This window comes from Tiliqua scincoides, chromosome 4 (assembly GCF_035046505.1).
Source record: "Tiliqua scincoides isolate rTilSci1 chromosome 4, rTilSci1.hap2, whole genome shotgun sequence".
NCBI lineage: Eukaryota > Metazoa > Chordata > Lepidosauria > Squamata > Scincidae > Tiliqua > Tiliqua scincoides.
The window spans coordinates 217,581,927-217,870,284 of NC_089824.1; the positions used below are offsets into that span (position 1 = coordinate 217,581,927).

General features: G+C 45.8%; 5 protein-coding genes and 2 pseudogenes across 8 annotated transcripts in view; 5 read left to right on the forward strand and 2 right to left on the reverse strand.

The window, feature by feature from the left end:
• Positions 1-7,298, forward strand: part of BIRC7 (baculoviral IAP repeat containing 7) — a 15,212-nt gene extending 7,914 nt beyond the window's left edge. Inside the window, exons 4-6 of the mRNA XM_066624729.1 lie at positions 2,160-2,232; positions 2,327-2,372; positions 7,099-7,298. Of these exons, the coding sequence (XP_066480826.1) occupies positions 2,160-2,232; positions 2,327-2,372; positions 7,099-7,298 (319 nt within the window). The remainder of the gene's footprint in view (positions 1-2,159; positions 2,233-2,326; positions 2,373-7,098) is intronic.
• A 16,563-nt stretch (positions 7,299-23,861) lies between these two features.
• On the reverse strand, positions 23,862-103,350 carry NKAIN4 (sodium/potassium transporting ATPase interacting 4). Its single transcript, XM_066625588.1, has 6 exons — positions 103,276-103,350; positions 69,672-69,809; positions 65,086-65,166; positions 44,897-45,094; positions 27,408-27,468; positions 23,862-23,950 (listed from the first exon to the last, which is right to left on the reverse strand). The coding sequence occupies exons 1-6, from the start codon at positions 103,327-103,329 to the stop codon at positions 23,862-23,864; spliced, it is 621 nt and encodes a 206-aa protein (XP_066481685.1). The 5' UTR covers positions 103,330-103,350.
• Positions 26,964-27,082, forward strand: LOC136650073 (5S ribosomal RNA; annotated as a pseudogene).
• A 6,847-nt stretch (positions 103,351-110,197) lies between the features above and the next one.
• LOC136649939 (5S ribosomal RNA) lies at positions 110,198-110,319 on the reverse strand (annotated as a pseudogene).
• A 28,668-nt stretch (positions 110,320-138,987) lies between these two features.
• Positions 138,988-172,949, forward strand: ARFGAP1 (ADP ribosylation factor GTPase activating protein 1). Of its 4 annotated transcripts, none has more exons than XM_066625601.1 (14): positions 138,988-139,073; positions 143,622-143,680; positions 147,869-147,932; positions 148,977-149,086; positions 149,689-149,860; positions 150,984-151,084; positions 151,926-152,015; positions 153,589-153,685; positions 155,562-155,618; positions 157,369-157,401; positions 162,038-162,094; positions 165,015-165,074; positions 166,672-166,748; positions 167,629-172,949. In XM_066625601.1, the coding sequence occupies exons 3-14, from the start codon at positions 147,873-147,875 to the stop codon at positions 167,987-167,989; spliced, it is 1,275 nt and encodes a 424-aa protein (XP_066481698.1). In that variant the 5' UTR covers positions 138,988-139,073; positions 143,622-143,680; positions 147,869-147,872; the 3' UTR covers positions 167,990-172,949. The 4 variants fall into 4 exon arrangements, with proteins under 4 accessions (XP_066481698.1, XP_066481700.1, XP_066481701.1 ...); XM_066625603.1 differs by having other exon boundaries at positions 151,929-152,015; XM_066625604.1 differs by lacking the exon at positions 162,038-162,094.
• Positions 172,950-180,900: 7,951 nt separating this feature from the next.
• On the forward strand, positions 180,901-204,108 carry LOC136649031 (DEP domain-containing mTOR-interacting protein-like). Its single transcript, XM_066625422.1, has 9 exons — positions 180,901-181,038; positions 190,753-190,931; positions 193,830-193,953; positions 197,410-197,588; positions 198,404-198,589; positions 199,478-199,618; positions 200,469-200,539; positions 201,896-202,000; positions 203,939-204,108. Exons 1-9 carry the CDS (start codon positions 180,953-180,955, stop codon positions 204,062-204,064), a joined length of 1,197 nt encoding a protein of 398 aa, XP_066481519.1. The 5' UTR covers positions 180,901-180,952; the 3' UTR covers positions 204,065-204,108.
• Positions 204,109-221,618: 17,510 nt separating this feature from the next.
• Positions 221,619-288,358, forward strand: part of COL20A1 (collagen type XX alpha 1 chain) — a 139,561-nt gene continuing 72,821 nt past the window's right edge. Inside the window, exons 1-17 of the mRNA XM_066624730.1 lie at positions 221,619-221,694; positions 229,426-229,536; positions 231,770-231,913; positions 233,390-233,548; positions 243,709-243,900; positions 247,956-248,111; positions 249,226-249,345; positions 250,252-250,416; positions 250,604-250,768; positions 252,693-252,865; positions 254,240-254,369; positions 256,466-256,611; positions 266,628-266,751; positions 267,107-267,246; positions 268,890-269,019; positions 270,493-270,635; positions 272,516-272,648. Coding sequence (XP_066480827.1) covers positions 221,619-221,694; positions 229,426-229,536; positions 231,770-231,913; positions 233,390-233,548; positions 243,709-243,900; positions 247,956-248,111; positions 249,226-249,345; positions 250,252-250,416; positions 250,604-250,768; positions 252,693-252,865; positions 254,240-254,369; positions 256,466-256,611; positions 266,628-266,751; positions 267,107-267,246; positions 268,890-269,019; positions 270,493-270,635; positions 272,516-272,648 — 2,407 coding nt within the window. The remainder of the gene's footprint in view (positions 221,695-229,425; positions 229,537-231,769; positions 231,914-233,389; positions 233,549-243,708; positions 243,901-247,955; positions 248,112-249,225; positions 249,346-250,251; positions 250,417-250,603; positions 250,769-252,692; positions 252,866-254,239; positions 254,370-256,465; positions 256,612-266,627; positions 266,752-267,106; positions 267,247-268,889; positions 269,020-270,492; positions 270,636-272,515; positions 272,649-288,358) is intronic.

The following is a 288,358-nucleotide window of genomic DNA, read 5'->3' on the forward strand; positions in this document are numbered from 1 at the left end:
ACCTTAAAAGTCTGAATGCTCATCGGAAAGCCAGTGACAACTCTTGCAGTGGTCTCCCCACCTAAATGGAATCGAGGAATTTTCTTGGGCACTCTAAAGAGAACAAGAAACTGTAATCTAAGTGTGCAGTATAGCTAAATAAGTAGATTGGGTTGCAAGTCTGGGAAAACAACCTTTTGCTAAGCAGCTGTTGTACACCTTCATACAGACTGGCAGAATATCTGAACAGTTTCTCTCTGTAGAAAGGAAACCACTTTGTGAATAATTAAGCTTCTCCTTACCTGCACATTAGACAAATGGCTAAACAAATGGTGACTAAATGAACTTCACCCCACAGGAAATGCAGGGCAATGTCCTCTGTTTTCTGTAACGCTTTGATCTGCTCAATAGTAGTCTTGATTTTAGAGAGATGTCTTGGATTCAGATGACCTCACACCTGAAAGGGAGCCCAAGGCAGTTGGGCTTACATGTTGATGCTTTGGCCATCGTCTTCCAAAGGCTACATGTAAGTCCCAGAGATTTCTGGTTTAGAATTTGCAGGAAGCTTCCCGAGGAGGAGGTCAGCATAAAGGTGTATTGCAGAATGACTTATTTTTTCACAAGTTTATATCATTCTTCTCTCCCCCCAAGCAATCAGGGTGGTACAGATGCTTCCTTCCTTTTTGTCCTCACAACAACCCTTTGAGGTAGGTTAGGCTTCGTGGCTGGGCAGGGTTTGAACCTGAATCTTCCGGGTCTAAATCCAACACCAGAACCACTACACCAACCTGACATTTTTGATGGGCTCTTGTTTCTGTTCCCCTCCTTTTGCGTGGGAAGCTCTTTCTTGTCCCTACAGTGGAAGTACTATTGTAGTCCTGCAAGAATAGAGATGGACATCCATCCATCCCTCAGATGACTTAGAAAAGAACTTTTTGTGGCCAAGGTGAACTTGGGCCTACTTCAGGAAGCCTCTGAAGAAGTATGAGATGAGGGGCATTTGTGTGTGAATGCATGTTCTATCTCGCCTTTCTGTCATTAAAAGTGGAGCTCAAGGCAATTTTCGGCAATACAACTACGTTCTGAACACTGTAAAGATAATTGTATCAATAAAACAAGAATAAAAGCAGCTCTAAAACCCGTAGTAGTAACTGAGCAGAGATCTTATTCTGCTGGTTTCTGTTCTAAGATATGGTAGTCAAACAGCCACACCTTTGCAACTTGGTGAAAAAAAACCCAGTGGGGTGAGCTGTATCTACCAAGTAAGGACAGATTTGTTTGAGACTGAAACGGTGTTTCTTACAGGTGGGACTTGTACCATTGGTGGTATTGAGACAGTGTCCAGTGGCAAACATGGTACCTCCAGACCCCCACTGTCTGTGAGACAAGCAGTGCAATGTGGCAAGCAGCAGCAGTAGGAGGCTCAGCTCAGTGAAGAGAGCTCCAGTATGTACTTTCTCATGTTTGAAAAAGCCCTCCTGTCCACTCTGAGACTCTTACCAGTATTGCATTGCATCTGTCCTTCCAATCCAGAAGTAACTAGAGTTTACATAATTGCCAGTTACTTCCAGTGGTACTTCCAATAGGTGAATCATGCAACATGGTACAGCAAGGGCAAACTTTGAGAAATGCTGGACTAAAATATCTTGCCTATCTTATATAGAAACTTATTCTTGAACTTTTATCATCTTTTTGAATATGCAGTTCTTTAACTGGGTAACTGGTCTCTGCTAAACCAGTCACACCTCTGTGCCAAACTACTGTATGGTTAATAAAAGGGAAGAGAAAAAGAAGGAAAAGGTTAAAGAGAAGGAAAAGCAAAGCAAAACCCTCTTTGAAATTGCTTTGACCAGAGGAACTCGTGAGCCACATGACAGGGAGGAATTCTAAAGGGGCAAGCGTGGCTGTCTGCTCTCACTGGAGATAACTAAATGTGCAGAACATCTAGTTGGCAGAACCTCCATTGCCTCTGCTGGTGGCAGCAACTCTGATCTTGGTTTGGCAGAGTAAATGAACTAGGTCAAGAAAAAAGTCCTGCTCATTGTGGTCTAGGAAATTGAGATTATCTCTGTAAATTTGAAATTATGTGCAGTGGAGGTGTTTGGTTTCTGAAATCAGTTGACCATTGCATTGTTTGACTAACTTGGTTTCTCTTGTTTCAAATCCCTACCTCCTTACAGGTGCCAATTCCTGCTACAGTCTAGAGGGAGAGACTTTGTAAATAGCATTCAAGACACTTATTTGGATTCTCCAGTGAGTATTGGTGTATGACTGATTAAATAAATTAATTTCCTGACAATAAAAAGGATGTTTCTAACCAATGATGTATCGTTCTTGTCTGTCTCAGGAAAGCAACATATGTCAGCCTGAAAATCCTCCTGTCATCCCCCAAGGTAAGTATGTGTGAGTAACTTGCTTATTCAGAAACAGACCTTTATTGCTTTGGATGTTCTTTGGGGCAAGTGAAAAGCCCCAGACACCCATACTGCACCATCCCAGAGGACGTCTGAGGATTGTTTGCACTGTTCTATAGGATGCTACTATGCAACTTTCAGTTTAAGTGCAGCTTCACTTGCACTCTTAGGAATATGGGCTAAATTGCTTGAGCTGGACCTCTGTAATTCAGTGGCTTGGTAGCAACAGTGTCTGGTGGTTAATAGAAAGGATGCGTCCCTGCCTGGAGAGCTTGCAACTTGGTCTGCTAACAAGGTGGGGATGTGGGTAGTGGTTAGGCTCTGGGCCTTGGGAATGGGATAAGAGTACACTTGGATGGTGGGGGACATAGCTCAGTGGTAGAAGCATGTGGTTAAAAGGATCTTGTGTAGCAGGTGCTGGGAAAGGCTCAGAGTTACTGCTAGTCAGAGCAGATGATGCTGACCTGTCTTGGTACAAGGCAGACATCATATGCAGGTGTGTCCCAGTATCCATGGGAATTCTGTTCCAGATGCCCCCTGCAGATACTGGGGATCCACAGATACCAGTGCCACCCTTTAAAAAAAATTAGGGAAAGTGGAGGAGAATGCTAAAAATAGCTGTTATTATCAGGAAAACCACTGTGCTTTCAGGGCTGCAGGCATCATAAGAAGAGCCCCACTGGATCCGGCCAAAGGGCCCATCTAGTCCAGCTTCCTGTATTTCACAGTGTCCCACCGGCTACCTCTGGGAACACACAAGACAGCAAGAGACCTGGTGCCACTTGCTTGCATCTGGCATTCTGAGGTAGCCTACTTCTTCAAAGCAGCCTGCAGCATCTTCCTGATCAGGCCAAGGCTCCTGCTTTCACTCAGTGTTGCCCAAGAATGCATCACGACCAGGAAGAGAATGTATTCTGGGGCAACACTGAGTTCCAGAATGGAACTCCCATGGATACTAGGACTCATGCTCATGTTGCTGGCAGCCTTCAGTCTCAAAAGACTATGGTATCGCGCTCTGAATGGTGGTTCTGGAACAGCGTCTAGTGTGGCTGAAAAGGCCGATTCGGGAGTGACAATCCCTTCCACACTGGGAGCAAGTGCAGTCTGTCCCTGGTCTGTCTCCCTGGCTATGGGCCTTCCTTCTTTGCCTCTTAGCCTCAGACTGTTGGCCAAGTGTCTCTTCAAACTGGGAGAGGCCATGCTGCACAGCCTGCCTCCAAGCGGGCCGCTCAGAGGCCAGGGTTTCCCACCTGTTGAGGTCCACTCCTAAGGAGGTCCACTCCTAAGGCCTTCAGATCCCTCTTGCAGATGTCCTTGTATCGCAGCTGTGGTCTACCTGTAGGGCGCTTTCCTTGCACGAGTTCTCCATAGAGGAGATCCTTTGGTATCCGGCCATCATCCATTCTCACAACATGACCGAGCCAATGCAGGTGTCTCTGTTTCAGCAGTGCATATGTGCTAGGGATTCCAGCTTGTTCCAGGACTGTGTTGTTGGATACTAGGGCACACCTGTACTATCTTTACTATCTTTAAAGAGCAGACAGATCTGCACTCTGAAGCTGACAATCTGAGAACTTGGTATTGCTGCCCCAGCAGAGAGAAAATGTGTAAGATTCTTATCCTACTGAGTAGAAGCACCCTGAATGTGAGGTTCTCTTAACTGCAATGGTGACTGAAACACCCTATCCCTTCCCCACCATGTCTCTGCAGCTAGTGTGGGAACCTTGAATTTAGATTCCCCACATCTGACTTCTATGATGGAAAGTGCCCTCCAGATGAGCTTTTCCCTGAATTCTGTGACATGTTTGGTGCAGACCAAATTACAGTAGATGGGGGGGGGGGATCTACCCCTTCCCTGAATGATTTTCACAATTGTTCAGGAGACTTTCTCCATTGTATTAACGATTATAACATGCAGGCAAATTAGGTGAGTATTGCTATACTGCTCATGGTTAGTGAGCTTTTCTGTGGCAGAGCTTTTCTATGGTTGCCTAGTGAACACCTAGCAAATGCAAGATGCAGACAGGGAATGGGATCAAACTGCTGTATTTAAAAACTTTTACATGTATTTGCACTTTCTGCTCCTATGAGTGAGGCACTCAAGGAGGTTTCCAGTAAAGGCTATACATGCATTACAGTTGCATTAAAAGCAAATGACTATTGCAAAAGTCATAAAAATGTCAGTAAAAATGCAAGAAAGGGGCAAATTCAGCTCAACCTAAGCTGAATACTGAACAAAATAGAAAAGTCTTAAGTTTGCATGAAAGGGCAACTGTAATGGTGCTGACCTTGCTTGCTAGGGAAGGGGTTGCATAGCTTGGGCATTACCACAGGAAAGGCCCTTCTCTGCAGCACTGCCAGGCATGTCTGTTCGATAATCAAAGAAACCTCTTCTGCATGTTTCACTGCTGGCAATTTCACTGTGGAGGTGGCCCTTAAAGGTTCAAACCACCACCTTGAACTGCACTTGGAACAATGCTAGGAACCAATGCAGGTGAAGCAATGCGCATGTGATGATGTCACCATACCTTGGGCCACAGGAGTGGAAGTTTCTGAATGGCCTTCAAGGGCATCCTCATGCATGTTGCAGTAATCCAAGTGCGATTAATCGGTGCATGGACAACCATGCCTGGGTCTGAGTGACCCAGAAAACGTTATGAACAGCCCCAAATCTGTGTGGGGAAAGGATGCTTGTCAGTAGGATATCCTCAAATAGGATCTCTTCAGACTTTGATATTGCTCTGATCAGGGCCTCTTCTCTCTTTCTCTCTTTTGGACAGAGCCTAGTCAACAAAGACCAGCTCCTTGTAGGACGAGAAGAGAACTAGAACATCAAAATGAACCAGGTAAGAATAGTGGAAGAAAGATTTTAGGCAGGAAGTGAACCCTTGGCTGGGAAAACAGCAGTAGCTCATTGGCTACTCAAGTAAAACTTGGAACTGGGGGTGGCAGAATGCCAGCCTCCCATCCTAGCAATTTGCAATCCTCCTCTGTACACAGCTGTCAAGAGTGGCAAAAGCACCTGGAGACCACTCAATTTTGATTTGATGTTGTGTTTGATGGCTTTAGCAAATCGTGTCCATCTGGTTCTAGCTGAAAGGGTGGGTAGAAGTGGAGGGTCTTGCAGTCCAGTCCTATGCATGTCTACTCAGCAGTAAATTCCATTGAGCTTAATGGGATTTACTTCAAGGCAAGTGTGTATAAGGTTGCAGCCCTTCAGGATGCAAGCCCTTCAAGTTACCTTGAATCTTACCATACAAGTATCTAGTCTGTGTTATTTGGAAACACTCATACTCTTGAAGCAACTCTTACTGATTGCCACTCCTGTTAACTCTTGCTCTGAAATCAACACAGTAATAACTATAATAAAGGAAAGAGGATTCAATTTGACTTGAGTGTTACTGGTTTTAGACATCCTTGATGTAATATCCATGTTGGTTAGTATTGGAATAATTCAGTGCTTTTTGAGCAGTGGTACCATTGGCGGTAAGTCACAGTATGGCAAGTGGTGTTCAGCCATGTAGATTAATCTACATGTATGTGAAGTGCCACCAGGACCATGTAGTCCTGCTTTTCTGGCCTGACACCCCCCAAATAAAAGTAGAGAGAAATGTACTGGCAGTCAGATGAGGCTCTGTGGTGGCCTCTGCCATGTCCTTTGAAAGAGGGGAGGCTTGGCAAGAGTGGAGTAGAGGTCAGGACACAGAAGCTTCTCTGGTTGCTCCTCCCTTCTCTCCCTCCCTCAGTCTCTCCCTCCAGGAATGACACTGGTGAGATATACAGGTGGAGCCTGTTTATCCGAGTTAGTTCTGTTCTGTGACTCTGTGTGATTAACAAAAAAAATGTGCTAAATTCCAGAGTTACGCAAGTGCACTGCAGCCTGACACTTCCAGTTGGAAGGGAACTATGGTAGCTGTGATCGATCCCCTCCCCTCTGTACTCAGCTCTCCCGCTGTGCTTTTAAGAGTCCAGCCCTATGTGTTTCTACTCAGAAGTTCCATTGTAGTCAATGGGGCTTACTCCCAGGAAAGTGTGGAGAGGATTGGTGTGAGTGTGAGTGCTCCACCTTGCTGCACGTGTTCTGGCTACAGAGATTTTCAGCCCCTCTTCAGCCTCTTTGCTGGCTCAGGGGCTCCAGGAGTGTTACTGTTCCTTTGTAAGGGGAACCTCTTCCAGGGCTATTTCCCTGCCTGGGTGAGGCAGAGCCTTTTTGCAGTGTTTTGGGCTGCCTGGAAATGGAGCAAAGGGCAAAGGAGGCAAAGGTGTGTGTGTGACTTTTGGTTCCCCCCACCCCATTTGCGTTGAGACAAATCTGTGGATAAATAGGCTGCACCTGTATACTTCTTATACAAAGTGGTATTTGCAAAAGGTGGTACTTATGGAGAAGGAAGGTTGAAAAACACAGCTATAGCTTGATTAACCTAGCAGGTTTTAACCATATGCTGGAGTGTTGATTCATCAGTTGGATTAAATACCTTCACAAGATCCATTTCACTGGAAGAGAATGATTGGAGAGGGGAAGTCAGGTGGCATTGTCTTCATTAATAATATAGAAGCAAATTTTCCATAAATCTGTGGTTGAGCTGTGACTTGGAAAAGGTTCCAGGCAAATACCATGAAACTCTAGAGTTCCAAGTGGTCATAGTGCAGAGCAATTCAAATTCTGGTTGTAAGTCTGCCTCATCACTCTCTTCCTTTTTACTAGCACCTGCCCTAAACACGGAGGAGCAGCTGCGCCGCCTTAAGGAGGAACGCGTGTGCAAAGTATGCATGGACAAAGATGTGTCCATTTTGCTGGTGCCTTGTGGTCACTTGGTGGTGTGTGCAGAATGTGCACCTAATCTGAGACGCTGTCCCATCTGCAGAGGGGTCATCCGGGACAGTATGAAGGCATTCCTGTCTTAAGCTGGAAGGTGGGTAAGGAGGAAATGAATTGGAGAATGGGGAGAGTGTGTGTATACATGCATACAGGTGTGTATAGCTTAGCAATGCTCCAACTAATGACCGACCAAATATACAACTGTGGTGCCCTAAGATAAGAACACAGGATTCTTGCATGCTAGACAACAACATTCAACTACATGCTATACCACATTCAGCCACTAGATGGCACTAAATATCCACATAATGACAGAATTGCTTAATGGGGATTGGAGAATATATCCCCATCAAGCGACTTACACCTGTAATGCAGATTTTAGTGACTCAGTTTGTGGGTTAACTCTGAATTTGAACCTACTCTCAAGAGGTCCTCTCAAGTCAAGAGTTGTTGACTAGGAGTGCAATGTTTACAGTTTTTTAATTAAAAAGGGGTCCCAACAAGCTGGGTTGGCAGACACCCACAGATTTTACAAGTATTAGCTTTGCACTATCAGAGACATTCACCCTTTCTGTATGTAGGAGGGTTCTATGATGATCACTTGTTTCAGTGAGCACTGCTTCTGAGATTCCTTCGGTTGGGGAACTGACATGACAAATTATTCTGTACTCGGATTACTAGGCAGAAGGAAAAGTTGGACTCTTTCTAGCCACTGAATGAATACTCTGGAAATTCCACATCATATGGAAACTCTATGTAATTGATAAAGCTTCATTGCTGAATAGATTGGAGGGGAGAGTTGGCAGTAGTCTTCAGGAAAGACCAATCCAGCTTTTGGTTTAGATTTAGTCATCTTAGCTGCTTGTAACATATGTCCAGCTGCAACCCTTGGCCTCAAGCTGGTTCGTACATGTCTTCTAATAACTGATGTCATGCTTGTATGTTTGCATGCACCCTGGCTTGGGAGCTTTGTCATACACAGATGTGCTTTTGCTGCAGTGGATTGCTGCAGATGCTTTTGCCATAGTGGGTTACCCACTAAAGCAGTGTGTAGTGAAGGCATGAACTATAGCTCTTCAGGGGCATGTACAGAATGAAGGTATTGTGTTTAAGTAGACAATCTGCTATGCTGTAAAAGTCAGTACCAGTTCACACAATATTCTCTGGCACCCCAGGCACACACTGTGATGACTTGAGGCTCCCCTAATGTGTTTGCATTCACATTAAGCTAGGTTTTGGGCATACACCTGCACTGAAGCGCTCTTATGCTTCCATTAGACTATTGTGGACTAATTGTCTTGCATTGAGGATTTTGCAGCTGTGCATGGAAAGGAATACTTCATGGCTGGAAAGCTGCCATTCCTGTTGTGAGCCAGATGGGAGCTGGTAAGTAAATATTTGTAAAGAAGAAAGGTGGTGTTAAAATTAGAAACATCTGTGGCTCTTTTTCAGAACCTGATTCTTCCTCTTGATTTGAGCTCTGTTCACAAAGAACATACCTGATAACACATCAGCTGAAAGAGGCTTTGGGGAGCTCCAGAAATCCTTGTGCAGAACTTCATGCATGCTCATTACACGTCCCTTTCAAGAGTGTAAAATGCAAGGGACAAAGTAGCCCCTGAAGGTTTTCCTGGTTTGTAGGATTGTTGAGGATTTCAGGAGGATTATGCAAGAACATGTGTACAGTTTCTTAATGTTCTGAAATGGAGCCTTATTGAATGTATTTAGCAAGTTTACTTTTAAAGTCAATTAAAAAAATTCTTGGAATAAAAGCCTTTTCTACCTTTCAGATGGTCCTGCATTATTTTTTACCAAGATTCTCTTAATACTGTTCTGATCTCCAGTTCTTTGCTACCACACCAGACAGTAAACATAGTACTTCTGGTAATTTGGTGTTTCTTCTATTCAGTAAAAGATGTAATGACAAACATGTATACTGTAAAGTGTACATGATTGGCTCACATGATGTACAAACAGATTTTGTCCCTTTTCTCTGCACATGAGTATTTGCTGTATAGCATAGTGGAATATTATGCAAACTCTGTGTGCAGAGTACAGCACTCTTTGTATCTTAGGGGCATGTGCTTTGATACAGTATGTCAATGTTGACCTACGAAATGGATAGAAAAGGAAGCAGGGGCTGGAAGTGAATGATTAAAAACGGGTATTTTATGGAGGGTAGGGTGGCAGCAATTTGGGTCCAATAGCTGCTGAGGAAGGACAGGTTTTGGATAATAGGCTGACACCTCTATATTCTTGAGGGCTAGAGCTATGCTAAGTGCAAAGTGAGGCTTAGTGTGGTATCCTGAGATGTGCAGCGCAATTGTATCTTGCACTGGAACAGGCAAGCCAGGAGGCTTGTGCTGTATCCGGAGCAAGATAGGGCTGCAAAATGGCACAGCCAAAGATAAGGGGAAACTCAGATAAGCCACTGCAGCCTCATGAGTTTCCTTGGACATGCACCTCCTCCGTGGTGCGCTCTCCGTGACACAAGTTAGAGGACAGCAGAGTGGCTTGAAGCAGCCCCACGTTGCTCAGGAATGGGGGTTGGGAGCCAGCATAACAGTCACATCCCAGCCCTGCCTCCTGCTCCCTGCCTGTCTGCCCCAGGACTGCTCTCCATCCACCCTCTCCCTGCCCTGGAATGCCTCCCTCCTGCCTCCTCCAGGTCCACCTCAGAGACTGGATGCAGCCTCTGTGGGCCAGCACACCTCCACACCTTTACAGCATGTTTGAGACCCTCCTAGCTGGAACTTGCACCAGCCTAACTCATGGTTAAGATTCCACCCTTGGTGTTCTACCATATCACTGATCTAGCGCTGCTATTGGTATTGATTCCCCAAAATGTCACACTTCTAGGGTGACCAGAACCCAAGGTGGGCTATCCTAAGAGGGGCTGTCTTGCTGATCAGTGTCTGGGATTAATGGCAACAGGCTAAGCTTTTACTCCAATTGACTTTTTACTCAGTTTTACTTTTAAGGCAATGTTCTTCAAATGAAGTTGGGACCCCAATGGGGTCTCAAAGCCTCACTTGTAGGGTCAAGGCAACTTATGGGAATGAAAAAGGTTGAAAATCACTGAACTGGAGCACCACCAGGTAAAGGGGGTGGCATCTGGTGTACCCCTTCAGGTACCAGGGAATTGTGCCACTGCCCTGCTCAGATTGTTGGCAATTGTGTTAAAGTAGCTGTCACTAGTGCCAGGTTTCATGGCAACTTTTTCTGCTGTCCAATAACAATATTTGGTTACAATGGACAGTGCTGGGGGGGGCATTACAGGGTCGGACAGATAGCATCCTGGGAGGGGGGGTAGAATTGATGGTGGGTTCCCAGTCTCATAAGTTATGTATTGGGGTTGTGGTATGAAAAAGATAGTTGCCGATGGTCATCTATGGAGAAGGGAAGCTTGGTCTTGACAACTTCAACCTTCACTTGAGAGACATGTTACAAGCGGGTGGAAGGTGTCTGCTGAGATCAGGTATACTGCTTGTTGGGTACAAAGCCAGCAAAACCCCACCACCACCACCACCCTCGCTTGTTAGGACGAACATCTTATTGGGCGAGGAAGAAAAACAGGGCTTCATGACAAGGTGCAATTTTCCATATGTGCAGCAGAGGGCAGCATTCACCCAGTAGTGTGGTTGAAATACCTCAAGACAGAACTTTTCTCAAAATTATGGTTAAAAAGTGGCATTTCCCGTTTCCCCAAAACATGCAAACATCATCAAATTTCATCTTGTCTGGTCAAAGCTGTATATATTGCTGCCATCCCAAGACTAGGACAAGGTTTCTTCCTCCACTTACACTGACAATAGTTCTCCAGGCTTTCAGGTAAAGAGGAGTCTTTCTCTGTCACACAGAGGCCTTTGTTGTAAAAAGCAGGTCACTTCTCCTCAAAGCTGACAGAGCCTGGCTATTCAGGTTCATGTCCTGGTAGCATTCAGCGTAGATGCCTGAGGAGCACTGCAGGACGGAGGCATCGCTAGGGTTTGTGTCTCCTGGTGCAAGAGTTCATTGCATCACCCTGATAATGGACCACCTCCTGTACTAGACCATGCAGAATTACAATATCATGCCCACAATCTAAATGCTAAGGTTGGTGTTTCCCCCCACTAACATTATTTAAATAGCGGCACAGGTCACCCAACAAATCAGTCACCAACAAAAAAACCAGTGGCCAACTTGAGGCCCCTCACACAACTGAATAAAAGTCATAGTATTAGCTCTGATAAATGGAAATCAGAGTTGACTCATACTAACACCTCATTGGTTCCCTACTGTTTTGTAACAACACCTCACTGGTCAATTTTGAGTTAAAGAAATCTATTTTTGTTACATAAGGCAGTTGTGTTTTCCTTTTCCAGTTATTTGGCCATAATGTTTGATAGAATACAGATTTTCAGTGTGGTTTGTCTTATTGCATTCTGTATTAAATTATGCATCAAATGATGTAGCATGATGATATTTGAAAATACTGAGATGTTCACAATTTTGGCCAGGAATGGTGTCACCAGCTGGAGTGTGTCACCCGGTGAGATCTGCAACCCCCTCCGCAGCCATGCCACTGTTGCAGCTTGTCCTCTTCCTTTTTCTACTAAAAAAAATTAGGCCCCCTGCAGGCTTCTGAGACTTGAGCAGGCACTTCATATGCTCTTTCAAGCCCGTCTTTGCAGCAATGAGGGTGAGAAACATGGTTTTGGAAGCTAAGCAGCTTGGGAAGCTGGGTTCGGAACACAAAGCAGTACAGTAGCACTTCATATTCTCATAGTTGTGTGGTATACCTGGACTCTTGGCTTTAGATCTGGGTTTTATTATGTCTTTTGGGACTGCAGGTAAAAACAGTGGAGGCTTCTGAGCAAAGTAGCAGCTGCAGGGGATGGTAACTGTATTTACAGTGGGACTATGATGGGTACAGGGAAATCCTGACCCCCAAGTATTTTGTAGCCCTGATCCAGGTCACCTTCCCAATAATACTAATTCTGTTGGCAAAAACAAGCATGCAAGTGCTAAATGTTCATGCCAATGAAGGTTAAATAAATAACATGGAAGGGCTAAATCATGTGTTAAACAGGCCACTTTAGTCCCTTGTTTGGTAGATCAAACAGATGGCAGAGGCTTGTATCAAACGCCCCTCTTTTGCAGGGTGGTAGAATGAGCATGCTTTTTGCTCTAGCATTTATTTTGCTTTCTTATCAGTGCTCATTGAAATTTATAGATTCCTTTAACTGTGCATTGGTTAGAGTGAACAATCAACTTTTTATTACAAATATTTATATACCACTTTTTAACGGGAAATAGTTCACAAGGTGTTTTACCCAGCAAAATAAATCAACAAATAGTAGTATCCGGTTCCCAAAGAGTTCGGTCTTAAAGAAAAAAGATGCAGGAATCTGTCTGGAAATGTTTGTGTGTGAATTGTGAAGTGAAATGTTAAAGGCCACTTTTAAGTTAACAAATCTTGTTGATCAGTGTGTTTGACTGAGAAACAATGTGTAAAGTGACCCTAACAACCTTAGGATCAGGGTCCAAATTCTTTCTTCCTGAGGCTTTACTACTGTTGTGAAGAGGCCCTGTTTCCTCTACACTGTGAATGTGTGGCCTTGTTTTGTGTGGCGCACAACTTTTAAGTACAAAAAGGAAAGAAAACAAAACATTCACAAAATGGTTTGTGTGTGGGATTGCGCATTATCACTGCTTGTGACATCATCAATGATGACAGTGGATGGTTGGGGCCCTTGTGCAACCACATTTCATGTGGTGATAACAAAAAGTGCAGATCAAACCGCAAAATAATATATAATATAATATACAGTATTTATATACCGCCTTTCTTGGTCTTTATTCAAGACTTTATTCAAGGCGGTTTACATAGGCAGGCTTATTAAATCCACGCAGGGATTTTTACAAATTGAAAGAAGGTTCTCTCTTTCAAGAACCACCACATTCGAGCTGTTACACTCCGATCTGGTTTAACGTTCTGGCCTCCATCCTCCCACGCTCCGAGCAGATGGAACAGCTCAGCTGCAGCTTGCCAGCTGCTTCAAGGTCGCACGGTGCCGGTGGCCTCGAACTGGCGACCTTGTGGATGTTAATCTTCAGGCAAATGGAGGCTCTACCCTCTAGACCAGACCTCCTGCCCTAGAGATAATGTATATACAGCAAGTTCTCAAAGTCATTTCATTAAAAATTTATTGAGAGGCAAAAAAATTGATTCCTGGCCAAGGCCACTGTCCAAGTGGTGTATGGACACTTGCCCCACATCTGTGTGGAAAGTTCTGGCCTGGAAAGTTCGCATTTATTTCATTGCTTAATATAGGAGGGCCCCTTATCCATGGATCCTGTATCGGTGGATTGTTATCCACGGATTTGGTCCAGGGCCCCCTGGTGCGTGCCCCCTTCAGAGGTGAGGGGAGTGGAGAGGCTTCTGAGCTCATGTGCTTTGAACTCTAAAGTTCAGTCCGAGACTGGCAGAGGCTGAGGACAGATGTCTTCGGCCCCTGCTGAGCTCAGAAGCCCCTCCGGAGATGAGGATGGCCCCCAATGGACATGCAGAGGGGCGTTTGAATGTCATCACTGTTTCAGCAATCCATGGGGGGTTCTGGAATGGAACCCCCACAGATAAGGGTGCACACCTGTATTAGAAGTGTGTTTGGTCTTTTTGAAGTTTGGTGATGTTTTTGTGACCAAAAATATGCTATAGGAACTATAGTTTAGGTATATCAGTTAGGCAACAGTAAAATTGGTTTTGTTTTAAGTCATTTTGCTTTAAGTTGCAGTTTCCAAAAACCCACTGACAACTTAAGTGAAGACATGCTGAAGTTCCTAATTGCTAAGCGTGTGCATTACCTTTCAGAACAAACAGATATGGCCTCATTTGCACCTGTTCTGCAATGAATGACACCCCTGGCATCTGCCATCTCACAGCAGTGGCCAATTTTTTTTAATTACTCTGCGGTTTAGCACACAACACAGTGGTTGATGGTTTACACTCCTGCCAGGATTGATGTGCCACAAGTAAGAAATGGTTAACATTTTTAAAAACTAAAATAAAAATGAAACCAAGTTTAAATGAGCCAAAAATGAAACAAATGGTTTCCTTTTCCATCCCTTCACAGTTGGCACTTGGACTGACCAGACTGGTGTGTAAAAGCATATGTACAAATATCTTTCAAATTGCTCTGGATAGAATTTGGATATGATACTAGCTATGAAACTGGGATTGATGTTTCTGAAATGACATGAGCAAATTACCTGATCATACAGCCTTTATTTAGTATCTTTGCTTGAGTCAATTTCATTGGATAGTTCCCTAACCAGATCTGAAACCTCTTTTTCATTGTGGGTTTTTTTGGGAAAGTGGTATTGGGGAGGTACCATAAGGATGCTCCCTTGGTATCATTGGCACCAACTCAAGACCTCTGGCATCCTGAGACATTGTACCAAATGCTATCTCCTCCTTACCTGTCAATTTCCCAGCCTCTCTGCTACCTGGATTAGAATAGATAGGAGGGTGATGAAGCAGAAGTGTGAAGGAGTGTGATGGTCAGACATGCTCTAGCCCTCCACACCATTCCCTTCTTTTCCAAGCTAGGGAGCAAGGGGGAAAGGAACAGCCATGGAGAAGGTACCCCACTGCTGTATGGGGCAACCACCTCAATTGACCTGATGGACTGACCCTGGTTGTAGGTGTGTTATGCAGAGCTTGCTCTCTAGAGCACTCACCCAGATCTCTGGGAAGATGGGATGGTCGCTCAATGGTATAGTATACTGGAAGTCCCAGGTTTAATCCCTTGTAGGATCTCTAATTATGGCTGGGGTGGGCCTGATCCCTCTCAGAAACTCTAGAGAGTTACAAGTCAGAGAAAATATAGAGCCAAATATTCCAGTGAATGAACTTGGGTACAAATAAAATAAACCACTTCTCTTATGTTCATTTTCAGGCAAACAGAGATTACAACAGCATAATGTCTACTATCCCTATAGCAGTGGTTCTCACACATTTAACACCGGGAGCCACTTACTTCTCTAGGTCCACTTCTCAGGACCCACTCTAGTTCTCACTAGAGTGAGAATCTTTCGGGACCCACTGGAAGTGATGTCATGACCGGAAATGAGAACTATTAGAGCATGCACCACAGTTTTTATCCCACAGCCATAATTACGTTGAATAAGGCGATATAGTTGTTACCATGCTCCTGGGCATTATGGTCTGTTATACTGTTTTTATATTATGATGCATGTTGTATAGAATGTGTGGGTGAGTGTGTAGAGTGTGATTGTTGGAATTGTTGTATATATTTATGCTTGTATCTCAAAGGTGCATAAATTTCATTGTGCTGTAGCACAATGACAAAGTTACTACTACTACTACTACTACATCATCATCATCATCAAGCAGGAAAATTTTTAACCATCCTAGGCTGCAGTCCTACCCACACTTACCCAGGAGTAAGTCCCATTCACTATCATTGTTAAAAGAATATACATAGCAGCTTATTAAAAGAACAGGCCTGTAACATTTCCCCAAATGCAGTCACATCTCATGGTAGCATCAAGTTTAATAGATTAAAAATAAAATATTGAAGTGAATGGGGACCCACCTGAAATTGGCTCCCGACCCACAGTTTGAGAAACACTACCGTATAGTGTTGATACCCTCTCCTCTCATGTGGAGAACAGGCTATGGCTCTATGTTCTTATTGCAGTGGTTTTCAAACTGGGGCATTACAATGCTCCAGCCTGAAGGCCCTGGCCTCTTCCCCCTTAAGGGAGGAGGCAGTGAGGCAATCCCCAGGATTGCATCGTTAAGGGAGGCTGCAGGGACTGGGATGTACTTCTGGTTTTGTGGAGGTGAAGTGCGGTTGCTCCACTTTCACTTTTAGAAGGCTGGGGGACCCTGCAGGTGCTTGCACAGGGCTCCCCATACCCCGGGCAGGCTGCTACAGGGACTGGTGAGTACATCTCAGTCTCTGCAGCCCTGTTAGCGACACAATCCTGAGGATCACATGGCTACCTCCCCCCACCAAGACTTACTGTGGTTGAAACTCTCCTTGAGAGTTTGAAAACCACTGCTCTCTTGGATATGGCAGTGGTATTCAAACTGGGGCGAGGGCCTTGGCCTCTGCCCCCTTAAGGTGTAGGTGGGAAGGCAATGACAAGAGCCTCAGGATTGCATCACTAAGGGGGCTGCAGGGACTGGGCTGCACTCACCAGTCCCTGCAGCAGCGTCCTGGGTATGTGGGGAGCTCTGCGCAAGCATCAGTAGGGCTCCCCAGGCTTCTAACAGTGGAAAACCGGAAGTGGAGCAGGATTGCCTCCCTCCCCTCCCCTGCAAACTACCCCTTTCAAACTACCAGAGTGTTTGAAAACCACAGGGATATGGTGTTGAGCCAGCACAAGAGGAGAATGAGGGCTATGTGGTCAGAAGACATTTGAGCAAGTGACAGTTCAAATGGAGTTGTATTTAAAGCATTTAATTTATTAGAACAGTAACAAAGAACAGAGAATCATGCTAATTACAAAAAACCTACTATCTTCTAGAAAACTGCAGAGCAGAGTCCTTTGTAGATCCCATGGCAACCTCTCCTCCCTACAGACAATGAAACTGGGCTTAGTGGTAGTCCTATGGCCGTTTATGACTTTGGCCACATGGTGGCTTGTGCCTGCATTTCCTTCATGCCTCTTTCTTCAGCCCTGTGTTCCTCCTTAGTGATGCATGCAATCACAACTGGTGTTCTGTAGGAGAACCCAGGCCTTGGGGCTCAGTGCAGGAGGAAGAGGGCAGAAGCTTTCTGGGCAAAGTTGTGGGGTACCTGTCTGTGGGCATGTCTGCTCATGAATGAGGAGTATGCGTGTGTGCATGGCCTTTAGTAATACAAGGTGTGGGATAAGATACCTCCCTCCTACCTACCATGGCTACTGGATGACACCATGATGCAAAAGTGGAATTGGAAACCTCCATGGTCTCATGGTAAACCTCCATGGTTTACCTCAATGGAAAATTGTATCCCAGAATAAAAATCCTTTTGTAAAGAAGGTGGGGCAGTCCATGTGATATGAACGTTGCAGCTGTGCTGTAAGAAAAGGCACATATGGATTGCCTCTGACAATCTTAGCACAATGGCTAGAAAAAAAATTGATGGGGGAGAATAAAGTGGTGCTTAAATAGTGGGTCATGTTTCATTTAGAACAGAATGATGGATTTCAATATTCGTAGCAGTGATTCAGTATTCTCCAGGCAGTAGACAATGGGGGCCGGAAGCATTTATCACTACTTATTCTGAACCTGTCATATGTGGTCAAGCTGTAGAATAGAGTGGGCCACCTTCTAGCCCTAAGGGTGTGGCAGATGTGAAATTGTATACACAATCCCAAAGAAATCTAGTGGTCAGGTTAGGATAGTGTTCCTCCCCACCATTGAAACAAGTGCTCAGTTTTGTTTACTATGATGTGAATCAAATGTATAATATAATCAAAATGGGAGCCTTAGGGTTCCCTGGGAACATTACTAGGCGCACCAGTAATGATGATGTGAAGCAGAGTAGGTGTAAACTGGAGTGTTAGAGATGCAATGATGGGGGAAATATGTAATGGATGAGGAAGTCTGCAATTGTTGGTGTAGGTTGTTGCAAAGAAGCTGGGGAATGAAACAAGGCTGTTGCTCTATGCTATTTTTTTTTTTCAGTTGTGGTGTTCTGGAGGTGAATTTCTGGCAATCGCACTGACAATCAGGCCTCCGTTTTGCTCCCCCTGCCCAAAATGGCTCTGAAGGGGAGAGGCTGCTTGCATGTCATGCTGAGGCTCCCTAAGAACCTTAGTGCTTTGCACCTCCTTCACTGCAATCAGGCAAGGAACAATTCTGGGCACCATCTAGCAATAATGGCTTTGCTGGTATGGCATGGCCCACAAAAGCCTGAAAGAAGTCTCCTTTAAGCATGGAGTCTCTCCGGTCTTGCAACAGGATATTTCTTTCTTCTTTGCCCTTACATGAAACTAGCCGAATTTTTCCCTGCACTACAATGAGAATTTCCCGCTGAGGGAAATAGGCCCACTGAGTGCTAGACAGAATTGCTTTGGACCTGGCCTGAAGGATGCTAGATTGCCATCGCTGTTATAGACCACATCAGAAGGGGATGTGAAGAGTGAGCTTAATGACAGCCCCAAACCTAGGAATAGCCCAGTCTGTGCTCTTCAACAGCACAAACTGAAGTTGCTGTCATATGGCTCATGTGAACAGTGGTGGTGGAGAGGACCTTAACAAGGTACAAGTATCACCAGCTAGCTAATGCACGTTACTGGTAGAGACTCTGCCATCAAATGCTGTGGACATTTTCTCAGGCATCTCCCCTGGGCGTGTGTTGCAATGCAGGCTACGTGAGGCATGTGCGGTTGGAGAAACCCATAGCTCAGTGGGCGAACATGCAAGTCCCAGGTTCAAGCTCTGGCATCTCCAAGCCTAAGGTTCTCAGGTGCCGGACCTGTTGCCATTCAGCATGGACACAGTTGTGGTAGCTGGGCTACTGGTTGGAATAAAACAGCTGTCCGTAATGGGCATGATGAATCAGAGACACTACTACTGATCTCTCCCCCATGCTACCAGACTGAACCAACTTGGTTTTGTTGGGTTAAACTACTAAAATATATTTTCTTAGTTTTGACTTAAAATATAGCAAAGGATGAACAAGGCAGGGCTATTTCTTGATGAATCAAGATGAATCTGTCATCTTGGCAGTGGCTGCTGGACCATTATTATCAGTGCCTGAAATCTCAGGCAGGGTTGAACCAGGTTTAATTCCTGGGGATAGGGTTTGGTGGTGGCACTGAAGGTAGAAGGGGGTGGATGAAGCATGAGGACAGAGTTTCAACCTTCCTATGACATCTAGAGAAAAGCAACTACCAGGTAACTTGGAAGAAGACAAAGCTGAGTGCATTAGGTAGAGTGCATGCTTTGCGTGAGGGATGGTACCAGGTTCAGCCCCTGGCATCTCCAGGAAGGGATGCAAATAACCCTGAAGATCCACCATCAGCCAGCGTAGATGATGCTGAGCTAGGCAGACCCATGTCTGGAGGTGGCAGCCTCCTCTGTTCATAAAACTTGTCAGCATAATGAGCACCTTTACATGACTCGCAATGGCAAGATATGTTTGTTCGGGTAGCTTATCTGTCCAGTTATAACAATTGAGTGTACACCACAGAAACAGCCAGAGCCTTCATCAGTACTTTGGAGGATGATTTCCAGCAAAGGGGGTGTGATGGGATCAAGAAGTGCTTTCCCAAATGTTCTCTTCTGGTTCTTATTGCTGGGGGGGGGGCAGGAGCTGGGAGGGGGAAAAATGATCTTTCCATTCCATAAACTCGTAGCAAAACCGTGGGTCCATGAATGAGCTGGTGCATTGACATGTATGACTCCCCAGCAGACAGATAGTTTGGCCTGAACGATACAGTCACCTTGTACGGAATGTGTTTTTCTGCTTGTTCTGCCGCACAGCTGGGACATCCAACATTTCAGTTCTGGATGGAAGATTTGGTCCATCGAGACTCTGGTTCCTTCTCACTTACGCAGGCCTGCAAACCGGAAAAGGCGGGGGGGGGGAGAGGTGAAAGATAAGAGGTTAGAAGTGGTGCTTTTTGAAATGCAATGGTTTGGGTGCCTTCTGTCTAAGGCTGTCCTCTGTCAGAGTTTATGAACAGAAGTGTTCCCCCTATGTACATAGTGCTTCAGAACATGCAAAGAGTTTTGCACATCCTGTAAGAGAGGCTAGTATTCATGTTCCCAGATGTGGCAATTAAGAGTTCAGGAGTTCAAATCTCACTCCTCTCAGGAACTTGCTGGGCAGCTCTGGGGCCAGAGAAAGTGTGAGGTGGACATTCCCTGATGGCAGTGGCAGCTGTGAAGGGTAGTGGTGGTTTGGATTAGAGAGTTAGGAAGGGGAGCAAGCATTATCCACTCCCAGGGTGTAGCTAGAGGGGGTGCAAAGCACTAAGTTTTGCAGGGAGCCTCAGTGCAGCCTGCAGGCTGCACCTCACCTCCCATTCACCTCAGTTTTTCTCCCATCTCCTGGAATGTCTCAGCAGGGGAGGGGCCACTTACATGCTACACTGAGGCTCCCTGCAAAACTTAGTGCTTTGCACCCCCTCTAGCTATGCCACTGATCTACTGCCAATCCATTTCAATGGGGAAGTGAAGGCCTCTGATCATTCTCATATATAAGAAAAAGCGCACTTCGGGACACCACTGAAATGGTGACTTGTCACTAAGAATTAAACTTGCTCCTCTCATCCTGTCTTTTGGTCATCCTGGGCACAATGCTGGCCTGGACCTGAACTTCAGGAAAGGACTCTGATAGGTCCAGGTTGTTGTTCCACCTGCAGTGCTGAAATCTGTGCCACACACCTGGTTTTTCCCTCTCCTTTTTTAAAAAGCAAAATTGCAGTTTCCTTGCCTTCAGCCACCTTCCCCTGGAGTCATAAGTCAAAAAGCCTCCAGAGGCTTTGCATATTCCCTCCTTGCAGACCCTGGCTGCACAGGAAATCAATATTTAATCTCCTGCCCCATCCATCCAACTGAGGTGTCAGTCTGGAAAGAATTAAATTCTGGATCCTGAAGCCCACTTTTCTCCAGGTGCAAACATGGGCTTCATACTCCTTTGACAGTGGTTCAGCAACATCCGCTTGTGGTGCCAAAGTGCCCTGGGATCACAACAGCACAAAGGCAGGAAGAGGGAGACATCTGTGGGGTTGCAAGTTTCTCTGGGGGTGGTGAAGGAGGACCTGCTATGTCACGGTGGGGGTGACAACCTCCAAAGCACCATACCAGTGCGATGCTTCTACAACACGTGATCTAAAGAAGGTGGCCTCTTTTTCATGGGGTGGTGAAACCTGTCTGGACTGCACCACTTCAGACTGCAGGTAGGGGTACCCTGCCCACCTGGATTCTGACATCCAGAAAACTAGAAGGTCAGGGACTTTGACTAGTGTCTTGACTAGGACACATTCCCTGACATGCTTGCCCTTGTGTGGGGGATCTTTTTCGTATGGAGGTACCTGAGCCCCCACATGCAATTTGAAGGAGTGCAGTCCAAACACAGGGAGTGCAAGGAGGTGGATCAAGGATATCTCCTTCCATGATTGCTCCACTGGCAGGTCACAAAATCATAGCTCTGTTCCTCTCTGTTGCATCTGTGTTGATAATCTGGGCACCAGGAAATGCCCTTCAATGGGTCCAGGTTTGGTCCTGGGATCGGTAGTGCTGAATTCTAAGGCCCAGTGTAAATGCCAGATCAGTGAACCTCTTCAGATGACAAAGGCACCTGTATGGGCTTCTTCTGTCCACCACCAGAATGTAATATGTAGGGTAGATGCTCCATGCAAACACCTGCCATGATGTTTCCCCACCCCTTTTTCCAAAGAAGGAGAAACTACATAGAGGGTTCTCTGTCTGGAGCATCTCCCACATGCGTGACATTATGGGCAAATGTTCAGCTGATACCTTGAAGCAAATCCAACCTTACTTTCCCCTCTGCTTCCCAATAAACAAAATTCACCTATCGAGGCCAGAGGCAGTGGCAGCAAAAGCTCCTGAATCTGCAAGAAGGAATGAAGGAGTTCTGATGCCTCCCTCTTTCTTCTCCAGCATGCCATAGAATGAAGACCCTGTTGCCTCTTGGGTAATGCAATGTTTCTAAGGGCTGCTATCTTGGAAGGGTGGGAGAGATTAGATCGCCATCTTTTGTATTGCTACCTCTTCCCTGGACAGGTGAGGTCTGCTTAAAGAGAAGGGGGAAGGGCAGTGACATAGCTAGTTTTGCACAGTTTGCACTGAGTTTTGCACAGAGCCTCACCGCGCTGTGCAAGCGGCCCCTTCCCCTCACCTCCAGAGCCATGCTCCCACCCTGTGGAATGGACCCTGTGGATGGGTTGGCTAGCCTGTAATAAATGAGAACTCCAGCCTTTTCTCCTAGCAGTGTTCCTTTCTTCCCTAGGTTCAGCCTTGCATCCAAATCGGTTACAAGCTCTTGCTCTCTCCCCTCTCTTTGCCTTTGAAGGCTGCCAACAGCAGTCGGCTGGAAATCCAGGCCTTCAGCAGTGTCCTTTCTTGGCAGGTTCTACAGTGAATGTTAAACTCCCTCAGCCTTTTGTCGCTTAACATGGATAATGCCAGGCTCGCATTGCAGGAGACACTTAATTGGCAGCTCCCTCACTGCTGCCAAAGGGGCCCTTCTTGCTGAATGAGGAAATGCAGCTTAAGCTTAAACAAAAGGCAGAAACTTGAAAATTCAATGGCAGAAGGAAGCACTAAGGAGGGGGTGTGGCCTTGGTGGCATAAATTCCCTTCCCCCCCCCCCCCGCCTCTCTGTATCTGTTAAATCCTGGACCTTTTCCAATTAACCCTCCTGCATGAGACAAGGGACTCCAGAATGCAATGAAAATGCTCTGTGATTGCAAGTGGGAATTCTGTTTAGTGAGTCCAGACTCTTGCCTATTGCAGTAGGTACATACAACCCATAAGGTACCAGTGGGCTTGGATCAGGGATACTGGCATCAAACCCAGGAGCTTTATGCCCTGTGCCACTAAAGAAGCTGCCAGGCAGAGGGACCAATGGCTTTGGTCTTTGCCATGCTGCAGTGGCAGGTAAATAAAGGGCCAAGATGGGGTTGCAGCTCATTAGCTCTACCAGACCAGGGATTAGGGGAGCCAATGTAGGCTTGGCTGGCCTACATAAGCATTGTCCCAAGCCTGGTTCCTTAATCTGAATAACTTGTTGCCAGAGTAGCCATTCAGAATGCTTTGCCTCATATCTGATGTAGGTGAGCGTGTCCATACATAATCATCCAATGGAAATATTCATTTCCTGCTGTCAGTAGCATAGCTACGGGGGACATGGTGGCTATTGCTGGTGAGGCAATGTGCCTTGTAAGCAGACCCTCCCACTCACTGTTGGAGCCATTCTGGGCAGTTGCTGCCCAGAATGGCTCCAATGGCAAGTGAGAGGGGCTGCTCACATGGTGCCTTGCCTCACCTGCAATACTTACATGCCCCCCTATAGCTATGCCACTGTCTGCTGTTAGAAACCCCCATTTCTTTCATCAGTATATTTATGATTTGTCCAGACCAGGAATTCAGGGCTTGTTGTTCTGAGCAGATCATCTCCTCCAAAACATAAAGAGCAGTTTCACTCTGAGCATGGCGTTGGTTGTGATGCAGATGTAACCTGGCAGAAAGTCCATGGTTCCTATTCCCAGACACCTGAATGCTGTCCAAAGTAGAATTGGCACATCTCCCTTTGCCCCCAAACAAAGATCTTCAGCTTCTCTTTGCTGGAAAAAAATGCAAAACAAGTTCCATTTTGGATAATCTGGAGCTGTGGGGGGACAGGAAGCATGGAGCACCTAAGCCCTTCTCTGCCCACATCCACACCATGTCTAATGCTGCTTTCAGTCAGCCCAGTGGACTATTCCATATGCTACTGAAATTTCATCTAAAGCAAAATCTCACGTGAATTCAGGCCCCCCTTCAGGCAGAACAATCAATGAACATCAAAGTAAACCAAAGTGTTTCAATAAGAAAAGTAGAATCTCTCAGACCAGGAGATTCCTAGTTCAGGGCCTGGAATCCCAGATGGAGAGCCCCTGAACAGGCTAAGCCATACTTACAGGTATGTCTGCTTGAACATAAGGTTGGAGGGCTTTTCATTGACATGGTATAGAGGGAATGGGTCAAATCCACCAATGAAATCAACTGAAAAGAAAGAAAATCCAAAACTCAAGCAATAACAATGGAGGAATTAAAAGGAAACAAAGACATGGTGGGGATGGCCAGCAATAAACCAAGGCATGGGATAATGCAAAGGGGAATGGAAGAGAGAAAAAGGGCACTCACCAATACGGAGGACACAATCCTGCCAAATTGAAGCATGATGTGTAAAGTTGACCAGGATCCGCCCCAGCCAAGGCAGAAGACTTTTGGCTTCTGAGCTCAGCGGAGGCCTGGAGCAGCACGGCAGAAGACTTGGCTTCTGCCACACTGCTCCAGGCCTCCACTGAGCTCAGAAGCCTGGAGTGCCTTGACAGAAGCTGACAGTTGGCTGGGAAGCAGTGCTTCAAAGGAGAAAGAAAAGGGGAAGCAGCAGGGAAACTGCACCCGTCACCACCTCTAGATGTTTGAGGAACACTTAGATGGCCTCTACTGCCGCCATCTTGGGAGGCCTCTGGCAGCACCCTTCTGTGACCTGGCATCAGAGGTGGCCTGCCCCCTGCTTGCTACGCCACTGCATCTATGAGAAAATTAGTTTACAGATACAGTAATAAACTTGAAAAATAAGATGATAAAAAGTGCTTCTTTCTGGCCATCGTCTGCACAGTGATGTCACTTACCGCTCAATGAGGTCACCTCCAGCCCTCAGCAGGTGCCATGAATGCTATTCAGCCTGCTTTATGAAATGAGTTTGACACCCCTGTTCTATCTAGAGGAATACAACAACTCGGTTTGGGGAGGGGTGAGGCAAGAGAAAGCGTGTGTATAACTACTTGGGTCTGTGGTTATTCAAAGAGAAGCTCAAGGATCAGAGCTCTAGCCCAGTTCTTGGAAGTCGCATACCAGTTGTTCCCCAAAACAGATGAGTCCGAAGTCCTTAATCCTCCATCACAGGCGCAGCCCACCTGCCCAACCACCATTTCAATCAGTCGACAATGAACATAAGAACAGTCCCACATAGATCAGGCCATCTAGTCCAGCTTCCTGTATCTCACAGAGGCCCACCAAATGCCCCAGGGATTTGGGAATGACATTGGAAGCTCTTTGGGGACAGATATTCATCCATCAGTTGAAGTACAAGTTTCATTAGCTGCCCTGAGCCCTTTGGATATAGGAGGCTACACATCAAAATCATGAGTGATGGCCCCCATTATCCCCATCTATTCCTTGGAACATCAGCTGTGGCTTCTTTGTCATTTTCTTTTGAACACCGTCAACAGTATCAGTGAAAGTATATTTCTCGCTCACCACCCCCCATTTCAGCAAAAGCTGAGTTGTGTGGGCAGCGTCATTGTCAAGCTCCCCCTTCTCCCCCCATGTGGAAAGCATGTTAGCGCCTGATAAATGCACCTCTTGTGCTTATAATTACTTCCTGCTTCATATCAAAGGACCATTTTTTTAAAGAAATGCACAAACGAGCAAATGGGAGAGAAAATGAAAAGGCAGCTCAAATGGGTTCGGGTCACTGGAATGCTTGCTGCTGAAATGGTGAAATATTGATGGTTTGTCAGTGTTAATTATTGAGGCTGGTATTTCAATTTCCAAATCCAGGAAGGAGAAGGATTTGCCGAGGGTGGAAAAAAAGGCCTGGAATTAGCTGCTATGATGTTCTAGATGAATCACCCTCTTCCCAATGACATCTCTTTTTAACCATGTTATTGAGTTTTCCCTTGAGATACACAAATTTGGCTCTGCCTCAATGGGCAGATCTCCATTACCAAAGTCCTTGCTTCTTCCTCACTTCAAAGTCTTAAACAAAAAAACAAAAGTCCTAATAAAACCAAAAAACCAACTGGGGGGGGGGAGAGAAAATAAAAGGCTAAATTACTGCTCAATCAATTCCATGATTGGTATCAATGCATCCCAGGTGGTGGAGAATGTTCTGCATTCAATGGGGGGGGGGTGTGAATCAGGAGACCTGCAAGAGGTAATTTTTTATTTACCTCCGAGTAGGCTTTTGATGGCCTATGGGTCTCCTTGGACCCATGTCAGCTATATAGCTAGTAAGTCTGAGGAAAGGGGTGAAAAAAGGGGGATAAAAGCCAGTGTGCATTTTTTGCTGCGGAGATCCTCTCCCGCCAGCCTGCTCCCTACCTTCCTCCTCCCCACCCCAGCTGCCAACTCACTGGCATCTCAGGAGTGCCCAAAGCTGCTGCCAAGTGCACTCCTCAGCAGCCCAGCTTTTGTGCCACTATAAAAGAATAGTGTGCCGTCAGAAAGCTAGTTCCAGTAGCACAAGTTCCCACCAGGATTGAGCTTTCACTCATGGATGGTGAGACCCACTACCGTAAACCCTGGATAGGGATGGGCTGCCAAGGGGGAAAAGGCAATAGAGCAAGCTGTTCACTCACAAGCATTTTAGGGTGTTGTACATTTCAAGGCCAGCTCCAATGCAACATTGATCAATAAAACTACAGTGAAGAACAGTCTTTAGACAGTTCGGATTGTTGGAGTAAGCATTTCTCCACCCCATAACGGAGCTCCTCTAGTCCAGTGGAAATAAATTCAGCCACTTGTAGCAACTGAACAAGCTATTGACAGGAGATTAGTAGCCTGATCTCAAGATTTGTTGAGCTAACCAATAAATACCCAGGGAATGACCCACCCAAAGCAAAGCAAGTTTCTCTGGGCAGTCCTAAGAATGTTTTTGCAGAAGGATTTCAATGAGACTGGCATGATAAGGCAGTATTGGGAGAGTCTGGAGTTCCATGGTAGAGCACATGCTTCTCATGTGAAAGGTTCCCAGTTCAGTGCTGAGAATCTCCAGTTAAAATGCTCAGGTAACAGCTCACGTGCTGATGACTGCCGTCCTATCGATTTCAGGGGCAGCATGAAGCATGACCCTTCCTCACCAGTGTGTGAGATTTTCAGAGGAGGCTCTGGTCTAGTGACAATCAGTGACAAGGGTTCCTCTGGTGGCCACCCTCACTGTGGAACTCCCTATGCTCTACTACTGAACTACAGTTTCTCTTCCTTCCCACATGAAGCTCTGAAATGGGAATATGAGGCAGCAGCCCTGCACATGCCCGATCTCGTCTGATCTCGGAAGCTAAGCAGGCTCAGGCCTGGTTAGTACTTGGATGGGAGACCGCCTGGGAATACCGGGTGCTGTAGGCTTATACCATAGTCTTTCGAGACTGAAGGTTGCCAACCAACCATAGCCAGACAGGAGGGCATTTGCAGGTGCCACAACATGTGTGTAAGTGGTCTCTCCCACTTGCTGGTGCTGCCCCAATGGCTCCAACAGCAAATAGGAGGGGCTGCTTACACCATGTGTTGAGGCAGCAGCAGTACTTAACACACTGCCTGATCCTCTGGTTAAACTACCAGTGTGAGGCAATACTCAAAAAAGAATACAAGAATTCAGGGTTGTACTTCTGGACTTGGTTTTCATTGTTGGATGAAGAGTGTATGATTAATTCCCTCTCAAGCAAATACTTACAGCTGTCCTCTTCTTCTGTAAAAACACTGACCACGTAACAGGCATAGACAAAACCCACCAGCTAGAAAAAAAACAACAACAAAAAAGCAAAGATCAGTATCATCATCTTCAATATTACTCCAAGCAATCTGTGGTTTTGACAATGGCATGTCACACTTCATTTTGGTATTTTAAGCCAAGTCTGTCCTTTTCTGGTTTTTGGACACCACACCAGAGCCTGCAGAAGATCTGCAACAGATGATCTCATCCAGTCCTCTGTTCCAAAACACAGCATCCTCTGCTTAAACAAGAGATGCCTTCTCTTTTTTCCCGGCTTTCCAAGTACATGCTTATTTCCAGAGATTAGCCTGGGAGTTGGAACATTCCAGTGTTCTCACTGATAGTCTACAACAGATTTGACACCACCTAACAGGGAGGGTTCACAGGTGGGATGGTCAAGGGGAGAGGCCTTGAAGTGTCTCTCTCCCAGTTGTGTGATGGGAGCCCCAGAACTCCCGGGGGTCCCAAAAACAGTAGCATAAGGCAAGCAATCATGGTGCTGTCAAGTCACGGCAGATGAATCACCGTGCTGTCAAATGTGTCAACCAGACCGCACAAATTGAAGATTAAAACAAGAGGGAAGTTGATTGAAACAGACATTTTAATCTTGAATACCCTTTGTTGGGATGATGCACCCATTCGGTCTCACGTTGGGGTCACCTGAGCATCCTTACCTGAGGACAAACCATTTTTAGGTGAGTGCAATCTTGGCTCAAGCCAGCACCAGCGGGAGGGGGCATGCTAAATCGATTAACCCCTAAAATGTAGGAATTTATTTAAGGTCTAAATAATAGATCTGGCTCTGACCCTTAACAGCAGCAATCCTAAAGGATCCACTCCACTAGACTTAAACCTGGGCAGCCCAATCCTAACTTGTGCTGGAAGAGGCAAGCTGGTGGGCCTGTGCTGTACCCAGCACAAGTTTCAGGTTGCTCGTGGGTCAGCCCAAGGCAAGGGGAGACTTTTCCCGTTACCCCAGGGACAGCCACAGAAGCCCCAATGGGGCTATTCAAATCTGTGCTACCTGATGAGGTGGCGAAAATCCAAGCAATCTGGGACTGCCCTGGGCCACCCAGGAATGGGACTAAGATCCGGCATAAGTGCCAGATCCTGGCCCTGCCTCCTGCTCCCCGCCTGCCAGCCCCAGGAACATCCACTGCCTGCCATCGCCCCATCCGAAAATGCCTCCCTCCCACCTCCTCCTTGCCCTCCCCACGCCCCTGGGCCCTGCGCCAACTGAGCTTGGCTGATGCTAACTCACTGTCCCTGGTTAGGATTGTGACCTTAATTGCTTTTTTGCAAAACAATGTTAAACACGACTCAACTTCATCTGAGTAGGACTGTAAGTGGAGACTTGCCAAACCCAAATGCATTCTATAAACTCTTTGCCGAGATCTTATTATCTCGCCTTTTGGTGTGATGCGCATTTCTCTTGTATTAAAAATGAATGACTCCACTTTCCAGAACTCTCTCATGTTTCAGTCTGTCTTCCTGCAGTGTGAGTAATTGTTAGGTTCTAATTCCTTGTTCAAGTGGATTGAGTTCACGGTGGAAAACAAATACAGGGTAAATAATAACCTAAGACAAAGACTTATAGTCTCATATCTAGGAGCCTGAATTACTAAGCAAACGATCTTCCGTAGACCAGCATTGCACATGCTTGGGAAAGTTGATAATTTGATTTGAAAATTCTGAGAGCCAGGATGAGTTAGTAGTTTGGGAGTTGGACTTTGATCAGGAAGATCCAGGTTGAAATTCCTACCTCTCTCTTAGCCTCGCCTACTGCATCTCAAAAAAGACATAGTGGAAATGGAAAAGGTGCAAAAGAGAGTAACTAAGATGATTACTGGGCTGGGGCACCTTCCTTATGAGGAAAGGCTACGGCATTTAGGCCTCTTCAGCCTAGAAAAAAGACTCCTGAGGGGGGACATGATTGAGACATATAAAATTATGCAGGGGATGGACCGAGTGGATAGGGAGATGCTCTTTACACTCTCATATAACACCAGAACCAGGGGACATCCACTAAAATTGACTGTTGGGAGAGTTAGAACGGACAAGAGAAAATATTCCTTTACTCAGCGTGTGGTTGGTCTGTGGAACTCCTTGCCACAGGATGTGGTGACAGCATCTGGCCTGGATGCCTTTAAAAGGGGATTGGACAAGTTTCTGGAGGAAAAATCCATTATGGGGTACAAGCCATGATGTGTATGCGCAACCTCCTGATTTTAGAAATGGGCTATGTCAGAATGCCAGATATAAGGGAGGGCACCAGGATGAGGTCTCTTGTTATCTGGTGTGCTCCCTGGGGCATTTGGTGGGCCGCTGTGAGATACAGGAAGCTGGACTAGATGGGCCTATGGCCTGATCCAGTGGGGCTGTTCTTATGTTCTTATGAACCTCAGGTTCACCTACCTCACAGGGTTGTTGTGAGGACCAAAGGAAGGAAGGAACCATGTACATCAGCCTGAGCTCCTTGGAGGAAGGCCGGTACAAAAATATGAATAATAAATAAATTGGGGGCTCATCTCCCCTGCCAATGCTAGTAGGAATTTCAATGAGAGGTTTTCACTTGTTGCCTAAAGACCAGAAGGAAAACCTAGCTGGGAGATCTAGCAGATGAGTTCTCCTCCATGAACCCATAACACAGTTCGAAAACCAACACAGTCCATTAAACAGAATAGGCTGAAAGAGAAGTTGAAGAAGAAGAAACAAAGAAACACCCCAGCTATACTGATAATTAAAAACTTGAGTAAATAAAGGGGTTGGCTTGGTATTTAATTGACTTCACAGACATTTGTTGTTGCAAGACAATGGGGATGTTGGCAGCAGGAGCTGGTCTTCTTACTCCACTTACTCTAACAGCAGCAGATTGAGGAGCTAGCTCTGAGGCCAGCCTTGGCTCCTGGGGTCAGTTGACTAATATTGCAACTCAGAGTCCTATAAGCCTATAAGCCCAGAGTCTAGCAGGCTGGCAGTGGAAAAGAGTGATGGTGGAAAAGAAGGCAAAGTGCCGAAGCTCGACTACTAAGAACCTGAGTTCAAGGCCACTCCAGTGCCCTTTATTCCCCAGTGCCTTGTGTCACCTGATCAAGAGCCAACAGGTTCCATCTGGGCTGATAGAGTCCCCAAACCCGGCTTGCTTCTTAGTGTGAGTCAGTTAGGTGCTGATTGTAAATTGCCTTTTCCTACTTAGCCATCAGCCGTAAAACTGGTGGGGTCACATATGTGGCAGTCCAAGCAAGAATTGTCTCTGATAGCTGGAACAAGAATGGGATTCAGCACTATTCAGACGGCTAACGTAACGTTTTGAAAAGCCCCTTGAGTTGGTGGAGGCAAAAAAGCCTTGCAGGGGAAGGGCCTAGAAATGGCCTTGGTGCTGAAAGTACAAGCATACACTGAACAGCTGCCAGCATCTTCTTGTCAAATTTGCAATTGATTATTTACTGCTTTGATTGATGTCCCATCATATCCTGTCATTACCCAATAGGTAAAATCATAAAACCCCATTAGTACTGATTAAATCACCTTCATTTCACCATAAATCTCAATGTTGCTGGGCACTAAAAGTCAACCGGAATTATAACATCCCATATTGCTTTTGTGTCAGGACTTGCCAGTTTCCCAGAGTTGAAATCAGATGGAATCTCCTTATCAGAGGAGGACACTTCCATGGTTCCCAGCATGGAACTGGACTGGGGGAGACCAGGTACTCTAAAAAAAATCCCTGAGACCATACCCTGGGAACTTGCAGAATTGGGGGGACTCCGCAGACCTCAGCAGAACTCATCTCTTAATGCTGCTTGAAGAACACAGAACAATAGTGAACTTGAACCAATGCTTGGTACTGATGAAGCAGTACCCACTTGGGCAGATAAGACTTCCCAGTTCAGAGCTCTACTGAAGAGGAATCATGTCAATAAGTATGGTCATGATGACAGCCCCTCAAGTATAGCAGCATACCACGAAGAGCGAGGCAGCCTGGCTCTCTGTATAACTCTTCAGGTGCTGCCTGGAAGATGCTGGCACAACACCCTCAAAAGACTTCCTCCTAGTTTTCCTTTCTGGACAGCAGCGCTCCTTTTTAGCACTGAGTCTTCTGACTGCCAGCTTGCCAGATATTTCCCTTGCCTGGCTTATAAGGTCAGAATGGGACCTTTTGGAACCCTACACTTGAGCTTTGTGAATCTCCAGGGATCATTCTTGTCTGCTCCTCTGTCTATAGGATGCTGTCATCCTCACTTCCTCTGATAGTGACCTGAGCTCTAAAGTGGAGCTAGATATTAAAATCCAATACAGAAACCACCAGGAACTTTCATAGCTTCAAAGATGAAACTGATGTATCTGACTTTTATTGACAAGATCAACAAAATGTCCTACAGGGTAATTGTTTGCTCATTTCATGACTGAAATTGAGTACCATTAAGCAATGGACATATGATTAAAAATTCATCAGTACCCCCGAAATATGAACCCTGGTTGCTGACAGTTATAACTGCCTATGTCCTTGAAAAGGTAACAAGCAACTGAATCCATCCATCTATTAACTCAATCAGATTATTTATAGCCTACATTTTATCCAAACTCTGCTCAAACCTCTGCCCATGAAGGACTAGCAATCTAATTGTCCAATCCATAGGTTATGGGTCTTAGCAGTGGCTCAAGGGCACAGCTGGGGTCTTTGGGCCATCACTGGGTCTCGTCTGTCTAAATGACACCATAGGAGCTTGAGACTCAGCAGATCCCAAATGTTTTGACACCAGCCAACCAGCTATCTCTGAAAACTCACAAGTAGGCCATTAACATGATGACCATCCTCTCTTGTTTATCTGCAGCAATTGGTATTCTGAGGTTTACTGTCTCTTTACACTAAAGTTCCATCTAACATGACTAATAACCATTGATGGACATAACTTCTATTAATTTGTATAAGGCAGCTAAGTATGGCAACATAATTATGGCTGTCAGAACAATGCTTCCTCAGCACCTGTCTCCAAATGTCTATTCCTGAGATAAATTGATGTCTTCACCATCCATCCAGAGGGTCTGGTGGTCTTTGAGAAATTCCACCAGGGCTTCGACAAAGGAAGTTGTCCATGCAACTACATGATGGACATATAAGCACCACTTATACTGGAAACCCACTGACTGCTCTACGCTTCTGTCTTTTACCCAGAACATATGTACCACACCACAGGATTCACTGTTGACAGCCAAGCCCTATGATACAACCACATTTATTCCATTTCATCAGACATTAAGGATGTACACATGGCATTCCTAAAACTACAATTCCTACCCAAGGAAGTGAAAAGCAAACAGATGGACAAGTCCTTGAATAATCTACTTCAGGAGGGACCCAGAACTGAAAGTGACAGAATACCCTTTAGTTTCACCTACAGCTTCCAGCTAAAAGTACTCCAAGATACAGATGGCCTTCAGCCCATCCTGGACAACAATACTTCCTTCTCACAGGCCTTGGGTAGTAGGCCTATCCTTGCTTACACACAAGTCCCTAAGCTGAAACAGCTCCTCACCTGGACCTGAGGGCCAGAGGACCAGAGAAGAATGAGGCATAACAGCAGACGTAAAAACAGGGGCCAAACTTTTCAAACAACCCAGATGCCAACGGTTTTCCCGTAGCTACCTGGGCAACATTTTTACAGGATGTGCAGCACAATCATATGAGTGTTTACTCAGAAGCTACAGCCCAATCCTATGGTTCATTAGTTATTTGATTTTTCTCTGTAAACCGCTTTGTGAACTTTTAGTTGAAAAGCGGTATATAAATACTGTTAATAATAATAATAATAATAATAATAATCATCATCATCATCATCATCTGCTGTTGAAATGGTTGGAGCACCCGGTATTCCCAGGCGGTCTCCCATCCAAGTACTAACCAGGCCTGACCCTGCTTAGCTTCCGAGATCAGACGAGAGCAGGCATCTGCAGGGTAACAGTTGCTGCTAAGTGACCCAGTGATGGCACAAATGTCATGGCTCCCTTGTGTGCCATGGAGCTGCCAGCACAGACCGCCAGAGGCTCCATGCATGCACAGAACTGTCTAGATCAGGGGTGGCTCAATAGGTGGATCGTGATCTACCGGTAGATCGCGAGGCAAAATGAGTAGATCGCAGAGCCCTGTCTCTCCAAACTGTTAATATGTCAGTTTCGTCTAGTGACTAGACGAAACTGACATATTTAGCTAAACTGACACTGAAACCGACACTTTAGCTGCTCTTCAGGCATGCAGCAACAAAACTGACGAAACTGACTAGACTCCAGCAGGGGCTCCATACATTAAAGGGGGTGTCTGTCAGACGCTTCCTTCCCCCCCCCCTGGTAGATCTCCGGCCCTTGCTGGGTTTCAAAGTAGCTCTCGAGCCAAAAAAGTGTGAGCACCCCTGGTCTAGATCATCCACCAGTGCAGGTAAGGTGAGGGTAGTTTGTGGGCGGATTGGGGAAGAATCAGAGCAAGGAGTGGGAGGGAGGTGGTTTGGGGGTAGGAGGGGGTGGATTTCAGTGGCAGTTGTGCATGCCAGATTCTATCTCCCTTTCCTGCCCGGGATGTACCCTCTTCTTCCCCTCAGACTTATTTCAGCAAAATAGCTGGTATATGTCTAATATATTTTTACTTATCTCTACCTGGATCATCTGACCACATCCCCCCCATAGCATACAGTACACGCGCCACTGGTGTAGCTGCATGCATTGGACAGGGGGGGATAGGATTGGGCTGTATGTCTCACTGTATTAAATGGGGCTTACATCAGTATGTATAGGACTGCAGCCTTAGGGCCCAATCCTATCCAAGTGCAGCTGCGATGCAGTACCAAGGTAAGGGAATAAATGTTCCCTTACCTTGAGGAGGCCTCTGTGACTACTTCCTACCATAGGATGCAGTGCATGCCCCATTGGCACAGCTGCACTGGCACTGGAAAACTGGATAGGATTGGGCCCTTAACAGTGTCAGCCAAACCACCAAGAGCTCATTTACCTGTCCAGCTCCCTACGTGATGTATAATCTCACTTTACAGCAACACACTTATGTTTTTGACCTAGGTCAAAGAAGTCCATTTCTGTACAAAAGAATAAGCAAATCCAAATCTGAAACAAAAATGGTTTTCTCTTCTAGTGAGATGCTCATGTTTGCCCTGTGTTTCTATCCCTCTTCTCCCATCCACCCCAACCTCCAGCTGTTGACATGATTCCACATATCCTGCTTAGCATTTAAAACCTTTGTTCTGCTTTGACCTTATCCCTATGACTTTCAAACATGGGTTTTCATCAATAATGGATTACTGTTTGTTCATTTGCTCCATTCTCCCACTTTACCCAAAGAGGTTACATCAGCCTCCCAGCTCATCTGGAATGGAAAGATGTTCAGAGCAGAGGGATTTGGGGAACATCACATCCTACGAGCATGGACTGCATTTCCATGTGGTCTGAGCTGAGCTATAATTAAACCCAACACATTAGGGAGACTCTGAACTCCTGGAAGCTGCACTGAGTTGTGCCTTCTGCATGAAATATGAATGATACAAAGCCAACAGTGATGAAATCAAATGCTGGTCAGAAAGTTCTCATTAGTAAAAGGGCAGGCAAAGGGGGCAGTATAACGTGTGCCTATGTTTTAAAGTGAACTCCTTGCTCATTCTTCCTTTCCAGGGCTTGACAATGTCCTTAATTCTTTTCCCAGCTGTGCACCAGTCCGAACAGGAGACCAGAGTGTGGTAGGATCAGCACAGGTTACAAAATCATGATGGTGTGGCTATATCATCCTGTTGAATAGGGGGCAAACAAATAACAAGTAGACCATCACCTTCCCACCTTGCCTGTGAACATTCAGAGCCATCTCACTGTTTCCTGGTTGGAAACAGAATTGTGCACTTAGATAATCCTACTGTGTTGAATAGGACTGTCAGTGACGATTGGCCATGATGGTTAAATGGTACTTCTGTGTCTGGAAGCAGAATACCTCTGAATATCAGTTGCTGGGAACAAACACAGAGTCAAGCAATGGCCACTGCTGGGACAGGATTCTGGACTAGACGGACATTGGTCTGGGCTTCGCAATCGCTACTGGGCTAATATCCACCTGGGCTCTGCAATGGCTACTGGTGGAACAGGATTCTGGATGAAGTGGACATTGGTCTGATCCACCTCAGCTATGGAATGGTGGAACAGGATTCTGGACCAGGTGGATATTGGTCTGATCCACCTGGGCTCTTCGTTGGCCATTGGTAGAACAGGATTCTGTACCAGATGGACATTGGTCTGATCCACCTGGGCTCTTCTCAGACAAATTCATAGACGACAAGTCAATCAAAGGCTATGCTTCAAGATGGTTATATGTTACCCTGAGGTTCAGTGGCAGTATGCCAGTGGCCAGGGAACCAGGGCAGGAGAAATGTATGCCTTCACCTTGCCTGTGGGCTTCCCATAGGCAGTATCCTGAGAAACAGGGTACTGGACTAGATAGGCCTTGGGTATCTTCATTATACCACTTGTCTCTCCACTCTTCCCCTCTTTGCTTGTTCCCCTTTGGGATCCTTGCTTCAAAATTGCATCTGTAAGTTCTTTGAGCTTTAGTTTGATGCAGCAAGGATGCTTCTTAAACAGGAACTGTCTAAATATTAACACAAGAGAAAATGGTCAGTCATAACCTCAAAAGCATCTGCGTTACTACTCAAGGTAAGGTAGATTCTGGATGAAGATCCAGCTTAGATTGGGGATTAGAAAAAACCTGGATCTGTCCATGAACAAAAAACAGGACAAAAGCGTGTGACTTCATGCAGAAAATGACATGAAAACCAAGTGGTAAAAGTCTGTGCTCCATAAATGTACGAACATCTAAAGTGCTATGAGCTTTTATGTTATTTTCACTGCAACAACCTACTGAAATTACATTTGAAAACTTGAAGCTATCTTATACGGAGTCAGTTCCACCACCTTAGTGCTGTTTGCTTTGATTGACAGCAGCTCTCTGGGTAAGGTAAGGGTTAGGATAATTTTGAGACTTGCTACCTGAGATTTTCCTTTTTGCTGGAGATGGAAGAGGCTGAAGCTTGAACCCTGTGTTTGCAAAACATATCCAATACTACTATGGGCCTTCTCCACATTTTATACAAAAAGGTGAAAATATTATATTGTGTAAATGTGTTTGTTTGTGCATGTCTCTGGGTGTGTGCATCAGAAAATAAAATCACTCAATTTGCTAAAAAACAATGACACGTCCCAGGGAGAGTTCTAAAGAAGAATGTCCTCCAGCAATAAAAAATGGATCTGATTGGAAGTATCTTTTTTTTTTTTTTTTTTGCCTCAGCATGGAATGTGAAGAGTTTTTGAGCTGTTGGCTGCTTATATTATAGCACCATCCATCAAGGCCTTTGCCCACAGGAGAAATTGCTTCAAGGTCAGTAGAGACAGGAAATTATCAAGAGGAGAATTAGAACAATGAAAAGGAAGGAACAAGCAAAAAATGAGAGATGGAACCCACAGCAATCCAAAAGGTGCTGAACCAGCCGGGTTGCTAATAGATGGGGATTTCACTTTCCGTGATAGATGCATTCCATTAAAATTCTATTAAAACCCAATACATGGTGATAAACAAAATAGGCACTCACAACTTCTCACCCACCAAGCTCCGTGCAGCCCACCATTCATTTTGATACACCTCCTGCTTTGTACTTTCTTTCTGGGAACTGAAAAACGTGTGTGTGATATCACACACACACACACACACACACACACACACTCCTGCATCATGCAGCCCATGGCTGGTTGGCTGTGATGGGTCACATAAATTGGGTAATCCTGGAATATATAACTATTTAAATGGCCTATGGTTTCCCCCTATTTTGCTAACTTTACTTTAGGGAACCTGTGATGCTTTTGTTCTGCTCTGGGCACGACTGGAGCCCACAGAAGGGGGCTGACTCTTGCTTACTTTCCTAACCTTTATTTTGTCCCACAGCATCACAGGAGCCAGGTCTGATAGTGCTTCGTTTTACCTATGGAATTCAGGGATCCTTCTAGAATAAGGGACTCTCGTCAAATTCAAAAGAACCAGTCCACAGTCTGCTTCAGTATGAGACAACAGTTTCCTGGCAGGCTTTAACAGAACCATGCCAACCTATGCTGCCTGAGGATGTGCCCTAAACTTCTTCTGTACAAATGTCTGGAAATGTAAATGTATGAAAGACAGAGATTCCAACTTGTAATATCACATACTGTATTATACTAAACTGAGTAGTACAGTAGTGATCTACTAACTCTGTATTGAGCCTCTTGCAATTCCCCTTCTTTTTATTAAAAAAAAAATAAGAGACTTTTTCAAATTAAAATTTCTTGGAAAGAAAAATTGTTCAATGAGTAATAAAATGCCATGTATCTCCTGTCCTTTGGCTATCAAATATACCCCTAAGATTTTGGTAGTACGAGGTAGATGGGTCAAGTTCATATCTATGGTAGAGATTCTTGTCTTGTGTCCATTTTAAAATATTTTAATCAGAGACTGAAGAGGTTTGAAAGAAAACTGGAATACCAAGAGGTGGAGGAGGCAGGTATAGATTAGGAAAGATTAATGGCTCAGTCCTAACAAGGGCCTGTGTCGGCAGAATGTATGTTCCGCTAGTGCAGGCTGTCACAAAAACCCTGTAAAATACTTAGTGACAATGCAAGGTCCAGGTGTGACAGTAGGAAGGCCAGAGCCTTCCCATTGGTGACGGTGGTCATCAGGAACATTCTTGTTGTTGAGAAGCCTGCCAGAGCAGGTAAGTTCAGCCTAGAGGCAGGGGTGGGCAGGAAGGGGTTGAACAGGCAGCGACAGGGGCAGAAGATGGGCAGATCAGGCCTTAGAGGGGGTGGGTTCAGTAGCACCAGTGCTGCTGTATCCAAATCAGTGCTGTTTTATCCGCCTGCACAGATCAACGGAGAATTGCACCAGTGATATTGCTGGGGCAGGTCTGTTTTTGTGGCCACTGGGGCTTGCCCCCAAATCCCCTGCAGGATGCATCATAGCACACACCAGCACTGCTGCATTGCCATATGGGAATTTATGTCGCTTTGGGCTGCAAGTGAGTTGCACAGGGGAAGCCTACTGAGATTTAATGATTGTTATTTAACTTTCAGATGGGTGTTAAAAGCAGGTATTCATGGTGATAAAGATCAGTCATTCTCTGATGACGTTTGCAGGGTTCTGAAAGAGAGGCACATCTAGCAGGTTAATGGAGAACTTCTTTTTCATCTTCTCTTCTCCCTACATCTTTGTCCACAGGTTTATGGGCCTCAATAGGTCAGCCCCATTTTCAGTGGTTCTGCTCTCTTGTGCTCTAGCAGTGACCTGACACATAGATGTTTAACAAGAAATTGCTACTGACACGGAGGTAAATGGGCACAATCCTAACCAGGTCTACTCAGAAGTAAGTCCTATTTTGTTCAATGGGACTTACTCTCAGGAAAGTGTAGTTGGGATTTCAGCCAATGGCTGTTAGCGATGGCGATGTGGAGGCTCAAGAGCTGGAGGCTGCATGCCAGTGATCGCTGGTTGCAGTGGAAGTGGGCTGTGCATTTCAAGCCTTCCTTGTGGGTTTCCTGAAGGTGTCCAGCTGAGAGTCAGGATGGTGTTCTGGTTCAGGAGTTGGACTTAGACCTGGAAGATTCAGATTCAAATCTCCGCTCACCATGAAGCTTCCTGGGTGACCTTGGGCCAGCCATTATCTCTCAGCCTTGCCTACCTCACAGGGTTGTTGTGAGGTCAAAAGGAGGGAAGGAACTATATACACCACCCTGAGCTCCTTGGAAGCATGGTGGTATAAAAAAGTGAAAAATAAATAAATTGTGGGAGCCAAGATGCAGTCCTTTATGGAAATATGGTATGTGTTCTTAACCCTAGACTTTGGGGAAAATAGTGATGAGACATTCCCAGACAGATCACAGCCCACTGGGCTTTTCATCGAGGCCTCGCTCACATCTTGACCTCTAGATACCACAGTTTTCAGTCCCCACTGTATTTCAACATACCCCCATCTTGCTGCCACTGTGTTCTATTTTTTTTTTAATCTCCTGATTAGATCCATTCCTTTTCTTACAAAAAGATGACTGATTTTATGCGCGATTTGCAATTCAAGGGAGCATGTTTGTTCTTCAGCAGTATTGCATGGGGTAACGCGCACACACACATCCCCAAGATCAATCTTGCATTATAGAATGGCTGGAAATTCCCACCAGCAGCCAGGGAAAAAGAGACTGCTGTAGCCGGTGATGTCCAGATGGGCAATCTGTAACTTCGGCTTGCTGGGGGCAGCTATAATTGGCAAAAATGTAACATATGCTGACAGCTCTCATTCTTGCCTCTGCCAGAACATCTGTGGCCAAAGTGGACATTACCGTCTTTCTGCAAACGTCCCAAGCTGTCACTTGGAATAGAAACCGCCAAAAGGCAGGATGAGCCCTAATAGTGACAGTTCCAGCCCCCCCCGCCTCACAGCGTGAACTGCCAAACAGAGGGTCTGTCTTTCCTCACTCCTACATCCACAGACAAAACTGGAACTCAGTATTGAAAACAGCAAATGGACTTGCAAATACTGTTCAGGGAATGCCCCCCGGGTCGTCTGGAGGTTAATGACACAGATCGCTCCTAAGTCAGAATACAAATAACTGATTTATTGATCAGAGGGGCACAGCTCCAGGATCAATTGTCAGTGCTAGACTCAGCCCTGGAGCCTGTCCCCACTGATGCTTGCCCACTGTAGTGAATCCTTCACACCTGAAGGCCAAGGGGGAAGGCTGGTTCTCTGATCCTGGCTGGGCAGTCATTCTGTCTTTCTCCTTGTTGTACCCCATTCAGGTGTAGGGAGAGGGGAGAGAGTCTACCACACCTGTTTCCTCCTCCTCAAACATGGTTTCCTGGGCCTCCTTCTCCCGATCCTCTTTGCATGTGCTTATTCATTTTTCATATTTTTATACCACCCTTTCTCCAAGGACCTCAGGGAGGTATACACAGTTCCTTCCCTCTTGGAGTCCTCACAACAACCCTGTGAAGTAGGTGAGATTGAGTGACAGGCCGAAGGTCACCCGGGAAGTTTCGTGGCTGAGGGGGGATTTGAACCTGGATCTTCCAGATCGAAGTCCAACGCCCAAATACTGCCACCATCACAGGTTGCCTGCTATATCTGTGATTCCCTTATTCCAGGGGTTCCCAAAGTGTGCATTGATGCACACTGAGAGGGCACTGCAGGATGTTCTCCTGGGTGCCACCACTTTGGATCTTGCGAGATTTCACAAAATACAGGGTGGCAGTACCTGGTTCAGCCGGGAAGAAGAGACTATGGGTTCAATCCTATCCAACTTTCTAGCACCGGGGCAGCTGCAGTGCAGCCCTGAGGTCAGAGAACAAATGTTCCCATACCTTGAGGAGGTCTCCAAGGCTGCCTCCCCAACACAGGAAGCAGCGTATACCCTACAGGTATAGCAGCACCAGCACTGGAAAATTGGATAGGATTGGGCCCTGTGGGGGCATCGTGATCCATGTAAGTTTGGGAACCACTGCCTTATTCCATTATTTTTACCATGTATGTTTCAGGGGCAGTCTGCTCACATTATTTAATTTTTTTTTTTTTTAAACTAAAATAAAATGAACCTACCCCACAAAACAAAGCAAAGTCAATTTAGTAGGTTCTGGGTTCCAGCACTGAGTCTCTATAATACGCATGCACACCAGTGGTGATTATGAAGACAATGCACTTTTTGTTACAGCTAATTCCACCACAAATGAGAACCAATTAATTACCAAGCAGCTGCAATTGCTATGGCATGTTAATGAAAAAAAATAAATAATTGAGGGTATGGATAAACACCAATGCGATGACATTTGATGGCGACTTTTGTGCAAACTGCTGGTGACGGCAAGGACGGAAGCAGAGTTCATCAGAACTGCATTGTCTTCTGATGGGTGAAATTATGTCCTTGGGGAACAACATACAGATTTGGCCTAATTGGATTCTTTCCCCTCCTCCAGCCTTGTCTCCCCAACACTCATCTATAAATATTTAAATCGCAGTCACGTTCACAGTTAAAGTTTGGTGCACCTAATATTGGAAAATGCTTCAGATATATCAACCTGAGTCCTGCATTTCCAGTTTACATTACATTGACTCTAGTACAGCTTCACAGGCACAATGTAGCAGTTCAGCTGAATGTGCTATTTTGTAAGAGTGGGAATGAACAGGGGTGAAGGGGAATCTGAATATTGCTTGCAAAAATTCAAATGCATATGATTTTTCCTAATTATCTAATGTTGTTTAACCCTGCCAATTGTGAATGCTGTTAGGGATTATTTTAGGAATTATTTATGTAGGGATCATTTATCTGGTTGGGAATTATGGTTGGGAGTTAGGAATTATTCATTTTTTTTATATTTACCTCCCCTTTTTCCCTTCACAACAATCCTAGGAGTTAGATTAGACCAGGATTGCAAATTCTGAATGAAGCTATTTCTCAGGGTATTTTTTCCCCAATATAATGTAGGGTTATTTAACCAAGGAAGTCAGGTTAAAATCTCCAGAATTGCATTTAGGAGTCACCTGGAAACTGGTGCTGATTCAGGGAGGCTCCAGGCTAGTCCTGGGGGGGGGGGGGTCACCCTAGATTAGGCTGAGAAATTGTGAATGGCTCAGAGTCACCCAGTGAGCATCACAGAGAGGAGAGGAAGAGGAAGACAAATCTGTGGGAGAGGAAGACATATCTTCCTATTCCCAGACTAACAGCCCAATCCTATCTAAATCACACCTCCCTCCACTGATGCACCCTCCAGTGTGCACTCCACACTGCGTCTTGCGGGGGGGGGGGCAATCTCAGAGGTCTCCTCTGGGTAAGGGAACATTTTTTCCCTTGTCTTCACTGACCCACGGGGTCTACTTGGACCTGCGCAGGAAATTTTGCTCGTGCAAGTTCGAGTGAACCCTGGGAAGGCCGATGAAGCCTGGGAAGGGGGACAGGATATCAACAGTGGGGTAGGATACCAGCCTCAATCAGTCCCCCTTGTGGCACTGGTCTCCACCCCATTCTTCTTCCTCACCTGCACTGGGGTTTGTTGGTGGACTGCTGGCGCATGGCCAAGGCTACTTACTGTTTCTGGTGGCAGCCCAGCTGCACATATCGACCTTTGCAATAGCCATAAAAGAACTTGCTCTGCAGGAATGCTAGTTCCAGCACTGTAAGGCCCCAGTAAGATTGGGCACCCAACAAAAGCACCCAATAAATTTATTTCTGAGCAGCCCGCTTGGAGGCAGGCTGTGCAGCATGGCCTTTCCTAGTTTGAAGAGACACTTGGCCAACAGGCTGAGGCAAAGAGGCAAAGAAGGAAAGCCCACAGCCAGGGAGACAGACCAGGGACAGACTGCACTTGCTCCCAGTGTGGAAGGGATTGTCACTCCCGAACTGGCCTTTTCAGCCACACAAGACGCTGTTCCAGAACCACCATTCAGAGCACGATACCAGAGTCTTTCGAGACTGAAGGTTGCCAACTACTACTCTGGGAGGAAATGAATTAGCATCCATGCCACTATCTTGTGTGTTCAAAGGGGGTAGGCTTGTGTCTTTTGAACAGCTGCCCCTATAGCCAGCCACAGAACTCTCAGGCAGTATACCAAATGCTACCCCCTTTGCCAGGTGATCTGCAGTCTATGGTCTTCCCACTGTCTAGACTGGAAAATGAAGATGGGGACAGGGCTAAAGAGGAGGTGTCGAGGGGAGGGGAATGGTGCCAGTAGCCCAGCGAACTCCTCCCCTTCACACCCACTTCTGCTCTGCCTCCGCTTCCTTTTTCAATGCAGTGAGCAGGAAGAGAAGGGAGCAGTGCAAGAGAGTGGGTGGACAGAGGAGTGGGTGCCCTCTCTCAATCTGCCACCCAAGGTTACTATCTTAGACAACCTCACGAATGGGCTGGCTTTGACAGCCCCCTCCCTTTACTGCTTTGCAAGCTCCAAGTTTTAAGAGAGGGGAAAAAGCTCCACCATGTTCCAAGAGCAGTCATCTGAGTGCACTGCCTATTAGACAGAGATATCACTAGGGTTTGCATCACATGGTGGGAAAGCTCATTGCATGACCCCCAAGATGAACCTCCTCCCGTAGCAGATCGTACAGAATAAATTACAATATCATATGCACAGCCTAAAGACCCTGGCATCACTAGGGTTGGTGTCACCCTCATTCGCTTTATTTTAATCGGTAACAGTCCAGGTCAACCAACAAATCAATAACCAACCAAAAACCGTTGGCCAACTTGATGACACTCAAACCACTGAGTAAGAGTTCTAGTATGAGCTATGGAAATGAGAGCTGACTCATATTAACACGTTATGTTGTGTTAATATGAGCCAGCTGTGTCCTAATAACACCTTATTGGCTTTTGGAACAATCACAGCCCAATCCTAACTAGCCCTTTAGGAGGCAGGCCAGTGGGCCTGCCCGCATTCAAGGCAGGGTTGAAGCCAGTTGCGGCTCAACCCAGGGCACAGGGAAATATTTTCCCTTACCCTGCATAACACCTAAGCGGCCCCAGTGGGGCTACTCAGATCTGCACTACCTAAGGAGGTGGCGCAGATCTGAGCAGCCTGGAACTGCCCTGGGCTGCCTAGGAACAGGGATAGGATCCAACATAAGTGCTGCCCCCTGCTTACCCACTGCCTGCTCAAGGGCCCACCCACTGCTTGCCCACCCTCTGCCCCCAAATGCCTCCTTCCCACCCTCCCACCCTCCCCATGTCCCGCCAGACCCCTGCACCAGCCTTGCTCAGCCAGCACAGACTTACCTTTAGGCCAGCCAAGTGGGCTTGCGCCGGCCGGCCTCCCTCCTCTCCTGGTGGCGCGAAAGTGCTTTACAGCACTTTTGTAACGTTAGTGGGTCAGCGCAAGACCCTTGCGCTGGCCCATTGCCTTTTTGGGATTGCATCCTCAGTCTCATTGGTTAGTTCTGAGCTAAGAAAATTCACTTTTTGTTACACAAGGTATTTGTGTTTTCTTTTTTTTGGTTAATTGGCCGTAACATTTGATAGAGTACGGATAATTCAACATGGTTTGTTTTATTACCTTCCACACGAAATTACCTTTTCAAATGATACTGTAACTTGATGGATTTATTCATAAATACAATTTTTTTAAAAAAAGGTTTCCAAAATTTTGGCCACTAGCAGTGTTACACACACCCTGAAGTTGTCACCAGTGTGGTCCGCACCCCCTGCACCCCCATAGTGACACAACTGCCATTAGGTCAACCACTGTGGGTTGCATCAGCAGCAGATTGAGGGGACAGCAGATTCAAGGCACCTTTCACTGGAACTAATGAAACTGGCCACATTTCAGATTTGGGCCCCATTTCGTCCTGTCTCACACTGAGCATCACACAAGGTAGGCCTCCGCTTGAACTCTTTAGCAGCACATACTCACTGCAACCAGAATCTGTAATGCGCTGTGCAGGACTTCGATGTATCGATACTCCAAGGCGCAGCCAATCACGGAGACGTAGGAATGGCTGTCCAAGCCCTTTATGCCAACCATGGGGGTCTCCTTCCTTACACAGCCGGGACCATTCTCGCTCCACCATGATTGGTGTCGGGAGATGTTGAAGGTCAGGAGTTCACTGTCCTGGAGTGGGGACACACACACACACAAAATGCAGCACAGTAAATAAAGCAATTTCTTAAAAAGAGTTTTTATATAACAAAAGAATCGAACATCAGCCGTTTTCTAATCTCTAAGCTGGTAGTTCTTGCTAAGAACTCCTGTGGCAAAATGACAGACTTTGAGGGACCTTCATGCCTTGACTGTAGGCTTTCCAGAAGCATCTGGTTTGGTCACTGTTGCAGACTTGGATGTTAGACTGAATGGCTCCTTCATCTGATCCAACAGACTTCCTCTTATGTTCTGTGTTCATTAACTTGAAATCTTTGGGATCCCGTGGAAGCCATTGGCTCTTGTGCTAGATGAAGTTATAGTCTGTCAATGTGCTTTTTGGTAATTTGTGACACAGGCAGTCCAATCCACTGCAACTCCCCATGTGGCGATACCAACATGGCACCTGCTGAATCCCACAGGGGAGTTTCGGACTCAGGAGGCTTCCTTGGGGTAAGAGAACATTTGTTCCCTGCAGGCCAGGCGGGTTAACTTGGACCTGAGCCAGTGATATCATTGGCACAAGTCCATGTTGACCCATGAAGCTGGATCAGACCTGGGAAGGGGGAGAGGATTCGGCAAGCACCACTGCCATCAAACTGCCTGCCCCCTTCCAGAGCCTGCTTAGTTCCCTTCTCCATCCTATCATCACCCCGTTCTGCCCCTCCCCTCCCAGATCTGCCCCCACTCCCTCCTGACCCTGCACAGCCTTATCTCAGGAGGCAAGCATCTAGAGTCCGTCAATGCGTGGACCGAGCTGCTTGCTGCTTCCAGCAATGGACAGGCTGTCCTCTCTGGTGGTGTCTCATTTGCAACAGTCTCAAAGCGTGTTATGCCGGCAGAACACATGTTCCACCAGCATAATGTGCCTTTACGATAGAACCCTAAGATTTGTTAAACAAACAATATACATGTGGAATGAGAGACAGTGGGGAGGGGAGGGAGGGAGGGAAGGAGGGAGGGAGAGCTGCAATCTTTAAACCAGGGGTGCTCACACTTTTTTTGGCTCGAGAGCTACTTTGAAACCCAGCAAGGCCCGGAGATCTACCAGAGTTTTTTTTACAATGTTCGCGCCATCATAACATATAACATTTATGTGTACAATGTATGTTGGTGTACCTTGAGCCCCACTGAGTATAACAGGACTTACTCCTGAGTAGACATGCCTAGGATTAGGCTGTGAGGCTGCAATCCTAGCCACACTTACCTGGGAGTAAGCCCCATTGAGTACAATGGGCCTTAGTCCCGGCGTTTCCTCCCAGAGGCACCTGAAGGGGGGGGGTCGGCACTCCACGATCTACTCATTTTGCCTCGCGATCTACTGGTAGATCGCGATCCACCTATTGAGCACCCCTGATTTAAACTTATGAGGTCCAAGAAACTAGAATTGCAATCATAAAAAATATTTTCATAATGGTTAAGTTAATTTCCTTTATGTCACCAAAGCTAAATATCTCCCATAAATCCACCTCTCTGTCCCATCTCCTTGTCTCCCTTGGGTATTCTGATGCATTGCATGTTTCAGTCTGCTATTGACCTCTATCACAATTAACCTCTTGGGTCAAATTACTCTGAGAAACTGACCTCCAACATGATCAATAGTGCCTTAATGTACAGTCCCCCACCCCCACCCCAAGAATTCTAAATCATTGGATTATGGTTTTCCTTCCTCACTCAGTGGTGTAGCTAGAGGGGGTGCAAAGTACTCAGTTTTTCAGGGAGCCTCCATTTTGCTCCCCTGCCCAGAATGGCTCTGAAGGGGTGGGTTAGGGGCCACTTGCATGATGCGGTGAGGCTCTGTTAAGGTAGCAGCCCCGGGCCTGCTGGTAATTTGCAGGCTGGATAGAACCAGGCCCTGATGTCTTGGCCTGACTGAGCATAGCATCATGGGAGTGGCTGATGCAACACCAAGGCAGTAGGGACTGTCACCTGGTACGTCACCCCACAGTGACTCAGCACATCAGCAGATAATGGCTCGCTCTGATTGGCTGAAGCGAGTATATACTCTGGCCAGGGCAAGCTCCTGTGTGGGAGATGCAGAGTGGATTTTGTGCCGAAGGCTACGTCAGTGTGTTTCGTGACTCGTGTGCTACTGGACGGTTTGCTTATCAAGTCTGCCTTGATCTGTATATACTGTACATAGTAAAGGACATTTGGTGGAGGACATCTGCCGTGTGTTGTCTTCATTCCTGGGAGTACTGCGGTCTGGCCTTGGGAGATAGTCACGCTGAGCGTTGGGCTGCTAGCTCACTGCAACAGGCTCCCTGCAAAACTGAGTGCTTTGCACCCCATCTAGCTATGTCATTGTCCTCACTCCTATTTCCTACTCACCTCCAATCCTATTTTTTGCTTCCCTGGGTCTTGTAGCTTTGATATGATAAACCATGCTGCTTGGGGCAGCATCATGTGCTGAAGGCACAGCACAGGCAATTCAGGAATTTGCACGGTTGGAAAGGACACATCATTTCTACTAATAATGCATTTATCTCTGTTAAGGAAAGATCTGGGAATCTGACTCCAAGTCTTGGGTCGCCTGTACACTCCCTTCTAGTTTAAAAGAAGATGCTCATGCGGGTCTTTTGGTTTTCTGGCCAGCATTGCAGGCAGTGGAAAGCAAAGGCACAGCTTGGGGGGGGGGGTACATTTTGGTTCACCAAAAACCAGAAGTGCCTTCGGAGGCCTCTAAGATAAATCACACCCTCAAGGTGTTGTTGTTAAAAATTTGGGGGCTGTTATGCAGGTATGAGGGTGTTAAAAAATTTTTGTGCCCCCAGGTGCCAGATGCTTTAGCTACCCCAATTGTGGGAGGAAGGAAATGATGGTGGATTGGATTATTCTTAAGGATCTATGAAGATTTACATGTTTTCCACAAGCCAGTGGAATGACATGGATGCCTGTCGCAGCAAAGTGAGGCAGTCAAATCCTGAACTGGTGGACTGGACTATGTCTCTAAAGGCTGCTGGTGGGAGCTATTTCTGAACATTTTCCTTCATAAAAAAAGTATCTTTCTTACACAAAGTATTGGCAACCTTCAGTCTCGAAAGACTATGGTATCGCGCTCTGAAAGGTGGTTCTGGCATAGCGTCTAGTGTGGCTGAAAAGGCTGATTTGGGAGTGACAATCCCTTCCACACTGGGAGCAAGTGCAGTCTGTCCCTGGTCTGTCTCCCTGGCTATGGGCCTTCCTTCTTTGCCTCTTAGCCTCAGACTGTTGGCAAAGTGTCTCTTCAAACTGGGAAAGGCCATGCTGCACAGCCTGCCTCCAAGTGGGCCGCTCAGAGGCCAGGGTTTCCCACCACCTGTTGAGGTCCACTCCTAAGGCCTTCAGATCCCTCTTACAGATGTCCTTGTATCGCAGCTGTGGTCTACCTGTAGGGCGCTTTCCTTGCACAAGTTCACCATAGAGGAGATCCTTTGGGATCCGGCCATCATCCATTCTCACAACATGACCGAGCCAACGCAGGGGTCTCTGTTTCAGCAGTGGATACATGCTAGGGATTCCAGCATGTTCCAGGACTGTGTTGTTTGGAACTTTGTCCTGCCAGGTGATGCCGAGGATGCGTCGGAGGCAGTGCATGTGGAAAGTGTTCAGTTTCCTCTCCTGTTGTGAGCAAAGAGTCCATGACTCGCTGCAGTACAGAAGTGTACTCAGGACGCAAGCTCTGTAGACCTGGATCTTGGTATGTTCTGTCAGCTTCTTGTTGGACCAGACTCTCTTTGTGAGTCTGGAAAACGTGGTAGCTGCTTTACCGATGCGTTTGTTTAGCTCGGTATCGAGAGAAAGAGTGTCGGAGATCGTTGAGCCAAGGTACACAAAGTCATGGACAACCTCCAGTTCGTGCGAAGAGATTGTAATGCAGGGAGGTGAGTCCACATCCTGAACTATGACCTGTGTTTTCTTCAGGCTGATCATCAGTCCAAAATCTTGGCAGGCCTTGCTAAAATGATCCATGAGCTGCTGGAGATCTTTGGCAGAGTGGGTAGTGACAGCTGCATCGTCGGCAAAGAGGAAGTCACGCAGACATTTCAGCTGAACTTTGGACTTTGCTCTCAGTCTGGAGAGGTTGAAGAGCTTTTCGTCTGATCTGGTCCGGAGATAGATGCCTTCTGTTGCAGTTCCAAAGGCCTGCTTCAGCAGGACAGTGAAGAAAATCCCAAACAAGGTTGGCGCAAGAACACAGCCCTGCTTCACTCCGCTTCGGATGTCAAAGGGGTCTGATGTGGAGCCATCAAAGACAACAGTGCCTTTCATGTCCTTGTGGAAAGATCTGATGATGCTGAGGAGCCTGGGTGGACATCCAATCTTGGGGAGAATCTTGAAGAGGCCGTCCCTGCTGATCAGGTCGAAAGCCTTCGTGAGATCTATGAAGGCTATAAAGAGTGGCTGTCGTTGTTCCCTGCATTTCTCCTGCAGTTGTCTAAGGGAGAATACCATATCAGTGGTGGACCTGTTGGCTCGGAATCCACACTGCTATTCTGGATAGACGCTCTCTGCAAGTACCTGGAGCCTCTTTAGTGCAACTCGGGCAAACAGCTTTCTTACTACGCTAAGGAGAGAGATGCCACAGTAGTTGTTGCGACGGTAGTTGTTGCTGTTGTAAGAGTTGTTCTTACACATAAAAATCTAGCATATTAGGGAGAAGGGTTATAGTTCAGCTTGCTTCCATTGTATTTGCCTCTACCTGGAAGGAGTTTTTTGGGCAGGAGGTCTGGTCTAGAGGGTAGAGTCTCTGTTTGCCTGAAGTTAACAGCTGAAGGTCGCCAGTTCGAGGCCACCAACACCATGAATAGTGAGGCCTTGAAGCAGCTGACAAGCTGAGCCAAGTTTTTCCATCTGCTCTTTGGCCGCCCTTCAAGTAAGATATGAAGGATTGTCAGCTTGCATGGGAGGAACCTGGAGGCCAGAACGTGATACCAGATCATAAAAGGAGCCATCTGAAATGCAGTTCTTGAAAGACAGAACCTTCGTCAATTGTAAAAATCCCTATAGGGATTTAGTATAGCCTGCCTGTGTAAACCGCCTTGAAATAAAGTCTGAGGAGAAATCCGAAGACCATGAAAGGCGGTATATAAATACCTGTATTATTATTGTTGTTGTTGTTGTTGTTTAAATTTAAAGAGTCATTTTAAAAAGGCATTGCCACCCTGCGGTCTGAAGCGTCACAGTCCATTCTACCATCTCGGCAGGGCCAGCCTTAAGGCAATGTGACCATTTTGGCCAAATGGGGCCCCATTGGGTCCCACACTGGGGCTGCGAGAGGAGTGCCTGCGGACACAGCCAGAACCTCACTCTGTAACTGACGCTGCGGCATGGAATCTTTCATGCCAAGGCACTGCAAAGAGAACACAGCAAGTGGAGCGTTGCTGCTGGACAACCCTCCTCCCCACCCCTAGGTCTGATTGGCTTGAAATCCCCCTCCCCCAGCAGTTGGTGGTGACGGCGCTGCTGGGTGCTTTGCCACTGCTACGCATCTGGTGAGCAGGGGGGCCCTTCCACAAAAAATGTTTTCCATTGGGCCCTGCAGCTCCTAAGGCTGACCCTGCATCTCAGAACGCAACTCATTCCAAAAGGTCTGGTCTAGGGCAGGAGGTCTGGTATAGAGGGTAGAGCCTCCGTCTGCCTGAAGATAACATCCACAAGGTTGCCAGTTCGAGGCCACCGGCACCGTGCGACCTTGAAGCAGCTGACAAGCTGAGCCGAGCTATTTCCATCTGCTCTGAGCGTGGGAGGATGGAGGCCAGGATGGAGGCCAGATCAGAACAAAACATCTGAATTGTTGTGGCTCTTGAAAGACAGAGCCTTCTTTCAACTGTAAAAATCCCTACAGGGATTTAAATTAGCCTGCCTATGTAAAACGTCTTGAATAAAGACCAAGAAAGGCGTTATATAAATACCTGTATTATTATTATTATTATTATTAGTAGTAGTAGTAGTAGTAGTAGTAGTCCAAAACCATCAAGTAGCCTGAATTACTACTCAAGCCAGGAGGTCCACTGAAATGTGCTGGGCCACTGTGAGATACAGGAAGTTGTTCTAGATGGGCCTATGGCCTGATCCAGCAGGGCTGTTCTTATGTTCTAACAGTCAGATCTGTTGTTTCAGCTCTCAGTATTTAAAGGAGCTCAACATCTCAGCTACTACTGGTATTGGGGAGTATAATTGGCTACCTGTTTGCTTGCAGGTGCAAACTGAACTTACTTCATGCAAGCAGGAAACTGGCAGGCTCTCCTACTTGAAGCAAGTTTGATTGAAACATTCGCATGCAAATTTGCCTGTCATTCGCATTTTTTTCCCCCCAGATTCATTTTTAACATGGCAAATCATCTCTTAACATTTAAAATTTATCTCCAACCTGCTCCTAGCCACGTTTATTCAAAAGTAAATCCTAATAAATGCAAAGGACTTACCCCCAAGCACAGGTACATAAAGAAAGAAATGTTGGAGATCAACACCCTTTCGAAAGTACCTTAACTATTAGTGCCAGGCTTAGTCCTTAGGCTTAGTACTGTAGCACGGAGCTGTAGTAGCTCCTAACGTATTCTTTAACCCATAATATTCTCCAGAAGTAAAAAAAAAAATGATTGGAATTCCTCCTTTCCTTGATTGCTTCTGGGCAGTGGTGTCACTAGGGTGTCACCCCCATGATGGACTTCCTCCCATGCAGTGGGCCCTGCATAGTGGGCATTATGCGTGTGGTTGGTCTGTGGAACTCCTTGCCACAGGATGTGGTGATGGCGACTGGCCTGGACTCCTTTAAAAGGGGATTGGACAAGTTTCTGGAGGAAAAATCCATTATGGGATACAAGCCATGATCTGTATGTGCAACCTCCTGATTTTAGAAATGGGTTATGTCAGAATGTCAGAGGCAAGGGAGGACACCAGGATGCAGGTCTCTTGATGTCTTGTGTGCTCCCTGGGGCATTTGGTGGGCCGCTGTGAGATACAGGAAGCTGGACTAGATGGGCCTTTGGCCTGATCCAGTGGGGCTGTTCTTAGGTTCTTAACTACAATTCCCAGGAAGACTTGCAGGTCTGTTGTTATCTGGTGTGCTCCCTGGGGCATTTGGTGGGCCGCTGTGAGATACAGGAAGCTGGACTAGATGGGCCTGTGGCCTGATCCAGTGGGGCTGTTCTTAGGTTCTTAACTACAATTCCCAGGAAGCCTTGCAGGTCTGTTGTTATCTGGTGTGCTCCCTGGGGCATTTGGTGGGCCGCTGTGAGATACAGGAAGCTGGACTAGATGGGCCTATGGCCTGATCCAGTGGGGCTGTTCTTATGTACCATTGCCCCGCCCCCTGCTTGGTTTTTTGGCTATAACTTTTGGGGGAAAAAATAGAGCTATTTCAACGCTGTTTGTTTCTCTGCATTCTGCATGAAAATACACATTGAATGGTATATAACATGATGGTATTATTCAAAAATACCACAATTTAAAAAATTTTGGCCAGTAGTGGTGTCACCCCCCTGTGCACGTCACCCGGTGCAGCCGGCATCCCCTAGCAACGCCACCGCATCTGGGGAGGTTCACACATGTATACCTCAAATTTCTTATGTGTGGGCGTGAAAATGTAATGAGTGAGCAATAAGTGGAAAGAAACTTGTGCTTGCACACCTGCACATCACATGCATAAACTCAAGAGAAAGCTAAGGATTGTCTGAGGCTGCTGGTCCCTGTCCTTGTCGCACAGATTTGCCACTGCAAAAAGCGAAAAAGCCCTTTGTCTTGAATGCCACATGGAGATCCACATACAACTCAAAGACAATGGCTATTTTTAGACACCTGCAATAGTTTCTAAGTGGGGGCCAAGGAGAGGAGAGATGAAGCCTATGTAGCATTATTCACAGCTTGCAAAAGGATATGATGCTTAACCAGCCTAATGAGTTAAGAGATAGCAACTCAGAACTCACAAGTGTTAAAAGAAATAAAGCTTTCTCACTCCGGGCTGTGGATAAATCTTGCATCCCACAGGCACCTTGGCCAGATTATTTTTATGTAGCAGATAAAGCTGTGATCATTTAATTGTCTCTTTTCTTCTCCTGGCCACTCACGGACGTCCCTCTGTGATTGGCAATGGCAGCTGTATCCATCACGAGCCTCCAGATTCATCATAATCCAGGAAGTTTAATCAGTTTAGAGGTTGACATCTCCAGTGGTGTTGCCAAGCAAAAGCATAAATTTCACTTAAGCCTTGTGGTGGAGGCCAAACTGGGACACTGCTGTCCTAAGAGGCACTCAGTACCAGAAGCAGGCTGTGTAAATTGCACAATCACACTGTGCACATGCACTGGGTAAGTTTAATAACACAATAATTCAGCATTCTGGGGCTGAAACTGGTGATCGAATCCTAACCTAGTTCCACTGTCATAAATGGTCATACAGTGGTCATTTTGGATCCCCAGCTGTAAACAGGGGCAGTGTCAGCAGTCCATTGATGCTACTGGCGACCTACAGGAGCACAGGTAAGCTGGCATGGGGGGCAGGCTGTGGGAGGAATGAGGTGGGGCATTATGGAGGCGTGTCTGAGAGGGGAGAGGATGGACAAGAGGCAGAATTGGGGAAGGAGGGGTAGATCTTTGTGTGTACAAGGATCCTATCCCCATTACCTCTTCCTTTCTCTTCTCTATTCTTTGCCAGTGGAACTCCTTTGCCAGTGGAATTCCTCAGTGGAATTTTCCAGGTCTGTGGAACTCCTTGCCACAGGATGTGGTGATGGCGTCTAGCCTAGACGCCTTTAAAAGGGGATTGGACAAGTTTCTGGAGGAAAAATCCATTATGGGGTACAAGCCATGATGTGTATGCGCAACCTCCTGATTTTAGAAATGGGTTATGTCAGAATGCCAGATGCAAGGGAGGGCACCAGGATGAGGTCTCTTGTTATCTGGTGTGCTCCCTGGGGCATTTGGTGGGCCTCTGTGAGATACAGGAAGCTGGACTAGATGGGCCTATGGCCTGATCCAGTGGGGCTGTTCTTATGTTCTTATGCCAGTAAAATGGCTGGTGCAGATCTGAGGAGAACCATTTGGGCAGTGGAGGCTTGTCCTGGAGTAAGGAAACAAAAGTTCCCTTACCATGAAGTGATCTCTGTGACTACCACCCACCTTAGAATGCAGAGGATTGGCCTTGACGTGGTAACCTGTATTGATGGATTGAGATGGTCACCTGGATTCAGGTTGTATCTGTTCAGGTGCAGATTCACATAACTGTTCACATCTCCTTACATATAAAATAAACTCTATGCACATAGAAAACAAACATGTCAAGGAGAACAGTCCTAGTCTAGTTATTCCCAAGACATGCTAGTTTTCTATCTGCAAGGAATTTTTCAGTATGGAGGAGCAATGAATTATGTGATACCCACCTGGAGTTCAAAGCACTATAGCCCAGAGACAGGTTCACCACCGTTAGAACTTGGGTTGAGCTCCATTTTTCTAGAAATATCTTTAGAGTTGATGCGGTTCTAGATCAAAAATGATTACTGATGAATCTTAAGGCTGTCATGTTTTTTTAACATCCTTAGTGTTTTAGGCATTGCTTTTGAATTTTTGTTGCGGATGGATAGATAAGCTCTTTATAATTCAATATGCAATTATTGATTTCAGGAAGTGTGAGGAAGGATGACAAGGATATATGTGCAGACAAAAAGATATTCCATGTAGACTAAGCTGCTCTAAATCTCTTTATTGCAATTTATGATTTATTGTAATGCACCAATTGATATTTTAGTCTATATATTTGTACAACATATTAAACATATATTTCGTTATCTGGAGTTATTGTATACAAGGGGGCAAATAAAAATTGACATATTTGATACTGGGAAAGTCATCTCTAGGGCACGTTTCTCAAGGGTATGAGAGGCAGGACAGAAATGTTTTAAATAAATAGATTTTCCCCCATACATTCTATGAGAACATAAGAACAGCCCCACTGGATCAGGCCAGAGGCCCATCTAGTCCAGCTTTCTGTATCTCACAGCGGCCCACCAAATGCCCCAGGGAGCACACCAGATAACAAGAGACCTGCATCCTGGTGCCCTCCCTTGCACTGGCATTCTGACATAGCCCATTTCTAAAATCAGGAGGTTGCACATACACATCATGTCTTGTAACCCGCAATAGATTTTTCCTCCAGAAACTTGTCCAATCCCCTTTTAAAGGTATCCAGGCCAGATGTCATCACCACATCCTGCAGCAAGGAGTTCCACAGACCAACCACACGCTGGGTAAAGAAATATTTTCTTTTGTCTGTCCTAACCCTCCCAACACTCAATTTTAGTGGACGTCCCCTGGTTCTGGTGTTATGTGAACAGTGTAAAGAGTATCTCTCTATCCACTTTATCCTTCCCGTGCATAATTTTGTATGTCTCAATCATGTCCCCCCTCAGGCGTTTCTAGGCTGAAGAGGCTCAAACGCCTTTCCTCATAAGGAAGGTACCCCAGTCCAGTAATCATCTTAGTCGCTTTCTTTTGCACCTTTTCCATTTCCACTATATCCTTTTTGAGATGTGGCAACCAGAACTGGACACAATACTCCAGGTGTGGCCGTTTGTACAACGGCATTATAATAGTAGCTGTTTTGTTCTCAATACCTTTTCTAATGATCCCAAGCATAGAATTGTCCTTCTTTACTGCCGCTGCACATTGAGTCAACACTTTCATCGACCTGTCCAACAGCACCCCAAGATCTCTCTCCTGATCTGTCACAGACAGCTCAGAACCCATCAGCCTATATGTGAAGTTTTGATTTTTTGCCCTAATGTGCATGACTTTACACTTTCTTGCATTGAAGCGCATCTGCCATTTTGCTGCCCATTCTGCCAGTTTGGAGAGATCCTTCTGGAGCTCCTCACAATCACTTCTGGTCCTCACCACTCGGAAAAGTTTGGTGTTGTCTGCAAACTTAGCCACCTCACTGCTCAATCCTGTCTCCAGGTTATTTATGAAGAGGTTGAAAAGCACCGGTCCCAGGACAGATCCTTGGGGCACACCGCTTTTCACCTCTCTCCATTGTGAAAATTGTCCATTGACACCCACTCTCTGTTTCCTGGTCCTCCAACCAGTTCTCAATCCATGAGAGGACCTGCCCTCTAATTTCCTGACTGTGGAGTTTTTTCAGTAGCCATTGGTGAAGGACCATGTCGAACACCTTCTGAAAGTCCAGATATATAATGTCCACGGGTTCTCCCGCATCCACATGCCTGTTGACCTTTTCAAAGAATTCTGTAAGGTTTGTGAGGCAAGACTTACCCTTACAGAAGTCATGCTGACTCTCCCTCAGCAAGGCCTGTTCGTCTATGTGTTTTGAGATCCTATCTTTGATGAGGCATTCCACCATCTTACCCGGTATAGATGTTAGGCTGACCAGCCTATAGTTCCCCAAGTCCCCCTTCCTTCCCTTTTTAAAGATCGGTGTAACATTTGCTATCCTCCAATCCTCTGGCACCATGGCTGTTTTGAGGGACAAGTTGCATATTTTAGATTCTACAAGGATTCTACAACCTTCAGGTGAATCCTTCGTAGTCCTAGATTTCCATCGCTTTACAAAATATATCAAGACTGTTATGAGCTTGTTGTGTGTTTTTCAAAATGCTAAGGCTAGTATGCTTTTTTGACCAGCATCTATGATTGGAAGCCTCCAGAGGAGACCTACATTGATAGAGGGTAATAGGAAAAAGCACTCAAAGTAAATAGTATATTGACCTCTGTCAGCAACACTGAGCATTAGCTGGGAGACTGAAGGGACCATCACTCAACTCCCACTCCTGCTTGAGCCTTCGTTTTTCATACTTGGACACAAAATCCTTAGTCCAGCGATCCCTGAGAGTCTTGAGCACAAGGATTGCTTGGGCAAACAGAATCTCCCTATTCATTTTAAGGATGGGAGGAGATACAAGATCTCTGCATACATTGCCTCCCTTCTTCCACCATCTGGAGCCATTCCAGATGTTGGGTGCTCCAGTTCCACACCAGAGCTGTTGCACCTTAGATCAGTTGGTGAACCAAGGTGTAAGGCAGCAACCTGAAGGACATTGTCTTACGAATACAAGAACAGCACTGCTGGAATGGGTCAAAGGACTGGGTTCAGAATTCATGTCCAGCCCCCAGTGGTAAGCTGCTTGCCTCCAGGAAGACATCTTGCCAACTGAAGGAGCCCAGATCTTTGCAGGGCAGTTAGCAGGTATCTAATTTTTGAACCCTGTCACAGCTAGAGGGGGTGCAAAGCACTAAGTGTTGCAGGGAGCCTCACCACAGCTTGTCAGCAGCCCCTCCCCGGAGCCATTCTGGCCAGTGGGAGAAAAACAGAGGGGAATGCTTCCATTTCACTCTCCCCCCCCCCGCTCAGAACGGCTCTGAAGGGGAGAGGCCACTTGCGCACTGCAGTGAGGCTCCCTGCAACAGTTAGTGCTTTGCACCCCCTCTAGCTATGCCACTGTTTTTGAATCACCCCAGGGCTTGAGGCAATTAGGTACCTATCTTTCCATCACCCATGTTTTCATTGGAGGTTCTGCAGGACCCACCTAAAATTGCGTCCTGACCCACTGGGTCCCAACCCACAGTTTGAGAAACGCTGTGGGTGAACCATATAGCGCATTGGAGGTGCAGAGGGCCAGAAGCGACAGCTGCCCATCCAACTTGCTCCATGGTTAAAAAAAAAATGACAAGCAGCAGACTGAGGAAGCACATCTTTTAAGACTGCGAAATGATCAATCTCTGACATGCACAATGCTTAGTATACATGACATTCCTTCCCCCCCCCCCATCACAAATTCCCCAAAACTGCTATGCAAATGTTTTTGTTTCGGGTGCATCCCAGAGCACCTGAGCCAGCTGGGCTCCGGCTCTGGCTAGCCACTTTCTTCCCTTTCATTAATTATCAGAGAAGGCAAAGGTAATAGTGCGCCAAGTGAATCTGAGCCTGGGCAGGCAAGCCCCAGGAGAGCATCACTGCAGAATAATTTTGCATGTTTTAAAGCCAGAAATTTATTATCAACCCAAAAGTGGAGACCATCCATTTTTTTATCTCCTGACAGCATGTGCTGAGTGGCCTGTATCTAGCTGAGCTGGCAGGGGAATTGCTTAAAATTCTCTGTGTTGTGTAATGACAAACCCCTGAACACTCAGGGGTTGCACGGCAGAAATGCATAGCAGACACATGCATTTATCTCCCCTAATTCTAGGAGAAAAGGAGTCAGGGGCATGTGCCGTTACTATGGGGCAACAGCAAGGAGGATGGATGATGAGAGGGTGTTAGACGAGTGCTCTGTCCAGCTCTTCCCTGAAAGAACCTGGTGGCAGTACAGGATGTACCTGCTGAAGATATCAAGCAGCCTTATACGAGGTCAAACCACAAACATAGGAAGATTATACCAAATCAGCATACTGGTCAGTTTGGCTCAGTAAATCCCAATCAGACTGGCTGTAGCTCTCCAAGATCTCAGAAAGATGACTTTCCCCTCATCTCCTTCCTAATTCTTTTAGCCAAAGATGCAGAGTATTGAACCTGAGACCTTCTGCACACAAAATCATGGGCTCTACAACTGTGCAATGGCCCTTCCCATTGGTCTGTCTGCCCCATTCCTGGCTTCTTTGACCAGGAACCATTCTGCAAGGTCCCTGGTCCAGTAGGTTGAGATTGGAATTGTGTTGGGGAGAACTTTTGACATGAACTTAGGGCTTGAGGACAAAATGGAGCTGACCCTTCACCCCTTTCTTCTCCTCTATTGCTGGTTTTGCAGTGGTGGTGGTGATCACACTCCTTACCTAGAACCCCAGCAGGAGTACTGCTACATCATGATGAATGCCATGATGCTAAGAGGGATTTCTGGGTTTTAAAAATCCCCAAAAATGGTGAGCAGCAGCTGCTGGGATGGGACTTGTGCTTTAGGTAAGATTCATAGCTTCCCTCCCCCAATTCAAATCTCCTGAGCCCCCAAAGCGTCTTCTCCCAACCACTTTCACAGTCCGAGAAGCACTTCTGGCAAGGTGGGGGGGGGGGGAAACGTGCGAGCATGGACTACGGGAGTAAGAGCTGTAAGCGGATGGAGCAGTTCAGCACCTCTTACTCACCTAAATCCTTCCTCCTCTCCAACTTCAACAATGCAAATGTCACCCTGTCCCTTTGTCAAAAATGGGAGCAGAGCAGAGAGACAGCCAGAGGACAGACCAAAATAACTCAGCCAGACAAGTGTCAGGTGGGCGTAGGAGTTAAAGCCCACAGATTAACCTGGGTTGGTTTTCAGACGGCTGTGGCCTCGTTTGAACAGGGATGTTCCCAGGTACATTTCAGCCCTGGCTTTCAGCACAACAGCACAGTTTGTCTGAGGACCCTTTTCCTATATTGTGGCAGCTGAAGAGCTGAACGTCAGAGAACATGCCCTGCAGGACATACCCACTGAACCTATCATCCTACCTCAGGCTGCCTCTACCCCCAACTGCCTGTGGCACTCTGGGACACCACAAGCGGCCACTGTGGAATGGGACTTCCAAGTAGCCCACCCAGCAATGACATCATAGCTGCACAATGAAGTACAGTGGGAACAGAACGGCAGCACAGCCAGCCTGAGTCCCATTGATTGGGGTGGTAGCTGCAGGGCGGGCTCTTCAAACAAGAGGAAAAACTAGATTGAGATGAAGGAGGGGAGGGGAAGATGGAGATGGCAGAAAGAGGTGGGGAGTGGGAGACTGAAGGAAAGGTGAGTCAGGGAGGACAGATGGAAGTAAAGACTGGGGGCCACGAGGTGGAGAGACACCATGATGGGATGAGGGGTAACGAGACCTGGAGAACGGCCACAGAAAGGCAAGAAAAGCAGCGAGAGGTGAAAGATGGAGGCAAGGGAGAGATAAGGGGGTGGAGAAGGTTGAAGGATGAAGACATTAGAAGAGGGACTGCCTGGGAGAAGAGCTGGGAGCAGGCACAACCAGTCTCTGGCTTCTTGACCCCTGGAGGGGATTGATGCAAGTCTTGACAAGGAGGGAAAGATCTCAGAGTCCCAGCTGTCAGATAGTGACTGCATGTCCCTGCCTCTTCCTGCTCCTCCTATGTAGGTTGGCAACCTTCAGTCTCAAAAGACTATGGTATAAGCCTACAGCACCCAGTATTCCCAGGAGATCTCCCATCCAAGTACTAACCAGGCCTGACCCTGCTTAGCTTCCAAGATCAGACAAGATTCCTATGTAAAAGAATCCGGAAATAAGCCCTGACTAGCAGCATTCACTTTCCTGTACCTCCACCATACAAATTGCACTATTCTCACCCCCCTCTGATGTGGGCTTTCTCCTGGGAGAGGGGATGGAGGGGCAAGGACTGTGTCAGGTTGTGTCAGCCCATTGGCCCGTCTACCTCAGGCTCTTCTATAGTGACTGACAGCAGCTCTGTGGGATCTTGACCAGAGGCCTTTTCAGACTGGCAGTCAGAGATCCATACTGGAGATTCTGGGGACTGAACCTCAGATCACTGCATGCAAAACATGTGATCTGCCACTGGCTCATATAAGCACATCTTCTCCTCAGTCAGGCCATTGTCCCACTTAGCCCAGTATGGGCAGTTTTGCGTCTATGGTGCAATGCCCAAGTGGACATTGTGCTCAGATTTCCGGGCAGACGCTACTACCCAGAGTGTCGCGCCACCCCGATTGGGGGGACATGGAGAGACATGGCACTCCGGAACAAGAAACGGCAGTTATGCCAGGGAACGCATTCCCAGTGCACAGCAGTTGGCACTTTGTGCGCCGCTGGGCTCATCCACCAGGGCTCTTCTTACACTGTTAGAACTGAGCATCTCATGGGGTTCGTCGCCCTGCTTTTTAAAAACTGCACCTACTGATTCCACCCCAAAAGTGTTCAGTCCAACCACAGAATGGAGATTGGGAGCATACACTGGCCCTACCCACCAGCTGCTGCATTTTCAGATGAACCTCTGAGCAGGCCTGTGCAGGTGTGTGTCTAGCTTCTATTTGGTGGTTCCACTGAATGCGTGAAGGCCAGGGGCACAACTACCCATGCCTGCTCCCTCCATATTCTCAGTGCATGCAGAACCATTGCCTCAATATATCTTAAGGGTTTAGGATTTAATCCACTTTTTAGACATGAATTGGTGGTTGTAATCTGTTGGGGGGGGGTCTCTTTTGCACCCAATATAAAGGTAAGGTTGGGAATGACACTCTCACAGTGCAATCCTAACCTGCACTGGAACAGCCAGGCCACAATGTTCTGTACTATATCTTACTCAGGTTAGGAGGCAGCTGGAAGTCTCCTGGATAAGGGGATATTTTCCCCTTACCCGAGGTAAAGCCCCAGTCACCCCAATGGAACTTCTCAGATCCGCGCCAGGTATCCGCTCCCTTCCCCTTGACTTGAGAATGGCTCCCTCTCTTGAGTCCTTTCGGCGAGGCCTGAAGACCTTGTTGTTTAACCAAGCCTTCTGACGTTCTGGCCTTTTTAACATCTTTTATATATCTTTTAGTTGCTTTTTTACAGGCCCGATTCCTCTAAGAACTGCTGTTTTATGCTCTTTTATTCTGACTCTTCTGACTACTGTTTTTATGGGTTCTGCTAATGTGTTTTTTAATATGTTTTTATCTGTGAAATTATGTTTTAATTTGTTTTATATGTTGTTAGCCGCCCTGGGTCCCTTTTTGGGAGAAGGGCGGGATAAAAATAAAGTTTTATTATTATTATTATTATTATTATTTAATTGGCGCAAATCTGGGAAGCCCATATAGGTCTGCCCAGCTCAGAAGTGGAGGTTAGGATGCAGCATGTGCTGCTGCCTCCCGGGCCCAATCTGCCTCCTATCTGCACCCCCACCCCCAAACACCCCCTCCCTGCCTCCAAAACCCCCTCCCACTACCTTCTCCAAACCCCGCCCTCTGTACTGCCCAGTGCCGGCCAGTGCAGGGAATGGATCCAGTGCCAGCAAGCTGGCACATATCTTTGTACTGGTGCTGCCAGTAGGCACAAATGTGCCTTATAGTACATTTGTGACACTCAGAACCAGCTCAGGAAGGCCTGCACCAGCACAAAGTTAAGTTGGGAACTGGTTGCCCATTAAGTAATTATGGAGGTTTTGTTCCTCCCCGACAGGCAGGTGTGAAATGGGTTAAAACAGATTGAAATCCACTCTCCCCACTCTGCCTTTTCTCCCCACCTGAATTATCACCTGCCTGAACTGAAAAAAAGTGGCCATCATCACCAGCTGCCAAGTTAACTAACCCTGTTCTTTCTACCTCGCTGCACTCCCTTGCATTTTGTCACTATAAATTAACCAGCTGCTGACATGGATAAATCAGCCAAGCTACCTTGTCAGGAATTAAATGTGGGTGGGGGTGGGAGAGAAGGGGACTATGTGTACTACCCTTCATGCACTTAGCTCCCAAGGGATCAGAGGAAAAGAGGGGGGGGGAATAGGACAATTTCTCTTTTGCAGCAGATTTGCAGCAGAGGAAGGTGGGTACTTGTCCCTCTGATTTGGGGATGGAGAGTTCTGCAGCAGCCACTTCAGACTGACTCCAGCAAAGAGGACGGCTTGCTATGCTCTTTCTGGAGTCCTTCCTTAGTCCTTCCCCAGAATTCTGGCCTCAAACAATCTCCCACTGAAACCATTTCTGAATTTTAGCAGCTTTGTATTTAAAGTGTTTAAAACGCAGTATGTAATTAGTCTGTGAAACTCCTTGCCACAGGACGTGGTGACGGCATCTGGCCTGGATGCCTTTAAAAGGGGATTGGACAAATTTCTGGAGGAAAAGTCCATCACAGGTTGCATGCCATGATGGGTATCTGCAATCTCCTGCTAAAAAAGTTGGCAGTACTCCTACTTAAGCAGTACTCCTGCTTAAAAGTAGGCAACCTCAGAATGCCAGATGAAAGGGAGGGCACCAGAATGCGGGTCTCTTTTTGTCTTGTGTGCTCCTTGAGGTATCTGGTGGGCCACTGTGTGATACAGGAAGCTGGACTAGATGGGCCAGCGTGGCTCTTATGTTATTCTCTCCATCAAGCACATGCAAATTATAAAGGTCAAGGTCCCCGTCCCGTCCCCCCCGGTATTAAGCCTAGTAATTTCCGACTGTAAGGGCAGTGTTCATCTCTGTTTCTAAGCCGAAGAGCTGGCATGGTCCATAGACAGTGGTCATATGGCCAGCATGACTAATGCCTAAGCGCAAGGAACGCCATTACCTTCCCACCAAGGTGGTACCTATTTATCTACTCGCAGTTTTACATGCTTTTGAACTGCTAGGTTGGCAGCAGCTGGGACAAGTAATGGGAGCTCGCCCTGCCACTTGGATTTGAACTGCCAACCTTGCAGTCAACAGGCTCATCAGTTTAACCCACTGAGCCACCGCATCCCAAAGTGAATTGTAGCTGCCAGAAAATGGCCTGGGCACTGTGACAGTGGTGGGGCAATCATTCAAGCTGCCCACCCAGGTATGCTCTTTCCTGGATTTTATCTTTCATTTTTATAAAGGTGAGCACCCTACACTGTACCTCTCAAATACAGAGTGCTTATGCAGTCCTTTTGAATAAGGCAAACAGAACAAGAACCCTGTCAGGCATGCATTTGTCCCTGGGCATGTTTACTCTGCAGACTTAAACTTGTTTAGGCTGACCTTCTCTGCTTCTCAGGAAACTCTACGAATGACACATCTGTGAGCAGGAGGGGAGCAGCCTATATTGGAACATCCTCAGCACAGTCGGCGAACTACAATTCCCAAGGTTCTTTGGGAGATGCCACATCAGTGACACCAGTACAGAGCAGGTGTTTGTGTATACACACACACACACACACACACACACACACACACACACACATCTACCCCTCAATGTTAGGTGTGGGCATTCAACAGAAGTAGACTACTTTTATTCCAGGCTTGTATCAGCACTGAAAAAAGATGTCATCTAACTGCTCCCACACTGGGGCCTCTTCAAGCAGAGGCTTGACAAGCACCTGCTAGAGAAGTTCTAGGACAGTGGTTTTTACACATTTAGCCCCAGGACCCACTTTTTAGAGTGAGAATCTTTCAGGACCCACCAGAAATGATGTCATAACCGGAAATGACATCATCAAGCAGGAACATTTCTAACCATCCTACCCACACTTCCCCAGGAGTAAGTTCCATGCTAGCATTGTTAAAACAATATACATAGTAGGTCTGTAACATTTGCCCAAATGCAGTCACATACCATGATAGCACCAAGTTTAATAGATTAAAAATAAAATGAATGGGGACCCACCTGAAATTGGCACAGGACCCACCTAGTGGGTCCCAACCCACAGTTTGAGAAATACTGCTCTAGAAGGATTTCCTGCTACATGCTGGGGTTGGACTAGATGACCTTTTAGGCCCCTCCCAACTCTAGGATTCTATGATTTTATGCTCTGAGGTCTCCAATTGACACACAGCAAGCAGTAGTGTGGAAAGAAAACCAGAATCACACAGGCAAAAATTTTCATGGAAAGAACTGCAGCCTGAACTCTTTGCCTATAGTGGAGGCCATTTGGGGGCACTCTGCCATTCTGAATGCAGCTAGAATTCCTCCAAAATACATATTTTCATGAAGTGTTGGAATGCTTAAAGGAAAGGACAGACAAGAACGTATTGGGGGTAATGGGAGCAAAAATAACAATGATATATCTGTGAGAATAAAGGTCCGAGAAATTAATTTTCCACCTAAATCACGATAGAAGCCTGCAATGATTGATAGCCTTTTTTGGAGAGGCATTAAAGCACCAAATTGGATTTAGTTTTGGAAGAGTAATTTAATCCTCTTTTGACGCCCCTCCTTTCCTTTCAACCCTTAATCTCAAAGTGTGCAGACACTATTTTGTCCGCCAAAATCCTTCCAGGCCACACTCTGATACACAGTCACAACCCCCTTGTCTTCTTTCCCCCCAACCCGCAACTCCAGCCACCATTCATCATCCCTCCCCTTTCATGATTTCCAGCGGTTCAGGCACCCACCCTGACTCACCTTTGAAAGGCCACCAACCTCCAAATAAAAGCAGATGATGAAGATGTTCCAGGTGACCCAGAGAGCTGTCCAGATGGCATACTGGGAGAGGGGGATGACAGAAAGGAAGAAAGGGACATTAAGTCGTGGAAGAATATAATAAAAGTGCACAAGCTCTCTTAGACTGGCACTGCCCATGCAGGAGATCTAATAATATTGTTCCCTGATATGAGTGACTTCAAAGAGGCTTTCTGTGCTTCTGGTATCACTCTGGATTTTGACTAAGGCCTGAATTATATGCTGGCAGGGCCGGCCTTTAGGCAATTGGGGCAATTTCACCAAATTGGGTCCTTCACATGGTGGGTTCCCCGTGCTGCCCTTCTGCCCACTGCTACTTCCAATTGACCTGAAATTGGGTCACTTCGGAAGCAGCTCCCACCCACCATTGCTTCCAATGGGCCCAAAATTGGTGCCATACAGTTGGCAGCACTTGCGCTTCACTCTTTCCCCGCCTTTGCAGCTTCTAGCACCATCCTCTCACTCCACAGAGGGCTGCTGCAGACGGGGCAGTGATGGGTGAGATGGGCAGTGATGGGTGAGATTAAGGGCATGCTGCTGGCTGGGCGTGCGCCGTACCACTAAAGGTACAGGAGTCCTGTCCACCTGTACAGAAGTAACATATATATATATTTTTTTCTTGGTCTGGCTCCATTCAAGCTAAAAAATTAGTAGAGGGGGCCCTTCAAAATTAGAGGGGCCCTTGCAAAAGTGTTTCCAATTGGGTCTGGCACTTCCTAAGGCTGGCCCAGCATGCTGGGCAGCAAACACTGTATTGGAGATCACTGGGTTATGCAACTCAAAGAAGTGGGGGGTAATTTGTAGGGATAAAGGAGAGAACAGGAATGGGATGCCTAAAGGTTGCCCTCCCTGTCAGTGACCAGTCATATTGGGCACTGGACGAGGGCTCATGCCCATCAGAAGACCCTCCCTGGTTAGGCTGATCCCTGAACTATGAGTAACAGTTATGGCTGAAAGAAGAGGAAAGTCAAGGAAGTGGTGAAGACAGTTGGGGGAGGTCAAGATGAGTGGGCAAAAGGTGTCAGGGGAAAGACTTAACCTCCTCCTTCCTTTGCACAATCAGGATAAGGCCCTGTGCTAGGTTTTTTTATTTAATGGGAAAAAAGAGGTGTGTTGGTTGGAAGCTTGCTTCTTTGGAGCACATTCCCACAAATGTTTATTTTGCCGCTAGTGAATACTGAAGATATTCCAAAATCCCAGAGCCTTTTGTCTCTGACTGATGTTTGCTATTAAACCCCTTCTCTCATCCACCCTCCCAGGTTTTGTGGCTGTCCAATACTGAAGAGACAGAATCCTCATTGACAGATGTGAAGTAATGCATGCCAGCAAACTGTCAGTGATCTTGGCATGGGAGGGCAATCCTCCTAACACATGGTGTGGCCCTGAGTTTAGGACCATCTGTGGCCTCAAGGATGATCAATACCACCAGCACAATCTGGCAGGAAGCTCTCTGAAGCAAACCCAAATGAAGGAGAGCTGCACAAGAGATCTTGGGCTATTCGCATTCATTTCAGCAGGGATGGTACCGAAGAACTTCCTGGTGGGGATTGTACCCCTCTGATCAGCCACGTCAAGAGCACTTAGCTTTGCAGCTCTTTGGAATGCACCAAAGGTAAGCGTGTTCCATTACAGGAAGCAAAGGTCAACCGTGGTGAAGCATGATTGGTTTACTTAATGCAAGGCATCTGCATAGGGCATAGCACTTTTGGCTGGCAATTAGAGTAGAGGCTGCTTGTTCTATTAGCAAGCTGGTAATTGAATTTATATCCAAATGGCTGTATAATAAAGTGAAACAGTCTGATTAAAATAAATTGAGTACAATCTGTCAGAAACAGTGGGTGAAAGGGCACATTTGTCCATAATTTGTATTGTTCTGCTCTCAGTGAGGGGTTCACTACACACACAGCCCAAGCCTAACTTTCCAACACTGATGCAGCCATGCCAACAGGGCGTGCGCTACATCCTAAGGTGGGAGGCAAGAGAGACTGATCCCCCCTACTGTATTCGCATTGCAGCTCCATTGCTACTGGAGAGTTGGTTAGAATTGGGCTGACAATCACTGATACAGTGGTAAATTTTAAAGCACAGGAGCTCATCATGACTTGCACAGACATGGCCCGACACCCACTCTCCATGAAGACTATAACCACATGCACAAAAACAATTTCACTCATGTTTCCATGCTTTGAAATTTACTGTACTTAAACATCTAGGTAATTTCATCCTAAGCTCTTGGAGTGAGTAGCAAAAGTTTTAAAATAAATGCATAAAAATTGAAGAGGGTATTAAACCCAAATTCCAAATAAATGTAAAAGGTGTAATTGCGTGCTAAGTTATGCATGCTTACTCAGAAGTAAGTCCCAGTAGAATTTACTACCAGGTAAATTCAGATAGAATTGTATGTGTAACATGAGCCAATAGTGCGCACTGTTACCACTACTGGTCAAAATTTTAAAAATAATATTGTATTTGTATATTTGTATTGGCAACCTTCAGTCTCGAAAGACTATGGTATCGCGCTCTGAAAGGTGGTTCTGGCACAGCGTCTAGTGTGGCTGAAAAGGCCAATCCGGGATAGACAATCCCTTCCACACTGGGAGCAAGTGCAGTCTGTCCCTGGTCTGTCTCCCTGGCTATGGGCCTTCCTTCTTTGCCTCTTAGCCTCAGACTGTTGGCAAAGTGTCTCTTCAAACTGGGAAAGGCCATGCTGCACAGCCTGCCTCCAAGCGGGCCGCTCAGAGGCCAGGGTTTCCCACTTGTTGAGGTCCATCCCTAAGGCCTTCAGATCCCTCTTGCAGATGTCCTTGTATCGCAGCTGTGGTCTACCTGTAGGGCGCTTTCCTTGCACGAGTTCTCCATAGAGGAGATCCTTTGGGATCGCCTAAAAATAATATCATCATGTTATATATCTTTGATGCATAATTTCATATGGAATGCAATGAAATATCTTGAAATATCTCCATTCTTCCAAAAGTTATAGCCAAAAACCAGCGGAGGCAGGACAAGGATGCATCACCACACGCATTGCCCCCCCTCCCACTGCATGGGAAGAGGTCCATCATGGTGGTGACATGCTGGCCTCTTACGCTGGGTGACACAAACCATAAGAACATTAAGAACAGCCCCGCTGGATCAGGCCATAGGCCCATCTAGTCCAGGTTCCTGTATCTCACAGTGGCCCACCAAATACCCAACTGACATGAGCGACATACTGTCTCCCGGGTAGGCCTTGGGAAAGATGATGATGACCCCAGACATGAACATGTGCCCCTAGGGAAACTTCTCAGTTTGCCTGATATTAGCACTGCTGTGTGTAGCTGCAGTGGTTGGTATTCCAAGGAGTGGCATGCCATGTGAAGAAGCATGCATGCCGCTGAAGAATTGTATTTGTTTTCAAGGAAAAAGTGATTGTTTTGGTTAAAAGTGGGTTGCTTCTTTGGCAAGAGGAAATATTCCAGGAGTAAGGGCATGTGAAGCTTTTTGTTATTTACGTGAATGCCGTCCTATCGCTTGGTCGCAACGTGTGCTTTATATTTTGACTGCTGGGAGAGAAAAAGGGCACAGAGTTCCCATTTTCCACCTAAGATACAAAAGTATTTTGGGCGACCTGGCTTTGTGTGGCTCTGCCGCATTACATATCTATGGTCAGTGGCATAGCTAGAGGGGGTGCAAAGCACTTAGTTTTGCAGGGAGCTTCACCACAGCATGCAAGGGACCTTCCCCTTTGGAGCCAGGCATACACCTCCGTTTTGTTCCCACCACCTGAAATGGCTCTGAAGGGGAGGGGCCCCTCGCAGTGGCGGACCTCCCATTATGTACAATGGGGCAAATGCCCCAGGCGCGAACCTTTAGGACCCCGTGGAAGCCTCTCTGAGGCTCCCGATGGGGTCGGAAACTGTGCTTCCAGAAAAATGGAAGCCTTGCGGAAGCCTCAGGAAGCTTCCTCGATGCAGCCTGCGCTCGTGTGAGGCTCGATGCAGACTGTGGTCGTGTGAGGGTCCGTGAGCCTCAGGTGAGCGAGGGGGAGGATTTGCACATGGGGGCACCATTATTCTGTGGGGGGCGCCTTTGCCCCAGGGCACAAGGCTAAGGAGGTCCACCACTAGTCCCTCACACACTGCAGTGAGACTCCTTGCAAAACTAAGTGCTTTGCACCCCATCTATTTATGCCACTGTATACGACTTTCTCAGATCCTAGCCATATGCGCACAATTGCAGAAAAGTAATAAAATTTACTCCTTTTATTCATTCCCAAAAACCAACTCCAGCTTTGCTCAGGAAGTCACAATTATTCTGCATTTCAATGTATAACCCTAACTAATTCACTTGTTCTTATTATACAGAGCAGATAACAAGATGAACTCTTTAGCCAGTCAGCCAAGCAAGTTGTTGTTTAATGAGAACCATCCACCAAGTCCTTCCCTAACCTGGGATTGTATCTAGTTTTTAAAGACCAGTCCTAAGTACATCTAAATATTGTCCCATATGTACTGTGTTCGGGAATGTGGACAAAGTGCATTGATACTCACCACCACAATATAGCGTGGCCTGTACTGGATGGTACCAAACAGGCCAAGGATAACAATGATGATGTGGAGGAAATTGGCCAAAATTGGAGCCCATTGGTAGCCCAGGAAATCAAAAACTTGTCTTTCCAAGGCAGCAAGCTGGAAAAGAAGGAAAAGGAGGGGATGAATAGCAGGTTCAAGGCTTGTTATGCAAAGCATCATTTCAAAGACTCTTTGTTGTCACCAATCTCTGTCCAGCTAATTCCACATCTTCTGGCCTTCAAAAGGAGAATTCATTATTTTTTGTGCCAACATTTCTACCATGGAAAATCAAATTCCAATGTCCACAGAAACTTAAGCAAGTCAATATAACAAAAGTCCGTTCCCTTACTTGCATATTGCTATTAACTCATTCATTCTCCACTGTTTTGAACTTCTGAGATTTTGCAAAATTGGGATTATATTTCTAAAAGATTAATGTGGTGGCCAGACCAGATGTATGCTTACGTATAGTATAGCAGTGCCATTTTCAGTAAAGGATTGTGACAAGAACCTGTCAGTCTTCAGTTTCAAGGTCCGACATTAGCGCCTGGGAGAAACTTGCAGCAATCCTGAAGGCAGACCTCTAAGTAGAAGGCTGGGCTGGGTGGGTTAATAAGGAACAAGAATGTGTAAGGGACTTGGCTGATAAAGACAGAGGCAGCAATTCTATATACACTTTCCTGAGAGTAAGTCCCTTGAACCAGAACTTACTTCAGAGTAGATATGCATAGGTTTGCACTGGAAGTGACAGGCTAAGGGTGAGCTGAATCCTTGATTAGAACTGGTGGAATGTGGTGGATGGCAAATGGAAGGCAATCAATACAGTAGACCCACTGTTAGGGCAAAGCAGCCAAATAGGAGCCAGGGAAGACCACTATTCCCCAGGCAGCCTCAGTTCAAGCAAGAAGTCTTTAGATCCTTTTGTATTGAGCCTGAAGAGGATGAGCCACTCCAGTGTATGGGAACCCTTCCCTACCCAAGGAGAAGGCAGGAGGATCAAAGGCACATGCCAGAATTGTATTTGGAGATCTTGGATTCTTGTGGGCTGGCTAGAGGATACCTGGCAGCAATTGGTTTACCCAATCAAGCACTGATTTGGCTCCAGCTTGGCTCTCCATACAGTGCAGCTGTTCCTGGAGCTGTGGGTTCATGGACTTGTCCTAGGAGTTATTGATATCTTACCCCCCCTCCCCCGTGAGTGAGGATGGATGCATGGATGGAGGAGGTCTTGTAGTTGCCCCAGACCACACAGCAGGGCACTGACTGGAATGTGTTATTGCGCACAGAGGGGAGCAGCATCTCATGAGGTTAGCTTCCTAGTGGATTGAGCTCATTGCCTCTTCTTTGGCCATCATTAGATCTGGGTGACTACCATACTCTTTCTTCTTTTTGACACATTTTAAAGCAGAATGTATTCTTCAAATAATCCATTTAATTAAATCAGCCTGGCAGGTGCCATCAGCAATCTTGCATGAGGCACACCAGCAACTGTACGAACAAGTCCCATACCTGGGAAAAGAGAACCGGAAGGCTATTATTCATTTCAAAATCAATTTTCTCTGCACCATCAGAGCCAGCAGCAATGTGTTAAGCCCTTAATCTTTCATTAGGAGGATCAAAGCACACGCCATAATAACACTTAGAAATCTGGATGTTGGTTGGCTGGCTAGGGGACCCAACTGCAATCAGGTTATCCAATCAGGCATTTAATTGGCTTTGTTCGTTATGTTAAAACCTAGAAATGTAGATAAGGCACCAGCACCACAATATATTAGTTTACCTATTAAGCTAGGAAGCCATTCAGAGGGATGTGTTCCAGAGAGATAACCCCATGCCTTCAGGGTGTTGGGTGAAGGAACCTGCCTTTGTTTCCTGTCTACAGTCCCTGAAAGAAAGAGGCAGCCAAGTTGGCCATGATCCAAAACACTGGTGGTGTCTTATGGTCAGAACATTGCAGTTAGATACCAATAGAGTAGGGATCAAATCCATGCATCTCCCTTGGTGACCTTGCGTCAGTCCCGCATAGCTTGACCTACCTCACAGGGACATTGTGTGAGAATTCAATGTACAATATCTATGTATCCAGCCCTGAGTTCCTCAAAGGAAAGAGATAAAAAGGTAAATATAATCCCACAGTTGAACATCTGCTGCTGCTATTTTACTAAGGAAATACTTTGTGATGATTAATGGCTGTAAGTAAATAAAGAATGAAAGACAATATTCCATGCACATGGGCAGGGGTCTCTCCCTAGCGTGGACAGTGCAGATAGTTCTCTAGCTGACAGAAGGCAGCAGAGAACATATACCCTGAAAGAACAATGACTTTTAGAGCACTTGCATTCATGAGGCAGTGGGGTTATTATCATATATTGTTAAGAGAAGTTGCTTAATAGAGCCTCCATGTTCTGGTGCATGTCCCTGTATAATAGTTTCTGGAGGACATCAGTGCAATCATAAGAACAGCCCCACTGGATCAGGCCATAGGCCCATCTAGTCCAGCTTCCTGTATCTCACAGTGGCCCACCAAATGCCCCAGGGAGCACACCAGACAACAAGAAGACCTACAAGGCCTCCTGGGAATTGTAGTTTAAGAACATAAGAACAGCCCCACTGGATCAGGCCATAGGCCCATCTAGTCCAGCTTCCTGTATCTCACAGTGGCCCACCAAATGCCCCAGGGAGCACACCAGACAACAAGAAGACCTGCAAGGCCTCCTGGGAATTGTAGTTTAAGAACATAAATAGGCCCATCTAGTCCAGCTTCCTGTATCTCACAGTGGCCCAGCAAATGCCCCAGGGGAGCACACCAGAGCCCCTCCCACTTGGGGACCTCCCACTGGAGATACCTGATTGGCCACTGTGGGAAACTGTTCTAAACTAAATGGACCTCTGTTCTGATGCAAGAGGGCTCTTCTGCTACCACCCTTTGACTGCTACTCAGCTCTGTTTGTCTTGGTTCTCCAGAAGTTCAATCTGGGGAGGGGGCTGCATTCTGACACTTGTGCACAGACCAGGGTGACCAGATGCCATAACCACAAAAGAGGACCAGGCACCCCAAAATGTAGGACATTCAAGAAAAATGTAGGGCATGTCAAAATAAAAGCTAAAAACATTCATATATTGATTTCATGTGATTAATTTAAACACTAGATTACTTATGATTAAATTTAAAGCTATATTTCATATAGTTTATTACATATAATTTATTAATTGCAAGAAGGTTATGTGCTACCTGTAGGGGCTCATTCACAGGGAAAAGGAAGACATTTAAGTTCTTAAGAAAAGGAGGACATTTAAGTTCTTAAGTTTAAGAACGCAAGGCTAAGAAAGAGGGCATGTCCTGGAAAAAGAGGACATCTGGTCACCCTGGCACAGGCCTGTGAATGTAATGTGTGGCCTGCCTTTGCATAAGCTGCATGAGCTAAAATGGACTCAGAATTATTGATAACTTATTGGAACACCATTATCTTTTTCTGGTAGATCTTTAGCCAGCAGAACATGCTGTTGTTCAGCTCTCTGTCCAACAGCTATGCTGCAGTTTGATAAGGTTGGGAAGCCTGCAGCTTTCAGACAACCACACCAGGGTGAGGAGAGAGAGAGATGATTGGTCTACCAGGTGCTGCTGTCAGAAGAGCCTTTAAATTCAGAAGTGTCCCATCTGTGAAGGCAATCACTGCAAAGGTAGTCACTTGCCTCAGGCAGCAGACCTCATCCTCCATTCACCTGCACCTTTTCCTGCTCGCTGGATTTCAGAGGAAAGAAACCAAAAAGTAAGTGTGGAGGACAACAGAGTGGTGATCTGGTATGCTGGAGATGGTCCAGTCCACCACTCTCAGCCTTTCTTCCACAGTTCCTTTTTTACTCCATACTTTTCAAATTCAGGGAGCAGGAAGAGGAGGCATGGCAGAAATGGAAAAGGTACCATTGGGTGGGGTGTGGTAGCCCATGGCAAACCACCTTAGGTCCTGGAAATTCTTGGATTGGCCCTGCATTTCTCTGATCATTGAGTCTCTTCTTTACTGCTGCCCTTAAAGGTGTGGGCCATTTGGGATAAGGAGGGGTACTTTCCCTGGCAGAAGGTCACCAAGCCCCTAAACACCATCCATGACTTTTTCCTTCCTCTCAAGTTTCTGACAAGGCTTCTCCTGCCTGCACCAGAAGAACTCAGGAGTGTGGACAGATGTGCACACTCTCAGACATCTGGAACATTACTGCAGAAATATCTATAGGAGGATCTGGCACAAGATCTAAAACTCTCTGCCAAATTCCATGTTTGTATAGCAATCGCACAGATGCAGTGGAACACACCCAGGCTGGATTTTGCTCTGCAGCTATTGTTGAGGCTGTCTATGGATAATGGTCGAAACTGATGTAGTTGTCATTGGAGCTTTGTGTGCTCCATACTGAGGCTTCATTAATCAACAACAGGAAGGAAGAGCAATCCCTTGGTTTAAATGCATACACACACCTGTCCAAGGTCCATATGATAAGGAACAGACTATTTGCAAAGGTGGCAAATAGAGATTAACAGCGACATTGTACATTTGGAGACAATCCCACCCGCCAGACTGCATTCAAACCAATTAAATAAGATGCTATGCAAACTTTCCTGCAAAAATGGCCCAAACTAGTTGGTTTCCCAGAAAATGAGAAGCTATAAAGAACTGATCCATTTCCTTCCTGATCCTAGTCTTGAACTTGTCAGCGCTGGATCTGGGGCATTCAAGAACATGGGAGCTGACACACAAGTTTCAGCGGAAGAGAGAATAGATGGTGGGTTCTGCATTCCAGTTGTCAGATGCTGCTGGTGGAAGCAAGGCGAGAGCTTGAGCCAGGCAGGGCTGGTTCAACTTCCAGTGTCTAAGGCAGAGGGACAAATGTTTCCCTCCCTTACCTAGAGATGTGCCAGTCTCTGCTCCTTCGATCACCTGGACTGGAAAAGGAGGAGAGGAATAAAGCAGAAAAGGGCATGTGGAGAAGAGAAATGAGAAGACGCTCTAGCCCACCACTTTTCTTCTCCACACTTCCTTTTCTGCTGCACCCTCACTTCCTTTTCAAATCCAAGGAGTGGGAGAAAGAGCAGTGGAGACAAGTTGGGGCAAACAGAGGGCAACTATTACCAACCAGCTGCCTGATGTGACTGCTACAGTTGGCCTCATGAATGGGCTGGCCCAGAAGCCAGGCTCTTAGTACTTTTTCCAGGCCTGCCCAATCCAGGGATTTCCTTCTGCTTGCTAATGCCAGGGGCCAATGTTACATACCTCAATGCATTACACTCAGGAGGAGTGTAAGACTTTATTTTTGTTTCAGATGGCCAGTGACATAACGAGGGGGGGTTCAAAGCATTAAGTTTTGCAGGGAGCCTGACCGCAATGTGCAAGGGGCCCCTCCACTTTGCAGCCATTCTGGGCAGGGGGGAACAAAACTGAGGGGAGGGGTCACTTGCACATTGCAGCCAGGCTCCCTGCAAAACTTGGTGCCTTGCACCCCCTCTAGTTACGCCACTGCAGATGGCTTTTATAGTTGATAGTTTTATAGCTTTTTTTATAGTTGATTGCTGCTTTGACTGTTATGCTCTGTATTTTAAATTGCATTGGATTTATTGGATTTCATTTTTCTTTGGTTTTTAGCTTCCTTGGGTCTCCTTTGAAAGACAGAAAAGCAGGATATCATTATTTTAAATTTAAAAAAAAATTAATAGCATGAAGAAGGCTCTGCAGCCTGGCACACACAGTCCACAGGACTTCAACAACAGTAATAAAGATTCCTAACTGAGATTTGGGAGGTGATGGACTGCCCTAGCCTGCCACACTGCAAAGCAAGCTCTGCAGAAGTGAAGCTCCTGCCAGACTGCAACAGAGATGCCTACGTAGCAATGACATTATCAGGCAACACTGGCTTGGCAGGGATTGACGGTTCCCCAGCTGTCAATCAGTGGGAGTTGAGCTTTGAAAAGAGCTGAGAGAGGGAAGGAAGGATGGGAAGAGGTGGAAGAAGAGGCAGGCAGAGGAGGAGAGTGTAAGGATGAGGAGGAAGGGGGAGGAGAGGAGAAGGAAGGAGGGAAGAAGCAGGAAAGAGAAGAAGAGGAAATGGAGGGAGCAAGGAGCCAGAGGAGGAGAGAGGGGAGGTCCCAGGAAAGGGGAGGCACAAGGCAGGAAGGCGCACTCATTGGAGTGAGCCTAGCAGGGAGCAAGGTGGGGCAGGGCCGCATCCTGGGGAGGAAAACCCAAGGCCTGCCCTTTGTAAGAGAGCCCTGAAAGAAGAGGTAGATCCTATGGAGGAGGACCTAGGACCACATCTGTGCTGTCAAATCGGCTAAGCCCTGCTATATCCCCAGGCTCCCCAATGTATTGGGCCATGCCAAGCATCCACCTGACCTGTCACCCAAAATGATGGAACTGCTGGGTAGTGAGGCTGTTTTAGTGGGCAGGGTGAAGATACCCCCCTTTTGTGTTTTGTCCATCCTGGCAGGGAGCTTATGTACTTTGAATAAGTTGGGGAGCTGCATCTGCTCTATCTAGCCAGGTCCTTTAAAAATGGCCTATCCTCACCCCCAGATTGTGGAACTCCCCCTGTGGGATGAGGGAAGCAGGGGGCACCTCCACCTAGGCCATCATCTTTCGTTCCCCACATTCTACGGATGCAGGAAGCAGAGGGAAGACTACGAGAATGAGTCGGAAGTTGCTGTGAATTTTCACCTCATTCCACTTCTGCACTGCTATCAAGTAAGAACATAAGAACAGCCCCACTGGATCAGGCCATAGGCCCATCTAGTCCAGCTTCCCGTATCTCACAGCGGCCCACCAAATGCCCCAGGGAGCACACCAGATAACAAGAGACCTCATCCTGGTGCCCTCCCTTGCATTGGCATTCTGACATAGCCCATTTCTAAAATCAGGAGGTTGCACGTACACATCATGGCTTGTACCCCGTAATGGATTTTTCCTCCAGAAACTTGTCCAATCCCCTTTTAAAGGCGTCCAGGCCAGATGCCATCACCACATCCTGTGGCAAGGAGTTCCACAGACCAACCACACGCTGAGTAAAGGATTATTTTCTTTAGTCTACGTAGATCAGCTAGATTTTCCCCACACTAATGTAGTGTGCCTTGAAATGCCCTTAATCTCATATGCCTGAGAATCTGCATCTCATTTGCAGTCCAAAAGCCCAGTGTCTTTTGGGAAAACAGTCAAGCAATTATGGAGCACTGAGATGAGCTAATCTGGAATGGCACAGTGCAAATGGGCATTCCCCATTCCTCCCCTCTGCTTGCCGTTTCTTATTTGGCTCCTTTAAATACCAAAATGGGCACTATAGCCCTGTTCCCTCAGCCCACAAAGATCCATCTCCACAAGACTCCAGGGCTTTTATCCCTCACTTCAGAAATGAGAAGATTTCTCAACCATCCTGAGCAAATTGTTCCCGGGGTGCCACTTCCAGGGTCCTAATGGCTTTCAGACTTCAGGTGTCAAGAGTTAACTGCAGTTTCACAAATTACTTGAAAAAACCAAGTAGTATTAAGAGGAAAAAACAGACTTAATTTCACGAGACTTTCTTCACTGCACTCTAGTTCAAAATGGCTTCATCATGGAGATAAATGCAGTTCTTTACTCCAACATAAGGCATCACTCTGGATCACTTAGCCCAGATTTAGCAGGGGAGGAATTAGTAGAATGGCCTATGGGTTAGAACAGGGGTGTCCAATCTTTTTGGCAGGAGGGCCACATTATCTTTCTGACACTGTGTCGGAGGCGGGGGGGGGTTAATTTACATTTTAAATTTGAATAAATTTACATAAATGAATACATTAGAGATGGAACTTATATGAATGAATGAAAGGTCTTGCAGTCGCTCAAGGGCTATAAGAGGCCTTGCACAAAGTAAGGCCAGCTTCTCCTTCTCTGCCACTGCTGCATCACAGACGTGAAACACCAAGTAGTGGAGGGAGCCCTCGTCCCACAGCTCAGGTGAGAGGTCAAACAGTCGTCCTCTTGCTGAGAGGCCAGCACAGGCTCCAGCAAGTCTCTGGAGGGCCAGAGGCTCATTGGAGACTGGGGGCCCCCCATGGGCTGGATTGGGAGTCCCCTAGGGCCGCAAGTGCCCCCCAGGCCAGGGTTTTAGCACCCCTGGATTAGAATCAGGGCCAAAGCTAATCCATCTGTGGTTGACTGAGATGGTCAACTCAGATAGTAGGTTGGCAGAGGGCGTGTGGCCACCTCTGTCCACCTACTTGCCATCACTGTGTCTTCTCCTCCACCACTCATTGCAACAGAGCAGAATTTAGGAGACCGATGACAAGAAGACTATCTGTCTAGAACAGTTAATTTCAGCTCTTTGAAACTGAATGTCCTATTTGGGTATCCTACTTGGTGGTTGGCAACCTTCAGTCTTGAAAGACTATGGTATAAGCCTACAGCACCTGGCATTCCCAGGCGGTCTCCCATCCAAGTACTAACCAGGCCTGACTCTGCTTAGCTTCTGAGATCAGACAAGACCAGGCATCTGCAGGGTAACAGTTGCTACTTGGGTAAATGCAAAATGGGCTTGAGAACGTTCATGTTTGTGTGAAAGGGAGGAGGGGATTGCACGCTTTATGCAGAAGAAAGCATGTTTGTATCACTGGCTAGTTGGCAAACTCCATCTCTTTCCCCCATCCCTCCACCTCCATAAGCAGCCCAGCCTTATATGCTGCCCAGGGGCTCAGTCACTGCATTATTGCCCAATACATGACTGTGTTTATGAAATCTATGTCTCTGCCGCCCCCCCCCCCACTTTTACTCAGCAAGGGTTGTCAAGGAAACATTCCTTGGGGTGCCACAATCTGTACTTCCACCCCCCTCTCCTCTCTCCAGACCTGAGAGGTCATGAGAGCAATCGAGCAGGAGCAAGTTCTTTGGCACTCTGTTGCCACGATATGTTTGGTCAGCACTGCCATTTAATAAAACAAACACCGTTCTCTGTTAAGCTTGGCCTGTTGTACTCTCAAGGAATTGATGCACGAACACCTCACGGCTGCTGACATTCAAAATCACCAACAGAAATCAAACTGGAGGTCAGTGGCATAGCTAAAGGGGGTGAAGCACTCAACCTGGCAGGGAGCCTCAGCAGGGCAAGCAAGCGGCCCCTGCCTTCGGAGCTATTCCCAGCAGGGGGGGGGCAAAACGAAGCCATACGGCTCCGTTCCCCCCCCCCGCCGGGAATGGTTCCGAAGGGAGGGGCCGCTTGCCCGCCTTGCTGAGGCACTGGGTGCTCCATCTCCCCTCCAGCTACACCACCGCTGGAGGCTACTGACAGTGTCCACTTCCTGTAAAAGTACCTTCAAACCAAGATTTTCTCATTTTCAATGATGGACAGAACCCAATGCCACCATAACTGTTAAAGGGCTGTGACCAGTGGCATAGCTAGAGGTGGTGCAAAGCACTAAGTCTTGTGGGCGTATGAATGCACCTTGCCGGCGGCCCCCCTTTGAAACCATTCTAGGTGGTGGGAGCAAAACGGGTGCAAATGCAAGACTTAGTGCTTTGCACCCCTCTAGCTACACCACTGGCTGTGACAATGGGCCACCCTGCAAAGAAAGAGGCTTTTTGCTTGCACAAGATTGCAAGCAAACTCTTACTTTTGTATAATAAGTTGCCTGGGCTCAGTTCACTTGGGAGGAAGCAGGTTGCACCGTCTACCCGACGTTGCCTGTTCCGCTGCTATTTGATCTTAAGGAGACTCCTCAGATTCTGGGGCTCTCTGTTACTCTGGGAGGCTGTCCCGAGGCTGGCTTCAAAGAAAATATTTCTTTACTCAGTGTGTGATTGGTCTGTGGAACTCCTTGCCACATGATGCGGTGACGGCATCTGGCTTGGATGCCTTTAAAAGGGGATTGAACAAGTTTCTGGAGGAGAAATCCATTACGGGGTTACATGCCATGATGGGCATGTGCAACCTCCTGATTTTAGAAATGGGTATGTTAGGTGCAAGGAGGGTACCAGGATGCAAGTCTCTTGTTATCTGTTGTGCTCCCTGAGCATTTGGTGGGCCGCTGTGAGATACAGGAAGCTGAACTAGATGGGCCTATGGCCTGATCCAGTGGGGCTGTTCTTATGTTCTTATGTTCTTAGTGTGTGAGGGGCCAGTGGTGGACCTCCTTAGCCTTGTGCCCTGGGGCAAAGGTGCCCCCCATGGGATACTGTGAGATATAAGAAGCTGGACTAGATGTGCCTTGGGCTTGATCCAGCAGGGCTCTTCTTATGTTCTTATGTCTAAGTTTTCTTGTTTTGAGTAGTGGCAGTGAAGACACTCCTTCCCCTGTTCACTCCTTATTTACAATGAAGCAAGGAGGTGGATGCTGCCACTAACCACTAGGTAATGCATTTGTTTTTCCCTTTGTCTTCCCTTACAGCTTGCCATATGGTAAGAACAGTCCGGTGGATCCGCTGAAATTGGCCTTCACATGGCCTGAGCAAATCAGTCCGAAGGAAAGGCCTGTTCGTTTCCAGTCATTTGCCACAGCTTCTGTTTTGAAAAGGAGGGTCTTGATTCTGTCATCACCCTACATGCTTGCTGGCAACCCCTGCCAATTTCAGTACTAGCAATGCTGCTAACCTTGCTGCTTTTCCGGAGAGCTGGAATGGCTAATCCCCCTAATTAGGTCAAGAATGGATCACTAGGTTTAAAAATAAAAAAAGTGCAATTTTTCAACAAATCATTGCACCATTAAGCAAGGGGAGAGGAAGGAGGGGTCACCTGATGCAATCCCATTTTTCTCCTACACTTTGCATGCAAAGCAAGAAGGTGTTGGAGCTGGATGCCGATTTGCTTCCTCTTAAGCAGCTGGGAAGGGTCGACCCTTCCCATCCTTGCAGCTAAGCGTCGAGGCCATTTTAATTTCCTCTCGATCCCACAGCAGCCCCAGAACTGCTTGGATGTTCAGAAACAGAAGGAGTTTAATGAAAATTGTAATTAGAACCCTGCAGTGCTCTCGTCTCTACGCTGGAACGGTAAATTTACATTACAAATCAAGCGGATTGCAGACCAACCACGAAAATTCATTAGAGACTAGCTGAGCAAGATGGAGGGGGGGAATCCAATCAGAGATGGCAGACCCTTTGATATCATAATAAACAGTTCTGCCCTTTTCACTTTCAGTTGGGGGGGGGGGTTTCCACACAGGATGCTGCAAAGGCCTTTTGCATTTAAGAATATAAGAACATAAGAAGAGCCCCTCTGGATCAGGCCATAGGCCCATCTATTCCAGCTTCCTGTATCTCACAGCGGCCCACCAAATGCCCCAGGGAGCACACCAGAAAATAGGAGACCTGCATCCTGGTACCCTCCCTTGCATCTGGCATTCTGACATAGCCCATTTCTAAAAACAGGAGGTTGTACATACACATCATGGCTTGTAACACATAATGGATTTTTCCTCCAGAAATTTGTCCAATCCCCTTTTAAAGGCATCCAGGGCAGATGTCATCACCACATCCTGTGGCAAGGGGAGGCCTAAACCGTTGTATGTGTATTGATATTCTGGGCTTGCACTGACACAAAAGGTGGAATACAAATTGATAAAATAAGTAAATCCCAAGTGAGCCACGAAGCTACCAGATGCTGACCCCAAGTGAGGGTTTAGCACTGGATTGGCATGTTGCACAGAAGGTGATAGTGCTACAGTCTGCAGAGAAAGGATGGGATGAAAGAAAGAAAAGCAAGAACACCCTATATGTGTCTGGGGAATTAAAGATGTCCCTGAAAAGCAGATATCCCTGAATATTTGGGGAAGCGATTAAAAGAGGTGACTTGTAAAATATTGTCACTGTGAGATCCAAATGGTGTCTTATTTGAATGTTTAGAGCCTGGATTCATAAAGGATAGTAATTTCAGATAAGGCTTTGCCGTTATCTCTAATTAAAGCATTACTAAGGCTTGTCCCCATCATGTGAGAAATTTCAGGCAAGAGGTTTTCCCCCTCCCCGACCACTGACTTTTTCCATGCTTGCCTGTTAAGTTGATTTCCTTGACCATTCAGAAAATTACCATTTCAATGTGTCTTTACAATTTGTCACAGCATTTCTCTGGGAGTTTTGGTACCTTTTGGTACCAGGCTGCAGTTTTGGTACCAGGCTGCAGTTATGTTTAAAAGGGGGGGGGAACCCATGATGCCTGTGAGAGAGGAGAGACCCACATCTGAGGCCCCAAATTTGCAAATGCTCAAGTAGATTTCAAGCCCATAGGATCGGCACATCCAGAGGCAACATACTTTTTCCACCTTGCACTGAAGTCTGTAGTAATGTGCCCTCAAACCATGCCTCAACATTGGTTACCTATTCATGGTCTAGAACAGGGGTGCTCAATAGGTGGATCGCGATCTACCGGTAGATCGCGAAGCAAAATGAGTAGATCACGGAGTAGATCTGGGAGGAAACGCCGGGAGTAAGGCCCATTGTACTCAATGGGGCTTACTCCCAGGTAAGTGTGGTTAGGATTGCAGCCTCACAGCCTAATCCTAGGCATGTCTACTCAGGAGTAACTCAGTGGGGCTCAAGGTACACCAACATACATTGTACACATAAATGTTATATGTTATGATGGTGCGGACATTGTAAAAAATAACTCTGGTAGATCTCCGGGCCTTGCTGGGTTTCAAAATAGCTCTCGAGCCAAAAAAGTGTGAGCACCCCTGGTCTAGAATGATCCCTAAAATTTGCAGGGTTGGACTTTGATGAACAAGCTCAAGTGTTATAACCAAGACCTAGAGCAATTAATAAATGTTCCACAACTCTTAGATTGCTACTGCTACTAGTGTACGGCTCTCCAGGCCACAAAACCAGCATTGGCTACAACATAAACTAGAGAAGAGGCTGTACCAGTTTTTCCTCCATCCAGCCTTGAAGGAAACACCCAGAACACTTGGCCCGAGAGGGTCAATCCCAAAAAGGAGACCCCACTTCCCTCCTGTATCTCTGATGTTTCCCTGTGTCTCTTTTTGATGGTGAGTCCTTTGGGACTGGGAGTCATCTCATTCCATTCTTTTGTGAACTGCTTGAGAACTTTTTGTTTGAATTATATATTTAACATACAAGGCCTAATTATAAAAAACTGGTTTCCCGTTTCCATTTATCAGGGACCAGTGGCATAGCTAGAGGGGGTGCAAACCACTAAGTTTTACAGGGAACCTCACCGCAGGGTGCAAGCAGCCCCTCCCCCTCCCCTAGCATCAGGTAGCATCAGGGGGTTATTGCTGAGTACTATCCCCAAATGAAAGATAGCGGCAGATTTTATATTCCCAGGCTGGGGTTGTTGATATGATATAAAAGGACTAGGAAGGGGCCTTTGCAGAACATTATAATTCTAACGCAGAATAAGGGCAAACCTTGGTGGTCAGAGACAGCTCCTTCAGAACCCTGGACAGGCCCCAGGGAGCAGACAACATGTTCTAGCTCAGCAGTTGTCAATCAACTGTCTCACACCATCCCCCCCCCCACTGGCTCACCTACCTCCTCAGGCTCTACCCCCTTGCTGTGAAGTGGACAGCCTTAAAGATTTCTGTAATTAATCTGTGGAATTCCCTGCCACAGAATGTGGTGATGGCATCTAGCCTAGATGCCTTTCAAAGGGAACCGTAGGTCACAAGCCACGATGGCATGTGCAACCTTCTGGTTTTAGAAGTTTGGTACCTTGGAAGGCCAGATGCAAGGGAGTGGCACCAGGATGCAGGTCTCTTGTGTGCTTCCTGGGACATCTGGTGGGCCACTGAGAGATATGGGGACTGGACTAGATGGGCCTTCGGTCTAATCCAGCAGGGCTGTTCTTATGCTCCCTGTTCCAAAGGTGAAAGTGAGCTAGGAGTGGAGAAAATGGACTGAGGACAGATGGGAGCGCCCAGTTTTTCTTTTCTATGCCACATATTCAGTATATGTCCATATATGGCATGGCAGTAGCTATGCTGCTGTCCCCCAGGATCCTACTACCTCATTAGTCTGCACCCGGCTTAAATCCTTCCTTTCTGAAGTGATTTTGCTACCCCATGACAGACATTATTAGTGTACAACATGTCGTCAGCCTTTCAGGCAAGTCGAAAGAAACTGTTCAGCAGCGTAACAACTAATATTTATGCGGCTTCGCTTAAGTACTGAGCATTCAATGAAGAGCGTCGTTTATCTCCCTTGTCATCCTGTGCAATTTGTTTTGCTTTCCCATGGCCTCTCCACAGCACACTCAACTCCGGAGTCCATTATTATGTATGCTTTTCTGGCCCCCAACCAATAAACCCTCCAATTAAGTTTCTGCACACAACACTCCCTGCTGCGCATCCCTGGTATGTATGTCCCCTCCTATGCATCTCTGCTGTCCCCTCTAACTAATCCCCCCCATCAGCTGCCCATGTTTTATTCAAAAGAGGATCGACTTCTTTACAAGAGGGCAGGGGGCCAACACTTTATTGTAGGCGCCTTGCAAAACCAGATAATAAGAGTTTCATTTTAAGCCAGGTTTTATCACTCAGAAATTGGTTTTGGTTCCAGGTCTTGGCCCTGGAACATCTGAAGTTCTAACAAGGAAATGAATGTCTCTGGGCACATGGCAAGTGACTTTGCCTTCTTTTAGTTCAGAGCTACCATCAGCCTCCACCAATCAGCCTGATGGTCACTATTTTTTTTTTTTAAAGGAAGGAAAGCCTTCTGTTGCAGAGAGCAAGATTTCCAAGCAGGCTCAATGCCACATCCACATTCAGCACATCTAGAGAAGCACTGAAGGGGCCACATAAAAGCTGCATAGCAATAATTGCGAGATATGGTGTTCAGAATCTTGAGAAGTGAGGATTGGTTCAGGTGATAGACTAGTGACCAGTGGTATTCCTGGCCACTACATCTCTCAGGGCACATCCCTGCAGTGTCACCCCCACCTGGACGTATCACCCCCATGCCTGCTGTCTCTCCCCCCACCCCCACATTCTGAGTACTGGGAAACCATGCACAGAATTGACTATTTTTGACCTCCAGAAGGGCTTACAAGGCCTTCTGAGGCCTGAGGAGGCTGTGCATGGCTTCCCTAGCCCTCAGAACACTTGGGGGGGGGGCAGAGGGCCATAGGAGGCGGCTCTCAGATCATTGCGCCGGTGTCAGCAGCCAACTAAGTGCTGCGGGGGAAGGTCGCTGCAGGAGGAGTGGGTGTCAGTGTGATACCACCCCCCTCAAGCATGGCACATGGGGAATTTGCATCCCTTGCCTCCCCTCAGGTATGCCACTGCTAGTGATCAGTACAAACAAAACAGAGCAAAACAAAACTCTACTCATGCAATGAATTCACCTGGATGCATGTGGCTTTTCCAGGCAAGGAGGCCACTTGTGTGATCTGCTATTAATGCGGATGTAACGGGTACAGCAGCCAGCAGCCTATCGTGGAAGTGACTTGGGGAATAGATTCAAAGATTTTCAGCTCAAGGCCTATTCCCACGGCCAATGAGCGAGACAACAAGCCTTGAGTGAGTGTGGAACATGGCTGCAGAGAAAGCTGCCTTTGACTAAGTCAGACTATTGGCCCATCTAGCTCAACTGGCAGGACTTTTTCCTCTGGAGATGCTGGGTATTCAACCTGAACTTTCTGTTCAGGTCACCTTAAGCGGTAGATTGGCAGGGGACATCCACTCTCGCCTGCATTGCACAGCCTCTTTCCACTCCCTGGACTGGAAAAGAAAGAGGGGGCTGAGGTGAAAGTGCAGAAGAAAGTAGAGTGGAGCCCCCCAGTTTCCACAAAGCCACAGCAGCCTCGAAGTGACTGCCTTGTGTAACTGCCGCTCCCCGGAGGGCAGGGCGCTGCTGGCTTTGCGCACCCAGTTCTGTTTTCTATGGAGGCTCCCAGACTCCACAGGGAAACGGACACAGTGCACAGTAGCAAGTGCCCCGCCCTCAGAGAAGAACCTGGAAGGACATCACAATATCACCTTATGTGCCATCAGTGTGCACCGGGGCAGTCCGTTATTCCCCTGCCTGCAAGAGTATTTTCCCTGCAATAGTGAACAGCCCACACATCTCCAAAGACATTTGGGTCATCATATAAACAAAATGAACTTGCAGGATGGTCACCGTGACCAGAAAGTCATCATGCGGAAAAAACTCTTAACTCACAAATTGATTGGTTCATTTTTTTTTTAAACAAAAAAGCACAACAAACCAAATCAGACCAGACAATTCATTCGTCTGTTTTCTCCTTCATGATTAACAGTTTGCGAATGTATATTTAGCAGTGCTCCAGACCTGTGGCATTGACTGTCATCTAGGAAGTGAAACAAAGGGACCATTATTCATCTGCTGGGAGGCACACAATCACTTTCTTGTCCCAGACACTTGCTGAAGGCCTGATTCTCTTACCCTGCCTTTTTTCTCTCTGGCTGCCAGCCATGCAATTCACAGCCAAGTGCTATTGAAGTGGAGGTCTGAACTTCTTCCATGTTCCCCTATTGGCCCAGCTCCAGCTATGTGTGCACACAGCAGTGGGTACCCTGTGCATCACTGCAGATCTCCAATGTATGGTTGGCTGTCTTATGGAGAGGCGTCAGAGTTCAGCAGTCGATCACATGCTTTGGAAGGAAGCTTGGCCATTCTGACCCACAGCAACCTGTGGGCTGGGGACACAGAGTTGTGCATGCAGAGACGCTTCTCAGGTGAGCCAAAGCAGGGCAAGATGTCAAATTGCCCCCCCATCCTTCCCCACTCATCCCCACTGCTGTCAAATTGCCCCCCCATCCTTCCCCACACTCATCCCCACTGCTGTCTGACATCCTTACTCTAAGTAGTGCTATTGTGTTTCTTTTCTTCTACTTCAGCAAAGTCCTCCTCATTTGCTTTTTCTTCTTCCAATAGTGCACAGCAGTTGCATAGCTAGAGGGAGTGCAAAGCACTAAGTTTTGCAGGGAGCCTCACCGTGGCATACGAGCAGCTCCTCCCCTTCAGAGCCATTCTGGGTGGGGGACAAAATAGAGGCAAATGCAGGAAGGCGAATGCCTCCATTTTGCTCCCCCTGCTCTGAAGGGGAGGGTCACTTGCACACCATGGTGAGGCTCCCTGCAAAACCTAGCCCTTTGCACCCCCTGTAGCTATGCCACTGATGCACAGGCATCCAAAGACTGGCTTTCAGTATCTCCCTCATTACTATGTGATGACTCTGAAACAAAACCTAGGTGAAATAAACTTCCCTGTGCACCAGAGTGACATTTCATAGAACCATAGAGTTGAAAAGGGTCTAATAGGTGATCTAGTCCAACCCCCTGCCTTTGTACTCCATACTGCTAATTTCACCTTCAAACAATACCGAAGCACATGTAGACTTGATCCAACGCCATGTGTTCAATCTTCTAAACTAGAAAAAGGGGTGGAGATTACTATTGGGGCATAGGAATGCTGTGAGCTGAACTGGGGATGACCAATACTGGGGCCTCTTAGTTCTGGTCTGAAGGTGTACATTTCACTTTCCCATGTTTGAATTGCACTGATGCACGTTGATGCTTATGGAAAAGACCTGGGCTGCATTTCCACTTTCAATGCACTTCCATTCTCCAGAGCAATCTCTGGGGACTGTAGTTTGTTATGAAATCTGAAAGCTGTTGGAGCTGTCCTTAACAAACTACAGTCTCCACAATGCATGAGGGAATTAGAAGTGTACTGAAAGTGGATTAAAGCTGCAGTGGAAACACAACCCCAGAAAGGCTGAGACTGAGGTCCCCGAATTTCTTTTGTAATAAATTTGATTTCTACTGTATAGTTTGTTTTGTCATGTTCTGGGCTCCTTGGAAGTCTCACTCCCCCCCCCCCCCAGCTCTGGTCTGTGCCAAAGAACCTGCCCCAGAAATTCCCAGCAGTTTCCTCTTAAGAACATAAGAACAGCCCCACTGGATCAGGCCATAGGCACATCTAGTCCAGCTTCCTGTATCTCACAGCGGCCCACCAAATGCCCCAGGGATCACACCAGATAACAAGAGACCTGCATCCTGGTGCCCTCCCCTGCATCTGGCATTCTCACATAGCCCATTTCAAAAATCAGGAGGTTGCACATACACATCATGGCTTGTACCCCGTAATGGATTTTTCCTCCAGAAACTTGTCCGATCCCCTTTTAAAGGCGTCCAGGCCAGTCGCCATCACCACATCCTGTGGCAAGGAGTTCCACAGACCAACCACACTCTGAGTAAAGAAATATTTTCTTTGGCTGTTCTAACTCTCCCAACACTCAATTTTAGTGGATGTCCCCTGGTTCTGGTGTTATGTGAGAGGGTAAAGAGCATCCCTCTATCCACTCTGTCCATTCCCTGCATAATTTTGTATGTCTCAATCATGTCCCCCTGAGGCGCCTCTTTTCTAGGCTGAAGAGGCCCAAACGCCGTAGCCTTCCCTCATAAGGAAGGTGCCCCAGCCCCGTAGTCATCTTAGTCGCTCTCTTTTGCACCTTTTCCATTTCCACTATGTCTTTTTTGAGATGCGCGACTCTTATGAACCAGTGACACGTTTGAGACATCATATGCTTGTGAATATTCCACAAACCACCCAAGGGAGACAGAGTCAGGCAACAACAGGAGGAATGTGAAGGAAGGCAGCCAGCCCTACAGCTGGCTTCAACAGAGATGCCAAAGCCCCCAGAAGTAACTGGGAGCAGAGCGAGCCTCCCTCCTCTGCACGGTTATGGGAACCCCCACTCTCTCTTGGTTGGATCACTGCTGGGTTGCACTCCAGGCCACTGCACTCCAGGCTACCCAACTGAAAGGAGAGTATTTGTTCCCTTAGCAAGTATTTCTAGGTATGTAGGAGCTTTTGGGGAGGCCCAATTAGGAGTGTAGCTGCCCTGCTCTGAAATTGGAGCAGAAAGTTGAAAAGATTATCTTTTGATCAAACCACTATAGGTGCCCATTGGGGAGGCAGGTTCTATATCACAGATGGTCGAACTGTGGCTCACAAGCCACATGTAGCTCACGGAAATATATATATATATATATATATATATATATATATATATATATATATATATATATATATATATATATATATATATATATATATATATAATGTGCAGCTCACGGAAATATGTTGGCTGAGCTCCTTTTTGCATCGCAACGAACAGACATTTTCAAGCTTCAAAATGATTTATTGAGATCAACTGAGAGTCCATTGGATTAAAACAGGGCTCTCCAAACCCCACCTGCGGGCCGGATCCAGTGTGTGGAGATACCCTCCCTGTGTGAGCAGCGCTTACAATTTCACCACGCTGCCTGGCACCTGATCTCATCAGAAGGACACTCGGGGCAGTCGTGTCATAAAACCTGCTGGGGCTATTGGCAATAGGCGTGACTGCCTAGATCCAGCCCGCCGCGAGCATCAGTAGCTTGGCAGAACTGTACATGCTGGCTGGAAAGGGGAGTTTTCGCAGCTGCACAAAAGTCTCCAGTTTGGAGACTGCTGGATTAAAATATAATGTTCACAGTGGGTAAATATTTTTGAGCATTTAAATGCTCCTTGTGGATCTCAAACATCTGAAGCTTATCGTATGTGGCTCTTGCGTTAAGCAAGTTTGGCCACTTCTGTTCTATACGGTGTCTGTACCCGAAGAACTATAGGGAGAACTCAAGTATCCTTTCCTTGACAGCATCTAGAGCATGACAGAGGTGCATCAGTGCTGGTCTCGTGGGACTTGCTGCCTCAGGGAACCCCTAAAGCCCTGGATTTCCAGCTCATTGATATATTGAGAGAGTGGCGCTCAGTCTCAGGGGAAGCCAGTATTAAAAAGGAGAGTAAACCAGAGCAGAGTTGCTGCTTAAGAGGAGGCTATTTGAATCTGCTGAAGCTCCAGCCATTACTGGGACTGGCCATATGTTGCATTGCACCAGCTGAGGCCTTCAGGGCTGCTCATCATAATCATTACTTATTTAGATTCATAAAAGTGATGTTACGGCACCTGGGAGATTAGCTGGTTTATTGCACCAAAGTCACATCCAACAACCGGCTTCATCTTCCACTGGAACCTGTTTAGCTAATTTTCTGTTTTCGGTTCCTTTTTCATGACTGTCCCTATTTTTTTTACCACCTTTGAGGATTTTTAAAACAGATGTTGTCGGTGTGAATTACTAGGGCAGCTGCTGTCCTTCCAGTTTCAGCCCACTCTGTCTTGGGTCTCTCCTGGATTCGGTAAGTTCACTCTGAGTGTGTGTGTGTGTGTGGGGGGGGCAATCTTGATTCTAATGCGCATGCATATGAATGAGTGCACATGGACACTAAGGCAGCATGCAGTCCACTGGTGACACTCACTTTGCACTGCTTAATGTCTGACGTTATATAGGATAGTTCTATTTGTACTGCATGTCTTTAATCAAAAGAACAAATGCCCTCTTGGCAGTTATATCTGTGAAGGCAGGAGATTGTAGGCACTGGCGTAGCTTGGGGGGGCGGGGCACTAGGTATTGCAGGGAGCCTCCCTGCAGCGTGCAAGTGGCTCTTCCCCCTCCCCTTGGAAGCCATGTGGGCGGGGGGGGGGAACGGAGGCGAATGGCTCCCAAGGGGAGGGGGAAGAGCCACTTGCATGCTGCAGGGAGGCTCCCTGCAAAACTTAGATCCAAAATCCGTAGGTAAGTAGGCTCAAATTGTACTTGCTGAAAAGCAGTATATGAATATACGGTATTAACAATAATAACTACCATCACCATCACTACTGTAGGGCAAAAACTAAACAATGGGGTGGGAAGACATGCAAATTTCTAGCATAGGAAGTCCCACAATCTTGGAAACACTTTGAAAAGACCTGGGCCCTTGTCACCACCAACCAAGCCTCCAAGAGAAGTGAGACAGGCGGCAGGAACTCTGCTTAAGATCTTATCGCAAGGACAGGTTTGTAGGGAAATAATTCTGTGTGTGAGGAATGTGACCAGGGTAGCAGGTGGTCACCTGTGAAATGCTGGAGGGTACTTTGAGCTTCGGAGGCTCTGTGCAACATCACACAGCTCATGTATGCTGCACAACGGATGGGGATTGTTCTAAGCTGCACTTCTAGCCCATGTAAGACTCTGCCTGCTTCTTGACCTATGCCCTCAGCATGCTTCATCCGGATCTGGCCAGGCAAGAACAAGAGGGTGGTGGAGAAAATAAAGATAAGGAGGAGAAGGCAAAATGAGGTGGGGAGGTGCTCCCGATCACTCTGCTCCATCCTCCTTGCCTGCCTGAATGCTTCCTTAGACAGATGGGTGGGCAAGGAGTAAGTGGCAGCTGTGGAAGGGCAAAAATCAGTGGGATGAGAACCCAAAAATAGAGGAGCACCACAAGTGCCATGTAAATAAGATGGTCAGGTGCATGCTGGTGGGGGTGGCAAATCTGCACCACTTGGTTGGCAAATCCACATGGGGGGACCCTGCTGCCAAACTGTGTCAGATATCAAATACTAGCAAGTGACAACGATCAATTACTTTAGGAAGATGGAATGTCATTGCCTATCAGTCAGTAAATACCGAAACAACCCGTGCTTGCGGTCAAATACTATTGGCAGAAAAAGGAAGAAGATTGTTGGCATGCTGACCCCTGCCTCATTCATTTTATTGACTGATTTTAAGATTTATAAATGCACTTTTTCTTCCCAAAAGAAATGACGCATGGCAAAACCACATCACTGAAACAATGGAAACATGTATCAAAACAATGGAAGAGGGAAACCACAGAAAAGAAGGTAAAACCAAAATCTGACCACATCCCAGTGAAAGACGAAACCACAAATCTTTGTCTTGTAAAATGAAAAAGAAAGAAAAGAAAAGAAAAGAAAAGAAAGGCGCTTTTCCCCACAATGTTGTTTTCAGCATAATTGCAAACATTGACCCATAGCAGTAATTTCGGAACCTGCTTTTGCGGCCATTAAGGCTAGTTTCTGTGAACAACTTTTTGTTTTTAAAAAAATGGTATATAAATATTCTTATTAATAATACCAGTTTATAAAAGCATATAAAAGCAGGAAGCCTCATCACAGCGTGCAAGTGGCCCCTGCCCTTTGGAGCTGTTCCGGGCGGTGGGAGCCAAATGGAGGCGTATGCGCTGAAGGAAGGGGAAGGCGCAGCTTGCATAGTGCATTCAGGCACCTGCAAAACTTAGTGCTTTGCACCCCCCCTAGCTACGCCACTGCACTCTGCATCACCACGAACATAAAGCATCTCAATGGGATTCATTCTCACATTCAGCACAGGAACATTTAGTTCATCAAGTGGTGAGAGGTGGGTGCTCTAGTCCTATGCTTCCTGGTGCTGCTAAAATGGCAACTGCCAGCATTCCCCTCAGGGAAAAGGGACTTTCAAGTCCCCACAATGGGGTTTCTCAAGTTTGCACAGACTTGAGAACCTCTGTGTTGGACTTTTCAACCTGACATGGAGGATAGTATCTGGTGGAAGAGACTTCCACTTGTCCTACCCCTGTCCTCTCCCAGAACGTCCCCCCCCCCACCCTGAACACCTGCACAGCCAGCCGGCCGGCAGTGCCACTGACCACTGATCAGCACTGGGCCATGCACCAAATGACTCTGTGCCAGCGCTCCCAGGGTGCCATAAATGTGCTTTATGGCACATTTATGACACCTAGCACTGGGCCTGGAGTTCAGCGCCGGCATTAAAACCCATGCCAATAGGATCTGGCTCCAAATTACACAGATGCATGTGTGAATCAACCCATATTAAGGGGAGTTATGACCATATGACCATGGACCATAAGCCCCTGTTCACCAAGAACTTCACCAAAGCAAACTCCAGTAAATTGAATAGGCATTGCGCAGGAGGAGAACTTCCCTTCTACTGAACAGTGGTCTAGGATTTTCTGAATCTTCACATTAGGTGCAAGTCCTCACCCTCCCATTTCTCTCCAGTCTTCCAGTGGGAGTTTCCAGTTCCTGTTCAACCCTTTATTGCTGGCCAAGGTCACAATGAAGCAGTTGGTTTTGCCAGATGACCCTGAGTGCATCTTCACCTACTAGAGAACATTGTTTGCTGTCTATTTGGGATTGTTCTTTTGTCACCAGCCAATCTCTGGTTCAAAGGAAGAATTGATTACTTTTCTCTGGAGAATTAAAGACTCAAGTCCGGTTTGCGCCCTAATGCATTTTACATCCACAAGAGTTTCTGGAAGTGTGTGTGTGGAGGGAGCAGCTTGATACATCAAAACTTGTTTGGGGATTAGATTTAGGGATTGCATACCCATAAACTCTTACAGCACATTTGTGCACATATGCAGATACGGTTCCTTGAAGCATGAGATTCCATGAACCATAACTTTGGAAAGACTGTGTTATAGTGTGTTATAGTGTGTTATAGTGGTTAGACTGGTGGAATAGGAGTAGGAAGATCCAGGTTCAAATCCCCACTCAGCCATGAACCTTGGAGCTGACATTCACTCTCAGCCTCACCTACTTCACAGGGTGGTTGAGAGGATCGAGTATAGGAGGAATCAGGTACGCTGCCCTGAAATTTCTTGGAGGAACAGTGAGATACTCGTACAAAAGCAGCCATCATTTCTTCCTGACAATTGCGAAAAGGCCAGTTACAGGACATCTGTCCATCTTCCTGTTCCACTAATATTTATGGGTTAGAAAACCTACTTCTATTTTTTTTCACCTTCAGAAGAGAGAGAGAGAGAGAGAGAGAGAGAGAGAGAGAGAGAGAGAGAGAGAGAGAGAGAGAGAGAGAGTATTCACTGCAAGGGACTTTTCACAACCTTTTATTGTCCAAAATCCCACCTGGTGCTGTTGTGTTCTTGGGGCACGTGGTCACCCATCAGATGGATTGTAGAGAGCCTGGGGTGAAGGTAGCAGATGGGACACTCTATGGGAAAGGGGTCATGTAGTCAGAAGGCTCAGTCCATTTAAATCTGGATTAGACCCCATCCGGGGGACTGTCTTTTTTCCTTCTTTTTTTAGCACAATGAAGCCCATTAATGGCATCAATTAAGAAGCAAATGCATCGAGGCCTTGGCGGGTCAGATGGAAAGATGCACATGTGTGACGAGGGAGTCAAGTAGCAAAATGCACCCCAGAAGAAAGATGGCAGTTTTGAATTAACAGCTAGTTCAAATGCATGCTTTTGGACATGGTACAGCCCTTTCATGGGACTGTACCATGCTTCCATGTGCTTCCATGGCAACATTTCTCTGCATGTGACTAGTGTCAACGTGTGGGAGAAGAGTGGCTTAGGAAGCTGCTGTGGTGGTCTAGTTACAGGAAAAATGTGAAAGGCATAAGCACTAGTGTCAGTTGGTAAAAATTCAAACCCCCCCCCCCTTGAGAGTTTCTGGTTCCAACCACTGAGAATGCAAAGCTCCAGAGCATCCTCAGAGATTCTCATTCAGACTAGTCAGAACTAGAAGGCGTGATACCAAAACGCCCATCACTTCTGGGTTCTGACTTGTCAGAATGCACATCTCTGAAGGCACCCGGGAGTTTCTAGTTCTTACTAGTTGGGATGCACAGAGACGGATTCTGGGTTTTGACAGTGACAGTACCACAGAGGACTCAGCATGCCTGGATCCATTTTTTGAGTCCTGGGGCAGGAAGATGGAGGAAAGACACAAGAAGGACTAGCACGGAGAGGGGTGTTTCAAACTAGATGTTACAGGGGAAGCAGGTGACTTGTTTCTGTTTAAGCAAGAAAGCAACTGAAAAGCATCCCGGTGAAGTTGCCAGTTTCAACAGAGGAACCATGGGTTGCTGAACCCTATCCCCCGCCCCCCTCGCTGCTGCTATAGCTTCTCTAAACATTTCCCTCTCCTGTGCTGCTTTTCTCCTCACAGGGGGAAAGATATGGCAACCCTGCATCTTTTCACCTGAGAAACCGGCCTGACAGTTGGGGTTTAGACCAGGAAAACGTCAGAAAGAGAGAGTGTTTAAGCAGTATCTCCCCTCCTCCCCACAATCATAGCCTTCGACTTTTTACATGTCTTCCACATAATGTCCTGTTTGGCCCATCAGTGAAATTTTTCTGCTCCTCTCCCTCAAAAGCTCAGGATATTCCAGGCTCCGAGGTCCTTGTTCACAAATGGAGAGGCCTTGGGGCATTCGACATCTCCTTCTGTGATGGAGGCATCTCCATCACATCTCTGGCAGGCAGGATGAGGCCTCTCCATCCATATGCAGTAAATACTGGCTGCTTGGTCTAGGGAGGTGCACTTCCAGCTTGCTACACTGCAGGCAATGTCCGTCCCACTTCTGACCCACTTCTCATTCTGGTGGTAAACCTGTGCCTGGCCGCTTCAGACCAGGTAGGCACTCACCTGAATGGATGCCCCGCACACAGAAATGGAGCACAGCACAGTGAGGAGCAGGCTAGGAAAAAACTTTGATCCCCAACATCTAGTTATCTGTGTGGGCAGAACCTGAATGCTCATCATGGGTACTCTGAAGTGGTACAGCCCAGGCTAACATGAGGGTTAGCAATGAGGGTCAAGATCAAACAAACTAGCCATGAGGCAAGAGATCATCTTCTGCACTTCTGTTTTACTTCAAAGGAACCACTAGGAGTTGCTAATTTGACCAGGGAAGCTCCACTGGAGAGAGGGGTTAGCTCTTTCCTCCTCTCACCACTCTAAATAACACACACACACACACACACACACACACTCACTCACTCTCTACTGGAAAGAGGGTGAAGGGGTAGAAGCAACCAATTATAAAACCCAATGTGATGTAGTGGTTAGGCATGTTGGACTTGGTGGTTGGGGACCCAGATTCAAATGTCCACTTTGCTATATTCACTGAGTGTCCTTGAGCCAGCTCCTCTCTCTCTCTCTCTCTCTCTCTCTCTCTCTCTCTCTCTCTCTCTCTCTTAGCCTTCCTACCGCACAGTCATGCTCTGAAAATGGAATTTGAGGAGAGGTGCTGTGCGCAGCACTCAGAAACTCCTTGGAGTGGAGGAAATCACAGCGAATAAAACGAAACAATTGCGGGCTTAGTGGGAAGACTTGGCAGCCACAGTGTCTGTAGTCCCAAGGCTGCCAGCGGCTTTGATTGTTGTGAAAGCAGCCTAGAAATTGAATGGACAAACAGTACGGTTTCACTTGTGGTTTGAAAGAAGCTCTCCCTGCCATCTCAGGTCCAGCTCACAGCAGTCCTGAATCTCAATGTTCTTGAGTCCTGCGGTGCTTTTAGAATGCCTGGTGTAACTCGCACCAGTGGTGTAGCTAGAGGGGGTACAAAGCACTAAGTTCTGACGGGAGCCTCACTGTGGCATGCAAGCAGCCCCTCTCCCTCCCCTTTGGAGCCATTCCAGGCAGCAGGGGCAGAACGGAGGCATACAGATCAGGCAAGGTTAGCTAAGCCCAACCCTAGAATGTTTTAAGCTGAAAAAGATGAAGGGAGAACATGGAGCTCCACAAATTTTGTTTGGCTTTACAGTAGACTAACTAGACAAAATTTATGCTTATCCCTTGCCCAAATTTTTTTTTTTGGGGGGGGGGGGCAGGGATTTCTTCTCTCTGGACTCCCTGTCTTCCTAATCATGGGGACTTGGAAGAATCTCTCCCTAATTGCCATGTTTGTGGATGCAGTGCAGACAAATCTACTCAGGATGGGTAGGCAGTTTTGATAATATGTTGGTGTGCAAGTGGGGCTTATCATTGTGTTTTTGTTGCCATTCACAAACACTTTAAGGCTGCAATCCTAACCACACTTTCCTGAGAGTAAGCCCCATTGAACAAAATAGGACTTACTTCTGAGTAGACCTGGTTAGGATTGTGGCCTGATTCTCCTTCATATCCTAATGGTGTCAGAGTGGGGAATACCTGCCTATATTTCAAAACAAAACTCTCTTCACATAGAAAACTAGCACAAGAGAAATGTTCTATCCCAGCCCTTTGCTGTGCTGGTTTTCTGCTTGCAGGAACTTTTTAGCATACTGTTTTGGCAACCTTTAGTCTCGAAAGACTATGGTATCGCGCTCTGAATGGTGGTTCTGGAACAGCGTCTAGTGTGGCTGAAAAGGCCAGTTCAGGAGTGACAATCCCTTCCACAACGGGAGCAAGTGCAGTCTGTCCCTGGTCTGTCTCCCTGGCTATGGGCCTTCCTTCTTTGCCTCTTAGCCTCAGACTGTTGGCCAAGTGTCTCTTCAAACTGGGAAAGGCCATGCTGCACAGCCTGCCTCCAAGCAGGAGCATTCAAAAACATGGTCGCCCACCTTCAGTACAGTCCATTGCACTGCTTAATTGTGCTGCATGGGTTGAGTCAGTCTATAAGGATATCATGAGCCTCTCACTCTTGTCAGTGGGTAATTTGGCCTTCTTTGACAGTGACCTCATAAACAGATGTAACATATATCTCTTAGAAGACCACACCCCAGGGTTTTTACAATAAAAAAGCCCTTGTAATGAGTGACAGGCTGAATCACAAAAATGCTATGTTGGAAACCCAAATCCATGCAGATTCCTCTGAAAAGACCCCCAAGGAAAATTCATGGGGATTTGTATTCCAGGTTAATGAATCTTTAATCAGTCAATCTCTGATTAACTGACTGACTGATTAGAATCTCATATTTAGCCATGCAAAAGTCTATCAGTCTGGGCACTCAACCAAAGGGTCTGAGGCTTTGCCATATTCTCAGTCATTTCAGCTGAATAAAACCTTCCCACCCTTTCGCACCTGTGCTATTCTCCCCAGGCAGACTTCGTCAGTTTATAAATCACGGCTTTCGCTCAGGAGCAATGTTGTATAGTCTTCAGGACCTCCACCTCCCTGATCTCCATGTCATAATTTCCTTTATAACATATGATTGGATCAGAGCTGATCATTGCCAGGAATGGATCTTATAGTTTCCAGAACTCACACATGTGAGAGAGAGAGAGAGAGAGAGAGAGAGAGAGAGAGAGAGAGAGAGAGAGGAATCAATGCAACATAGGAATACTGTCATTATGTATCTTTCTGGCTTTTGTCAAGGGGACAGCTCCAACCCAAGGTTTTACTCTTTAGGCTTATGAAAGCAAGAGGGATTGGACCGCAGCCTGCCTGGGCCCCTAAGAGCATCTGCAAAATCATGTCCAGACTTTTATTTGGCATCCAACATGTCTACGCCATGAACAAAGTTTATGGAAGCAAACTGCTTGGTGTCAGAAAGGGAGGGCTGAATTAATGGACAAGAAGACAGAATGGAAATATATTCTGGGAGCAGCCATAGAAAGAGAATGAAGTAGGGTGTGTGGACTGCACTCGGTGACACCCTCGGGGGGTGTGTGACACAGTACGGCGGGTGCCTGCACATTGCCCCTGCAGCCCCAATGCCTCTGACGGTGAGTGGGAGGGGCCACTTACACAGCATGTTGCAGCACCTGCAATACGTACTGCATCCCCCTCCTGGCTACGCTACTGTTCTCTGAATACCTTGGAAAGGAGGAAGGCAGCCCAATCTTATGGTGGGCTGACAATGGAGGATCTCGTAATCTGCTGCTATAAGTCCCTGTACAGCGTTGTAAAAGGTGTGTTGCTGTTGTGTGTTGTGGGACCACCAGCGCAAACAGCCAGTCAGTAGTGTGCCAAAACCACTAGAGCAGGTAAGGTGGCAGAATAGGGAGAATTTCTATGGCTGCAGTGCATGCCAAGACCCTATCCCCCCCCCCCGATTCCAGCCTGACAACCCCCCAAGCTATTTGGACTTATGCCACTGAAATAGCTGGTATAGGTTCATGGAGACCCACTGGTGGCCAGGCAGCCTACAGAGAGGTAAGTAAAAAAATATTTTTATTTACTTGTCCCAAGACATCTGGTCACACTCCCCATAGGATGCAGCATGTACTCCTGCAGTGCAGATGCATCCTGGAAACTGGTAAGAACATAAGAACAGCCCCACTGGATCAAACCATAGGCCCATCTAGTCTAGCTTCCTGTATCTCACAGCGGCCCACCAAATGCCCCAGGGAGCACACCAGATAACAAGAGACCTGCATCCTGGTGCCCTGTATGCAAATACATAAGAACATAAGAACAGCTCCACTGGATCAGGCCATAGGCCCATCTAGTCCAGCTTCCTGTTTCTCACAGCGGCCCACCAAATGCCCCAAGGAGCACACCAGATAACAAGAGACCTCATCCTGGTCTGCAAGAGACCTTGCACCTGGCATTCTGACATAGCCCATTTCTAAAATCAGGAGGTTGCGCATACACATCATGGCTTGTACCCCGTAATTGATTTTTTCTCCAGAAACTTGTCCAATCCCCTTTTAAAGGCGTCCAGGCCAGATGCCATCACCGCATCCTGTGGCAGAGAGTTCCACAGACCAACCACACGCTGAGTAAAGAAATATTTTCTTTTCTCTGTTCTAACTCTCCCAACACTCAATTTGAGTGGATGTCCCTGGTTATGTCCCTGGTTCTGGTGTTATGTGAGAGTGTAAAGAACATCTCCCTATCCATTCTGTCCATCCCCTGCATAATTGGGGTATAAAAACCTTAAATGTCTGCTGAACTCTTGAGACCCACCATCTGATATGTTCCTGCACTGCCATAATATAGAGCTAGAACATTGGAGAGTGGGAGGAGCAAAGGCTGGCATACCTTCAGGTAAGGGGGGGCAGCTTTTATAACATGTGTCAGGAGGTCTTGGGCCAACTTGGTCCTGAAAGCACTCCCATGCATACAATCTTGTTTTTCCAGGGCTCCTGATCATGTGGAGAGAGCTCCGTATGTTTATACAGCTAAGGGTTATTTTTAGGTTAACATGTATGGGTTGAGGGCACAGCTGACTGCCACAATTCGGTTCCACCCCACTGTTTTTTGTTTTGTTCTAACTTATGATAGAACAGAACCATTTTAACATGGTTTGGTTCATTGCACTCTGCATGAAATTATGCATTGATTGGTATATAACATGATGGCAATATTTGAAAATACCAAATTTTAAAAATTTTTGGCCAGTAGTGGTGTCACCCCTCCCCCCATGCGCATCACCCAGTGCAGCCCACATCTCCCACACACCCCTAGCAATGCCACTGCCCACATCAGTCTGAAAACCAGACATTGTGCATTTGGCACATGTGTCAGTACCAATGACATGTGCCACCAAAATTTTAATGGGGGGAGGGGCAACCAATAGGCAAATAGGAGTAAACTGGAAGTAAGGAGAACTGAAAGAGTCCCTTTCCCATTTTGAGACTAGGGAGGAGACGTCCCACTGAATTTAGCAAGAGTGACATCCCACTTAATATATTTGGGATTGTGCTGTAAAAAGAATGATTGGGAACAGACCAGACAAAACCTCACCACTTCACCCAGTAACTTACTGGGAGTTTTGCCAAAAAATTTTGAGCTCACTCTTCAGTGAGAAGGGCAGGGAGGGGAGTGAGATAGAGAGAGTGCTTGAGAAATCCCCCAGCACCACATTTGGTTACTTCCCTGATTTCATCAAAGCAAATGCCGTGGGAAGTCTCTAAGGTGACGGCATCCAAAAAAACTGCCTTGAGAAAATGAGCACACTGATTCTTCAAGGGGGAGGGTCTCTCTCTCTCTCTCTCTCTCTCTCTCAAAAACATGCCCAGGGTTCTTTGTCTGAATCTCTGAGATACCAGCGAACTCCCACGCTTGTCAAAAGTGAAGCCTAGCTCCAACAGTTACAGGGGGGTGGGGAAGGAATTAGAGAAGAGCACAGTGATTCCATTATGCACATTTTAGGACAATAGGCAATTATAATGTTTAAATGGCAAGGTGGGCCAAGGTAAACATACACTCTTCTTCTCCTTTTAATTACCTAAGGCCTCATGTACTACAGAGTGAATATAGATGAGACATTAGCTCTTGGTCTTAATCCACAAAACATGACACAGCCTGTTTCTTTCTGGTGACACAGTGATTCGATGTAACTAAACACACACACACACACACACACACACACACACACAAACACACACAGTATCTGTGCCTTCAGTTTTTAAAAAAACTTTTTGATGACCAACAGACATCTGCCCCACTGGATTCAGTCGCAGTTAAAACTTATTTGCACTTTCAACCCCAAGGACCTGCTTTTAGCTAAAATAGCTCCTCATGCTTAACTTCACCAACGCTTTCTTTCCAGTAGCTCCTTTCCTAAGCAAGCCTGTTTTAAAATGAAGCCGACTTTCAGAGATGCACCCACTCCCACATGAAACTGTGAAAGCCTGGGGCATTGCCCTTTTAAGGTGAGAAAGACCCTGGCACCCATTTGAAATTGACATGTAGGGAAACCTCCAGCTACAAGCTGGCTGTCCAGACAATCATAAAACAGCCAAAGCTTTGTTTATCACTGACCACCACCAGCATGGATGAGGAATGCCTAAGGGGGAAAGCATTCTTTCTGTAGAAAGCTGCCATCCATGCTGCAGTTCAAACAAGGGTTCAGTTTTTTTTTTCTCTCTCTCCAGATCATCAACTGTACTTTCCAAATCCATAATGCTGAGAATGTTTTAAGCTGTTTTAAACTGGCAAAGATCCCAGCCTGCTGGCCAAGCACATGCTGTGCAGTCCAATGGGGGGGGGGGAGTGAATTAACACACTCAATAGAGCTTTATATACACTCAGTATAAATTATGACCCTTGGCAGTTTTTCATATCATGAGTGTTCCATTGAATATGCTGGGAACTTCAACTGCACCCCTTGGATAACAAAGCGAAAAGAACAGATCATTTGCAGTTTCAAATAAAGCTGGCTAGCCAAGCCCATCCTTGTATTCCCCAAACAGAGTAATTCCATTTTTTCAAATCTGGATTTGCAAAACTTAGAAGAAAGGAAGACAAAAGATCCATATGTAACCATAAAAGTTCTTAACAAGGTGAAAGAGATGGTGGTCCATTCTGAGGTTATGTTTCCCCACACCCAAATTTTGGAAAGAATTTGGCAGCCTATAAGTCTTTTGTTTGGGCCCTTTTGAACACTGACTCCTCCTTAGGGCTGCATGTTAATTTTCTTATGCTAAATAGCTCTTCACATCCTACATTGTGCCCACCTTTTCATACAAGTGACTGTACATGTGCTGTTTTGAAAAGTCCAACAAGACCCCTTGAAATGTAAAAACACAAATTCCATGTATGCACGCTGTATGTCATATGTGAATGTGAACATGTGTGCAGAGATTGTATGTGCATTTAATATAAAGTGTGATGAAACACACATTTAAAACATTTACTTGTTTGTCTAGCAAGCATCAAAAATTCCTCTCTGATGAGAAAAAGGATTGGTTACTGATTGGAGTAAGTATTCAGCTATCAAATCTGGAACACCACAAAAGCAGGTTCTAGAGTTAGTAAGATCTCTTTGGTAGATCAAAAACTACTGTGAGCACATCCAGCCAATGTAGTATTATGGACTTCACCCAGATATAAACCTAGTTCATTGTAACCCAAGATGGGTTGTTGTTTTTTTTAAAAATGTTCCATGCATGCTGGCTCACTTCACCTTCAAAAAAGAAATAGCAGATAAAAGAAAAATGCACTGCAAGAGATTATAGGGAAGACTTTTTGTGTGCAACACTCAAATGATTTACCAGGGGTTGGGTAGCCTTTAGAACACTTTAACCACTATACACACAATCCACATAATCAGGTGTAATTAGAAGGGGGACCTATTTTTACCTGTGCCAGAAGATCTTGGGCATGATTCCCCTGGAACAAATGTGACACCTGGATCCATAGATTCACAAGGATCAGACTCTCCACTCCAGCTGTATACACATAACTTACTGATGGGGAAAAAACATTCTCTGTTTCTAGTTTATGGCTCTTTAATAGCCATGATGGGGAATATAAAAAAGTGGTTTAAAAGCACATTAAGGGGGAACTAATCCACTTGGAGCAGTCCTGACCATGCACCCTTCTCGTGAGAAATGAGCTCCTAATCCATGTCACAACATGGGAGCCCTCCAGTCTTGTCAAGGCAGTCACTCCAGGTGAATTGGGACTGCTTTTCAAAGTGAACAGTGTCAACCTGTTACACCCATGCAAAGGACAGGGATACAATTTTAATCCAACCAAATTAGAACATTTGACCAAGTTAGAACCAAGCCTAACACTTGAGGACCAGTAACATGCATGGTGCTGCGCTAAACCTGTGGCATTGAAAGCCTATGTTTGATGCCCAAGGCTGGCATGGAGTAGGGGTTCTGAGAGAGTAGGACAGTGGTTCCCAAACTTTTTGGCGGCTCTTTTGACCAACTTGGTCATTGGTCATTGGCTACCCAATAAGGCTACAATTCAATGCATTGTATAGAGCAGTGGGTTTTTTGCAAGGATTCTATGGCTCCCCTGGCTGGTTTCTGTGACTCCCCCAGGGAGCCAGGGCTCACAGGTTGGGAACCACTGGAGTAGAAATTATTCTCTTGATTTGCAGTGTTTTCATTTGGGGGGGGGAGCGAAAGCATCCCATCCTCAACCTCACAGACTGGGGCAGGCTAGAAATTCAAATAGGAGATCTGGAACTGGAATGAATGCAGGAATGGGTGCCAGCCAGCCAAGTAAGAACCAAACTCCCCTGAGGATGCCCTCTTAGGTACCACACAACTGCTCTCCTCAGACTCTTGGGGATTCCCCGGGGACGTGGGGAGTCACTTTAATCATTTAGGCAAGCATTAAGAGCCCATAAAGAGCTGCCACTTACCAATTGTAAGGTGCAGAGGAATATCAAAGTGCAGCGGCCGGTACAACATCCCATCCTCTCCAAGCCTTGTGGGGACCCCCCAGGCAGCCAGCACCTCATCCAACAGACTGGCTCTCCGCTTCACCCTGATCTCCCTTCCACCATCTCCAGGTTGCTTGCTCACAACTCAAGGACTGGGGTAAAGACTCCAGAAGACCCCAGCCAGGCGCCCAGCAGCTCCTCTTCTACTTGCCTTCCTTGGGAAGCAGCAGGGATTGAGCTCAGTGAACAGCTGCTTCTAGCAGCCGGGGAGGTGCTCCTGAGGCTTTGTGAAAGAGCCCCCTCTAGGAAACCTCTACCTTGGATGGATGGATGGATGAGTGGGGTGGGGTAGGGTGGGGGGGAAGCTATTCTTAAAAGGGCAATGCCACCCAGAAAGACTCTTTCCCGATTATTGCCATTCATGTCAAGAATTCGCATTAGCAGAGCAGAGCAGTGGCGTAGCTAGAGGGGGTGCAAAGCACTAAGTTTGGCACTCGCCTGAATGCGCCATGCCAGCGGCCCCCGCTTCCCTTCAGAGCCATTCTGGACAGTGGGAGCAAAACGGAGTAAGTCCAAATGAATTAGTTGAGGCTTGCTTTTGAGTGAACGTGCATGAGACAAGCTGCCTGGGCACCCTTAATGAAGACCATGATGCAAGACATGGGCAGGAAAGTGTTCATATCCGGACAGGGTACAGGGGTAGAAGTGAGTGAGCAACAGAGCATGATATGTGATAAGCACAGGCACCCTATACACATGCTTACACACAGGCACACACACATGAAATACAATTGAGCCAGGGTGGTGTAGTGGTTTGGGAGGTGGACTTAGACCTGGATGATCCAGGTTCAAATCTCCCCTCAGCCACAAAGCTTCCTGGGTGACCTTGGGCCAGTCACTTTCTCTCAGCCTCACCTACCTCACAGGGTTGTTGTGAGGACAAGAAGGAGGGGAGGAGCAGCTGTGTAAACCGGCCTGAGCTCTTTGGAGGAAGAGCAGTATAAAAATGTGAATAAATAATAATAATAAATAAAATAAATAATAAATTGGCCATGTGTAATGAACGTGCACTGAATGTATAGTGTGTTTTTGACTGCCGCTTGTGAGACACACTGGTTTTCTGGCTTTCCAGTGCAGACATTCTTTCTAGGTAGGAAAAAAACCATGAAGTGCCCCATAGCCCCCAAAGGGAAAGGTTTGACAATGCTTCTAAACAGTGATCATGAGCTTCAGCTGAGTCTTTCGGTAAAGAGAATCTTACAGCTGGGTGGTCATGAGAACATAGGAAGAGCCCTGCTAGACCAGCCCAAGAGCTCATCGAATCCATCCTCCTGTCTTCAGCGGTGGTCAGCTAGATGTTTCCAGGAAGCCCACAAGCAGAACAGGAGACTTTCTTTGTTGTCTCCACCCACTGGATTTCAGGTGCACACTCCTATGAAAGCTGTCAACCATGGCTTGGATCCAAAGAGCTGCTTAGATCAGTGGTGGCACTAGAGTTTGCATCACCTGGTGCAAGAGAACATAAGAACATAACATAAGAACAGCCCCACTGGATCAGGCCATAGGCCCAACTAGTCCAGCTTCCTGCATCTCACAGCAGCCTACCAAATGCCCCAGGGAGCACACCAGATAACAAGAGACCTCATCCTGGGTGCCATCCCTTGCATCTGGCATTCTGACATAGCCCATTTCTAAAATCAGGAGGTTGCACATACACATCATGGCTTGTACCCCGTAATGGATTTTTCCTCCAGAAACTTGTCCAATCCCCTTTTAAAAGCGTCCAGGCCAGATGCCGTCACCACATCCTGTGGCAAGGAGTTCCACAGACCAACCACACGCTGAATAAAGAAATATTTACTCAACATGCTTTACTCAACACGCTAATTAAAGAGGCCAGTGCATCACCCCCATGGTGGACCTCCTCCCATGCAATGGGTGGAGCAACACCCCAGGCAGTTATATAACTTGATGGTATTATTTGAAAATACTGACTTAAAACATTTTGGCCAGTAGTGGTGCCACCCCACCCTACCCCCATGCACCCTGGAGAGCCAGGGTGGTGTAGTGGTTTGGGAGGTGGACATAGACCTGGAAGATCCAGGTTCAAATCTCCCCTCAGCCACAAAGCTTCCAGGGTGACCTTGGGACAGTCACTTTCTCTCAGCCTCACCTACCTCACAGGGTCGTTGTGAGTACAAAAGGAGGGGAGCAGCTGTGTACACCGCCCTGAGCTCTTTGGAGGAAGGGCGGTATAAAAATGTGAAATAAATAAATTTAAAAATGCACTTCACTTAGTGCGGCCCATATCCTTATCCCCCTAGTGATGCCACTGGCTTAGATATGCCCAATGGAGTCCTTGACATCTTCTTTTCGAGGGACAGATCCCCATAGCATGTATTGCAAATGAAGTTGGAAAAGAAGTTTGTGACACTGCAGGGTGATCTGCCACTGAAAGGAAGAATTCAAAGGTCTCTCTGGGAATGCCCAAACTGCTCTTTGGACCCAAGCCAACGTCTCTCTATATACACTATTCAGTGGTTCTCAAACTTAGAGGCCCTAGAGGCTGCTGCCTGATTTATAAATGCCAAGCGGTGTGGCTATAATGGTGATTGGACAACAGTGCTCCTCCACACCCCCAAGTAGCAGCTTGTTGCACCCATGATACACACAGCCTAGTCTGCCCTGCCAGTTTCATAAACCACCAAAAACTGGGTTACAACCCACTGGTGGGACCCAGATCCACTGTTTGAGAACTGCTGCACTGTCTAAATACAAGATGGAAACATAGCCTCATTATTTCTGTTTATTGCTCATTCAAGATAGAGAGCAGGAAGCAGAAGCCAAGACTCTGTAAATATCAAATATCAAAAACCAGAATTCAGACTGCTAAATGGTCACAATATGTATGAACAGTGAACTGCATTGATTATCTGATCTCTTCACTGGATGCAGTTTGAGAACTTAAAATAAATTGCGCTGAACACGAATCATGTTCGATCCAAGACAAAAGGTCGCAAGCCAATTTCAGGTGGGTCCACATTCATTTTAATATTTTATTTTTAATATGTTAGACTTGATGCTACCCTGGTATGTGACTGCATTTGGAGAAATGTTACAGACCTATACTTTTAACAAGCTACTATCTATATTCTTTTAACAATGATAGTCAATGGTACTGACTCTTGGGTAAGTGTGGGTAGGATTGCAGCCTAGGATTGTTAAAAATTTTCCTGCTTGATGATGTCACTTCTGGTCATGACATCACTTCTGATGGGTCCTGACAGATTCTCATTCTAAAAAGTGGGTCTTGGTGCTAAGTGTATAAGAACCACTGCTATAGGTTTTTTATGCCAGTGAGACAAAAGTCCTGTTGGAGACCCACTGAGGGCCAGGCAGCCTATGGTCACCCCCTATCATGGCATACAGCATGCACCCCAGCATAGTTGCACTGGTAGCTGCATAGTGTAGACTGGTGGGGGATGGGACTGAGTCATAAGATAGGTAGCCTCTGAGTCCTCGGGCAGTACACTGCCCCCTGGTGTCCGGTAGGTGGCATACCTATTTTCCAACAAAGATTTGGTTAAAACCGTTGGAAGCCAGGAGGGGATGGGGTTTGTGGATTTCAGTAAGGGCTTCCCCACCTTTTCTCCCACAGTTCACACACTGTTTTCCTGGCAGCCTGGCCTCAAGTTCTGAATGACTGAAGACTGGCTGTGGTTGCTTAGAAGAAGGGTAGTAAATACATTTTGCATATGCTCAGAGTTATAATAATAATAATAATAATAATAATAATAATAATAATAATAATAATAATAATAATATACTTTATTTTTACCCAGCCTTTCTCCCCAAGGGACTCAAGGCGGTTTACAAAACAAGGTTAAAACAAATTAAAAACATAGTTTAAAACAGATAAAAAATAACATATTGTAAAAACAGTAATCAGATAAAAACTAGTCAGATGAGGGCATAGCGCAGCAAATTAAAAAAGGATCAGGCCTGTAAACAGATGTTAAAAAATATTAAGAGATGTTAAAGATGTTAAAAAGGCCAGGAACTCAGAAGGCTTGTCTAAACAGAAGGGTCTTCAGGCCTCACCGAAAAGTTTCAAGAGAGGGAGCAGTTCTTAAGTCAAGGGGAAGGGAATTCCATAGTGTTGGTGCCACTACTGAGAAGGCCCTATTTCTTGCTGCCGCTCCACGTACCTCCTTAGGCTGCGGCACTTATAAAAAGGCCTTCTCTGATGATAATAATAACCTTCTCTGATAATAATAACTAGGTATTTATATACTGCCTTTCTGGTCATCGATTACTCCTCTGACTTTATTCAAGGCGGTTTACATAGGCAGGCGTTTCTAAATCCCTCAAGGGGATTTTTACAATCATAGAGGTTCTCTCTTTCAAGAACCAACATTTCAGAATGGATCTTCCTGGTTTGGTCTCACTTCTGCCCTCCAGTTCTCCCACACAGGCTGACAAGCAGCTCCATCTCTCACATGGAGGGCAGCCAAGATGCTTCTTGCTCACACCAAGAGCAGGTGGAATCACTCAGCTGGGCTTGTCAGCTGCTTCAAGGTCTCGCCATTCTCAGACGTTCAGGGAGCTGCCGGTGCCCTCGAACTGGCGACCTTAACGGAGGCTCTAACCTCTAGACCAGACCTCCTGCCCTTATCTTACCTTCTTTATACTCCAGGTCCTAGTGCAGATTTGTGTTGAAATTTGTTTTAAAAGAGATACAATGAGGACTGGCTCAAAAAAATCTGAATTATATGCATGAAGAGGGCCTCATAGAATTGGTGCAGTGGAGGTACTAGGGAGATGAGGGCGGCACCAGGTGACGCACTCAGGGGGTGTGACACCACTACTGGCAGAAATGGTAAAATCTTGGTATTTTCAAATAATACCATCGTGATATATATCATTTGTATAATTTAATGAAACAAACCACATTGAAATATCTGTATTCTATCAAATGTTATACCCAAATAACCAGAACAGGAAATCACAACTGCATTATATAGCAAAAAGTGGACTTTTTAAAACTTAAAACTGACCAATGGGACTGATTGTTTCAAGAGCCAATGAGGTGTTATTATGATGCCTGATCTTGTCTGATCTCAGAAGCTAAGCAGGGTCAGGCCTGGTTAATACTTGGATGGGAGACCACCTGGGAATACCGGGTGCTGTAGGCTTCTACCATAGTCTTTCTAGACTGAAGGTTGCAAACCATGGCACAGGAAAGAACCAATAAGGTGTTAGTGTGAGTCAGCTCTCATTTCCATGTATCAGAGCTAATAACTCTTATTCAGTTGTGTATATGTCACCTAGTTGGCCACAGGTTTTTGGCTGGTTACTGATTTGCTGGGTGACCTGTACAGTTCTATATTAAAACAAATAAATAAACTTAATGGGGTTACAAAACCCCTAGTGATGCCACTGCATTTAGGCTGTGCGTATGATATTGTAATTTATTCTGTATGGTCCAGTACAGGAGGAGGTCCATTATGGGGATGACACAATGAACTTTCATACCAGGTGATGCAAACATAAGAACATAAGAACAGCCCCACTGGATCAGGCCATAGGCCCATCTAGTCCAGCTTCCTGTATCTCACAGCGGCCCACCAAATGCCCCAGGGAGCACACCTGATAACAAGAGACCTGCATCCTGGTGCCCTCCCTTGCATCTGGCATTCTGACTTAGCCCATTTCTAGAATCAGGAGGTTGCACATACACATCATGGCTTGTAACCTGTAATGGATTTTTCCTCCAGAAACTTGTCCAATCCCCTTTTAAAGGCGTCCAGGCTAGACGCCATCACCACATCCTGTGGCAAGGAGTTCCACAGACCAACCACATGCTGAGTAAAGAAATATTTTCTCTTGTCTGTTCTAACTCTCCCAACACTCAATTTGAGTGGATGTCCCCTGGTTCTGGTGTTATGTGAGAGTATAAAGAGCATCTCCCTATCCACTCTGTCCATCCCCTGAACAACCCTAGTGATGCTTCTGAACTGTTGTCTTGAAGTTAATGGATCCATCCCAAGTCAGACACGTGTCCAATGCATTCTCACAATATGTTATTGAATGTCAGATGCAGAGTGGACATTCCACATTGCCTAAGGCAGAATAACAGAATGTGACTATGAGCAATTACCTATGACTTATTTAAGGAATGAAACTGTCCGTCAACTTCCTCCACAAATGGCTGAGTCCTAGCAGTCCACAATAAATCTGCTGTGGGCTGGGAAATCAGAAAAGAGCTTCCCCTGTGTTAATGGAGCCCTCCAAATGAGTTACTAGAAGCGGTTTGTTAGGCAGCCGAGACTGTAATGAATTGCCTGGAAATTGTTTTCTGGCAGTTTCTGCTGTGATCAGGAGTGTATAAATGCATCACTGGAGAGAAAGGAAGCCTCACACACAGACACTCTTTCAGACAATTCTTCCTTTAGAACAGAGGTCAGCAGCCTTTCTGGGCAAACTTTGGCGATGTTCAGTGATGATGTCATCACGTCATCGCTGAACTTTGGGTTGCTGAGCTCCCAGAAGCAACTGCGCAGGGCCCATCCAATTTTCCATGCTCTGGAAAGGGCATGGCAGAGCACTAGGACAGGAACTCCGCAAGCCTGGGCGGGTGGCACTGCCACGCCTTGTCTGGAGCATAGCAAATTGGGTGAGAGGCTCTGCTTCCCAAGCCAAGATTGGCATAGACTGGATGACTTTGGGTATAGGGTATAGCGGGCAAAATTTTGGAAACCTTCTGGAAAACTTGTATTTACAAATAATAGCATCATGTTATATACCATTGGAAAGTTAATTTCATGAAGACTGGAATTGAATGTGTAGCTTTATATGTACAATAGGTTGGCAACCTTCAGTCTCGAAAGACTATGGTATAAGCCTACAGCACCCGGTATTCCCAGGTGGTCTCCCATCCAAGTACTAACCAGGCCTGACCCTGCTTAGCTTCCGAGATCAGATGAGATCAGGCATGTGCAGGGTAACAGTGGGGCCCTTAAATTTGTGAATCCCGTATTTGCTGATTCACTCATCCGTGGATTGGGTTTGCGGGGGGCCCCCATGTGTACACACACACACACACACACACACACACACACACACACTTCCCTTTGCTTCTGGAAGGTCCTTTATGTCCAGCATCTGCAGCTTCTGCTAGGAAAAAAAAAATTAAAAAAAGACAGCTACTTCTGATTTCTCCGTGAAACTGGAAGTTACATTTTTTAATGTCCCTCCTGGGCTTTCCCAGGCCTCCCAATGCCCTATAAGGCATAAAAAGCTCACTTCCAATTTCACAGAGAAATCAGTGGCATTTTTTTTACTGTCGGGCTCAGTCTTAGCCCGGTAGAGGCCATGAACGGATGTCTGCAGCCTCTGCTGGACTTAGAGGACCCTCTGGAGGCGAGGGGCTCCCCTTGCCTACGGAGGGGATGCATGGGGGGTGCACAGGGGGCTCACGGACCCAATCTGTGGAAAAGTGAGTCCGTAGATGCAGGATATGCAGCTTCTCCTGTATGCAGGGCCCTCTTGTATATGCAGGGCCCTCCTGTATACATAAACATTGTCTGAGATCCAAGGATATTTCCAGGGTTGCCATCGGCTCTTGAATCAAAGAGCATGGGCTCTTGAATCAAAGTAGGAAATGCAAAGCACTCTAAGATCACCCAGCTCATCCTGTGTTTATTCAACACAAGAGCCCATGTGGGGGAAGGAAGAGACCAGGATCGCGACATTCCAGTCCTTGGAGTGCAGCGATATGACTCTCTCATCACCAGGCTGAGCCCAGTGAGGGTGCCAGATCCCTGTGCCCTGAAGTTGTAGCCTCTTTCCTCTGTGCAGGAGTTGCAGAACACACTGGGAGTGATCCTGGCAAGCTCCTCATTTCCAGTTTTGATTCAAGAGTCCATACAGAGAAATAGGCAGTGGAGAAGGCTTGCTCGGTCCATGACAGTGGAATGAGAGAGACTGAGTGTCTGTTCACCACCACCTCTGCTCCCCCAGTCCACTGTGATGCGAATAGCATTGTTCATGGATGGGCAGTGATTGCCCATTTTCTGCCAGCAACCAGCAGTGTCTGCTTGGCAACCGATCTTGTGGTAAAGCAGTCAGTCAGAGGCCCCTTCCCTGCTACAAAAAAACTCCAAAGGGGAACAGGTTCTTGCTTTGTTCCTAACCAGAGACAGAAGCCCAGCTCCTCCTCCCAGTCATTTGTTGCCCTATTCCTGACCCCATTGCTGCATGGCTCAGATCTCCACTTGTCCTGTGAGGCCCAGCCCGTCAGGGAGCAGGGGAGCTGTCTGGCTAAGGTGACACCTGGAACAAAGAGCCCATCCGGATGAGGTGTGAAGCAGCAACTGCCAAACGCTCAATGCACAAGTTCTATAGCCTGCCAGGGTCTCTCAGCCCTTACTGAAGCATCAGTAGGGCTAGGAGCGTATCTTGGGTGTAGCAAGACAGGGCAGGTGCCCTGGGTGCCATGGGGGGGGGAGCGGTGTCAGGCATGGACTTACTGGGCAGTGAATGGTAGCAATGGCACCCCTATTCACAATGCTCCGGGTGGCTCCCAGCCTCTGTGGGGGGAACGGTGGCAGCTTTGCACTCTCTGCTCCTTCTCTAATGGAAGGAGAGCCTCTGCAGGAGGAAAAAAGGTGTGTGCAAAGCACTCCCTTCTCCAGGAAGAACCAGGAAGTGATGTCACACCATTTTGTGACATCATTGCCTGGGCACCGGGGCAGTGAAATACACCATTGGGTAGGTCCCTGATACAGTGCATGTCTGAGTTCTGGCTACAGTGCATGTCTAAGTTCTGGAGCAGTGGGAGACAAGGGTTCTGGGCATGCCAAGAGTCTGATCGAGAGGCAGAGTAAGCAGTGGCCACACTTATTATGAAGGGGAGACTCAATGGAAAAGTGGGCAGTGGATGCCCAGAGCTGAAGACCACAGTGGCCTTCTGAAGGAGCTGTGGCGTAGCTAGAGGGGGTGCAAGGCACCAAGAAGCTCTGACCTTCTCTGCTTCAAGTTCTTCTAGGTGAGGTTTTTCCCCAGTCCCTCTTTCTCCTTGGCAATGGTGTAGCTAGAGGGGGTGCAAAGCGCTAAGTTTTGCAGGGAGCCTCACCGCAGCATGCCAGTGGCCCCTTTCCCTCACCTTTGGAGTCCTTCTGGGTGTTGGGCACAAAACAGAGGCTTTGAAGAGGAGGGTGTGGGGCCACCTGCAGCTGCAGTGAGGCTCCCTGCAAAACATGGTTCTGTGCACCCCCTCTAGCTACACCACTTCCAAGGAAAAAAAGAAAACTGGGGAAAAACCTCACCTAGAAGGCCTTGAAGTTGAGGAGGATGGACGGATCCTCTCGGATTCCTCATCTTGGGAGCTAAACATAAAATTGTGTTGGCAGACAACACTTCCCTCCACTCATCCTCTCTCCCCTTCTGCAATCTTTCCCCAGGAGTGTGGGCAGAAGGGACAGATTTCATGCCACAGTTACGCTAAATTACCCGGCTTGTCTCAGACTGCATGGAGAGGCTGTCAAAACACGAGGCAATTTGTATTACTTAAGTCATTCTAGTCACAAGATCATAAGTAAAAATGCAGTTAAGAGTCACACTCTTCTCTGTCACGGTGGATGTTTTGCCTCAGTTTTGTTTAGTGAAGGGCTTCCTTTGTTGCAGGAATTGACCTCTAGATCAGGGGTCTCCAAACCTTTTGGCCAGAGGGCCACATGAAATATCTGGCGAAGTGCTGAGGGCTGGGGAAAAATTTAAATATAAAATTTAAATAAATAAATAAGAGATGGAACTTAGACGAATGAATAAATGAATGAGTGGGCTCATTCACTCAGCCTCTCCAGCCCTCAGAACACCCTCCAGATTCAATCAGAGCACAGCTCTGGTCATATTCAGTCGAGTGGGCCAGAGGCTTACAGGGGACAAGAGGCTGGCTGCGGGCCAGATAGAGGTTCCCTGTGGGCTGCATCTGGCCCCCGGGCCGGGGTTTAGAGACCCCTGCTCTAGATCCACCAGTCAGAGTGGGGGTTGGGGAGCACATCTTTGCACATGAAGTTCATGCACGGTTGTATTTCTTCATAACATGCATAAATGCTAAAATGGATACATGTCTGATCTCCAGACACACTGGAATTTTTTTTTTAAACATTTGTGTGGAACCCTATAATGAAGAAAAAAAAATCCACTTTTTTTTCCTTTGAAGAACTTTATTATTTACACTACAATACTGAACTAACACAAAATTTTAAAAGACTTCCACTTTTCTCTACTACAGGTTTACAAACATACATAATAATAATATCTTTCTTTATAATATATAATACAATAAAAATAATAAACTTAATATTAGATCTCTTTTATATCGGTCTCTTCTATTCAGTCTCCAAACCCACTGGTATATAATCCATTACAATCTGAGCTCTGCAGGAAAATTACAAATGGCTTCCACTCAGTCAAAAATGAGTCTATTTTCTTTTCTCTAATTAAAGCTGTCAACTTTGCCATCTCTGCAAGCTCCAGCATCTTTGCCAGCCAATCTTCTATTGTTGGTATAATGGAGCACTTCCATTTCTGCGCATAAAGTATCCTTGCTGCCGTTATCATGTATAGCAATAATACCCCATGTTCTCTTTCCAATTGATTGTCCATCAAACCCAACATGAAAAACTCCGGCTTCCACTGTATATTAATCTTTAAAATTTTCTGCATCTGCGAATGAATTTGTGTCCAAATTTTTTGTGCAAATTTGCAGGACCACCACATAGGAAAAAATGATCCCCCCTGGTGTTCACATTTCCAACAACGTCCCATTGTGTTATGCATTTTAGCCAATTTCATGGGAGACAAATATCAAGGGTACATCATCCTATAGAAATTTTCCTTAAGATTAATATTTAAAGTAAACTTCAAACCTCTTGTCCACAAACCCATCCATTGATCCATTGAGATATTGTAACCAAAATTCTGAGCCCATTGCATGCAATCTTTTACTTGTTCTTCTTCCATTTCAAGTTTTAATAAGAGTTTATAAATTTTAGCGATAATTTGTTTATTGTTTAGTCATAATTCCCTTTCAAATTCTGATTTGTGTTGTTCAATGCCAAAGGTTCTTTAATCTATTCTAAACCTTTCCTGAATTTGCAAATAATGAAACCACTGACACGCATATCCTTCATGTAATATTTCTTCTCTTGATTTTAACATACTTTCTCCCTGAGAAAATTTTAACATGTCCCGATAAGTCAACCAATTATGTGTAGTTATTTCTTTTCTATGCAGAGCTTCTTGTGGTGATAACCACAATGGAGTTTTTGGGCAAAATCTAACTTTATATGAACAAATCTACAAAATACAAAATCTATACAAAATCTAACTTTAACTCGTATTTATTCCAAATTCTCAAAATGGCACACCTAACAGAGTGGTTATTAAACTCTGCATTAATCTTAGCTTTAAATAGTTGGCATCCTTCAGTCTCGGAAGACTATAGTGTCACGCTCTGAATGGTGGTTCTGGAACAGAGTGTCCTCTCCAGTGCGCGAAGCCTGGGTAAAGTAGGTATGGAGGATAGGCTGTTTACCCATGCAGCAAATCCCCCCTCTCCACGTCGCTGAAATTGTCCAATGGAAAGGCAGAGGCCAATACGGTTGGTTCCAGCGGCGTTGCAGGAGTTGCCAGAACATGACTGTGTTCAGCCATGAACTGCCTCAAGGACTCCGGCTCCGGATTTTGCCTCGAGGTTGACTCCTGAAGCCTTTTCCATAACTGGATGTAGCCACAAGGCAGTGGAGGTTTGGGATCAGAGTTGTCCTTCTCTCAGATGAGCTGCCTTCCCAGGCTGACAAGTCCCATCTACCCGGTTAGCTTTATTCTACTATATATACCCATGCCAGCCAAACCTCAAACCATGTCCTTCTAATTCCAGTAATCTTCTGTTTCTCAGTGTTACCCATTTCTTCATCCAAGTTAGACAACAAGCAGCGAAATATAATTTTAAATCAGGTAGTCCCAACCCTCCTCTCTCTTTAGCATCCTGTAGAATTTTATATTTAACTCGTGGCTTTTTCCTTTGCCAGATAAATTTGGATAAATCTTTTTACCATTGTCTAAATGGTATATCTGATGTTAAAACAGGAATTGTCTGGAACAAGAATAGCATTCTTGGTAAAACATTCATCTTAATTGTTGCTATCCTTCCCATAACCGAGAGTTGAACTTTATCCCATCTTTCTAAATCTTTTTTTATTTCACTCCATAGCTTAACATAATTATTTTGAAACAGCCGGCAATTCTTGTTTGTCAAAATGATACCCAAATACTTTACCTTCTTTTTCAATCTTAAAACCTGTTTTATTTGACAATTTTAATTGATCTTGTATTGGCATATTTTTAGTTAAGATTTTAGTTTTCTCATTACTAATCCTAAATCCAGCAACTTCTCCAAATTCCTTAAATTTAGCCATTAAAATGTCAATGGCTTTTATTGGGTCTTCCAATATCAACACCAAATCATCTGCAAATGCTCTCAACTTACACTCTTCTTTCTTAATCTTTATACCCTGAATTCTATTATCTTGTCTTATATCCCTATTCAATATTTCCAGGGCAAGAATAAATAATAAAGGCGATAATGGGCAACCTTGTCTTGTGCCTCTGTATTTTACATGGTTTTGTCAATTCCCCATTAACTATTATCTGAGCTGTTTGTGCACTATAAATTGATTTCACCCATTTTAAAACATGTTCTCCAAAACTCATAGCTTCCAAAACTTTAAAAATAAAAAACCAGTTCAGATTGTCAAAGGCTTTCTGTACATCTAAGAATATCAATGCTGCTTGCTTCTCATTACATTTCTTCATATAGTCCAGTGTATCCAATACCACTTTAACATTGTCTCTAAATTGTCTTTTTGGTTAGAATCCACTTTGATCTTCATGAATAATGTCTTGCAAAACTATCTTAAATTTCAGCTTATTTATTTATTTATTTATTTATTTATTTATTTATTCGATTTATATTCCGCCTTTCTCCTCGAAGGGCACTCAAGGCGGCTAACAATCAGGTTAAAATACAAGACAACAGATAAACATTAAAAATACAAAATACTTAAAAACAATTAAAACAAGATAAAATCCATAGATAAAATACATAGCAGCACGCAGTAAAAGAGAAATTTATAAAACAGCCCTTATAGTGTCTGAAGGCTTTCCTGAATAAAGAAGTCTTCAGGCCCTGCCGGAATGTTAATAATGAGGAAGCTGCTCTCAATTCAAAGGGGAGGGAATTCCATAGTGTAGGTGCCACCACCGAAAAGGCCCTGTTTCTGGCCGCCATTCCCTTCACCACTCTCAATGATGGCACAACCAACAGGGCCCCTTCTGATGACCTAAGAGAACGGACCGGATTATACGGAAGAAGGCGGTCTCTCAAATACGCTGGTCCCAAGCCGTTTAGGGCTTTAAAGGTCATAACCAGCACCTTGAATTCAGCCTGGAAACGAATGGGCAGCCAGTGCAGCTGCCGGAGTAGCGGCGTGACAGAGTCAAACCACCGACCCCCAGCAAGTACCCGAGCAGCTGCATTCTGCACTAGCTGTAGCTTCCGGACCGTCTTCAGGGGCAGCCACCATGGCCAGATCCGCCTGAGACAGGTACGGCCACAGCTGGCGCATCAGCCAAAGCTGGGCAAAGGCACCCCTGGCCACAGCTGACACCTGGACATCCAGGGGGAGCTGCGAGTCCAGGAGAACCCCCAAGCTGCAAACCTGCTCTTTCAGGGGGAGTACAACCCCATTCAGAGAAGGACGATAGTCCAGCATCCGCATCGTGAATTTCTGCACCAGGAGGACCTCTGTCTTGTCCGGATTTAATCTCAGCTTGTTCGCCCTCATCCAGATCCCAACTGCCTCCAGGCAACAACGTTCCAGGACAGAGACAGCCACCCTGGAGTTAGGTGGAAAGGAGAGATAGAGCTGAGTGTCATCAGCATACTGATGGCACCCAACTCCAAATCTCCGGATGACCTCTCCCAGCGGTTTCATGTAGATGTTAAACAACATGGGGGGCAATATAGAACCCTGTGGCACCCCACACCTCAAGGGCCAGGGTGCTGAACAGGAGTCCCCCAATACCACCATCTGGGACCTGTCGGCCAAGAAGGACCAGAACCACTGCAAAACAGTGCCCCCGATCCCCACCTCGGCCAACCGTCCCAGAAGGACAGCTAACGTTGTGGTAAACAGCTTATAATCATTATTTAATAATGATATCGGTCTATAATTTTGTGGTAGAGTTGGATCTTGACCTTCCTTAGGTATTAATGTTATATTTGCATTTCTTCAAGCTTCGGGCATCTGTCCTCCACTTAAAATGGAATTCTTTGTTTCCTACAAAGGATATAAGAGCTCCTTCTCGAAAGTCTTGTAGTATATGCTCGGGAGTCCATCTGGGCCTGGTACCTTACCTAATTTAATCTTATTTATAGCTTCTTCCAATTCCTTTATTGTTATGGGACCGTTCATGATTTGCCTATGCTCTTATGATATCCTAGGTAACTTTTGCTTCCCAATGTATTCATCTTAAAAAAAAAAAAAAAATCCACCTCTGAAGGAGTCCTCAAGGTGGAAATTCTCCAGGTTAGATTCTATTGGCCCTTTGCATTGCCTGGCCCCAGGTGCATTAGTATCTGCAGCGGTGGCATAGCTAGAGGGGGTGCAAAGCATTAAGTTTTGCAGGCGCCTGAGTGTGCTGTGCAAGTGATGTATTCAGGCAGCCCCTCCCCTTGGAGCCATTCCAGGCAGTGGGAGCAAAATGGAGGCATTTTACTCCCCCCCCCCCAATGACTTCAAAGGGGAGGGAGTTCAGACACCTGCAAAGCTTAGTGCTTTGCACTCCCTAGCTACACCACTGATCTGCAGTACCTTCCTCTGGCTATCTACAAGAGTAGTACTGAAGAGCAGCAGAGAGCAGGCCACTAGCTCCACCTCTGGGAAGCTACTGAGGTTGGTGCAAAGAGTCCTGAGCCTGGGTCCTGCTGCTACAGTCTCTGGCTAGAGAACTCTCTGGTGCCTTATAGTGGACCTCCAAACATTTTCTGAGCCCACAGATCAGTAGGTAAGACCTTGCTGAGTGTTCCACCCACTCAAGTATCTTGAGTGAAAGACTTGATTTCTGGAAACAAGCCTTACCCAGGGAGCTCCACTTTATCCCAAGCATGCTGATTTTTAGAGTGGTGCAAAGTGGTTTTCTTTCTTTGATACACTTTGAGTGGGTGGATTCCTTTCAACAGTATATTGTAACTTCAGAGTAAGACGCAGCCTTAATTTGTATGCATCACCCCAGGAATGTGCTATTTCTACAGCTACTTCTGCAATAGCAGTGAGCTGAGTGTTTTGTCTTGGTGCTAGCATGAGTCTGTAGCTGGAGCCTCCTTAGCAATGTTGAAAGCAGGCCCAGACCAAACACAAGAGCCCACTTTACAGTGCCTGATCCAAGCAGGGGTGACTCCAATGTTTGAGTTGGGGAGGGGGGCTTGAGTAGTACCTTAACTCCAGAGACCAGGTCAACCAGGCAGGTAGACCTTGGCTCCTGGTTGAACTTTGGACTCTGGCTGAGATTTGCTGGGCAGGTGGACCTGTGCTCCCACCTGGACTTGGAGCCCAGATCTACCTGGATAGACTTGAGCTCCCATTCCGGCTCTGGAGTCAACTTTTCCTGACTGGTAGACCTGGGCTCCCAGTTGAACTTTGGCCTCTGTGGCCAAGGTTTTCTGGGTGGGTAGACCTGGCTGGGCTCCAACCAGACTTGGGGCACAGATCTACCTGCCAGGCTCTGTTATGTGATTTGGTTGTTAAATGAACATTCCACCCAATCTAGTGCCTTTGTTGTGTAAACTGATGCTCCCTGCCAGACACTTGCTGACCGCACAGGCTACTGGAGACAAAATGCCTCTTCTTTGTATTAAGAGTCATTTGTTCTGTAAAAACACACTCAGCTGAAGGCTATGGGAGACCTGATTGCCTCATTAAGAACCTTTTTGTTGTGCTTTGACCACCGTCATATATGTGGTCTGTTGTTCTATGGTTTGTTGTTAAGTGGCACATGCCTGTAGCTGATTTAGGCCTGAGGAGTCCCACTGGAGGCCAGGCAGCCTACAGGGAGGTAAGTAACAAAGATCTTTACTATTTAACTCTTTTGGGCCATTTTGTCACATCCCTCCATAGCATGTAGCATACACTCCATCGGCAGCACAGCATACTGACTGGGGGGTAGGAGGTATGGCTTTAGTTATGGTCATGACAGATGAAATGATCTTTGCCTTTGTAAAATTTATGGTGGTGCAGGTAAGCTGCCCAAGGCATCTCTGCAGTAAATCCTGTTGCATTTCCTGAATAAATAACTTTTTTTTTTTTTTTTTTGAGATAAGCAATAAAAAAAATAGGAGGGAGGTGATTATTTTTTTATTTTATTTGACTGTTAAAGCATCCAACTAAAATGAGCACTCATGCTGGAACCATAAGGCCAGGAGGTCATGAAAGATGAGGATACAGGAAAGAGCTAGATACAGTATCAGGGAATTAGCATCTATCGTGGAAAAGAGCAGAGAACAGGACCAAAAAACCAAAACCCAGATGCCCTTGCCCATCAGAATCACAAAGGGCCCTGTTGATCAAGGGACAAAATCAAAGGGATAAATATAAAACAGAAACGGATATCTTCTCCTTTCTGTACAGTAGCATTTACTGTGAGTATGACGGATTTCTCTCTAAGCTGGCCCAGAATACGTCCAGGGATTTTAAGAACCCGTTCACACATGCAGATGTGTGAACAGACATGGTTAGAAACATGGATAGAGTGACTCTAGGGATGTTCTTTTCTCTCTCACACAACACCAGAACAAGGGAACATCTACTAAATCTGAGTGTCGGGAGAGTTAGAACAGACAAAAAGAAATATTTCCTTAACCAGTGTGTAATTAATCTGTGGAACTCCTTGCCACAGCATGTGGTGATGGCATCTGGCCTGGATGCCTTTCAAAGGGGATTGGATGAATTTCCAGGGGAAAAGTCCATCGCAGGTTACAAGCCATGATGGGTCTGTGCAACATTCTAGTTTTAGAAGTAGACTATCTCAGGTGCAAGGGAGTGGCACCAGGATGCAGGTCTCCTGTTGTCTTATGTACTCCCTGAGGCTCCTGATGGCACCTTATCTCAGAACCTCCAGCAGTCTCATTGCCCATGCCAGATACAGCAGCAGGCAGCACTGGCAGTTCAGATAGGATTGGACCGTTGTTCGTGACACTACTACAGTGCCTGAATTACTAACCTCTCTTCCTGTTCTTCTGTATTTAAATTCTAGCCCTGATCAGAACCTTGAAAATCAGGTACACTGAATGCATGGAAGGGGCAGGGTTCTGCCCACTCAGGGTGACCAGATCCAATGGGGAACAGGGGGCCAATACCTTTAACCATTGTATAGAAGAGGGAATTTGGGCAGGAGCAGCTCAACATGGAAGGCTTTAAAGAGCTGGGTAAAGAAAATATTTCTTTACCCAGCATTTAATTAGTCTGTGGAACTTCATGTGGCAAGGAGTTCCACAGACTAATTACACGCTGGGTAAAGAAATATTTTCGTCTGTCCTAACTCTCCCAACATTCAACTTTAGCGGATGTCCCCTGGTCCTGGTGTTATGTGAGAGGGAAAAGAGCGTCTCTATATCTGCTCTATCCAGCCCCTGCATAATTTTGTATGTCTCAATCATGTCCCCCCTCAGGCGCCTCTTTTCTAGGCTGAAGAGGCCCAAACGCCGTAGCCTTTCCTCATAGGGAAAGCCCAGTAATCATTTTGGTTGCTCTCTTCTGCACCTTTTCCATTTCCACTATATCCTTTTTGAGATGCAGTGACCAGAACTGGACACAATCTCTGTGATCTCTACACATTCAGGAAAACAAAGCTCTTCGTGTAAACAGCTGTATGCTGTGGTCTCTGAAGAAGCCAGGTGGCACCGGGGAATGGATTGTGTGCCACTCCAAACCCCTGGGAACTTTTGCTACTTGTCTAGGACTTTAAAGACCTGCCTGGCTCTTGTTTTGATACTAGGTTGTTGTTTCATTTTGCCTTTTGGTTTGACACGTTTTAACATTTATATTGCTGAAATGTGTTCAGGATGCCACACTTCAAGAGTCCACTCTGACTAACTAGCTAACCAGCATATTGTTGGACAGATTTGGAACTCGCAGTAACTTCAAGAAATAAGAGTTGGCTTGCATGCACATCCATAGACAGACAGACACACACACACACACACACATGAACAAGGGGGGAGGGGGAGAGGGATAAAGAGAATACAATTATACCACTGCTGGGTTCTCAACCCAGATGCTGCACAGCTGCAGTCCAGTTTGCTTAATATGTTTCAAGCTGCTAACAGAAAATGTATTGCACACACAAGCCTGTCAGCAGTTTCACTCAGATGAACTAGGTGACACTGGTGCAAAGCACGAGGGGTGAAAATGTGTGCCATGCGTGCCACTCTTGTTCTCAAGAGTACTCACAGGTGGCAGAACATATGGAGCACTCAGGGGTGCTTGTGCAGGTCTTATTTACTGCAAAGGGGCTCAGGGAGGAGAACTGACTTGTAGATTGCAGCAAGCTGGATAATTATGAAGGTAATTAAAGATCATTATTATCAGTCCCGTGAATGCTGATACAACATTGACTGGTATTGTTTTTAATGATTTTATGGTAAAAAAAAAAAAAATCCAAGTCCAAAATAGCTACATATTGCTGGAATCGCATAACATGGCCCTCTGTGCATGTAGGCATCTGTGGTGGTGGTGAGCTCTAAAAACAGGCTGACCAGAAACAATGGCGGACAGAGTGCCAATTCCTTTAACCAGTGTATAGAAGAGGGGATTTTGACAGGTATCGCTTTTTAAACCCTTCCGTGTTGAGCTGCACCTGCCAAAATACCCTCTTCTATACACTGGTCAATGGTATAGGCACTCGGTCCTCCATTGTATGTGGTCACGCGGTCTAAAAAGAACTTTCTAACAAGCACTGGAAGTAGGAAAATGGACCATTCTTCAGGACAGCTTCTTTGCTTCCCGTGCTACAGTGTTTTAGACACTGCAGCTCTCAACCTTGTATGCAGGAACTAACCTCAGGAACAGCATCCCCAGCTGTGTGAATGGCACAGCCTTCTGGGATTGTTTTAATTAAAAACAAAAAAACCCCCAAAAAACTTTGTCCATCCTGGTTGCATCTCTTCCCTGAAATGCTGAGCTGGCATCTTGATTTCATGGAAAGATTAAATGCACTGAGTCATTATTTAGTAGAGATGAGCCATTCCTTGGGACCGCACAAAAGCTTTTTGAAGTCAGTGCTTGTGATAACAGTCCATTGCACAACCACCTTGATCCAGTTGCAAAAGCAATAAATGCCTTTGTGATGAGTCTTCAGCCAGAAACCTTGTAGGATCAAAGATTAGAAAGAGTGTTTGTGGGGCCACTCTTAATTATTCTTAGCTCCTATCCTATGCGATTGATAAAATCATAATATCAGTAAGAACAATATTTTGATTGAGTCTTAAGTATTGGTATATTATTAGATAGATTCATTCCAGAGCTATTTATATTCCTGCTGCTTTAAAAACCAAGTTTAGAATATGTTATGCTTGCAGAGGAACTAAACAGATTAGTTGCAGAGGAACTAAACAGATATTCACCACTCCTCAGGTAACAGTACAAAAAAACAGCATTCAAGTGTAATGGGGAAGGGTGTATATTTGCATTGTATTTCAGGAGGGGCAGAAGTGCAAAGTGATGGCTCACAATTGACCTAGTAATTGTCCCAGGTGATCCCAAGTAGCGTTCTCGGAAGTGCTACCTGTTCCATGCACAGGGCCAGCTAGGCAGGCGGAGACCAGGGGTCTCAATGCGTGGATGAGACGGTGGTGTAGGGAGGAGGGGTTTAGATTCGTTAGGCACTAGGGGATGTTTTGGGACAAGCGGGGCCTGTACAAGAGGGATGGGCTTCACTTGAACCAGAATGGAACCAGACTGCTGGCGCATAACATTAAAAAGGTGGAAGGCCGACAGGAGCCGAGGAGCATTCGGTTAGGGACTCCTCATCCCTATGGGACGAGGATGGGGAGGTTAGAGACCAACAAGGTAAAGGCAGAGTAGGAGAAGAAATTGGGAATGGTAGCATGATGGGATGTGATAGACGGTTTGGCACAATGAGAGGATGCGGAGACAAAGGAGCGAATAAGCAGCCCATCCTGGGGCATTCCATGTACAAATGCTTTTATGCAAATGCTTGAAGTCTCTGAGCAAAGATGGGAGAACTGGAATGTCTGGTGACTAGGGAAAACATTGACATAGTGGGCATAATGGAAACCTGGTGGAATGTGGAAAATCAGTGGGAATCCTGGGCTATAAACTCTACAGGAGGGACAGGGAGGGGTGTGTTGGAGGTGGGGTGGTCGTTTATGTTAAGGAAGGAATAGAATCCAGCAAAGTAGAGATTGAAGGTGGGTCCAACTCCACCATAGAATCTCTGTGGGTTAAATTACCAGGCCTGAGGAGCAATGTAATACTGGGGGCATACTATCATCTTCCAGATCAGAAACTGGGACCTTGAAATGAGGAAACAGATCAGGGAGGTGACAAGGAGGGACAGGGTTGTAATCATGGGGGACTTCAATTATCCTCATGTCGACTGGGTCAATTTGTGTTCTGGTCACAAAAAGGAGACCAGATTTCTTGACATGTTAAATGCTGACTGTGCCTTAGAGCAGCTAGTCATGGAGCCCACCAGAGGACAGGTGACTCTGGATTTAATATTGTGCAGTACTCAGGACTTGGTTAGAGATGTCAATGTTACTCAGCCATTGGGGAATAGTGATCATGCTGCAATCCATTTTGACATGCACGTCAGGGGAAGATTACCAGGCAAATCTGTCACAAAAACCCTTGACTTCCAACGAGCGGACTTCAACTGAGGAGCCTGGTTAGAAGGAGGTTGAAAGGGAAGGTAAAAAGGGTCCAATCTCTACAGAGTGCCTGGAGGCTGCTTAAAACCACAGTAATAGAGGCCCAGCAGAAGTGTATACCGCGAAGGAAGAAGGGATCTACTAAGTCCAGGAGGTGCCCGCATGGCTAACGAACCAAGTTAGAGAGACCATAAAGGGCAAGGAAGCTTCCTTCCATAAATGGAAGTCTTGCCCTAATGAGGAGAATAAAAAGGAACATAAACTGTGGCAAAAGAAATGTAAGAAGGTGATACGGGAGGCCAAGAGAGACTATGAGGGACACATGGCCAGCAGCATTAAGGGGAATAATAAAAGTTTCTTCAAATATGTTAGAAGCAGGAAACCTGCCAGAGAAGCAGTTGGCCCTCTGGATGGTGAGGGAGGGAAAGGGGAGATAAATAGAGATGACAGAGAAATTAAGTGAGTTCTTTGCTTCTGTCTTCATGGCAGAAGACCTTGGACAGATACCGCTGCCTGAACGGCCCCTCCTGACCAAGGAATTAAGTCAGATAGAGGTCAAAAGAGAAGATGTTTCAGACCTATTGATAAAGATCAATAAGTCACCGGGCCCTGATGGCATCCACCCAAGAGTTATTAAGGAATTGAAGAATGAAGTTGCTGATCTCTTGACTAAAATTTGCAACTTGTCCCTCAAAACAGCCACGGTGCCAGAAGATTGGAGGATAGCAAATGTCACTCCGATTTTTAAAAAGGGAAAGAGGGGGGACCCGGGAAACTATAGGCCGGTCAACCTAACATCTATATGGGGTAAAATGATGGAATGCCTCATCAAAGATAGAATCTCAAAACACATAGACAAACAAGCCTTGCTGAGAGAGAATGCTCATGGCTTCTGTAAGGGTAAGTCTTGCCTCACGAACCTTTTAGAATTCTTTGTAAAGGTCAACAGGCATGTGGATGCGGGAGAATCTGTGGACATTATATATCTGGACTTCGATATATAGGCGTTCGACACAGTCCCTCACCAAAGGCTACTGAGAAAACTCCACAGTCAGGGAATTAGAGGGCAGGTCCTCTCGTGGACTGAGAGCTGGTTAAAGACAAGGAAACAGAGAGTGGGTGTCAATGGGAAATTTTCACAATGGAGAGAGGTGAAAAGCGGTGTGCCCCAAGGATCTGTCCTGGGACCAGTGCTTTTCAACCTCTTCATAAATGACCTGGAGACAGGATTGAGCAGTGAAGTGGCTACGTTTTCAGACGACACCAAACTTTTCCAAGTGGTGAAGACCAGAAGTGTTTGTGAGGAGCTCCAGAAGGATCTCTCCAAACTGGCAGAATGGGCAGCAAAATGGCAGATGCGTTTCAATGTAAGTAAGTGTAAAGTCATGCACATTGGGGCAAAAATTCAAAACTTCACATAAAGGCTAACAGGTTCTGAGCTGTCTGTGACAGATCAGGAGACAGATCTTGGGATGGTGGTGGACAAGTCGATGAAAGTGTCGACCCAATGTGCGGCGGCAGTAAAAAAGGCCTATTCTATGCTTGGGATCATTAGAAAAGGTATTGAGAACAAAACGGCTAATATTATAATACTGTTGTACAAATCTATGGTAAGGCCACACCTGGAGTATTGCGTCCAGTTTCTGGTCGCCACATCTCAAAAAGGATATAGTGAAGATGGAAAAGGTGCAAAAGAGAGCAACTAAGATGATTACTGGGCTGGGGCACCTTCCTTTTGAGGAAAGGCTATGGCATTTGGGCCTCTTCAGCCTAGAAAAGAGACACCTGAGGGGGACATGATTGAGTCATACAGTTTTTGCATGGGAAGGATGAAATGGATAGAGAGATGCTCTTTACACTCTCACATAACACCAGAACCAGGGGACATCCACTACAATTGAGTGTTGGGAGAGTTAGGACAGACAAAAGAAAATATTTCTTTACTCAGCGTGTGGTTGGTCTGTGGAACTCCTTGCCACAGGATGTGGTGACGGCATCTGGCCTAGACACCTTTAAAAGCGGATTGGGCAAGTTCCTGGAGGAAAAATCCATTATGGGTTACAAGCTATGATGTGTATGTGCAACCTCCTGATTTTAGAAATGGGCTTTGTCAGATGCAAGGAAAGGCACCAGGATGCAGGTCTCCTGTTTTCTGGTGTGCTCCCTGGGGCATTTGGTGGCCCGCTGTGGGATACAGGAAGTTGGACTAGATGGGCCTATGGCTTGATCCAGTCAGTCTGCTCTTATGTTCTTATAAGTCAGTGGCTTAGCTAGAGGGGGTGCAAAGCACTAAGTTTTGCAGGCACCTGAATGTGCCGTGCAAGCTGCCCGTCCCCTTTGGAGCTGTTCCAGGCGGTGGGAACAAAATGGAGGTGTACACCCTACATATCTCCATGAGGGACGTGGATGAAGGAAGGAGGTTAGGAAGGCGTATGACTCTGTTTTGCTCCCACCCCCCAGAATGGCTCTGAAGGGGAGGGTAGAGACCACTTGCACGCAGTGGTGAGGCTCCCTGCAAAATTTAGTGCTTTTCACCCCCTCTAGCTACGCCACTGCCCCCTACAACAGGTCTTTCTTTTCTTTGTCCTTTCCACAACCCTCTTCTTAAGAGTTTTCCCCCTCCCCACCACGTCATTTTGTTCCTCTGTTGCTTTCCTTTCTTTGTTCCTGCAGCATCCATGAGCTTTGACACAAGCTCCAGCAAGTGCTGCTGGAAGAGACCCCAACATACAGTTCTGTGCTTACAATAATTTTTAAAACTGCCAGTAGAGAACAGTGGCCTCACTGGGGTTTGAGTCACTCAGTGCAGGAGGCTAGCGCATTACTCCCACGATGGACCTCTTACCATGCAGTGGGTGGGCAATGCCCTGGGCAGTGGGGGTGGTGATGCCCAATTGCCCCACCCCTGCTGGGTTTTTTGGTTATAACTTTTGATAGAATACAGTATGGTATTCTCCCGCTATGGGTAAAAAATTTAAATTCTGGTCGCCACATCTCAAAAAAGACATAGTAGAAATGGAAAAGGTGCAAAAGAGAGTGACTAAGATGATTACGGGGCTGGGGCACCTTCCTTATGAGGAAAGGCTATGGCGTTTGGGCCTCTTCAGCCTAGAAAAGAGGCGCCTGAGGGGGGACATGATTGAGACATACAAAATTATGCAGGGGATGGACAGAGTGGATAGGGAGATGCTCTTTACACTCTCACATAATACCAGAACCAGGGGACATCCGCTAAAGTTGAGTATTGGGAGAGTTAGGACAGACAAAAGAAAATATTTCTTTACTCAGCGTGTGGTTGGTCTGTGGAACTCCTTGCCACAGGATGTGGTGCTGGCGTCTAGCCTAGACGCCTTTAAAAGGGGATTGGACGAGTTTCTGGAGGAAAAATCCATTATGGGGTACAAGCCATGATGTGTATGCGCAACCTCCTGATTTTAGAAATGGGTTAAGTCAGAATGCCAGATGTAGGGGAGGGCACCAGGATGAGGTCTCTTGTTATCTGGTGTGCTCCCTGGGGCATTTGGTGGGCCGCTGTGAGATACAGGAAGCTGGACTAGATGGGCCTATGGCCTGATCCAGTGGGGCTGTGCTTATGTTCTTAACTACAATTCCCAGGAAGCCTTGCAGGTCTCTTGTTATCTGGTGTGCTCCCTGGGGCATTTGGTGGGCCGCTGTGAGATACAGGAAGCTGGACTAGATGGGCCTATGGCCTGATCCAGTGGGGCTGTTCTTATGTTCTTAGAGATATTTCAATGCAGCTTGTTTCCTTCCACTCTGAATGAAATCACACATTGATTGATGTATAACTTGATGGTATTATTTGAAAATACCAAAGTTTTAAAAATTTGTGCATGTCACCCGGTGCAGCCCACACTCTTCACACTCCACACTCCACACTCTCCATCTCCCTAGCTGATAGGAAGTGTAAGAATGTCATTATGCCACTCTCTAGTTCCAACCAAGCAAAGCTCACTACCCACTGATTAGTATCATTTTGAACGAAAGCAGCATGGCAGCTATCGGTCTCATTTCCCAGTTTACATCTATGGCAAGCCTAATGTCTGCATTAGCTCTTCCTCCCAACTGAACGTGCAAACCGATTCCACTGGAAGGCACCGTGCTTGCAGTGATGTGAGGTGACACGAACATTCGATTTGTGGTGGGTCATACATACGTACATACTTACAACCTGATGCTGCCATCATGAATGTATACATGTGACCCAGCTGGTTATCTCTGCTGCCTGTTCCCTCCCCAGCTGTCTACTTCCTGCTTTCAAAGTCAAGAGCCAATTCCTTATTTATTTGGAAGATTTACTGTCACTCAGTGCTACTTTTTATCCATCTAGGTATTCTGTCAAACCTTGGAGGACTTTGCTTCATTCCCTGCAAGCTCCAAACAGCCCGGAGCACACAGGAAGAGTTCAGACATAACAAGAACTGATTTCAAAATTTGGGAACCAGTGTTCCTCTTCATACAAACCCAAATGACAATAGCCTTGTGAACCATACCATCATGTTATTCAGTTTTCCTTCTGCACCTACCCTAGAAATTCTTTGGCTTGCCAATTCCCCCCTCCCCCATCTTGTGTGTAAAGTCACATGAAAATCTCTGTTTCTATTAAGTGTAAACTCTGCACAACCTTCTCCTCTTTGTTCTCTTCCTTTAAAAATCCCCATATTGTTTTTTTTTTTTATTCCCAAATATAATTTGTAGTTTCTTCACATATTTAAGAGTATTTCCTTTCTAAACTGATGGTACAATAATCTGGTGCAGTGGCATAGTTAGAGAGGGTGCAAAGCACTAAGTTTTGCAGGGAGCCTGCCCATGGCGTGCAAGAGGCCCCTTCAGAACCATTCTAGGTGGGGGGGGGGCAAAATGGAGGTGAATGCTTTGCACCCCCTCTAGCTACATTGCTGATCTGGTGAAAAGTATACCATTAGATATGTGTTTTCATGCAAACATTTGGAATGTACTGTATAGAATCAGTAGACCTCTATTTTCTAAAATCCAGTCCACTGGGGAGAAGGAGGGGGTCCAGACTGGAACCGTGTAATTTGTTGTGACGTCTGGCAAGAAAGAAATTTGGTGACATCCTTTGGCACATGAGGGGTTAAAGCAGGCCAAAAAAAGCTCCCAGTAACAACCAGCACCTAAAGACTTCACGCAACAGAGGAAGCCAGCAGCATTAATACAATCACATCTCTAGCTGCAAACCCACGACAGAGTGTGACCAACTAGTAATTCAACCCAGATGACAAGTTTCATAGAGTACTAACACAAAATGATTGTTCAATAGCTCAGTGGAACTGTGGCAGCTTTCCAAACATTTTATAGCATCTCCAGGTAGACATGTTGGGGAGAAATAACTCCCCTCCCCCCCCCCCAACATGTTATTAGTTTTGGGAGATGGGAATGGCCAATTTCTAAAACCATGGTCATATCATTCTGACACTGTGAGAAGCAAGACCGAGGAGTGAAACACACATAAGGTACGTCTCCATGAAATGTGTGATTTTGCGAGTCGGGCCAACTGAAGAAGGCTAATAAAAAGGCTCAGTGTTCTGATGTCTCCTGTAATGAAATTCTCAGACTTCTGCAGCTAAAAAACACTCTAAAAAGTGAAGCTGTGAGGCATGACAGACATGGCATGTCGAAGGAAATTAAGAAGAGCTAGTGGTGTTCTGAGGCACCAGGTGGAAAGAGAAACTAGCTTCCCCCCCTTAAATATTTACTTCTGAATGATTTTATTGCTCATGAAACATGTCACATTAATAAGCATTAGGAATTCAACTTTAAGTATGCAGAGAAACAGAGACAACCCAAGACTCTCTAAGGTCTGTTCTCCTTGATGGTCATACATGCATTGTAGCTAAAGGGATGTGGGTAAAGCGCAGGGCCTATAAGAGGAATTTTATAAGGGGGTACAAAGTTTCTTCTGGGCCTAAAGGAGGAGGGGGACAATGGGGCAGGCAGAATGGGGGGGGGGCACAAAATAGGGCAGGGGGAGTGTGCTGACAGCCATGGTAGTCTATGGAGCCCAGGTCTACCTGACCATGTGGCATTGGCAGCTAGATATAGTAATATGGAAAACCAAACACACTCCTAAGTCTCTCTAAAATCTTTGAAATATAGAAAATCAATTGCAGAAAATTAGCATCATCGAATTTAGGCTCATATTAGAATGGACTGAAATGAACTTCTGCAGCAGCTGTAGCCCCGAAGCTGTGCCCCTGAGTTCCCATACACTCCTTCATGGTTATGGAATCCACAAGCCAAAGAGCTACTGTAGCAGGCCAGTTTCCTCCCAGACTTGAAACTATGTTAAGGAGGGTCATGGATGCATGCTGACTATTCCAGCTGTTGCCACTTTTCCCCTGCCTGTTTTGCCCCCATTCTGTCCATCCCAATTGTCACCCCCCACTCTGTTTCACCCCTCCCTCTTTGGGAAGAGGCCCAAAAGAAACTTTGTACCTCGTAATAAAATTCCTCTCAGAGGCTCTGGGGAGAGGGTGGCATTTTGCAGGTGAGGAGGGGGCATTTCTGGGTGGGGGGGACTGAACAGGGGAGAATTGAGCCCAAGAGGGTGGTGGAATTGGCAGTGGCAGGGCATGGCACATCCTAACTCCCGTCCCCGGGCCTGGCAGCCCTACATAGGTTCCCCAGATTTGGACCAGCTATATAGCTGGTGTGGATCCGAGAAGCCCCATGGGGTAGTTGGGACTTTACCTTGGTTAAGGGGACAATATCCCCTTTACAGTTTAGAATTGGGCTGCAATTATCACATCTATTCTAATCCTCATTCACATCTCTTATCCTTAGAGTCGCTCCACAGTTGATGCGGCAAATGGGTTTCCTGCATGTGAAACAGGAATGACAGGCATGTGTCCTTAAACACCTACACAGAAGTGTCAGGGATTCACCAATCAGGCCTTAATCAAGATTTTAAGAATGCAGGCCATTTATGCATATTTTAACAGGTTCGTTGGGGAAAATACCAGTGTAAAACTTGTGAACTCACATGCAGACACAACTGCTGTACCAAATGGGAGTTGCAACTTTACCTTTCTGTGAAATTCCATTTTTTTTAAACTGGTTGTTTGAATTTGCCCTATATAGTCCCAGCCTATCTCATCCATATATTCAGTGAGACATATTTTACTGCAGGGTAGCTAAGTGCAACATCACCCAGTCCACCCTCTCCTTTGCATCTGACTCACCCAAGCACCTAATGCCAATCTGGAGCTAGCCAAACAACAATGCTCTATTGCCATCATGGTGCATAAAGAATTCTTGATGCATTCTCATGTTCCTGAAGAACTGTGGCTACAGTGAAAATGTATACCATAAGGCACTATCTATGTCTTATGTGTATGTGTGCTTCCAGACAAACTGTATATCATGACTTCCGTGAACCAGCAGCACAGAGCTTGCCAATTGACTAGGGGCAATTTTGATCACGTCTGCTGATTTAGTTATCCAGACTGTACGTGAATATTCATGACTGGGAAATTAGCGAGAAAGAGGCCCAATTCTCTCAGCACAAGGGGTGAGGGAAGGAGAACGACAGTTCAACAGTGCCCCCTGGAGGACATGAGCATGAAGTGTTCGGTCTGAGAGACAGCCACCACTCAGCATTGCATAGAATCAGCATTGCTAATTGGGGCCTGTGTGGGTAACAGAGATAAGTCCAAACTAGAAATGCTGGAAGAGTTCAGTGACTGGAACACCCCACATATATTTTCTGCTTTGTGAAGTAGCTTTGGTGCATTCCCTGATTAGGTCTTGACATGGGGTGGGGGGGCTATTATTCCCCCCCTCCCATGCTGCAGTTCTGGCCCTGGTCCAAATTCCTCCTCCACAAATCCTCCATTAAAACGCAAGGGAATATAAAGGTCTTGACTGTGGCTTCAATAATGCATGTTCTGGAGCCAGGACCTGCCCAAGACCTCCGGGTACCCAGGAAACTATAGGCCGGTCAGCCTAACATCTATACCGAGTAAGATGGTGGAATGCCTCATCAAAGATAGAATCTCAAAACACATAGACGAATAGACCTTGCTGAGGGAGAATTGGCATGGCTTTGGTAAGGGTAAGTCTTGCTTCACAAACCTTTTAGAATTCTTTGTAAAGGTCAACAGGCATGTGGATGTGGGAGAACCCATAGACATTATATATCTGGACTTTCAGAAGGCGTTCTACACGGTCCCTCACCAAAGGCTACTAAAAAAACTCCGCAGTCAGGGAATTAGAGGACAGGTCCTCTCATGGACTGAGACCTGGTTGAAGACCAGGAAAGAGAGAGTGGGTGTCAGTGGGCAATTTTCACAATGGAGAGAGGTGAAAAGCGGTGTGCCCCAAGGATCTGTCCTGGGACCAGTGCTTTTCAACCTCTTCATAAATGACCTGGAGACAGGGTTGAGCAGTGGGCCTGGTTTGCAGACGACACCAAACTTTTCTGAGTGGTGAAGACCAGAAGTGATTATGAGGAGCTCCAGAAGGATCTCTCTGAACTGGCAGAATGGGTAGCAAAATGACAGATGCGTGTAAGTAAGTAAGTAAGTAAGTAAGTAAGTAAGTAAGTAAGTAAGTGTAAAGTCATGCACATTGGGGCAAAAAAAATCAAAACTTCACATATAGGTTAATGGGTTCTGAGCTATCTGTGACAGATCAGGAGAGAGATCTTGGGGTGGTGGTGGACAGGTCGATGAAAGCGTCGACCCAATGTGCGGCAGCAGTGAAGAAGGCCAATTCTATGCTGGAGATTATCAGAAAAGGTATTGAGAACAAGACAGCTAATATTATAATGCCGTTGTACAAATCTATGGTAAGGCCACACCTGGAGTATTGCGTCCAGTTCTGGTCACCACATCTCAAAAAGGATATAGTGGAAATGGAAAAGGTGCAAAAGAGAGCAACTAAGATGATTACTGGGCTGGGGCATCTTCCTTATGAGGAAAGGCTACAGCGTTTGGGCCTCTTCAGCCTAGAAAAGAGACGCCTGAGGGGGGACATGATTGAGACATACAAAATTATGCAGGGGATGGACAGAGTGGATAGGGAGATGCTCTTTACACTCTCACATAACACCAGAACCAGGGGACATCCACTAAAGTTGAGTATTGGGAGAGTTAGGACAGACAAAAGAAAATATTTCTTTACTCAGTGTGTGGTTGGTCTGTGGAACTCCTTGCCACAGGATGTGGTAATGGCGTCTAGCCTGGACGCCTTTAAAAGGGGATTGGACAAGTTTCTGGAGGAAAAATCCATTACGGTTTACAAGCCATGATGCGTATGTGCAACTTCCTGATTTTAGAAATGGGCTATGTCAGATGCAAGGGAGGGCACCAGGATGCATGTCTCTTGTTATCTGGTGTGCTCCGAGGCATTTGGTGGGCCACTGTGAGATACAGGAAGCTGGACTAGATGGGCCTATGGCCTGATCCAGTGGGGCTGTTCTTATGTTCTTATGAGGCAGCATACCAGATGTGGCTCCCTCTCATCCAGTGATGTGCCGGTCTCTGCTTCTTTCACTCACTGGATTGGAAAAGGAAGCGGGGGATGTAGCGGTAGATGAGAACAGTGGTGGGCTAGAGTGTTGGAGGTATTCTGGCTCATCACTTTTCTCTCCTCCACACTCCACCTTCTGCTTTCAATCCAGAGACTGAGGGGAGAAGGAAGAGGAGGAACAGTGAAGGTCTGTGAGCAAATGGAGATGGGAACACTTCTGCCAATCTGCTACCCAAGGCAACCATATCAGTTAACCTCACAGCTGGGCTGGCAATACCAGGGAGGGCAATCCAGAGCCAAAAAGGCCCCATCTCTAGAGGCAACTCCAGGAACGAGAGGAGTTTCCAGTATGTAACTTAAATTCTGGGCAGATTGATTTGGGAGAGACAATCTTTTGATGTCTCAAAGCGAGAGGAAGGCCCTTTTTTTCTTAAGGGAGAGCAATGAAGGGAGCTGCTCTGGGCTTCACACATGGAGGGGGCCATATTAATATTGACAATATATGTAAGAAACCCACCCTCAGAGCAGTCCATCCCTTATGTTTGGGAGATCTGTCTCAAGACACTCATGCTTGAAAAATTTTTCATAATGGGAAAAATATTGACACATTGGTGTTATCAGAGAGAATGAAAGAGGGCTTTCAATCAGTACAAAGTTCCCAGATCAGCAATTTTCAATCAGTGTGCTGCAGAAGGTCCACAAGTGTGCCAAGGAAGTTTGGAACACAGCAGTTGAAAATCCCTTCCGGGTTCCACTGGCTGAGAAAGAGGGACAGACAATTTGTTACTTCAGACAGTTGCCCTAGAAACAGAGCTGCAGAACCCCTAAGAGGTTCCCAAAAGCTAGAAGTGACATCACAAGAAGCAAAGACCATAGAGGTCAGTGTACCATGAGAAGAAAAACGTTGAAAATCCCTGCCCCAGACCTTGGAGAACTGTGGAAAGTTCTGGGTAAGTATGTACAAATGATTCTTGATATGAAAAGGAGAATGCAGGCAAGGGGAGCAAAACCCTCCTTCCCCCAGCTGACTTTGCTCTGCTCTGTTGCTTAAACCAACTTTCTCTCCTGCCTGGTTCCGACATTGTGAGTAGAAGTGAAGGAAAATAGCTCAGAGCAATGGAGATCAGCGAGATCAGGCAGGAGAGACAGTGGTTTTGCTCCACTCCATTACATTCTCCTTCCCCCCTCCCATATGTGAACATGGGAATGAAGTCCACGAGGCTGCTCCAGGAGTGGCACAAGAGGTTGGCCAGCACTTGTCAACAGCCCAGACCCATCAGGTATGGCGGGGCCAACACCTGGACCTTTAGTATTAGTGATAGTGGTAGCACATGGCTGGGGAGGTCCACCACTGCTAAAGCACTAAGTGGGAGTGCAAAGCACTAAGTTTTGCAGGGGGCCTCACCACATGTGCAAGGGCCCCCCCCACCCTCCCCTTCAGAACCAGGCATACTCCTTCATTTTTCTCCCACTGCCTGGAATGGCTCTGAAGAGGTGGGAGAGGGGCCACTTGCGCACTGCAGTGAAGCCCCCTGTAAAACTTAGTGCTTTGCACCCCCTCTAGCTATGCTGCTGAGTATGTGGGCAAATCTTACTCTTACACACACAGGGAAGAAATATCAGGTGTCAAAAAGAGGCAAGCCCTCCTATTTTAACTCCATAACACAATATAGGTGTAACACCCTCTGTGCATTTGTTAGGGCTAAGCAGGAAAGAGTGGTGCTTCTCCAAAAAGGCCACTATTTCACTCTTGAAAAGCAAGTTTTCACATGTCCCTTGGGTTTCACTGCTCACCTCCGTGGACACCTATTTGGGGGTTCATTGTCTTCTGGATGAAAGGGGGCAGCCACATACAAACATATCATTAGCATTAATGAGAACACCTCTAAAAAACCCCATGTATTGAAAGAAGAATAAGAGGCTGCAGCGCTAAGTATATAGCAGGAGAGAAGTAGGAAAGGCACTGAAAATGAACTGGTTAGTATTGTCTCTGTGGGTTACTGCTCTAAATTGTTGGACAAAACCTTTGCCATGGCAAAGATGCGCATTAAAAAGAAATTAGGATATGTAAATGTGCTCTTGGTGTTTATCTCCAGGGATTCCTGGAGTATTCGCACATCCTGTTTTCTAATATTGTCAGGTCCATTCAGGGCTGTGCAGCACTTGGAGGAGAATATCACTTGCTAAGGATCCCACAGAAATTCAAAGAAAAGGCAGCAGTTTCATACTGGAGTCTCCCTTTGCTGCTGTCTTGAAAGTCACTATTTATTCAGCAAAGGAATTCCAGAGTGTCTTAGGAGACTCCAGCATAAAACCTCTGAACTGGGAGGTTTGATTCTCTCTGTGTGAGGCTGAATTGAGAGCATGGGCTCTGCTCCCTTAATGGTGTTAAGACCATTAGCAAGAGGAAGGCATGTTATCTAGAGGTCTTTGAAAATAGTGTTATTTACATTACTCAGAAGTAAACTCATTGTGTTCAGTAAGACTTACAGCCCAATCCTATCCAACTTTCCAGCTCCAGTGTAGCCACAATGCAGCCCCAAGATAAGGGAACATAAGTTCCCATACCTAGAGAAAGCCCAAGTGACTGCCCCTCCAACACAGGATGCAGCGCACACCCCAGTGGCACAACTGCACTAGCACTGGAAAATTGGATAGGATTGGGCCCTTAGGCTGTACTCCTATCTTATTGGAAACAAACACCTCTCATTACCAAACACTCCCTCCCGACCTCACACACCACTGTATTTCTGCCCATGACCTTCATTCTCCCAACAGTGATGTGGCTAAGGCATCTGGCCCCTGGGGACGTAATTTTTTTTAAACCCCCTTATAATAAAATCAAATGTAACACCTCTCCCACCCCCGCCTGCATCAGGGGGGTGGTCTGAAAAACCAGATTGCTGGCCTTGAGGGAGTGTCAATCCAGGCCCAACCTGCCAGAGAAAGAAGGCCTCCGGCAACTGGAAGGTAGTCTGAGATTTGGGGAGGCCACGCACAGCGTCTCCATACATCAAACCACCTCCCAGACACTGGCTTGACACCCCATCAAGGTCTGGCACCCAGGGCAATTTCTCCCTCCTACCCTCCTTCGCTACACCACTGTCTTCTACCATCCTTCCAGCTCTACCACCCAGTGCTTACTCTCAGGAAAGTGTCCTGAAACGTGCTGGAATCCCTAGCATGTATACACTGCTGAAACAGAGACGCCTGCGTTGGCTCGGTCATGTTGTGAGAACGGATGATGGCCGGATCCCAAAGGATCTCCTCTATGGAGAACTCGTGCAAGGAAAGCGCCCTATAGGTAGACCACAGCTGCGATACAAGGACATCTGCAAGAGGGATCTGAAGGCCTTAGGAGTGGACCTCAACAGGTGGGAAACCCTGGCCTCTGAGGGGCCCACTTGGAGGCAGGCTGTGCAGCATGGCCTTTCCCAGTTTGAAGAGACACTTGGCCAACAGGCTGAGGCAAAGAGGCAAAGAAGGAAGGCCCACAGCCAGGGAGACAGATCAGGGACAGGCTGTACTTGCTCCCAGTGTGGAAGGGATTGTCACTCCCGAATTGGCCTTTTCAGCCACACTAGACGCTGTTCCAGAACCACCATTCAGAGCGCGATACCATAGTCTTTTGAGACTGAAGGTTGCCAGCAACACACACACTGTGTATATTTCATACACACTATGGTGGAAATATTCCACTATTTCAAGAGAGTCCTTTTTTCAGACTTTCCCAGGAGTAAAGCCCACTGAGTACAATGGGACTTGCAGCCCAATCCTATTCCCGCTTACCTGGGAGTAAGCCTCATTGAGAAGTAATGGGACATACTTCTGAGTAGGCAGGCATATGATTGGGCCATAATTTCTTTGAGTACACATGTATAGGATTGCATTGTCAGTTTCATTGAAGTCTTTGGGTCTTAGTTGAGAGGAGACAAGCAAAGGACTGCAGTGTAAATAAGGACAAGTGTTCTGCGCCAATTACAAGTTGGGGACTTCGAATTCTCTCTGCTACTAAGTGTGGAAAATATTACTTTAAAAATATTAATTTTCCAGCTTAATTCAATAATAAACTAGATAATACTAATAAATTTAATGAAGAATAAATAATTATTTTAATAAATACAATAATAAAACAGCCCCCTTGGGTGCCCTTTGGGGAGAAAGGCGGAATATAAATCAAATAAATAAATAAATAAAACAATTAATAATTAATAATAACTACATGAAAATAACTGTAATTAGTAATAATTATAAATTCAACCATAATTATTAATTAATTAATTATAATACAATAATAAATAATAGTTGTATAAAATAAGTAGTAATAATTATTAATTTGACCTTAGTTAATTATTAAGTAATAATAGTTTAGTAAATAATTAAATAAATAATAATCACATAAAATAATTAAATAATTAGTAGTGGTTATTAATTTAAACTTAATTATTAATAATTATTTATTAAATTAAATAATTAAATAGTTAATAATAATCACTTAAAAGTAATTAAATTAGTAATTATTTATGTAACCTTAATTAATTATTACTAGTAATAATTTATTAAATAAAAATTAAATAATTAATAGTAATCAACTATAATCACCTAAAATAATTAAATAATTAGCAATTATTATTAATTTAACCTTAATCAATTATTTGTTAATTGATAATTATATTGATTAATATTTAATTCATTAATTGTATTAATTAATAATCTATTAATTATTAATCAATATAAATTGATTAATAATTGATAGATTAATTGATATTAATCAAGCTTGAATAAGAATTTTAACAGGTGAAGAGCCCAGTCCCATCCACGCTTTCCTGGGAGTAAGCCCCATTGACTCTAATGGGACTTACTTCCGAGTAGGCATGCACAGGATTGGGCTGTGATTCCCCCGCTTGCAATGCTTTCTGGAGTGGGAGGGAGGGATCAGCAGCGGTGCTGCCAATGGAAGGGGCGGGGCTTTAGGGAGCTCATTTGCATACGGACGGGAGGGGGCGGTGGATGCGGCAGCGCGCTTGAGGACACGTCAGCAGCTCCGTGCATGTGCACAGGCTCCCTTCGACCCAGCTGGTGGAATCCTGCTCCTCCTCCTCCCCGCACTACCCAGGATCCTTTGCGAAGCGGCAACGTAGCCGGCTGAAGCGGCGCCTGCGCAGTAGGAGGAAGGTGAGCGAGTGCCGGCGCCGGCTGAGAGGCTGCCCGAGGGAGAGCGGCTACCGGCTCGACGCGCTCTCAGAATCAGGTGCTGCGCGCCGGGCGGGTCCGCGCTGAGGGGGGAGGCGAGTGGGGGTGGGGGGAGCGCGAGCCCCCAGTCAGGCCCCTCCCCCACCGGCACCTTCGGGCAGGAGCACGGGGGGAGACCAGGCCCCCACCCTGGTGCTGAGCCATGGGGGAGGGCAGTAGGCTCAGGCTGCTTTGCTCTTGGTTTACCCAGCTGGCCATTACTCTGTGGAACTTCCTGCCACAGGATTTCTTCGCCCAGCCTGTCGTTACTCTGTGGAACTCCCTGCCACAGGATGCGGGATGGCACCTAACTGCACGCCTTGGGATGGACAGAAGGATCCCCTCTCCCCCTCACAACACCAGCACCCAGGGACAGCTGCTCAAATCGAGTCAGGATAGGCACAGGGCAGCGTTTCTTTACCCAGCATGTGGTTAGTCTGTGGAACTCCCTGCCACAGGATTTCTTTACCTGGACTGTCATTACTCTGTGGAACTCCTTGCCACAGGATGTGGTGATACCATCTGGCCTGGTTACCTCTAGAAGTGGATTGGACCAATTTCTGGAGGAAAAGTTCATCACAGGTTACAAGCCATGGTGGGTACATGCAGTGACCTGATTTTGGAGGTAGGAGACCTCAGAATGCCAGGTGCAAGGGAGGGCACCGAGGTGCAGCTCTCTTGTCTTGTGTGCATCCTGAGGCATCTGGTGGGCTGCTCTGGGACGCAGGAAGCTGGACTAGATGGGCCATGGGCCTGATCCAGCAAGGAGGCTCTTCTTATGTTCAGTGGCAGCAGAGCAGGCTCTTTGCACGTCACAAAGTCCCAGGTTAAGTTCAGGGGCAGCATCTCCAGGAAGGTTTGGCAAAGAACCCCTTTCCTTGTAACCTTGGAAAGCTGCTGCCAGTCAATCAGTGTTTAGGCTGGCGGTTTTCAGCCTTTTCCACTTCATGGCATACTGACAAGGTGCTAAAGTTGTCAAGACACACTCTCAGTTTTATTGGACATTTGACAAGACGAACCACCAGGGCCTCCAGAATGAATTTTATTAGGGGGCACAAGGTTTCTTTTGGACCCTTTCCCAAAGGCAGAGGGGAGGGATTGAAACAGAGTGGGTGGGGGAAGGATGGTGACAAGGGTGGGTAGAACAGGGGTGGGGAGGGGGCAGAACAGAGCAGGGGGAGGGTGGCAATAGCTGAAGAAGTCTTTGGAGCCCAGGTCTTCTGGGCCTCCCAATGCAGAGCCCAGGTCTACTTGCCTGTGTAGCATCAGCAGCTAGGTACAGTAATATGGAAAACCAGACACACTCATAAGTCTTTCTAAAGTCTTTTAAATATAGAAATCATTGTAGAGAAGTAGCATCAGGTATTTAGTCTCACACTAGAATGGAAAGTGCCCTGGTCTGCACCAGAACTTACTTCTGCAGCAGCTGTAGCCCAACAGTTATGTCCCTGATTTCCAGTACACTCCTTCATGATTAGCAGATCCACATGCCAAAGAGCATCCGTAGCAGGCCAGTTTCCTCCCAGATTTGACACTGTTTTAAGGAGTGTCATGTATGCATTCTTTGGCCCAGCACATATGGCTTTTGGTAGCAGCAGCCGCCCACGTGGGCATGGGTGCTGGGCAGCAAATCCAGGTGAAATAGGAAAATATAAGATCCTAGGAAATTCCTGGGCCCCCTTTTTGGCCTTGGGCCCAGGTACAAATTACTCCCTCTCTTGGGCCCTGCACACCTCACTGTCGGTGAGGACCTGTGTCCTCATATACTCTTACAATGGCCTTACTAATATATAACCCACCCCAAACACCTGTGGCACATCTGCAGATCATTCATGGTACACTGGTTGAAAACACTGGTGTAGGCAGTACTGAACTAGATAGACCACAGGTCTGACTTGGTATAAAGCAGCTTCATATGCTCATATGTTCATGTATTAGATTTAATTACTTGTGTTTTGCTTGGTGGTTTCTCTGATTAGGAAGATGAATCCACAAAAGCTTGTTCTGTGGTAACTTGGTTGGTCTTTAAGGGTACAAGACTCTTAATGTGTAGTTTGTACTTCTGCTAGGGTTATCCCTTGCTTGCTGAAATTTCAAGATGTTGTGTTGGGTCTTCCATACCAGCATTTCAGAGCAGGTTTGTGCCCCCCCCCCCATTAATTTAACTAATGCTTTGATATGTCAATGGATTCTTTTTTCTCTATCAACATACCTGTGTGTGTGTTTGTATATTGAGGAAATCTCTCACTCTATTTAAGTAAGGTAAGGGTTCAGGGGAGGAATGCTTTGAGTGTCTTGATTCAGAGGTGCCCTTTCCCCCCCAAGGCCAAATTTCTTGAGTTGGTTTGAAAAGAATTATGTTCTAAGCACCAGCATCCAATTTATGTAAGCCCAGGTAATCGAACTTCAGGGATTCTTTGAGTCTCACTTTCATTGTTCAAGTATCTTCTTTCTCCTCTGCAGCTCTGAGCAGTACACATTGTGCTGGTATAAAAGGCTATATATTAGCCTTGCAAATATTTTCAGATTTACTAGCCCATGAAAAGGTGCATAAGTTTGTGTTACCCCACTTATTTTTATTAGATGTGTATGGTATATTGATAATTTGAAAGAGGAAAATAAATTGTATTTCCCTTTAGCAAACTCTTCTGTCTCTGGTTACCTGGATGTATATCTTTGTACTGTGTTCTGTAAAAACTATTGAGAGGCAAGTCATTCACTAGATTCCATTTTTTCTTCGAAGACCATTTCCAGCACTCAGAAGCAGCATAAGTGCTAAGTTACTTTCCCCTGGCTTCTTGGTTTTCTGAAGAAGCAAGACCTGCACCCCCACATAAAGAACTGTTCCAGTGTTCTGGAGTATTGCTTAGGTGTTGGTAGTCCATAAGAGTTTTATGGAGACACTGGATGCATGGGAAGAGGTGTGACCCACTTCTCACCAATCTTTTTTTTTTTTTAAGTGTCTGAAACATGGAACTCCAGAACTAGCTTTAAATATATGATGGGGTTGCATCGAGTCAAGGGCTCCACCTAACCATGTCTGGTATTTCTCTGTCTGCTTAGTAATTGCTCCTTTGTAGAAAACTTTTATAGAATACTTCTATACTTTGTGGATAAGATTCCCCAAAGGCCCAGTCATATCCAGCTTTCCAGAGTCTATGCAGTCATGTCAGTAGGGTGTGTGCTGCATCCTATAGTGGTGGGGCAGTCACAGAGGCCCCCTCAAGGTAAGGGAACATTTGGTCTCTTACCTTGGGGCTGCATTGTGACTGCATTGGTGCTGGAAAGTTGTATAGGGCTGGACCCTAAGTACTCGTGTCATTGCAAACAGCTATGAACTATTCCTGTGCCTATTCTATTCTAACCCCTGCTAATTGGGTAAGAGGCACTTTTTCAAGTGGGTGTTCCTTTTTTTAGCAGGGGGAGAGTAACTGGCCCACCTCACCCCAGCACTGTCTGTTCTAGTGGCTGTCTGCTGGTATTCTTTTGCATCTTTTTAGATTGTGAGCCCTTTTGGGGACAGGGAGCCATTTAGTTATTTGATTTTTCTCTGTAAACCACTTTGTGAACTTTAGTTGAAAAGTGGTATATAAATACTGTTAATAATAATAATAATAAATAAAGATTTGGCTCAACTTTTCCAAAGCAAAGACTGTTCTGAAATTCATGGCCTAAAATGAATTACTGGCTACTTTTGGAAGTACCAGGTTTAGAAATGTGGGACCCTTTGGCCATATATATGCTTAATGCAAAACAGTTTAATTCTAGTATTAAAAATATTTTTATATATTGCTTTTCAGCAGAAAAGTTCACAAAGCAGTTGACAGCATAAATTGATTCCAGGGGGCTTACAACATACAAAAGCATTCAAAAAGACATCAGCAAATGGCCCCTGAAAAAGATCCTGTCCTGGCGATGATTGGAGGCAGTTGCTCTCCCCTTGCTAAATGTAAGAGAACCACCACTTAAAAGGTGCCAGTTAGCAGGGGTTATGAGCAGAACAGGGCCTCAGATTTGCACATTCCCTTCTCTTGTGGGCTTGAGGATATGGGGCTGCAAGCATCTTCTTTCAGTTTAGGACCAAGGACAGTTTCCTTAGTATCCAAATTTTGATATCTAGGGTTTCTGCTAACTGCAGTTAATTCACAAACCAGGATCAGACTGCAATTATTATAACTGTTGAATGTTTTAGTTCTAAGAGTCAAACTATCCCAACATCTGATCACAAGTGCTGTGCATTGGCTGCATTATATTAATGGGTATTGAATAGGAGATGTTAGTTCTGCCCCATTTGAACAAGTATTGGTTGTGCTGCAGAGGGAATTCAACAAACTGAATTTGTGCAGAACCCTTTTCACACTGCAGAGGTGCTCTTGTTGCTTGTTTTTGGCTCTGCTTAACCTTGTGTCTTGTGGTCTGTAATAGTTATGGAGCCCTGGCCTCCGGAGTATTTTGGGTTATGAGAATAGGCTGATCACTGTGGAGCAGTGACCAGATATCAAGTTGTCTTATAGTCTGACTTTTGTTCTCCCTAGCTTAGTATTGTGTGTGTTTTCCATGTTTTCAGACTGGAGTCTTTTCCAGCCCTACCAGGAAGGCCAGTGATTGAACCTGGGACCAAAGCAGGTAAACCACAAAGATACAGCCCCTCCCTGGTAAAGTGAATGCCTATGCATACTAGTGTACTGTGAAATCAGTAGGAGTGTGCCTGGAAAAATTCTTGGAAAAATGCACCATGTTGGATTCATTTCCTACTATGTATCTTAAAGTGGGGAGGCCTTGTGCTGTATTGACCCACGTAATCTCTGGTTCCTGGCTAGCAGTTACTGTGAAAGCCTGTGGAGAGCCTCTGCCTCTCAGATAAGACAGTCCTGGGCTAAGTGGGTCCAAAGGGCTGGCCAGTCCAATATGACTTAGGGCACAATCCTAACCAGGTCTACTCAGAAGTAAGTCCTATTTTGTTCAGTGGGGCTTACTCTCAGGGAATTGTGGGTAACTTTGCAGCCTTAATGTGCTTCTATAAATATGCCTTCAAGCAAAATGTTTTGTGCCTACAGTTTGAGATATATTGTTGCTGTGGTGCTGTAGCTGTAACAGTGCACCAGGTGTCCCTTGAATTCGTGTCTTCCTTCTGGGAAAGTGGATGTGGGTGAGACTTTCATTTGCTTGCTACCCTTTGAACAGGCTTCAATTCTGTTGCTTCTTGAGACCTGTGAGGTGTTGAGGTCTTGGTTTATTGTATGTAGCACATTAAGGCCCAAATCTTAACCAACTTTCTAGCACTGGCATAGCTGTGCCAATGGGGCATGTGCTGCATCCTGCACTTGGGTGGTAGTCACGGAGACCTCCTCAGAGTAAGGGAATGTTTGTTCCCTTACCTTGGAGCTGCATTGCCCTTATGTCGGTGCTGGAAAATGGGTTAGGATTGTGCCCTTAAAGACTTAACAAATGTGTGTGTTGTCTTGTTGCTTTAGTAGTCATTTCTATTTGGAAATCAGTTAGTTTTGAAGGAGCTGCTCCTGCTAAAAACTGTTCAGAGACCAAAGGGCCATACTTTATTGTAACTTGTCTCGTTCATGTGCTTGATTGAGGGAATCTCATTCTGTGCTGTGCAACAGTAATATAACAGCATTGTAGCATCATGTTGTAGCATTTAGCAGTCTTCAGAAATGTGATATTACTCTTAACTACTGATGTTGGGGGAAGGGAAGTGAATCCCAGGAGAAGTCAGGCAGACCAAGGAGAGCAGTGCCTAGAATTAGTGTGCATATATCCCTTCCTGCTTTCGCTTTACTAGATCAGAAGCTGAACGGGAAAGAATCTTGTAAGTCTGTATTTGCTGCCTATCACCATCCCAGACTACACAGACTAGGCAGAGGGTGGCTGTCTGTAGAAACACCTAGGAGAGAACTGAACCCTGGGGTTCTTATTAAAAGTCAGCTCACAGTAGCAGCTGCAAGGCAAAGAGATGTGATAATCCAGTGAATGACCCATGAACTTGGACTAGGCCAGGGGCGTCAAACTTGTTTCATACAGCGGGCCAAATGGCATTCATGATGGCTGCTGAGGCTCAGAAGTGATGTCATTAAGCAGGAAGTAATGTCATTAAGCAGGTCATGAACAGAAATAAACACTTTCTTCTCACTTAGGAACTCATTAGCTGCAAATGACAGAAATAAGCAAATCTTGATCATATTTTCAAGATACGGGGGAGCCCTATTATCACGCAGGCTGCCCTTTCAGTAGTGGGCAGCTCAACAACTGAGAGCAGTTGTTGGTAATGGGAGGCCAAATAATGAGCTTCTGGAGGCCACATCCGGCCCACACGCCTTACGTTTGACACCCCTGAACTAGGCAATATAAGGTCACACATATATATTGTGTGATATTGACCACATAATATATTGACCACAGGATACTTGCATCTTGCTGCCACCTCCTTGCATTTAGCATTCTATTTACGCTCACACACCCCAACAAAAGGCACCAGATTGCAAATAGGTTTAACTTGTGCGACTTTATTGAACACAGTAAACTAGCAAAGAACTATAACTTCTAAATTTTACTTGCTCAGGGTGGGGGGAATGTAATATTGGAAAACATAAGAATTCTTGTTTTATTGCCTGTGAGAAAGACCACTGTTTGGTGTAATAAGCTGGGATTTTAAAAACTGCGTTGCACTGGTGCCCGATCTCGTCTGATCTCGGAAGCTAAGCAGGATCAGGCCTGGTTAGTACTTGGATAGGAGACTGCCTGGGAATACCGGGTGCTGTAGGCTTATACCATAGTCTTTCGAGACTGAAGGTTGCCAACCAATAAACAGGGCAAATCTAAAATCTTTTATTCCTCAAGCTATAACTGTGAGGCAGGACATTAATACTGTATCATTGCTGCCTGGCTGAAGCATCTTTATTTATCATGATTTTACCCCACCTTTCAGCCTCCGAAGATGCTCCTAAAGCAGCTCACATCAGTTAAAATCTACAAATACCAATGTGGCAAAAAAAAAGTTTCTGTTCCTTCTCCCCTTCCTCCTCATAGGGCAGCTGGTGTTTCTGGGTCATAGTCCCAGATGAAGGTGGCATTGGGGCAATTATTCTGTTGATGGAGGATCTTTTTGGGGGAAAAATGTGTGTTGACTTGTTATTAGCATAGAGACTTATTTCAGAACAGGAGAAATAAAGCTTTTAATAAGCTTCAAATCCCAAACTTTAGGTTGGGCCACTATAAGCTGGTGTAATCTAATAGGTAGGATGCAGAGCTATGACTCAAGAAACTCCTGATTCTCTTATGCCGTGTACTTGCTGGGTGGCTCAGGGAAGGAGTTCCTGCTCACAAGCTCCTTTCTTTTTCCCTGCCCTAATAGGGGGATAAGCCTGATTTGCCATTCAAGGTGGTTGTAGGGTTTGTAACAGTATTGTGTATGTGAAGTATCTCAAACATTCTAATATCTAGGTGAATGCAAAGTATTATCCCCTTAAACCTCAGTCTGTATGTGATTGCTAAGGATATAAGATTGACTGGGGGAGCATCTGCCGTATTGGGGGTATCTTCCCTTGGCAGAAAAATAGAAGAGGTTGAAGGAACCCCTTCACATTTTTTATAAGCCCTCAGTAACCTTAGACACAGTCTGGGTGGTTGCAAGTGGTCTGCAGTGAGTGGCCTTGCTTTGGTCCTACAAGTGGTTTGTAGGACCAAAGCAAGGTTGGTAGATTCAGAAAATACAGCAGAGGATTGACTGATGTGTCCTCAGGATGGTTCTGATCCCAACAACACTCCTCCCTCCAAATAGGGACTGCAAAGAAATGGTGTTGAGTGGGTAATGGAGGACAAATAGAATAAGGTGTCTTTCTCCTGTGCCCCTCTGCCCTGTGATATCTTTGTAACACCCAGTTGGTGGTGGAGGTTTCCCATGTTTCGTCTCTGGTGGGATGGCATTTTCTGCAACAGTCAAAAGGAATGTCTGCTAAACTCTGCATGAAAGGCAGTTAAACCTCTAAAGAAATAACCTTGTCTTGTTCAATGACAGTGTGCAACTCTAGCTTTCCTCATGCATTACACTGGCAGATCTGTGACCGAACATTAGTCCCTGGTTTTGTCTAATGGTTCTTCTGCAGCAGTGCTTGTCACTATTGCATTTTAAACAAAAGGTGACTGTGGTTAGCGCAGCACCTAAACTTTGGTGGTAGAAGTATAAGATGACTGGAAAAAGTTGATGGTTATAGATAGGTGCTAACTAAAGCTTCAAATTATTCTGGCTTTCAAAATGGTGGGTGGTAAATCAAAAGTTTGTTCTTTTAGAAATAGGAACGACAGTACAAAAATGGCTCATTTCCCAGTAACCATGTTGGCTTGGAAACTATTAATTAGGATTATGTTTCCCAGTTCTAGAACATTTTTGATGCAAAACTATATTTTGATGGGCAGACAAATCATGGTTTGCAGATCAAGATTCAGCATCAGGGACAGGCCCTCTTTCTCATTCCATTGGCTCCAACCATAGTTTAGCATTACCTGTGTTTTAAAGTTAATGAATTTTTCAAAACTCTTTTTTTCAATTCCATTTCAACTTGTTGTTTTGAGATCACCTTATATTGGTTAACTTTGATGTATGTGCAGAAACAAACCATGGTTTAACACCAAAAAGGAAAGGGGAAAATCATTCCAGAGAAGCGAGGCTGAAGGTGTGTGTATTCCCTGGTTGTCTCTCCATTTACTCACCATGATTTGTAGGGAACCAATTTCAACATCTGCACCAGGCCGCAGGTTGCAAGTTGATACCTGGTTTTTATTATTTTTCTCCCCTTCTTTCAGGACCATGGCAAGCCCAAGAACAAGGAAGGTTCTTAAAGAAGTGAGAGTGCAAGAAGAGAACAATGTAAGCAGTTCAGTGTATCCTCTTAGGAACATATGATTAAGCCACAGTGAATCACTGACAGCTTGTGTTACAATTGCCTTTGTGTTAGCATGGAGATTTGCCACGCAGGCTTTCTCTAGACTTACCATTACAAAGTATTGTCATACTGACCAAACTGAATGTCTTTTTCCTGCAGAAAGTTCATATCTCATAGATGCCCACATGTGAAGGATGCCCACAGCTTGGACAACTGGGGCATACTGTTACAAAACTTCATACTTGTGCAGTGATTTCTGGAACGCAATCTGTGTGCAAAATGTCTGTTTTGGATGAGTTATCCAAGGGAGAGGAATAATCATGTTAATAGATTCTAATCCTGCTTACAAAATGGTTTCTTGAAAGCTTTGTAGAATTTACGTTTCTGATTACTTCCATGCAGTACAGCTGTATCCCTGACATATTTGTGGATCCAGTATCTGTCCTGCTTCCTGTTAACATTCAGACTGTTTCCACCTAGTATGGAGGCCTGGCTATCACTTTGCTCTTATAGGGTCTGTAAAAGCAAGAAGCATTTTGGATGGTTAATAAAGAAAACTGAAGGTAATGGAGCGGGGACACAGTGACCAGATGTCATACCTGCAGAAGAGGACAAGGCACCCCAAAATGTAGACATCCAAGAAAAATGTAGAACATAACAAAATAAAAGCTAAAAACACTCATACTCATATATAGATTTCATGTGGTTAGTTTAAACACTATTACTTATTAAATTTAGAATTATATTACATATAATTTATTAATTACAAAAGGATTATGTGCTGCCTGCAGGGGCCGCTTACATTTAAAAAAGGAGGACATTTAACTTTTTTCCAGGACGTGTGGCTGAGAAAGAGAATGTCTGGTCACCCTGGGCGAGGGGTATGGATCATTGCACCTGTAGAGTTCCCCCATATCAGCACTATCTCCTTATACATCTGGTTTATTGAGGACCATTGTGATTGACAAATGTATGACCAGTTGCTGAAAACTAATGACAGACTCTTCCCCCCACCCCTCTTATTTTAGGTTTGTTTTGAATGTGGTGCATTTAATCCTCAGTGGGTCAGTGTGACCTATGGAATTTGGATCTGCCTCGAATGCTCAGGAAAACACAGAGGCTTGGGTGTTCATCTCAGGTTAGTCATTGAGTAATGCATTTCAGCGATGGTGACACTAAATAAAATCTCTTGATAGACCAGAGTTTGAGACCCCCAGATATGAATATCACGAACAATAATGTGACATTAAGACCAATAAGTCTTCATATTTATAATCCCAAGAGGGGGAGTAAATGGTAGTATCTTGGCATGAAGAAAATTATAATAGCCTAACATTGCAGAGGTTCTGGAAAATGCTTAACTTTATATAAGCAATATGGAATATTTAGAATTTTGCTTTAAAAATACCGTACAGCTTTAGCTTCAGAGAGATCCAGTCACTTTCTCTCAGCCTCACCTACCTCCCAGGGTTGTTGTGAGGACAAAAGGAGGGGAGCAGCTGTGTAGACCGCCTGAGCTCTTTGGAGGAAGGACGGTATAAAAATGTGAAAAATAAAATAAAAATACTTTATCAGTTAAGAGCCAGAACTCTGAATGAGTTCTGTGGTACTCTGATTTCATTTCTGTCACATCTCGGGTACTTGGGAGTTTTCTTGTGGCTGATACGTCTGTCAAGCAATTTAATTGCACCAAGGTATTGACATAATGGGAAGTGGTTGCTATCGTGTTTTGGTTTTCAGTTTTGTGCGTTCTGTCACAATGGATAAATGGAAGGATATTGAACTGGAGAAGATGAAGGCTGGTGGGAATTACAAGTTTCGGGAGTTCTTAGAATCTCAAGAAGATTATGATCCTTGCTGGTCACTACAAGAAAAGTACAATAGCAAGGCTGCAGCACTCTTTCGAGATAAGGTAAATCTCATTAAATGATCACTTCAATATCCTTGACACCCGATAACTAAAAGACTGAACATTGCTTTAGTTACTGATTGTACTTATATTCTGTGAATATTAATCAGTTAGTTCTGAGATGAATGAAGGAAAATCTTAGAGTACAAATTAATTTCTGCCTACACTTTTGCTTTTGATAGTGTTTGACTTCTGAAAAATGAGAGATGCAGAGCTTTGGAACAGGGGGATTACTGCTGTTTGAAGTGTTGGTTTGTTTTTATTTTTAGTCTCTTTACAGAAGTAATAGAAGAGCATAATTGATGGATTGTCTGGGCTTATTTCATTTTTGCTATTGTAACAGTGCAATTGTATTCCATTTGCCAAATCTGTATGGCTGAGAAGCATTCACGATGGCAGTTCTACAGTTTTCAGATTAAAGCTGTAGTCCTAGCCACACTTACCTGGGAATAAGCCCTATTGACTATACTGGGACATCTGAGTAGACATGCATAGGATTGAGCTGTTAGTCTCTGCTTGGAATTCATTCAAGCCATGGCATCTTCCAATACTGTTATTAAAGCCTTCTTAATGGGTCTGATTTTCAGTGGTTAGGAATAGATTAATAGGACCCTCCTGGATACCATAGTCTTTCGAGACTGAAGGTTGCCAACATGGATGCAGCCAAAAGTCTATCTAGTACAGTGATCTCTTTCCACTTGTGGCTAAACATGTGCTTCAGGGAAGCTTATAAGCAGGGCATGAAGGTATAGTTCTTGCCCATGGTTTTTTTCCCCAAGCATATGTTATTTGGGGTACACTGTTTCTGAATAAGTTGAATTTAACTGTTGTGGCTAATAGCTGTTGGTGTTGTCTTTGTTTTAAAAATCTTATAAACTAGTGGTTAACATTTCCTCTTGGAATTAGAAGGTTGCTTGTACTGGAAAGTCAGGGCAGGTCTGCCTTCTACACCGGAGTAGTCCTTCAAAGTGGCTGCTAAGGCCTTTTGCACTGGCTTCAGAAACCAGTTGCATGAACCAGTTGTCAGTCTTGACTCTGCAATAACACATACAGTGCTTATCCAAGAAGCTTTGGATACAACTTGGTGTATTTATTGTTCTCTGTAAATTTTTTTTTTTTTTTGTAGGTGGCTACATTAGCTGAGGGCAAAGAATGGTCAGTGGAAACATCTTCTGCAAGAAACTGGACTCCGCCTCAGCCCAAAGTTGCTCTGTCCTCAGTTCACCGGTAGGAATTCCTCTATCTTGTACAGTATATTTCTAGAAGGATGAAACTGAACATTATGTCCATGTGACTGCTGTTATAAAAGCCAAAGTACCATATCTTTCAACATGGGATAATACAACATCAAAGATGTAAGTGTATTTTGAATTTAAATTTCAAGTGGTGTTCCTCTTATATTTAGCAGGGGAGAGAAACTTTCCTCTTCACCCCAGCAGAGTCTTTTTCTAGTGGTTGTTGCTGGTGTCTTCTGCATCTTTTTAGATTGTGAGCCCTTTTGGGACCGTAAGCCATTTAATTATCTGATTTTGGGCACAATCCTAACCAGGACTACTCAGAAGTAAGTTCTGTTTTGTTCAGTGGGACTTACTCTCAAGAAAGTGTGGTTAGGATTGCAGCCTTTGTAAACTGAACTTCTTTGTTCAAAAGCAGTATATAAATACTGTAATAATAATAATAAAAACATTCCTGCTCATTGCTTTGAACACCTCCTCTAACCTAATAGCGAGTGTGGGTTTGCAGAGTGTGGGTGTGCAGTTATCATTGCATAAAGTTTAATGTATGTAATTAAAAAAAGAGCCTTTGATTATCTTTAAGCATGCCCCAGAACAGCAGAACTTCATCTATTAAGTCTGCTTAAGTGTCAGCTAAAAATGGCTGCATTTCTGAACAAGGAGCAGGCTGACCCACTTGGATTGAGTGATCTCCCATATGTGCTTACTCTGTAGGAATGCAGCTTCCCTATGCTTGTAGAAGGACACAGATTCACATGTCATGTAATGGGACCAGATGACATTAACTGATACATAACTATTTTGTTTCTTCTGTATCGTTTTGTTCTTTTCAGTAGCTCTGCTGGACAGCCCCAGAATACTGGTGCCTCTTCTGACAAAGCCTTTGAGGACTGGCTAAATGATGACCTTGGCTCTTATCAAGGGTAAAATTGCAGCTCAGTTAAATATGGTGATCTACAAGTTTGATTGCCAGTGGTGCCTACTTCTCTCCCTGTAGTGAGCACTTCTGCTTCAAATGCTGAGTGCAAAGATCCCCACAGATTGCCAGGGGTTTATGGACTCTGTCTCTTACATAGTGCTGGTCCGTTGCAGAACAGCTTAGAGTTCTCTTGCATTTGTCTTCTGCAAAGCCCAAGGCAAACTGGCCCTTCCCTTCCTCTGAGTTCTCTGCCTGTGCTAGATGACTCATGGGAAGGGCTGGTAGAGACCACAAATTATGCCTGGCTATTAAGCTAAGCCAAAATTTGTGATCATCTGGTTAGTGAGCTCTGTAACAGTGTGCGCACTTCAATATGTTCTTCATGTAGATGATGTTCTTAAAGATTCGGCATGTTTCTTGAGCTAAAATTGAAATGGGAGTTCTTAATCTGTCTTTAAATGCCGTTTGTTGGTGTTTTAGTGGTTAATGTTAAAAGGAGACTCGTTTTCAAATCCATACTCAGAATGGTTAAGGATGAGCAAATTGAGGTCCAAAGTGCACATTGCAAGCAATTGCCTGTTTCCCTCATCAGTCAGTTTGGGTGTGTGGGGGTTTGTTTTTACAGTAATGAAAAGCTGCCTCTGACCTTGCAATTGAGAGCATAGGAGTCACTTGATTTTCTTTCTCTCTTGATGATAACACAGGCACACAAAAAACCACTTCAGTTTTAGTTGCTAAGGTTGTTTGAACAAATTTAGCATATTTTGGGGGTGCTGAATCCAAAAAACACCACTGGTTTTGCCCAATTGGCTGTAGCCAATACTATGGCTAGATCACAAGGAAGCTGTTTGAATTGGCATATAAGGTAGCTGTGCTGTACCCCGAAATCTAGAGCCCATTGGGGAAAAAACAATGCCATTTTTGGATTCAGCACCCCAAATATACTCAAGGTCTTTTTACAATAACAAAGTAGGCATAGACCTAATTGAAGGATGGCTTTGATTTGTACTTGAAGAAAGGTGAGAGAAAGATGGAGGGAGAATTAGGGAGAAAGACAGGATATAAATTGGATAAATAAAAAATATAATCAATTAAACTTGCTTTTCTTTTTGTGAGGTAGGGCATTTTTAAAGGAAGCACCTATGTGATGTGGAGAGCTGTAAGCACTGCAGAACTGTTTAACATGGTTCTAGAAACAAAATATGCTGTCTGTAGACTGTAGAGAACTCCTTGCATCACTTATGTGCAAGGTGTGGTGTCAGAGCAGGTCAGCCCTGACTCTTCGTTCTGGTTGCAATGGTAGCATCCCATGGAATATCTCGGGGTGTCATGGGAAGTCCAGTGCAGGGCTTTGGCCCAGGATCCCCAGCAACCTGGTGCCAGGGTTCCTAATATGCGTTGCTTCCAGGTGTATGCTGTACAATATGCTCTGTACAGTATGAGCTGTAACAAATGAATCTGAAAAGTAAGCTACTGATTTCATTTGGGTGTGTGTGTGTGTGTGAGAGAGAGAGAGAGCGAGAGACTCTTTTGATTATGAAAGCTGTTTGCTTATTTTTGGTATGTTTTTGATTCAGTGGTCAGGAGAATCGCTATGTGGGGTTTGGGAACACAGTCACTTCTCCGAAAAAGGAAGACGACTTTCTCAATAACGCCATGTCCTCCCTGTATTCAGTAAGTAGATTCTTGTTATATGTGCAGATACATTTTTCCTCTATTCTGTTATCAGCGGTCAAAAATATTCTTAAAATAATCAAGTCCGGGATCCTTATATTGCCACATGTTTGAAAAACAAGAGCAAAGATTCTGCAGGATTTTAGGTAGGCTCTTTCACTTCTGAAGTATTACAAATAAACTGCTGAAGTATCACTAATAAAGATGATAAATGGTGTAATCACAGTCCTCTTTTTAGCCACAATGCATCTAATACTGACTGAGGTGGGGTGATGTGATACTTTCTTCTGCTAGTCATGTTTTTGACCTGATAAGCTGATATTTTTAGAAATGTCAACTCAAAATGGTCCAAAAGTTAGGGGCCTTCCTGTAGGATTTTTAGTTGCTCCTTGAGGTTTGACAGATCATAACGGGGAGTTCATATTGGCTTGTATTGGTTTGTATTGGCTGCCCTCTTCTGCGCATTTCCTAACCCTCTGCTAGGGTTTTTGAGATGTGGTGACCAGCACTGTACATGGTATTCCAAACGTCATAGATTTGTATTGAACAGTAAACTGCTGCTTCCCGTGTTGTGCCGACGCAGTATGGCGAAGTTGGAGTGACAGATCAGGAGAGAGATCTTGGGGTGGTGGTGGACAGGTCGATGAAAGTGTCGACCCAATGTGCGGCGGCAGTGAAGAAGGCCAATTCTATGCTTGGGATCATTAGGAAGGGTATTGAGAACAAAACGGCTAGTATAATGCCGTTGTACAAATCTATGGTAAGGCCACACCTGGAGTATTGTGTCCAGTTCTGGTCGCCGCATCTCAAAAAAGACATAGTGGAAATGGAAAAGGTGCAAAAGAGAGCGACTAAGATGATTACGGGGCTGGGGCACCTTCCTTATGAGGAAAGGCTACGGCGTTTGGGCCTCTTCAGCCTAGAAAAGAGACGCTTGAGGGGGGACATGATTGAGACATACAAAATTATGCAGGGAATGGACAGAGTGGATAGGGAGATGCTCTTTACACTCTCACATAATACCAGAACCAGGGGACATCCACTAAAATTGAGTGTTGGGCGGGTTAGGACAGACAAAAGAAAATATTTCTTTACTCAGCATGTGGTCGGTCTGTGGAACTCCTTGCCACAGGATGTGGTGCTGGCGTCTAGCCTAGATGCCTTTAAAAGGGGATTGGACGAGTTTCTGGAGGAAAAATCCATTATGGGGTACAAGCCATGATGTGTATGCGCAACCTCCTGATTTTAGAAATGGCTTAAGTCAGAATGCCAGATGTAGGGGAGGGCACCAGGATGAGGTCTCTTGTTATCTGGTGTGCTCCCTGGGGCATTTGGTGGGCCGCTGTGAGATACAGGAAGCTGGACTAGATGGGCCTATGGCCTGATCCAGTGGGGCTGTTCTTATGTTCTTATGTCCTCTCCAGTGCGCGAAGCCTGGGTATACTAAGTATGGAGGACAGGGTGTTACCCATGCAGCAGATCCTCCCTCTCCATGTCGCTGGAATGGTCCAATGGAAAGGCAGAAGCTAATATGGTTGGTTCTAGCAGCGTCGCAGGAGTTGCCGAAGAATGACTGTATACAGCCGCGAGCTCCCTCAGGGACTCCAGCTCCAGATTTTGCCTCGAGGTTGACTCCTGAAGCCTTTTCCATAGCTGCTATATTTATGAATATATATGCTAGGATGCTAAATTTGTATGCTAGTTTTGTATAAGGGCCTTATAATATCAGCAGTTGTGTTTTTTATTGCATCAGCAGATGGATGAAGTTGTGATATATTTTTCTGAGAGAGTCTCTCTGTATTCTGTTTGAAGGAAGACACCCATTTTATTGGTGTAAGGATGGAGCAGGGCTAATGCTGTCCACCTTCTCTTTCAGGGATGGAGCAGTTTTACAACTGGAGCAAGCAAGTTTGCTTCAGCAGCTAAAGAGGGTGTAAGTAAACTCTATTGTGCAGATAATGGAAGTTGTTTCACTTAAATCTCTAATAGTTTTCTTCTGGAAAATCAATTATTGCAGGCAGAAGTCTTGATGTGCATAGATGCATGCAGTGATTGAGCTCTTTCTCTGCTTGAGTTGATTCAGCTAAGACTGAATTCAGATTATTTATTAAGCAGCCACTTGCATGATGATGAGCGTATTGCATAGAAGCTTTGTTGATCACTGAGTAATGAAAGATTCAAATGAAGAGGCTGTGGGATGCTTAGTCATATGGATAGTCAGGTCATCTGAATCTGGCTTGAGAGCTTAAGGTATTCCATTTGTGCATGTCTATGTTGCAGATTTTGAATCAAAAACTTGTTAATGTGATAGAGCCCAGGTGTTTCATACCAGATGTCCATGTAGTCCTGCTTCTGTTCCTGCAGTGGTCAGTCATAGGACTCTGAAAGCTCACAATGTAACCATGAAGGCAATAATAGCTCTCTCTTTTTTCTTTGTTCCCAGCTTCTGATATCAAAAGATGCATATTGTTTCCAAACATGGAGGTTCCAATTAGCTAATACTTCTGGTTAGAGGCTTTTTATTCTCTAGCCAGTTTAGAACCTCAGATGCTCACTGTGACCAGTTTGTTAAACACTTTCTGAATAAAATTGACTCCAATTTGGATATCATACTTTATTTTAGAATAAGTTCTTGTTGTTACTAGAGCTCTGTCTAGTCGACCTTTGGGTGGATGCTTTTTAGTTTCTGCTTCCTGAGGATATGAACAGAATTCTTGTAGAGAGAAGATCTATTCCATGCATCCTTGTCCATCCTGGCTTCTTAAATTGTTCTATATAGGTCTGAGAAACACGGTCTCTGAGGTTATGAATGCCTTACTCAGTAGGGCTAGGACTTCATCCTCATTCAGTAACGCTTATTGAATGAGTATGAAGTCCTAGTGATTCTTAAACCAGCAACCAGAACTTGATCCATCCGTCTTAAACAAGTATTGCCTGTCTCTAATTTCCTATTATCAGGCAAGATGCTAGGGCACATGATAGCAAACCAGCATCAGGGTGTTTATTTTTTATTTTTTGGAGGAAGCTGATCATTTAAATCAATTCCAGTTTCATTTTGGCCTGTGTTGGGGACTGAAACTGCCTTGATTGCTATGGTGAATGACTTGCAATGGGAGGTGGACAGGAGAAACACGTCCCTGGCCGTGATATCCTAATAGACTGCCTTATTGGGTCACTGTTTTGCAGTGGTTATGTTCCTTCTTGGAGAGTAGGTATTTCAAGTTGATATTTCAAGCTCTGCTCTCCTTGTCTTTGGATGGTCTTCTGAGGCCACACACATCTGCCCTTGGCCTCTGCCAGGCTCAAAATGACTGTAAGAAAAGAAAAGAAAATTTCCTTCTTGTAGTTCCCATTTTGTCTTCCTTACAGGGTCAGTTTTTCATAATGCACTAGAGTTCTCAATGTCTTCCATTTTGTCTTGGGCCAAGATTGTTCTTCAGCAACCCAGCATGAATATTGAGATGGGGAGGCTGGAACAAATGGGAACTGAATAGTGGGTGGTTCAACTCTCTGTTCCGCCTTTTCTTCGTCTGTCAGTTACCTAATTACCTTATAAAGGAAGGTATTATGTATCATTCTGAGCAACCTGAGAATGTTAGAAGTTGTAAAAGTGTGTATGTGCAGCTAACTTGCTGAGGTCGAAGTGTGGGATTGCAACAAACCATTTTTGTTTCTTTTGGCAGGCTACCAAATTTGGATCCCAAGCAAGTCAAAAGGTGATTATCTCAAGTCATTCCATTTCCTGTTTAACCCAATGCTAAAACTCTTCACTGATTTTCTTTTCCTCAGCAGTTTGGATTCTCTTGGAATATTTTCATGCTTCTGGATCCTCTCTGAGATGTTACATATTAGGTTCCAGTTTCAGAGGTATTGTGATCAAACGAACATGTACTTCCTTCAGTTAGGAAGCAGGTGAGGTATGCTTTGAAACATCCAGGAGGGAAAAAAGGAGTGAACCACTGACTGTGCAGTTAGTGGTTTGTTGCCATACTGAGAAATATAAAAAACTGAATTCTGAGAATCCACTCTAAAACAAACAATACTCAGCACTGCTGGAACTCATAAAACAGTAGGTCATGTAATCGGTATGTCTTTTGAATGCAGAATGTTGAAATAAACAATTAAACTACACAGCAGTGTGGTTAATACTGCTTGTTTTAAATCAAAGGTGTATGTGTATTTTGATTCTGTAGCCGCTTAATGTGACTCCTGGGTAACATTTGAGCCTTTCTCGTAAGGGAGTGGCTCAGAGTAATTCACGTAGAGGCAAACAGATCTGCAGAGAGTAACTTTAGCCTAACTCCAATATAATGTAGCTGGTTTGGCTGCTTCCCTGGTAAGACTAATATAGCCTGCAGTGACTGTTGCAAAAAGTGAATTGATCTCCAAACAACCCTTGACTATTATCTGTTTTAGCATCTTGCATCCAAGTTGCCTCCTGATGATGCATTATTTGCTTGATTCTTAACTGATGCCAGTTGACACTGAGTTGGGATTCCCATGGGAGTGTGCATGTCTGGCATTAAGCTCATGGTTGGGAGATATTCCTGTGTTGGTATTTGTATGAATTGTTATATTCATGGACCGGGGAGTGGTGGTGTACATTCAGCTGCTGCAATTCACATTATTGGAGCAGGTTGGAGAGACCTCCACATCTGCACAGTTATGTATGTATTCAGTCGTGCGCCACTTAAATGTGGCGATGCGGACCAGAATCCCTGTCGTCAAGCAGCACTTGATGTTATGTGATGCCTCTGAAGGCAAGGGGGAGCCATGTTCCCCTCACCTCGAGGCTTTTCTGAACCTCAGAGAGGCAATATACGATAGTGCACTACCTCTCCAAGGCTCAGAACGCCGACGAAAAGACATGATTTCTGGTTTCCTGGGAAACTGTGTGCTGCCTCTCTGAGGTTCAGAAAAGCCTCTGGAGGAGAGGAGAGTGTGGCTCCCCTTGACTTTGGAGGCTGTGGGGGGTCGACAGGGGCCAACGGCGGCTGTTGGATATATGAACTGTCACTGTCCAGAGCGTTAAGCGGTGCTCACCTGTATTACCAAGGTGGCCAAACGAATTTATAAAGGCAGCATCTTCATGTGATTACCTCCTGGCCATGAACTCAATGGCAACCCTACGCATTTCTTAGATGCTCACTGAGGGCCACAGGCTAGTCTGAGCCAACCTTAGAGGAAAACACTGCATTGAAACATCTTCTTGTTCCTTCTGTGCTAGAATCTAGGTTGGTTGTTTATAGGAAGGACCTGGCTTCACATCAAGATGCATAAAACAAAAATTTGGAACTCTCAAGTGCTTGTATCTAGTATTATGGAGTTACTGGTGTCCAGTGAGGATAATTAATGTTCAGTTGTAGCTATCTTGCAAATGAAAACATGGTATGTTGTCCAAGGACCAATACAGTTAAATATTCTTTAGCAGGTCTTAAGGTTCAGAATGACTCTCAAAACCTGCATATATTTATCCTTTGTGTATAATAGGAAGAGTGTAATATCACCTGTTTCCTTGGATTCCTCTCTGCAGAAGTTGTAGCTTCTTACCGAAAACGTTGATGTCACTTCAGTATCAATATGCATATTTTGTCAGAGCGCTAAACTGAAGTTAACCAATCGCCTCTACTGACAAGCCACTTCAGCATTTATTTTTCCTACTCTGACTGGGTCATTGTCACGTGCTCGGAAATTCCTTCAAATAGCCATTGGAACCGTTGCTTCCTAACGTGTGCTTACACTCTGGCTTAACTCTTAGCCAAGACTGTAACTTTTTAATTTGGCAATTTGGTTTTGTGCATTAAGACTCGGTGTTTTGCTTGTCAGTAAGGTGCTGGTGTAGGGGAAAAGTAGCATGCTTTCTTGCTTAGAACATGAGTGCTTTGGATCTTTTGCTAAAAGCTGCTTCTTCTACCTCCCTTGCTCTCTTCTCTTGTGCTGCCTGGGTGTAAAGTTTTGGGGCCACAAACAGCAGGCAGAGCCGGTAAAGCCCTCCCTTCTATTCTCATGCATGGGTGCTTTTGTTACTGTGCTGAATTTGTACATTTTGCTGCCAGCTGTCTTTTCTGTTTTTTTTGCCCCTCTTTGAAATCAAGTCATTTTTGTTGAACGGTGTTTTCTGCATCTTTCTTGTAATGTCTCCCTCAACTTGTTTAATATAGGATGCATCAGTCAAGAGTCGAAGTATATATTCCAATTCATATTATTTTGTAAATGTTGATGTCAAGGGCTCCACTTGCGGGGGTGTGTGTGTGTGGATTCAGAACTTCTATCGAAAGAGGGAGTGAATATAGAAAGTTCCATAGATTGTTTTGTTAATCAGGCAAAAGAGGTTCAGTCACAGGATTTTTGTGCGCTCCCTTTTCTTTGCGCAGTGGTCAGTTTCTACAGGAACATTGTTGGAAATCAAAATTCCACATCGTCAGGTTCATGATAAGCAGAATAAATTACACACATTCCATGAGTAGGGCCGATTTTGCTTTAAGATGTTTGCGAAATTAACCCATTTCTGCCCAGCCCAGAGGTGTACACATTTGATCCCTGTTGTGTATATGCAGTGTTGGGCAGAAATGGCTTAATGAAGTAATGAAATCGATTAGATGGTCTTACTAGATTGTGAACTTACACAGTCTCCTATGTCCTCAATAGATGTAGTAACTGAAGATACTGATACTTCTAATCAGAAGTTAGACTCTTCTGATGTACCAGTAACTGTAAAGTTCAGATGGAGAAAGAACAGGGATTCCTGCAGTAGTACGGAGCGATATGGCTCTCAGGAGGAGAGCAGTGGACTGTGAAGAGTGGGGAAAAACCCCTCTGCATAGAAGTTCTTTCAGATTTAATAATACCAGCCTTTCATCCCTTTTCCTGGACCCAAAGGAATCAAACTGTGCTTTGAATTTTTTTAAAATCCAACTCTTTGCAATAGACATGCAGAAAAAAATATTCAATACAACTCTTCCACATCAAAGAGTGCAGTTGCTCATCCCACCCTTTAATGCTCATAACTCTTGAGGGTGAGACAGAACAGGATGGAGACAGGAACTATCTTGCCTTGCCCCTATAATGCCTTGATTTCTAGTAAGAAATGTCAGCAAGCAAAGACACTTATATTCGAGAATAAATATTTTAAACACTTTCTTCTTGGGCTTGAATAGTGACTGAAGAGGGCTACAGGTCATCTGTCTGTACTCTGCTCCCTACTCCCAGGCAGTAATGTAACTAGAGGGGTGTGTGTGAAATGGAAAGTACTACAGGTGCCACAATGCATTGTGTAAGCAGTCCCTTCCACTTGCTGTTAGAGGTGCTGAGTGCCTACATGTTGCTGTTGTGTAGAATGGCTCTAATGGCAAATGGGAGGGGCTCCTTATATGATACCTAGTAGTGCCTGCTGTATTGACTGTTTTACTCCCCCCCCCAACAACACTACTGCTCCCAAAGGCAAGTCTAGCCACACCACTGATCATTCTCAATAATTCAGATCTTAGAGTGCCTTAAGCAGGGAGCAGGCGCCTGCAGAACTAACAGCCAGGGATGGTTTGAGCAAAAAAAATCAAGCCAGAACTGCAGTTCTCCTCCTTTTACCCCTTACATCTCTAGTCCCCTCAAAAGAAAAATGTCGTGGCTGCAATATTATATGACCAACACCCCCTTTTCTAGTAGGAGTAGTCAATATTGGTCTAAAGAAAAGATAACAGAAGCCCTTCCTGCAGTCCTGGTGGGCTATGCCCAAGATGTCAGAATTCAAAATTTTAAGGTGGTTTCCAGTTTATAAATAAAACGTAATTGTATTATTCCTTCTTGGTAATGACTGAAGGCTAAGCAAAATCAGTTTTTAAAAAAATTGGCTCCCATGCCATTCCAATAGTGGAAGCTTCTAACACTGTGTTATGAGCCATATTGTGCTTCCAGGTGTAGCAACAAAGCGTGCTTTATTGGGGATAATTACCCAAAACAGCGAAACCGTTTAGGTGGAAGTTCTTGCATGTTGTTGGAAAAGCTTGGGGACTGATTTTCCACTAAGGTGACTTCTGGTTTAGCCAGGATCTTGGTTTCTTGTCTATTGCTAGCTGCAGGGGCTTGCTAAAAGGGTTTGTTTAAGGATACTGGACTGCCCTGTTGTCTTGTAAATCTTGGTGTATTTATTTTTGTATTTGTGACCTTGCATCTTGTGTTTTTAAGCTCACTGTCTTGCTTATTCTGGCCAAAGCTTAGGGCTCTTCTATCCTACTCTCTCTTTTCTTTTTTTAAATTTGAAAGTCTACTAGCTACTTTCTGTGGCAATACATGTTGGATCTGTCCAAGGAAGAAAAAATATAACTGACTTTTCTGTGTTTGTTTGCTTTTAACTAGGCTTCAGAGTTAGGGCAGAGTTTAAGTGAAAATGTTCTCAAACCTGCACAGGAAAAGGTAACTTTGGAAATGAGTAAATGACTTTTGGATTTGGAAACAATGATCCTCCTTTTATCCACATGAGTGTCTTCAGTGTGAATTGTGTGCACACGTGATGTTGGTTCTTCCCCGGTATCATCTAAACATACTTTCGAGTTCAAAACTGTGTTCTGGCAATGTGTTAGAAGAGATCTGAAGCCAAAGATCTGACTGCCTGGTTCAAATAAAAGTGAAGCTCATCTCTCCCCCCACTGCCCTGCCTTGCCTGACAGGCCATCTGTCTCAAACTCTTGCCAACTTGCACCTTCTCCTGCCAGCAACACACAGCCCAAATAATCTCTGGGGTCTGTATGAAATATTCTTCATTATCCAGCTAGTTTATTAAAGGGGGAGAAAGCCAAGAATATAACATTTGAGAGATTTAAAGCCAGGAAATATTTTTCAGGGAATTCCTGTGGAGATCTTACAGGCTTTTTTGACAACTCAGCAGTGCTCCGCTGCCCAGATCCCCGATGTCCATTCCACAAGTCTGGGCAACTGCTGAGCCTGTTTACTGCTGTAATGTCCCAGTGTTTTCACCTCTTCTTAAAGATGTGGCCTCCAATAATGTGTGCCTGACAAGTTGTAGCTGGAGCCAGCTGTTTTGGGCTGCAGCAGTCAAAGCCAGCAACTTGAGATGAGCTTAAACTCAATATTTTTCAAGGAAACTACTTTAAAATATTACCTTTTTATAATGTGTAGAAGGGTGATATCCTAATCTCTGTGTTACACGCTACAGAGTTTGTAAGATATTGGTCGACCTAAATGTTATTTAAGATTAAATGTTATTACTTAAATGCTTTTTCAAACGTTTGAGCACTTAGGCCAAAATATCAGTATAAAATATGACTAAGGCTGTAACTTAGAAGTAAGCTCTGTTGAACCCAGTGGGGCTTACATTTAAGCAGGATCAGGAGGTAGCACTCTTAAGCTGAATACTACAGCATTTGGCCCAAGTAAAATCATTTGCACTTTAAATAATTAGGTGCAGTATGCTGTTCTGTGTGTTGTCACAACAATCTGTGAGGTAGGCTGTTCCCATGTTGCAGATAGGAAACGGAGTCTAAGAGAGGAGCAATGTACAAAAGGTCAGGGTGAGTTCAGAACTGAAGTATGATTTGAACCCTGCTGTAAATCCACAGTGCTCAGAATTATGAGGGCAAAATGGGGACAGTGCTAGTGAAACCCACAACTCCCACCCCTTGATTACCCCCAATGTAAGCCAAATTGTGCCCCAGGTGGTCTCTTAAGGGGCCATTGCAAGAGATGCACCCTGCCCTGTATTTAAAGCACATCTCCACTGGACCAATCTGGTTTCTATGATTTCCCTCCCCCCTTTATTCTAGATCGGGGTGCCTGACACAGTACCTGTGGAGGTGTCTGCCTGCTACTGGTACCAGCATTAGACTTGCCCCCCTTGCCGTCCCTTTTGTGATGATGTTCCCTACCCCACAGGTGGTTGGTGACCATAAATTCTACAAGATTGAAAAGCCCTGCTCCAAGTTTATTTCGGAGGGCTACTATTTTACTGAATCTACCTTTTACTATTCTTGATTGTGAAACCATAGAGTGTAGAAAACACATGCATTCTTAATATGTAAAGGTAGTGGTATTCAGACTGGGGTGTCACGATGCCCCAGCCTGAAGGCCCTGGCCTCTGCCCCCTTAAGGGGTGGGGACAGCGGAAGGCAGTGACGTGATCCCCAGGAAGTGTGGCTGAAGGGGCTGCAGGGACTGGGATGTACTCACTAGTTCCTGCAGCAGCCTTCCTGCAGGGCTCCCCAGCTGTTTTGAAGTGAAAGTAGAGCGATTGCACTCCATTCCCGGTTTTTCACTTCAAACCAGCTGGGGAGCCCTGCAGGCGCTCACACAGGGCTCCCAGCACCCCCAGGATGATGCTGCAGGGACTGGTGAGTGCATCCCAGTCCCTGCAGCCCTCCTGAGTGGTGCGATCCCGGGGGTGGTGTCACTGCCTTTCCCTCGCCCCCCGCCGCCTCCCTCCCCTCCCTTGCAAGAACTTACTGCGCTTTTCAAATGCCCAGAGAGTTTGTAAACCACAGATGTAAAGGGATGGCTTAAGGGCAGGTTGAAATGTGCTACTGACACAGTCCTCTTGCATGGTTATACCATCTCAAAGTGTACTTGGGATGTTGCTTGTTTGGAAGCATCTTTATGTTCCTCTTCCTCCATGTGAAAGCTTGCATGTCCAGAAGACATGTTTGATTTTTTTTCCTCATAAAGAGACACTGCCAGCACTGCTTTCAAGCAAGCTGTTCTCCCCATTCCCACTCACTGTCATTCCTAGAGGTAATGAGGAGCTTTTCCAGCCCACAGGCATTAGTGGCAAATGACTCTCTAGAGACACCATGTTGCTCTACTAGATGTTGAAAAATTAGGTTGTATTCTAAGCCCAGTCATTACAAAGTCCCATTGATTTCATGTACATTACTTTAGCTTTGTGAATGTAGGAACTATGATCTCTTTTACTGTGTGTTGATGAGTCCCTTGCTAGCTTTTCAGCGGGGTAGGATATGCTTTCAGACTTGGGAAAAGCTATGAATGTAGGGTCCAATTTTATAAGATTGCTAGTTTTTACTTTATAGAATTGTCTTATTTATTTGAGTGTCTCTAATATGGAACACAGAGTGACTTTTGCTTCTTAGATTGATAGTCAAATGGGTCAATTTGACATTTCTCAGGGAAGTTTTCTGCCAAACACTAATAGCTTGTGAAGGCAGGTCAGCCTTTTATCAACCTGAATTGTTTGTTGTCCTAATGTCCCTGTTTGTGGAATCAGTACAATTTTTTTTGTTTGTTCTTGATGTAACTAGGCTTTCTCACAGGCTGTCTTGGCATAAACATTTTCAACACCTAACCGTGGATGTCTTGATTTATATAGGTGAAAGAGGGAAAAGTTTTGGATGATGTTTCCCAGGGAGTCTTGCATTTGGCTTCCAAGGTATGAAAAGGTCTGCCTACAGACTTGGCAGCCATATATTAAGCCAGTCTCCATATATCTTTTTGCGCATGATGCACCCAGTCACTTCTCTTGCAGCTTTATGACACTGACCAATGGCTGTCTCTCCTGCTTATATTTCAGGCTCAGTTCACACATTTACTTATGAGGTTTTAAAGTCACCCAGAAGTGGTTTGGTTGCATCCATTTTGCATGGACAGTGTGCTGGTATTTATACCATGTCTGAGTATACCATTCAACACTAGGGTAATGTGTGAATTGGGCCCTTGTCCGTAACTCATATTCATCAGTATTTAATAAAGGGCAATTTAAAAACCAGCTGCTATGCCCCATTGATGTTACAATAAAAGGCCCTGTGTGCTCTCAAAAAGTCTGCCTAAAGCAAGAGAAATGGAAAGTATCTTAATAAACATGACTCTGAAGCAGTATGGAAAAGAGCAATTAGTGAACCAAATTATCCAACCTAAAGCGCACAAAGGAATATGGAAACAGCTTAAGTGGAATACAGACACTTCTGAATCTTGCTAATATACATGCCTTCTCCCTTTCTTCCTGTTTTTGCTGCCATTGCTTGGTAAAACTGGTAAGTCCTCCTGTCTGCTCCCAGGGCCAAATATTTCTTTCTGCTGAATGCTTCAAACTGCTCTGATGTTCTGTTTTAACAAAAACAGAACTCACTGTCCATCAAAGGTCTTGAAGATTTTTCTAGAATTTTCACCAGTAATTTAATAGCATAAACATGGGACAGACACTTCTCTCCTGCTCCAGCTTGGAGAGGAAAATTACAGAGAGGAAGATTACAGTTGTCTGTTTTGCATGCAGTGGTGGTCCTTGGAGCCTCTTTGCAATTCCTGCCAAAATATATCTCAGTTTTCTCCACCTGCTCCAAGTTCTATGTCTCTTTGGGAGAGAAAAGTGGAGAGTGATCATCCATGCAGTTGTGCTGGGCTGTGGAGCATCTTGGCAGCCCAGTGCAACTGGCAAACCTGAGGGGAGCAGAGAATTGTCCCTGATCAGGGAGTTGATTGCTATCTGATGCATGCTTATTTTGGAGGTAAGCACCATTCAACACAGTGGGACTGAGTAAACATGCACAGGATTGTGCTGAAGGGGAAAGGCAGGATTCTGATGACCACAGACCAATTTGATTGTCAAGGTCATCCATCATTTATGTAAACCCACACAAAAGCCTTTTGGATCCACACTTGGAAAACAAAACAAAAAAATCCCAGAAAAATAAGCTGCATGAATAAACGGCAGTACAGTATGAGCAAATCCATAGGGAGATTGACCACGTATTGTATTATCTTCCTTAAACCATTAGACTCCTTCAGCACTGTCCAGTTCTTTGTAATGCTAAAGCATCCTGAATAAACTTACTGGCAGTAATAAAGAAGCCCAGATGATCATGAACATTCTTTTTGAAAAGTCCAGCTGTGTGAAGCAGCATCAGATGCAGATGTTGTGTGTATCTATGTGTGTGTTTTCTCATTATCTCTTATCACACTATACAGTAGATCTTTGTGACTTTCTCTTGGGTTTTCCATTGTTCTTTGCTCCTTCTCCCCATCTCTCTCAGGTCCAGGGAGTAAGTACTAAAGGATGGCGAGATGTGACCACTTTTTTCTCTGGAAAATCAGATGAGCCTTCTGAAAGGTACATTGTTTGGTTGTATATATACTCTTTAAGCTTCTTTGTCTTATATAAGTCATGCATAGTTACTGTTGTGGCACAATGGCAGTGGGATCCTTCCCTTCCTTTCCACCGACATCTTTATCTAGCTTTAGGGGGGGAAAATGATGACCATGCCTATTGGAAGTAATTTCTATTCAGCAGGAATAAATATTCCTTTATTCCATTCATTCCTGTTTAAAAGTAAACATAAAACAACTTTGAAATAAATCATCCTAAACATAAGTTAGCAGCTCATCTTTTCAGAACTGCATGTTAGAATCTCTTCCCCTTCACTCTCATACCATCTAGCATAGGTTGCTAAAGTTCACAGAAAACAGATGTGACGCCTGGTCCAGCCCAGCTCTCTATTTTTTCCAGTTTATTTATCTTTTTCTTTCTTAATGTATAAGGATTTCCCTCATCTAAATGGATACTTTTCCACATCCCTCATTGTGGGCTTAGCCATAAGCGGTCCCTTAATACAGCAAACTCCACCCCAATAATATCCTTTTAAATTGCATCTTCATTTCTGAAAAGAAAAAGAGGGTTTTCTAGAAAACTTCTTTTGCAATCCACACTGTTGCTACCTGCTTGTGGTGGGGTCTCTCTCTCTCTCCCTGCATCTGCCTCTTTCTTTCCAGTAAACTGTAACTGTGTGTGTATATGTGTAGGTGAAAATTACTTGTTTCAGGTAGATTCAGATGTCCGGTTGTTTATGATGGAGCTATCCTTCTCCCCTCCCCTTTTTTGTGTGTCACTCCTAAGACTGTGATGAAATGCCATGGGACATGATAATGACTGTACTGTTTCAGTCTCAACTGATGTAAACTAGCCATTGTTCTGTGTTTTTTCTTCTTGAAAGGCCACCTGAGGGGGAGAGCTACCAGAACAGCGGAGGTGAAGGCTACCAAAACAATGCCGTGGATCAAAGCTTTTGGGAGACCTTTGGCAACTCGGACCCGCCAAAGACTCACAAGTCTCCCAGCAGTGACAGCTGGACGTATGTGGACAATTCTACTGAGAAGAAGAGTTCTGATAGCTGGGATGTCTGGGGGTCAGGGACAGTCTCCAATAACAAGAACAGTAACAGTGACAGCTGGGAAAACTGGGAGACCAACTGGGAGAATGCAGCAGGGGAGGGCAGAGCCAAAAAGATCCCTAAGAAGACAACAAAAGAGTCTTCTTCAGCTTCTGAAGAAGGTTGGGATAACCAGAACTGGTAGGACTTTGTCCCTCTCCAGCATGGCTATGGGAAAAAGTCCATCCCTCTGATGGAGAAGTTTCCCACGTAACTGGATTAACATCCTTGTCATTTGGGGCCTGTTAAATGTCATGCTTATTGTTCCAGTCTCTTTCCACTCCTGTTTACAACTACGACAGCAAAAACTTTGTTTTGCAGACCCTTGTAATTATCATATGAAGACACCTCTCTCCAGTGGATACCCTACACATTAGGTTTATTCTCACCATGCTGCTGTTGTACGCGGAGCATGCCAACTTAAATGAGAGTTTGGAGGAAGCAAGTCCATGCAAACATACTTTCATCAAATAATACTGCATGTGAGATCTTATCAGATTGCCCAGCTTCTCTAGAACTTCAGTTGAAGTTCTGATGAGAACATGCAGATAGGATAGTATGGGAGGAGGGTTTTAAGTTAACAAAGAGTGACTGGCTGGAATGGCTTTAAATTAAGCCAGGATCTTAATTAAGATACTATTGAAGCTGTTTTTGGACTTGATCAAGGCTTGAAATGTTAAACCAACTGAAATCTTATGTTATTCCTTTTAATACTATAACTTAGAAGAAAGCAAATTGTGATATTTTGGACATTTGGACCATGTAGAATGAGCCTCTTCCTATTCTTGACCTTGGCAGTTTTCAGCAGGTGTGTAACAAAAAGATTCCCTCCCCTTTTAAATGAGAAGAAAAAAGATGAAATATTTATTCTATTTAATGTTTTGTTTGCTCTTGGGGGTTTTAGCCTGACATCAGAAATCATAATGACCTTGTGGAGATTAATCAACATTATAGTTGAAAAGGGTCAAACCCACCTACTGAAGAAAAATATTCTTGGCTACATTGTTTTAGTTAGTTTGGGACTTCTGCCTTTTTTTACAAAATCTGTTTACAAGGTTCTATACGTATCTAACACCCACTTCATCTCCCTTTTTCTTTTTCTCTCTCTCCCCCAAAAGTTATCAAAAGTCAGATTGCAACTTTATCATGTTGGGCTGCTTTGCATGACAGTTTGAGAAGGACTCGGGTATATTTCCCCACAGGGTCTTATGTAATGTGTGTCCCTGATGCCTGTGATCAGTAGACCTTTTTTGTCATCTCTGTGCCGTAACACTTTTTAATATACAATGCAACTGCTAATATTGTGAGAACCTACTGGAAACCTTTGAATCGTGGTGTAATTGTGTAAAGCCCAGAGTGGCATTTTTCAGATACCAGTGTGGAAATGTTGCTTGCAAAACTGTAGATCCCTGATGTTTAAGTTGCCACCCAAAGAGACTCGCACATTAACAGGTGGCCTCTGCTGCCACCAAAGCCAGTCTTTTGATTGGTGAGCTGTGGCACAGACTTCAGGTAGTTCAGAGTTTAGCTAAGAGGAGTACCTGCTGTAAAGAACTGTTCAACAACCACACTCATATATATCTTGAACTACACATTTGGTAGTAGTGGTTTTCTAAGATTTTTGTGCATTGTTCAATATGTCAATATTTACCTTGAGGAGACACACAATCTTGTTGGCTTTCTCTGCTGTATTTAATCCTTCTGGTTTTACAGACTGCCAAGTCATTCTTTCCTGTTCTCGTTTCTGCTCACCACCCTCTGTTCTCAGTGGGCCATCATCTTGTGCCCTTTTGGTGGCTGATGCCTTTTCTTCAGGAACCCTTAGAGGACCTTTCCATGTGCCAGACTGACTCCTGTGTCTTACCCTGAGCTCTCTGTTCTAGTATAATGGCTCCTTTAAAAAAAAAAAAAAAAGGCCTGGGCCAAAAGGCTCACTGCTTTTCCGAGTGTTTGTGGTGCCATTTTTGTAAACACAGTGACTTCTTCTGTGTAGTGGTTTTTAATTTTTTTTTTCCTTTCTGCTCCAAAGTTGACCTCACGGGAACGTATTTGCATGTTAAACACGTAGCAGCTGATGTAAACGTATTATGTGAAGCAGCTGATGTCAACTCCCTTTGATCAGCTCTACATCATATGTGGTCACTGACCAGTTCTTGAAACCAGTTGCATGTACTCTGCAGGGCCTGCTGTGTGTGTAGGTGTGGTGCTGTCACCTAAGCCCTGTCTTGGCACAATCTTTCCTAAGTCCTTGTAGCAGGGAAAACGCACTTCAGTCTGGGCTGCCTGAGTCATGTAGTGGTCTTACCTGGATTAATATGAAGCTCTCTGCATTATTTCCAATTGGCTTGATCTGTTTTTGTTTGTTTGTTTGTTTTTTACCTTCTAAGATATTCACCCAGTCCTGTCCTCTTCTGGCTGAAGAACAAGAACATGGTTACACAAGCCTTTCTTCCCTGCTCCAGTTCTTGTGACTTGCTCGTCCCCAGCCCTGCAAACTTTTCTCAAGCCTCATCGTTTCAGGCAGTCTGCCTTTTGAGATCACCTTTCAGGTTGCTAAGCAAGTTGAGGAAGATACTGCTGCACTTTAAGCAGATAGGGAAAGTTAGGTGGCAGAAGTCAGTGCCCCATTTGCCTTCTCAAAATCACAACCTAGTCTCTTGAGCAGATGAGGTGGTGTAGAATTGGAGCACAGGGAAGGTTGTAACTGTATTGACTATATTAATCAAGCAGCTGCTAGGGCTGGCCATGGCCTTGCCTCCATCTGAAGCAAATCTGCGTCCTTTGTTTAGCAGGAAATTTGCAGTTTTCTTCCAGTGTTGAGAAGAGAGGACAGGAACCCCCACGAAGTCTAGGACAGGCTTGCAAATAGCCAGTTGCTTGTGCCAAGTAAGACTTTCCCCAGGTTGAGGAAAGTTGGTTCAGGGTGTTTTCCTCTGTGCTGTAAATGAGCATGAGCAGGTGGGTAGTAAAACGTTTTTGTGGGCTAGTGATTTGAGGTCTGGCCTAAACTATTGAAGGGGTTAATGGGTGGGCAACACAAAATTCTCAGAGCTTCAGCCACAGCTTGAAATAAAGGCTTTCCCCAGCTTCTCCAGTTGCATCATTTTCCCTTTTTGGAGGGCAAGATGTATTCTGCTCACCTATCTCTAAACTACCCAGCAAGGCTCTTTATAGGAGGGGAAGAGTTCAAGAAGAGCAGTTCCACTGCTTACCAAAACTAACTGCATTTGAAGCAATTCTCTTTAAGGCCAGGAGACTGAGACTGTAATTCTAAATGTACTTACAAGGAAGTAAACCCCACCGAACACTGGGACTCCACCAAAGGCCCACGCAAAGGCCTGCTTGAAACCTTTTCATGCCAAGCTTCCTTTTCTGCAAATCCTGCTGATGTCAGCTTTTTTGGGCCATTGGCTCTTATGGCTGTGTGTCCCTTTTGTATTTGCTTTTTCAGAGATATATCTAATTTTGATACCTCACTAGCAAGGATGGTGGAGTCTGGTCAATCTAGCCAGGAACCTGTGGTCACTGCAGTTTTTATGAGGGCGTTTTTACTGCAGGTCTTAAATCTCTCCCTGACAATTCGCCTTCCCAAACTGAATAGACATGCTAGCTCTAGAAATATTAAATTCCTAATTTCTACTATAGCCCTTGACAGTAGGGGATAAACCTTTGATACAGTGTACACCACGATGCAGTAGTGACGCCAGGTTTGGGGGCTGGAGGGAGATTAAGACTGTCCACCCATTAAACTCTTGCACCAACCTACCACTGCTAACTTCTCTGATCCCAAGCCCAAGCAGATAGCTCAGCTACCTCTCCCTTGATCTCTGTCGATGCCAGTTCAGCTGTTGCACTCTTCCCACTGTTGAAGTGCTTTGGAAAAAGTTCCTTGAAATTGAAGATACGTGGGTTTTGCAGGAAATATCTGTGAACATGAATATGAGATGCTTGTCAACTTCTGGCCATGGAGACCTACATAATGGGTGCAAATTTTGCACTCTGATATAACCTTTTCTATGCAATGTCCCCAGCATGGAAAAATTTTCTTTTCTTTAGAACTGGCGGTCGCAGACTGTGAGATGAAAGGAGAAAGTCAGTCAGGTGGGCTACAGAGCCCCTCTGAATTAGTTGGATTATGCTCAAACATAGGAGGAGAAATCCTAGAAGTCTACAGAAGCCAGAGTCGCCTTGTTGAGTGTTCAAGTGCTATTTGTATGGTTCGGTACAGAGCCAGTGTGTGTTAGTGCAGGGGTCTCCAAACTGGAGACTGTCGTGTTGGAAAAAGCCCTCCCCCTTCCGACCGTCGCTTGCCATTCTGTCGTGGTGCCACTTATTTCTCAACCCAATCTTTGCACAGGTACATTCCGGGCAGACATGTCTATTGCCCAGCATCTCAGCAGACTGTGCAGCAGGGTGTCCAGGCAGAAGTGCAACCCTGTGCTGAGATTGGGTTGAGAAATAAGCGGCACTGCAGCAACAGCAAGCAGAACAGACCCTCGTGGGGGAGGGTCTTTTTCCAAACCCCAGATCTGTCCCATGGGCTGGGGTTTAGTGCTTGGGTTGATGAAGGTCAAACCTCTTGCTGAAATTTGTTGGAATCCTGGCCAGTCCAGCACCCCTACCTAACTCCAGCATAACATTCCATGGATAGAAATGTTTCTATATCAGTGTAGTAATTTTGTGCAATATCTTAAATTGTGAAGTGACCCTCCTCTTAATTTAATCCAGACAGCAAAGGCGTCAGGGAGCAATCTCCCTGTGCTAAGTCTAAAATGGACAGAGATATGTCTGTAGCAGTGGAGGACTCTGCCCAAACCCTGAGAATGGCAGTTGGTGGCTTCAAGAGACTTACGTGGACTCCTAACTCTCCAGTCGCATCCCAGGTTAGACTCACTGGTCCTTGGACCTCCTTGGTGCGTGTGGGTGGGGGTGGAATTATGGAAGATGATACCCTTTTGAGTTTCCTACTGTGTGTGAAGTTCACAGGAGCAGTGAGCGATATTTCTTGTTCTGTAAAGTGGTTCTGCACTTGAACCAGTGTCATCTTTAAAGAAAATTACAATAAAGCAAGAGAAATGGAACAAAGAAATTTAAATTATCTGTAGACTGGTCATGCTTTACTTTTAGAAAAAAAACAAATCAATGAGAAAGGAGGGTGTTCTGGACCAAAAAAAACAAAAAACAAAACTTTATGTGGACTGGAAGTGCATTGTATTTTATTTGTTTTTTAGCTATAAGGGTTCATTCATGCTTAAATTACTACCAGAACTTGAGTGTAAACTGCATTCGTTAACACAGAAGGCCCAGGCTGACTCTTGGGAGTCAGCATTAAACTTGTTTTAGACCAGGGGTGTCCAATATAAGGCACACAGGCCAGATGCTCACCCCCCCCCCCCAGAAGCTCTTCATCTGCCCCAGTGATAGTTGGCTCTCTCAGCAATGCCCTTTTTAGCAGGGCCACTTCTTCTGGGAGGGAGGGATGTTCTGGGAGGGAGAAATAGGAGGAGGCATAGGAGGAGGCCTCGGAAGGCAAGGAATGCTGCAGGGAAAGGGGCAGACCAAAAGGGGTGAGAGAGGGATAAAATGCCACGGTGCCTGGAGAGCCAGATTAGGTCAAGTCCCCTTTTTAGCAGGGTTGCTTCTGCTAAGGCATCACTTCGCAGACCTCCTCACTGCTGCTGAGATCTAAAGGACACTGTGGCAGAATCAGCACTGCTGAAAGGGTGGCCATCTGATAATTGGGCTCTCTCATACCTTGAACCTATGATCAAGATTTCCACATCTTCTCTTCTGTCATTTGCAACTAACGAGTTTCTATGTGAGAACAGAGTGCCTGTTTCTGGCCATTATCTGCTCAATGACTTCCTGCTTAAAGTTATCGCTTCCAGCCCTTAGCAGGTACCATAAATACTGCTTATCCCACTATATGAAATGAGTTTGACACCCCTGTTCTAGAATGAAGAAAGGTTTTTTTTGTTTTTTTTTAATGAAGTGCAGCATTCTCAATATGCGGGGAGGGAAGTTCTAATTTACATGTTACAAGTTGAAGGGATTCAGAAGTGGCCAGCCCTAACAAGGCTCAAAGGCAAATGCATGAAGACCAGGTGGATGGAACTACATGTGTTGCTTCTAAGGAAAAAGACAAAGGAACCATTGGTGGCATTCAGATGCCTTCAAAATGTGTCCTCCACATCCTGCATAATAGTTCTGACTTCTCTTGAAGTGGTTATAAATTGAGAAGAGTTAAATGAGTGGAAAAAAAACATGAAGAATATCAATGGAAGGAGCTTTGTCCATCTCTGGAGTTGTTCAATTAGATACCAGATAGCTAGCTGTTTGGCTGCTAAATGAGCTGTTGTATTGCTTCCAATTTTTATTATCCATGACAATGCGACTACCAAGTAACTAGACAGACTGTAATGTGGTGAAATAAAACAGTTATGACCAAACACGATTTCACTGAAGAGAAGGGAGGGAGAAGAGACTTGGCCATAAATGTGAACGCATTTGAAGAGTCAACTATGGTAATGAACCAAACTTAAGTGGAGTCTTGCAGACAGATGCCATGTCACTGGTAGCTTCCAGGGTGCCGTTGCAGTATCTCTCTTCCCACCCCCACTTCTCCAGATGCAGTAAGGGCATGTGCATGACTGGAGGCTGTGTCAGTAGTTCCCAAACGCTCTAGCATCGGGACCCACCTAAAAAAAGTTCACTTTACTAGCTGCTCAAGCCTCTGTGGCTATAATGGTGATTGGGCAGCAGTGCTTCCCCCTGCCCCCAAAGCAGGTTGTTAAACCCTTGTTACACATAGCCTAATCTACCAATTTTGCAACCCATCAGAAATTGGGTCACAATCCACTGGTGCACCACAGACACACACTTTGGGAACCACTGGACTAAGCTAATATTTGTACACACTGTTGCCTGCCAGAATAACATTTTACTACATGCTACTGTCTTAGTACATCAGCGGTTTTCAATGTTTTACTTTTCACGGCACACTGACAATCTTTATGGTCTTTTCTATGGTTTTCACTTCTTATGTCACTTCTGGTTTCTGGGAGACTCTTCCTGGTTCTGCAGGTCTGTTTCTAGGGCAGTTGCCTGTAGTAACAAATTGTCCCCCTTCCTCTGCTGCCAGAGGAAGTATGCAGAGCCAGCAGAGGAAGAGTGTAGACACTCTTTGTGTCACTGTAGACAGTTCCCCTAGAAGTAGAGCCACAGAACCCGGAAGAGATTTTTCAGCAATTTTCAATGCTGTGCTCCAAACTCCCATGGCCTGCCTGTGGACCCCTTGCTGGTTGAAAATCACTGCCATGAGTGAGAAGGTGGAATAGGACTGTGACAAAGCAACAGGCATAAAGGAAAGACAGTGAGCTCTTGACAGATGCAACTACCCCTCCTATTTGCCCCTCTTCAGGTGGAGAACACTGAGAAGCAGTGCACACATCTCATATACACAGTAGCATTGCTAAGGGGCGTGTGGGGACACACCACCACTGCCCAAAATGTTTTCAAATCTTGGTATTTTCGACCAAGATTTGGTCATGTTACATCATTTGATGAATTTCATGCAGAATGCAGTAAAACTGCGTTGAAATGTCTCTATCAAAAGTTATAGCCAAAAAACCCAGGGTGCTGCCTCACCCACTGCATGGGAGAAGGTCCATCATAGGGGTGATGGGCTGGCCTCCTGTACAGGGTGACACAAACCCTAATGGTGCCAATGCATTGCAGTTAATATAGTGTGATTGTATCCAGTAATGAATCGCCCCTGTGGCCAAGATCAGTGTAGTACTGTATGTGTACACAGTAAGTCCCTTGCAGGAGAGATGCTGGTACCATTAATTAGTTTCTTTATGGAATTTCTATTTACTTTGTTGTTGAAAGCATTACAAATTGGCAGGTCACACAAGACAGTAGTACTTCTGGCAGAAGAGGCTTCTTTTATGTGGTGCTTCTTGCATTTAGGAGGAGAACTAAAGTCCCTAATTGCCTTGGCAGAGTATTTTTTGGCTGATATTTCTCTTTAGATTGTGAACCTTTGGGGGACAGGGATCCATCTTTTCATTTTGCTTTGCAAACTCCTTTTTAATGGTTTTTTTTGAAAGCAGAGTGGGCAGTACTTTTGGAGAAAGAAAAAGAGGACGCTGTATCCTTTGCCTGAGTTTGCACAAAACTTCCACGGTATTTTCTCTATCTGACCACTGGAGGGAGCCATTTTACTACTTAAACTTGGAGGTAAGCTTTGCAGGTTACTAGCAGGCTGAAAATAGTAAGATAGATGTAATTCAGACTCATCTTGAACTTGTGATCCTGGCTGTTCTGTCGTGACGAAGACTGTGGCGTCAGATGAAGTTTTTGTGCATTGCAGGTCCCATCAACATATAGGATTGGTTATAAATATGCAGAGCTGAGCTTCAGCCTTCATGGCAAAGGGTTGTAAAATGTTTGTTCAGAAGGTGTGCACCATCAATTGCACGTGGAATTTTATGTAAAGGGAAAAGACAAGACTCTGCCCAAAGGAGTTTACAGTCGAGATCAGGGGGTGTAAAACTTGCCTCATCCTGGGGGCTACATCCAATTCATAGCACTACTAGGGCTGGTGGTCCGAGATCTGGAATTTCAGGGCCCCCCCACCTCCCCGAATGCAACCTGAGGTGTGATCTAGTCACATCTGGAGGGTATTTTGAGGGCCAGGGAGGTCTCAGAATGCCATGCTGCGGGTTGGGGAGGTGGTGCATGGCCTCCCTGACCCTAAGAACACCCTCCAGTTGTGTTTTCAGGGGTGGGGCAGCCCTGGAACTCCATGGGCAACCCAAAGAGGTTCTGCAGGCCATTTTGTTTGACACCCCTGATCTAGATAGTGACACAATGGAAAATTTTAGGGTACAGTCTGGATAAGTAGGGGAAGCATATGCAATCACTCTTACATGTGCTTAATTACTGTTAGTGATGGGGATTGAGCTTCATGAAAAAGGTGGGATCGAAGACAATTTGAACCATCCTACAGGGGTTGCAGGACCTAGTTCCAAGCATTTAAAGGGCAGCAAGGGAGAGAGGCCACACTCATGGACATGTGACTTTAAAGAAAACAAAAACCATTTGTAAAACATATTGTGCTCCAGAAAGCAAGGTGATATTCTGTTAAATTATTTTGATGTAATGTGTAATTATACATTTTAATCTTCATCCATGCATCATACAGGCAGGGTGCTTTACAAAGAAATGATTCAAAGACAAGTCTTTTTCCCAGGGGTGAAGATTTGCCTCAGTGGTGGGCAGGGGTTACAGAAGAGTGGGGGGGGGGGAAGAGAAGGATAAACAGGTAAAGAAGAGGAGTTTGATTCTGTTACATGGACCCAGGGCATGAGGACTGATTGATTCAATCCAAGGAATTTAGCATGATCAATATTGAAACAACGGAGTGTGAAGTTCAAACTAAATTGCCCCCAGTGGCGTAGCTAAGGGAGTGCAGGGGGTAGCAATTGTACCAGGCGACGAGCTTTAGGGGGGCAACAAGCTGAGTTTTGACACTAGCGACCAAAATTGTGAGAACCTTGGTATGTACAAATAATGCCATCACCTTATATATCATTGGAAAGGTAATTTTCTGAATGCAATGAAACAACTGCATTGTAATATCTGTATTCTGTCACACAACATGGAACCAATAAGGAGTTAATGAGTCAACACCCATTTACATGTATCATGAAATAGATAGATACCTTAGCTATGCCACTGGCTGGGGAGAGGCGGAGAGGCAGGTGGGTGGCAAGCTGCTGGGGGAGGAAAGGTGTTTTTCCCAGTCCCTCCTGTGCTACCTACTCAACTACTGAGGCCCTGTGTTTTCCTCCATAAGTGGAAATGTCAGGTGTCCCTAGGAAATGAGGTATTTTCTGTCACAGAGCCATCAGATGCCCTTCGGGGGAGGGGGGTACCTGGCCCAGCTACTGGCAAGCTTTCCAGCTAATGGAGCCTTCCATTGCCTGGTTAAAATATGCTTGTTGCACAAAGTCTTAGGTATTGCTTCTGTTTTTTATTTATTTTTATTTCTGACATTGTGCTCCTGTCTTCTTTTTTTTTTTCTTGTTTGATACTGCTTACAGGGTTTATTGCAGCTGTGCTGTGTAAATTGCTGGTTTGAGGCTGATCTTTAATTAGAAAGAAAAACAATCTAATTCAATAAACTTTGGGCCACTTTCCTTTCTCGGTCTTGTCCTCTGCTCTCAGCATGCACACCTGTTGTGGGCTAACAAGACCTGGTCCAAATCCATCTCTTTCTCCATGGTCAGCACCACTGCTCTGGCCAAGATCACGGCTACCCAGTGCCTGGCTGTCTAACAGCTGCCAGGTCTGAATGTAATTAAGCTGGGCATCTGGTCTGTGGTTGCTGTGTTATCAGGCGGCTAATTGAGAATCTCACCCAGCAAACGTGCCTTCCCATGCACATGCGTGTACCACCTCAGCTTGCGTTTTATCCATGCAAAGGGTTGCCTGAGCTTGCTGGTCTGCATCAGCCCCCACAGCACCAAAAGGTGAGCCTGCTCTTAAGGCAAACTGGAATAGTTATTTCAAATGGTAGATAGGGCAGAGGGGCCATGATTGCCCCAGCAGGCACCTCACCATTCCCCTGATCTTAAGAAGGGATAGATTAGGAAGCTCGCAAGAGGTTTGGAACAAATGAGGGAGCTGATGAGGGAGCATGATATATTATGATGCATGCTGTATAGAATGTGTGGGTGAGTGTGTAGAGTGTGATTGTTGGAATTGTAGTATATATTTATGCTTGTATCTCAAAGGTGCATAAATTTGGTTGTGCTGTAGCACGACCATAAAGTTACTACTACTACTATTAGGACTGGGGTGGGGAAGCCACTTCCTTCATTTGTTCTCGTCCCCTGTAAAAGGGAGGAGATGGCTCATCTTCTTGTGCTTGGCCCCTTCCATCCTACAAGATCTGTGCTCAGCTGGCAAAAGGTTGCTGTTCAGGAAAACTATTAGATGGTAGTTTAGCGTTCAGTAGCTGCCTGGTGGAAGTACTTAAGGTTTATATAGCCATAGTGCTTTCTGAGTGTGCAGAAAGCTTCATTTGTATTACCTTGATGCAATCTTTACAACAACCCTGCAAGGTAAGCAAATATTATCCCTGAAATTGCAAATGAGGACGACTGAGGCTGAGAGGGAGTAACTTGTCTGAGATCACCTCATGAGTTCAGGCCTGAGGTGCTATTCAAACTGGACAAAGTTCTGATTCACAGTTCAGTCTCCAGGCTAGACTACACCAGGTCATTGGTGAACACCTGAATTCTTCACCCTATGTTGGTTTTCCTCCTACCTGCAAGGGGTAGCAAACAGGCAACCAGAAAGATCCTGGAAAGATGATGTGTGCGTTTAAAAATAGTTTCACAACCTGTGCTTGCATTTGACACATTTTGAGCATCCAAATCATTTCTGAAAGCGTATGATGAGAAAAATTAACCACAATACAACACACACACCTTGATAAATACTTTTACAGTGCAGTTTTCACTTGCGCTGGAACAGGCAGGCTGGCGGGCCTGCAAATGTTTGGAGCTCAGCCCAACGCAAGGGGAAAAATTCCCCTTATGCCTGGGAGAGCTGCAGCAGCCCTGTGGGTCTACTTGGATCTGCACCACCTAAAGAGGTGGCGCAGATCCGAACAGAACGAACCAGCTTGGAGCTGCTCCACACCACCCATGAACGGGGCTAGGATTCGGCATAACTGCCAGATCCTGACTCCACCTTCTGCTCCCTGCCCACCCACGGGAATGCCCGCCAGCAACCCTCCCCCAGTCCAAAACTCCTCCTCCCCACCTCCCTTCCACCCTCCCCACAGACCCCTGTCCTGGCTGATGCAGACTTACCTTTACTTGTTGAAGTGGAGGCTGAATCTAGCCTCTGCAGGCCAGTGCACCTCCATGTGCTGGCGTGGCTTACTCCCACAGATGTGCAAGTGTACTTTACGTTTGCAACCCTCCTGGGCTGTTGCAAGGGACTTGCACTTGCCCAGCGAGCACTTGGGCTTTTAGTAACTAAAAAAAAAAAAGTTTGCCATCATATAGTCCCTTTGGTGATAGAAGGTGTGGGATAAAAAACATTTAAATAAAGAGCCTGGATGGATATATATATACTGCATCATATCTATTTACAGCCTTTTTCCCAAGGCAGTCAAAAATCATTTACAGTTTAAAGCCCTAAGACAATCTTGAAAACTAGAAAAGAAAAAAAATGAAAATTTTCTCAGGCCAATGAGTGCTACTGAACCTACCCATCAAACTTAAAAATAGCGAAATCTATAAACAGATAATTGACCACACACTGATTTTTAAAACCTTTACACCATCTTTGGAGGAGATGAAAGGGAATGGCCCCTGCCTCAAGGAGTCTGCAATCTAAACTTGGATAACGAGAATGATGGTGGACAAAGGGGGAAGAAGGTGAGGTTTAGCAAGGGAGGAAAAGAGGAACAATGTAAGACATAGGGATGAGGATTCGGGGCCTAAGATGCATGATTTGGGGGGGAGGGTCTTTACCTTGGATTCTGCAAGACAGTGGCATAACAAGTCTCGTCACTGCTGCCTGGTATAGAGAGTGGGGTGTGTGTCTTTTTTTTTTTTTTTTACTTTCCTTCCCACAGGCTGAACACAATCCTCATTCCAAAATATTCACTAGTGTAATGCAAGAGCTGGGTCTGGTTGCAAAATGTTGCCTTCTCTAGGAGGAAGCGTGTGCCTTACCTACCTGTATCTACCTCCTCCTAACTAAGGTGGAGCTGCATCTGGGGGAGAGCAGGGGGCAGGCCTTGCTCAGTTTCTTTCCTTTGGGTCTGCCTCTCTCTCTCTCTCTCTCTCTCTCTCTCTCTCTCTCCCCCCCCCCCCCTGCCAGGGAAACTGCAAACAGCCTTCACTGGCTTTACTAATGAAGTGCTAACAAGAAGGCTCTGGAAGGGAAAGGCAGTATAAACAAGAAGGCGGAGGGCCTGGGAAGCTGGCTGTAGCTGCCAAGAGGCTGTGCCGCGGAGCAGTCCTTCCCTTTCTCCTTCGGGGAAACCCATTCTCAGGACTGTTTTCACTGATGGGCCAGGATGGAGAGCCTCAGCAGCGTCCTGAAACAGAAAGCTACGGAGAGGCACCACAGGGCTGAAGTTATGATTGCAGGAGAGCAACTCAGGTATGTTTGGAGCAATGCAAGAGGCTCCGTTTGTCCTTCGGATGGGGCCCAGGTTGGTGTCAGTTTGAGATACGTGATTACAAGCAAGCTGACAAAACCCCCAACATTAATGCCCTTGGAACGCTTTCTGTGTAAACCAGGGCCAACTTGCATAAGTAGATTTCCTCTTGCAAATCTTTGATGGTTCATTTCTTTTTGTTTAAGTGCCTGCCCGGGAAAGAGCTGAGTTTCAAACACATTAATTGGGAAATGAGTGGTCTTTTCTAGTATGATACAGTCCACTTGGCTTTAAGCAGGTCATTGGGACCCCAAAATGGGACATGCACCAATCCAAGGAGAGTCTTGCTAGAAAAACTGTCATCCTTGTTACATGAGCCAAAACAAATGCATATCCTAAGAACATTTTGTTACTGAAGCATCATCTTCTAAGATCAGTGGTAAGCAAGTGGTACCCCATGAGTGTCATTCCTGTCCCTTGCCTCCCTGAGAATCGTGTTTCAGAGTTAGGGATGCTTCAGTTGTAGCACTTAATCATGGCTTGTATCTTGCTTTGCCTCAGATGGGAGGGGGAGCAATCTCTGAAGCATATCTCAATAACAAGTAAGGTCATGGGGAGAAGGTGGTCCTTGAGGTCTTCTGCTATCAAGCCAGGGTCATGATTGTGAAGAGTTTCCCGTCTTGTAAATCAGTGGGGAAGGGCCTGACTGTACATAACTCAGGCTACAATCCTAAACACTCCCTTGCTTGGGAGTAAGTCCTATTGGATTAACTGTAATTTATTTCTGCAGAAGCATCTAGACCAATGGTTCTCACATATTTAGTGCCGGGACCCACTTTTAGAATAAGAATCTGTCAGGACCCACTGGAAGTGATGTCATGACTGGAAATGACATCATCAAGCAGGAAAATTTTTGACAATCCTAGGCTGCAGTCTTACCCAGGAGTAAGTCCCATTTACTATCATTTTTAAAAGAATATACATAGTGGCCTGTTAAAAGTACAGGTCTGTCACATTTCCCCAAATGCAGTCACATACCATGGTAGCATCAAGTTGAATATATTAAAAATAAAACCTTGAAATGAATGGGGACCCACCTAGTGGGTCCTGACCCACAGTTTTGAGAAACACTGATCTAGACCATACTAGACACTTGAATAGACTGCTTCAAAGGCAGTGATTTTTCAACATTTTTCTTCTCAAGTCACACTGACCTTTATGGTCTTCTCTATGATAAGAACATAAGAACAGCCCCACTGGATCAGGCCATAGGCCCATCTAGTCCAGCTTCCTGTATCTCACAGCACACCAAATGCCCCAGGGAGCACACCAGATAACAAGAGACCTGCATCCTGGTGCCCTCCCTTGCATTGGCATTCTGACATAACCCATTTCTAAAATCAGGAGGTTGCACATACACATCATGGCTTGTAACCCGTAATGGATTTTTCCTCCAGAAACCTGTCCAGTTCCCTTTTAAAGGCATCCAGGCCAGATACCGTCATCACATCCTGCGGCAAGGAGTTCCACAGAGCAACCACATACTGCGTAAAGAAATATTTTCTTTTGTCTGTCAAAACCCTCCCAACACTCAATTTTAGTGGATGCCCCCTGGTTCTGGTGTTACGTGAGAGTGTAAAGAGCATCTCTCTATCCACTTTATCCTTCCCATGCATAATTTTGTATGTCTCAATCATGTCCCCCCTCAGGCATCTCTCTTCTAGGCTGAAGAGGCCCAAACGTCATAGCCTTTCCTCATAAGGAAGGGACTCCAGCCCAGTAATCATCTTAGTTGCTCTCTTTTGCACCTTTTCCATCTCCACTATGTCCTTTTTGAGATGTGGTGACCAGAACTGGACACAATACTCCAGGTGTGGCCTTACGATCGATTTGTACATCGGCATTATAATATTAGCCGTTTTGTTCTCAATACCTTTTCTAATGATCCCAAGCATAGAATTGGCCTTCTTCACTGCCGCCGCACTTTGAGTCAACACTTTCATTGACCTGTCCACCACCACCCCAATATCTCTCTCCTGATCTGTCACAGACAGCTCAGAACCCATTAGCCTATTTGTGAAGTTTATATGATCTACACCTCTTGTGATGTCACTTCTGGCTTTTGGAAGACTCTTCTGGGTTCTGCAGCTGTTTCTAGGGCTCTGAGCTGGTGGAAGAGGACAGATACCTTTGTTACTATAGGCAGTTTTCATAGTAACTGAGCCACATTCTTCTCAGTTCAATTCATTCATTCAATTCTTAAAGAAATGAAATGAAGAATTCTTAAAGAAATGAAATGAAAGAGCAGTATAAGGACTGCTAATGAAAAATATTCTGATAATTGGCTCTTTAATTAGTGTAATCTTTGTGGCTGAAGCAAATTAGCAAGTTTCTCAATATCTGGCTATAGTGTTAGTGACAAAGAAGATCACCTCTCTTTGCAATATCAAGGTGGTTACAAGTTTGTGATTGTGAGTGAACCACCCAGCTGAAGCCAGATTCAACAAGATAAGAAATGGGAAAAGTGATAAAAGTATAGCTTTGTTTTCTCCCAGGGCAGCACGAACTTCCTAGCCATTTCACTGCTTACCCATAAATTCTATGTTTGCTGTGCTTGAACCTAACTTGAGCTGTTATATTATTCTGTATCGCTTTTAATGTAATGTCAGCATCAACCACATTTAACCCAAATGGATCCACCACCAACCTGCAATGGTCATTGCTAGCAGGTCATGCATACAAAATTTCATTTATTACAGACTGCATGTTTCACTGAGATATGTATTGGAAATGTAAACAATAGTAATTTTCAATATTTATGCTGCTGAAATTAACACGGAGATTGTGAGGATTATGACAATTTCATTGTACACCTGGCAGTTAAGTTGGGGTGACCTCCTCAGAAACTTACTGTGGCCCCTAGTGTTCTGGGTTTTTTTTTCCACGTGCCTCACCCCGGAAGTATGGCATGAACATGGGTGGTTTTAGAAGCATCACCTTGGAAGATGCATTCCTTCCTGCATGTGAGCAAAAAAGCAGGGATGCTTCTTTTAAGGTGCTACTTGCTATATATCATTCTTGCAAATAGTATTAATTTTTTTTAATCCTACTGCCCAGTTCGTCACAGCACCTTTATAGTTGGCCAAAGGTTTTTTTTAACCAATTTAAAAAAAACATTCCAACCCCAGCTGGACCTTACGCCTTCACTACTAGCCAAGAAAGGCTTCGTTAATCACATCCCTCAAACTAAACACATGCCAGGAATGCCAAAGGGGCTCAAAATACTGCTAGTGGACGTTTCTGAAAGGTTGGAGTATTTCAGGACAGACTCTGTAGCCTGAGATTGCCATGAACAGGAGAGTGTTTGTAAGGTCAAGTAAGGTGAAGGCATGCGCTGATGGCCACCAACAGCCATGGGACGGAGCAGGTTGTTTTGACCTATAATTTTGCAGTAGAAAGAGGGAGAGAATGTGCTGGGTGGGGCCAGCCAGCCAGCATCAAAACTGTTTTTACCAGGTTTGGCTTGCTTGAGCTGTTGGCAGCAGACGGACTTGGGAAGATTGCTCTCCAAACGCTTCATCAGGGAGCAGACATTGAAACTGTGCCATCTTTTGGAGAAGATCTGCTAATAATATATACACAACAGGAGAGGAAACTGAACGCTTTCCACATGCGCTGCCTCCAACGCATTCTCCGCATCACCTGGCAGGACAAGGTTCCAAACAACACAGTCCTGGAACGTACTGGAATCCCTAGCATGTATGCACTGCTGAAACAGAGGCGCCTGCGTTGGCTCGGTCATGTCGTGAGAATGGATGATGGGCGGATCCAAAAGGATCTCCTCAATGGAGAACTCGTGCAAGGAAAGCACCCTACAGGTAGACCACAGCTACGATACTAGGGCAACTGCAAGAGGGATCTGAAGGCCTTAGGAGTGGACCTCAACAAGTGGGAAACCCTGGCCTCTGAGCGGCCCGCTTGGAGGCAGGCTGTGCAGCATGGCCTTTCCCAGTTTGAAGAGACACTTGGCCAACAGTCTGAGGCTAAGAGGCAAAGAAGGAAGGCCCATAGCCAGGGAGACAGACCAGGGACAGACTGCACTTGCTCCCAGTGTGGAAGGGATTGTCACTCCTGAATCGGCCTTTTCAGCCACACTAGACGCTGTTCCAGAACCACCTTTCAGAGCGCGATACCATAGTCTTTCGAGACTGAAGGTTGCCAACAACATATTTATATAGTCCCTCAAAAGTTGTAAGGTATATTAAATCAGATAGGAGGAGCTTACAGGTTTACGTTCTTTGGCAAAAGCCAGTAGGAAGTTGAAGTATAATGCAATAATTATAACGCAATAAAGTGAAATATAATGCAAGAAAAATATCTGAAACTTAAAAAAAAAAGTACCAAGAATTGCCATAATGAGATGGTGCTGCATTTTTGATTTGATACCTTTTAGCCCTCTTAAAAATCAAAGGAATTTTTAAAATGCAGTTGAATAGCTTAGGAGTCAACCTGCTGGATGAGACGGAGGGCTTATTTGGCCCAGAATAAGCCTTCTGTGGGGTCAGTCACATGCTTCAAGGAACTTCACAAGCAGAACAGGAATGCAAGAGTCACCCCATCCTTTTTGACACCCAGCAACTGGAAGCCAGAGGTAGACTGCCTCTGAACATGGGGTACCACTGATCCTCCATGAATTTGTCTAGTTCCATTTTAAAACTGTCTAAGTTAGTGACCATCAATCCCATTTTATGCTGGCAAATTTTATAAGATAATTGTACATCGTGTGAAAGTGATTCTCTTTTCTCCTGAATCTACTGTCTGCCAAATTTATTGTGATTCTAGTATTATGAGACACACGGGGGGAAAATCCTCGGTCTCAAATCTCTCCATATCATGCAGAATTTTATAAACTTCAGTCGTGTCTGCTCCTTGTCACTTGTCAGCAACTAAAAAACCCCAGAGGCTTGATCTACTCACTGCACATTCTGTGAGTTTGTTTTCAACAAGTATTCCCTTAGTGACGAACAATGTAGAGTTAAAACCAAATTCATAATAACCATTAAAATACAGATTAGAAGAACTACAAGGTACAAACAGCCTGTGTAGCAGAAAAAAAAAATTCTCTAAAAGGTACAATGAATCCTTACACTATTCAGCTTGCTTGTAGAACCAGGATGGAGAGTGTAACAAGTGAACATCCAGAAGGATGTTTTGGAGCTCTGGGGTTATTACAAGAAAATTCTCTGCTTTTGTATGGAAACCTATTTGGCTATTTCTCATAGGGTGGGGTCAACCCACTGATCATTCTGGTTGCACTTTTTCCAGCTCTGTGATGCTTGCCCTTTTTGAAATGGGGCAAGTAGAACTGTTTGTAGTATTCTAAGTGCAGCCACACATATAGAAAAGGCATTATTTAAGGACCATTTTGTTTTTCTATCCCCCCTAATAATGTCCTGCATGAGATCTGCCAGGATCTAAAAAAAGACATAGTGGAAATGGAAAAGGTGCAAAAGGGAGCGACTAAGATGATTACAGGGCTGGGGCACCTTCCTTATGAGGAAAGGCTATGGCGTTTGGGCCTCTTCAGCCTAGAAAAGAGACGCCTGAGGGGAGGACATGATTGAGACATACAAAATTATGCAGGGGATGGACAGAGTGGATAGGGAGATGCTCTTTACACTCTCACATAACACCAGAACCAGGGGACATCCACAAAAATTGAGTGTTGGGAGGGTTAGGACAGACAAAAGAAAATATTTCTTTACTCAGCGTGTGGTTGGTCTGTGGAACTCCTTGCCACAGGATGTGTTGCTGGTGTCTAGCCTGAACGCCTTTAAAAGGGGATTGGACAAGTTTCTGGAGGAAAAATACATTACGGGGTTCAAGCCATGATGTGTATGTGCCACCTCCTGATTTTAGAAATGGGCTATGTCAGAATGCCAATGCAAGGGAGGGCACCAGGATGCAGGTCTCCTGTTATCTGGTGTGCTCCCTGGGGCATTTGGTGGGCCGCTGTGAGATACAGGAAGCGGGACTAGATGGGCCTATGGCCTGATCCAGTGGCGCTGTTCTTATGTTCTAACCACCACACTTCCATTCTTTTTAACATTTACAATAAAATTCTATCTAGCCACCCCGCTGATGCAGCCACTCCATTGGAACACACACTACATCTTGTGGGGGAACTGTGCTGCCCTGCTGGGTCTACTTGGACCTGTACCAGCCATCGCTGGCACAAATCTGAGTCGGCTTGGGAAGGTGGATCAAGGTCAGAAAGGGGATAGGATAGCAGCAGTGCCGCTCTGCCCCTGCCACCCCCTTCCCAGTCTTGATGCTCCTGTTCCTACCTCTCCTCGCCCTGTCTTGAGAGGCTGTTAGCAGCGGGCTCCCTGAAGCCTGGAGCCAGCTCTGAGCACGTGCAAGCCTGTGAGCCTTGTCTTCACACATGACGATCTGCATGTACATTATCTAATTTTCTGGACGCTGGAAAGTTTTCCACGCAGCCATACATGATGATTTCAGCAGGGTCACTGCACAGTCTTTTTATGATGTGCAGGCAAAAACGTGAGGATGAACAGGCTCTGATTGACACCTGTCTTCACAAATGTTTTCTTAGCACAGAAGGCCGAACAACTTGGCTTCTCTGCTTTCTATATACATAGCTGCCCTGCCCTGAATTTCCATTGGTTTTGGCTGTAAAAGTCTGGTTTCACACTAACTGGAACTTCTTGTTACGTTCCCAACTGCTTCCAGTGTAGTCCAGCTGTCGAGTCTAAACCGATTCCGTGTAAAGGCAGATCTCATGGTCAGCAGGACCTTCCTGGGATCAGTAGCATAGCTAGAGAGGGTGCAAAGCACTAAGTTTTGCAGGGAGTCTCACCGCAGTGTGCAAGCTGCCCTCCCCTTTAGAGCTATTCTGGGTGGTGGGTGCAAAACGCAGGCATATGCCTCTGTTTTTTCACCCACTGCCCAGAATGGCTCCAAGGGGGGAGGGGCCATGTGCATGCTGCGGAGAGGCTCCCTGCAGAATGGAATGCTTTGCACCCCCTCTTGCTATGCGGCCACCTGGGACATATAATGCACCCCCCCAAGCCTCCTTCCTTATGGGCCTCTCAATTGCTTAATGCAATTTCCCAGCCTTTCATCATCCCACCATCCTCCCAGCCACAGCAGTCAAAAATTGCTCGCCTTTGCACGTTCTGGCTGCAGAATCTATCATCCTCAAGTAATGAGATGTTTTGCTTTGGAGTCCCCAACGAGCTGCATAAAGCTCAGTTATCAGCCTCCTGTGCTGGCTCCTTCCCCTTCCAAACAGGTGAGAATGTTTCCAGCGACCAGGACCCTCAAGCAGCCATGAGGATGAAGCACGAACCAGCCTTCATGGTCTGTTACCGAAAACTTTCGGCTGTTCGCTGCACAAAAACACAGAGATAATTGTTTCCTCACTGGGCACCAGGCAGCAGCATTCTTATACTGCAGGTCTTAAAGAGTGATGATTGACGCCTGTTTGTAAGGGTCCAGTGAGAGGGCAGGAGAAGCTGTGGATCAGCAAGTCTCAACCAATGTGCTACGTAAGGTCCGCAAGTACGCTGTGGGAGTTTGGAGCACAGCCCTCCAAAACTGCTGAAAAACTCTTCCAGGTTCTGCAGCTCTGTTTCTAGGCCAACTGGCTATAGTGACAAATTGTCCTTCTTCCACCAGTTCTACCAGACAATTTAGACAGTTGCCCTAGAAATAGAGCCGAAGAAACTGGAAGAGTCTCCCAGAAGCCAGAAGTGACATCTCAAGAAGTGAAGACCATAGAGAATACCATAGAAGTCAGTATGCCTTTAGAGGAAAAATGTTGAAAATTGCTGCTGTAGATGCTCAGGCTGGCAGCTGTTAACACTGTCAGCCCACAGTGACAGCCACTGTGTTGTTTTGCAGTCTCTCTCTGATCCCTGTCCATTGGTGATGCCCTCCTAGCATTCCACTTAAAAATGTACAGGAACGAAAGCAGCACTGCGTGTACCATGAACATTGAATGGGAGGCTGAAAACAGAGGGAAGGATTATGGTCTATAATATGCTGTACTCGAGACTTTGGTCTGATAGCAACGAGGCAAATTGCTGTGTGCACAGCCTGCCTTTGTTTAAAGAAAAAACAATATTTGAGAGCGCACCCCAGACAATTTTGTTGGCATCACATATCTCGAGATTTATTTTTGTTTAATGTGCTGAGGCTTTGCCTTTGAACAAGAGAACCAAGGAGAGTTCAATCCTCTTTTTTGACCTTGACAAAGTCACAAGGCTGTTCTGGGACCAGTGTCAAGTTTGTGGATGAGAGAGAGGGAGAATGCTCCAGAAAGATAGAAGAGGTTCCACTTCCCCTGGGCCCCACTGACCCAGGAGCTCATACGCAAGGGAAGGAGACCTCTCTTGATTTGTTTCCATTCTGTGTCTCTTGCTTCTCTCTTGCTTCACAGAGTCTGGAGCTCTGACTGCATTGCGCCAGGGTGAATAAAGCATTTATGTCTTCAGAGGGCTTCTTCTATGATAGGTAGCTCCAGGCTCCTCATCAACAGTTCTACTCCAGAGAATGCCCTGGTTTCCCCAGATTAGGGTCACCAGGTCAGAGGTGCTCCTGAACCTGAAATTCAGAAGGTGGAGTCTGTTGATGTTGCATAGGGATGGGAAAGAGGGGGACTGAGGGAATTACAGGGCAAAATCCTGTGAGTGTGTGTGTAAAAGTCAACATATCTTCCTCACCACATTTTAAAAAAGTTCTTGTAAGCAGTTTAAAAGTCTCAGCTGTAAGAGGGAGGAAGAGCCAAGGCTTCATCTAGAGAAGCAATTTTCAACCAGTGTGCTGCAAGTAGTCCACAGGGGTGCCACGAGAATTTGGGAGAGGATCGTTTATTAGTAGGGCCATTGGGGGTGTCAGCCCCCCCCCACTAGCAGCTTGGTGTGCCTTGTCAATTGTCCAAATACCAGTGGTTTGCCTTGAGAATTTGTCAGTGTGCCATGAGATTAAAAAGATTGAAATCACTGATCTAGAGGCTGTCTGTACCTCTGCTGAGAGAAAAGCCTTCCATTTCTTGAAACAATATCCACACCCAAGAGAAAAAGTGCAGCGACACCTGGGCCAAGAAATCCAAGCAATGTCACCCCACAATAACATTTTAAGGAGAAATGAATTGACAACTTTGTTGCCCTTTTAATGGAATTTAAAATCCATCACCAGAGGCAACCTCTCAATCTACTGCAGGAGGCTCTGCTTTGAGCTCCATCTTATACAGAAGCCATGTTCTTTTTACCATTATTTCATGCTGTGGTATGCTATTTTGAGAATCTGTGGATAAAGCAAGACACCATTGTTCTGTCAATCCATAAATGTGAGGGCTGGCCCCAATAGCCCTTGAGCAGAGAGCAAGGGCAGGCAAGAACATTTCATGACGTGACAAATGTCTAAGAGATGTTTTGAGGCAGAGTGGGTGGGGGAGAAGAATACATTTGTTCTGAGCAGCTGGCCTTGATAGGAAGGCTCACTCAACACTTGTGATTACTGAAATAATTGCGTCCCAGGGAAAGCAGAAGAACAAGGACCAGTCAGACATGTTCCCCATGAGTTCAGTGCAGGTGGCAGACGCATGATCTGGCCGTTTCAATCTTGTGTGGAAAGGTTTCATGCCCCCAACCCCGGCTACCAGCTCTCACCTCTTTTCCTGTCTGTTCCAGACTTCGTCTCCATGATGGCAAGCTGGTGAAGGATCGGCGCTATCACCTTCGCACCTACCCCAACTGCTTTGTGGCCAAGGAGCTCACCGATTGGTTGATTGACCACAAAGAAGCGCCAGATCGGGAAACTGGTATCCGACTGATGCAGAAGCTAATGGACCATTATATTATCCACCATGGTTTGTGAGCTCCCGAGTTCTGATACTACTGGAGGATTCTTTTTTCAGAGTGCTTCTGCATCCTCCAAGCAATGGCAGGTGGGGGAGGGCTTAATGTAGTGGAGTTGGCGCAGGGACAAAGGCTTAGATCCATGGGTACAGCAGCCATCAGCCCTGGCTCAAGTTCAATGGGCACCCTCCTTTTCCATGCCCTCTTTCTGTTTTGTGTGCATGTCATGACACCATTCCCCCCTCCCTTCCTCACATGACCATTTCTATGGAACAGGCTGAGCTCTGTGCATGCTCACCACCTGTCTGTTTGCAGAAGTGGTTGGGCAGGCAAGGAAGTGACATCACAAGAGGCAAAGATCATAGAGGTCAGTGTGCCATGCAAAGAAAAATGTTAAAGATCACTGCCCTAAGGGGTTGTTGCCAATAGCTTTATGGGCAAAGTCTGAGGAGAGATTTGGAGAAAGGTGGGACACATACGTACTGAGGAAGCATCTTGAGGCTGAACGAGGTCAGCCCTTTGTGCAAACACAGCCAAATGTTCTTGACAGAGGAGGGTTTTATGCTTCAGAGTCAGACTTGGCTTCTGGGAGAGAGTCCAGCCCAGTGAAGCTTGCCATTGAGAAGAGCCCGTCACGTGAGGAGTTGTGGGGAGTCTCGTGCTGGAGGAGTCTCAATATTCTGCTTTCACGGTTCTCTGGCAGAGACCTTGTCAGTCATCATTCCTCCAGAGAAGCGGCACAAGGCTGGAGTCTGTGTCTGGCTTGCTCACAACTCAGACAGTCAGGAATCAAAATGTAGAGAGCTCTGTTGGGTGCTTTCTATTCCCAGCCTGAGAATACTCAAGAAAAGTTCTGAGGTCTTCTGAGGATATCTGTGTGTGTTGGGGGGGGGGAGTGAGGAGGAATGGAGAATTTCACACCTACGTCGTGGGGGAGCGGTGGCAAATTCGCAGGCCAATGCAGCAAATGTGTGTCCTGGAAATCCAGAAATTGAGGGCTTTTTCACATATTTTCTTCAACGATGTAGAAAGAGTATATCTGTGTGGTTAAATAGATTTTGTATGCGTGTGCCCATCTGACAGTTGACACCAGTGGCATAGCTAGAGGGGGTGCAAAGTTTTGCAGGGAGCCTCACCGCGGCATGCAAGCAACCCCTTCTGAGCCATCCCTGGTGGGGGGAGCTAAACGGAAGTGGGGGGAGCAAAACAGCATCTGTTTCTGCTGTTTTTGCAGCAGGAGTGGAAAAATCACAGCTAATCTTGACCTCTCTGGCTAATGCTGGTGTGGATAGTTTGTGCGCACATTGGAATCAATGGAAAACTAGTAGGTAACACTTCCAAGCAGGAGGGAGGAATGAGCTTTCATATGGGTGCACTGATCTAAAGGAGTCCTGTTTACATATCTTTTGATTCTGCTTCAGTAAGGTAAACATTCTACCTATTGCCACCTGCTGCCAGGCGATCGACTGATCTGTTCTGATTAAAATTACTCTGCTGTGGTGTTATAATGCAATCACAATTAGTTCTCGGTTAATCATTAACACTTAAATCTGATTTTGTTTGTTTTGTTCCCTTGGCTGCTATCAGTTTTTCACAGCCAGTAAGGTAGTTTCAAAAGTATCCCAGTGTTTTTTAATTAAATAGAATATTGGCAAGAAGCAAAATCTTTGGCTGCATCTGCTGTGTGGGACTTTCCTGTATGCAGTAGTGTAGCTAGAGGGGGTGCAAAGCACTAAGTTTTGCAGGCACCTGAACACGCCATGCAAGGGCACCCTCCCCTTCCGGGCCATTCCCGGCAGTGGGACAGACTGCACTTGCTCCCAGTGTGGAAGGGATTGTCACTCCCGAATCGGCCTTTTCAGCCACACTAGACGCTGTGCCAGAACCACCTTTCAGAGCGCGATACCAGAGTCTTTTGAGACTGAAGGTTGCCAACTACTAGATCAAAACGGAGGTGTATTCTCCGTGAATGGCTCTGAAGGGGAGAGGAAGGGCCCCTTGCACAGTGCATCCAAGTGCCTGCAAAACTTAGAGCTCCAGCATGGAGGCAGAGCTCCAGCGGAGGGTTTTCACATGCTTGGAAAAGCCCCCCTTCCCACCCTGAGTCTCTTACCGGAATTTGTTGCATTGTACTGGCCTCCCAGACACTGTCACTGCCAGTTACCTCTAGTGGTAGTTCCAATAGGTGAACCATGTGAAGTGGTACATCAGGGGATGAAATGCTGTTCTAACAACATGCTTCCTCCATGGAGATCAGGTCTTCTCCCCCTCCTCCAATATCCTTGTCTCAGCCCTGTGGATTAGGTTAGTGTGAGAGGGACTGACTGGCCCAGGATAATCCAGGGAGAGCGTGTCCACTTGTGACCTTATACGCACTGCGGCCAGCAGCACTGGTGGCTTCTGCCCTGTGGACCTCCCTTCCAGGAGAGATTTGCCATTGCTTGTTTTTGTTGGCCTTCTGGAGACCAGCAGAGATATGTCAAAGGCAGATTTTTATTTTTTTTTTGGTCTGCTGGTGCTTCACTTGATTTAGCCTTGATGGTAGATGTTTCATACCAAATACTTGGAAGCTGCCCTGGTTTTATTCGGATGGGCTGGAGAGAAATGTTTATAAGGAAGAAATGATATTCAATCATCTCTGAATTTGTATGGTCATAAGACGTTGGTCTGCAAATGTTTTGAGTTGGAATATAAAAACAGAGACTCTGTGGCTTTGATTGTAGCTCAAGCTGCCACGGATGACAAGCCATGTCATCCGCTGTGTTCCTCAAAGACTTCAGCTACTACAAATTGGTTAGTTTTTCAGGCTCCATAAGACTCTTTGTTGTGTTTGCCACCACAGACTAACGCAGGACCACATAAATTGGACATCAGAACCAGAGAGAACCTGACCTCTTTCTCCTTTTCAGTTTGTGATGAGCATTTTGACTACAAGGATGCCAAGCTCCTTTACCGCTTCCGGAAGGACGACGGGACCTTCCCCCTCAACAAGGATGTGAAGGTCTTCCTGAGAGGCCAGAGTCTCTATGAGACGTACGTGAGTCCTTTTGCCCGTGCCCCATAAGACTTGTTGAGAGCAGTAGCAGTAGAAACTACTTCCCAGTAGTTTCTCTGGGAAGAAATTGGCTTCACCGGACCTCAGAATGCTTTATAGGAGCATGAAAACATCTGCTTTCCCAGGGAAACTGGAAGTTGCATGTTTTTGCTTAGGCATTTTGAGACATTTTGAGGGTGGGGAGGCTGCGCACGGCCTCCTCAGCCCTCAAAATGTGGCCCAAATCTTTTCAACATCCACGGATTTGGGTGGTTCTGGGAACTGAACCCCTGTGGATAACAGTCTGCCTATAATTGCTTACAGCAGCAATTTTCAACCGGTGCGCCACAGCACATTGGTGTGCCATGAAGGATTCGCAGGTGTGCCGCGAGAGTTTGGAGCACAGCCTTTGAATATTGCTGAAAAGCTCTTCCAGGCTCCGTGGCTCTTTTTTCTATGGCAACTGTCTGTAGTAACAAATTCTGTTCCTCTTCCTCTACTGACAATTTGTTGTCAGACTTTGGAAATGCAGTAAGTTGTTGTGGGGGCAGGGCGGGACTGTAGCAGAAATCAGGGCCACAAGGACCCAGGGACATCCTAATGTACCTGGGGGCATCCTGCAGCCTCCTGGGGAATCTTGGAGACTTGCAGCCACCTCTTGACTCTTTGTTCAGCTACAATTAGTTCTGTTCTGCTGTTAGAGCTCACTTCTGGTTTGTGCAATCATATAATGGAACTGAACTCCAGTTGCAGGTTAGAGCTCACTGCAGCTACGTGGAGGGTCGCAGAGGCAACTGCAAGCCTCCAGGACCCTTCAGGAGCTTGCAGGATGCCCCCAAGTACATTCAGATGTCCCTGGGTCCCTGTGGCGTCACTATTACCGCAATACCATCGGGCACCCATTCCTGCGTCACTCCCCTTAAGGGGGAATGGTCCATTTCCAGTCCTACTGATGGGTCACGACCCTCCAGTTTGGAAACCACTGCTGTAGACAGTTATCCTAGAAACAAGAGCTGCAGAGCCTGGAAGAGTGTCTCGGAAACCAGAAGTGACATCACAAGAGGTAAAGACCATAGAGAAGATCAAAGAGGCCAGTGTGCCATGAGAAGAAAAATGTTGAAAATCACTGGCTTAGAGATTCAGGACAGACAAAACAATCAGGGTGGTGGACAAAGAACTTACAAAAAATTCAGCTGGATCAAGCCCAAAGCCCATTTAGTCCAGCATCTGATTTCCGCACCAGCTGCCTCAGGGAAGTACAGAACCTGGGTGTTCTGCAACCTCACTCCCTGCTTCTGGCATCCAGACACCTGCTGCCGCTGAACCTGGAGGTCATGCAGAACTATTGTGAAAGTCGTGGACGGATGTGTCTGCTATGAGTTTGTTCTCTAGTTTGAGACCCAGCAGTTCAAAAGGGAAAGGAAGGAAGCTGCCAGCATCAAACTGGTCAAACTGGTATGCAGACAAAGAAAATGCTGTAGCAAAATGGACAATTGTTATAATGCATCCCAGAAACTCACAATTGTCACCAGGCTTATTAGTCTGGTTTCTGATCCAATCAAAAAAAACTTTCTGGGATGGCATCTGAGAGCCACCTTGAACCCCTTCTGGGAACTGCCTTTACCTGTTCAGGAGCATTCATCTTAATGCCTTGAGAACCACAACATAGCAGGGCTGCAGTGAACTCTCTGGTAGAGAAAGGACTTTGCTTTACAATTGGTTGTGGGTTATGTTTGTAGGCTTGGCACGCCCTCTTGTGGTTCTGGCCACATGGGAGAAGAGCTGCTTTGTACTGCATTTAGTGTAGAGCTCTGAATATTCAAGGTCTCTTCAGGAATTTGATATCAAGGGGCCTGTCTCTGTTTCTGCCAGTTCCCTTTCAAGAGGTGAATGGCAGACTGTCAACAACCTGGATGCAGAATCCACACATGTCTAGTTTGAATTGAATCCTCTGTCCATTTGATGTATGGGTGAAGTATGTAGTGATGGCTGTCCGAGAAAGCATCTTCAGTTGATTCTTGAGATTGTGAGGGGACAAACAAGAGAAGGGGGTGGTCAAGAGCTCATCAGCCCCCAAACCTGATTTCAGTCCCAGGGCTGAGCCTAGAACAAGTGAAGTAACCATGAGTTGCATTGCACATGTGCAGAATAGATCTCTCTCATCATCACTGAATACCTGTAGTAACAATAACAATAACAATATTTATATACCGCTTTTCAACTAAAAGTTCACAAAGCGGTTTACAGAGAAAAATCAAATAACTAAATGGCTCCCTGTCCCAAAAGGGCTCACAATCTAAAAAGATGCAAAAAGAATACCAGCAGACAGCCACTAAAACAGACACTGCTGGGGTGAGGTGGGCCAGTTACTCTCCCCCTGCTAAAAAAAAAGGAGCACCCACTTGAAAAAGTGCCTCTTACCCAATTAGCAGGGGCAGTAAGCAGCCATACCTCTGAGATTTTGCTTCTGTTTTGACATAGGTGCGCATCTTGTATTAGAAATTAATAACTGGGATGGTCACCAAGATACTGTATACAAGACTTCGACTTTAGAATTTGGCTGAGATGAATCAGTTTAAAGCCAAAAAGCAATTTTGTTTAAATATTTCATAGTCATCACCAGCAATGGCTGAGGTAGGAGAATGTGATTGACAGTTTTAGTCAGAGTGGCATATACCCTGTGCTTTTTGGAAGGAGTTCTGACCCCCCCCCCCCCGAAAAACCAATGCTTGTCTGGAATTGTCGAATGTGTCTGTTTCATCCACATCGAAACCGTTTTACGTAGAACCTAGTATATCAGAGAGAAAGTGAGGCTAGGACCCTGATCTACTAGTTTTCTCAGTGTAGTGCAGGAGTGCCCAAACCCTGGCCTGGGGGCCATGTGCAGCCCTCAGGGGCTCCCAATCAGGCCCTCGGGGAGCCCCCAGTCTCTAATGAACCTCTGGCCCTCCAGAGACTTGCTGGAGCCCGTGCTGACCTCTCAGCAAGAGGACAACTGTTCAATCTCTCACTTGAGCTGTGGGACAAGGGCTCCCTCCACTACTTGCTGTTTCACATCCGTGATGCAGCAGTGGTAGCGAAGGAAAGGCCGGCCTTGCTTTGTGCAAGGCCTTTTATAGGCCTTGAGCTACTGCAAGACCTTCATTCATTCATATAAGTTCCAACTCTAATATATTCATTTATGTAAATTTATTCAAATTTTAAATAGTAAATTAATTCTTTTTTTTTTTCCTGGCCCCTGACACAGTGTCGGAGAGATGATGTGGCCCTCCTGCCAAAATGTTTGGACACACCTGGTGTAGTGGATTAAAAAAAACAGGGGAGCATTCAAAGACATAATTTCCCATGTGCACTTTGAAATGGTACAGTCCTGTGGGAGCTGTACCATCTGACCTGCTTATGTAAATCAACTCTTACCCACTGTGTTCTTTTGTCTTTTTTGTTTTTCACTCTAGGCTGATCAGCTTGGAGGACTCAATCTTGAAAGTCAGAGAGGAGAACTTAGTAAAATACCAAAGGACCTTTCTGGGCTGTGAAATGGTTGACTGGCTGATCCAGGAAGGAGAGGCTCTGAACCGGAAAGAGGCTGTAGAGCTCTGCCAAACCCTCCTTGAACATGGCATTATCCAGCATGGTAGGAGGAAGGAAATCATAGAAACGGGATGGGGCGTGGGGTCCTTAGCTGTTTGGAGGACAGAAACCGGGAGTTCCCCTTGAGAGTAGTTGCCAGTGGCATAGCTAGAGGGGGTAGAAAGCTCGAAGTTTTGTAGAGAGCCTTGCTGCAGCTTGCAAGTAGCCTCTCCCCTTCAGAGCTATTCTGGGTGGGGGGAGCAAATGCCTCTGTTTTGCTCTCCCTTCCCAGAATGTCTTGGAGGGGGACAGGCCATTTGCATGCTGCAGTGAGGCTCCCAGCAAAACTTAGTGCTTTGCACCCCCTCTAGCTACACCACTGGTGATTGCCACTGACAGGCACTGCCGTTCACTGGGATAGAGTATAGCACTGTCTGCTATAGAGAGCATTCAGCAGGCAGTCATCAGGCTGACAGGTTGGGTTTTTGCAAGCAGCAGAGTAAGGTGGATAGAATGGTGAGGTGGTAGAACAGACTGTGCCACTTTAGACTGTGTTTCGGAATGTGCCTGTATATTAAACTCCCTGCAAATAGAAAACCAGCACAGCAGACTAGGATAGAACCTTTTTCCATAGAGTGCTAGTCTTCTGTTTGCAAGGAAGTTTTACTAAGGGAGGAATATTCACAACTGAAATTCTCCACCTGCACAGCCCATTCCACCACCTCATCCTCCTGCATGTGTAGACCAAGAAGGGCTGTTGCCATCCATCCCCGGATTGCTAGTTTAAGACTACAAGTGGTCTGACAACTGTTCATGTTTCTTGGGTGGGTGGTGGTGTGGGGGAAGACCTTCTGCCCTAATCCTTTTTTCTTTCCTCAGTCTCTGTCCGACACCATTTCTATGACGGCGACCTCCTCTATCAGTTTCGCATCAATTTCCGCAGGAGACGGCGTCTCACAGAGCTGCTCAATGAGAATTCTCCCAGGGCACTTTCGGAAAGCCCAGATAGCCCTTTTTGCCTCCGCAAGCTCAACCCTGAACAGAATGGCTGTAGCTTCCTCTCAGGTAACCGTTTGTGGACAGCCTTAGGCCTTATTCGGGCGGAACAGCTGAACACGTGTGGGTGGGGGACAGATCAGAGTGCATTGGCTGGCAATGACTTGCACAAGAGCATCCACTTGCCATGCCCCCGAATGTCCCAATGTTGAGTGCAACCATTTTCAGTGGTTTTCCTCTTATGGTTCAGGGACCTCTATGGTCTTTGCCTCTGGTGATGTCACTTTCAGTTTCTGGTAGACTCCTCCAGGTTCTACCGCTGAGCTTCTAGAGCAGCTATCTGTAGTTACAAATCGTCTGAAAGAGAAAGGTGGGAGAGAGAGAGGAAAAAAAAGGCATTGCAGAAAGACAAATGAAAACACAACCCAGGATCACAACCCCAAAAGCAGAGCTGCTTAAAGCCATAAAACCAAGACTGGGGCAAATGAAGACCAAGCAAATACCCGTGTGAAAGAAAACATTGTCAAGCTGTAGCAAAATGTGGGAAGGATGGGGGCCAGTGGTGTAGTTAGAGGGGGTGCAAAGCACTAAGGATTTTAATTTGGTATCCAGGCTTTTATTGTGTTTTATTGTTTTTAATATATGCATGTCATGTTTTTAATGTTTTTAATTGTGAGCCGCCTTGAGTGTCCTCATGGGATAGAAAGGCGGGATAGAAATCTTTTAATTAATTAAATAAATAAGTTTTGCAGGGAGCCTCACTGCTTGTTCCCTCCTTTTTGCTCTCATGGACCAGAATGTTTCCAAAGGGAAGTGGGAGGGGCCACCGCATACTGCAGCGAGTCTCCCCGCAAAACATAGTGCTTTGTGCCCCCTCTAGCTATGCCACTGGGTACTAAACATACTGGAGGTGACTTCTTTACAACCAGTAAGCTCTATTTTCTCCTTTTTTTCCAGTCCAACCCATTAAGGAAATCAAAATTGTCTCAGCCACCCGCAGAAGTAGCGTCACCTCGCTTGCCGGAGGACCCAGCCTCTATTTTAATCTCTCCCCTAGTGTGGGGTTCCTCCCAGCTGTTGAATGTAATCCCAAATCTGGTGAGAACTTCTCCCTGCTTACTCTTCTTGCGTATCCTTCCTTGTGTGTTCGTATTTATTACAATAGGTGTAAACGCAAATATCGACGCTGGAATAAGTCTGCAATGTAAGCACCAGTGAACATAGTAGGACTTGCTTTCAAAAACACATGTTTAGGATTTGGATTCTTAGATACAAAAAAAAACAACCCCTGACCACTTCCCTTTCTCCCTTCCCAGTCTATGCCCCACCATGCCTCTAACAGCCCTTTCCTACTTAAATCCCTCTGCAGTGGTGCAAGTGCGGCAATTGCTGTATCCCACATGTGATTTTTGGCTGCTGGAGGTCTCCTCAGGGTAAGGGGACATTTGTCCCCATGCCCCAGGATAAGCCCCAGCAGCTGCATCAACTTGGACCTCAGACCTGTGCCAGCTCGATCATTGACACGTCCACATGGCTCCATACAGGCGGATCAGACCTGGGAAGGGTTTTGGTGTCACTGCCACCACCGATTTCATCCTCCTCCCTGCCCCATCACTGCCCTGTTCCACCCATACCCGCCTCCCTCCAATCCCTTGCGTGGGCTTACCTGCTCCGATGAGTTGTAGAGGATCCGCTGGCACACAGAAAGCTGCTCTAGCCTCCTCGCCAGTGGATCTGTGGCACATGTCAGTAAAGCCATCTTTGACCTTGTCTCAGGTGCATTTGCTGCTTCTTCCCAAGCACCACCTGAACGGGAAAAGTGTCTCTGCCTCTGTCAGATCTGGTTAACATTCCTGGTTCACTTCTCCACTCACGCCGCCATGTAACTTTTTTGATTACTTACTTCTGAGATTAAGCCTGCCTCCCTTTTCCCCCCTTCTTTTCCAAGTGTTAAAGAGGCCTGTCACCAATGAGGAGCTTCTAACCCCTGGGGCACCATATATCAAGAAAACGCTAACCGTAAGTGACCTGCTTGCCAGAATGTTACATTAGCAGCCTTGCTCACACCTTCTGACTGCTTGCTGTAGATCACAGCCTTGCTTAAGGCCGGCGTAGATACAGGTGGCATAGATCTCACCTGCAGAATTAAATAACTCTTTTGGGCCGCAGCAGCAGAGTTAATGGAATCAAATTCAATTAAGTTCAACCAAATTGAATCAGGGCTCCTGCTTTTCCTGTTCATAAATAGGTTTGGAAATTTTTTTTTTATTATTCAAACAGACATATTCCGAGTGTGATTTTCTCTTCTGTTCTAATCTGCATTACCACTATGACTACTGCTGCTAAACTGTTTCCTACTACATTTTAATTCCTTTTTTCCTGGGCTTTAAACAGGTATTTGTATGCCACTTTAAGTGCAATTGTAGAAAATAAAAAGGGGTGAAATGAATGGAAATTAACCAAAATGAGCAGCTTGTGTCAGGATTGTATGGTCTCTTTTGAAAATATGGGTAGATAGGCAGTTGTGAATCTGGTGCGAAGTTCCCTTTTGTTGCATCATACTGTTGATCCATCTATCCCAATATGGTCTGATTAGTAGTTGCGCTTCAGGGTCTCATAGCCTACTACCTGATCATTTTGGGATTTTTTTTTTGCTGGAGATGGCGCTTGAGACCATCTCCATGCAAAGTCTGAGCTCCAGCCTTCCAAATCTTTCATCACTTGTTCTCAAAGATCATTTTAGATACCAGAGATTGATTTTAGGACCTCTTACTTAGAAAGAACATGCTCTGCCGCTCAGCTGTGACCCTTCCATGATCCCAGAATGCATTGCGTGATGTTACAAACAGTTGGATAGAAAGAAGGTTTAACTTCTTCTTATGGTCTCTCTCTCTCTCTCTCTCTCTTTGACATGCCATTTCTTCCCCTCTGAACGTGTTCTGCCCTTCAACTCCCCAAGGCCTGAGTTTTGCCAGTACATCTTTTGTCCTTTTCATGGTTGACTTCCCCTCCTTCCCAAAGCGGCTGCTTTTAATTCTTGTTTTAATCAGATTAAATCCTATGAGAGATGCTTTTGGACTCTAAAAGGGACTTCTGTCACTGTACTTGAAAGCCCAGTTTCCTTTCCAAGGGTAGAGAGGAGATCAGTACAAGAATATTATCAGTGTGTGCCTCTCCCCTATGGAGGCCCACCTGCACTTCCATCACCCACACTGGTGATGTGTCATGCTGTGCCAGGCTTCAAACCAGAATCCATGTGGATCAGACCCTTTCTGCACCACCAGTTTAGGGTGACGGGTGGGACTTCAGCTTTGTAAAGAGGGCTGCATATTTTGCTGTTGCCCAAATGATTGTGTTTTTTTAAATCCCTTTCAGATTGTGGGAGATGCAGTTGGCTGGGGATTTGTTGTCCGTGGAGGTCAGCCTTGCCACATCCAAGCTGTGGATCCAGGAGGACCAGCTGCAGCTGCTGGCCTGAAGGTAGCAGTCTAGTTTGATCTTTGCAAACTAGGCATGGTGACAACTTCCCCTAGGCTAACACAACTGGCCAAATGTATACTGCTGACAGAAGCTCCAGGGCTTTCAGGGCTAACTCTCTCCCGTAGGATAGCCATCCATGCATCATCTACAGTATCTTAGACTGTGAGCTAAGCCATAGACAGCCATAGCCAAGCAGGAAGGTGAGTGAGTGAGAGAGCCATTCAGACTGGGCCTTTGCCTAAGCAGGAAGTTTTTATAGCTCTTCATGTTGAGGCAAGCCAGTGATCAGCCTGGAAGTTTTTGGGAGCATTTTACTGCTTGGAGAGAGACACCAAATGATTGGCAACCTTCAGTCTCGAAAGACTATGGTGGAAGCCTACAGCACCCGGTATTCCCAGGCGGTCTCCCATCCAAGTACTAACCAGGCCTGACCCTGCTTAGCTTCCCAGATCATGGTATAAGCCTACAGCACCCGGTATTCCCAGGCAGTCACCAACCTTCACATCAATGGCACTTCTCCAGGAGGCATCAATGACAGTGCTCCTCTGGTCCACTAGTTTCAGAATTATACTGGCATGTGACATCATCATGTAATGTCCTTCTGTGATAAATTATTGGGGGGAAGATGGTATATGCTAGCCCACAGAAAGAGTGTTGGTGGCAATGGTAGGCCACCTTTTGGCCCTACCAATGTTCAAAATGGCCTCCAACTTCACCCTCTGTAAAAGGGCTGCTGATTTTTGGGTCAGCCCTTCAGAAACCCCTCTAGTTTGTCTCATTTAGCCCACAATCAAGCAGTGCACAAGGATGGGAAGCTGATATTACAATTGGAAGAGGCAGGAACCAATCATGATAGAGAAGACTGGGAGGTCAGTAAAGTTACTTGAGCCAAGGGTGTTCACTGGACCCAGCAGAGACCCAGTAGTTCCTGGGCTTGGGTTCCAGCTCTGCTCCTGTAAGGCTCAGGTATCAAATCTGCCCTTCACCACTGATCGTGACATGCCTGATACACAAACATGTGTTTCACTGAATCTGTTTTTGAAGTGGGGTGAGTGTGTGTGTGTGTGTGTGTGTGTGAGAGAGAGAGAGAGAGAGAGAGAGATGTGGGACGTAGACCTGCCCAAAATGGGGTGCCTTGTATCTGGTGCAAAACGGCATGATCAGCTTCATCACACCACTTGGAACATGCCGATATTGGTAGGAGGATAGAATTTAATTCCACAAGCAAATCCTCTAGCAGGAAAAGTAATGAACGCCACCTGTGAGACCTACTGAACCAAAACTAAGGGGCATTTACACTCTCTGTTAAGCATCAGTTCCTTAGGAATGAAGAGAGTTGATGGCTTTTTTGCTTAAAGGCTTTTGAGGATGGAAGGGAGTGGTTCCTACAAATGCTATTTGAGCATCTTCCCAATCACTCTGAGGAATTTGCGTGAAAGGACATCTTCCAATCACTTCTGTTAGGTTTGTGTCAGCCTGTCTCACTGTCTTATGAGGAGCTGGCTGTTGTTGTTTAATGAGATTGCAAAGGAAGAATTAAACCTCATGTGCCCAAATTTTGGAGCTCTGTTCCTGAAACAAGATCCTTTTCCCCCCCAAGAATCTTTCAGCAGAAATCTACCCGGAACATGTCTTTATCTTGTATCAATGAAAAGAATGAATCTGATAGAGCCCACTTTTCACTGATGCCTGGCAGCTGCCATTCCGTTCATTTGGAACTCTCCCTTCGCTTTCATATCTTTGAATTTCACTTAGGCAGGCAAGTTGAAACTTCCAGAGAAATGGCACTCATCTTGTAGGATGTTATTCTAAGTACCCTGGAAATTCCCACAGGTGTTTCACCTAGACGAGATTCTTCTCCCTTCTCCTCAAATGTCACTTTAGGCAGAATGAGTAGATCTGCAGATCTAACCTCTCCTCCTTTCCCCTCCTTTACAGGTCTGCCAATTTGTGTATTCTGTGAATGGGATGTATGTATTGCATTTGGACTATCAGACCATCAGCAGCCTGATCGTGACAGGACCTCGTACGCTTGTGCTGGAGATCATGGAAGCCACTGAATAAGTGCAAAGCACACCATCCCTTCCCCTGGTCTGGGGCCAGGCAGCCACGCTCTTCCTCAGCCACCGATGAGGGATTCTGTGACACCCAGAATGGGCTCAGCATCTTTCCTTTCACTTGTTGACTAAATAGGAGATGGATTCTGAGATCACTTTGAGGACTGGCTCCTGTTGCAACCACCAAGAATGGTCATCTTTCTATATGGATAAAGGCTGCTAAAGTGAGGCAGGAGTTTACTTAAGGCATAAAAATACTTCTGAACACTTAGTTCATGAAGGTGCTACCAAAGTTTCCACCTCTATGCCTCTCTGTGACTGAGTGTCTCGGTCCTATCATAACAACAATCTTCAGTCTAGAACGAAGAAGCATTTTCTGAAATGTCCTTGAATGGTTTCAGTGAAGGACTCCCAAGCTGTGGACCTGATCCTTCAGGGGCATGGAAGCCACCTGGAAAAGACTGGCACAAAATTGCCATCCTGGCAGGACTGCTGATCAGAAAAAAGTCTGTCTAGCCTGGATTGAATTTCAGCTTGTTTGCCCTCATCCAGCCCTTCCCGGTCTCCAAACATTAGTATTTTTATTATTTCTAGATGGTGGTGTTTTCACATAATAAACGCAGGCATCACTCATCCTGCCCTGTTCCCTAAACATACAGGAACATGGGGGAAATGATCTATGGAGAAGGTTAACAACACACCTGTCAGCTACTCCCCCTCTGCATACATACAATCTGCTATATTTTTGTGATGTCATTTTAAAATTTCTTTGGAGACCCAGGTTTCTCCTGCTGTGGCACTTGGGTGTCGGAATGCTCACTGCATGAGCAAAGAACGCACTTGTTCAAACTTCCATGGTTTTTTTTTCCCCATACCTTCCTTGAGCGCTGAGATATTGGAATGGTGGCACACATGTTTAGAACCCAAATGCACTCCAGCTTTACTCCCATTTTCAAGGGGGAAGGAGAAAGTTTCACAGTACACTGTAACTGCCCTGAAGGCTGAGATTTCAGCTAGATGGGTGTGCACTTTTAGGACTTAAAATTCTGCATTTCACATCTGAAGAGCAACTCCACACTTGCTTTATTTATTTTTAAATTAACCAAATCTCAGAACCACCATATGTCAGAATAACATCCAAAGAGTGTTTAATTATCACTGTTACAAATATTATTGTGTAATTATGTATTGGCTTTGTTTGAAAGCTCTATGCCAGATAGAATCTTAAATCATTAAAATATAGATCGATAGACACACACACACTAAAACAATTGCAATAAAATTGATCACAGGAAAAAAAACAACACTGAGAAGAAAAATGGTTCAGCTGTCCCCAAATGGTTGGTGAAGCAGACCAGGTTTTCACTACATGGTGAAAACACCACAGGGATGGGGAAGGAGGGAGTTCCAGATCTAAAATGTAGCAATTAAGAAGGCCATGTCCCATGTGCTTGTCAGTTGGATTTCTCCTGGCATGGGCCAGTAGAGCCTCTCCGGAACGTTTTCAACTAGTGAGTAAATTTGTATAATTTTCAAGGAGGCCAACAGGGCCAACTCTACCATGTCATAGGTCAAAGTGAGTCGCCCCAGGTGGCAAATTTTGGAAGAGCAGCAGATTTGAAGTCCCCTCTTTTCCATTCTCTCCCCTTTGCTGTGACCAGCAGCACCACTGAGCCACACAGAGTCATATTACTCATAAGGCTGATTATGCTGAAGTTCCCGCAGGGACTAGGGGCCTGTCATTTTTTTTTCTGAGGCACTCTTACATAATCTCTAATAATAAGATAATTCACTGCTTCCTTATTGCAGTGAAACAAATTGTCTCTTTGTTTAAGAGGGTGCCCAAACCCCAGCCCTGGGGCCGCTTGCGGCCCTCGAGGCCTCTCAATGCGGCCCTCAGGGAGCCCCCAATCTTCAATGAGCCTCTGGCCCTCCAGAGATTTGTTGGAACCCACACTGGCCTGACGCAACTGCTCTCAGCATGAGGGCAACTGTTTGACCTCTCACGTGAGCTGTGAGATGAGGGCTCCCTCCCCTGCTTGTTGTTTAACATCTGTGATGCAGTAGCAGCAGCAAAGGAAAGGCCAGCCTCGCTTTGTGCAAAGCCTTTTATAGGCCTTGAGCTATTGCAAGACCTTCATTCATTCATATAAGTTCATCTTTAATGTATTCATTATATAAACTTATGCAAGTTTATTCAAATTTTAAATGTAAATTAATTCTTTTTTTCCCCAGCCACCGACACAGTGTCAGAGAGATGATGTGGCCCTCCTGCCAAAATCTTTGGACACCCATGTATTAAAACAATTATCCATAACTTATATATTTTTAATAACTATTAAAAAGTTTTCTTCATCACAAAATATTACAGTACCGAACAATTATACCCCCCCAAATGTGCTTTCCTGAAAAGTTCTTCTCGCGCAATAAAAAATATTTTAAAAATTGTGAATAGCATTCACCACGAAACCCTCAAAATGGATATAGGGTTATGAACTGTGGTCTAGTACCTACCGTACCAGGGTCAGGCTGTCAGCCTGTAGTGGGGCAAAAGACTAAACTGTTGGAGGGAGCCTGAAATACCTGAAAGCCTAGGGGCCTGGCTATAGGTTAATACGGCCCTGAAGCCACTGTATTTCCATTCTAGCAGCCCAGCCCATAGTTGGAGAAGGGGGTGCGACATGAGTATGCATGTGTGTGGGGGGAATACTGGGGTATTTGGCACCCCACTGCAGGCTCTCAACTGTCTTGGGCTACTACTGGTCAAGTAAAATGAGGGGGGGTGCCTTAATGTAGTATCTCCCCTGTCCACTGTGAGATCATGATCCAACCTGACATTTCATCATGGTCATTGCATAATTCCCAATTTGAAATCCAAGCACTAGTTTTCAAGTCTTTACAACCATTTTTACAGGGAGCAGGCAAAATGCAATGTATTGCAGTGCGAAGCCTCTCAAACAGTGTGATTGACTAGTACAATTTTTATTTCAATCTCTGGTTCTGTACACCCACTCTCTGCAGGGATGTACACCTCTTTTTTCCTTGGAGAGTAAAGCAGGAGAACAGCAATCTCCCACCTTCATTACGAGGGGGGGCGTACTTTTGTACAACTGCCTCTGGATCCACATTATGCCACTAACGTTTCATGTGTGAGATTTGTGTGTGTGTGTGATTACTTAAAAAATGTGATCTAGAAAGAAGCAATGTTATTTATTTAGAATACTTTATTAGTTTATTTATTTGCAAAAAACTTGATTGATTACTCATAATGAGGCAGTCCCAATGACTATCCTCAAGGTTTGAGAAGCTCTGCTATGTGACCCAGCCTTCACCTGCCCCCACTACCTGTCATTGACAGACTTGGAAAGAAAAAAGATGCTGAAACATTTGTCTCCCTATATCTACACTAGCTTGCAAACTGCAAGTGCTCAGTTCTATGCAAGGCAATTAGCAGCGATCTGATATTTGAATAACTTCAGGGCTTGAGGCAATTAGCTGTTTGATCTTTCCATCACCTGTGTTTTCATTGGAGGGTCTGCGGAATGCATCAGAAATCAGATCAGGACTCACCAAGTGGGTCCCGACCCACAGGTTGAGAAATGCTGTGCTAGACTATGATTTTCTTCATATCCTCAAGCTGTTGTTAAGAATATTTATGTAGCACTTTTCAAAGAAGTAGCTTGTATAGGTAAATAAATAAATTGTACCCTGTCCCCAAGGAACTCACAATCTAGAAAGATACCAACAACAGCCAGTGAAAAAGATGCTCTGCTAGGGGGAGGAGAGACAGTTGCTTCTCCCCTGTAAAATAGGGTACCACTTTCAAATGTGCCTGACTCTTCATAAGAACATAAGAACAGCCCCACTGGATCAGGCCATAGGCCCATCTAGTCCAGCTTCCTGTATCTCACAGCGGCCCACCAAATGCCCCAGGGAGCACACCAGATAACAAGAGACCTGCAAGGCTTCCTGGGAATTGTAGGTAAGAACATAAGAACAGCCCCACTGGATCAGGCCATAGGCCCATCTAGTCCAGCTTCCTGTATCTCACAGTGGCCCACCAAATGCTCCAGGGAGCACACCAGATAACAAGAGACCTCATCCTGGTGCCCTCCCTTGCATCTGGCCTTCTGACACAGCCCATTTCTAAAATCAGGAGGTTGCACATCATGGCTTGTAACCTGTAATGGATTTTTCCTCCAGAATCTTGTCCAATCCCTTTTTAAAGGCGTCCAGGCCAGATGCCGTCACCACATCCTGTGGCAAGGAGTTCCACAGACCAACCACATGCTGTGTAAAGAAATATTTTCTCTTGTCTGTTCTAACTCTCCCAACACTCAATTTGAGTGGATGTCCCCTGGTTCTGGTGTTATGTGGTTCTGGTGTTATGGTGTTATCTTCAGTGCTCCATGCCCGGTTGACTCAGATATTCTGCTGTCAGCACGCACATGAATAGAAAAATCCACCCTGACTCCTAAGCTGCTTGTGACCCTTCTCTGCCACTCGGCATTTCGGGTCTTGTTGAATTTGCATGAAGGGGCTTTTCAGAAACATGAAAGAGACACTTGTTAAGGATGCATGTCAGAAAATCTTCCACTGGCTGAAGATCTGGCAAAATTTCCGACTGAGCAGACGTTAAAATAGCTGCCCTCAATGTGGTGGGGTTAGGGAACGGGAAGATTTGCAGCTCGGTCTGGCCCAATATTGGCTCTTGGTTGCAGTGCTGAAGAACAAAGCATGGGTTCAAAGTGGCTGGAGCTCGATGGCTGAGGGATGGGTATTGCACACAGAAGGTCTCCTGTTCAGTCCCTGGCAACTCCAAGTACGGCTAGGTAAGATCCCACCTGAGAGCCTCTCCCACTCAGTGCTGTAGACTAGTTCAGGCTAGATGACGCTAGATGTTCATTTATGACACAAAACCAGCACTGAAACTGGGTTATGATATAGAAAGAGCTCTCTCAGCAGACCACTCAAGCATGGAGAGAGCTTGCCTTCTTTCCACTGTCATGGTTTGGACCTCTGTCTCAGTACATTAGAGCCTAGATCACAGGTTGCAATTATTATTTATTTATTATTATTTACTTTATTTATATCCCGCCTTTCTCCTCAAGGGACCCAATCCACTTTAGCTTTGTGGCTTGGGGGAGGGGGAGGTAGAACCAATTACCTACTGCACCTCTTGAGCCATAATCGGGGTAATTTAGTAAGCCATGGGGCAGTTTTAAAACTTGCTGTTTTAAGGGAAAACAAGTTTTGTCAGCACTCACGCATAAGATCCCATTTTCCATCTGGGAATACTGAGGTTCAGAGATATGCAAATTGCTCATGGATCAGTAGAGTAGAATGCAGCCATTTTGGTGTTAAACAACCAGGAGGTAGATTTCCTTGCTGATCTACTGCAGATCATTCCAATCTATCAATTGATCCTGATTGGCTTTTTTTTTCTCCTGCCCTCTATCGGAATTAAAAAAAGAAAAGAAAAGCCAGAACCTTGAATAAGTTCAGAAGCCGAATTGTACCATCTGTAGTTCTTGTTGAATAGATGGAACATGATGCCAACCAACTGTCCCCATGAGGCGGTGATTTTCAACTGGTGCGTCGCAGCACATTGGTTGCTCAAGGGCTCACCAGTCGGTGCTTGTGAGGCAAACCACAATTAATGCAATTGGTGGTTTGCATCAAGCTTCAAACCTTGGTTTGATGATATCCTGATTTGGAAGCCCCCCACAGATCATGGTTTCTAAGCAGAGGCATGTTCAAAGGTTATGACAAACCATGGTTTGCTTTTACACCTGAACACAGCCAGCTTATGCAAGAGACTTCTAGCAGAAGCCACAACTGCTCCTACCCAGTCTCTTCCTCTGACATCAAATTCTGAGCGACTTCCCCAGACTCCCAGCTTGTCCCTTCTTTCCAGACAGCTCTCCTGTACATTTGCTGTATACTTCTCATGATCCGAGTGGCAAGCCAGACTGGTTCCCAAGTGCCTGCATTTCATTTTTTTTAACTGAACTATTCACCTAATTATCTTCAATTGCTCTAATTAGCTGGTGGAACAGCTTCGGGCTTTGAGGAAAAGCGGGTGCTTCCGTGCTGAACGAGCCTATCCAGAAGAATATAATTTTGATTCAGACTGGAGTAGACACACGTTCTCCACAGACTCAAGCACCAACAAGTTACAAATGGATTGCTTTGAAAACCCTTTCACAAAAATTGCTATGGGTAATATAATCCGTGTTCTTGGCAGAGAGTTTTTCAGTCCCCTAGTCTGGGAAATGAGAACTGCTGATATCTTGATAAAATACATGGAACCAACCTCCAATTTCTTTGACGACAGCCTAGCAGTGTGCTGTATACTGTATGCAGTGGTGGCAGCAGAGAATGTTATAAAACAGTCTTTCTCAACCAGTGTTAGAACAGGTACCAGCAGTGGTTATTGAGGTGGTGCCTGGTGGTACTTGCAGGATGTCTGGTCACCTGCTGACCAAGAACACGACACAACAGATAGTGGAAGGAGGCTCCAAAGCAGGCTTTTTCCACACTTGAAAAACCCTCCCATCCACCCTAAGCCTCTTACTGGTGTTTGTTAAGAACATAAGAACAGCCCCACTGGATCAGGCCATAGGCCCATCTAGTCCAGCTTCCTGTATCTCACAGCGGCCCACCAAATGCCCCAGGGAGCACACCAGATAACAAGAGACCTGCAAGTCCTCCTGGGAATTGTAGTTTAAGAACATAAGAACAGCCCCACTGGATCAGGCCATAGGCCCATCTAGTTCAGCTTCCTGTATCTCACAGCGGCCCACCAAATGCCCCAGGGAGCACACCAGATAACAAGAGACCTGCAAGTCCTCCTGGGAATTGTAGTTTAAGAACATAAGAACAGCCCCACTGGATCAGGCCATAGGCCCATCTAGTTCAGCTTCCTGTATCTCACAGCGGCCCACCAAATGCCCCAGGGAGCACACCAGATAACAAGACCTGCAAGGCCTCCTGGGAATTGTAGTTAAGAACATAAGAACAGCCCCACTGGATCAGGCCATAGGCCCATCTAATCCAGCTTCCTGTATCTCACAGCCGCCCACCAAATGCCCCAGGGAGCACACCAGATAACAAGAGACCTGCAAGGCATTCTGGGAATTGTAGTTAAGAACATAAGAACAGCCCCACTGGATCAGGCCGCAGGCCCATCTAGTCCAGCTTCCTGTATCTCACAGCGGCCCACCAAATGCCCCAGGGAGCACACCAGATAACAGATAATTGTTGCCTGGTATCTGGCCTCCCAACCCAGAAGTAACAGGCCTTGATGTCATTGCCAGTTACTTCTGGTGGTATTTCAGAAAGGTGGACCCTATATGGCAGAGGACAAACATTGAGAAACACTTTCTGAAACAATATCAATGAATAAGTCACAAGAATTCCATGTCTGCTCAGAGAGGGAGCAGCCTGTCACTTCATAGCAGCAATTTTCCATATTTTTCTTCTCCTGGCACACTGACCTCTATGGGCTTCTCTATGGTCTTTTCCATTTGTGATGACACTTCTGGCTTCTGGGAGACTCTTACGGGTTCTGCGGCTCTGTGTCTCAGGCAACTCTAATAACACAGGCACTTAGTAATGATACAGACAGGCTGCAGACCCTGGGAAGTATTTTCAGCTATTTTCAACACTGTGCTCTAAACTCCCTCAGCACTCCTGTGTTCACTTAGGTTTGGATTGCAAAGTCAACCTCAGAGGCTTTCTAGTTTCGGAGAAGGCAATGCAGTCCAGTTGCCTCGACCCTTCGGGGTTGATGTGGCAATTGATTGACCACAGCTTGGAGTCAGGGTGGGAACACCCATAAGAGGTATAGATAGTTGTTTTCTGTCTCCCCTGGGTTAGATGCCTGCACTAAAGGGGGATGAGTTGTCTGTTATACGAGCATGCTGCAGGTGTCATATGTTTTGACTGGTTTTCAATAAAGTGGCCCCATTTGAAGCAAAGCACCTGTTTCATGTGTTCATTGCAGGTGAGTGCACAGGTAATAGGCTTTTGCAGAGATTGGGTTGAAAGATAAGAGACTATCCCAAAGTTTGTGCTGGCCACCCAACTGGCAAAATGCAGGCAGGCCCTTCTTATCCCTGGGTTTGGAAACTGAAGATTTGACTCATGGTGGGTTCCAAACCCTTGGTGGAGGGCCCCACCTGACCTCCTGGTTGCAACCGCAAGTGCCTTCTGGTCGTGTCCGGGAGGCTTTCTGAGACCCGGGGAGGCCATGCAGGACCCCCAGGGAATGTTGGAAAGGCACTTCCGGTTTTTCCAAAAACCAGAAGTGTCTTTCTGACACCTCTTGGGGGGCTCCAAACACCATCAGACATGATCAGAAGGCACTTCTGGTCCAGAGGTCAGTTGAGTGCCAAGACCTGCAGATTTGGTTTTCCATGGGTTTTGGCATCCACAGGCGTTCTGGGAACAGAACCCCCATGGATGCTAAGGGCCAACTGTACTCTGTTAGGGAAGTTTTAGTTAAGAGATGTGTATTTTATTATCTTTGTTTTCAGATTGCAGAGATTTTTTTTGCTTGCAAATAACTCTCTCTCTCTCTCTCTCTCTCTCTCTCTCTCTCTCTCTCTCTGTGGGGGGAGGGGCACATCTTAATAATAGCTTTTAAGCATTGCACCCAATTAGTCTGGTTCAGGTGACTGCACACTGTGTTTCTATATAACCAAGAAGAGGAACTTGGAGGTTTCTTTTTCTCTTTAATCTGTGATTACCCCCCTAATGCCCCTCCCCAAAGATGTGGCTTCCAAAGGGGATTAGACAGATTCAAGGAAGACTCATAGTAGCTATTGGCCATGTTCAATGCACCTTCCAAGTTCAGAGGCATCATAGTTTTGGCTATCAGATACTGGAGAACAACAGGGGGAGGCTGTAGCTATCACACCCTACCTGGCTTGCCACCATTGGTCACAAGATACTGGACCTTTGGCTTGACCCAGCAGGGTTCATCTCATGTTCTTTATTTTATTTTTTATTTAAGAGATTTATATTCCACCTTTCTTATGCCAAAACAAATGCCCAAGGTGGCTTACAAAGCTCCATAGTAGAGTACAAATAAGGTTTTATAATAATAATATAATTTTATAATTATAATTTTTATAATTGTTCAATGGGCAGCTCGTAAAACCCTTCTCTTCCAGATGGAATCCTTCACATCTGGAGAGATTTGAATCAGGGGCTTCCCAGTGTATAAATCAAATTTTTATCTGCAGAATGACGCTTTGTTGGCAACCTTCAGTCCCGAAAGACTATGGTATCGTGCTCTGAATGGTGGTTCTGGAACAGCGTCTAGTGTGGCTGAAAAGGCCAATTCGGGAGTGACAATCCCTTCTACACTGGCAGCAAGTGCAGTCTGTCCCTGGTCTGTCTCCCTGGCTATGGCCTTCTTTCTTTGCCTCTTAGCCTCAGTCTGTTGGCCAAGTGTCTCTTCAAACTGGGAAAGGCCATGCTGCACAGCCTGCCTCCAAGCGGGCTGCTCAGAGGCCAGGGTTTCCCACTTGTTGAGGTCCACTCCTAAGGCCTTCAGATCCCTCTTGCAGATGTCCTTGTATTGCAGCTGTGGTCTACCTGTACGGCGCTTTCATTGCACAAGTTCTCCATAGAGGAGATCCTTTGGGATCCGGCCATCATCTATTCTCACAACATGACCGTCCTGAGTACACTTCTGTACTGCAGCGAGTTATGGACTCTTCGCTCACAACAGGAGAGGAAACTGAACGCTTTCCACATGCGCTGCCTCCGATGCATCCTCGGCATCACCTGGCAGGACAAAGTTCCAAACAACACAGTCCTGGAATGAGCTGGAATCCCTAGCATGTATGCACTGCTGAAACAGAGACGCCTGCGTTTGGCTCGGTCAATGACGCTTTGTGTGTACACAAAGGAAACTATTCTGAACTCCTTTCCCTTTGACATGGTGGCATGAACTGAAGTTGACTCAAAACATGGTAGAATATGCACCATAAGCAAACATTCCAGTCCCAGGAGTCACTGGCAGAGTAATTTGACTAAACCCGCCTCCTCCCTGATCATAGCACACTGATTGACCTTTCAAGGATACTAAACATTCATTTACGTATAACACTTTTCCTTCAGTGGTGGAGTACACAATTATATCTTACTTCATTCCCACAACCAGTGGCTTGTCTAGAGGGCGTGCAGAGCACTGAGTTTTGCAGGCACCGGGAATGTGCCATGCAAATGGCCCCTCCCCGTCAGAGCCATTCCAGGCGGTGGGAGCAAAAGAGAGGCTCCGAAGGGGAGGTGGAGTTGCACAGTGCATTCAGGCGCCTGCAAAATTTAGTGCTTTACTTCTCCCTCTAGCTATGCCACTATCCACAGCAGTCCTGTAAGGAAGGCTAAGCTGAGAAAGGTCACTTGTTCATGCACAATCAGGGGTTTAAAACAAAGTCAACTACACATTATGTTATTGGTAAATGCATAATTTATCTCTGGGGTTTTCTCTTGCAGATAACAGCCATGCCTGGGGAAATCAGGACTGTGACATGTGTTGTGTGTGTGTGTGTGTGGGGGGGGGGTGTTAACCTTTTCCCCTGCCATGATCCCCATCTAAACTGCCTTTTCTCATGGCTGCTACTACCTCTTGGAAGGGAATTTCCCATCGGCACTGGAGACAGGTGATTCGGATCAGGACCATTACAGGGTACTACTTCATGCTCCCATGGCTGCTTTCCATAGATGAAAATCCAAGCATGCCCAACCACAAATCACACATTTAACAAAACATTTTGTTTGACCCACATTTCTCCAAATCGATCCATCTTCCAACCCATATTGGCTTCTCCACGTAAGGAATCATTTTTCAGTATAAGCAAAGGCTTGTCTGAGTGGCATCAGTAGAGTTTGCTTCCCTAGCTCTCCCAGGGCATAAAAACATCATTTCAGGTTCTTGACCAAAAAGGACCATTCTGAAGCCTGCTGAGACTGTGGGTGGATGCCCATGGCCTCAAGAGAGCTCAGAAGCCCCTTCAGAGGTGAAAGTCCAGGCTCCAGGCCATGGGGAGGGTGGGCTTTTGCCCGTATCGATAGTTTTGGCAATCCACAAGGGGTTCTGGAATGGAACCCCAATAGATAAGGGGGCAACCCTGTATATAACTATACCTTGGAACACCTTTATTATTCATAAACATAATCTAAGGCCACACTTGTTGTGTTCCCCACTCACTGTCTGAACTATAGTGGGAGGGAAGGACAGTCAGGGCCTTTTCTGTGGTGTCCCTGAGATAGTAGGATGCCTTGCTAAAGGAAGTCTCCCTCATCTTTCGGTGGGCAGCTAAGTCTTGTCTTTCCAATACCCATTTTTAAGTGTTGCTTTTAAAACAGCGTTTGCCTTTAACTGCTCCTATTTTCATTCCGACTTTGAAGGCCTTACTTGTATGTTTTTCAGTTTAATTTTTTAAACCGGTCATTTTGAAAGTGTTGCTTGTTTAACTCTTCTATAATTGATGGCCATTGTAAATATTCTTATAGAGAAGTGAGACATAAACACTGACAACAAAGAAATGAAAAATCCAGACCTCTGAACAATCGGATTGAAGAAGTCACTTTTAGACATTCTTCAGGGTATGGGGTGGGAGAAACCAATTTTTTGTTTCTGTGTCTCAGCGGGGCTGACATCTGGGCAAGAAAAGTTCCAAAAAAAGAGAGAGCGAGAGAAAGAAAAAAAAAAACCCTCAAAGGCAGCAGACGAGCCGCTGGCTTCCTTCCACAGATATCAAGAATGTACTCAGATTCTTCACACCATCCTCGCCAACTTGAGGGAGAACCACTGAGAGACACAAGGTTTGTGACAAATTCTGTCTTGTTCACAATTTCAAATCATTTTTGAAATTTACTTTGTGGTAAATTTTGTGGTGTTTTGCAAAGGAGGGTCAGGAACTGAAGGGGCAGGCGGGGTGGGGAGCAGCTGCTTCTGAAGTTTAGCTCTGTTCGGGCTGAGTTGAGTGTTGAGTTGAGACCAGACAATCCCTGATTCATTTCCAGTCTCCCTGCAGCCATGTGTTGGCTAGATGACCTTCTGTAAGCCACTACAGTCTGATCCCCAGCCCCCCCCACCTGCAATTTGTGAATACTGGTCAACCTTGCAGGGCTGTTGTAAGGATGATGGAGGTAATGTGCTTTGGATGATTGAAATGCTCAATATCTGAGCACAGGAACAAATTCCAGAGCTTTTCTAGCTCCATACGCAACCTGAGATGGAAATATGTCAGCCGGGGAAACAAAGTTTAGGAAACAAAGTTCCTTTGTTGGTATGTAATGGATCTTGAATTTCCCCCCCTCCCTCATAGTGTTTATGACTACTTTTCTGACAAATTCTGGAGGGGATTCTTGGAGTGCTTATTATCCTAGAAACGTGTGCATGCTGGGCTGGAAATGAAACTGAGTTTTAATTCTCTTGTGATATAAATATTTGATTCTTTAGTTGCATAAAGTTTGGGGAGGGTTTGAATTTTTGATAAGGGACTGTCCATAAACTGTATCATATTTTGGAACCTTCTTAACCTCCTTTACAGTCACACTTCACTCCATGTAAACTCTTATACTCTTGAAGCCCCTTCTTTGATGCAATTTAGCTACTTCTGTTGCTCCCAGGATCCATAGGGGGTGGTGGTAATGGAAGTGGCATCACTAGGGTTTGTGTCAACCAGTGTGGGAAGCCAGAGCTTCACCCCCATGATGGACCTCCTTCCATGCAGCAGGTGGGGCAACACCCCAGGGTGGTGAGCATGGTGATTCACCATTGCCCTATTCCCACTGGGTTTTTTTGCCTATAACTTTTGATAGAATAGAGATATTTCAACGTAGTTTTTTTCATTGCATTCTGCATGAATTTACACATCAAATGACATGTAACATGCTGGTATTATTCAAAAATACCAAGATTTAAAAAATTTTGGCCAGTAGTGGTGTCACTGCCCTGTGATGTCACCCGGTGTGGCCCACAGCCCCCTAGTGGGTAAAGGGGGTAATTTGTACCTGGGTCCAGGGTCTAAAAGGGGACCCAGGAGCCAAAGGAGGGGTGCCCAGAAATTTCCTGAGATCTTACATGTTCTGATCTCACTCAGATTTGCTGCCCAAGTGGGATGCTGGGGGTATCACTGCAGGAGCATGGTGTCAGGTGCTGTCACCACAAGCCATATGTGCCGGGCCGAGGAATGCATTCATACTACTTAACGCCATGTCAAATCTGGTAGGAAGCTGGTTTGTTGCAATAGCCCTTTGGGCTTGTGGATCTTCTTACCATGAAGAAGCATATAGGAGTCCAGGAACTGCAGCTGCTGCAGAAGTACATTTTGGTACACACCGGACTCATTCCATTCTGGTGTGAGCCTAAATATGATGATGCTAATTTTCTATATTTAAAAGATTTTGGAGAGATGTATGAGTGCATTTAGTTTTCTGTATTGTCTTCGCAGTGCAGGTGGTGAAGCCTGGGCTCCCCAACAGGAAGCCGAGGAGACCTGGGCTCCAAAACCTTTTCCAGATGTCTCCACCCTCACCCTACTCTGTTACACTTCCTGCCCTTTTGGGAAGGGGACTAAAAGAACCCTGATAAAACTCCCCTCAGAGTCCATGTCTGCTTCTCATCCCGACCCCTTAATGGAAGAGCCTAAGGCTGCAAGCCTACCCACATTTTCCTGGGAGTAAGTCCCATTGAACTTAATAGGACTTACTTCTGAGTAGACCCGCATAGGATTGTGCCCTAAGACATTAGAGGACCTGACAAAGGTCTGCTGGAAGATTCACATGGTGCAAATAGATGCATTGAGTGCTCTGCTTTCTGAGACTAGAAATGTGGGGAGTTCCTCCCCCCACATAATTGCCCTGCCCTATCTTACTCTTGGAAATTGATTTTCAAATGTTCCAGGGAAACTTCGGGTTCATTGGAGTTCCTCAATTAGAAGAGAAGATAAAAATTTTAACAACACATTTCAATTCACCACATTATAAATATGGGTCGTCCCATGAAATGGATTACTAATAGATTCAGGACAGACAAAAGGACGTTCTTTACTCCATGTGCAATTAATACATAGAATACACTATGGGGATTGGACTTTTACAGATTGGGAGAGGTCTGCCATGGCTGTTGGTCATGATAGCTCTGTGGAAACTCCAGCTTGATTAGCAGTTGGTGGGAGTCACCAGTGGGAGATAAATACTGTCCTAATGCCCTGTTTTTAGGCTTTCTGCCCTTTTCGGGGCAGGAGGTCTGGCTCAGTTGGTTGAGCTGCTGCCTTGTATGCCTGAAGATCTGAGGCTGCCAATTCGAAACAACCGGGAGTACCCGAGAACTGATGACACGCTGATATACTGATGAGCTGACCCTGGTGGCAGAGTTGCCCTCAAGTGGAGAGTGGGAGGCGAAGGGCCAGAGAGAGGCCAGACCGGGAAGGAATCCAGCTGGGACGAGGAGTTCTATGAAAGACTAGAACTATTCAATTGTAAAAATCCCTACGGGGGTTTAGAACAGCCTGCCTATGTAAACCGCCTTGGATTAAAGTCTGAGGAGAAATCTGAGGACCAAAGAAAGGCGTTATATAAATACCTGTATAAATAAATAAATAAATAAAATCTGATGGATGGCTATTAGAAATGGGATAATGGATTTGAACTTCTTGCCTGATCCAAATATTGCCCATCACTGCTCCTATTCCCTGGCAATATGCAAGAAGGGGAATGCTGAGCCTTCTAGGATGACCGTTCAGTTTATGCATAGACATGGCAAGACCCAAGAATTTGGTGGCCTGTATAAACTGAGCATGCACCCTAGAATATGCCCCGAATCCCCTTCTTCCATAGTGTCCTCTTCTCCCAGGTTCTCCCAGGTGTTGCCATCTTGGTTTGTGCAAGATCTCCCATGATCAAAGGTGGTGGTGCCTGGGAGAGCTGAGAAGAAGAGGCCATGGGGTCATCCCACGGTGCCCCGGTGAGTTTGCTGCAGTATCTGAGGATGCTGTGGCACACAGTTGGGGAACTAATGGCTTAGAGGTTTCTAGGAATAAAGATTAATGTTGTCCGTGTTCCCTGAACATGACAACCACTGCTATAAGGCAGGGGTGTCCAAAGTTTTTGGCAGGAGGGCCATATCATCTCTTTGACACTGTGTCGGGGGCCGGGGAAAAAAGAATTAATATACATTTAAAATTTGAATAAATTTACATAAGTTTACATATTAAAGATGAACTTATATGAATGAGTGAATGACGGTCTTGAGCCATATGCCTATGCCATATGCCTTGAGCCATATGCCATGAGCCATATGCTCAAGGCCTATAAAAGGCCTTGCAAAAAGCAAGGCTGGCCTTTCCTTTGCTGCCGCTACTGCATCACAGACATGAAACAGCGAGCAGTAGAGGGAGCCCTCATCCCACAGCTCACGTGAGAGGTCAAACAGTCGCCCTCATGCTGAGAGCAGTTGCATCAGGCAAGTGTGGGCTCCAACAAATCTCTGGAGGCCCAGAGGCTCATTGGAGACTGGGGGCTCCCTAAGGGCCGCATTGAGAGGCCTTGAGGGCTGCAAGTGGCCCCAGGGCCGGGGTTTGGGCACCCCTGCTATAAGGCATCAGAGTTTGATACAGTGGCTTCACTACAGGGGGGTGCAGATCAAACTTGGTGATGCACTGGGGAGGGGCTGACATCACTACTGGTCAAAATTATTAAAATCTTGGTGTTTTTGAATGGTACCATTATGTTATATATCATTCATTCAATGTGTAATTTCATGCAGAATGCAATGAAATAAACCACATTGAATTATCTCTATCTTATCAAATGTTATAGCCAAAAAACTAGAAAAGGAAAACACAAATGCCCTCAGTAACAAAAAGTGGATTTCTTTAACTCAAAACCGGCCAATGAGACCCTTCCGAGAGCCAGTGAGGTGTTATTATGACGCAGCAGGGAACCAATTAGGCATTAGTATGAGCTCTTATTTCCATGTATCAGAGCAAATTGTAAATTTACATGAAGACCAGAAGTGATTGTGAGGAGCTCCAGAAGGATCTCTCCAAACTGGCAGAATTGTGACTATCATTGTGATATCTCCAAACACACTACACTTTCAGTTCACAGTTTTTCACCCCATGGTCACCATGCTTTCTGCAAGAGTTCCCTGGATCTAACCGCAGGGAATCTGCCAATCTTTGACTTCTGAAACTGTTTGATACTGGATCACGGCATCTAGCCTGGTATGCCTACGCTGACTGGCACTTGGGAGTACAAGAGTATTCTGAAACTTAGGGTTGAATTTGGCACCCTCTGCCTGCAGAGCATGTGGTCTTCCACAAAGCTATGGCTCATCCTAAGTTGGGCTACCATCACGTGCTCTTTATGGAGCTTCCCTTGTAGATAGTTGGGTTCAGATGCTTCAGCTAGCGCAGGATTCTGCAACCCAGCTTTTGGCCGGAAGGGGTAGGAAGCACTTCACACTGATTCTGGCTTGTCTGCATCAAATTCTTATGAGTTCTGGAGCCTCCTTAGGGTGCAGGTTATTATCATAAAAGCCCTAAATGTCCTAGGCTCCAGGTATCTCAGGGACCACGACCACAACTTAAGATCAACACATGCAGCCTTGTTGGTTAATTCCACTGGAGCACTGTCAGCACAGAACTTGATGGTGCTGACTCCCCTGAAGGCTTCCTCATGAGGAGGCTGCTTGAACCATTCACTAGCGAGGCTATGTAATCTCCAAAACTAGATACGATAAGGCAACAACACTGATGCCATTTTTGGAAACAGCACCCCACATATACCCAGGAATAAGTCTAATGTTTAAGATATCAAATGTGCGTTGGCCTGTGTAATTTAATGTCTTTTTATTGGCTTGGTAGTTTTTTTTATTGGGTTTGCTGCTATTTTTAATTTGCTGAATGGTACCATGAATCTCTGTTGGATAGGTGACACATCAATCTGTCAATCAACCAATGAGCCTTGCAAATGAATTTGTACCCTTGAGAGAATTCCAAATGAGACCTCCATGGGGGGTACCATTAGCTAGTGCAAAAACAGATCTCATTTCGTACAGGTCTGATGACAATGTGGGCCCACGATAATCATTATTAATGCACAGCAACAATGAAACGGAGGGTTGCACTCAGAGAAATATCAGCTAGTTTCACTTGGGTGTCAAAATGTCCCAAAAGCCCAAAAAGTCCATGTGTGGGCTTTAGGTCCAGAAATTCTCATTTCACTACTCATTAAGCAGTGAGTAGGTAATGGCAAGAATCAGTGCAGAGAAGCAACCATAAAACTAGGCTTAGGGAGACTCCAGTTCAAATCCTCCCAACTCAACCATTAGGCTCATTTGGTAATGTTTGGTCAGTCAGTCTCTCACCACCTACCCCACAGGGTTGTTGTGAGAATAAGATGGGATTGGGGAACAAACCCTCCCACCATCCCACCATCTCTGGAGGAAGGGCAGAATTAAAATGCAATATCTACCATTTGCTTAGGCAACAGGTGTCTTCATGATGTCTTCCTTTGTACATGTCCAGGTTATCATGCCGGCTCAGAGATATTTCTGGATTACCTGCATAATGCTTGCAAGTCACTTCATGCTACAGCTGTGTGGTCAAGGTAAGGAGAAATGATCCCCTCCTTTTTCAAATCATGGGCTAAGTGCTATATCTGAAATTTATCTGTTATTCCAATAACAAGTCAACGTGAGTGTTAGCAGAGGCATAGCTAAGGGATTGCAGGGGGTGGCAATTGCACTGGGCAACAAGCTTTAGGGGGACAACAACCTGAGCTTGACACTAGTGGCAAAAATTGTGAAAACCTTGGTATTTTCAAATAATACCATCATGTTATACACCATTCAATGCAGAATTTAATGCAGAATGAAATTAAACAAACCACATCAAGTACTATGACAGTATCTCAGTGAGGTCAAAGGGGGAGGTACAGGCATATCCATGAGGACCCCACGGACACAGAAACCAAGCACAAAAGGCAACCGTATGAAAAGGTTCAAAAATCCCCCCATGCACCTTTTATAGGGGGGTACTATGGGGGTACTATGCGGGGGTGCTATGAGGGGCATTTCTGAACTGTGGATAATTGAAACAGCAGATACAGGATTTGCAGATATGGGAGGACATCATACATTTTTACGAGAGCAGAAGGTATGAAGAAAGGGGCAAATTGGATGCGACACAAAATTTACCATCATTCTAGTTAGGGCTTTTCATTTCATTTATAGTATGTTACATTACAGTAAAAAGCAATAATCACACAGGGCTGAATCAGATGGGGCCTGTGGTGTGGGGGAGAGAGGTGTTTACCTCTTCACCCCTGCACTGTTTTACCATGAATATTGCCCCTCAAAGCTGCTGTTTGTCCCAGGGAGGAAGCTGCGATGCCAATTTCTCTATTGGTAGCTTTAGTGGAAGGGGGCAATTTTCATCGGGACTGTGGCATGGAAGCAAGTGCGCTCCAGCTTGGCAGCGCCAACTCCAATCCCTGTGCCAGCCAGCAAAGGTAAGAGCCAAACCAGGTAGCGCAGGGGTTGGGAGAGTGTGATAGGAGGGCAGTCTGGAGGTGGGGAGGGGCGTTCCTGGGAGGGAATGGAACGGAGAGGATCTGGTCTGAGAAGGGATGGGATCAGCGACTGCACCACATGCCATATCCTAACCCCTGCTCCCAGGCCAGACAGCCCTACATGGGCTTCCTGGATGTGCACCAGCTAAATAGCTGGTACAGATCTGACTAGCCCATAGGGCAGGCTGGGGCTCAACATGGGGTAAGGGAAAAAAATATCCTCTTATTCTCAGGTGACCTCCAGCCTGCTCCAACCCTGCACTGGATACAGTGCAGGACATGCTGCCTGGCTGTATGGGTGAAGGGTTAGGATTAAGCTGTTAGTTTCAACATTCTTGCTAAACTAAACTTCCCCTTTATCTGTGATTTTGCTTTAAGCAATCAAGCTGAAAACTTCCCTTTTATCTGTGATTTAGCTTTAAGCAATCAAGCTGTTTTCCTATACCATCAGACTGGGAAGGCCAGTCTAGAGGTGGGAAGGCTGGAGCGTATCCTTGTACAGGGTACATCTTTTGGTTTCAGCATTTCTGAGTCTTAAGCACTACAGTATTAAGTAAATTTCTGATTTCAACAAGGCAAACTGACCATGGCTCGCAGACAGCATGGAAAAACACTGACAGTTTTGAGACTGGGTGAGAGCTGGGGAGGATTTTTTCTGAACCTATTCCAGAGGCCAAGATTTTGCCAAGATTTTGGACTGATGATCAGCCTTAAGAAAACACAGGTCATGGTTCAGGATGTGGACTCACCTCCCTGCATTACAATCTCTGTGCATGAACTGGAGGTTGTCCATGACTTTGTGTACCTTGGCTCAACGATCTCCGACACTCTTTCTCTTGATACCGAGCTAAACAAACGCATCGGTAAAGCAGCTACCACGTTTTCCAGACTCACAAAGAGAGTCTGGTCCAACAAGAAGCTGACGGAACATACCAAGATCCAGGTCTACAGAGCTTGCGTCCTGAGTACACTTCTGTACTGCAGCGAGTCATGGACTCTTCGCTCACAACAGGAGAGGAAAATGAATGCATTCCACATGCGCTGCCTCCGACGCATCCTCGGCATCACCTGGCAGGACAAAGTTCCAAACAACACAGTCCTGGAACGAGCTGGAATCCCTAGCATGTATGCACTGCTGAAACAGAGACGCCTGCGTTGGCTTGGTCATGTCGTGAGAATGGATGATGGCCGGATCCCAAAGGATCTCCTCTACGGAGAACTCATGCAAGGAAAGCGCCCTACAGGTAGACCACAGCTGCGATACAAGGACATCTGCAAGAGGGATCTGAAGGCCTTAGGAGTGGACCTCAACAAGTGGGAAACCCTGGCCTCTGAGATGCCCGCTTGGAGGCAGGCTGTGCAGCATGGCCTTTCCCAGTTTGAAGAGACACTTGGCCAACAGTCTGAGGCAAAGAGGCAAAGAAGGAAGGCCCATAGCCAGGGAGACAGACCAGGGACACACTACACTTGCTCCCAGTGTGGAAGGGATTGTCACTCCCGAATCGGCCTTTTCAGCCACACTAGACGCTGTGCCAGAACCACCATCCAGAGCGCGATACCATAGTCTTCCGAGACTGAAGGTTGCCAACAACAATTCCAGAGGCCCACAACTAAGAAACTTCATGGGCTTTTGTGGTTTTCCAGTCTGTAGAATGACCTGGGTCACCTTTTTCCTGCCACTCATGTATCTTGGTAACTTAACAGGTTTATTAAGAGGGTAAGTTCAGCTCCCTGGCAGGGCTGCCAGGGAGGGAGGTAGTCTGGAAATGAAGTTGAAATGAAATGAAGTGAGGTTAATTCTCTTTGCCCTAGCAGTTCAACACACGTTCTCCAACCCCAACAATGCATATTTCATGAGTGGCATATAAAATAGTGAATAATGAGTTCAGTAGACATGCTCTTCTTGAACCAAAGTTCATTATGTGCTGAGACTGATCCTGGACTGCATGGCTTTGCAGGTTGGTTCACACAGATGTGAATTTAAGTTAGGGCGCAATCCTAACCTCTTATGTCAGTGCTTTCCAGTGCTTTCCAGCACTGACATAAGGGCAATGTAGCCTCAAGGTAAGGGAACAAATTTTCCCTTACTCTGAGGAGGCCTCCATGAGTGATACCCAACTGCAGGATGCAGCACATGTCCCATTGGCACCGCTATGCCAGTGCTGGGAAGCACTGACATAAGGGGTTAGGATTGCGCCCTTAGTAGCTCTCCAGCTAAAAGAGCTAATGTTAATATACTGCCAATCCACACAGACAACAGTGAGTGAGACAGACCAAAGGACAGACTTAGTAGATAGCAATGTCATGTTTGTATCACACTTGTATATATATGTCCATCATTTGCTGAGACCATTGGTCCATCTCAATGCCATCTATTCTGACTGGCTGTGACTCTCCAGGGTCTCTGGTGAAGGTATGTCCAAGTATGGCTACTTAGGATATTTGGAGATGCCAAGAACTGCAGCCAGGGACTTCTGCATGAGAAATATATGTTCCGCTGTCAGTGTCCACTTGAAGCCAGTTGGGCCAACTGTTCCCAATTGGAGCCCACATTTAAGAGGTTAAAATGCAGTTTAAAAAATACGGGAATTTTGAAATTTTTTTCCTAAACAAAAATTAATTAAAAATTAACAAAAAATAATATATTTACTGAATTATTTCATAGTCATTTAAACATGTGGTTTCATGAACTATTTACTTCTCAGAGATAATCAACACAATTTGTCTGTTTACTTGGAGACTTATATGTAAGCAATTTTATACTGAAATGTGCTTATGTGAATTTGGTCCTTTAACTCGCATGCACTTTTTCAGCGCACATTGTGATGGCTTTCCATTCCCCCATAGAGATAAAGTCTACAATAAATGTTATTTCTCGAAATTCTACAGACCTTGGCTAGGGCTCAGTAAAAAATGTTTCCAGTTGGGCCCCATACCTCCTAAGGCCATCCCTTTTTTTTTAAATCACTCCTAAGGCCATCCCTGTGTGCCATGGAGCTGTGGCCACTTCTCTCTATAAACACTGCACAAAACATGACCACATCTATCTTAGCTCTATCTACAGTGCACCTCCAAGCCCTTGGAAAGTTTGTGACAAGACACAGCCGGAGCAGAGCATTACTGGACATCCAACATGACATAACCACTGACATCTGGGTGCCTTAACCTTTCAGAGAGATCCTTTAAACTTCCTGCAGGGAAATTATTTTCTGGGGGAAACAAAGCCAAGATTCACAAACTACCCAGGCTGAGACAGAAATGGATGGCCTCCCTGTCCCTTTTCAAGATTTGGAGGAGACTTCAGAGGGCCCAGTGGCCTTGCTAGGCTGGAACAAACACAGAGACAACAAGCTGAACAAAGAAGGGATTCATTTCTTGATGAAACCAGCAGCTATGTTCAGCTCCTCTTACCCTTCCCAGCTTCCAGCAGTCACTCAGGGATCCCCAAAATGAAGAGACAAGAATGTGAGCAGCTGAATATAAAAAGGAAGAGATTGTCCAGTGTGGCGTGATATCTGGGATGCAAATGACCGATCAAACCCTTGAAAGGCCTGTTGTTGGAATGCTCTGTTCTGTGACTGGCTAGCAAGGATTAAACAGATTGGGGACCAGGTACACCACCCTGGACTTCTTAGAGGAGCGGCAGGATGAAATTGTAATGAATAAATACAGGATATAAATATCACAGACAAAACAAGTATGCATAAATGGAAGCAGAGGCTTTTAGGGTCAAAGAGATGTGTGTTTTAACAAAATATGTGGAGGATGGTCCTTTAAGACAGCAGGTCCTCCCCTGGATTAGGAACTGGTTGAGAACCAGGAAAGTGAGAGTGGATGTCAATGGGCAATTTTCAAACTGGAGAGGGGTGAAAAGCAGTGCGCCCGATGGATCTGTCCTGGTACTGGTTCTTTTGAACCTGTTCATAAATAACCTGGAGACAGGGTTAAGCAACAAGGTGGCCAAGTTTGTGGATGACACTAAATTTTTCTGAGTGGTAAAGACAAGAAAGGATTGTGAAGAGTTCTGGAAGGATCACTTCAAACTGGGAGAATGGGCATAAGAACATAAGAACAAAATGTTTATTTTTTTGAAGAACAGCAAAATGGCAGCATTTTGAATGCAGCAAAATGGCAGGTGCGTTTCGATGTAAGTAAGTGTAAAGTAATGCACACTGGGGCAAAAAACCAAAACTTCACATATAGGTTAAAGGGTTCTGAGTTGTCTGTGACAAATCAGGAGAGAGATCTTGGACTGCTGATGGACAGCTCGATGAATGTGTGGACCCAGCGTGTGGCAGTGGTGAAGAAGGTCAATTCTATTCTAGGGATCATTAAAAAGGGGATTGAGAATAAAACGGCTAATATTATAATGCAGTTGTACACACCTGGAGTATTGCATCCAGTTCTGGTTGCCACATCTCAAAAAAGATATAGTGGAAATGGAAAAGGTGCAAAAGAGAGTGACTAAAATGATTACTTGTCTGGGGCACTTCCCTTACGAGGAAAGGCTACAGCATTTGGGGCTCTTCAGTCTAGAAAACAGGAGTCTGAGGGGCAAAATGATTGAGACATACAAAATTATGCAAGGGATGGTTAGAGTGGATAGAGAGACACTCTTTTCCCTCTCACATAATGCCAGAAACAGGAAAACATCCACTAAAATTGAGTGTTGGAGAGTTAGGACAGACAAAAGAAAATATTTATAAACTCAGCGTGTGGTTGGTCTGTGGAACTCCTTGCCACAGGAAGTGGTGATGCCGTCTGGCCTAGATGCATTTAAAAGGGAATTGGACAGATTTCTGATGGAAAAGTCCATCACAGGTTACAAGCCATGATGTGTATGTGTTTTTAGACGTAGGCTAACCTCAGAATGCCAGATACAAGGGAGGGCACCGGTATGTGGGTCTCTTTTTGTGTTCTCCCTGAGGCATCTGGTGGGCCACTGTGAGATACAGGAAGTTGGACTAGATGGGCCTTTGGCCTGATGCAGCAATGAGGCTCTTCTTATGTCCTTGGGGGGGGGAGGGTAAACACATAACCACCTCAGGGAGACAGTTTTCAGCTGAAGACACAGGATGATAGCCACACACAGAGCCTAGGAGAGAGGGGGTAATTTGTACCTGGGCCCATAGTCAAAAGGGGGGGGGACCAGGAGCTAAAGGAGGGGACCCAGAAATTTCCTGGGATCCTTTGTGTTGGCAACCTTCAGTCTCGAAAGACTCTGGTATCACGCTCTGAATGGTGGTTCTGGAACAGCGTCTAGTGTGGCTGAAAAGGCTGATTCGGGAGCGACAATCCCTTCCACACCAGGAGCAAGTGCAGTCTGTCCCTGGTCTGTCTCCCTGCCTATGGGCCTTCCTTCTTTGCCTCATTTCCTATATACTCAGACTTGTTGCCTGCACAGGATGCTGGGGACACTACCATGAGCGTGCGGCTGTAGCTACTGACAAACCATATATACTGGGCCGAGAAATGCATTCATGACACTCCTTAACACAGTGTCAAATGTGAGGGGGAAACAGGACTGCTATAGTAGTTCTTTGGCTTGTGGATCTGCTTACCATGAAGGAGTGCATAGGAGCTCAGGGTCACAGCTGCAGGACTATAGCTGCTGCAGAAGCAAGCTTTGGTACGCTCAGGACACTTTCCATGCTTGTGTGACCCTAAATATAATTATGCTAATTTTCTGCATGTTTTTCTATATTAAAAGATTTTAGAGAGATTTAGGAGTGGTTTTCTATATTACTGTATCTAGCTGCCGATTCCACATGGGTAGGTGCACCTGGGCTCCAAAGACTCTTCCAGCTATCTCCACCTTCAATCCACCCCTCCCTGCCCCCATTCTGCCCACTTGTCACCACCCTCCCCTGCTCTGTTTCACCCCTCCCTCTTTGCAAAGGGGCCCAAAACAAACTTTGTACCCCGTAATAAAACTCCTCTCCGAGGCCCTGGCCACATATTTAATGCGGTGTATAGTTTAACCCTTAGATTGAGTTCAGAGCTGCTGCTGGGGACGTGCCAAGCTGACCTGGTGGCTTTTGCATTCGCGATATTTGCACAAACGAAGATGATTTGAATGGAAATGTTTATGATGCAATTGCTTAGAAATATGGGCATTCTGTAGTTGTATGGAAGAAAGAGGTACATCCAATAGTTTGGTTCACACATCTGTTCTCTTAACCCACCCCCCACCCCATCCTGCATTTGTTAATTCAGGAGCCTGCTTCCCTATAGGGCATTTCAGAGAGCTGGGGCAAGCAGATGCCTGCTACCCTTTCTGAGTTGTAGGCTGTCAGGGGCTGTTATTTACACTTCCTTGGATTTTGCATTTTTCATACAGGTGGCCTTCAAACTGCCAGCTGAGATTGCACTCTCAGCAACATTCAGGATCCCCGGAACTGCCACATCTCTCTGAAAGCTTTTCATTTCAAGGGATATTCTGCTCTTTCTTAGAGATGCCTTTTTTCTCAGCTGCCTTTGGCTTAGTTCTTACTGAGGTGGTCAACCTGCGTTTCAGGTTTCCACTGCAGATGGGGGCTCTCATGCTTGAATGTCGCTCCATGCAAACAAACAAACAAACAAACAAACCCCCAAAAGAAATCCATCGACATAGGAAACTAGATGAGAGACCTGTTGATGCCTCAGAAATTCTCCACCTCAAAAATGACTCCCTGATTTTAGAGTTTTGAATTATGTGGACAATGCAGTCGTCTAACTTGGGAGTGAAAAGCAGCATTGATTGAAAAGGTGTTGATGCTTTTTCTCCAGGGTCAAACCGGTTGAAGCTGACAGTCTTATCAGAAGACAGGCTGCAGATGAAATGGAAAGAAACAGAAGGGAACACCCATGGGTACAAAGTGTGTGTAAAGCCCATGGCAGGTATGCAGTGATGGAGTAGACCACTATGTTCTCACCGGGGAAGTATACATTTCTGCCCTCAAACTTCTACCCCCCATTCAAAGAAAACGTCTTATTGGCTCCAAGCAGTGGCATTGCTAGGGTTTGCATCATTGGTCGGGAAACCAGTGCATCAGCCCCATGATGGACCTCCTCCCATGCAGTGGGTGGGGCAGTGCCCCAGGCGGTGGGCATGGTGATGCATCATTGCCCTATATCCCCTGGGTTTTTTGGCTGTAGCTTTTGATAGGATAGAGATAGTAAAATGCAGTTTGTGTCATTGCATTCTGCATGAAATTATGCATCAATTGATATATAACATGATGGTACTATTAAAAAATGTTGTATGCTATGCTAATTGGCAGTGGCTCTCCAATGATTTAGAGGGGGGTCTTTCACATATCTTCCTTCTGATGTCAGAAGTTGCAACTGGGATCCTCTGCATGCAAAGCAGGGCTTTCCCCTCTAAACTACAGCTTTCCCTAAGAACATAAGAACAGCCCCACTGGATCAGGCCATAGGCCCATCTAGTCCAGCTTCCTGTATCTCACAGCAGCCCACCAAATGCCCCAGAGAGCGCACCAGATAACAAGAGACCTGCAAGGCCTCCTGGGAATTGTAGTTTAAGAACCTAAGAACAGCCCCACTGGATCAGGCCATAGGCCCATCTAGTCCAGCTTCCTGTATCTCACAGCGGCCCATCCTATAAGTGATGTAGCTAGAGGGGTTACAAAGTACTAAGTTTTGCAAGGAACTTCACCACACCTTGCAAGCAGTCCTTCCCCCTCCCCTTCAGAGCCATGCCCGGAATGGCTCTGAAGGGGAGGGGCCAATTGCACGCTGTGTTAAGGCTTCCTTGATGCTTTGCACCCCCTCTAGTTATGCCACTGTTCCCTATACTAATGCTACATACCACCCTGGACCTTGTAGTTCTTCATCCTGGCTAAAAACATAGTAACCCCTGCTTTAAGAAACTGACCATGCAAAAGTCATTCTAAGCAATTCCCCGTAAACAGAGAAAGGATCCCATGTGTTTAATGTCTGCCACATGCACTTGAACTGTTATCCCCCTCCCAATGTTTTAATGCCACCCAGTGTGGAGAATATGCAAGAACATTAAGCTAATAATAGGTTTGTAAAAGCAGAGATAAACCTGTTCTGGATGCTTTCTAAGATTTTGGTTGGTGATAAGGCATTCCTGATGGGTTGTAATAGTACTAGTGTTGGATCTCACAGTCCACCAACATATCCCATGGTCTGCTGTTATGGCTGCTTCAGATGGCAGTCTGCAGAGTGTGACCACTTGTGCAAAGGCCAGCAGGCCTTGCACTGGCAGCGGTGCCATGTATCCCATGTTGGTGCAATCATGGTTGCAGTAAGAGAGGATCAGGGAGGCCATAAGATTAGGCCAGGGATGGATCAGGGGCTAACCATGGGCAGATCTCAGTGGCAACAGCGTCCACAGGATCCCCAGTCTTGACACACCCCCTTCACCCTAACAGATCTGCACCAGCAAGTGTGGGGTTTATCTGAGTAAACCCATAGGGACTGGTGGAGGAAGTAAGTGAAACTGGCTGAACTGGTCCCCAACCAACCTGCAGAATGTAGCAGAGGATGCTTCATCATCCCTGCACCAGGCAGGCCAGCTCTGGGTAGTCTTCCTGGATCAGTCCTAAAAGCTTATCTAGTCCTCTTCTGAGATTAACGTTTTCCTGGTTTGATTTTTGCCTCCAAAGTAGTGATTTGGAGTAATCACCCCCTCTTTGAAAATGCCTTCAATGTTCCATTTTTTTTCATAGCAGTTCACAACCATTTACAGACAGCCATTATGTCCCATCTCTGGTGATGATTCCGTGTGTCCATTTTTTCTCTGTTTTATTCAGCCTCGAGTTATCCTTTCCAGTCAGGGACCACTTTTTAATGGTTTAACAATACAGCATACTCAATCAGATGTGGCTACATGCTCCCATTACTAATTCCTGTACTGTACTGGTCACTGGGTGGTATAGGTGATCCTAGTCCATCAATGATCAGGATTCCATACTCTTAGAATACAGCATGGGCTGATTGCATGAACTGGCCTAAAAGCCCAATCCTATGCAGGTCTACTCAGAAGTAAGTCCCATTTGAGTGAAAGGGGCTTACTCCCAGGAAAGTGTGGATCGGATTGCAACCTAAGTCCAGTTTTTGCCTTCATAGTTTCTGTCTTCTGCAGGTGACTCTGAACAAGAGGTAATGTTGAAAACCAAGACAGCTAAAGTGACCGTTGGGGGGTTGAGCCCCTCCAAGGAGTATACTCTGCAAATCTACACCCTGAATGGGTCTCAAGAGGTTCTTTTTGTCAAAAGGAAATTCGTGAGTAAGTGTGGTTTTTACTTTCTCAGTGTTGCAGCCAAGGTGGAAGCTCATTGTGTCATCCCAATGATGGACCTTCTCCCATACCAGACCTTATAGCATAAATTGCGCTATCATGCGCACAACCTAAATGCAGTGGCATCACTAGGGTTGGTGCCACCCCCATTAACGTTATCTATTTATTAACTTTAATATAGAATAGTGCAGGTCACCCAACAGTTGAATAACCAGCAAAAAACTAGTAGCCAACTTGATGACACTCACACAACTGAGTAAGAGTTCTAGTATTAGCTCTGATCCATGGAAATGAGAGTTGACTCATACTAACATCTTATTGGCCCCCTGCTATATCATAATAACATCTCATTGGTTCTTGGAACAATCATTGGTCAGTTTTGAGTTAAAGGAATTCACTTTTTGTTCCATAAGGCAGCTGTGTTTTCCTTTCCTAGTTAATTGGCCATAATGTTTGATAGAATACAGATAATTCAATACAGACCGAATACAGAAAATAGAGTACAGATAATTCAACACACTCAATTGGGTAAGAGGCACTTTTTCAAGTGGGTGCTCCTTTTTTTAGCAGGGGGAGAGTAACTGGCCCACCTCACCCCGGCACTGTCTGTTCTAGTGGCTGTTTGCTGGTATTCATTTGCATCTTTTTAGATTGTGAGCCCTTTTGGGAAAGGGAACCATTTAGTTATTTGATTTTTCTCTCTAAACCGCTTTGTGAACTTTTAGTTGGAAAGCGGTATATAAATACTGTTAATAATAATAATAATAATAATAATAAATAATTACATTCTTCATGAAATTACCTTTCCAGTGGTATATAGCATGATGGGATCATTCATAAATACAAATTTTACAAAAGGTTTCCAAAATTTTGTCCACTAGTGTGGTCACATCCCGGAGCTCTCTTCCAGCCCTCTTCCACACACATCGCCCAGTGTGTTCCAGCCGCATCATGTATGTTATAGAGGGCTGGTGTAGTGTAGTGACTGTGGACCAGAACTTTCTAGGACTGGACCTCCCCTCTGTCAGGATCCACTCTCTCAACCCCAACTTTCCAGCTGCAACATGGGAACAACAACACTGACTTGCCTTACATGGACAAGTATCCATGGACAAGGACATCATCAGGATTATATGAAGCACTCTGCATGCTTGGTGCAGTCGTATAGCTGGGGGGGCGGTGTGGTACGTACAGCAGGCACTGCAGTGTGACATAAAAGTGGCCCTTCGCACTTGCTGCCCAGAACGGCTCCAATATTGAGTGGGAGGGGCCGCTTACACAGCTCATTCCAGTGCCTGCAACTTTTATTGCAACCCCCCGTAGCTATGCTACTGCTGCTATATAGCCTGTTGATAGCAGAACTCTGTTCTGCTGTTGCTATCTCAGTGGATTGGATTGAGCTGCAAATGTTTTACTCAGTTAATTTTGTGGCTGTCTCAAACCCAATCACATTTTGGCTTTCAGTTGAAGACCTAAAGAACCTCTCCCATGCTAGGAGTAACAGGAGGCACCCATTGACTGCCCCAGAAAAAGCAGAGTCATTCCTAGGAACCGCAGCCGCTGACTACAGCTTGGAGACCAAAGCCACTTTGCCAACCACCAGTGAAACATCAACTCCAATAAGTATGTACAAAGTAGGCTAAGCTCATTCCATTTCCTAAATGAGAGGCTGAAGTTAAGGCATGATAGCCCAGCTGCATGACAGAACAACTGAAATCTTGTTTGTTCTTGTGCTCTTTGCAAAGTTTCCTTGCTATCACATTCACATAAATTCATATCTGTGTGGACCAAACCTACAGATGAAGCTAGGTGCTAACCAATGGCGTAGCTAGAGGGAGGGCAAAGCACTAAGTTTTGCAGGGAGCCTCACTGCGACGTGCAAGCGGCCCCTCCCCTTTGGAGCCATTCCATGCAGGGGCATACACACTGAATGGGAGAGGGAGGAACCACCTGCTTTGCACCCTCTCTAGCTACCTCACTGGAATTAATCATGTTTTTCTCTGCTCTTGCATCTTCCTTTAAGGTGTATGTCTCTGTTTTGATCCCACTGCCTGGAATGATTCCGAAGGGGAGGGGCTATTTGCATGCCACAGTGAGGCTCCCTAAAGAACTTGCTTTGCACCCCCTGCAGCTATGCCACTGGAGCTTGGTTTGGTTTGATCTCTTTTCCTGGGTTCTCAAGCTGCTGTGACTGGCAATTCCAGGCATTTCACACTCACCCACCCAGTATTGCTTGTCCTTTACAGTAACTTACACAGGTTCTCAGGTTCACAGGCCTGAGCTAAGTGTTGCCCTTGCGATGCTCTGAAATCTAGGAAAGGACGAGCTGGACAAGAAAAGGCAAACAGCAGCCAGTTCCAAAGGGGGAAGCAAACCTGTGCCAAATGTCGAGTCAACTCTGATGCCAGACCTCCTGACAACAGGTAGATGTGTTTGTTTTAATCCTATTATGTGTTCCATCTGACAAATGCTGAAAAAGTTGGGCTGTGGGACAGGACCAAGAGTGATTTGTGTGCCTGATGCCAGCAAACTAGAAAGAGGCTGAATCTGATAAAGCGGGAAAGGCCCTGAATCACTTTAGCCCAGGGGTCTCCAAACTTTTTGACCAGAGGGCTGCATCAAATACCTGGCACGGTGTTGAGGTCCAGAAAAAAATTTAAATATAAAATTTATATAAAAAATTACAGCTAGAACTTAGATGAGTTAATAAATGAATGAATGGGCTCATTCATTCAACCTCTCTGGCCCTTAGAACACCCTCCAGGCACAACCAGAGCATAGTTCCTGTCACGTTTGGCCAAGTGGGCCAGAGGCTTTCAGGGGACAAGAGGCTGGCCGCAGGCCAGATAGAGGCTGGCCGCGGGCTGCATCTGGCCCCCGGGCCAGGGTTTAGAGACCCCTGCTTTAGCCCAAAGGGAAAGTAAATGAAGGTTAACTCTGCATCCAGCCATCTCACAAGGTGTACTGTGAATTGGATTAGAGTGGTAGTGAAATGGGACTGACAACATGCAGGAAATCATAAGATGGCCTGCTTCCTAAGAGGTTGATTGCCTTCACTTTTGGAGGTTGCCACATCCGCTTAGTGCAGCTGTGGTCTATGTGCAGTGTGATGCGCTTGATAGAGGAGACTTGTGATCCTTCTTTTGAACTGACATTTTTCATCTCCACTGAGAAGCATAGCTGCATTTCCACCAGTGGCAGGCCACTGCACGAAATGCCCTAATCAGTTCTCTTGATATCCATTCATCTCCTCTCTCGCTGGTGGATTGGTGAAACCACAGAAGTGGTATAGTCCTGCTTGACTGCAACATCTACTCTTTGTGCGAACTTGGCCTTAGTATTGTGGTCTTTTCCAGGTAGTTGTTTTTCAGTCTGTGAAAAGACCGTGTCAAATGTTACGCGGGCACACTTTTCAAACTTGGCAAGAGGTTTCTGTATTTTGCCCTTGGGCAGTAACAAACCTACTGGTGGGGGGGTGCAGGAAGTACTGCAGGTGCCACAATGTGCCATCTAAGCAGCCCCTCCCACAAACCATTGGAGCCATTCTGGGTAGCGACGGCAACTGTGTTCCATCACTGAACAGAATGGCTCTGATGTTGAGTGGGAGGGCTGGTTTTATGGTGCATTGTGGAGCTGCAGTGCATACTGCACTCCTGCAGTACATACATACTGTAGTACATACTACAGCTGCCCTGGGGTGGTCAAGTACTGGGTAGGTGGTAAATCTCTCAGCTCTGACTTAGCAGCAGTACAATTGAAACCCAAACTCACTTTCTCTCCTTCAACTAGGTGGCATTTCAAATTCATTTTTGTTTTGGAATCAGAGATCCACAGGTGCAGCCCCTTTCTCTACCCACACCAGGTGTGGATCCAAGGGGGGCAGGCATGGGTGTATAGCTGCCCCCAATGTCACACCAGTGAGGAAAGGCGCATGCTGGGATGGGGAGCAGAGTCAAGTGCCAGGGGAATGCCCTCTGGGCAGGGCATTGGCAGTGAGATCGTGCTCAGCCAATGGAGCAGAGTCAAAATGGAAGCCCCGGTCTACCTGGCAGGTAGTTCTGGGCTCCAAGTCTGGGCAGGAGCCCAGGTTTACCTGCCCAGCAGACCTTGGCCATGGAAGCCGTAAGTTCAAGTGGGGGCCCAGGTCTACCCTCCTGATTGACCGGGGCTCTGGAGTTAGTGTTCATGCCCTCTCCCCCTCAATGCAAACACTGGATCTGCCCCAACCCAAACACATCCTCTTTTGCTAGCTTCCCACTTCCAGTGTGACTCGCCTGCCGTGATGGATGTCGTCCTACTCGTGGATGGCTCCTGGAGTATCGGGCGCAGCAACTTCCAGCTCATCCGAGAATTCCTGGCAGCTTTGGTGACACCTTTAAACATTGCCTGGGACAAGATAAGAGTAGGTAAGGGACTCCTTGTCTGCCAGTTTCCAAATTCAGGGACTGTACAGAATCCCATTTATTAGGACATGGAAAAGTTGGATTTTCCAACACATGGCTCTTACAACTTGTCTAGATAGGGCAGAATCAAACCTTTTTCAGGGGTGAGGCCTGCCTTCCACCCAGCCTGCAACACAAGGCCCAAACAGTTTGAGGTTTCTCCCTCTCCCTTTCCCCCTCTCATTTTTTTTCCCCTAAAAACAAATCCTAAGCAAAGGTACCTCCTACTAACTTGGGCCACTGGACCATCTATGCTCACATTTGTAGCTTATTCTGATCAGTAGCTCCTCAGTCAAAGGACTTGGATTTGTGTGCATGCAACCTGTATAGCGGTCAGGAACAGGCACAATCCCATTCCCTCCTTCATCTTTTCAGTAAATGTGTAAAGAAGGTTCTTCACCACAACCTTGCAAGATAGATCATTATTATTCTCATTTTAGAGATGGAGAGCTGAAGCTGAGAGAGAGAGAGAGAGAGAGAGACTGACCTTTCTTCCAAGAAGGCCCACAGCTGAAATGCACACTCCTCTTTCAGGACCATAGCTACAAAACTGCCTGTTTGGACGCAGTCATCTCCTGTTTTCATGAACTTCTTCTCTGATCATGGCTGTCCTTTCCTCTCTTCCAGGCTTGTCCCAGTACAGTGGGAAGCCACGCACAGAATGGAACTTGAATACATATTCCACAAGGGATGAGGTGTTGGAGGCCATTAGGAATCTGCCGTACTGGGGAGGCACCACATTAACAGGTAATGCAATCCCTGACCCTGGGTTTGGTATCTTGGCTTATTGCTTGGGCTCGGCTTGAAAGCACATTCAGAGGCCTGCCTAAGGGCCCCGCACTGACATCCTGCTCCACACCCCTCCTGGGCATCTGGGCAGCGTAGAGGCAGCATAGAGGCCCAGCACCTCTATGACTGGCCTCTCTGCCCATGCTGCAGACTCGCTGCCTGCAGCAGAGTGCCTTATGGCACTTCTGCAATGGTTGTTGCCTGGGCAGCGCTGGGGCAAGCAGCTCTGACCAGGCTCAGGACTGGGCTGCCCTACACTACAGTAGTAGTGCCCTGCGGTCCTGCCCTGGACTGCAATGGAAAGGGCTGTCCTATATGCAAAGTCTTCCTTTAGCTTTGACCAATGAGTGCTTCCTACATGGGCCATCAAGGGCAGCTAGAAATGTACACATTCTCTGCTAAGTGTACAGTGAATACAGGGAGTGGGCAGTGGGGGCGTGCCTGCCGGCTCTGACTCTGTTTGAACCTCGATATCCATGCACGATGTCTTGACTGTTGCAGAGATCCATGGGGCTCGGTGAGGGAAGCTCACCGAGTTGTCATCAGTCAAGGAAGCAGGTTAGACTAGAATTCCTGAGTCAGGAAGAGCACCAGTCTGGTTATGTGCTCCATGTTCTGGAGCTGTTATGGGATCATCCCCGGGCCTGAAGGTAATTTGCAGGCTGGATAGTGTCAGGCCCTGAAGTCTTGGCCTGACTGTGCACAGCATCATGGGAGGAGATGATGCAACATCTGGTGATGCATACCAGGTGACTGTAACCTGGTGAGTCACCCCATATGCCATCAGAGTGACTTTGCACTTTTACTTCGCTCTGATTGGCTATAGCCAGTATATAGTCCAGCGAGGATGAGCTGGAATGTGGGAGATACAGAGTGGATTTTGTGCCGAAGGCTACGTCAGTGTGGTTCGTGATTGTGTGTTATCTGGACTGTTGCTGTATATATTGTACATAGTAAAGGGACATTTGGTGGAGGACTTCTGCTGTCTATCGTCTTTGTTCCCGGGAGTGCCTACGCTCTGGCCTTGAGAGATAGGCACACGGTGCAGCTGGACAGCCGCTTGCTGTGAACGCTTACCAAGCCGTAACAGGAGCATTCCTGAGTTCTTCTATCTGTTTTAGTCCAGGTTACTCCTCCCAAGTTCTGCCCCCTTCCTGAAGAGTCAGAGCCTTAAGGGGGATAGTCTCCTGGCCTGGGGCCTGGTACTCTATTGCCTGTTCCCCCCTGGTGTGTTGCCAATGCTGTTGAGGGGCCATGGGACATGTGTGGCCCCTAGTGTGGAAGGACCTAGTCCCGCAGGGGAATGTGGCTCAAGGGATTCTTTCTCTAGAGACCCCAGTTCCGTGGTCTTTGGCGTTGGAGCTCTTGGTTCACTGATGGACCTGGGTCTCTTGAACCCCTGTGGTTTTTGCTACTGTCCTTCTGAGCTGGCTGTTTCCTTCCCCTCTGTTGCTCAAATTAGGGGTCATGTCACGTATCATGAAGTCTGAAAAGGGAATGTATGAATCTACAGCAGTACATCAATAGGCTCCCTTTTCAGACCCTGTGACAGATGCACAGCTTTGAAGGGCTGTTGCAGCCCTGCTTCTCCACAGGTGTGCTGTATGTGTGGAGTGAATGACTGAATGAAGTGGTGCTCACCTGCCCAGTGAGGAGCTAAAGCCAACCTGTATGTCAACCTGAACAGAACCACAGAGATGGGTTTGCATTTGACCAGAGGAAGAGAAGCAGCCCTGAGTTGGAAGGGCAGTATGGTTGGAGGGTGCTGCTGTTGTTTTCAGCGCTGATTCACACTGCTTTTCTGTGTGCCTGCTTGCTTCCCACCTGGTCTCTCTGTCTATTTGTAACTGAACTTATATGACAAAACTCCATAAGTCCCCAGTATAATCTCCTCCCATGGAGATTTGAGTTGTAGAACTGAAGGGTGCTGCAAGGAAGTCACTGTAGTTTTGGTAGACCTGGGGAAACCATGAGAATGCCTGTGAGAGGGGGATGCCTCCGAGAAATGCCTCCAAGGAACCCACTGTAGAAAAGAGGTCATCATTTGGAAAGACGAGCAGGTTTCTCCCATCTCACGGGCATCTGATTTTTTGTGGCTTCTGATGCAATATGAAATGGGAGAACTCAAGCCTGTGGGTCACAGTCATATCCACCAGATTTTGTGTGACTCTATGTGCCTCTTGGACCTGCTGCATTCCCTTCTTTCTCCTGCTTAGGGCTTGCACTGACTCATGTCCTGAAACAGAATCTGAAACCAGAAGCTGGGGCCAGAGCAGAGGCTACCAAACTGGTCGTCCTCTTGACTGACGGCAAATCAATGGATGATGTCATCCTACCTGCACAGGCTTTGAAGAATATGGGCGTAGAGATATTTGCTGTGGGTAAGTGAGGGCACACGTTCACAAAAATGAACTGCTCCCCAAAGTGCCTGGGATGGGGCAGGAGTATGATCCCTGAGCCCTGATGCCAGAGTCGCTGGTCTGAGATCTCCTAACCCCAGTGTGCTCCACCAGCTTTCCTATGACTTCTCCATCTTGCACACCCTTATTTTGGTCTCAGTTCTTCACACTTGTTTTTCTAGGCGTGAAAAATGCTGTTGAGGAAGAGCTGCACCAAGTTGCCTCAGAACCCCTGCATCTGTCCACATTCTATGTGCCAGATTTCCCCTTGCTTAGCTCACTTGTTGGCCAGCTTACCCAGGTCATGTGTGCCTCGATCAAGGAGAAGAACAAGGCGGACGACACAGGTGAGGTTAACTCTTTGACATTTGGTATCCTGTCTGCCAAAGCTGTTCTTTCTTGCACAAACGAAACCCACAATTAACTCCTACCTGGTCCAGCTCTGATCCAAGGAGGACACTAATTGGGACTGAGATGAATGCGAAGACTTAAATTAATGCGATATCGTCATTTATCTTTTGTGCAAAGCTCAAAATATGTGTTCAATTTTTGTGAAGATTTTTAAGGGTGATATTTGTGTTTGATGGCAGGGTTTGGGATGGCACTGGTCCAGGAGCATAACCAGAGGGGGGGCAATGCAGTAAGTACAGCAGACACCACAATATGCACAGCTCTTCCCACTTGGCACGGGAGCCATTTGGGGCAGTGACAGCAATGCACAGGAGATGTTGTTTGGTTTGGTGAGTGCCTACACATTGCCATTGCTGCCCTGAATGGCTCCAACAGCGAGTGGGAGGGGTAATTACACGGGGCGTTCTGGTGCCTGCTGAACTTGTCGCGCTGCCTCCCCTCTGGCTATACTACTGGCTTGGTGGACTCTGGGATAGGGGCTGGCCATGATTTCAAAATGTTGTGTGATACTCAGGACCTGGTTAGAGATGTCAATGTTACTGAGCCATTGGGGATCATGCTGCGATCCGTTTCGACATGCACATCATGGGAAGATTACCAGGCAAAACTCTCACAAAAACCCTTTACTTCCGACAGGCAGACTTCCCTCAAATGAGGAGGCTGGTTAGAAGGAGGTTGAAAGGGAAGGTAAAAAGAGTGCAATCTCTCCAGAGTGCATGGAGGCTGCTTAAAACAGTAATAGAGGCCCAGCAGAAGTGTATACCGCAAAGGAAGAAGGGCTCGACTAAGTCCAGGAAGTGCCTGCATGGCTAACCAGCCAAGTTAGAGAGGCTGTGAAGGGCAAGGAAGCTTCCTTCCATAAATGGAAATTTGCCCTAATGAGGAGAATAAAAAGGAACATAAACTGTGGCAAAAGAAATGTAAGAAGGTGATACGGGAGGCCAAGAGAGACTATGAGGAACACATGGCCAGCAACATTAAGGGAAATAATAAAAACTTTTTCAAATGTTAGAAGCAGGAAACCTGCCAGAAAAGCGATTGGCCCTCTGGATGGTGAGGGAGGGAAGGAGACTTAGAGATGGCAGAGAAATTAAATGAGTTCTTTGCATCTGTCTTCACGGCAGAAGACCTTGGACAGATACCATTGCCCAAATGGCCCCTCCTGACCGAGGAATTAAGTCAGATAGAGGTTAAAAGAGAATATGTTTCAGACCTAATTGATAAGTTAAAGATCAATAACTCACCAGACCCTGATGGCATCTATTCTAGAGTTATTAAGGAATTAAAGAATGAAGTTGCTGATCTCTTGACTAAAATTTGTAACTTGTCCCTCAAAATGGCCACAGTGCCAGAGGATTGGAGGATAGCAAATGTCATGCCGATCTTTAAAAAGGGGAAGAGGGGGGACCCGGGAAACTATAGGCTGGTCAGCCGAACATCTATACCGGGTAAGATGGTGGAATGCCTCATCAAAGATAGGATCTCAAAACACATAGACGAACAGGCCTTGCTGAGGGAGAATCACCATGACTTCTGTAAGGGTAAGTCTTGCCTCACAGACCTTTTAGAATTCTTTGAAAAGGTCAACAGGCATGTGGATGCGGGAGAACCCGTGGACATTATATATCTGAACTTTCAGAAGGCGTTCGACACGGTCCCTCACCAAAGGCTACTGAAAAAACTCCACAATCAGGGAATTAGAGGGCAGGTCCTTTCCTGGACTGAGACCTGCTTGAAGACCAGGAAACAGAGAGTGGGTGTCAATGGGCAATTTTCACAATGGAGAGAGGTGAAAAGCAGTGTGCCCCAAGGATCTGTCCTGGGACCGGTGCTCTTCAACCTCTTTATAAATGACCTGGAGACAGGGTTGAGCAGTGAGGTGGCTAAGTTTGCAGACGACACTAAACTTTTCAGAGTGGTGAAGACCAGAAGTGATTGTGAGGAGCTCCAGAAGGATCTCTCCAAACTGGCAGAATGGGCAGCAAAATGGCAGATGCGTTTCAATGTAAGTAAGTGTAAAGTCATGCACATTGGGGCAAAAAATCAAAACTTTAGATATAGGCTGATGGGTTCTGAGCTGTCTGTGACAGATCAAGAGAGAGATCTTGGGGTGGCTGAAAAGTTGATGAAAGTGTCAACCCAAAGTGCGACGGCAGTAAAGAAGGCCAATTCTATGCTTGGGATCATTAGGAAAGGTATTGAGAACAAAACAGCTACTATTATAATGCCGTTGTACAAATCTATGGTAAGGCCATACCTGGAGTATTGCATCCAGTTCTGGTCGTCACAACAACAACAACAGTATTTATATACTGCTTTTCAACAAAAAGTTCACAAAGCGGTTTACAGAGAAAATCAAATATCGTCACCAGATAAAAAGGATATAGTAGAAATGGAAAAGGTGCAAAAGAGAGTGACTAAGATGATTACTGGGCTGGGGCACCTTTCTTATGAGGAAAGGCTATGGAGTTTGGGCCTCTTCAGCCTAGAAAAGAGACGCCTGAGGGGGACATGATTGAGACATACAAAATCATGCAAGGGATGGACAGAGTGGATAGGGAGATGCTCTTTACACTCTCAAATAACACCAGAACCAGGGGACATCCACTAAAATTGAGTGTTGGGAGGGTTAGGACAGACAAAAGAAAATATTTCTTTACTCAGCGTGTGGTCGGTCTGTGGAACTCCTTGCCACAGGATGTGGTGCTGGCGTCTAGCCTGGACGCCTTTAAAAGGGGATTGGACAAGTTTCTGGAGGAAAAATCCATTACGGGGTACAAGCCATGATGTGTATGTGCAACCTCCTGATTTTAGAAATGGGCTATGTCAGAATGCCAGAAGCAAGGGAGGGCACCAGGATGAGGTCTCTTGTTATCAGGTGTGCTCCCTGGGGCATTTGGTAGGCTGCTGCGAGATACAGGAAGCTGGACTAGATGGGCCTATGGCTTGATCCAGTGGGGGTGTTCTTATGTTCTTATCCTTCCCTTTCTTGCTGTTCCCACCTCCAAAATTGGAAGCTCTCATCATTGCCCTTCATTTTTTGGTATGCTTGTTTCAGAATCCATGCAAATAAATGGTACCTCTTTGTATCCATTTTCACTCCAGAATGAATGTGAGTGTCGAGTCTGCTTTCTTTGACTGCAGTTCTTTGAATTGCTTTGGGTACTACTCTGAGTTTTAGCCATTCTTTTTGGAGGCTGTGCTGAGCGCTATGATAGGAAGTGAGCTTCCTATCCTATATTTTTACTTCACATAAGCCCTGGGGCTGCCTATGGATGTACTTTTAGATGCAGATGAAGCTGGGTGCTAAGGTTTTGTTTGTCCTCTTTGCCTGGGGTTCTCAAGCTGCTGCCTTGTGGTCACCTAAGCAGTGGCATAGCTAGAGGGGGTGCACAGCACTGAGTTTTGCAGGGAGCCTCACTGTGGTGTGCAAGGGGCCCCTCCCCTCCCCTTCAGAGTCATTTCAGGTTGAGGCAGTGAAACATACGTTTGCACCCCCTCTAGCTATGCCACTGCACCTAAGAACACATGGACACCCAGGCAGAGGACTTGGCAAATAAGATAAAAATCAGGTTCATTTTATTCTGATGAATAAAATGTTTTCCCGGAACAGCAAGACTGGGAATACCAGGCATTTCACATGCACCCACTCAGCCTTGCTTGTTTACAGTAATATACACCCCCAAAAAGTGGGTTCATAGGCCTGGACTAAGTGTTTTCCTTGTGATGCTCTGAAACCTAGGAAAGGATGAGCCAGACCAGAAAAGGCAAGCAGCAGCCACTTCCAAAGGGGGCAGCGAACCTGTGCCAAATATCAAGTCAACTCTGATGCCAGACCTCCTGACAACCACGAAGGTGACTCTGCCAAGCCAAGTGGACTTTGACACAGACTATTTGGCTGAAGAGAAAACAGCTGGAGACAGTTTACAGAGAGGTGAGGCTTGTTTCAAAGAGCAAAACATGTCAGATCCTTTTGTTTTTTAAGAACAGTTTCATATCCGGAGGAAATCCTGTCCAGTGGCATAGCTAGAGGGGGCGCAAAACACTATGTTTTGCAGGGATCCTCACTGCGGCATGCAAACAGACCTTCCCCCTCCCCTTCAGAGTCATTTCAGGTGGTTGGAGCAAAACAGAGGCATATGCCTGGAATGGCTTCAAAAGGAAGGGGGAGGGGCCACTTGCATGCTGCAGTGAGGCTCCCTGAAAAACTTAGTGCTTTGCACCCCCTCTAGCTATACTACTGATCCGGTCTCTGCCTTCCTCACATGCACCTGTGACATCATTCTGGGTTTGGTCCTCTTTTCCCTCCAACCCATCCTGTCAGGCCTCATTTGCCACTATAGGAGCTGCATACAGTTTTCATGGCAAGAATTTTGTCAAAAGTCAGCAGAGTATTTGCTGAAAGTTAAATGGCGAAGTTCTAGTGCTATGCAGGACAGGTCCTGAGCAATGAGTGAATGAGAGACTTTCTGCTTTGAACCCCAGGTCTGCATCATGGTCACAGTGCAGGAGTTGAACCCTTTACCCCATCTATGATTTGAATACCCATAATTTTTCCCACCATGTCTAACAGCAGCTGGGGAATCATGGAATTGGCAAGGGTAAAGTGGACCTAACCCCCATTCCATCCAAGTTATGGCCCTGATCCAAACTTACCTCCCAGATACTTTTTTTTAGAAGGGGGAAAAAAAAAAAACATTTCAGGAGCTCCAGCTATGAAGCTTCCATGTCACATCTTTTTTAGTCCTTAGGTCATTCAATAAATGCATCTTTTCAGGTAGATGCATTTGCTTTAATCCAATTATGTGTTCCATCTGAAAAATGCTGGAAAAGTCAGGCTGTGGGGCAGGAACAAGAGGGATTTGTGCACCTGATGCCAACAAACTGGAAAGTGGTTGGATCAGATAAAGGGGGAAAGTCCCTGAATCGCTGTAGCCCAAAGGGAAAGCAAATGAAGGTTAACTTTGCATCCAACCATCTCGCAAGGGTTGCTGTGATAAAGAAGAGAATTGGATTACAGTGGTGGTGAAATGGAGCTGACAACATGCAGAAAATCATACCAGGGCTCACTGGCATCGCAAGGGGGGTGCGGGCTGCACTGGGTGACGCGCCGGGGGTGACGCACCCTGGGGGAGGACGCACCAACTTTGCATCATTACGAGCTACCGCATCATGCCATAGACCGTTGGATGCAGAATGTCTAGCGGAGCACAATGCAAAAAAACCCCGTTGAGATAGCTTATTTCCTTCAAAAGTTATGACCAAAAAACCAGAAGGAAAAAATGCATGGAGCCCTATGGAAAGTGAAAGTGAGCCGTAGCGCGCGTCTACTCATGAGTAGATGTATTTGCCATAGTCCATCGGAAAGGGCAGGCTAAGAGGAATCCAACGACACCAGAATGGTCCCGATCCAATGAATGCAGCCCCCCAAAACACCAGAGAAGCTCCCCCCACCCGGCTGTGAGTCTGAGCCCGAAACAAAGCCACGTGGTCGCGTTTACTCACAAGTAAGTGGACTTGCCTTAGTCAAGGCAGGCTGAGAGGCTCCAAGGACATCAGAATGGTCCTGATCCAATGAATGCAGCCCCCAAAAACACGGAAAAGGAGGTCCTCCCTCCCAGCTGCGAGTCTATGGAGCTCTATGGAAAGTGAAGCAGCCGCACATCGTGTTTACTCACGAGTAGGCAGACATACCTTGGCTGGTGGTCAGGCCAGCCAAAGGGGAATGTGAGGACACTGGAATGGTCCCAATCCATGGAGCTGGAGTGCAACAAATGCTCCAGAAGGCAGCCTCCCCCCCACACTAAAAAGGACAAAAAAGTGGCTTGAACTGGTAAGGGTAAGTTTTCTATTTTGCACTTGCAAAGCCAGGTGGGTCTTTATCTTGATATGCTTGAAACAGAAGAACTTTAAACTGGGCCCTGGGGAGGGCTGGAAATCTCACTGATTCTTTTTGGGGGGTTGTTATTGCAGGCAGACTACAGAGTAAGCTCCATTGACCACTATGGGACTTACTTCAGAGTAGACATGCATAGGATTGGGCTCACAGGCTGCAATCCTACCCATACTTTACTGAGAGTAAGCCCCATTGACAACAATAGGACTTACGTCAGAGTAGATTCACTTGGTGGAACAGGACTGGCTCCCCCTTATGTAATTGTTTTAATTATAAATAATTATTATTTTAATTTGCTTGATGATGTCACTTCTGGCCATGACATCACTTCCAATGGGTCCTGAACAGATTGTCATTCTAAAAAGTGGGTCCAGGCGCTAAAAGTTTGAGAACTGCTGCAATAAGGTGTTAGTAAGTTGACACGGGGTGCCTTCACTTTTGGAGGCTGCCACATCAGCTTAGTGCAGCTGTGGTCTGTGTGCAATGTGATGCGCTTGATAGAGGAGACTTGTGATCCTTCTTTTGAACTGACATTTCTCATCTCCACTGAGAAGCATAGCTGCATTTCCAGCAATGGCACGCCACTGCACGAAATGCCCTAATCGGTTCCCTTGATATCCATTCATCTCCTTTCTCACTGGCGGATTGGTGAAACCACCCAAAGTGGTATAGTCCTGTTTGACTGCAACATCTACTCTTTGTGTGAACTTGGCCTTAGTATTGTGGTCTTTTCCTGGAGGTCGTTTTTCAGTCCGTTAAAGGAAGGTGTCAAATGTTGCACAGTCAGATATTTCAAACTCAACAAGAGGTTTGTATATCTTGCCTTTGGGCAGTAATGTAATAATAATAATAATAATAATATACAGTATTTATATACCGCCTTTCTTGGTCTTTATTCAAGACTTTATTCAAGGCGGTTTACATAGGCAGGCTTATTAAATCCACGCAGGGATTTTTACAAATTGAAAGAAGGTTCTTTCTTTCAAGAACCACTACATTCAAGGTGTTACACTCCAATCTGGTTTAACATTCTGGCCTCCATCCTCCCACGCTCCGAGCAGATGGAACAGCTCAGCTGCAGCTTGCCAGCTGCTTCAAGGTCGCACGGTGCCGGTGGCCTCGAACTGGCGACCTTGTGGATGTTAATCTTCAGGCAAATGGAGGCTCTACCCTCTAGACCAGACCTCCTTATAATGTAGCTATAAGAGGGTGGGAGCAGCCTGATAAGTAGTGCAGGTGTCACAACATGCCATGAAAGTGCCCCCTCCCACTTACCATCGGTGTTCCCATTGCTTTCTAGAATGGCTCCGATGGTAAATGGGAGGGGCCATTTATACTTCATTGTAGTGTTTATGTGCACAGGCGCTGAGCTTAGCCTTAGTAACATGGCAACCGGTAGGCAGGCACACCAGAGTGGGCCAGTTGCGAAGGCTGACGCCCAGTAGCCGGTAAACAGAGGATGTTATGAAGAAGCGCATATCTCAGGAATGTGTATTGCGGTCAAGCCAGAGTCAGCAGGTTGCTTAGCAGTGCAGATTTCAGCAACCTTCAGTAATTTTCCCTATTGCATAGCTTTGCATCATGTGTTTTGAGAATGAATAAAAGTCTGAGGAAGCTAGCCGGGAGAACGGACTTCTCTCTCGATCTCATACCATCCTACTTCCGGCTCAGCTCTTCCTGCATCAACCCTCTGAATGAATGTCTGCTGTGTCTCATTCATTGCTCTGACTCCTTGCTGCTCAAGTTCTAACTTTCAAACCCTCAGCGTGCTTCTGCTTTTAGCACTCTCCCATCAGGCACCAAGGTTCTAAGCCCTGGGTGCTTCCCAAGTAGCATTGCACTGCTACATTTCATGTTGTGGAAGCTGCAGAACTTACCATGTTCCCCCTATAGCTACGCTGCTGGCCTTGGGTGGCCAAGTAATGGTTAGGTTGTAAATCTCTCAGCTCTGACTTAGCAGCAGTACAGCTGAAACCCAAACTCACTTTCTCCCCTTCAACTTGATGGCATTTCAAATTCATTTTTGTTTTGAAACCAGATATCCACAGATGCAGCCTCATTCTGTACCCACTCAACTCATCCCCTTTTGCTAGTTTCCCACTTCCAGTGTGACTCGCCTGCCGCGATGGATGTCGTCCTGCTCGTGGATGGCTCCTGGAGTATTGGGCGCAGCAACTTCCAGCTCATCCGAGAATTCCTGGCAGCTTTGGTGACACCTTTAAACATTGCCCGGGACAAGATAAGAGTAGGTAAGGGACTCCTTGTCTGCCAGTTTCCAAATTCAGGGACTATACAGAATCCCATTTATTAGGACATGGAAAAGTTGGATTTTCCAACACATGGCTCTTACAACTTGTCTAGATAGGGCAGAATCAAAGCATCACCGTTTTCAGGGGTGAGGCCTGCCTTCTGCCCAGCCTGTAACATGGGGCCCAACCATTTTGGTGTTTTTCCTTCTCCCTCTACCTCCCCCTCCCTCTCCCTCTCTCCACCACTCTCATCTTTTTTTAACAACAAAAAAAATCCTTTGCAAAGACATGTGAAGGTACCTTCTACTGACTTAAGAACATAAGAACAGCCCCACTGGATCAGGCCAATTGCCCATCTAGTCCAGCTTCCTGTATCTCACAGTGGCCCACCAAATGCCTCAGGGAGCACACAAGACAACAGATACAATCTGAGTCCCCGTGCCCTCCCCTGCATCTGGCAACCAGAGGCAACTTATCTACTTGCACTTATCTACTATGCACTTGTAACCCATAATGAACTTCTCCTCCAGAAATTTGTCCGATCCCCTCTTAAAGGAATCCAGGCAAGATGCTATAACTACTTCAGCCACTGGACCATCTGTGCTCACATTTGTTGCCAATTCTGATCAGTATCTCCTCAGTCAAAGGGCTTGGATTTGTGCGCATGCAACCTGTATAGCGGTCAGGAACAGGCACAATCCCATTCCCTCCTTCATCCTTTCAGTAAATATGTAAAGAAAGTTCTTCACCACAACCTTGCAAGATAGATCAATCAATCAATCAATCAACAGTATTTATATACCGCTTTTCAACTAAAAGTTCACAAAGCGGTTTACAGAGAAAAATCAAATAACGTAAATGGCTCCCTGTCCCAAAAGGGCTCACAATCTACACAATAAGATCAGTATTATTCTTATTTTAGAGATGGAGAGCTGAAGCAGAGAGAGAGAGAGAGAGAGAGAGAGAGAGACCGACCTTCCCTCCAAGAAGGCCCACAGCTGAAATGCACACTCCTCTTTCAGGACCAAAGCTACAAAACTGCCTGCTGGACACAGTCATCTTCTGCTTTTCATGAACTTTTTTCTGATCCCAATTACCCTTGCTTCTCTTCCAGGCTTGTCTCAGTACAGTGGGGACCCACGCACGGAATGGAACTTGAATACGTACTCCACAAATGACAAGGTGTTAGAGGCCATTAGGAACCTGCGGTACAAGGGAGGCAACACATTCACAGGTAATGCACTCCATGTCCCTGGGTTAGGTATCTTGGCTTATTGCTTGGGCTCTGCTTGAAAGCACATTCAGAGGCCTGGCCAAGAGCCCCTCACAGTCATTCTAAGCCAGGGGTCTCCAAACTTTTTGGCCAGAGGGCCACATCAAATATCTGGCATGGTGTGGAGGGCCGGGAAAAAATTTAAATATAAAATTTAAATAAATAAATTAGAGATGGAACTTAGATGAGTGAATAAATGAATGAATGGGCTCATTCATTCAACCTCTCTGGCCCTCAGAACACCCTCCAGAAACAATCAGAGCACAGTTCTGGTCATGTTCAGTTGAGTGGGCCAGAGGCTTTCAGGGGACAAGAGGTTGGCTGTGGGCCAGAAAGAAGCTTTCTGCGGGCCACATCTGGCCCCCAGGCCAGGGTTTGGAGACCTCTGTTCTAAGCCATTAGTTTCACTCAACTGTTCTCCCAACAGTACTGATCCCCTGCCCTGCATGAACTTAATGAACTACCATGGGAAGGGCTTTCTGATTATGCAAAGTCTTCCTTTAGCTTTGACCAATGACTGGTTCATACATGGGCCATCACTGCCAGCTAGAAATGCACACATTTCCTGTTAGGTGTATTAAGTATAGCAGGTACCGTAATGCACCATATAATTGGCCCCTCCCACTTGCTCTTGCAGCTATTCTGGGCAGCATCGACAACTGTGTGATTTACCACACCATCTGCCCCCTGTAGTTACACTGCTTGTCATATATACACTACTGGTCATAGGGACATCTGTTTTTATGGACTTGTGGTATATTATGAAATGGGAGAACTCGCACCTGTGGGTCACGGTCACATCCACCAGACTTTTGTGCGACTATGTGCCTCTGGGACCTTCTGCATTTCCTTCTTTCTCCTGTTTAGGGCTTGCACTGATTCATGTCCTGAAACAGAATCTGAAACCTGAAGCTGGGGCCAGAGAAGAGGCTCCCAAATTGGTCATCCTCCTGACTGATGGCAAATCTCAGGATGATGTTGTCCCACCTGCACAGACTTTGAAGAATATGGGTGTAGAGATATTTGCTGTGGGTGAGTGCACACAAAAATGAACTGCTCCCCAAAGTGCTTGGGGTGGTGCAGGAATAAGATTCCTCCTGCCAGAGTCGCTGGTCTGAGACCTCCTTACCCCAGTGTGCTCCACCAGTGGGCTTTCCTATGTCATCTCCGTCTTGCACACCCTTATTTTGGTCTCAGTTCTTCACACTTGTTTTTCTAGGGGTGAAAAATGCTGTTGAGGAAGAGCTGCGCCAAGTTGCCTCAGAACCCCTGGATCGGTCCACATTCTATGTGCCAGATTTCCCCTTGCTCAGCTCTCTCGTTGGCCGGATTACTCGGGTCATGTGTGCCTCGATCAAGGAGAAGAACAAGGACCAGGTCACAGGTGATGTGAACACCCCTTTGTCATTTGGCATCCTGTCTGCCAAAGCTGTTCTTTCCTACTCAAAAGAACCCCCAAAGAAAACTTATCTCCCTTTGCATTGGAGCCATTTAGGGCAGCTAGAGTGAGAGCTAGAGCTAAATTTAAGTGGTTTTGTTTTGAATTTGGAAAACCTGTTGGATTAAAAATAATTGAAGTTTATTTGCTAAGAGCCTAGCTGTAAACTGGTGTCACTCAACTACTCAGACGTAAATAGTTGTCTATTTCTTTGATTTATGAAATTTTTATCCCATGCTTCTTCTAAAATCATCAGAGTGGCATGTCAAGGGTAATCCCCCATTCTTTATATTCACATCAAACCTATAAGGTGGCTTATGTTGAACAATAGTGATTGGTCTAAAGTCACCCAGCAAACTGGCACCCATTTCTACCCTGCGGTGGAACATGCAGGCTGGCTGGCCTACCTCTTATCAGTGCCACAGAGGTTGAATCTGGCCTTCACGGGCCAGTACACATCCTTGCGCTGGCTCCACCAACTCCTAAGGAGGTGCAGACATGCCTTATGCCATATTTGCGACACGCCCGGGCTGGGGTAAGGGACTTATGCCTTTTTACAAGTGCCACCGCCTAGGGAGGTACGTGGGGCGGCTGAAAGAAATAGGGCCTTCTCAGTAGTGGCACCAACGCTATGGAACTCCCTTCCCCTTGACTTAAGAATGGCTCCCTCTCTTGAGACCTTTCGGCAAGGCCTGAAGACCCTTCTGTTTAAACAGGCCTTCTGAGTTCTCGGCCTTTTAACATCTTTTTAACATCTTTTAATATTTTTTACAGGCCTGATTCTTTTATGACTTGCTGCTCCTCTATGCTCTTTTTACCTATTTTTTTTTACTCTGACTGCTGTTTTTTATGATGTGTTAATATGTTTTTATTTGTTTTTAAAATTGTTTTTAATATGTTGTAAGCCGCCTTGTGTCCCTTTGGGGAGAAAGGCGGGGTAAAAATAAAATTATTATTATTATTATGCCGGCTTAAGGGTCTTATGCCGGCAACCATAGGATTTCACTCTTAGGGCGCAATCCCAACCAATTTTCCAGCACTGACCTTGCTGTGATGCAGCTCCAAGGTAAGGTAACAGATATGCCTTTACCTTGAGGAAGCCCCCTTGACTGCCTCCCCACTGCAGGATGAAGTGCACGCCACATTGGCACAGTCAGGTCAATGCTGGAAAGTTGGTTAGGACTGCACCCTTATTCTGTCTGGAAATTTGGTTCCAGGTTTTCCTTGTCCTAGTCTGGCGCTCTAAACCAGGGGTGCCCAAACCCCGGCCCTGGGGCCGCATGCGGCTCTCAAGGCCTCTCAATGCAGCCCTCAGGGAGCCCCCAGTCTTCAATGAGCCTCTGGCCATCTGAAGATTTGTTGGAGCCCGCACTGGCCAGACACAGCTGCTCTCAGCATGAGGGCGACTGTTTGACCTCTTGCGTGAGCTATGGGATGAGGGCTCCCTCCACTGCTTGCTGTTTCACGTCTGTGATGCAGTAGGGGCAGCAAAGGAAAGGCCGGCCTTGAGCTATTTCAAGACCTTCATTCATTCATGTAAGTTCCACCTCTAATATATTAATTTATGTAAATTTATTCCAATTTTAAATGTAAATTAATTCTTTCCCCCCCCCCCCGGCCCCCAACATAGTGTCAGAGAGATGATGTGGCCCTCCTGCCAAAAACTTTGGACACCCCTGCTCTAAACCACTACACCATGCTGGCAATATCCCACCTTTTCCCCATTGAGCTCCCTAGTACACAGGTTTTTTTGTCAATATTAGCCCTGTAACAACTTTGTGTAGATTAGGCTGAGAGCTCCTGAGCTAGACTCTTAGCTAGATGAGGGCCCTGGGTCTCCTCACAGAGTAACCATTGTTCAACCTTACAGGTGGTACAGGAAATACTGCTGCAGTGAATCCTAGTGCCCATCTGAGCCCAACCAACCTTGTTGTAAGAGAGGTGACTTCCAGGAGTATTCGTCTTACCTGGAACCCACCTGTGATATCACCAAAAAAATACAGGGTCGTCTACTACCCATCAAGGGGTGGGATTCCCAAAGAGGTAAGTGGTCCTGTGTTTAGTGATGTGAGGTAATAATAAGCCTGGTGAAAACCAGTAGCATAGCTAATGAATGTGTAGCTTGGTACAGAGCTCAAAATGATGCCCAGAAAGTGATGTTACAACCGGAAGTGACATCACACCCAGGCTTTTTAAAAAGTGCAAATGGGGGGAAACCTGCCTACTCTCCCCAGCAGTTCACCACCAACTTGATCTGCCACCTCCCCCCAGTCAGTGGCATAGCTAAGGCATCTATCTGCTACGTGGGATCAAAGAAGATTTTGTAGCCCCCCTCCATGACAAATCAAATTTAATTAAGTAAATAAACAAAAAAATGTGCCCCCTATTGGTTACTGTGCTGGGGTGAAGAGGGACGGTTATTGTTTCCCTGCTAAGAGGAGCACCACTTGAAAAAGTGCCTCCTTACCAGTTAGCAGGAGTAGCTGCGTTATGATACATGGAAATGAGAGCTGACTCATATTGACACCTTATTAGTTCCACGCTGTATCATAACAACATCTCATTGGCTTTCAGAAAAATCAGTCTCATAGGTCAGTTTTGAGTTCAGAAAATCCACTTTTTGTTCCTTAAGGTAGTTGTGTTTTTGTTTTCTGGTTAATTGGCTGTAACGTTTGATGGAATAAAGATATTCAAATGAGATTTGTTACATTGCATTCTGCATTAAATTACCTTTCCAATGATATATAACATGATGGTATTATTCACACATACCAAGATTTTCACAATTTTGGCCACAAGTGTCAAGCTCAACTTGTTGCTCCCCCCTAAAGCTTGTTGCCGAGTGTGACTGCTACCTCCTGGACCCCCTTAGCTATGCCACTGGTGAAAACCACACTATAATAATTTTAATGTGCTATTACTGGGGCTTTCAGGCTTTCTGTCTTCAGAGAACTTACACACATACTTGCCTTGCTGATGAACTGATCAATGCTTCTCATTATGTCACAGCATCATTCAGAGGGGAATTGGCAAGGGGAATAGCAGCCAGTGGCTGACTTGCCCCTATATCACCAAATTTGGGGTGGCACTGAAATTTGACACTCTTTGTTGTGACATAGGCTGCAATCCTATCCAGATGTTAGCACCTGGCATTGTTATTGCAATTTAAAATGTCCTTGGGGAAGCAGAACTAGTTATTTTTCCTTCTTGAAGTTCTCACTATTTTAAAGTGAGAAGTTCATGCCTCCATTTTGCTCTTGCAGCCCAGAATGGCTCCAAAGAAGAAGGGCCACTTGCATGCCATAATAAGGCTGCTGCAAAACTTAGTGCTTTGCACCCTGTCTAGCTACACCACTGCTCTCAGAGCAGACTTCGGGACAATTGGGGGCTCACTACAACCTCCCTGTATATTTTTAGGTTGTTTTAGATGGAACAGCCTTCTCTGTGAAGCTCCTCAACTTGACATCCCACACAGAGTACCTAGTCTCAGTGTTTCCAGTTTATGAGAATGCTGTTGGAGATGGACTCAGAGGCATCACCTCAACGTGTAAGTCAGGAATCAGCTGTGATCATACTGAAGTTCTAGATTAGTGGCAGTGCCCCTGATGTCAACCAGAAGATAGAATATTAGGTGGTTATGGCTTAGGAGATCTATTTTGAACTGGGTTTCTATTGTGCTCCAGGTTTGATGCAGAGGTGTGTTAATGTAGTATGTATGCAGAGTATCAGAAAGCAAGAGAAATGTGGGATGATAGCAAGAGCAATAATGTTGCAGTGGGACAGATGTTCAAGGTTTTATGCAGTTCAGAGGTTTAACGTCTGTTAAGAAACCTTTCCAAACCCCTTTGCCCCATTTCAAGAACTGAGTATATCTGGTGCTACAAGAGTGCAGAATAATCTCAGAATGTGGCATCTGGGTTCTACTCCCTTCAGACTTGGCATTCATTAAAGACAAAGCTTTGAACTCTTTTAGCAACCAAGATAGTCGTATTTATTGATTGAGAATATTCATACTCTTGCTTCCCATTAGACTTTTGAGTTGGTTTACAAACCATTAAAATAGTCTACAGTAAAAGGCGCCCCCAACCACAGCAAAATAATTAATATTATTCATCAATCTGCCAGGCAAACAAAATTGTTCTTAACTGCTGTCTAAAGGCTAAAGAGATGGTACTTAGTGAATATTTCTAGAGAAAGCATCCAGACTTGGGACAGTATCCCAAGAGAAGGCCTTCTCCTTACACCTGCATCATCTCCAAAGGCCAAGTCACTTGGAGCGGGTCCTCCAAAAATAACCTTGATGAATGGGTAGATTTGCATGGAAGAAAGTGGTCCTTTAATGACTCTTGTTTCAGGCTGTTTAGGACTTTGTAGATCAAAACTGCTTTGAACTGAGCCTAGTGTCTTGTCACAACTCCTCCCCACTGGGCCTCGTGCCCGCTTAAGGCTGATTAATTTCCCTTGTTTAACTCACCAGTGCAGCAAGCAAAAGTCAGAGTCAGGTCCCAGTCCACAGATTCCAAGTAAGTCAGCCTGATCAATGAGAGTTGCCAAATCAGAGTCCAGAGCCAATATGCCGAGTCACAGTCCGAGGTCAGATTCCCAGTTGGTCTCCTCTGGTCTCCTCTCCTCTCTCCAACCTCCACTCCTTCAAAACATACCACCCCTTCCTGCCTCAGGTGCTCCTTATATCCCTGAGGGCCCTATTGCCTTCAAGTGGCTGCAACTGTGCAGCACACTCTGCTGGATGCCCAGGCCTTACCCTTAAAGGGGCCACTGCTGACACCACATTCTACCTCCTCACCAGATCTTCCGCAATTCCAATACACCTAGATACAAACTGGCAGCTAGCAAGGACCTTTTAGCACTGATGGGGGATCAGTGGCCTAGCTAGAGGGGGTGCAAAGTGCTAAGTTTTTGCAGGGAGCCTCACTACAGCATGAAAGTGGCCCCTCCCCTTCATAGCCATTCACCTCCCTTTGAAGGCTCTGAAGCCATTCACCTCCCTTTGAAAGGCTCTGAAGGGGCAGGGGAGGGTCCACATTCATCCTGTAGTGAGGCTCCCTGCAAAACCTAGTGCTTTGCGCCCCCTCTAGCTACACCACTGTGAGGGATGTGCATGATGGGAAACCTGATTCATAATCTAGTTGCTATATTTGATAGAGGCAGTCTCAAAAGCCAAGGAGATAACTGGATAAAGCTGAATTCAAGTTGAGGGGTTGGTTATTGCTCTTCTTGCTCCTTATTAAAAGCAGAATAAATTATGCAAAAGGTGCAAAACTACTGATGCACTTACAAAAGCTGCTTTAGACTGAGTCAGACCTTTGATCTATCCAGCTCACTGCTCTTGACACTGACTGGCAGTGAATCTCCAGGGTTCAGACATGAATTGTTCTCTAGGAGATGGCAGAAATTGAAGCTGGCACTGTCTGCATGTGAAGCAGATGTTTTATCCCTGAGCTACAGCCTCTTAACAAGTCAGAGAACCCAGATTTTCCTGATGCAGATTTTTCTTCAAGTTTTGTCCATTGCATGGAGTTTAGGGGGAAAAAAAGAGAAAGAAATAGCCTTGTCTGTTCAAGTTTTGTGGTGCTTAAAGCATGAGTAGCTAATTCCTTTTGAATGTTTCTTTTTAATGCGCAGTACCTCTCTCTGCACCCGGTTTCCTGAGAGCCTCTGAAATCAGCCACAACAGTATACGATTGAACTGGCAGCCAGCAGATGGGGCTACTCAGTATCTCATACTTTGTTCTTCAGCACCCAATGGAGGAGACGATGAAACAAAAGAGGTAATGAATAGGCACTGGCATTGCTAGGGGATGCAGGCTGTACTGGGTGATGTGGTGAGATGACACCTCTACTGGACAAAATTTTTTAAATCTTGGTACTTCTGAATAATACCATCATGTTGTATATCATTCAATGTGTAATTTCATGCAGAATGCAATGAAATACACTGCAATGAAATATCTTTACTCTATCAAAAGTTATTTAAAATAAACACCAAGTGGGACAAGGAAATGGTTTGTCCATCATGAGACTGATGCACTGGTCTCCTGCACCCAGTGATACAAACCCTTGTGACACTGCTGTAAATATGCGTTGGTCAGTACCCCAAATCTTCCTTGTTCTTAAAACATTCGGGGCATCTTCAATACAGGAGTCCTGCCCTCTTCATTATCTGAAGCATATATCACATTGATTCCAGACCTGATAAAGGTCACTCGTATTGGGAAAACCATCGGCCCACGTCTTTAATGATGCCAAGATATTGTCTACAATATTGGTCTTTGGATTACAGAAGGTTGTAAGAACACTTGTTCACCCTGATCAGGTGGGATATATTCAATGGTGCAGATAATCAGAGGTTAGTAATGGATCTAGTTGCTTTGGAACCCACCAGGGCAGACCAGGTTTCTGTTCTCTCTTCGGATGTGAAGAAAGTGTTTGATAGGGTACACTGGAAATGTATGTTTGCAAGTCTTATGAAATTCAAGGTCACTAAGGATTTTCTGCAATGGATTGGAATCTTATATTCTACACTTGAGTGTATTAACTAAAGTGTATCTGTCTTCAGCATTTTATTTGAAAAAAGGGACAAACCAAGGCTGTCCACTTTCACCTTTGATTTTTGATTTGTGTCTGGAGTCACTAGCATCCTCAATTAAACAAAACCCAAGCATACATGGCATTCAATACAATGCCAATGAGTTTAAAGTAATTTTGTATGCAGATGGCATTTCATTATTCATAGTGAATTCCCTCATTTCCATACCTTAATTACTGACATTAATGACAGTTTTTTTGAACTATATTTGGTTATTCCATTAATTGGGTTAAATCAAAAGTACAGGTCTGACCGCAGCATCTGAGGGAGTTCTGTTGGTGGAACCCCTACAAATGCAGAAAACCGTGGGCAATTGAATCCTCAGTCTAACCTGTTTTTTGAGTCCTCGGGAGGCCTGGGCTTCCAGGAAGGTGGGACAGCTTCCAGAAACCAGAAGTGCCTGCCAGATTGCTCCAGAAGGCATTCTGAGTTGCGGGGATGCCACAACTCTGTGGGCTCTCCTGATGTGGGTTTGGAACCTGCACTGAGTCAAATCCACGGCTTCTAAACCCACAGATGAAGAGAATCCACTGTAATGCCATTAGGGAAATACCTAAGTACCTAATACAGAAATACCTGTATTATTATTATTAGGGGACAGTATGTGACATGTTTTGGGAGAAAGGTAGTTCAGATGGGGTCCAGAATATATTAAGTATCTGGGAATTTTAATCCCCAGAGATATTTCACAGCTCATCAAACTGAATTTCAACAAGTTAACACACAAAATATCATTTGATTTGGATAGCTGGATTGCCTTCAAATATGTCCCTAAGGGGTAAAGTTAATAAAGCTTAAAATGAATATTCTACCTCATATAATATATACAATATGTGCTATTTTTGTATATACAGGTTGAGCCTATTTATCAGCTGATTTTCTATCTGCGAATCTGGTTCAATGTGGGTTCCCCAGGCCCACACAGATGTGACCCAATCAGAGCCTTACGAAGGTGACCAGAGCTGTGCTCCAGTCATCTCCAGAGGGCTTTCTGAAGACTGCAGAGGCCACGCACATCTGCTCATGGCCTCTGCAGACTTCAGAATGCCTCCCAGAGGCAAAAAAGGTTACTCCTGGTTTTTGTCAAAACCAGAAGTGACATTTTTATGCCTTTAAAAGGCATTAGGAAGGCTGGGGAAGCTCTCCCAGAATGGATCCCTCATGGATACAGAGGCACCACCTGTATACCACAAAGTTGCGCGAATAAATTTGATACCTTGTTTAGGAAATTTCCATAGGGATCCACAATATCCAGGATATCACTAAAAATGATGGAATTAGCATACAAAGAAGGAGGGTTAGGACTTCTTGATTTAAGTTTGTATCATCAGGAATATTTGTTAATTCTGTGTAATCGTTGGAATATTCAGCAAGTCAAGACTCCATATTGGGCTAGACTGTAATGATCACAGTTGTACCTATTGGGAAATGGACAGGTTTGGTATCTAAAATAGTGTTTCTCAACATGTGTTTCCCACCGTACCACTTTGCATAGTCTACCTATTTGAAGTACCACCAGACGTAACTGGTGATGACATCATCACCAGTTACTTCTGGATTGGGAGGCAGATGCAACGTGACAAACACCAGTAAGAGACTCAGGGTGGACAGGAGGGCTTTTCTGAGTACGTGAAAAGCACACGCTGGAGCTTTACATGCTGAGCCAAACCTCCTCTCTTGCTCGTCACATTGCACTGCTGGTCTCACTGCCAGGTGGTGGGGGTCTGGGGGTTCCACACATACCACTGGACACCACCTCAAGTACCAGCAGTGTTACAAGTACCACTGGTTGAGAAACACTGCTCCAAAATACCAATTGTGTTATACTCGGCTTGGTATATTTGGAATATGATGGCTTGGAAATATAAATTTGACCCACATAAGTTGTTAACATTATAGTCTAATCCAGAATTACAGATCAATAAGGAATCTTTATTTTCTGAAGGACTTGGGCAGATAGTTCAATTTTCATGTTAGATCAACTAATTGGTCACGACTAGGATTTTTATTCTTTCTCAGGTTTAAGGGAGAAATATGGCTTTCCAGAATCCACCAGTTGGCAATATTTGCAATTGTGACACCTTCTAGTATCTAAATAAGGCCCTTCAGCTTTATCTTCTTCTCAGGCTTCGTCACTCTTACAGATTCTTTTACATTCAAATGAAAAGAAGCCAGTTATATTTGTTTATAAATACATGATGTCATTAAATAAATATGATACACACATGCTTAGAACAGGTCGAAATACTGAGCTGGAGTGCCCTATTTTGCACAATCAATGTACAGTGGTTTTGAAAAAATATGTCCAATATATCTATGGATCTTTGCTCACATCTAATACAACAAAAAATTATTTTTAGAGTGTATTGGACTCCACTCAGATTATATAATAAAGGACACATTCAAATATCTAGATGTTGGCGATATGGGACATTTGATGCTTCTATATCGCACATGCTTTGGTCATGTTCTGCAATAACCGGCTTTTGGGGAAAAGTAATTAATATTATAAATACTGTTCTACAACAAACCTTGCTATTTAGTGACATATATGCTATTCTTTATTATTTACCTGTAACTTGGAGGTTGCCTACGGCCCAACGGAAATGAATTCTCGGTATCTTTACAATGGCTAAAAGGATGATATTGCAAAATTGAAAGGAAAAAAAAAAGGCCCGCTGACCATCTCTCAATGAATGGATCAATCCAAAATATTGAATTTATCAACTTTTGAGCGAATGGCAGATCAATGTCAATTATGATTGGATATATACGATGCCATTTGGAAGCCATTTCTACATGTGCAAGCTCTTGGTTTTAGGAGCAGGCTGCCTCTGATTGCCAGATACAAGGGAGGGCACCAGTATGTGGGTCTCTTGTTGTGTGCTCCCTGGGGTATTTGGTGGGCCGCTGTGAGATACAGGAAGCTGGACTAGATGGGCTTTTGGCCTGATCCAGTGGGACTGTTCTTATGTTCTTAAACTACAATTCCCAGGAGGCCTTGCAGGTCTCTTGTTATCTGGTGTGCTCCCTGGGGCATTTGGTGGGCCACTGTCAGATAAAGGAAGCTGGACTAGATGGGCCTTTGGCCTGATCCAGTGGGGCTGTTCTTATGTTCTTAAACTACAATTCCCAGGAGGCCTTGCAGGTCTCTTGTTATCTGGTGTGCTCCCTGGGGCATTTGGTGGGCCACTGTGAGATAAAGGAAGCTGGACTAGATGGACCTTTGGCCTGATCCAGCAGGGCTCCTCTTATGTTCTCAAAGAAAGCATTTTCAATCTGGTGATGTGTGCAATTTAAGTAATGTTTATGCTCAATAGCCCATATATCCCTTTTCCCCCTTTCAAATCCAGGTCGACTGCATTTGCCCAGGTATCCTCCCGCAGACATGTGTGACACAAAAACTTGGTTGAAAACGGGGCCATGATTTATTGAATTACAAAGCCGAGCAGCAGTTGGCAAAATTCACTGCGCCCTGCCTGTACTCCTGCACCTAACTTGTTGACCTCTCTGAGCCCTCCATTGGGTGAACCATCCTGGTTCAAAACCTGACCTCACCAAACAGGTTTTCCCACCAACTACTGGAAATGGGGTCAAGGAAGCTGAATTGTTCTGCCCATCCTGAACCAGGAGACCAATAAGGTGGGCATTCCAATTCCACCCCAGGGCTAGCCAGACCGAATCCTGATCTGCGTAGCCTCGGGGGACCAGCACTTGCCTTAACCCTACCTGTTGCTTACCTAAGGGCAGACACTGGATCCATATTCCTCCTTCCTCTCCTGTACCATTCTGCCAAATGGGAAGGGCTAGCCTGGGGCTTAGCATCCCCCTGTCCCATCCACTAATGCCTGAAAAAGCCACTGCATGTCTAACAAGATGTGATTCCCCACCTTCGAGAGATGCACGCCATTAAAAGGTGAGGCTTAGAGTGAACCATCTTGGGTTGGCAAACCATCAGGCCACAAGTTGTCATGACTCTCCTCCCCAAGTGTGCATTCACTTTCCTCCCTGCTCTGTCAACTCCAGCAGAACTCATAGTACTCCTTCAAACCCTACGCTGAAACAGGTCTGACCGGTCTGATGATCAGGCCCAGCATCCAACTTCTCAGTGTGGCTAATTCTTCCACAGCCTGCTGCCTCAAGCCCTGTCTTCTGACATTCCCACTAAGGTCATTCCCACCAAGGTGGATGAGCAGCACCTGGGGAGGAGGTGAACCTCGAATGTGTCTCCAGACCATAGGCAGCAACTAACCCCATTTCAACCCTCTCCTGACGGCCCACTGCACTGAACGCTGTGTACCCACACCCAACTGAGATAAAAAACATTGGCCTGAGCTTGTTTGTGGGACCTGAAGATGATGGAGTGACCACAAAGCAGCAACCGCACTGACAGAAAAAGGTGAATACCTAATGATTAAAAAAAGGAAAAACCCAAAACGTAAGATAGCATGACCAAGCCATGTGGCATCTGTGCCACTACGTTAACATCCCTCCCCCCACCTTGGGACATACATAGCTCTTCAAGGCAATAGATCTCCACCTGCCTATTTTCTTGATAGCCCCACTATCCCATCCCATGCAGGCAACTGCCCTTGCCATCCCATCCTTAAGGAATGAAGGCCGAACTCAGCCCAGTCCAAACATCTCCTCATCACTGCCAGAAACTGGAAAGGGGCGCCATCCCCTCCTGCCCAACAGGGGGCCATCGCTCGCAGCAGGGGGCTCACTCCCCCTGTGTCCCCACAGTGGCACACTGGTCCTCTTTCTGGCACCTTCTCCTTGTGCACAAAGAGTGGCCTATCCAACACGCCTCTTTCAGCGACATACACATGTAGCCCGGTCACCAGTCAGAGGGGGGAATCTCCTACCACATTCAATTGGACCCAGTGACCATGACCCACCTGGTCCGTCTTCAACTGCTGAAACCTGGACCGCTTAATCCAATGCACATCTGTGACCCGCAGGGCATGGTCCAAAGTGTCCCGCCTGCTTTGTGCCAAGACTTCACTGGGCCAGAAGGCCCCCAAAAGAGAACCAAGGTGGCTGTCCTGCACAGCAATGCCTCAAATGCAGTGGAGCACACTGAATGAAACAACTTGCACAGAGAGGCCAGGCAGTCAGGTGAAATGGACTACCTGCTGTCCCCTCCCTTGACCACCCTGCCAGCTTCCACTGAATGCAGAATTCACCTGTAAGGTCAGGTAGCCCTTGCTCCTTGGCCTCAAATGCCAGAGCTGCCAGATAACTGCTATGTATACTACTTGTCCTACTGCCTGCCCTGAGCCCCTCTAAGAACTGCATCATATCCTCAGGGGGAACAGGAAGGCCAACAGTGGACCCAAAGTCCTCAAACTCACCTATGCTCCTCCTATAATTTGTCTGGTTGCTTGGGGCCAGAGAAGCACTCACTGCCCTGTTGACTTCTTGCACTCAAGGTTCCACAACTACTGGGGCATGGGGTCTGGTGCATCCCTTGCACAGGATAGCAATTGGCGATAACACTCCTCCTGAAAATTAGAGCGAGCATTGGCTATATCATCAGACAAGTCTGGCACATTCCTGTCCACAAATAAGGTACCAAGGCAAAGGCCCCCCAAGGAAGGCTCCCAAAAGGCCCCACTGCAAGATGGAGGCAGGAATACAAGGACTTTCAGGGACATGGTGAACTGCTGATTCATAACATGAATGACTGCCTGGTTGTCACACCACAATTGTACTGTGGGGTTCAGTTCAGATAGTCCCATGAAAGGGCTATACCACATGATTGCCTGGACATGCCATCTGGGCTGCTGGGTGGAAGAAGCAGAACACCACCACAGGTGCAGGCAACTGAGGGCACAATCCTAACCAAGTCTACTCAGAAGTAAGTCCTATTTTGTTCAATGGGGCTTGTGGGCATCCTTCAGTCTCGGAAGACTATGTTATTGCGCTCTGAATGGTGGTTCTGGAACAGAGTGTCCTCTCCAGTGCGCAAAGCCTGGGTAGAGTAGATATGGAGGATAGACTGTTACCCATGCAGCAAATCCCCCCTCTCCACGTTGCTGAAATGGTCCAATGGAAAGGCAGAAGCCAGTACAGTTGGTTCCAGCGGCGTCGCAGGAGTTGCCAGAACGTGACTGTGTTCAGCCATGAACTGCCTCAGGGACTCTGGCTCTGGATTTTGCCTCGAAGTTGACTCCTGAAGCCTCTTCCATAACTGGATGTAGCCACAAGGCAGTGGAGGTTTGGGATCAGAGTTTTCCTTCTCTCAGATGAGCTGCCTTCCCAGGCTGACGAGTCCCATCTACCCGGTGGCTGTTTAGTCGCCACTTACGACAAGTACAGCCAAACTGAGGGCCTATTCTTATCCCTCAGCCCCCAGGGGTGGGGCTTACTCTCAAGAAAGTGTGGTTAGGATTGCAGCCTCTACCAAGTGAGAACAGGAATTTAGGCAGTAGCATGTGTTCTTTATGGAAGTCTGAAATGCACACGCTTGTGAGAAATTTTCTTCCTCAGATGTCTACTCCACTGTGCAATGGGAATGCACAGTGAAGTAGACATCTCTTCTCTTGACTGCTAAGAAAAATATGCAACCATTCATTACAGCTACAAGATGGAGGAGATGACCTGAGATGTGCATAGAGCAGAAATGCCAGTAGCTTTGAATGCCATGAAGGAGATAAAGTGGGGTATCAATCAATCAATCAGTTCAACATATGATGTCCTACTCTTCCCCCACCCTCTGCCAAATGAAATTTGACAAGTGGGCATGAAGAAATGGGCCTTTTTGGTGGTGGCAACCTTGTGGAATACCCTCTCTGTTTCATTTGCCTTCTAGCACCTGGTGAAGATTAGGGCCCAATCTTATCCCATTTTCTAGTGCTGGTGCAGCCATGCCAATGGGGCGTGTGCTGTATCCTGTGGTGGGGAGGCAGCCACAGAGGCCTCCTCAAGGTACAGGAACATTTGTTCCCTTACCTCAGGGCCGCATTGCGGCTACACTGGGGCTGGAAAGTTGGATCGGATTGGGCCCCTAGTTCTTTATGGAAGCCATTGGGGAAAGGTGAACTAATAATCATTCTGATTGCTGATTAGAACTAAGCCAATATGGTCCCTCATCCCAGTTACTCACAGGCAGCAAAACTAGGAGCATTTTGGTAATGTGGAACAGGCTGAAAGACTGAGTAGCAGCTTACCAGGGGGCAAGAATGGCATCGTGTTTCCTTCAACTTTTATTTTTTGCCTCTGTTTCTTTAGAAGGGGCTACACAGCTCCTCTTGGGCATGCAGCTGCCATTTTTTTGGAATAGAAGGCAATTGGTGTGCTACCATATCTGCTCTCAGTTGGCCCAGCTGTCCATGCAAGGCATAGGGAATGTAGGCTTTTCAACTTTGACAAGGGGCTTAGCAGATAGATAGATAGACAGATAGATAGATCTAACAGAACTTTTGGACAACTGTTGGCAGAAATAAATTATACTCAGCATCTATGCAGTTCTGTGAGTTAGGCAGAAGGTGGCAACAGACCAGCTGTAATGGGATAAAAAAGGATTTGGAGTGTTGAAAATAAATAGGAAATAAAACCATCCTGTAAACTGGTCTCTTTGCCAATGTGCTTGGGTAGATACAGGCCCTGCAACTCTGTTGAAGATTTGTTTAACACTGCAAAAGTCCTCTCTTTTTTATACTTTCAGTGTCTGAATGTTTTTATATCACAAAGCCCAAGGAAGGGAAGAATAACTATGGACAGCAAGTGTCTCTCTGTTTGGCTCTTTGATCTGGGTACCCTGTTGGAGCCATGTTAGCTTGAGGCAGGGAACTTTGCCTGCTCCAAAGAATTTCCATGGAAGAGGTCATCATCCATATGTTTCATGAGGGCTCGGTATGTTTAAAATGTCCCTCTGTCATAAGGACAAGTGAGGGTGAATAGCTGGTTGGTTCTTGTTAAGACTGTGTGGTATTGATGGAGGTATATGAACATAAGCAGAGTCCTGCTAGATCAGGCCTGCTATATTGAAGCTCTATGCAATTATATAATGATGAGTTCTGTAGTAAATAGTAAATAAACTTCATGGGAACTAGAGTGAATGTAATGTACACCTTCAGAAAAAGTACATGATGCTGGTCTCTTGAAGACTAGACTACACCAGGTGCAGGGACTGAATGCTATATATTTTCTCTGCTTAAAGAAATCTTACATGCGAGGAAGGAAGTCAAACTTTTTCTACTGGTTGTCTTTCCACAGTTGTGGAGTTTTCGATGAGTGGGAGCATTCAGGCATACATTCCCTTATCAGCATGGGAATGGGACAGTCTAAGAGGGCTGTATCATGTGATATCATTGAATACATAGCCTCTCTTTAAGATTACCGTAATTGATATCTGTGTTCATTGCAAGAGTGGCTTCTAATAAGTGAACTATGCTGTCTTGTCCTGTGTTTATCATGACAATATTGCACATAAAATGGACATCAAAGTTTGGCAGGCTGGCCACAAGGTGAGGAAGATTTGTGGAAACCAGTTTCATTTCCAGTCATAAACACACTCGCATATTGTACTGTACTGTTCTGCAGTATCAATTGAGTGATGTGGGCAGGATATCTTTAAGAGTTAAGATGGTTGGATTTATTGCTTCTTCATTTATTTTCTAATTTATCTTTTTTACTGTTAGTTGATTTCATAGCAACTATATATGTGATAAAACTAGACAAGACACTGAATGTGTCTTCATCTCCTCTTAGTGTCTGTGTGCTGGTTTTTAAATATCGGCTCCAGGGGAATCTGGATTGGAACCTAGGCACACACATAGGGAAGCTTAAACCCTTTGCCTCTCTTTCCCTTCCAGAACCCGCCCACTAAAGTGGCTCTTTGACCCTGAAAGTGACATTTGTTTCCAGGGTACCATCATGGCCACAATTATGGGGGGACTTTTGTCAGGAAAATGATCTCGGGCAAAGAAGTGCCATAGCTCAATGGTAGAGCACTTGACTGTAGAAGATCCCCATTTTGGTCCTTGATAACTCCAAGTAGGACTGAGAAAGTTGCCTGCCTGAGATTTTGGAGAACAAGACACACTCATCATTATAAAAATGATGGTTGTGGGGTTCTTACTTTCAGTCTTAATGGTGTTTGGCATCAGTCTTATTTCCTTGGGGTTGAATTGCACTAGGCTTGCCTCACATGTTGAATTACCCATTCATTCATTCTCTCTCTTTTGGCAGGTGAAAGTGGAGCACCCTGAAGTTTTGCTTGAAGGATTGTCCCCCAGCACTGAATACTCACTAGCTGTGTATGCGATGTACGGAGAAGATGCTAGTGATCCAGCCAGTGTTCAAGAAACTACTTGTAAGCCATCTTACTTCTTTGCTGCAGGTGGTTCAACTCCCTAGAAGAGAGAGAGGGAATCTAGGTGTCTTTGTTAGGGATCTTCTGAGCTAGAGAGAAGTCCTGACAAGATCTGGTTCAACAGAGCCACTGCTAATAAGAATCCAGTAACCTGTATCTGTTTGTATGCTACAAATTGGTCGAGAGACAGAGAAGAAAGGTGATTTTAGCATCATTCATTAAAACTTTGTTTTAAACCCAAACTTTGTTACTGACATACAATTCCCAGGTTTTACTGAGAAAGAAACCATGCAAATTTAAATGGATTCACTCTGAAGTGTAAGTATCCTTGTGTCACGCTAATTATGTCTTCCAGTGGGCCTGAGCCCTCCACAACAACTGCGTTTCTCAGACATCAGCCATGGCTCCGTCAGGGTCAATTGGGAGGCGACTTTACATGCCGTGAAAGCTTACCGTGTGACTTACATCTCCAGCAGGGGGAGCAACACTGGGGAGGTGAGAGACCATAAGAATTTCTGACTGCTTTGCTTGATCAGACCAAGGGTCTTCTAGTCTAGCATTTTGGTTCTAACAGCCAGCTGCATCTAGAATCTCTTATGACAAGAGTGGCCAGCCTTTAATTTTAGGGCTCCTGGACCTTTAACAATTGTATAGAGGAGGGGATTTCAGCAAGTGCAGCTTATCAACTGTGAGATGACAAGCTGCACCTGCTGAAATTCCCTCTTCTATACAATTGTTAAAGGCCCAGGAGCCCAAGGTTTGAAGCCTGGCCACCCCTGTCCTAAGCAGAGCATGAAGGTGATAACCTTCCATTGTTTGAACCCAACACCTGGAATTCAGAGGTATAGGTTCCATTACACCATGCTAACTAACTGCCTATCCACAAGGAATTTGGACAATCTTGTTCTAAAGTAATCTCTAAGGCAACGGCCATCAATTGAGCTTGCTATATGGAAGTCACATGTTTGTTTGTTGTTTATTTAAAATGCTCTTATCTTTCTGTTTAATGGAAGGATCCCATAAACAGTTAACAACACCCATTCCATATAATAAAAATAACGTAAAATAAAACTTCTGCACTGCGGGGGTTGGGGAGGGAGAAACCTTATTGTGTTCTCTGCAGGCTACAATGAAACCCGGAAGTTCTGCATTTCCCACAGCATTTGTACTGTCCCTATAAATGAAACCAAAAGTCCTGAACTTCTGGGTTTCATGGTGGTGCAAGAGGAGCATGGTAAGAAGGGGAATGATCGACTTCTCACTCAAGAGAGTGGGAAGTAGATTAGTGTGGCTTTCATTGGTGGCAGGTCTCTGCCTGAGACTATCTGTTCTGGAACATGCATCTGTCTGGGGCCCCCTTCGACCACCAGCCACCTGCTCCTTTGTTCTGGAACCTGCCACAGCCTGACACATCCTGCCAAATGGTAGGGAACATTTGACCTGTCCCCAGCTTCTTTGACTTTCTGATGAAGTGCAGAAGTGTGGTTAGAGTCTGTGGAGTCACGGGTTTGCATCACCCAGTATGGGAGACCAGTACATCATGCCCACGATGGACCTCCTCTCATGCAGTGGGTGGGGCAACAGCCCAGGCAATGCACCGTTGCCCCGCCCCACTGGTTTTTTGGCTATAACATTTGATAGAATAGAGATATTTCAGTGTGGTTTGTTTCACTGCGTTCTGCATGAAATGTCCATTTTATTTGCAATGTTGTTGGCAACCTTCAGTCTCGGAAGACTCTGGTATCGCGCTCTGAATGGTGGTTCTGCAACAATGTCTAGTGTGGCTGAAAAGGCTGATTCGGGAGTGACAATCCCTTCCACACTGGGAGCAAGTGTAGTCTGTCCCTGGTCTGCCTCCCTGGCTATGGGCCTTCCTTCTTTGCCTCCTTGCCTCGGTCTGTTGGCCAAGTGTCTCTTTAAACTGGGAGAGGCCATGCTGCACAGCCTGCCTCCAAGCGGGACGCTCAGAGGCCAAGGTTTCCCATCTGTTGAGGTCCAATATGTGCAATATTGTCATGATAACCACAGGATAAGACAGCATAGTTCACAGCATAGACAGCCACTCTCTGATGCCTAGATCAAACGCATGTCCGAGACACTTTGCAGTTCTAATAAAACTGCCTACCATTTCATTTCAGGTGGAAGTTCCTGGCAATGCCTCATCTGTTGTCCTGAAACCACTGTCATCATTGACGCAGTATTTTGTCAGTTTAATCTCTGTTTATGATGAAGGTGACTCCTTTCCAGTAACGGGCAACGTTACTACCTGTAAGTAATGGGTGGCCAGATTTAGAAGCATATGGTGGCACAGTCATTAGAGAGGTCAACAAAATCTCATTTTGAGGCTATAATTTGAGACACAAGCTTCTGGTTGGATGCTGATGCCCAACCTGGGGAGTAAAAAGGTTTGAGAATTGTTTTAAGTCCAGCATGGGGTGTGTGGAATTAAGTTACCTCCAGAAGCTCTCTCCCAGCTGAGGGCTGGGAACAGCCATGATGTTTCTACTAGGAGGGAAGGGATTGAGCCTAGTGGCTCTTATTCTTCTGGCTAGTAGCAGAGGCCAGAGTGACCTCCCACTCAATTCTGCATCTTGGAACATGGACAACTGGCACACCATCTGAGGTTTTCATCTTCTTCCAGGTTCCTGTCACAATCAAAATTATTGCCTCTAGCTTTCTCAACTGAGGGGATCCTTCACCAGCCTTCCAGGCTTAGCAACGGTTTGACCCAAAGTGGCTGAAAGATTCTGTTAATGAAAAATGGTTGCCATGCTACAGACCTTCCAAAAGTCCCTGAAACCAGGTTGACAATTGAATATTTCCACAGTCAGAAGTAACAGAAGCAACAAATCCATTGGGCGGGTTCTGCGGCTGTAACCATGGACTGTAAAACTGTAACCACGGACACCATCACCAAGAGCGCACTGGCAAGCCATGTTCTCAACACTGACATACTTATGGTATTTCCCCCCTGCTTTCTTGTCTGCAGTGGCAAACGCTCTCCACATGAACAGCCATTCAATCTGAAATTCTGTGGCTTGCTGACACACTCTCCCTGATGATGTAACTATGGATTGTGCCCATGGCTGCAGTTTGTCTGCCCCCAGGGCTTGTGCATGCAACAGGTAGAATCTGAGGTCAAACCTAAACTGTTCTCAACCAGTCAGACAGCCAGTCTGGAAGCCAATAATGTCAGAGGCACCTCTCCAAGCTGGAGTAGACATATAACTGGGTTGCAAATGGCCACACTGATAAGTTTAAAATGGCAAAAGATGCCATCTCAGCAGAAAAAAAATAGATTAAAGAAGTATAAAAAAGTGGTTCAAAGGACCATCTGAATCTTTTGCCACAATTCTATTTGTCAATTGCCGAGTCTTCCATACATGAGAAATAAAAATATTTCCCTGGCCTCTCCCCCTTCTCCTTGAATGCCCTTTTTAAGTTTCTCTGCAGTTGGAAATGCCAAACCAAATATGCCTTCACAGTGAAATGAAATAATTATGCTTTAATTAATAGTTGCAGAAGATTACATCCCAGTCCGTGAGGATGGGCTTTTGTCACTTGGGGTCTAGAGAAGTGAAAGGCGGGCTGGTCGAGGACAGCTGCCCAGTTGTCATGCAATTCTCTTGCCATCTGCTCCATAGCCTGGCCGCAAGGTGGCTTCAGCTCTTGGCGGTAGGGAGAGAGAGAATGAGGAAAATAAAAGGGAACTTCAGTGTCTTCCTTTCCTTTGCTCCTCAGTGAAGGTGCCACCTCCTAGTCACCTGAAGGTCACCGAGCTCTCAGGAAGCGAAGTGCGGCTGGAGTGGGAAGCGTCTGCCGCCTCTGATGTGATTGTCTACCAGATCAAATGGAATGCACTGGGTGAAGAGAGATCACAAGAGGTATCACACCGTTCTGGGGATGCTGGAAGTACTATTATGACATATTAAATACTGAAGGTATTCAGGTCTTAGATATGAATTCCTGTTTATATGTCTGAATGTTTAAGCTCATCCATCCTGAGGGTTCCAGTTCAGTAAGAACGATCAAAGTTAAAATCCTCTAAAAACTAATGATAGTGTATTGAAATACAAAAATGAAATTTCCCAGTACCTGCTTAGGCCTGGCAGTTACAATCTGGCTTGAGAAAGAAAATCATAAGAACAGCCCCACTGGATCAGGTCATCTAAGCATCTTGGCAGTGTTTGCAAAACACTTGGGAGAATGTTCTTAATTTATGGTATTTTTATCCCCAACTGGAAGATTTGTGGTTATGTATAGTTTGGCTTTTTGATACCTGCATGGGAAGGTGTGCATTCCATTTAGGTATACTTGAGCACCCCAAAGTTTGGCTCAAAATAGGGTTGTTTTTGCCTGTGGTTTCAAGCAAATACTTGCAAAAATGCCAGTCTTTGATTTGAATGCTTCCAAAGGTTTGAAAGTGTTCATAAAAGCTGGAGCCATTTGCAAGTGATCAGATAACTCAAATGATTGAGTTAGGGCCAGTGGGGTAGCTAGAGGGGGTGCAAAGCACTAAGTTTTGCAGGAAGCCTCACTGCAGTGTGCAAGCAGTTCCTCTCTCTCCCTTTCAGAGCCAGGTGAACACTTCGGTTTTGCTCCCACCGCCCGTAATGGCTCTGAAGTGGAGGGGGAAGGGCCGCTTGCACACTGCGGTGAGGCTCCCTGCAAAACTTAGTGCTTTGCATCCCCTCTAGTTACGCCACTGGTTAGGGCTCAAATCAAAGGAATTGCTGCTGCATACACTGCACACACTTCTCAGTTTCCCATCACAGCGTGGGATGGAATGGGAATATATGCTTACTTTTAGGATGGGGAAGGTAGCAGTGGGCATCCCCAGGCAGGGGCAGTGCAATTGTGTCCGCTGCCTGGGCCCATGGCTGCCTCCTTTGCTGCAGCATACTAAAAATAAAAAGAAGCCCCGGACTCTGCTCCATTGTGTTGTTTTTGCAAACCCAGAAGTGTGAAACCTCCGGTTTTATCTGAAGGGACCATGGGGACAAAAGAGCTCTTTTGTCTGTGTGATCCCCGTAAGTAAAACCAGAAATCCCACATTTCCAAGATTGAAAAACCCCATGACGGAGCATGCTAAGGAAGTGGGTGATCTGCTTTCTGCTAGTTTTTATTGAGTGGGAAACTGATCGATGCTGCTTTTGTCCACAGTGGGCTGGAGAGTGGCAATGTCAGTCTTGGGGTGAAGGGCAGCCCAAATTATCCACCTCTCCCCCACATTTGCTGCTGATGCAAGCGGCATCAAGTTGCTTCATGGCTGGGCCAGCTGTGCTTTCATAGCCTAGCAGCATCCTTTTACTGAATTCACTCCATGGATAAAATACGCTATTTCTATCATTTCCACGCAGGAGAAGGTCCACTGAAACCTCTCCCAGTCTTATGTCTACCTGAGACCTTTCCCAGGTGGAAATGCAGCAAACCACATCAGTTGCCTGCTATGGATTCTGGGACAAGTAGTCCCAGTCCCCTCCAGGAAAAGATGCCGCCAGAGCCGTCCCTATTCTTTGTGGGAGGGGAATAGAGAAAAAGCAATGGTGTGCACTTCTCATTCAAGCCTTTGTAAGTGCCTGAATGCTCACAAAAACTCAAGTCTTTGTGGAAAAGCCAGTGCTTGTCTTGATTCTGCTTGCCAGTGGTCTAAGAGTGATATTTGCTGTTTTGGGCTCAGATGTTCCTGATACCTCTAGTTTTGTTTTCTTTTCAAAAAAAAAGTGTTCACCCAACTGAGTGCTTCTTGTCCTCTCTCTGACAGCTTTCAGTGGCTGGGAATTTGGCAGCTGCCATTTTGCCTGGTCTGAAAAAGAACACCGACTACCAGATCGCCATTTGGGCATACTACAAAGACGGGGCTCGAAGCGATACAGTCTCGGTTCGGCACAGGATGAGTAAGTGAGCAGACGTCTCTAATATCTCCCAGCTAATTTGAGGAGCTGGGATGTAATGAGGCTATCCAACGAAGCCATGAACATGCTGCTGAAGTGGAAGGCCATGGTGAGCTGCAGTCAGATGTTGCAGGGGAGAGTCTGGAGTGGAGGAGAGGGCATGATACTCTTACAGTCTGCTTATATATGAAACTTCCTTTTGCTGAGTCAGGCCAGTGGACCATCCAGCTCAATATTATGACTGGCAGCAGTTCTTGAAGCTCTAAAACCTGCTTTGCATAGTGATGACCCCAGGCTTGGTCACTGGCATCTCCAGCCAGGGCAAATAAAATTCCTTTTGGAAACCCTGGAGATCTGCTGCCAATCACTGTTGATCGGGGTGTCCAAACTTTTTGGCAGGAGGGCCACATCATCTCTCTGACACTGTGTCGAGGGCCAGGAAAAAAAAGAATTAAGTCACATTTCAAATTTGAATAAATTTACATAAATGAATATATTAGAGATGGAACTTATATGAATGAATGAAGGTCTTGCAATAGCTCAAGGCCTATGAAAGGCCTATGAAAGGCAAAAAGCAAGGCCAGCCTTTCCTTTGCTGCCACTGCTGCATCACAGATGTGAAACAGCAAGCAGTGGAGGGAGCCCTTGTCCCACAGCTAATGTGAGAGGTCGAACAGTTGACTGTCACTCTGAGAGCAGTTGCATCAGGCCAGCACAGGTTCCAGCAAGTCTCTGGAGGGCCAGAGGCTCATTGGAGACTGGGAGCACTCTGAGGGCCGGATTGGGAGTCTGATATCTTCATTGGAGGGTGCAAGGATAAATACAATGCCATTTGCAGGGAAGTGGCAACAAGATGCAAGTATTTTGTGGTCTTGTGTGCTCCTTGAGTAATGTGCTGGGCCACTGTGAGATACAGGAAGCTGGACTAGAGGAGCCTTTGGCCTGATCCAGCAGGGCTCTTCTTATTTTACTGTATGGAAGGAGAATAAATTGGTAGCCAGTGCAATTCATTACAAAGAATTGGGGTGATGTTCCTACTGAACCACCTCGGTTAAAAGCCTGGCTGCTCAGCTTTGCACCTCATTCGGGAGGAGCAGGACTTCATCAAGGTCAGATTGAGCAGCAACTCCCAGATTAGAACAGCCAGCTAACAACACCTCCCTCTATTCTGGAGCGCATTCATCTAGTACGGAATTTTTAGTATGGAGCTGGGATGCAGTGGGATGCAGTTGTAACTTACTCTTGATTCATGAATCCGTAGTGGAGTTCAAGCGCATAATATGGTTTTTGTAATTTCCAAATCTTTTTTGCACTTGAAATATGGTGAAAATTTCACCAATTTCTTTGAATTGGTGAATTCATGGAGTAACATTGGCTATTGAAACTGCTGATTGGTGACGACGTATCAGTCTTTTAAGATGGGTAAGGAAGCATATGGATTCAGGAAGTGCTGAATCACTTTTCACAGGGGGCACTTTCAGAAATGAAAGAGAACCTGCCAGCCAAACTTTGCGTCAAAGTAGAGGCGGATTCTTGCCTGGATACGAAAAAGGATGTGAGGTTAGAGAAGGGTCCTGCCTGAAGGTTCTCACTTAATTAATAGTTCCTGACTAATGGCTTTGTTGGCAGGGAGTCGAACACAACTCATTTAACGGCCACCATCCATTCCCCTCGTTGAGCCAGATTTCACATTTTCACAGCTGTTGTTGCTTGGTTTAGTCCTGGAATTGCCAGTCCTGATTTTACTAACATTGAATGTATATTTCTACTACTGTTACAAATATAAGCTGCTTTTCAACCCAAAAAAAGCAGCTCACAAAGCAGTTTACAAGGCAAAAATAGATGAACAAATAAGTGGTCCCCTGTCCTGAAAGGGCTCCTGGTATGGAAGGAAGCAGAAGAAACACTGGCAAACAACTACCAGAAGATACACTGCCCTGGGGTGAAGAGGGATAGTTGCCCTCCCTCCAGTAGTGTCAGTAGGGGGGTGCAGGCCATACTGGGTGACACCACTACTTGCCAAACTTTTTAAAATCTTCATACTTTTGAATAATACCCTCATGTTATATATCATTCAATGTGTAATTTCATGCAGAATGCAATGAAACGAACCATGTTGAAATATAACTGTTATATCTAAAAACCCAGTGGGGCGGGGCAATGGTACATCACCATGCCCACCACCTGGAGCATTGCCCTGCCCACTGCATGGGAGGAGGTCCGTCATGGGGGAGACATGCTGGCCTTGCGCACTGGGTGATGCAAACCCTAGTGACGCCATTGTCTCCCTCTGCTAAATTTAAGAGATCCATCACTGTTAAAAGAGATTGCTTTGCTCTGTTAGCAGGGGTCTGTGTATGCATTTAAACAGATATATTTTTGCTTCCAACTTTAGTTCTGAAAGCAGGTCACGATGGACAGAACTCAGCAATTCATAAAAATGAGTCTAATAATGTTATACAGAAACTACCTTGAGACATCATGTTCTTCGATTCTCCAGACCATGGTTTGGACTGAAAGACCATGTGCACAGTCCTACGAATCTCTTTGGGGTTACTTTTCTGTGCTGTCTCGCATCCCAACTGCTCTAAGGAAGAATTATTTCTGAGAAGTAAGGACTCTTTTACCCTATTTAGTCATGCGGATTGCAGCATCGTGAAAGATGATTTACTTCTCTGAACCCAAGTTCAAGCACCTGAAAGACTTGAAAGCACTTGAGTGAGGAGATTTCAAGTATTGGAACATGCGGGTTGTTCAACACAGATCTGATTGCGTACATTATTCAGTTTACCCGCATAAAACCTAGAGCCATAGCTATGTTGCTTTCTGTTAAGAATCTGGATTGTGCCCTTTCAAAATTATATAGATTTTTTCTTTAAGTTGGTTATATCAACATCAGTTTGGGAAGCAATTGAAAGGTGGCAAAGAGAATATCTCTGGTGGAACTTCAAAGGTTGTCCCTGAAATATTCCAGAAGTCTAAAACTCAGCAGGAGATAACGAAGTTCAGCTTTCTTCCCCCAGCTTCTCCCAGGAGAAAACCATCTTATTGGAGTTTTAGAATAAAAGTGACTTGTCTGGGACTCGGCTTTCTGAGTTGGGACAGAAATGAGAGACTTCCAGGCTGGAACTAAATTCTTTGTGAGAAGCTGTTGAAGAGAAACGCGAGGCCTTGGAAACCAACATAGCATGCTGGTGCAAGGAAAGAAGTTGACTTGGTTACATTTCATTTCAGTTCCTTTCTTTGTTTGCTTTTGTGGGTTTTTGAAAAATAAAGATAGCTCCCAGGAGAAGCACTTCCATGCCACTGCCTCCTTGTCACACATACCCTGGGGCACAGTGTCATTGTGAGGCAGTGTGGGCAAAAATAATTGACGACTGCCATTTTTTCCTGGTAGCAACCATTTTTTAATAAACTCATACTACCTCATAATCATACCATGTAAGAAACACGGCTGCCACAAGGTGACCGCTGCACAAAGGTGTTCCTTCTCCTCTTTGAAGTAGAAATACATTGCAACAAACAGGGATTCCAAAAATGGAGCCTCCATTCATTCCAGGGCACAAATGGAATAGAATATGAATGGGCCCATTGTTCTGAAAATAGAATGTGCAAGCCTAATAGAGATACTGAGACAGTCTGGCATCCGTTTTCTGATGTGGATATTGTTGGATGTGGTGATGGCACCTGGTTTAGGTGCATTTCAAAGAGGATTGGACAGGCTTCCAGAAGAAAAGTCCGTCACAGGTTACAAGCCATGATGGGTATGCCCAGCCACCTGGTTTTAGAGGTAGGCTACCTCAGAATGCCAGGCACAAGGGAGTGGCAACAGGAGCCAAGTAGCTTGGTTCCTTGTGTGCCCCCTGAGACATTTGGTGAGCCACTGTGAGAAACAGGAAGCTGGACGGAGCTACCTGAACCATAAGGACTCTTCTTATGTTGCTGGTGATGACAGTTCTCTCAAATCCACTGTCTGTCTGATTCTATCCAATGTACTTTTGGTTGGAATGACTGGTGGCTGTATGTGCACATCTTTGTGCCGGCTAGCCAGGGATGTGAGACTAGGAATGTGCATCTGATTGCACATCCTATTGAAAGCAAAGAATATTGTTCATGTGTGGGTACAGGTTTCCTCTGTGCATTCAACTGAGATCATATATAGCTGTATCAAGGATAAACAAAGGGCTTTCACAGAGTTTCTGTAGGTATCTGGTAGCATGGAATAGAAAAGCAGATAATTCACAGAAATAAAAGAACAGGTTTCACACTTCTCTACCCTAAACTGATTAGGTCCAGGAATACCTAAACAGCACCTTCTGCCATATAGGTTTTGAGATCTACAAGCAGTAAGTCACCACTGAAAAAAAGCCTGCTTCTGGTAGATGCCAAAGTAGTTAGTCCTCCGTGAGCCACCAGGGGATAGTGTTCTTCAAGCAGAGCCCCTTCTCTGAACACATGCTACTCTTGCAAGTCATTTTTGTCAGGCTGGTATTGCTAGGATCCGGACCTTTTATTGGTGGTATCCTGCCTGTGGGATGCTCTTCCCTACAAGGCACAACAAGCTCACTTCTGTCTGGGCTTCAGGAAGACAACAAAAGCTTTCCTATATTATCAAGTCCTTAGTTTGGGGGTGGGCAGGGCCAACCTTGGGAGCCCAACTGGAAACACTTTTGCAGGGCCCCCTCTCTAATTTTGTGGGGCCCCTCTACTAATTTCTTTTAGCTCTTTGCTTGAATGGAGCCAGACCCCCCCCCCCCCAAGTGTTACTTCTGTGCAAGTGGATAGACTCCTGTATCTTTAATTGTTGTGCAGAATAGGTGCCTGGGAGATCAGGAGGGGGGAGCGTGTGTCCAGCCTGCAGTGCTCCCTAACTCTTGCCCATTGCTGCGTTGCCTGCAGCAGCCTCCTCTGGAGTGAGATGGGGGAGAGGATGGTGCTGGGAGCTGCGAAGGCAGGGAAAGAGTGAGATGTGCAAGGAAACAGCAGTGGGTGGGACCTGCTTCCAACCTGCCCCAATTTTTGGCCAATTGGAAGCTGTGGTGGGTGGAAGGGCAGTGCAGGGTCCCCACCATGTGCAGGGCCCAATTGGGTGAAATCTCCCCAATTGTCTAAAAGAAGGCTCGGGGTGGGGGGTTCCAATATCACCCCTTACGTGGGGCTTCTATGTTCATTTGTGGATTTTTTAGTTATAATATATGAATTGGATTTGTTTGGAATCTGGTGCTCTTGTACCAGATTGTTTTTAAAGATTTAGTGGTTGCTTGCAGAGTTCTGTAGTCCCTGTGGATAGAAAGACGGGATATAAATAAATTAATTCAACAAGCAAACAAACTGATGCAGGGGGATATACTGGCCGTCTCCCCTGGAATTGTCAAATATTCATTAACTAGCAAGATGCTCAGCATTAATGGGCAGTGTGTGTGGGAAAAGGTTGATATGTTATATTGAAGAGACATTGGTGGGAGTTGGGGTGTTGCAAAATAGTGGTTGTGGCTCTATTTTCACAGCATATCACAGTGAATGGACATGATTGAGACATACAAAATTATGCAGGGGATGGACAGAGTGGATAGAGAGATGCTCTTTACACTCTCACATAACACCAGAACCAGGGAACATCCACTCAAACTGAGTGTTGGGAGAGTTAGGACAGACGAAAGAAAATATTTATAAACTCAGCGTGTGGTTGGTCTGTGGAACTCCTTGCCACAGGATGTGGTGATGGCGACTGACCTGGACGCCTTTAAAAGGGGATTGGACAAGTTTCTGGAGGAAAAATCCATTATGGGTTACAAGCCATGATGTGTATGCGCCCACCTCTTTACCTCTTGATCTATGTGAAGAACACATAAGTAAGGAGCACGGTAAATAGGGGTGCAGGCCCAGTGGGCACAGCCCTTGTCTTCCATCCACACATTCAGTAAGTATGTGGAGGGGAACATCTGCATGACCCCGATTAGTCATTGGAACACGCCTGTGTAATCCCCACCACTTTGAAAACTCCTCCTCCCTCTGCTTCTCCCACAGATTTTGAACTCCTAGGTTTATCACATCATGCATAGCAGGTCAGCAGAGTTCAGTTTGGTGGGTCAGAGGCTTTGCAGACATCCACTAAAATTGAGTGTTGGGAGAGTGAGGAAAGAAAAAGAAAATATTTCTTTACTCAGCATATGGTCAGTCTGTGGAACCCCTTGCCACAGGATGTGGTGATGGCATCCGGCCTGGATGCCTTTAAAAGGGGATTGGACAAGTTTCTGGAGGAAACATTCATTACGGGTTACAAGCCATGATGTGTATGTGCAACTTCCTGATTTTAGAAATGGACTATGTCAGAATGCCTGATGAGGTCTCTTGCTATCTGGTGTGCTCCCTGGGGCATTTGGTGGGCCACTGTGAGATACAGGAAGCTGGACTAGATGGGCCTATGGCCTGATCCAGTGGGGCTGTTCTTATGTTCTTAAACTACAATTCCCAGGAGGCCTTGCAGGTCTCTTGCTATCTGGTGTGCTCCCTGGGGCATTTGGTGGGCCGCTGTGAGATACAGGAAGCTAGACTAGATGGGCCTATGGCCTGATCCAGTGGGGCTGTTCTTATGTTCTTATGCAGTGCCGTTGCTGGAGGGGGTGAAAAGCACTAAGTTTTGCAGGGAGCCTCACCACAGCAAGCAAGCAGCCCCTTCTCCTCTCCTTCGGAGCCATTCCAGGCAGGAGAGCAAAGCAGAGGTGCATGCAGTGGAGGGAAATGGTCCGATTGCATGCTGTTGTGAGGCTCCCTGCAAAACTTAGTGCTCTGCACCCCCTCAAGCTATGCCACTGAATGGATGTATAGGGAGAAACAGGATAGCTTCAGGACGGAGAAATAAGCCCCCCCCCCCCCCGATACACACACACACACCTTGAAGTTTTGCTTGCTTTTGTCACTCCCAGTATCCCTCTCCACTGTGTTGATCTGGAAGTTCTCAAGTGACACTTTTTGGCCCAGGCTTAATCACACATTTTGCACAATAAATTACTCGGCCCTGCATGTCACATTCTAAATGATTCCCTTGTAATCATACAGAAGTGAGAGTTCTGGAACATGCGCTGATTTGTAGCGACTGCGGCAGACTGGCTTGAGCTCTGGTTGTGCTCTCATTTCAAAAGAGCACGTCATGGAGGAGCTTGCGAAGGGACCTTTGGAATGAACAGCATCTCTGGACAACAGAGAGTGCTTGTCGACTTTCCAGATTGGCAAAACTCCAGCATCCAAATCAGTCCAAGGGAGTCAAAAGGTTGCAAAACCCTCCTGAAAAGGGGGGGGGGGAGACATTGAGGCAGATTCAGCCTGGCTGGCACAGATGGCACCCCTTGTGCCAGGGAACATTCATTCCCCCCTGGGCAGCCTCCAAATCCCTGACCTTTCTTCCACCTGTCAAAATCATGTTGTCAGGATTCTGTAGGCCCCATGGGAGCTTTCTGAGAAAATCTCTTCTTTTAGTTCTCTGCTTACTTTCTGTCAGCCAGCGCTCCTTTCCTGAGATAAGTCTCTTGGTCTGCTGCAAATCTTCAACTCCTTCAATGCTAACCGCTGCTGAGTGATCAGTTTGTTCATATAATTCAGTCATTTACAAGAGACACTCAGATTGCAGCCAGCTGTTCCTCAATCTGCATTAAGGTGCCACGCGGACCAGCAAGAGTCCAACTCTGGAGCTGGAAGTGGTGGGGTGAGCTTGTGGGTTGGACTCTGCACTGCCAGTGTGCTCCATGCTGGCACTGAAAAAGTGAATCAAGGATGTATCGGCTTGGCTCTGCACTGCTGAAACACTCTACATGCCTCAGGAACACAGTGGCCAAAGCCACTGCCAGCCTTTTCAGCTGCTGGGCTGGAAAGAATGATGAAAGTTGACAGGGCTGCGGTGAGCTACTCCGGGTGCCTTCCAAATGCAGTCCAAACAATTCCCAGTCATCCTCTCAGCATTCAAGCTGGGCAGGGCTGGCCTTAGAAGCTGCGGGGCCCAACTGGAAACATTTTTGCAGGGCCCCCACTACTAATTTTTTAGCACTTAGCTTGAATGGAGCCAGACCAAGAGAAAAAAATATCTATTACTTCTGTGCAGGTGGACAGGGCTCCTGTCAAAGCTATGGTTTTCCCAGTAGTAATGTATGGCTGTGAGAGCTCGACCATAAGGAGATCTGAGCACCGAAGAACAGATGTTTTTGAATGATGGTGTTGGAGAAGACTTTTGAGAGTCCCCTGGACTGCAAGGAGATCAAATCAGTGAATCTTACAATAACAACACAGTCCTGGAATGTGCTGGAATCCCTAGCATGTATGCACTGCTGAAACAGAGACGCCTGCGTTGGCTCGGTCATGTCGTGAGAATGGATGATGGCTGGATCCCAAAGGAACTCCTCTATGGAGAACTCGTGCAAGGAAAGCGCCCTACAGGTAGACCACAGCTGCGATACAAGGACATCTGCAAGAGGGATCTGAAGGCCTTAGGAGTGGACCTCAACAAGTGGGAAACCCTGGCCTCTGAGCGGCCCGCTTGGAGGCAGGCTGTGCAGCATGGCCTTTCCCAGTTTGAAGAGACACTTGGCCAACAGTCTGAGGCTAAGAGGCAAAGAAGGAAGGCCCATAGCCAGGGAGACAGACCAGGGACAGACTGCACTTGCTCCCAGTGTGGAAGCGATTGTCGCTCCCGAATCAGCCTTTTCAGCCACACTAGACGCTGTTCCAGAACCACCATTCAGAGCGCGATACCAGAGTCTTTCGAGACTGAAGGTTGCCAACATTATAAGAAATCAACCCTGACTGTTCATTGGAAGGGCAGATACTGAAGCCAAAGCTTAAATACTTTGGTCATCTCGTGAGAAGGGAGGACTCCTTAGAAAGGACCCTGATCCTGGGAATAATTGAAGGCAAATGAAGAAGGGGATGGCAGAGGATGAGATGGTTCGATAGTGTCACTGAGGCAATGAACATGAATTTGGGCACACTCTGAAAGTTAGTGGTAGACTGGGAGACCTGGTGTGCTGTGGTCCATGGGGTCACAAAGAGTCGGACATGACTTAACAACTGAACAAACACCTTTTGTGGTACAGTGCGTGCCCAACCCGCAGCAGTCCTCAACTCTCACCTGTCGCTGCCCTTTCTGCAGTCGGGCAGATCTCCGGAGCATGATGGGGGGGGGGGAGAGGATGGCACTGGGAGATGCAAGGGCAGGGAAAGAGTGAGGTGCCCGCAGTGCCCCCCGCATGCCACCAATCTTAGGCCAGTAGGAAGCAGTGGTGGGTGGGAGCTGCTTTCAACGTGACCCAATTTCAGGTCAATTGGAATCAGCAGTGGGTGGGAGAAAAGCACAGGGCCCACACCATGTACGGGGCCCAATTGGGCAAAATTGCCCAAAATGCCTGACCCTGAAGCTGGGGATTGCCAGGGATTACAGAGCAACTGCAGACATTAGCCCTGATTGTCACCTTCGCCAGAGGGCTGTGGCCCATTCACCATGGTGAAGGTGATGAGGAAAAACATGGAACCCTGACGCAGGACCAAATGCATGTTAGAACTTTTTCACCCTTCCTTAGAGTGAGCACATCCACCATTCTATAACCTGATGCCGCTTTCACACTAAAGCCCTTTAATGTTGCAGAGGCATTGATGTTCTACAGTCAGCTAGAAACAAAACAGCAAATTGTTTCACACATCACTTAGTATGTAGAGCTATATTACTGAGCAGTGCCCTTCCCCATGTATGAAACCATTCTGCGCTGTTTGCTCATGATTAAGCAAAGGTCCCCTGCATCATCGATTCGTAGGTTTCTTTTTGCTTCCAGTTCAGTGCAGTTGGGAGATTGGTGATGCCCCTTAATTTAATTGCCCCTTAATTAGATAGCTTCTGATCTCCAGGTGCAAACATTTTTTTTTAAATTGATTAGTTTGCTGCCACTATAAAAGAGAGAAAGAACTTTTACCTGAAGGTACACCAGTCTTTCATAGCCAAAGTAGTACATTGCCTGTCCACACTGAGCAGGCTACCTTTCCAGTTGCATTTTTTCTTTGGGGGGGGAGGGGGAGCCACAAATTTGGTCTGAGAAAGCATGGAAGGACCACACAGAAAGCAACAATACCAGAGCAAATGCCTAGTAGGGAGACAATCTTGCCACATCTGACCAGGAGCCAGAATCAATTCTTCTGGGGCTCACAGAAGTGTGATCACCCTTTTGAAGGGTGGGGATTGTGACATTATATATTAGGTCCCCTGGGGGCTGGGGATAAGAATAGGCCCTCAGTTTGGCTGTACTTGTCGTAAGAGGCGACTAAACAGCCACCGGGTAGATAGGATTCGTCAGCCTGGGAAGGCAGCTCATCTGAGAGAAGGAAAACTCTGATCCCAAACCTCCACTGCCTTGTGGCTACATCCAGTTATGGAAAAGGCTTCAGGAGTCAACCTCGAGGCAAAATCCGGAGCCGGAGTCCCTGAGGCAGTTCATGGCTGAACACAGTCACGTTCTGGCAACTCCTGCGACGCCGCTGGAACCAACCGTATTGGCCTCTGCCTTTCCATTGGACCATTTCAGCGACATGGAGAGGGGGGATTTGCTGCATGGTTAACAGCCTATCCTCCATACCTACTTTACCCAGGCTTCGCACACTGGAGAGGACACTCTGTTCCAGAACCACCATTCAGAGCGTGACACCATAGTCTTCCGAGACTGAAGGATGCCAACAAGAGGGGATATTAGGTCATTCTGCTGCCCAGGGATGACAAGGGAGTGGCAACAAGGTACAAGTATCCTGTTATCTTGGATGCTCCCAGAGGCATCTGGTGGGCCACTGTGAGATACAGGAAGCTGGACTAGCGGAGTTCTTGGTCTGATCCAGTGTTGGTGTTCTTATGAGTCCAACTGCTTGCTGGCTCTGAAGGGATGTTTGCTGGGCAGCTTCTCACCTTTCCTCTTCTTTTTAATGGGAGTTGGTCAACCCAAAGGTCTGTCAGTCACTTCACTAGAGATCCCTAAGAAGAGCAGTGGTGTTCCTGGATGGGCGGGGGGCAAAACGCTACATTTTGCAAGTTCCGAATGCCTGTGTAAAGTGGCCCCTCCCCCTTACCTTCAGAGCCCATCATAGCTGCAAGAGCTTTGCATCGGTGTTTGGGAGTCTGCAAAATTTAGCATCTCCCCCCCCCCCCCGAATACTAATGAGGAAGAGAGTCAGGATGTCATTTCTTCTATAGCAGAAGTTGCAACTAGAAATCAGTGGTGGCATCTTGAAGAGAAGTTTCGTTCACAGGAACAGGAAGCTATGCTTCTGCCATTTTTATTTAAATCCCACATAGATGCATCATCATAATTTAAATCCCCTAGCTTTAAACAAGGGTGGGGAGACTCTCATTTTCTTAGCTGGCGAACAGGATGACATTCTTCCTCTCCAGAATGGACAGAAGCATCTAGGAAGTTCTCCTGCCCAGACCCTGCTGGAATGAGTGAGCAGCTCTCGTTCATTTCAGTGGGACTTGTGGAGGAGACCTGACCAGAGGAGTTTGCCGTAAAAGTATCTAATCTTAAGGCTGCAATCCTGCACATGCTTTTCTGGGAGTAAACCCCATTTAACACAATGGGACTTGTGTTCTGAGGCTTGGGGATAGGGTTGTGCTCTAATTCTTGCAAGTTTTTAAATGCCTTTAGGAATGTCGAACATTTGCAAGCTTGAGCTGGGCTCATGGCTTTTCCCTTCTTTCCTACTTCCCATCTGATATGTAGGTCAAGTTTTCTTCGACTTGGAACTTCCTTGTCTCTCCTTGGCAGCTTGGAGAGCAGCCAACACCTCAGGCAAAATACAGTCAATAGTCCTTTGGTTTGGCTTCAGTGAAACGGAGACCAAGCAAACAAAAGGAGGGGAATCAATGAAGTTCTACGTGAGCAGTTCCAAGCTTCAATATAACATTCTAAGGTTACCATCAGCCCTCCTGGAAGTGGAAAAGGAACACTTATATTTCTATTACGGGCAAAAGTTTAGCAAAAGAAATCTCGCACACTGGGAATGGCTGTGCCCTTGTCTGTCCTTTAACACATCTGGCCTTATTTTTTGAAGGTACATAAGAACATAAGAACAGCCCCACTGGATCAGGCCATAGGCCCATCTAGTCCAGCATCCTGTATCTCACAGCGGCCCACCAAATGCCCCAAATTTTCCAGTGCCGGTGCAGCCATGCCAGTGGGGCATGCGCTGTATCCTGTGGTGGTGGGGCAGTAACAGAAGGTATGGAAACATTTGTTCTCTTACCTCAAAGTTGCATTGTGGCTGCACCGGTGCTGGAAAGTTGGATAGGATTGGGCCCTTAGTCATAAGAACAGCCCCACTGGATCAGGCCATAGGCCCATCTAGTCCAGCACAAGTTAGGAATGTGTTTGATAAAGTGCAAGCATGTTTGACCACCACTGCTATAATATTCTACTGGTGAGCTGAATTGAGATGAACTAAATAAGGGCAAGCTCAACCCACCTGATTTGATTCTGCAAATGCAGCCCTGCTCAAAGTGCTCACTTCTCCAGGGAGGAACAGGGGTTGCCAGTGGAGCTAGTGCTCCACTAGATAAGAACATAAGAACAGCCCCACTGAATTAGGCCATAGGCCCATCTAGTCCAGCTTCCCGTATCTCACAGCGGCCCACCAAATGCCCCAGGTAGCACACCTGATAACAAGAGACCTCATCCTGGTGCCCTCCCTTGCATCTGACATTCTGACATAGCCCATTTCTAAAATCAGGAGGTTGCACATGCGCATCATGGCTTGTACCCCGTAATGGATTTTTCCTCCAGAAACTTGTCCAATCCCCTTTTAAAGGCGTCCAGGCCAGATGCCGTCACCACATCCTGAGGCAAGGAGTTCCACAGACCAACCACATGCTGAGTAAAGAAATATTTTCTTTTGTCTGTCCTAACCCTCCCAACACTCAATTTTAGTGGATGCCCCTGGTTCAGGTGTTATGTGAGAGTGTAAAGAGCATCCCTCTATCCACTCTATCCTTCCCATGCATAATTTTGTATGTCTCAATCATGTCCCCCCTCAGGCGCCTCTTTTCTAGGCTGAAGAGGCCCAAACACCGTTGCCTTTCCTCATAAGGAAGGTGCCCCAGCCCAGTAATCATCTTAGTTGCCCTCTTTTGCACCTTTTCCATTTCCACTATATCCTTTTTGAGATGTGTCTACCAGAACTGGTCACAATACTCCAGGTGTGGCCTTACCATAGATTTGTACAACGGCATTATAATACTAGCCGTTTTGTTCTCAATACCTTTTCTAATGATCCCAAGCATAGAATTGGCCTTCTTTACTGCCACCGCATATTGGGTCGACACTTTCATCGACCTGTCCACCACCACCCCAAGATCTCTCTCCTGATCTGTCACAGACAGCTCAGAACCCATCAGCCTATATCTAAAGTTTTGATTTTTTGCCCCAATGTGCATGACTTTACACTTACTGACATTGAAGCGCATCTGCCATTTTGCTGCCCATTCTGCCAGTCTGGAGAGATCCTTCTGGAGCTCCTCACAATCACTTCTGGTCTTTACCACTCGGAAAAGTTTGGTGTCATCTGCAAACTTTGCCACCTCACTGCTCAACCCTGTCTCCAGGTCATTTATGAAGAGATTGAAAAGCACCGGTCCCTGGACAGATCCTAGGGGCACACCGCTTTTCACCTCTCTCCATTATGAAAATTGCCCATTGACACCCACTCTCTGTTTCCTGCTCTCAATCAGGTCTCAATCCAGGAGAGGACCTGCCCTCTAATTTCCTGACTGTGGAGTTTTCTCAGTAGCCTTGGTGAGGGACCGTGTCGAACACCTTCTGAAAGTCCAGATATATGATGTCCACGGGTTCTCCCACATCCACATGCCTGTTGACCTTTTCAAAGAATTCTTAAAGTTTTGTGAGGCAAGACTTACCCTTACAGAAGCCATGCTGATTCTCCCTCAGCAAGGCCTGTTTGTCTATGTGTTTTGAGATTCTATCTTTGATGAGGCATTCCACCATCTTACCCGGTATAGAAGTTAGGCTGACCAACCTATAGTTTCCCGGGTCCCCCCTCTTTCCCTTTTTAAAAATAGGCATGACATTTGCTATCCTCCAATCTTCTGGCACCGTGGCCGTTGAGACAAGTTGCATATCTTAGTCAAGAGATCTGCAACTTCATTCTTCAATTCCTTAATAACTCTTGGGTGGATGCCATCAGGGCCCGGTGATTTATTGATCTTTAATTTATCAATGAGGTCTGAAACATCTTCTCTTTTAACCTCTCTGACTTAATTTCTTGGTCAGGAGGGGCCGTTCGGGCAGCGGTATCTGCCCAAGGTCTTCTGCAGTGAAGACAGATGCAAAGAACTCATTTAATTTATCTGCCATCTCTAAGTCTCCTTTTATCTCCCCTTTCCCTCCCTCACCATCCAGAGGGCCAGCCGCTTCTCTGGTGGGTTTCCTGCTTCTAACATATTTGAAGAAGCTTTTATTATTCCCCTTAATGTTGCTGGCCATGCGTTCCTCATAGTCTCTCTTGGCCTCCCATATCGCCTTCTTACATTTCTTTTGCCACAGTTTATGTTCCTTTTTATTCTCCTCATTAGGGCAAGACTTCCATTTACGGAAGGAAGCTTCCTTGCCCTTTATGGCCTCTCTAACTTGACTTGTTAACCATGCGGGCACCCCCCGGACTTAGTCGAGCCCTTCTTCCTTTGGGTATACACTTCCTGTGGGCCTCCTTTACTGTTGTTTTAAGCAGCCTCCATGCACTCTGGAAAGATTGGACTCTTTTTACCTTCCCTTTCAACCTCCTTCTAACCAGCCTCCTCATTTGAGGGAAGTCCGCCCGTCGGAAGTCAAGGGTTTTGGTTAGAGATTTGCCTGGTATTCTTCCCCCAACGTGCATGTCAAAACGGATCGCAGCATGATCACTGTTCCCCAACGGCTCAGTAACATTTACATCTCTAACCAGGTCCTGGGTACCGCACAATATTAAATACAGAGTCACCTGTCCTCTGGTGGGCTCCATGACTAGCTGCTCTAAGGCACAATCAGCATTTAACATGTCAAGAAATCTGGTCTCCTTTTTGTGACCAGAACACAAATTGACCCAGTCTTTATGAGGATAATTGAAGTCCCCCATGATTACAACCCTGTCCCTCCTTGTCACCTCCCTGATCTGTTTTCTCATTTCAAGTTCCCCTTCTGGTTTCTGGTCTGGAGGACGATAGTACGCCCCCAGTATTACATCGCTCCTCAGGCCTGGTAATTTAACTCACAGAGATTCTATGGTGGAGTTGGAGCAGCCTTCAATCTCTACTTTGCTGGATTCTATCCCTTCCTTAATGTAAATAGCCTCCCCACCTCTAACATGCCCCTCCCTGTCCTTCCTGTACAATGTGTTCTCCAGCTGGGGAATCATAGGACTTAAATGGGAAAAGATGCTACATTATGTTTGTGGGAGCATCCAACATCACCTCCTTCCCAAGGTTGGAATTTTTACCTGGGAGATGGAGAGCAACCAAGGGAGAGGTTATAACCTTTGCAAGTTTTCAGCTTGAACACTTGAAAAGCCACATGCATTTGGGGGGGAGGGGGGAGTGAGAGGCAGTTGGCTTGCTTGTCTCTAGATCAGGGGTGTCCAAAGTCTTTGGCAGGAGGGCCACATCAGCTCTCTGACACTGTGTCGGGGGCCGGGGGGGGAGAATGGAT

What these genes read in the sequence shown, in the direction of transcription:
- NKAIN4 (XM_066625588.1), bottom strand. Translation starts at nt 103,329, where the DNA reads ATGGGATGTTGTACCGGCCGCTGCACTTTGATATTCCTCTGCACCTTA. An exon ending in TCCTCTGCACCTTACAATTG is followed by an intron (nt 69,810 to 103,275) that starts GTAAGTGGCAGC and finishes CTTCTTTTCCAG; the next exon opens with CTTGCTGCCTTGGAAAGACA. An exon ending in AGGTTGGTGGCCTTTCAAAG is followed by an intron (nt 45,095 to 65,085) that starts GTGAGTCAGGGT and finishes TCCCCACTCCAG; the next exon opens with GACAGTGAACTCCTGACCTT.
- ARFGAP1 (XM_066625601.1), top strand. Translation starts at nt 147,873, where the DNA reads ATGGCAAGCCCAAGAACAAGGAAGGTTCTTAAAGAAGTGAGAGTGCAA. An exon ending in GAGTGCAAGAAGAGAACAAT is followed by an intron (nt 147,933 to 148,976) that starts GTAAGCAGTTCA and finishes CTCTTATTTTAG; the next exon opens with GTTTGTTTTGAATGTGGTGC. An exon ending in GATCCCAAGCAAGTCAAAAG is followed by an intron (nt 157,402 to 162,037) that starts GTGATTATCTCA and finishes GCTTTTAACTAG; the next exon opens with GCTTCAGAGTTAGGGCAGAG.
- LOC136649031 (XM_066625422.1), top strand. Translation starts at nt 180,953, where the DNA reads ATGGAGAGCCTCAGCAGCGTCCTGAAACAGAAAGCTACGGAGAGGCAC. An exon ending in ACATGGCATTATCCAGCATG is followed by an intron (nt 197,589 to 198,403) that starts GTAGGAGGAAGG and finishes TTCTTTCCTCAG; the next exon opens with TCTCTGTCCGACACCATTTC. An exon ending in CTGCAGCTGCTGGCCTGAAG is followed by an intron (nt 202,001 to 203,938) that starts GTAGCAGTCTAG and finishes CCTCCTTTACAG; the next exon opens with GTCTGCCAATTTGTGTATTC.